Source organism: Falco cherrug, chromosome 3 (genome assembly GCF_023634085.1).
Source record: "Falco cherrug isolate bFalChe1 chromosome 3, bFalChe1.pri, whole genome shotgun sequence".
NCBI lineage: Eukaryota > Metazoa > Chordata > Aves > Falconiformes > Falconidae > Falco > Falco cherrug.
The window spans coordinates 26,008,490-26,252,282 of record NC_073699.1 but is presented as its reverse complement, the minus strand read 5'-3'; the positions used below and the strand labels follow the sequence as shown (position 1 = coordinate 26,252,282).

Here is a 243,793-nt window from a genome sequence, read left to right as displayed (position 1 = left end):
CAGCTTACAGTGGCTGGAAAGGAGATTCAGAAGATGCTGGTGCCACGTGAATTTGCGCAAGCCACACAATGGAAAAGAAGCAGTGACAGAGCTGCTGGCTCCTGTCTAAACTTCTGTTAATAAACCCATAGCCACAGTCACAGAGGTAAATTTCCCACCTCTTCATTTTGCACTGTTGGGTACTCAAAACTGTTGTTGCTTATAAATTTATTTTTACAACAACAAGTCCAATGTATTACCTTATTGTCTTTTCCCAAAGCCTTTAAAACTCTAAACACCAAATCTTTGGTAACATGTTAAAGGCAAGAGGGTGTAGTAGTCCTCTTGAGTAGCACTGGACACATCTCCACCTATGCGTTTAGAGAATTGCCTGTCTCCTCCTGTGGTAAAACCAGAGTTAGTTTCTTAGTCTAACAAACAGAACAAATAAGTGGAAAAGCCTTTGGCTATTGAGGCTTTACTTCTTTAAAAATACTGACATGTATTTGTATCACGTTTGGCTTGTGACCAGGCAGTCTAAGAGCCAGCACCTTCACTCCACAGGGGCTGCTTTACCCTGTGCACAGCCTGGAGGTGTGCAGAGGCACCACCTCCTGAGAAACTGCCATCACAGTGCCTCCTGGGCCGTGCTTCTCTCCACTCTTGGGACAGCAAGTTATACCAGGAGAAATGGGTAGGAGGGGGAGGGGGGGGGGGGGCTTGATGACTACTCCATTGCCTGGACTAGGGTACAGATAGCCCAGATGTGGCTTTCAGCCAGCAAGATTTGGGCAGCTGCTGGTCAGTGTGCAGGGATGGGCCAGGTTTTGTGAGACCCAGAATCTGCACTGATGCTCCAAGGAGTTTCAGATTTCCTGGAAGGACTGAATGAAACCCCTCAAAAAAGGCGGTATTGGTGCCTGGCAGTGTGATACTCACTCCACATGAAAGCAGAGCAGAAGACTGGAGACAAGAATCACTGCATGAGTCCAGGAGGAGAATTTTGCCTGGCGGGGTTTATAGAACAAACAGCACTAAGTGGTGATATCAAAGAGAGATTAAATAGTCATCTCTGGTAGATGAAAGATGACCACCAAAGCACAGGCCTTTAAATTAAAAAAAAAAAGAAAGAGTAAAACATATATCCAGGAGTTCTGCTCCATTACTCAAAAGAAAACAAACCAGTAGTTCAACAATGCAGCTGAATGACATCAGGTCTGAGATTTGCAGTTTCCTTTAGAGCAGACAATGATTCTAAATATAAGCATGAGAGGGCTACGAAAGGATGGAGATCCACATCTTTCAGTGGAAGAGTAAATATTATCCAAACTTGATTTATCTACTGGTCGATTCTTGTCTCATGCTAAAAGCATGAACTGCCTCTCAGGCAGCATGTTACCAAAAATTCCTCTAACAAGTGACTGCTTTTTAAGTATTGCTTTAGATTTTACCATATGTCAATGTATCTCCATTGCACTGTAAATATTAAATAAAAGCAGAAAGTAAAATGGTGACAGTGTTCCTTTTAGGCTTTTTAAAATTAAGTGAATGCTATTTATCCTTTAATAAATATATTAACAGATTCCTCTGCCTAATTCTTCTTAATTTTCTTCCTTTTCCTGTGCTTTCATCTTTGTCATTTCTACATAATCTTTTCATCAGACTGACTTTCTTCTTTTGCTGGCCTTGCCTTTAGCTCATTAATATGATTGCTTTGCATTCTTACCTGTCTTATCCTATAACAGCCATTTTCTCACTCTTTTTCAATTCTTTCTTACCTATCTCAGTATATCAAGATTCTCCAATTTTCCTTTTCCTTGTTTCAGAGTTTTTTTCTCCCTCCTTTTTCTATTGGGCTGAAGCAGGTGACTATGAGTTACTCTTCTGGAGGCCTGTTAGGGCTCCTAGGGCTGACCTGGCAAAGTATTCATTTTCTGTTTAAATAGAAAGAAGGTCCTTTGTGTACATATGTGCCGATTTTTCCCTCCATGGCCTTGCAGAGCAAATGACTGTCAAGAAAGGTACCTTCCCATGGTTTGGCGGGGACTACTTTGCTCTCCCCACAGGTGATGTGGTTGTGATCACAAGCATCTGAAGGTCTTTGGTTTGTTAAATGTGGCACTTCCTGTGACTACTTCCAGGCAGCAGAAGGCAAGCACTGCCAGCAGTTTGAAAGGAGGCACAAGGGTGCTATTAAAGTGAGAGAAAGCTAAGAAGCATAGTGATAGAGAAAATTTATGGTAATACTTTGGAGCTCAAGATTATCTCTACTAAGACAGCTAGGCCTTCATGTACTTTAATATATCAGCGGTTTTGGGGGGGTCATATTTATATAGAGTATATATCCATTCTTTAATTTTCTTCAGTGGAACTCACTGGTTTGGAAAATTGCACAGACCATTTATATGGAGAATAAGGTCTGCTCCCAACAGAAATTTTAGCTAGTGGAAGAATAAAGACTCTAATTTCAGAAGATTTTGCACGGGTGTAGGTTCCATTTCATTATCAGTATTTAAAATTCACACAACAGAATATAGCATTTTCTAAAGGAACTTTTCAGTTTTTAAAGGGCTTGGTACAGAGCCATCTTGACATAACCAAAAGTAGCTTGTCTTCTAAAAGATCCATACCGAATTGATCCCTGTGCAAAAATTAAAAAAGCATGCAAACAACACCCCCAAAGCATACAAAACCAAATGAGACCCCTAGATTCCTGCTCATACGAGGAGGAGCCAGGGAGAGGGTGGTAGACCCCCCTCTGTGTCTGAACCCACTCCTGGAGGAGAAGGGAGTTCTTACACTGCGTGCCAGACATGGCACAGGAAATGTGGAGCTGCTATGTCTCACGAGTATGTCTCACAAGTATGTCTTCCCTGTCTGCCTTTTCCCTCTTTTCATCACACTCCCATATCCCTGCCTTCGCTCTTTCCTGCTCTCGCTCCTCTACTTTCCACATGCTATCCCTTAATCCTCCCCTCCTGCTGGAATTAGCTCTTTTCATTTATTTCATTTTTGGCGCTTTCTGGATTTTTTTTTTCTTTTTTTGGCCTGAGATTACAGTTCCTCTAGCTAAAATTTAGAAAAGATCATTTTGATTGGTTTTCTCAAGTTTTCTTCAGACATAGGTCGGAGTCAGGCAACACCAGCAGTCAGCTGTATTCACAGGAGTTACTGCCTCTCTCCTCAAGCTGTCCGGCTTGTGTAAAAGCTGGTAGGTAGGAATGCCTTTTGGCAGAACTGTAGCACAGTCTGGTTGCAAATTAAGCTTGATCCTACCTAAAGAGTTAAGCTCTTATTGTGATTGCTGTTTCAGTTTTGTTCTTCCCAAAGGAGGAATGCTATGCCAATTCCAAACGAGGTTATTTGAGGCATGGTCAAAACTGTGGTTTGAGCTGGAGGTCTGCAGAGAAGAACGTTGTTATTATAGCTGGAAGGGTTTTTTAAGGAACTCTTGTCTTGGGAACCTGTTGTACAGAGGATTATAAATGTATATGACTTGTCCACCTAATAGGGCAGTACTGCATGCTGCGGCACTTACAAAATGTCATTTAAATTACATCTCCATCCTTAGAAGATATTAAAAATTAAGGATCTATATGCTACAGAAAACACATCTATTGAACTGTGAAAAAATTGTGTATTTCAGTTTTATAAAAATTTATCTGTGGAGGTTAAAGTTACTATTACCATTGACATTGACTACTTTTTTAGGATCTTTCAAGGCAAGCAACATTTTAATATAAATCAAATCCACAAAGACCATTTTTACTACTTGTAACTCTTCAATTCATGTAGTACATACATCTTCAACTTAAGGAGCAAAATGTGCTTTTATGTAGTTACTCACAGCTTTAGTGTTGATTTAAAAAGCTAGGTTGGTCCAAAGGAACACAATGAACAAGTCCAATAAGGCAAAAATTCCTGAGAAAATGAGGATAAATTGACTACAAAGAGATGTTAAAACCAATCCCTGTAGCATTAAAAGGCATACAAATGGAGCAAGAGGTATTTCTGGCTAAGAGATCAGTAGAGATTTGTCAGTGCCATGGAACATGATAGAATGGGTGGTAGAAGAATACATAAAGCAAAAGAAACAAGCATTACACTTCAATTTGTATCTTTGCCTGTGGAATTCAAGAAACATTTTATTTTCAAGACTGATAGAGTTTTTTATGATTTGAACTTGAAATAACAAATATAGTCCCATGGTTTCAATCAGGGAAATCAAATAAGAATACTGAAATATGGATGTGAAAGGTTAGAAATATTAATTTCTGGACAAACTAATTACACTCCCTTCCTAGGCTTTGTTGAAACGTATTAATATTTCTTACAAGGAGATGGTGGCTTGTAAAATGTTGTCAGCCTGTGACAGAAATGTATATTTAAGGCAAAGCAAATCACGGACTCTGCAATTTTTTAAAATGTTTTATTATAAAGGATAAGAAACCAAATCCACATTTTTTCAAACACAGATAAATAAACAGTAAATATCATGCTTTTGATTTTAAATGTGTTTTGCCTTTTGCAATATGATCTGCAAAAACGGCATTCCTAACTTGGAGATCTGCAAAAATATATCTTTTGAGAATATGGAGGAAGATGGATCACATACTTCGCACATAAATGAACATCATTTCTGAAAACTGCTGTTAACTGAGACAAAACAGCTCTGTGAAGAAACTGCTGAGTAAGGAGTAGCTTGGTAACTTGTTCAGCAGAAAACAGCAAATTAACCCTTAGGCAAGATTATTTCAAATATATATATAAATATATACAAATACACAAAACCAAAGAACTTCCCACTTAAAACCAAACATACATCAAATTGTAACAAAAACAGAGAACCCTGTGGGGTCTTATGATCTTTAAGAAGGGATGTTTAAAAAAATCCAAGCATTTTTTTTTCTATTCCATAGAAATAAACTGGTAAAAAAAAAAAAAAAGGAATAAAAGCAGAAAATAAAAGCAGTTACTCTGTTATCATTATCATTTTAAAAAGAATCAGACTTTTGTTGTGCCTGATCTCAGTAACGGTTTAATGAATGAAACAAAGCAACAAACAAACAAGCAAAAAACTCACCACATGCAGATTCTTCATGTCATGTTGGTCCCAATTTAACTGATGAGAATGGAATTTTTTATTTCTGTGGGAGCAGGGTAAACTGTTTCATTTTATATATAGCAGAAGTAGAACGACTGCAAGCTACTTTCCCAAATGGACTTTATTCATGACTAAATCCCAAGGGGCTGTAAATGCAAAGAGTTGTCTCTATACCCTCATGGGCCACCCAGCTAATTTGTTGCTTGTTATTATAGGAACTTTATCTTTTCCAGTAGTTGAATTATGCATCTTGCCCCACACTTCTGTAACATTTTAATACAACAAAATTACTTATTAGTAACCTGTAAGCAGTCTTTTAAAGTTCTTTTAATATTTATATCCTTTTGAGGCTTTGCACCGTTTGCATAGGGTCTGGGCTGCCTGTACAAATTAAATGACCATTACAGGAAATATAAACATGCTATTTACAAGTTCACAAATCTTTATTTTCTATACAGTTCTGATGAGTATTTTTTTATAGTTGTAGCCTAAGCACTGTGTAGAACTGGCATGCTTCTGATATTCACAAAAATGTAATAAAAAAGTAAAATAATTAATGATAAATTGTGCACATGCAGGGATACTGTAAAATGAATCCATTGCCTTAAGCTATGCATTTATGTAATTTTAATATACCCTAACAGTTTTCCTTCCTGTGTACTTTTGATGGAAATATTCCATGCAAAATTTTATATTTCCTTTAGGATAATCTTTCACATTCTTTAAACCTTCCATTAATTTTTCTGCATGACATTCAGACTGCCTTTAATGAAAGAAGAGAAAAACTTCAAAACACGGCTACTTTTGTTATCACACTATAAATCCTAGCTCAGGGATTATGCCAATTATCTGTTTTACCTCTGCAGAGCAACTGAAGAATTTATGCTTATCACCCTTATCATTCTTCATATGTTTAACTCAGTTAATTTATGAGAAACATGTCCTTAAAGGATTTAATGAAAAATAATATTAGCACAAATTATTTGACTGTGGGATTAACATAAATCCATCCACCATTGAAATTCAGTTCATTTAGGAAAAACAATATTTAGAGTGGTCACCGTGAGTGCTTTCAGGTGAGTTTTAATAAAGTTGTCTTTGTATCTCTGTAATCCTCTTTCACGGGTATAATGTTAGCATTTCACTGCTGAATAACATTCTGTTCAATAGATCATGGTTGATACATTTCAGTTCTTCAAATTGTGATGCTGTTGCTGCATAATCTGGTATGGTTTTGCATCTTTTATTAAAAAACAAACAAACAAAAAAAACCCACATCCACTGACAAGCGCCGGTTTTGGGCAGCATAACCAGATCCAGCTGTTCTTCTCTGGAAAATCATTGCAGTCACCTTCTAAACCAAGCTGCCTCCAGTTCTCAAAAAGTGGGGTGACTGTTGGGGAGTTTTTGTGGGTTATGGAGTGATAACGAAGTGATTTTTGCATCATCCCTATGTGTTGCTTCAAGAAGCCCTTCACCTTTTACCTTCAGACGGTGATAGTAGTGCTGCTGAGGGCAGTGTCGTCCTGCTTTGTTCCAGGATCCACAGCTGAATGCCTTTAAAAGTCCAAGGGCCGAATCATCATGGTGGTGGAGCGCAAGGAGTAGCTGGGGCCTTTGAAGTAATGCCACTTGATGCCGTTGAGCTTTCCATGGTTTTGCCCAGCTGTGTAGAACATCCCATTGAGATTGGAAGGGCCACAGGCATCAAACCACCACCCTGAAGCCATTAAGATAAACAGTTAAACCGTGAGGGCAGTAAGAATTTTTTACTTTTGTTTTATAGGTTTAGTTGATTAGCAAATTCTGGTATTCCCAGGCCCATAAGTACTCCTGGTGTGATGGTGAGAAGCATTTTAATATTTTCTTATTTTGCTCTTTTGTGCTTTTCTATAGCCAGTGATGCTGGAGGATGAACACTTGTATTTACGGAGTTGGAAAAGTACTTAAAGCTTAACTCATTCAGGTTTTATAGACAGTTTGTGAAGCAAGAGCAAGAGCAACAAAGACAAACTGCTTTGCATGTTTAGACAGTATTACAGTTCACCCATCTCACGTAAACATCAGAAAAAGTCTATAATTCATAAATATTTTGCAAATTTCACTTGTTGCATTATTTTCAGCATAAGCATGATTTAATTTTATTAAAAATCCTTTTCTGTTGCTTTAACTGTGATTGTTAAATTGCTCAGACAGATTTTTTGCTCTCAGGTTAGATGTTCTAGCAAACATGGGTTATGAGTACGGTGGTGCTGGCCTGTTATAGCAATTACAATATTATAATAATAAATAATCAGCATTCAGAATGGCGTTCAAGGAGACAGGTAGACTCTTTAAGACATATGATAAATTTATAAAAAAGACTCAGCAAATTAATTGAAGAACTAAGTGAAGAAGACAATTACAACACTGTAGGACACTGTCAGTTAGTTAGAATGCCTGTATGCATGGATAGATGATTTACATGATTACCTGAGTGTGCATGCATTTAGGTGACAGTATGGCCAGCTTCAGTCAAGGTATATTCATTGCATGTACAGTTTAGGCCAGAATAGTGATATGCAATCTTTAATCTTATTATTTTGAATGCAAAACCCTATATTAAATCTTGAGCCTCCTAATCTTGATCTTGAAATGTTCCAAACATGTTTGGGTCAGCAGTGTCAGGACAGTCCTTACACAGATACATTTGAGATTTGTTCACTTCTTTGCAAAACCTCAAAACTGAGAAAGTTCCCACCTGGCACTTAGAAAACTGACAAACATCCATTCAATTATTTATTTTTTTTTTAATGGGTTTTTTAGGCACTTTATTTGCATGTTTACACGTAACAAAAAATTACTAGCTACCTGACTACCATTAAGTACAAAAAGATATTAAAAATTTTACTGGCTGATATAAAAGTTAGGCCTAGAAAATTGCCAACTGCCTTTTCTTTCCCCTTACCATGTCTGCTCTTTCCGAGCAAGATGTGCGTTCCTACTCATTAGTCCTTTGAAATCTGTGTGCAATTGCATATAATTTGTTCTACTGGAAAGACAAGGAAAGAAATGCCTTGCCCAGATGCTTGTGATTTTAGTTCACTGCTCCAGTAGCCGCTTTGTAAAATTGTTCTGAAAAGTGAGGTAACAACAGATTTAGGAAAAAAAAAAAAACCAAACAGAATTTTGCTTTCTGAGGGAAAACCAGCAATCTGGTTTAGAGAATGGCCCTGTGAACAGTTGTGTTGGCATAACTGAAGGAGTAGTGAACCAAGAAATTAGGCTAAAAAAGATGTGTGATAGCTCAGGAACTTTTCAGCCTGATTTTTCTGGCAAAGAAAATGCATGTAGAGCCATACCTCCACCTTTGTGAATGCTTCGTTAATATAGCACTGAAAATAAACTGGAAATATGTATCAAGTACTTGAGAATATCACTAGTGATGACAGAGGTTTTTCTACCATGTGCATGACAATGCAGAAAATGCAAACTTACTGGAAGTATAGGTTTTGTTGCAAAGTGTATGCAAAAAAAGTCATCTCGCCTTTAGACTTCTGTAGTGAAGATATGTATATGTCTTCAGCCAACAGAGAAAATGGCGTCAGTGGTGAAAAAGTGTGAATCTTAAGATCTATTTTAAATTGTTGCTTTAAGATGAAATTAATCAGTCAACTCCCTTGTCTACATTCCCAAGATCTTTTCTTGTTAAGATGAATTTTAGATTGCCATAGGAGTTAGAGTTTTAAGGAAGACTCTAAACAACATGAAACTTGGCAACACCAAGATTACAGAACACAAACTAACAAATATAAACTAGGTGACAGGCTGACTCCACTGAAAGTAGTGGGAGTTTTGCTGTATATCTTGATGGGAGTAGAATTTTTTCCCCAACACCTTACAGAGTAACTATGTAATGTAACAGAAAGATGCTTAGTTCCAACTGAGGAAGGCAGAATGAATGCCCAGACTGCAAAGAACTAATATTCCCAACGTCAAAAGCTATATTAACCTCAATGGCTAGGAAGTCTATTTGCCAGAAAGATTTCTGCTGGGTTTATTTTTTGTTGGTTTTTTGTTTTTTTTTTTTTTGGGGGGGGGGGTTGGTTTGATTAGTTGTGTTTTTCAATAGTAAGACCTATGGCTTTGTGAATCTTTAGCACAGACTCTTTCCATGTAACAGGGTTGTACTGAACATATACCTTCATGTCTAAAGGCAAATAAGATCATAAAGATCAGGTGGTGTGTTTTGCTTTTGGTGGTTAAATGTCACTTTATTTTTAAAAGTTGTTTCAGCCTGCACATCACAGCATTGTAATCTTCCCAGGACCCCCTTGCAAACCTTTTTCAACACCACCAGCAGTGGCAAACTGATTATCTAGTGAGTGGGTACTGAATTATGCAGATGTCACTGTGGACTGAAATGCAGAATTTTAAATTTCATGTTTCCCACTCTGACTTCTGAAAATGGAATGAAGCTGTAAGAATCTCCTTTTAGACAATGTGCACTGCCCTATTGAATCCTCCAGTTACATCATATTCGGTGGTTAGCCTTCTATCTACCTATAATAAATGCATTGTATGAAGGTATTTTGAACTATACCTTACTACTACTGATATGATATTTACCATGATCAGCCTTCAGATCCAGCCCTTACTCTCTCCTTTCTATTCAGATCTGTGTAATTTATGTTTCTTGTCTTCTAAAGTAATTTCTTAGATTTTGGATAATACTTATTGGGATTTTTGCAGAAGTAACACTTCATAATGAAATCTTGAGGGAAGAATTTATGCCAGATAAATTCTGGCAAACTTCTATTTTGATACAATTGACCTCCCTTTGATTACAGAGTTATACCTAAGGGGGCAATAACCAAAGAAAGAGAAAGCTGTACAGCTGATGTTTTACTGTAACCATAGTGTAATCTTGTAGAAACTTAAGACAAAGTTAAACAGAGAAAATCTAATCCTCATTTTTCAAAGCTTGGACACAGATGCAGCTGGGTTCTGTTTATGGTGTTGGGATGAAGACCTGGCAAGCTGCGCTAGTTACTATTTAAACTTAAAGGAACAGCAATAGATGCATAAATGGCCTTCTTGGGGAGAAAGTTTTCAGTGATGTCCCACAAAATGTAAATTAAAAATGGAATGAGTCAAAGAAACACAAAATTTTATAAAACTTTTTGAAGACCTTCTCAAGTCTCTCATCATGGATTTATTCTAAATAAATATCCCTCTCAAAATGTGTTTTAATGAGCATCTTTTTATTTCTCCACTATACTGTTCTTATTAGTAAGACTATGATTTTTTAATGATATTTCCTAGTACTACATTAAAAAGTTGGGTTTATTTTCTGTCTCCCCGCCCCCCCCCCCCCCCCCCTTCCATATAGTTACTACTCTTCATCCTCCCCTGCAGTCCTCTGAAAGCTTTTCATTCCCTATAGGGAATTATCACAAGACTTCCTACTCTGTGTCTCAACACCAAAATTCGCATCTTTGAATGAATACGAAGGAAACATTTTTTTCAGACACCTTGTATATTGGAGGGAAGTGGACTGGAAGCAGTGACTTTCTTGTAGCTACAAAGAAGTAAGGGAATGTAAATCAGAGGTTTCTGAAAGAGATTCCTTTCTGCCTTGCAGAAAACACCAAATCAAGCAGGTCCAGAGCCGTGAGACAGTCTGACCCAAGGAAAGACACACAGTGGTTAGATGTTGGCTTATTCCCTGGAGTTCAGAGGATTTTCCTCCCATGAAGAATTCTATTTTTCAGTACAAGGTAATGGCTTTCCCAAATAAGTGTCAAGTCTTCTCTGATTAGCAGTAAGATTTTAACCTCAGATATGGCTTCTGTCAATACTTTCCATGGGATATTAGAATCAGGCACGAGAATAATGAAGCGTGGGCATTATGAGAAATAATAATAGAAGTAAGATTTTAAGAGTGACTAATGAAGAGGTGAAGAGACGGCTTTCATAAAAAGGTTAAGAGAGGTCTTATTCAGAAACACAGGTAGTTTCTTCAAGTTGCTGTGTTCATGAAGTCACTAACTGCTTATTTGAACTGAGTTCAGTCCTTTGAGGTTAGCCCACCTCTAATAATTTGTATAGTTCAAGCAGCACTACTATCTCTGTTTGCAATAAATATCCTTAGGTCATAAACTATATTGCCCAAACAAAAAAATAATTTAGATAATAGATTGATAAGTTATTTGAAAGTCCAGCTACACAAATAAAAATGAATCTTCACTGTAGACAGCTGCTCTTCTGGAGCAGTTAAACCATACTCAGGTTTTGTGAACTCATGCTTTAGTCTGTAATTAGTGCTGCTGTTACCACTGGGAAGCTGCTAAATTTCATGTCAGCTCTTTTCATTAAAAAAATTTATTTTGAAAGTTTCAGCCTACTTAAGCCACCTATCACCAGACAGTTCAGCTCCTCACAGCTGCTTGTACTACTGACAGAATAAGAATGTATGTTGATAATTTCCACAAATTCTTGCAAAAAACTACCTAATAAAGGAGAATTCTTCAAATGAGTAATGATATTACCTGAAAAAAAAAACACGGCCACCTTTTATAATGGTTTTCTGAAGTCAAAAGGATAATTTTTTATATGGTAGAATCTTTGTCAAAAGCAACATTATAAAAATTTGTATATTGTAAAGCTTAACAGCTTTCCTTTTTTAACTTACTGCATAAATTGTAATTAAGCATATATGTATGTAAATTTATTTGTTCGTAACCTAGTGCTTGTCAATTCATGAGTGCACTATAAATCTAGCGTGCGTTGGGAACTTGCTAATGAGTACTCAGGTTTGATAAAAGGTTCTTAGTTGCCTTTTACATACTAAAAGAACAGGTGTCTAAACCCTGCACATTTGATGGCAGACCTTTTCTTCACATCTCTGCTCCCCCTCCTGAGTTCACTGAATACTTCCAAATTCAGTAAGTTCAATACAATCCATTCAATAAGATCCAAAGTATGTTTGAATGGTATATCTGTATGGGTTCGTGAGATAAATGGATCCTAGAAAAGCCAACATTTATTTCTAGCCCTCTAGGTTTGTCTATAAAATTTAGTGCATTTGGCAACAAAGCCAGTAAGAACAATTTCTGATAGCAAAATATTGAAATAGTCTTCATTGTTCAAAAGATGTAACGATTTATTTTATGAAAGATTTCAATGTTTCTGACTTTCTGTACTTTAAAGAAGTGAGATGGTAATACTTAAGTTCTGCTTGACTTTGCAGTGGTAACTTCTCAGCTAGAAGACTGGGTGCAGTTTTGAATGACACCTCAAGCTATTTCTGGAGCTACTGGACAGAGTCCAAAAGAGTGAATGTAAGAGGAAAGATTTAGGGTTGTTTAGTCCTGAATTCGAAAGACAGATTGCCAACAATCTCAAATTCATAAAAAAGCTGCTGAAGAAATCAGCTTTTCAATGGAATGCAAAGGAATGGTCTATTCTTTCTAGTGATGAAGGATAGGACAAGATGAAACACACTTAAATTATCCTAGAATTAGTTTAGTCAACAAGCACAGCTTTCTAATAAGTGTAGCCAAACTCAGTAACAGATTATATTATGAGAATGAATCTCTGTCTCTAGAAATCTTAAAGATGAATATAAAGACAGAAAGAAATAGATAGAGATAACCTTGTGTTGGAAAGGGACTCTGGAATTCATTTCCAGGCCCATATTCTTTTACTCTGTTGGAAAGGGACTCTGCAATTAATTTCCAGATCCATGTTCTTTTATTCATTAGAGTATTGGATTGACCAGACTATCACTTAGAAATTGGTACTTGATGTTCTGAAGATTAAACCAGAATTTAGCTGTCAGGATATAAGACAAAAAGGCATTAGCTTTTCATATCAACTGGATAACACAGTCTTTTCTATAAGGACCTTCTTATGATGTAAAAATAACATGAAACTTGCAGACTGCTGACCATGTTCTGATCTTCTAAATATATCACAGAATAATTTTTAAGTTAGTCACTTCTTCATGTATTCCTAATATTTTATTACTATTGTCCATACTTAACTCTGATAAACATAGCAATATGGTAATGATTTTGTTAAAAGTGCTGACTAGTCATATGTCTAATGAAATATTTCTAATATTTCAAGAATTAAACAAAATTCTGATCACTTTGTATCTGCATGGCGGTTATATTTTTCTATAAAAATGTTAGGCAAAATAATTGATACATTAGGAATATTTTTTCTAAGTAACTTCTTTATGAAAGCAACAATATGTATAAAACCTAAAATTTATTGCTTTCCTGTGGAAGTGGATGTATTTCAAGGTGTTCAAGTGGGATACTTTTAAGTGTGCTGAGGTTGCTACTTCTGAAATTTTTGTTTCAAAAAAAAATCCAAGAGAAACTGTGGCTTTTTCTGATTGGATAATGTAAAGGCAGATTTCTATATTCAGCCAAGAACTTCCCTACAAGTCTTGACAAGAATACCCCATACCGTTCTTGCCAGAGATTCTTTAAATTCACCACTCAGAGAAAAAAAGCAGTGAAAGAACAGGGAATGAGTGCACCACTGTTGGAGATTGTCATTGAGCAGTCTCTCACTTAATAGATGAGAAATCCATTAAGAATTACTAAATACATGGGAACTGTCTCTGACTCGAGAAGCCCCTGAGATGCAAAAATACTAGGAAAATATTCAGGGGAGCTATCATTTATTTGCATTGTATTTATGCCTGTACTGAGGCATCTGCTGCTGACTGCTGTCAGAGGAGACTGCAGCTGGATGGACCTGTGCTTCCAGTAAAATATAAAAAGTTATTTCAATAATTTTATGCTGTTTCAATCCTAGCAAGACATCTAGAAAGTCTCCCCCCATCACTCTGTCAAACTATCTCAGGGATCAGAAGTTTAGCAGTGTTCTTACTTATCACCTGAAGCAAGGTAAATGCCTGTGTGAACATCTCAGACTGCAGCCAATGCAAGACAAAGCAAATCACCTTAAGACTCCTTCATGATGGGCCAAGTTACCATGAGTCACTTTCCAGTCACTGAAAACAATTGCACAAACAATTCCTGGGACTCAGCTGACAGGTGTTATCCTTGTGGGATGCTCTAACTTGGCCTTGTGCCTATGAATTTGCTCCAGACATGTTAAGTGTTATTTTATTGGAAATCTGTCTGAAACACTTTGGACATCTCCTCACTGCTTCATTCTGGTGACAGTTTGTTACATTTTAAGTGATGTTTCATGCAAAAAAAAGTGTATGTAGCTCATTGGGGTACCCTTCAGAATAATGCTTGAAATTATATGGGGATATAACAGTTTTTTCAGTTTACTGGCCTGAGATGTCATACCATCTTAACAGGTATTTTCATGATACAATTTTTTTTTACTGTTTTGACAAATGTTAAGTGTAAATGAAGAAATTATTTGAATAAATATGCTTTGCCTCCCTTTAAAGTAAACTAAGCATGCTTAGTTTACATTTTTGAAGCAACTAAAATATTTAACTATCATGTAAAGTTCACAGGGGCTAAGAACCCAGCTCATGCATGTACTTTTGAAGCCACTCCGTAAAATCAATGTTAAGATAGAGTCAAGTAGCATAGCATGGCTCTTGAACAGACAAGAAACACACACAAACCCCCCTGTTGATGCTACTGTATTATTCTCCCAGTATTTAATTTCTCATTCTGGGGAAGAGGGAGGAGGGAAAGGAGGAGAGAGAATAATATTTTTTTCCAAAGACCAAATAAAACTGACAACTAGTAAGATCACAGAGAGAAATGTGTGTTTTCCTTCCATTTTTATTTTCAGCCTTGACTATGGCCATATCAGTCTTGAGCTTCAGCTTATCTCAGTCTTTATTCCTGACATAAATATATTCAGTTCACCTCATAGAGATTACAACCTCACCCAAACTGTCAAGATAGCTAGAAGTCTGCCTGTAGATTTCATATCATTCATCATTAAAGAGCTCTCTGTGATGTTGCCAAAACTAACAGAGTCTGATATCTTTTGGAAAAAAAAGAGGTTTTTCAAAACCTGTTATCATTGCTACTTTTCTTAATTAGTCTTTGTCTATGGTACAAAACTGAAATCTACTCACTAAACAAATGTTTTGATATTTAATTAATTTCTGATATTTCTCAAAGAATAAGAAAGTCATTGCAAAGCATAGCAGAGTGTTTGAGGAGAATTCTAGCATGATTAAAGTCTTTCTTTTTGAGAAGAAATAGAAATTACTCAGTGCTGTACAGCCTATCTCCAAAAGACTAGTACTCAGAGTCTAGTCCAAAAGGCTAGACTCATCTGTCTCCGAAGGCTAGCTGCATCTTGTTTTACTCTGCAGTAATTTGTCCTGTATGTGGTTTCCTCAGCCTTTGGTCATTCTCTCCCTTCCTCCTTATTTCTTTCATCTGCTACCAGTATATTCCAATATGTGGTTTTCCTGTTGATATACAAGACTGCTGCAGCAAAATGTATGTGAACCTTGTGGAATGGTTTTTCAACAGCAGGCTGACCTTAGCGGGCCATTGACCTGCCATAGAAGTCAGGGCAGGAAAATAAACAAAACCCTTAACTCCCAGAATTAGCTGTCTGGGAGCAGAGGTATTTCCAGGCAGCTCAGATACATGAATGAGTCTGCACTTCAGCACAGACACAACCACATTTAGGAGCTTCTCACTAAACCCTGACCTGCCTTGGAAGTAAGACACTTTAGTTTAGCATGGTCTCTAAAGGGAAAAGTCAACAGTTTTAATTAAAATATTGACTTATTACCCATTATGTGTGTCCAGAACTATCTGGTTAGCTTCTTTTTTTATAGAAATGGAAAAGTAGTGTATGATCACCTGTCTACTGGAAGAAGTTTCCCATGCTGGCTTTTAATAAGATATCACTGGAGGAAGTCAGAAACGTTTGAAAAATCAACTTCTTAAAGACTTTCCCAGCTGGGTCATTTCCAATCAGCAAAAGAGAATGAGGAGCTAGGCTGTGCATACGATATAAATTCCCAGTGATGGGAACCCATCTTCTGTTAGCAGATGAGAGCTTTAGAGGCTCTTATATGCCTAAATGTAGTCTGAGAGGGATTCAGTCAGAGTGCCAGTAACCACAAATAATACCAGTTTAACAGTCTGATCCAAAATAATGAAGAAGTTATATGCTATAGGATTTTTTCCAGGAAAGTTAGAAATCACTGAGGGAGTGTCTCCAAAGAAGATCAGATGTAAAGATAAGGGCTTTTCTTGGTCATACGATCACTGAACCAAAGAATCCCAGTTTAAGCTTTCTGCTTTAATGGTGGTGTCCTAGAGATAAAAATGAGCTTGCCCATCCAGAGGCTAGGAATAAGCATCATTTGCCAGAGAAAGCTCTTACTCTCATGCAGAGCTTTAGGTGTCTGTATTGGGAGATAATATCAGAGATTCCTCCTCTTCACTGGAGGGAACAAATATCAGTCATGGACATTATATACTTGCTGGCAGTCAGATTGACTTGGTGCTTTAAAATGTCACAGAGTCACTTCTCTGTACTTTCCCCCACCTTGACTCTTTCCTTTTGCAGGTCGACTCAGCTCACTAAAGATACTGTTTTAAATCTTCCAGAACAGCTAAGTGCCACAATTTGAACAGTGCTACATGTCTAGTCTTTCACAGGTGAGTGGCTTAGCCATTATATTAATGGTGTCATATGTATTATGTTTATGTAAGACAGAAAGCTGAATCATTTTAATTATGTGAAAAACAGAATCACACTTCTAAGTAAAACAATATATTGCAAGTCCAGATTCTGATTGTTCTTAACTTTACCTTCTATTTTCCTGCATTTCCCCTCTTCTTTTTCTGGCTGATTCTTCCACTTCTCACAAAGATCTTTCCCCCTTCTTCATCTCTTAGCTTCCTCTCTCTTAGTTTGTCTTCCTTGCCTCAGCAATAACACTAACATGTTTTTGCCACTGACATTGTTGCAACAGCTTTAGTGCAGAAGTATACTGACTGCATCTCTGAATAATCCCTCCCCTGCTGATAGGAATCTTGAGGTATCGGCACTACCACAATGCATATACAGAAAAGAATAGGAGCAAAAATAATAAAAGGAATTTTCACACAATACTTAACACATCCATGAATGCAACTTCATCCATGGTTGCTTTAGGAAAACAGAGTAGATTCCTATCAATGTACTACATATTTTCAGAGTTGTACTCACCTCCAGTCAACATGAGAGCACATTTACACATGCAGTTGTCATTGTCAGCATCTTTTGTACTGAATTCAGCACCATGTAAGATCAGGCTACTCTGTTTTCCAGCTGTTCCACTGTGACCTTTTAAATAAAGCCTGAAACAGCAAAAGAAAACAATCAGTGTCACCAAAAAGAAAAATAAAAGATCCAGATCTCTTTCCACATCAGGTTTAGTTTGTATGAAGTGCACTCAGAAAATACAGAAATGTCTTATGTTTTGTGTCAATCTCTTTGTTGTTTCAGGTGTAAAATGGGGACATTCAGGATTTTTCAATTTATCTATAATAGCACACTGTCCCTGCCCCAGAGCAGAACTCAGCACAAGGAATCTGTACTGGAAAATGCAACAAAGTGGAGGGAGTCAAAGACAGAAGAGAGAATGAGAAGAGGTGCCCAGAGATCTGGAACACATTGACAGACTAATTGAGTATTTGAGTAGCTGGACTCTTTACTGTGGCACAGAAACAGCACTCCCAGTTAGCAGCAGCCACATTATTAATCCCTGGGCTCGAAAGAGGATTTCAGCAGTTTCAGAATTTTTAATTCCACCAGTTACAGCACAAGCCAGCAACCCAGTTCTGCCAAAGCTCTCTCTGAGTGATGAAGGGAGAATAACTTAGAGTTCAAGCCACAAAAGTCTTCATAACTTGCAATGCTAAATATACCTTTTCTTAAGGAGCCTCGTCAACTAGTTGAAATCACAACCATGAGCTAGGAGCCTGAGCCCAGCTCCAGCAAGTAACAGAGTTTTTGTGATGCTCAGTGCTGTAACACCCAAAGCCAGGCATGCCAGCTGCAGGGATGCTGAACAGAGTACCTCTGCCCTAGCAAGGAAACACTGAGGACCTGGGAATGTCTGACCTGAATGACAGTGACATGCAGAAGGAAATGCTCAAAGGAGAAAAAGGAGAAAGAGGAGACAAAGACAGAGACAGAGACAGAGACAGAGACAGAGACAGAGACAGAGACAGAGAAAAAGAGAAAGAGAAAAAGGAGGGGAGAGGAGAGGAGAGGAGAGGAGGGGAGAGGAGAGGAGAGGAGAGGAGAGGAGAGGAGAGGAGAGGAGAGGAGAGGAGAGGAGAGGAGAGGAGAGGAGAGGAGAGGAGAGGAGAGGAGAGGAGAGGAGAGGAGAGGAGAGGAGAGGAGAGGAGAGGAGAGGAGAGGAGAGGAGAGGAGAGGAGAGAGGAAAGAGAAGGTTGCCTGCAATGGTTTCCCTTGCCTCTGCTTAAGTAGCTTTGTGAGGCAAACATCACTGGGAGAAGGATGCTCACAGCAAAAAATACTTCCTCTACATAGCTACCTACATCAGATATCTGGCCAGTATGTTCTTGGTTTTTTTCATAAAACATTGCTGGAAGAGGAAGGTGTCCTTTGCCAAATAGCTTCATATGCAGGAAGGAGGAGACAGGATCAGTGTTCACTGGAGAAATGAAGCCATAATCCTTACATCCCAGGAGCAAGCCCTAGCCACTGAAGCTAGAGAGAGGGGAAGGAGCATCTCTCACCTGTCCCACTGAAGCTCTACAGGCAGGAACACATGAGCCACAGGGCTAATCAAGAATATGATTTGTTATCTAGTGGGATAGATTTGTCCACTGAAAAGGTGGTGAGAAACATCAGTTCTGTTTCTTCTGGAGTTATCGAAGAGGGGTAAGTATGTCTTAAATATTGGATGTAAAATGCATAAGGAGCCATGGGAGCAGAAGTGGGACTTAAGTGTGTAAAGCAGGAGAGATTCTTCTTTCTGTTTGGGTTTTACTGCTGGGAGCGCTATCTAGAAAATGCCTTCCCAACTTCTCCCTCAAACATGGTGAACAAGAAGAGCAGTTATGAGTCTCTGATTATTGTCGCTACTTCTTAGATTGTTGTTTCATTTTCATCCAATGACTTTGGATGAACAAAAATGTAAATGTCTTTATCAGAGCATCATTCCTTTGTTGGTTTAGATGGAAGATAGACACTTCAATGGAAAGTGTTAACAGCAGGAGTAGAGAGCACCCCTAACCCATTCTAGCTTACACAGTAGTAGTTAAACCATTGACACTTTTCTGAGATGAGGAGAGTCTGTCCTCCGGACTGAGATTTAAATAAAACCCAGTTCTCCCACAGAACTTCGGGTTTGGATCTCTGTTTGTGAGAGGGAGGAGAAGAGGTACATAAGCACCATATGGCAACTTTCCTTAATCAGGTGCACAGCTGCTAATTTTATTTTTTTTTATTATTATTTTTTGTCTTGCATACATATGTGAGTGGATATTAGATTCAAACAAAGCCGATCTCATTAAACTTGTTGTGGAAACTCATTACTGAAAAGCCTCTTCTAGATATCCCAGTAAAGTTTCTGAGCCCTTTCAAGATGCAAAGGCACAGAACCAGCACCTGGGTCTCTAGAGAGCCTGAGTTTCACACTTTCAGACTGACCTAAACTTCACCTAATTTTCAGTGAAAGTCTTGCTGTGTTTCCTTTCTCCATCTTTAAAAATGGAGACAATAGATGCTAGGCATGAATATCTTAAATATTTACTAAGCAAAAAATATTGTCAGGCTTATCCTGCCAAAGTAGTTACACTGCCTACCTTCACCTGATTTTGAAGTTGCACATTGCCTGATCTGAGCCTAACGATTAAATACCTTTGAACTTAATTCTTAGAGTAAATTTTATGTATAGATAAGTACAGACACATACATGTATAACAATTATTGGATTAAATATAGATACCACGGATAGTCAAATACCTCTGGATAGCACAAAAAGGGATACGGCAAAGTGTAGGCCTCAATAAAAGATCACTAATATTCTTAGAAATTTAACAAGGAACAACCTAGGAACAGGAATCCAAGAAGGTCATTGCATTATGCTATTGTCCAACCACAGTAGCAATTAGCTCATTATTACCATTTTACTCTATAAAAAGATGCTTGTTTTAGACAGGATTACTCTGAGATCTGTCTTTGCTCATGTTCATTTCTTTGTTCTGTACCAACGAAAGGCTGGAATTGATCCCATCTTCATTCATTGGACTTTTGCCTTGTTTTGCAATCTGTGCCTAATTTTTCACAGAACAAAATAAACTTCTCTGAGGTTGTGTTGATAGAAAAAATACTTTGTCACATGATATTTACAATCTAATTTTAAATGGCCATACATCCTCCCTATATCAGCAACACCAAAGCTCACAGAAGTCTCGTAAAGTCAGTACAAAAAGCAAATGCTGTTTACTTAGATAAGAAAGACAATGCTAGCCAGATCTTTTTATTAACAATCAACTCTATAAAACCCACTTAGTCCAATAAAAAAAATGATGTAAGAAAACAATAAGGAAATTAATAATACTTGGTGTGCAATGTTTTCCCCAGAGGGGTAGGATGTTAGGATTATTTACAAGCTCATACGCTTGCCTTCATATTTTATAAACTTTCAACTCAGCACAGATTTAGATCTTTCCAGTTATGTTTGACTTTCCCTCAACACCATTTGTGTAGTAGGTCTCCAGTGACTTTAAAAGGATAAAGCTTAGCTTAGCTCTAAACTCTAGTAGGCTAACCACACTGCAGCACTGTGCAGATGAGCCATAGGATGAAACAGTCATTTTCTTGCTTTGGGCCTTCCTCCCTGAATTGGCATCACTCAACAGGAAAAACTGATACTGCAAAGCTGGCACTGCTTTAGGCCAAAATCAGGTCTCAATCAAAAAACAAAATTGGTCCTGAAGCAGTCAGTTCTTCTCTTTCTGAGCTTCAGTTCAAGTCATAGGGGTCTGAACTAGCCTGGCTTGAGATAGCAAGTTTGTATAGCAGCACTAGGGCAACTGATGAGCCTGCTAGCACCCAGGCAGCAGTAGATATCTTACCATTTAGATTTAATCTTTTGGTATTCTCAGAGTCATGATTGAATCTTTAAAATAAACTCTGAATAACTACCAGGACACCACCAATAGGCAATTCAGAGTAGAGTTCCTCTTGGTTGTTCTTGAAGGAGACAAAGGAAAGGAAGTTAAAAATAAAGAGCAACTAATTCCAGTCAAAAGTCAAGGAGCAGTTTTGGGGCTACATCACCAGTCTTCCCACTTGCTCACAGCAGGAAAATTCTGAAGATCAAGGAAAACAGTGGAAACACTGCTCAGATGCACAAATTAGGTGGGAAAAGCAAATTCATGCTGACAACTGTACTTAATATGTATACAGTGGAATTACAAAAGCAACAAATAAGCATTAGCAAGTAAATCATGACTAAGTCAGAGTAAGAGAAATATTGCATGCGTATATTAAGCTTTGAGGACTTCTGATGACATTTTCATGAAATTTTAAAATCACTATAAGAAACATAGGAGCTGACCGCATTCATTTATTGACTAGCAGTTTTCCTAGTTGATATACTTAAGAAGAAACAACATATTTTTAAAAAATTGCAACTGTTACCTCCTATCTAGCATGTGTTAGAAATTCCCTCTGCATTTTTTCCATGTGATATTATAGCAATGGCAGCTTGGGATTTATACACACAGATGCTGAGGAAGAACTCTCTTAAGTGTTTTGCTTTTCACCATTCCTACTGTGTGACCCAAGTTGACTATCTGCAGTCCCTTGAAAAGCCAGGGATATTGTGTGGAAAGAATAGTTCTAACTAGTTCTAAACAACTGTAGGGCAGCCTGAAAAGCCATTTCAAATTTACACCAGAAAGTTTTTCTTTTGAAGTGACTAGATCACCTGGAATTCTTCTTTCAAATAATATAGTTTAGCTGTGTTCATGCCATGTTTGATGAGTTTAATAGATGAACCTGGGATCATTCCAAATAAATTACAAAAACATTTTAATATTTATGCAATATTCATTTATGAAGATTGCAACATACAGAATTAGATTTTTAAAAAATCTGAGAAACAAATGCAATCATAAATCCATCTGAAAGAGTTGTGTGCTAAATATTATTACAAGCGTAGGAAATGGTTTCTGCTTAAGTGGTTGCATATAGAACACCTTACCTTATAATTTCTATTTAATAGAACTAGTGAAAGGTCTATAGGACACCCAGAATTTCATGTTAGCTACTTCTTTCTCTATTTTTTTTTCTTTTAGAGTCGTTAAAGATCACTCAGTCCTTCATCTAAAGCTTCCCTCAATTTAATAGATAAGAAGTTATATCTAGCTTTGTTGGTGAGTAATGCATAGTTTGTCTGTAAATAAAGAAAAAAATATACTAGCTTACTGCAGACATTAACATCCATCATGAAGAGATATAGAGTACCATCTCAGCTACCTCAGTGTGCATGACCTGAAGTATTTTAATGAGTTAAGATAAGATGGAATTTCATCATTGCCACAGTACTAAAAATTTGAGCACAAAGCTCCATGACTGGAATTCATAAACATGAGTAATGGCCTAAGATTCTTAACCATTAAATAAGAGAGAAACAGAAGTCCTAAAGTAGGGTTGAAAAGATTCAGCATGGCATGATGAATGGAGAGGGACACATCAAAGCTTGCCTTTGGGAAATACTGTAGAGGGATGACTACAAATTCCCACCTCCTTTTTGTCTCTGTCTGCAGGCTATAATGTCTCCCTTTGCTGCCTGCTCATTCCACATGGCTGGTAGGTAGGTATCCCAAATTCTGATCCCTCCACAAGCAAGGAGTTGTTAGTTTTGATGGAAAGGGTCATTAAATAAAACAGATGCATGGGGATCAGAATTGAAAGCGAGAATTTTCTATTCTGAGGCCTTTCCTCACTGGGTTTCCATTTTTTCCATTTTTTCAATAGGAGCAGGAGGCACCTACATCTCGGCCCTTCTTCTAACCTATTGGTCACACTGATGTGTGGGAATACATCTACACAGATAAGTGTGGACAAATAAAAGCTCACACTGACTGTCCTCCACATTAAGCATGTGCATGGCATCTTTGTTTTTGAAACCCATAAGGCTGCCATTATGTTGTGCTCTAGTTTTGAAATGTCTGAGGTTGAGGAAGGATTTAATGTGCATCTTCCATCTGGTTTGCACTTGCATCTAAAATAGCTTCAGTTCGTGAAATGAAACTCGTTCCTAAAAATGCTGAATGTGGTAGACTTTTAAGAATTGCTGTGTTAGTCAACTAAATTCCATTTATAATGATATTTAGGTGATTAAGAAGCTTTGTGAACCAAAGCCCACTGGCCTGCAACCATTTAGGAGGATCCAGTAAGAGATTATCCTCAGGTTACTTATTTAATTCAAGACATTATTTGTTATAATACTAAGCAAAAAACAACTCCCCCAAAAAACTCCAAAACACTCTCAAAAACAGATAGCAGCTTTAAGTTCAGATTTTTCTCTCAAAGATTCTTTGATTAATTATTTGGAGATCACAAATCATTTGTTTATAAATGAACAAACCAAAATGTCTACAGAGGTAATATTAAATGTTGATGGCTCCTTGTAAAGTTTCCCAGTGTGGCTTTTCCTGAACATATTACAAAAATGCATGAAGTATCCCAATGGTAAGTTGTCCTTGAATAGCAAAAGCACCTCTGTAATAAAGGCATCTTCCAAATACTTAATGATAGATAATGTGTTGTGAACAGCAGACAAAATCTAAACAAACACTCTAGAGAAAAACTGCTGTCACTGAGGCTGAAGTTAAAATGTCTGCCAAAATCCTGTTAAACATGGAACTAAACATAATGTGGTGACTATCTGAGAAGACTAACCCTGGTATTGTTCTTTTTCATCATTTAATACTCCCACTAAAGGATAAAGAGAAACATCTCTTCTGTGTGCTAATTTGTAAATTTCATAGAAAAAGCATCTTGCAGTTGGAGACAGAGCGTGAGCTGTTTGTGGTGATCAGGGACATCCCTGTGAGTTTGAACTGCTCTGGGTCACAGAGTAGAAGGCATCATAGCCAGTGCTTTTGTCCAGATTACAGCTAGATTACCTGGGCACCCATTTGCATCCTTTATCTTTAGGAAAGGATATATATATATATATATATGTATGTATGTATTTTTTTAAATAAAATACATTTTAAATATATTTTATTAGGAAATAAAGCTTCTTCTTAAACGTAGCATACTTTTCCAGGGGAAAATGTTTAATTTAGATGGTATTAGGGCAGTGCATGCTCTCCTTATGAAAGCAATCAAAATTAAACCAAATTCTGATATTTCATCATAAACCAAGATTGGTTAACTAACAAGAACATAGCACCAGATGAGGTAAGTAATCATTAGAAGAAAATTAAAAGCCACTCTGAAAGAAAGGAAACTACTTTGGAGAAATTGAAGAAACTACATAGGGAGGAAGATGACAAAAAGTTAGCCACTACTACCCTCACAAAACTTTGAGCTGTTGCTAACCCATCTATCTGAGTTGAAAGAATAATTCACCACCTTCAGTGCTCTCTGTCCTTGAAGGATTGACATAAAAGTGCCTAAGAGAAGAAGAAAGAGAATGTCACAGTTGGTGTCTGAGTGGAGAGAAACAGCAATATTAACCATAAAAACCTAAGAAAACTAAAATTTTCCCACTCCTAACTTTCATCCAAACTTGAGAAACAGAGTATCTGGTAAATTCATGGATTCTTTATTTAACTTTATTGTATTCCTAATAGAGTTTGAAATGCAAACGGTAGGCATGATGATTCTGTAAACTGTTGAAAACTTGAATAATGTAGTAAGTAGCTCTGACAACTTGAACAGATTTTCAATTTGGCTCTTAATATTCTTGCTGCCAGCACATGAAAATAATTTCCTCCCACAATTCCTTAAGAAAAGGGTAAGACAAGATGACCTCTTTATTTCTCCTCTGCTGCTCTGTAGCAATGACCCACTGCTGTAATTATTGTTTGACATTACTGCAACTCCTTGCCCATTCTCACATTGAGACAAGTGAAATGTGCCAGTCATCACAATATTAGTTCAATATATCCAGAGTAAGAACACATATCTTCCAGTTTAAAAGATAAAATGATATTATTTATTATTAAATTATTTATTATTTATTATTAAATGTTGCATCATTTATTATGGTACAACAATAAATGGATAAGATCAGTTCTCCTTTAGAATTGTTTCAGTACAGCCTGTCTATGGGACAACAAACGCTAGATAGTACAGAGAACCTTCCCTGGGACTGCACACACTTAACGCTTGTTTTCTCTCTATGATCTCATGCTAATTTTAGCTTGTGTTTGAACCACACACACCGGACAGGTCAAAGGGGAAAAATATGTTTATTCTGGACAGCAAACAAGCAAACATAACCTAGCAATGAATAAAAGACAGCTACACATTAAGCAAACTATGCAAAAGACTAGTGAGCCTTGCTGTTGTACTGAATGTGAATTTAGAAATAATATGACAAATTTGCTTTTTCTATATTAAATTTCTTTAATAATTGACTAAAGAGCTGTTCTTATTGGGAACAGGTATTCTGAACAAGGGTAATTAAAAGACATCCAGATTTACAGTCAGAAATTTTTCCTACCATAACGCCAATGGTCTGTCATGCTGCTGTATGCAGACAAATGGTGCTTTGTCAAAGCTTGCAAAAAATGTTTAAAAATATGTGTATTCTGGACAGTGAACAAGCAAACATATGCCTCTACCACTTAAAATACATGCTACAGAAGCCACAGAAACAGTCACTGCAGCAGTGTGAGCTGGCAGATTTGCAGCTGATGTCAGTAACATAGTGGTGATGGAGATGAAACATACGGCACACTGTTTTTTACTGCTAACAGGGACAGAAACATATTTAAAGGCTACTATCATGATGATGTGTTGAACAGAAATAATTCCCTCTAATCTCTCACCAAACACAGCACAGAGGAGATACATTAATCTGATACTACCATTTTCTGTTAAAACTGTTTTTCAACACAATGCTTACTAAAACAATATCACCCACTGATTATTTTTTTTGTCATGGAAATCTGAAATGAAACTTTTCAATTATTAGGTTTATTACTTTTTAAATTAAAAGTAAAATCTTGCAAAGTTAAAACATTGCTACAGAAAAAAACCCTTACTCTTCCACCAGCTATATAAATGCTAAGATTTCCTATTGCTACAGAAACTACCACTTTTGTTGTGATTCAGGGCTATATAATACATAATGCACTAATTTAGAAAGTATAGGGACTGTATTAATTTCAAACTTGAAATAACTAGAGATGAGCAATGTTTTAGACAAACATATAAACACTGAACATACTGTAAGATAATAATGCAAATTGTTTTGATAGCATTGAAGAATGATGAACTTATTAGAACTTATTAGAACTTATTAGAACTTATCTGAACATTTGCCCAGGACACAGGCAAAGCCAAAGTTAAAGAAATTTGGTTAACTTAAATGTAACTTAAAATGTAAAAATATTTGTCTCCCTACTCAAATACACTTCCTGGGTTTGGCTGAAGTCAACAGCAGAAATAACAAAATTGATTCTCAAGGGATTTTTCAGCACAGAAATACAGAGACCCTCCAGAGAAATTAATATTTTAAAAGTTTCTAAGGTTTATGCAAGTAAGCAGACCTGCTGCTTCTTATCTTTACTGAATTGCTGAACCTTGTGATGTCTGTATATTTTTATTTAAGGATTTGTTTTACAACCATTGAAGTTAGTGGAAAAGTTCAGTGAACATTAGTTCAAAATTGTATTTATTTGTGAATTGATTAATCCTATTTGAAATTCCAGTAAAAAAGACTCATACAACTCCACTAAAAATTAAACTTAATAATTCTTCCAAAATATGCCTGAAGTTCTAAAAGTCTTATAAACACAGTTTGTTGAAATCCATGCAGATATATTATAATAGCGGATTTCATAAATCTATACTTTAGTTGTATTGAGCGTGACATTAATAACCCACTGTCATCCATGTAGGTTGTACATTATCCTAATTAACAGCTTTAGATAAAAGAGAAATGTAAAACTTCATGCATCAGCATGTTGTTCTTGCTTACTTTTACTCTCATGACTACTGTAGAGATACTAAGTTCTTGTTAACCCTCAGTGTCATTGAAAAATATCATTTACAGGCTACAGTAAAATATTTATCACACAGTTTACTTAATTGAAAATAATTAATCATATGTAACCATAAAAGTTACAAATAGCATAGATAGACCTATATTAAAAAATTATATAAATCTTACTAAGATATGGTGGCATTTGGAAATTAATGTTTTTAAACTGTATAATCGACATGGTTGGAGCAGGGGTGTTAGGGTTTTTTTGGGTTTTTTTTGGTGGGGTTTTTAGTTGTTTTTTTTTTCTTTGTAAAGAGTGTGCTGGAATTATAGCTGAAATTAGCTATAGTTGTGCTATAAGAAGTTAAGCACCACAAGTCCATTTCTACTGGTGAATTACGCTAATTAAAACCTTGCTATGTTGTATGCTATCATTTGCAATTAAAAAAGAAATCTATGAAGATAGCATTTAAATGTATAATTTCTTTTCAATTTACAGATGCAAAAGAACATATAGCTAATGGCATTTTCTTCCCTACAATTTGCCTGAAGCTATGATATCTGTAAAACCTATTTAAGGATGCCTGTTACTGATTTATAAATATCTTTTTACAAAATAGACTTTACAAGTCCTAAAACGTTAATATTTTCAGGGAACAAATGCATTATCAGTGTGCTCAGCAATTACACATTGTCACTATTTTCAGATTCACTGGGATAGCAAACTACTATGCTTATTACAAGAAAATTCAGGGGTTTATTCATAAATAAATTTTTTTCATTAGAAAGGCACTCCCACCAAACTGGGTGAGTTTTGTACATGCCTAATTCTTGAGGTTCCACAGATTATATACATGGTTTATTTTATTTTATTTTTTAAATTAACAAACAATATAAGTAACTTTCAAAGTGGAGATAGCTTCTTATTTTACCTGGATACCGGACTCTCATTTTTTTCTTAGTTATGGAGGTTCAATCAAATGTTTGTAACAGCTTAGCAGACAACCGCAGTCTACCTGACACAAGTCACTATCCCAAGGATTTGGACTACCTTTCAGAGCAGATTTTTATATTTTAATTGATATCGGCCCCTTCCTTAATATCAGACTGTTTCTCTAAAGTTCCATGTTCTGACAACATCTCACATAAAATCAGGCAATGAGGTAACTAATCCTTAAACAGACCTGCCCTGCAGGAAAAACAGATCAAGGGTGGTATGTAGTACAACTATTTAGTTTGCTATGAGTACAAGCGGTGAGAATCAGGTAAGACAGGAGTAGAAACATAAGTGCAAAACAACGGACTGGCACTGAGATGATGTCTGTAGACTCCAAATATTTTGTATATAATAAAATGGGACAACACTCTTTGAAGGAACCTGTTCCAAAAATGTGAATGAGGCTGAAGTACCTCCTGTAAGGACACAGCTCTTGTGATTCACTTAATAGAAATATTTACACTTCTACACAGTGAAAGTTAAACACTGTCATTCTGTTCAAGAATCATGCCTGCTCCACAGAGGTTTATATTGCTTGAAGTTGTGTGTAATATCTAAAGGCTGCTGGCTAAAACACAGTGAAAGGCACACTAGCTCACAGAATTTCTGACTTGAAATATGAGTACTGAACTTTGGTTTTGTCAGATTTAATGTTGAATGAGGTGGAACCTGTAATTGGCATTAAGAAATTATTTAATTACTGAATTGAACATAACATCTAGATTGAATACCCTTTTCCACAGGTTTCCACTGGTACAGTAGTTACTTGAAACTGTGTAAATTATGTTTAAAATACCACAGATTCATAGAACCATTTAGTTGGAAAAGATCTTTAAGATTATCAGGTCCAAGCGTCAACCTGGCACTGCCAAGTCCACCACTAAAACACGTCCCCAAAACCATGCCCCAGCTACACATTTTTTAAATACCTCCAGGGATGGTGACTCAACCACTTCCCTGAGCAGCCTCTTTCAATGCTTGACAATCCTTTTAGTGAAGAAATTTCTCCTAATATCCAATCTAAATCTCCCCTGGCACAACTTGAGGCCATTTCTTCTTCTCCTATTGCCTATTACTTGGGAGAAGAGACTGACACCCACCTCACTACAACCTTCTTTCAGGTAGTTGTAGAGAGCAATAAGGTCTCCCCTCAGCCTCCTTTTCTCCAGACTAAACAACCCCAGTTCCCTCAGCTGTTCCACACAAGACTTGTTCTCTAGATCCTTCACCAGCTTCGTTGCCCTTCTTTGTACATGCTCCAGCAACCTACGAGGTTTTCTTCTCCTTGTGAAGAGCTTGAATATAAGGAAATGAAACATTACTGATAGAGGTGGAAATAGTCTGCAATTAATTTTTCATCAAATTTTTTTATTGTTTATACTTTACTCTGTGCTAGCAATGCAATCTTCTTTTACAATTGTGCTCCTTTGGGCATTTGCAGATTCTGGTTTTGAATTTTTTCCAGTGTTAATGACCTAATGACCCTCTCAAATCATACTGCAGTATTGCTATAATGTGGCTGGAATGGAATGAGTTTGCAGCTGCCAACAGACTACGATTTAAAGAAATAACTTAATGAATAACACATTAAAATAAATATTTTGGGTTCTGCATGAGATTTTCAAGATTTATGATGGGATTCATGTCAAAAGATGTGTGCTTCCCGCTGGGTGAATCCCAGGGGACAATGCAGGGATGTTTTGCTGGGGGTGGGGGAATATTATTTTCAAAGCTAAATGTTCATCAGGATTTCCATTCACTTACCTATGTTTCAACCTGTTCAGTCCTGATGAATAAGCCAGTTCACAATTTTGAATTTCCACTAACTAAATTAAGTGGCTTAATCTGGTGGCAGTGTACTCAGACTTATGACATCAGTAAGGAGTAAGGGGTCTTGAAGAATCACTTTGTGGCAGTAACAGGAAATGCAATCATTTCCAAATGTGGAAAGAATATAAGGTAGCAAAACTGACAACATAACTGTCATGATCTCTTTCTGACCATGATATATATATTTATTCATTTTTTACATTTTGATATAAACTCAAAGAGTATGCAATGGTAATGAAACAAGAGTGACTTGACCTTCAGTGAGAGCTCTAGTGGCCTTGCCTCAGCAAAGTACTTAGTATGTGCTTAAAAAAAAACCAACCACAAAACACCTAAGTGCATTGCTGAATGAGAGCCTAAGTATACTTTAGAAAAAACAAATTAAAAATGAGAGGAAGGGAAAGAGAAGAAGAAAATGGTGGGGAAGAGAGAGGAAAGCTTTCTCTTATTCATATAGTATCATTCACACCAGTTATATGACAATTAGTTATTGGATTAAAGTTTTACAATATTGAAAACAGGATGTAGAATAAAAATATTTATATACGCAAGCATGTCCCATCTCCATCCTGAGTAATATGCAACAGATCTGGTTTGATCCCTTTACTCTTTAGTGGCTGTATTGTACAACATGCTATGCTCATTCTCTGACCTTTATCTCCATTATCATACAAAGGTTAGGCTTTCATTACAAGAGCAAGTATCTAGGAAAAGGTAACATATTTTAAGAGTGACTGATGCACAGAGAGTTTCTGTGAAATGTTTATAGTTATTTGAAAAATAAATATTGGCTTCAGTGTTTGCTTGGTTTTCTTAATGCAAAATTAAGTTTAAAAAATGCCAAAATGAATTACGTGGCACTAAGACCTCTGTAGAAAAATATAAACAGACTGTTAAAACATATTTCAACTCCCTTGGCGTCATTTGTGGCTGATAAACAGTCATATATGAGTGAAAGGTTCACTGACTGTCACACATTTATGATCCAAGTTCTTTGCTGGTGCCACACTGACCAGGCTAACAGGGATCAGCATGTCTTACATGCTTTTTTCCCCCTAAAAACCCAGGTCATGACCTTATAAGAGCTGTGATTCACAATAATGACTTCTTTGGTTCAAATGACATTGAGATTGGTACAAAGAGGTTTTACTTCAGTGCAACTCAATTATAATGCTAAAGAAAAGAAAATAGAACGCAAACGGTGCACATGCACTTGGTCAAGTGTGGTGAGCTGTTCCAACACTGATTTAAAATTGAAAACGCATCAGCTTCTAGTATGTGATGAAACAGAAGGCTGGAGACTAGACTCTGTATGGCACCAGGTGCTCATCTGTCTTTTTCTAATTAGGCTTCTGTCAATATTGAGTCCCTCCTTCTTCCATGATAATAAAGAAGGTTTATTTAAGCTTTGCAGACCAATCAAACAATAAAAATTACACTGCATCAGATACCATAATACCCCTGTCTCTGATGTTCAAAGTTGTTATCTGTTTGTACATTCATATAAATTAGTAGCTCTTTAGACATGGTGTAGACTTCTTCTTTGAGCTCTAACTCATCCACTGCATTGCTGCTATGGACCAAATAATGAACAATATCACTTTTTATTCTTTTTATTACTGTTACTTTGGAGAGAGACAGCAAAATCAAGTATGTTTCCATTTGCTAGGAACAAATCCTAAAACACAACATCAAAACAACAACAAACTCTTAAATTAAGATTGATGCAACTAATGACTCCTGAAAAATCAGGGATAATCCCTTTCCCAAATTCTCTTCAAGTTTCACAGGTACATTGACTTCATGAAAGAAGCAAACTCATAGAAAATATCACACCACTTTTCTGGTATTATCCTGAAAATGTAGTGAATCCGTGCAGAAAGTGTTCTCAGAATCAGGGTCTAGAAAACTTGCCAGTAGAGCTGTTAATGATAAAAGGGGGGTGGGGGGTGGGTAAAAAATCCTCTGGAGTTGGTTTGCTGGGCAGTTGGTAACAGACTTCAGAGACTTTAACCACAAACATACTAGATTAAATAAGGGTCACTAAGAATTTCTGCATGTTTTTTTGCAGGCAGATGAAAGCTTGCTCTGTTGGGTCTCTGAGCAGACATGAGCTCATTCTGCCCACACTCCATCCTGGCTGGAAGCTGTACTGTCGCAATGAGCATGACACTGAGCCTACTTAAGGGCAGGATATATTAGCTTGGGCTCAATGCCACATTGACAGGTCTACCGAGCTTCTGTTTAGCTCAGAGTCTGGGCAGAGAGTCAACAGCTATGTGGGCACAGACAGGGCACATCTTTTTGTTAGAAACTATACAGAGGGGGCCTCCAGGTCCCATCCTTTGGCTAATGGTGAAAATTGTGGACATTTCAAAAAACTTTCCAAGCAGCATAATTTTTTGTACATGGAGATACTGTCACTAATGTGAAATAAATTCATCATAATCTTATGCACACTTGGTGGTCAAGTTCACATTGATGGCAGCCTCGGTCAGCCACAGGAATAATATAATTTTTTTTGCTGAAATCAGAAGCACATCTCATTTTTTGTATCCACATTTCAAGCCTTTGTGGACTGTCAGTTGGAAGTGTCAGTTTCTCCAGGTTTGATCAAGGTTAGGACAAGAATAATGTCCAGGTTAAATATTTTGAGCTGGACCTGAATTTGGATCCTGAAAATGTACTCCACTTTCCGACATTCACAGATAATAGTGAGGAGAATGATACAGTCACAGAATCACAGAATCCGTTAGGTTGGAAAAGACCCTTAAGATCATCATGTCCAACTGTTAACCCAACACTGCCAAGTCCACCACTAAACTATGTTTCTAAGTGATACATCTACACATCTTTTAAATACCTCCAGGGATGGTGACTCAACCAGTTCCCTGAGCAGCCTCTTTCAATGCTTGACAAACCTTTTGGTGAAGAAATTTCTCCTAATATCCAATCTAAATCTTCCCTGGCACAACTTGAGGCCATTTCTTCTTCTCCTATTGCTTATTACTTGGAAGAGACTGACACCCACCTCACTACAACCTCCTTTCAGATAGTTGCATTAAAGAAACTATTCTAATACAGAGATGCTTTGTAACTTTGAATTTTACTGAGATATTTTTTCCTCACTCTGTATTTTACTTTTGCATTAGTCTTTCACAGTCCTTTACTGTTTTCACCCTTAAACTTAGAGATTCATTTTGTTGCAAACCTAAATCATCAACATATGTGATTAGCAAAGATTAATGAAAGTTAAAATATTCACACTGTTATGCTGTATCCATCTATAACTTTTGAAATATCTTACACATATCCCTGACAATTCATAGGAAGTTTTAACACATGGTATAGGAATTAAGTAAATTTAAACAGTGAAAGAAAGTGTCAAAAACAATACTCAATTGCTGATTAAGAAAATAATTGTAACATTTAAAATTAGTTATTGTGTTATTTAGTTTTTTATAGAAATAGAGCCAAACATCACACCTCTTATGTCCGTGCAGTGGATAGCCTGAATTTAAATGCCATCTGAACTTGCAGTTGTCTAGTTATCCTACACATGACAGTTTTGATATGAAAAAATGCCTCATGGGTGGAAAACATGCAGAAGTGTTCCAGCTTCACAAGGTTCTTTTATTCAGGAACTGTTTCATGTCAAAGCCCAGTGGAGATGAAGAAACAATATTGCCAATTTCTATACTAAATTCTACACTAATACAAACATCAGTAGGTTTAAGCTCTTTGTAAATGCTTTGACAGAATTAACTTAAAGAAACATAAATCTTCTTGGTGTTGTTACTGGCAAAAGTGGGAGCTCTTACCTTGGGGACAGTGAGATCCATTCACACCAGAATTTTATAAATTTTGTCAAAATACTTGTTTGACATTCTTTCTTAATACAAATATATAGAGGTATCATAAAGCAACAGAGGCTTAAAACAGACCAACACTGTGCAAGAAGACTAACAATAGAGATTATTCATAAAGATAATACCAATAAGATGAGAGTAGTCATTTGAAATTGGAGAACCAAAAAAAATGGCCATTACCTTATAAAAGCCTGTGCAGCTTTCTCTTAGGTGCCCCGTCATGCTCTGTCTGTCCCTGATAGCTGGGGAATAGCTGGTGAAATCTCCACTGAGCTACAATACGTAACAAGTAAGATCACTACCGAGGTTCCACAGATATTTTTTCTGCCAATACTTACATGCATTAGAGTTCTCTTGGATTTATGTGCCTGTGCAGTAGCCCTCAGCAAGGACTTCACTATGCTGTTCTTGCTTTACATGATATTGTTCTCAAGCAAGTCTACTGAATTTTTGTTTTCTATAGAGATCCTCACCAGGTAATAGGTAGTTGAGCTACCAGTGGTTGTTCTTCTTCATGTAACAACTTACTGATCTGAATGGTTAACCAACATGTAGGAGTTGTGGTTTCTATTCACTGAGCAAGAGAAAGGTTTAAAACCACAAAGCTTCCCTCACAACAGTGCCATAACCAGCAGCATGTGTCCCACTGCAAAAAAAAATTCAAGATTCACTGAGCCTTAGAGGGAATATAAGTCTGTAGCAGAATTATCTGCAAGGTGTTCAGAGTTCAGTGATAGTCCTCACTGCTTCATAACATATTTGCATCATTTACTCAAAGCCTGTTTAATTCAAAATGAGACCTAATCCATGGAGCAGGGAGCATAATCTTAGAATTCCCTCTTGCCACATCATTGATAAGTGACCCAGTACCTACTCATTCACTGAGCAGTGAATTCTTCCCTGCACAGTATCAGAGCTTCATTGACAAGCCTGTTCCCCTGCAGCAAGAATTGCTGCTTTCTCTTGGGAAGCAGTAACTACGGTCTGGATATACTCTGGCAAATGAATGCATTAATCCAGGGTCTTTCATTTCTTTCCTGAGTAAGACAGGACATTGTCTCCTACCTTCAGGCTGTGGGCTGTGAACTGTCAGTGGATATAAACAAATGCCTTGCTATTTTCAGAATTTCCTAAAGGTTAACTCTAGGCAGCTCTCTGCTTTGCATGTTGCCTGATTTGGCTTCTGTCTAAGGAGCTTATCTCGCCCCAGGCATGCACAGAGAATTGAGTGTCCCAGATAGGGTCCTGCAGTCTGTTCCTAAACCAACAGCTCTAATGTTAGCACTGAAAATCTTTATCTTACCTACCTGTAGGAAACCATGTCTAATTTGTGAATAAGCACTTAAATTCATTAAATCCAGGATGATGTTTAAGTCTGGTAAGTTGTTACAAACCATTTTTTTGTTGTTGCCTCAAGAAATCAGTAGTTTAAATTGATGTGTTTATTTTATTGTAGATAAGCTTTATGGGAAAATAAGATACTTTTGTTCTTACTCATATATTTTCATTTTCTTAAAAAATGAATCTAGGAGCCTGGTGGAGGAGATAATGACATGCCCACTATGTCCCATAGTGATAGATGTAGTGGAATATATTGGAAAACAAGCTTCTTTCCAGCTATGTGTTTGAAAAGCCCTGAAACACCAAAGTAAAGAAAAGTTTCTAGAAACATAAGAGCACAATCAAACTTAATTAGTGAATGTTTTTTATCAAAACCCCTGGAAGGTAGGTTCTGCAGGTACATGAAAATTGATATATGTAGAACAATTATCCCATTTTGGTGAAGGAAATATACCAGTTTGAAGAAGGCAATTGAAAATTAACCAGTCAAAGGAAAAAGAAAGAGAAAAGCAATGGTGAAGACAGCAACAATTTAAACATGGCTTGAAAGAGCTAATATTGAAAATAGACTAATAGAGATCTACCTTTTATTGATGAATAAGTGGATACACAAAAATAGTTAGGTCATTGTTAGACATAATCTGGAAAAGTCACTCTGGAGGCTTTGCTTTTCTCCCAGAAAGCACGACTGCTCTACAACCAACAGTGTATACCTTGTAATATGTGCATACCAGTACTTTTTTAAACTCTCAAGTGAAGAATTTCCCAGAGTTTATGGAACACCTCTGTTGGTTTCCCTCCATAACCTAGATACTGGTGGATTAAAGAGCTCTAGCATTATTTGTGACAAAATAAAACACAAAAAGAAATGTTAGGGGCTTTAAATGTGTTTTTTAAACAGATACTATCTGATAAATTTTATCATTTCTGGGCTTACCTTGCATATATGAACTGGCATTTAACCTTCCAAAAAAAGATTTTCATTTCACCTGAAATGCAGTTCATGCCTGTGATTAATTGATTTAGAATAGTGAGGATGTTTGTGCTCCTCCAAGTATATTACTGTACCAGAGTATATAGATGTTCTTTATCAAAAAGGGCCTGAAGACTAATAGCAGCATTCATTTTACATGGAACCATTTAAGAGTAAGTAGGGTAATGATGAAAACTGTAAATACCTAACTCTTTCAGAGCAAATAATACAACTTCTGTGTATGGAATTATTTGTGCCACGAGACCCCCAATGAACCACATAATACAATACCAAATTAAATTTATCACTTCTAAAGATATATGACTTATAAGCTTAGAAAAGTAATCATCAATGTCTTTCTGTCACATGAAAGAGATAGTTTAGTGAACTATGTCAGTACAAGATCTCATTATTAGTTCAGTAACAATGTGTAGCTCTTGGAAAATTAATTATTATATTTCATATGGACAGTTATAGTTTGGTATTGAATGTCTGCTACAGCTGGGTCTGGTATAGCTGTGCTTTCCCGATTGCAGCCTGTGCTCTTTTTTCACCCAAACATGGCAGACAGTCACTAGATTTTGCAAAGCTGTCAGTTATGAAGTTTCAGGGGGATAACAAATAATTATGTACAGCTTATTGGAAGACCTACTTTGCTAAAGTGAACCCATTTTCTTGCTTCTTGAAGGGAATACAAGTGAAAAATTATTTGGTGCTGGGAACCGTCCCTCTGCTCCAGAGCCATCTTCTCACCAAAATGGGCATGTAGTGGGGGAAAGTGCTCTGCTACTCCCCAATCCACTATGCAACAGACCCCTCTTCCCTACCCCTGAGGAGCAACACATCATCCTTCTTCTATCCATTCCCTTCATTCTCTCCCACTATTCACTTTGCTACTCACTCATTCCTTTACAGTATTCAGTATCATACAATCACAAAACCACAGTATCATAGAACAGTTTGGGTTGGAAGGCACCTTCAAAGGTCACCTAGTCCAACCCACCTGCAATGAGCAGGGATATCTCCAGGTAGACCAGGTTGCTGATAGCCCTGTCCAACCTGGACTTGAATGTATCTATGGATGGGACATCTACCACCTCTCCAGGCAACCTGTTCCAGTGTTTCACCACCCTCACTGTAAAAAAATTCTTCCTTATATCTAGTCTGAATATACCTTCTTTTCGTTTAAAACCATTATTCCTTGTCCTATCGCAACAGGCCCTGATAAAAAGTCTGTCCCCATCTTTCTTATAAGCCCCCTTTAAATATTGAAAGGCCACAATAAGGTCTCCTCAGAGCCTTCTCTTCTCCAGGCTGCACAACCCCCACTCTCTCAGCCTTTCATCATAGGAGATGTGTTCCATTCCTCTGTTCATTTTTGTGGCTCTCCTCTGGACTTGCTTCAACAGATCCATGCACTTCCCATACTGAGGACCCCAGAGCTCAATGGAGTAATCCAGGTGGGGTCTCATGAGAGCAGAGGGACAGAATCATCTCCTGCTTCTTTTAATGCAGCTAAGAATATGGTTAGCTTTCTGGTCTGTGAGTGCACATTGCCAGCTCATCCAGCTTTCAATCCACCAGTACCTCCAAGTCCTTCTCTGCAGGGCTGCTCTCAATCCCTTCATCCCCCAGCCTGTATTGATACCAGGGTTGCCCTGACCCAGGTGCAGGACCTTGCACTTGGCCATGTTGAACCTCATGAGGTTCACATGGACCCACTTCTCAAGCTTGTCCAGGTCCCTCTGGATGGCATCCCATCCCTCAGGCATGTCAAAGGCACCACTCAGCTTGGTGGTGTTGGCAAACTTGCTGAGGGTACACTCGATCACGCTATCAATGTCATTGATGATGATATTAAAGAGTACTGCTCCCAAAACAGACTGCTGAGGGACACCACTTATCACTGATCTCCATCTGGATATTGAGCCATTGACCACTACCCTCTGGACGCAGCTATCCAAACAATTCCTCATCTATTGAACAGTTTCCATCAAACCCATCTCTCCAATTTAGAGAGAAGGATGTTGTGGGGGACCATGTCAAAGACCTTACAGAAATCCAGACAGATTGCATTCCTAGCTCTTCCCTTGTACGCTTATGTAGTTACTCCATCATAGAAGGCCACTAGGTTGGTCAGGCAGGACTTGCCCTTGGTGAAACCATGATGGGTGTCTTGAATCACCCCCCTGTCCTCCATGTGCCTTAGCACAGCTACTAAGAGGATCTGTTCCATGATCTTCCCAAGCACAGAGGTGAGGCTGACAGGTCAGTAGTTCCCAGGGTCCTCCTTTTTAAAAATGGGTGCAATGTTTCCCCTTTTCCAGTCACCAGGGACTTCATTCGACTGCCATGACTTTTATCATGGAGAGTGACTTGGCAACTACCTCAGCTAATTCCTCAGGACCCTGGAGTGCATCTTGTCAGGTCCTATAGACTTATGTATGTTTAAGTTCCTCAGGTGGTCATGAACCTGTTCTTCTCTTACAGTAGGAGAGACTTTGCTTTCCCAGTCCCCATCTTGTTGTCCATCCACTTGAGAGGTGTAGGAAGAAAGGTTGCCAGTGAAGACTGAGGCAAAACAGTTGAGTACCTCAGCCTTCTCCTTATTTACTGTTACCGGTTTGCCAGTCTTGCTCATCATGGGGGATATGCTTTCTTTCACCTTCATTTTCTGGCTGACACACCTGTAGAAGCTCTCATTATTGTTCTTTGCATTCCTTGTCAAGTTCAGCTCCAGCTGCACCTTGGCCTTTCTGACTCCATCCCTATCTAACTAGGCAATGTCCTTATACTCTTCCCAGGACACCTGTTCCTGCTTCCACTGCTTGTGTATCCCTTCTTCCCCTTTAGTTTGAACAGTAGGTCTCAACTCAGCCATGCTGGTCTCTTGTCTTCCTTTCCTGATTTGTTACACCTGGGGATCAAGAGCACTTGCACTCTATCAAAAGCGTCCTTAAAGATCTGCCACCTCTGTTCTGCTCCCTTGTCCCTGAGATCAGTTTCACAGGGGATCCAATAGACTAATTCCCTGATGAGCTGGAAATTTTCTTTCTTAAAATTCAGGGTCCTGACTTTACTCTTCACCTTGCCCATATCTCTGAGGACTGTAAACTCCACTAGTGTGTGATCACTGCAGCCCAGAATGTTACTGATTAGCTCACTTGTGTTGGTGGCCATCAGGTCCAGTATCACATTGCTTCTGGCAGGACTATTACCTGGCTTAAGAAGTTAACATCAATGCAATCCAGGAGTCTCCTGGATTGCCCAGAACTTGCTGTGCTACTTTTCCAGCAGGTGTCAGCTTGGTTGAAGCTCCCCAGCAGGACTAGAGTACACGAGTGCAATGCTTCCTGTAGCTGGAGTAAGAAGACCTCGTCAACAGGCTCCCTTTGACTGGGCAGCCTAAAGTACACATGAACCACAAGGTTCCCTTTGTTGCATCAGTCTCTAATTCTTACCCATAAGCTTTCAGTCTGCTTGGGGCTATTCTTTAGAGACAGCTCTTCACCCTCTATCCATTTCTTGATGTAGAGGGCAACTTCTCCGCCCCTCCTTCCTTGCCTGTCCCTTCTGAACAGCCTGTAGCCATCAATAGCCACACTTCTGTCATGGGATTCATCACACCAAGTTTCAGTAATGGCAACTAGGTCATAGTTTTCTAGAAATATGGTGGCTTCAAACTTCTGTTTGTTGCCCATGCTGTGTGCATTGGTGTAGAGGCACCTCAGCTGTATCACCTTAGAGGAACACTCCTTAATTCCTTTGAGGTATTTCACTGGTGTTTCCCTGTTGGCTTCTAATACCTTAGGAGCCCCCCTCTCATCTTAGTAAGACTTCAGCTGTGCTCCAGTGTCGCTGGCACATCTCACTGTGTTCTTATTATATTCCCTAACACAGAAGAAGAAAACCTCTGCTCCTGCTTCAGGATAGTCACAGCTATTGTATAGTGAACTATAAATGAGCTTTATGTAGTTAGAGGTGGGAACTGATCAGCTGTGGATGGATAGTATACATATGGATTTATGTGGATTAAGTTAAATTTTATTATATATAAACTCCACAAGTATATTTGCATTAACTTTCAGTTAGTCATTGAAAATGTTATATGTCATTTCTGCTTACATTTGGAGATAGTGCATGGGCTGCCAGTGAGCTTTATTCACTGATATAATATAGCAATACTGGCCTGGATCCAGGAAGACCTCTGGTTAATGGGCATCAGATTGAATCCCTGCACTTCCAGTATTTAGACTTCATGGAATTTTATTGGACTGAAAGTGTTCTTAAATAGAATGAAGTTATTTCAGCCAGACATATTTATATATATATATATATATATATATATACACACCTAGAGACATTAAATAATTTTTCCATATTATCCGTTTTACGCCATTGTTTGGTGCAAAAATATTTAAAATATTTTCAAATCATGGCAAGTATGTATATTACAGATATCATTCTGTCTGTTAATAGGATTTTGCATGGATATTTCCTCTGAATTAGACTTGCAAGTGGAATTTCAAGCTTCCAAAGAAAAGTAAATTACTGTGGACTAAAACTTTTGCACCATGTCTATTTTTTTAGTTATTCTGTAGTTTCACCTTTGGCAAGAAAAGTACTGGGGTCTGTCTACAAGGCTGGGTCTCAGCAGATCTGTGTTTATTTTCTTGTTTTGCTACAGATTTCCCATGTGTCCTCCACTGCACTTTTTCTTTATCATCTGAGAATGGACCCTTTGAGGGCTTACTGTGATACAAATAATACAGAACAAGCTAAGCAGAAGGCTCAGAAGAAATTGCAGTTCAGGGTGATACCGTGTTTTACCTAAACTGATCAAGTGACACAAGTAGTAAATAAGTTACTTATGGCAAATGCATCATTGAAATGCCTGGGTAATAACAGAGGCCTACACCCATATTTGAAAATGAAGTTTGTACATTGAGGAAAGTGACAATGGTCTGTTAACATCCTGCTTCTGAAACAGCAATACTGTGTGGAATATACTTTTAAATTGGAGATGCATAAAACCAGCTGTCCCCATAAATGGCATACTCTCAGATAATACTTCCTTTACTACCTATTACAGCATATTCATTAGTACAATCTAAAAGACTGTAAAAAAATATTTTTTCTCTACTTTAAAAAAGAGAAGTGAGAAATTTTTGTAAGAAATTCCAGCACTACTTCAACAATGGTAATTAAATAAATCAATAGACTCCACCTAAAAAAAAAGTCAAAGATTAACATTACATCAAGGCCTCTGGCTCCAGGCTACCTATCTAGTTTGCCTAAGAAAACAGAGAGAAATAATACTATTGCTGAAACTAAATATACAAACTCTTAAACAAACAAGAGCTAAAAAATCCATTACTCTACTCAATAAACTAAAAACTTTCTGCTACCTGGTCCCATGAAGTCTAACCATTGTTAGTTTACATTCAGCAACTGGTCCGGTTTCCCAAAACAAAGCCTGGAGACAGACAGTATTTTGGAGAGCCTGGAAACTGAGCTACCTAGATTTGCATGAATCATAAGACCACATTAGTGGTTTGAAGTGACCTGAAGAATGCAAATGACTGCCTTTTCTGTTTGCAACAAATTCCTTCAACTTCTTGCCTCTGAGGACCCATGTATCTGATTCTTCTCTATATAACTGATATTCTGTCAGCTTGTCTCTTGCCTGTTCCACTGATAATGTATCGATGCTCTTATTTTCTTATAAGATTTCCTAATCTCTTTGTCATGCTGTTTCCAATATAAAGACTGTTCTCCTTAATTTTAACTGTTAAAGTTCAGCCATCACTTTAAGCCCATGATTTACTCACAGAAGTCAGGATGATCTCTGTCCCTCACCAGTTTTTACCTATACCTATAGCAATCCCAAAGCCTTGCTTACCTCAGCAGCACTGCCTCATCATTTAATCCTATTCCTCCATGGATACGACCAAAGGTGGTGGGTCATTGAAGCAATGGACAGCTTTTCTAAAGAAAAGAATGACTAAATACTGGAATATATTGCCATAGGGAGGTGAGGGTCTATTCAGCCTCTCTAAGTGTTCTGAGGTACAAATAGTTTGGCCAATTAAAAACTGTATTTCTCCCATTCTCTATCCCATGCCTTGCTTGGAAGTGCTGCTTTTGTATCATAGGTAGTGAAAACACATGTGCCTGCAGGTTGAAATTACTGCTGTGCAAAATCCAACATCAGTATATCTTTTAATTAACTAATATATGGGATTATGAAGTGTGGTGCCTGAAATCCCAACACATGGTTACTTTTACTGTTTAATTCTGGAGGGGGCTGAGGACACAGGTCAAAGCACCAATGTCATATCTATACAGCTCCTAAGAACATCAAACAATGTCAACAGAATATAAAACAGTGGGCTAGGTAGAGTCTACACAGGAAAATAGGAGAGGCTGTGTGCCGTGTCTTCTGGGAGCCTCCTTCAATTTATGTTTTTTTCTGTGACTAATTCCTTTGACTTAAATTAAGAAACACTGCATTAAATGGGGCTTGCGAGATTTCACTTCTTACTCTGTGGAGATTTTACTTGTCACAGGGTAAGACTGGCAGAGATAGTTTTCATCGTATTTACAGACAACCCTCTGTGTAATCATTTTGTGTAGATAAGAAGCCTAAGGATGTTCCAAAGGAAATTACTCACTTAAATATTTTCATGCTATTGAAGCTTTCACATGTGGTATAACATTGATTTTCCTGTTTCAGTTACCATTTATCATTATACGTTTACTGTATCAGTATCTACCTTCTCATCTCAACTTTCTTTCATGCAGTCATCATCTGGGATAAATAGATTTTATCCTGCATTCCCAGAAACCCTTTTGGAGCTGTCTCATTTTGAAAGAGAAACAAGTATATTTTTAACATACATGTGTTCAGTATTACTCTTTTTAATCATAGATTCTTTAAGCTAATAAAAGTAGTAAAGAGAATACAAAAAGCCCAGAGAAAAAACAGAACCCTTCTGAAATCACCAATTGGGAGTTATCCAGACTGAATCAAACTTTGCATAATGCTGGGGCTGGATTTTGGAAAAACAGCATGAAAATGATTTTCCATATTTTCTCAGACACATTTTATGGCTTCATGGTATTTGTTTTCTTTTTTTTTTTTTTTTTTTTAATTTGCTACATTCACATGTGAGACCTGGAACCTTAATTTTTTTTTTTCTCCGTGTCTTCCAAATGTACAAGGTGCTGCCATAGCATAAATGAAAGATGTTCCACTTCCTGAGTTTTTGCTTTCATTTCAGTACTCTTTCTCTGTTTCAGATCTCCTTGATCTACTGCCCAGACCAGCTTGGAAACTTGTCTCTACTGGTTATTATTTCTTAGTTAACTTGTATTATTCAAAACTAATGTAGAGTGCAGCCAGACTACAATTACTTATTTTTGCAAACACTGTTGAAGAAGCAATATTTAATGTGGGTCACTAGCAGAAAATCCTAACAGCTTCCAAAATAAAGAGACTATCTAATTTGACAATATTATTTCAAATGAACAGCAATTAAAGTTTGAAAAGGTATGCCATTCTGTGTTTGAGGTATTGAAAGCAAACATGGCAAATGCCTGACTACTGTGAAGGAAAGACACTGCAAGCAAGAGGCTGGGAACTGTGGTTTTCAACTTCAGAGGAGTAATTTAAATTCTTAATGGCAGCTCTTCAGATAAAGACAAAACAGCATTCTCTGAAGGGTGTCCAGCTGTTTAGGACTCAATAATCATACTTTTCTTTGGCCTGCCTTCTGGATTTGTTTCTATCACAGATAGTGATTCTGGCAAGCAAAATAAAGGGGTTTTATGTCATAGGATGCATTCTTGTAATAATTTCTAAAAGAGCCCAACCTAATTTTCGTTTGCAAAATGTCTGTTGGACATACATCTGTCTGGACTAGGCAGTAGTCCATTTGTCAAGCATGAAAAACAATTTAGATTTGCATATGGCTTACACTTCATTATTTCCAGAATTGTCACTGTATTACTCAGTTATTTCTTTACATATTTAGACATGTTTGATTAAAAATAATTGAGAAATTAATCTGAAACCCAAAGATCTAACAGAGATGGACAGAGCCTTTTTACCTTTTCATGTTTCCCTCTCTGATTTTTCCAGAATGAGTGGAAACAATTCCCCATTCCCTAGACACAGGAACTTCTGTTATACCATAAGGAGGCCATATACAGACAGCATGAGTAGAGCTCATTCTGGCCTTTAATTGGACTAGGAAGTAGGACAGGAACTAAAAATGTAGTCATTAGTCCCAGGTCAAAATCCTTCTTATTTTTCTGTAAAAGTGACTAGAATATGGATAGCAGAATTTATCCCTGTTACTTAACATTATATATTTTGAGGCCTCTACAACCTTCCTGATATAATTTCTACATTTTTGAAATACATCTCTTTTGTTTTTCTTGTTCAGCAAGAAGAAAAGTCATGGATCAGTTTTCACAGTTTCACAGTTTCATAGAAAGATCTCCCTTTCTTCTAATGAAAGTGGATTTATCTTCCCTTCTTTTCCTAAATATTTCTCTGTCCATATAGACATCTTGGAGACCTTGACTGATGCAGGATGATTTTCCAGGGCTACTCTCTATATGTCCATCAACATATTAAACCTATTTAATAAATCTCCAAGTTCCTGTGTTATCAGCCAAGGCAGAGAAACAAATCCTATGCCCAAGTCCTTTAAAGCCTCTTTCTATGAGGCAAAGTTTATTACAGATGACAAAGGGCAATTCAAAATTTGATTAAAGTTTAAATTTTGGGCTAGGGCTTGCTCTTTGGCCTTCAGAGTTAGCGGCACACCATGATTCATGTCTGTATGGCTAGGCTTTCTTCCCCAACAAACTAACATGGACTTGCTCACAGCGTGCATTGCACAGTCCCTGCTCCATGGGATCCCACCATTGTGTTCAGGGATTGCCTGGGAATGTGCTACTTGGATAAGGGTAAAACTGTGCCAGGAAAAGCGCAATCAATCAAATATACAAAGGCAACCTTACTTCGTTTCTTAAGCCGGGGCCCTGATCCTGGCTGGTTGTTGGCATCTGAGACAGTCTCAGGTTACAGTCCCCAGCAGAGTTCCCAGACTTGGATGGACAATGGTCCAGCCCTTCCCCAAAAGTCCTTGACTCTTCTGTTGCTCTAGGCATGTTACATGGATTTATGATAGGCAGAAATCCCTTAAGCACTTCAAAGTTGCTCTCCTACCTTACTACAAATGCAATCTAGCTTTTGAAACAAAACCAAAAATCTCTCCTTATTTTGCTGTGAATGAACCCAGATGAGTCCTGAAAAGAAATCCTCCCCTAACTTAAGCTTTAACATAAGTTAAATATTTAACGTACTTCTGATTCCTCAACAATACATGCTGTCCCTATCCAGTCCCAATAAAAGTGAGAAGAAAAGACACTGTTTTTGTTAGCAAATTCAGCCATCTTAATTCACCCTCTGAGTAATACACCTAGCATCTTCTCTGATTTTCGTAGTAATTTTTAGAGGTATGTGTAACTGTCCTTTAACATTTTTCCTCACTTGAGAAGTATTTGACCCATCTTTTATTTTTTAGTATCTTCTGCTAATGTTTATGGCCCAACATCATCCACTTTTACAATGATGTTTTTATATTTTGTATAGATATTTCTAGCCTCAGTTTTGAGACATTTCCTTTACTTATATTTAGTCTTTACCTAGGAGTGCCTCAGAACGGGTGCTCCACCTTCCTGAATCTGGGGAAATGGCATGCCATGGGTGCCAGGCACATCATTGCTGGAGGCAATAGAGATCATAGCTGTCCTTTGTGTGCCTTGGGATAGCCCTTGTTTTATGCTAGAGCAGAACTATGCAGATTGCTTCTAAATGTGGCTTTTGCACTTCTATGTTATCCAGTAGTACCCTTTGACAAACCCCAGAGGACAGGGACATTATGTGTTCCACATGGGTGGAGTCTTGTCAGCAGAAAGAGCAAATTGCTCTCATTGCCATTTCTCTGGAGGCCCAGGGAGGAGGGAGGCAATCGGCATTTCTGAGAATCAAGTTAGTTGAATTTAAAAATCTGAATGACAACCTAGTTTCACATGCTATGACTTGATCTTTTGGTTTTACAATGCATTTGTTTGTCTCTTAAGTCATATGCTAACTAGATGTGCTGTAATAAATAATCGAGGATCTTATGGGTTTCATTTTCTTTCTCCAATATTGTACTGTCTATTCAGATGAAGCAATGACTAAGAAAAAAATAAAATTTAAACACTTAGATCATCAATATCTTTTGTGTCTCCAAGGTTGGGTTTTTTTTTCCTGTTTTAACAAGCAGACTTAAGTTTCCCGTATTTTTTATCTTTAAAATCCCCTCTGTAATTAATGGCATACTGCTGATGCTGATGAATTAAGCTGTCCAGTACCTGCCACCTTGTTTTGTGTTTTATCTCCTCACAAACAGATCCAGTGTTCTGTTTTTCCTCTTCATTTACACTGAATTTTTAGTTTAGAATTATCAGGTTTTTCAACGGCATTTTTCATCTTTTCTTCCCACTTGTGTTATTTCAGTTGTATGTTTCCAAGGTAGAAAACCTTCAAGCTGTAATGGAGAATCCATTATCCTTTTCTATTCAACCAGTTTTGAGACATGATGGTCTCAGATATGCTAAAATTTATACAAAGTTTTAGCAATTCTACCAGCCAGCGCGATTAATAGATCATACCTTGTTCTCAGATATGTTAGGTTTAGTCTAACCTTCCATCACTGAGAAATACAAATTCTATTTTATTTTTACCCCCTTTATTCACTTTCAATGAAAATTAGTTTCATATTATTATCCTTTCTCATATTTAAAAAGTGAACAATGAACAATATTTATCACTGAGCAGAGTCAAAAGAATGTCAATAGATTCTTACCTGTAATTCTGCTTTTCATTTCCTATGTGAAATCTGTCATACTGTGAATATGCCCGGTTTCCTTCCCAGTCCATTAATTCAATTCTTAGAGAATATTGCCTCTGACTTGTTATTGCAAAGATAAATTCATTTCCCAGCCAATGTTCACCTGATGGGCTACCAAAACCCTAGAAAAAAGTTGGCAAAATAACTAGATGTAATTATTGTAATTGGTAGAATCTTTATACAATAATAAAGTCATAATTATATTTTACTTATACTTTCTAATTACTGGTCATAGCTTCCTGTGCTCCAGTTTGACTATCTCTAAAATGAGTCTACTGATATGTACCATGTAGAAGTGTCCTGCATTTCAACTGATATTTGAAAGGGCAGTTGGCTTCATCAGTTGAAAATAATTTTCCAATTATAAGATATTAATAGTATGATGCGGTATTTGCACATCCTTCAATAGGAATACTGGACACAGTCATATTCTAAAATACATTTCATATAGTGTTAAACTTAGCTATAATTTAGACAATTATGTCAAAACAGATTTCTATTATATGCTATAAAAGGTTAAAAAGAGTTTAAATTAGCCTAATTGAAACAAAGTTGGATAATAGTTCATGTCTTAATCTCTGAAGAAGAATGGACCATTTCTTTGCTGTCAAGTGTCTGCCACAACTGAAGGAGGGATGTTTTTAGTTTCAAATCCTCTCCTGTATATAAAACCTGCTGGAAAGGACAGTGTCTGTGAGTGAGCCTCAGCTGTAATCTTTATTTACTTCATTCTTGGTCCACTAAAGTTCACATTGGCTAAGATTTTGGTTACTACAAAGTTTTTTTTTTCTCACCATGCTGACATGACTTAAGTTATCTATGTATATTTTGGTGCTTTGAAATCTTTAACTTAAAGAGTTAGCAGTATTCATACAGACTACTCAAAGCACAGCAGGGGATACTGTAACTATATTTTCTGAGAATGAAAAAACCCACCAGCAATAGAATATTTAAGGTACCCAGCTCTTCTCAGATTTCATATATTCAGATGATATTATTTTCAGCTAAGCAAACTATACAATTTTCAAACATGGAAAAAGAATAATAAAAGAAAAAGTATAACCAAATTTCAAAGTGTATTCCTAGACCTATACTTTTATGCATCTTCCAGGTTTTATTTTTTTTTTAATTTTAGTGAGTATTTTACTACACTAAATTTGATTTTATTTAATGTAGTTTAATTTGTATAATTACAATTATTTTTCTTTGTAAATACTAGTTTATTCTTGAAAACTGTTAGCTCCATTTTTGTTCTCTTTAAACAATAATCATTACTTGTGAAGAATTATTTCAATATGACTATGCTTATTCATATTTCTTAAGATAGGAAAAATGAAAACTGGAAAACTCCTGATTTGCTTACCGTGATGTGCTAGGCACGTTTTAGAAGATTCTTGTGAAAATTTTCTGATTAAATGAAAGATTGGATGATTTTCTGGCATGTGATATAAATTCACTCTCTGTTACTAAGCTGTGACTGCCAGATATGGGAAAGAAAAAAATGATAAAACAATCCTGTTTTTAGAACAGGTTAGACTGCATCCAATCTCAATTATTTTCCTTTATCGTTAATTATAGAAAATTAGTTTCCCTCTGCACTCTTCATCATGACATTTAACAGCCAACATTTGTTCTCAGTTTTAGATCATTAATTAAACCATGTGATCTGCCGTTGATTGGGTCAGTGTACTTTTCAAGAATAAGTTTGAACATTTTCAGAAAGCACATATTTTTTAAAGGGCATTAAATTAAAAGACTTTCTTGGGACTAGAAGTTAGGTAATGGGAAATGTATCCATGAGGCACATTGGCAAGAAACTGATCTCCTCTATATGATATTTCACTCTTTCCTAATGTGAGATGGGAACACTGAAAGTACAGCCCTCTTTCTTTCTTGTTCTTTATTGCTTTGCCCTGGCTCCAGGCCTGACTAGTTGGGTCTGAAGAGGATGAAGTCCTGCCTCCTCAGAGGCCATGCAGCAGCTGAATCAAGCTGCAGCAAGGCTAATACTTCAACAGGAAATGCATAGGTATGCCAGCTGCAAACTTCTAAAGAAACTTAATTAAAAAAAAATTAGAAATTTAAAAGTTTATGAATGGATTAAAAAAATACAAAATGGAAGTATTTTTTTCTTGTTCCTACAGTGAATTACATTGCTCCTCAAGCTTTCCCATGGTAATGCTTCTGTATCTTTCACCTACTGCTTTGATCACATTTGCATGCATATTTGGCTTCATACACACTTCCTAAAATACAAACGCTTGTTCCTCTCCTGCATAAAACCACTCTACAGCTGACATACCATTCTGTAGTTTTCACTGTTTTCTATCTGTCCGTTTGATCCTTTCCATCTTCTTGCCTGGACTGTGCCCTATGACTGTCACACATGGTCTCCCCTGTTCTAGCAGCTTTGGCAGTTTCCTACCAGAACAGTCAGTGGTTTGTCTCCAACATCCTCTTTCCCATTTGTCATTGCCACTTGTCTCAAAGGAAGGTAAAATATGCTCTGCAGTGGCTAACTAACAGACAGTTTGCTTTCCTAAAATCCAGAAGACAGAAGTTGAAGCATAGGTGTCTATGCACCAGCCAAAGTATGTTTCTTTGCAGACTTCATGGTTTCTTATGCACAGAAGATATACTATTATTCTTATCAGCTGTCTCCCTTTAAAAGAAAATTTCCAGGAAAACCTTTCTCCCTTTTTCCTGCTGCTGGCAAGCTGAGGGGAGTCCCCTTTGAACTGTGGTTCTATCAAATGATATTTGCCTTATCTTATTTAGATTACATCATATTCAGGATGTAATACATGTGGATTTTTAACATTATGTGTTCCTGTACGTGCGCTATATAAACTCCAGACACCACATATATAATTATTCTGAAATAATAATTTTTCTTCTTTGCATTTACACTTCTTTTTCACATGTGTTGTTACAGTAAGATGAAAATCTATCACTAAGTGGTTTGGTCTCCTGACCAGAGGAAATGAAGTTGCAGCAAAAGGGAACAGAAGGAATATAAAAAGGAATATAAAAAATTATGAGGAAAGCCACCACATTAGTTATGAAAAACTGTATCCTATTATAAGGAGCTACAATACTGAAACTCAGATTAGAAATGCCCAGACTAAGAGTGATTCTTTTTTTTCATTTCTTATCAGAAGCAACTTTTTTTAAACAAATTCCTTGCTCTTATGAAAAGAAAAACAAGGAAGTAAGTGGAATATAAAACATCTTTCAAGCAAAGAATGTTCCTAAGCAGAAGTAGTGTATTTTATTAAACACCTAATATGGCTGGAAAAAGAAATAAACAAACAAACAAGCACTCAAAGCTTTCATACATCTAAAACAAAGAAGAGCAGTACATTTCTGCTAAGCACAGAGTTGGAAACAATTTCTTGAAGTATAAATTTATTATGCCAAACTCAACTGTTGCCAACCTGTATTTAGTCTACAGTTTACTGCCTCTATTTTGGACCTGAAGAAAGACTTGCATGATTGCTGTTTTTTTCCAGATACTTTGACTGACTTAATAACTACACAGCTTTCCTTGTTTATATCTCACTTAGACTGTCATTGCTACAAGAACACTACCAATTTGACAAGATACGTAAACTTTTGTGTGCAGAAAAGATTGACATAGTATTAGCCAAAGAAATCTGAAAAAAATGATTTAACTTCTTGTTTCCATTCCTAGCCCTGAGGCTGGCAATAAAAAAATAATAATAATTTAAAAAAATGTTGTGTTAGGTTACTTTGATTTGATTTTCAAGACCTTTAGCCTTCAAAGTACATTTCAGAATTTTACTCAAAAATACTTTTTTTTTTTTTTTCTTCAGCCAGAAAACTTTGGAAAACAAGCTTGGGCAATTTTTATGCCCACCTGTCCTTCATTTTTGTGCAATGCTTTTTGAACACTTGAAGTTGGGATAGAAATCACACAAACTTAAAGTTCAGCAAGGTTTCAGCAAAAATAGTGTCTGGGATGAGTTGCTGCTGGGAGAAATCCTGAAGCAGAAGCTCAGCAGTTACCTATTCCAATTGCTTATCAGCAAGTGCACACCAGCCAGCCAAGTGCAGACGCTGAGCATGTATTTCCTTGGAGGACCCTTAGACATCTGGGAGAGATTTGAGGGACAAAAAAGGGGAACTCAAGCCATTGTCACAGAGAATCTAAGAAAATAACAGGGATTCAAGAAACTACTAGTAATGAGAACTGGACTTCTATGCAGGACACAAGAGAAAGATCCACAGAAAAGCAGAACTTATTAATTTTGCTGTTCATGAGACAATTCAGTAGTAGTTCAGTACTGAAAATTCAGTAATGCAATCCAAAAATCTTAGTTAACGGAACATCTATGTTTACACTGCTGCTCAAATCTGTGGGGTCCCAAGTGATAAGCAAGGTTCCAGCTTTGCCTAAGACCATGTTTATCATCTATGGACAAGGACTTTGTGTTTGAGAAAGCCTTAGGGCATTAAGTTAAATCTTAATAGTTAACATTAGGAGTCACCTGTTCCAGACCCATTTCTGTCATTAAATGTGTTTTGTTTCTCTGTATATATATAGTCTGTCAACAAACTCTTTTTTTTTTTTTTTTTTTTTTTTTTTGCATTCATATTGCTACAGCAAATACTTCCAAAGTATTTAGTATTTGTGTTAAAGTTTTGTACTTAACCTCAAGGAAGTACAGGAGGTGATCCAAATCATCCTTGCTATCAATCTACTAGGAAAAGAACATCTGTATTTCATGAATGTGTTTGTAGTTAACTACATTTTACGTCCCTCTGAAACCCAGTGGGTCATAAGCACTGTTCCAAAACTGTATTTTAAATTACTAAGAGACACTATTTTGTCATTAGCTTTTTATATTTTGTCTGTTACATGTTTCCAAGTGGAGGAATTAATTCTTTAAATTTTACATTTTATTCCAAAAATACTCATTTTGCTTTTCCCTTGAAATTTGCATAACATTTAGGGCTGACTGGCAAACGAGAGGCTTTAAGTTCCCAAAAGAGTGCTTAATATAGTAGGGGAAGGTCAGAAATTTCCAGAAGTTTTCAGAGCTCTAAATTTGTCTCATTAGCACTCCATGGAAACAGGGAGAATATGGCAGGAAATATGCTTACATTATCACAATATGCTTTCTTAACTGGGCACTACTAGCCACAGACAGGATACACAAATCTTGCACTGACGTAGCATAGGTTATTTTAATGTTTTGTTGTATTGTTCACAAATGGAAAACATTTATATTTTTGCTGCTGAAAATTGCATTAAGATATTTGTCAAAGTTTGATCTGAAATAAGACAGTTAAAAGGATGTAAAAATCACAACCAATTAGTAAAAAAATTTTTTTATCAAGGAATAATCAGGTGATATTTTGTATTACATTTAGAATGAATTGTTCTTGTAGACATGATAACACTTGTTTTCAGGTTAAAGAAATGACATAATACAGAACGTTACTGACAATTTTAATCCCATTTTTGTACTAGAATGAAGGAAAGGAGTCTTCTGGTTCTTTACGCCTATAACTATATAGTAAATTGTGCAAGTTCTGACATAGTGCCAAACTGTTATGTAAAAACATAAATAAATAGTAATTTGTTGTGGTTTTGTATGCAGTAAAGTATTTAGGACCAGGAATAACAGACAAAAGTACATGATTTTATAATATTTACTCTATATGACATCTAGGTTCTACATTAGCTCATTTCCTACTACATGATGATTAATAGAGTCAAAAGTACAGAAGCAGTCATGAGTACAAAGAAGTGGAATTCAATACCGATTTTAAAAATTATCATAAGAATTTACAAATTTGACACATTAAAAAATAGTAAGTAGGGTGCAAAAAAGTTCTATTAACTTGAGCAAAATCTGTGGGAGTATTCTGCTTGAATCATGTTACTCCAAATTCATTAAAATATTCTCTCTCTTACTTTATTTTGTCTGATGATGATTATAGGAATCTATGACTTCTTATAGACAACAAAATTGAAACCAGGCACAGTCAATATATCCTACAGGTTCATCTCCTGTCAGACTTCACTGAATAAAGCAGATAATAATTCAGTTTACAGCAACAATGTCTTCCCAGAAACCATAAAGAATATTCAGCTCCTTTTGCCTTAGCTGAGAATGAAGAATGCATTTTGTTTAAAAAGATTTCTAAAAATGTCAGTATAGTTCTTCATGACTATCACATTGAATTATTCATTGCATTATTTTAAATAAAGGTGTGGTCTATAGAAATTACTTCAATTTCCTCAGGTAACAAATGTGCTAAATAATGTTAACTTAAAAGACTATGGGAAAATAATGCTAAATATTCAGAATTATTTTTATGAAATACTAAAAAATATTTGGTGGCAAGTTTTAAAAATGTGTTTAGATTGAAGCCAAAGGTATCTTCTCAAAAAACTAAAACAAAAACTAAGTTATTGTCAGTTTATATAAAGAACTAAATGCTTGTAAAATCATACCAATTTTGAGAAATAAGTCTCAAAACCTTATTCATATCCTACAGCAACTCAGGCTGTTGCACTTCATTCTAGACCAAATATGCTAGCAGATATAGAGAAGTTAAGATCACTTTTTCCTTTTTACTTCTCAAACACACACAGCAAAAGTCCTAGTAGACTTCCTGATGAGGAAGAATTACATCAATGGAATCCAGGTTTGAGGCACAAACTTTACACAAATTTTACCTCTAGCTAGGCAATGGGCCCCAAACAGCTCAGTTTCCTACACTGACCCATATACAACAGCCAGTGTATCTTCCTTGGGCATCATTTTCAGTCTAACGTCCCTACTCTTTAACTAAAAACAGGACAGCATTTCCTACTGAGACAAATTACATTGAGATCCTATCTCTCTGAAATCATCTTCTTCAGTCTAGGGCAAGCAGATCCCAGTAATATACAGACACTTAGTATGGCTCCTAGTAAGTACATCCCAGGGAGATTGGTGTGTTTTGAAAAGGAAAGGAAAGGAAAGGAAAGGAAAGGAAAGGAAAGGAAAGGAAAGGAAAGGAAAGGAAAGGAAAGGAAAGGAAAGGAAAGGAAAGGAAAGGAAAGGAAAGGAAAGGAAAGGAAAGGAAAGGAAAGGAAAGGAAAGGAAAGGAAAGGAAAGGAAAGGAAAGGAAAGGAAAGGAAAGGAAAGGAAAGGAAAAAGAAAATTAAAAAGTCAGGTACTTCAAGAAAGATGAATTGGGAGCTTAAGTGAACTTCTAAATTGTATGGTTTAGGGCCAAAAATATTTTTTTTTAAAAAAAAGTACTTTTCTTTCATTCATACAAAAAAAAAAAGAACTTTTGGAGGTAAGACTTAATTTGGCTCAAGTAGCAAAGATGTGCATCTCTAGGAGCATAGATGCTACAGGCAAGACCAACAGCCAAATCATCTATATGTGAGTTTGAGCAGGGACTTGAATCTTAGTCCCATAATCTATCTAAATACCCCAAACATCAAACTTACAGGTTGCTCTTTTTCCAGCAGAGAACATGCTGGGTCTTTTTATAGCACTGATGAAAGTGACAATTATCTGAGTAACAGCTGCAGTCAGAACTGGCTTTTTATTAAACTAGCATGACATGTCACCCTTTATCACAGAAGGGTGGGTCTCCATGAAAGGCATTACTCACACAATATCTTAATACACATTCCAGTCACAAAAAATCATTTCCTTATATCTAAATTACTTGGTAAATATTTGAAAGAAACAAATGACTTCCATGTTGTCTATCCCAGTCCCTTGAAGTCAATGATTTTTTTCAGATGTAAGCAATTTATAATTGTACTGTCATAGGAAATGCATTTGTGACTATATGTTAAGAAAGCATCCATGTCTAGTGTGTCATTTGTATTCCTTTGTACTCATAACTCACTTTTATAAGCTTATTCAGGCAACATAATATTTGAACACCACCAACACTTCCAATCTGTCTGGCTTGTTTACTGTACAGGAGCAACATGCCTTCTGTCTTTTCCAAGAACATGCATTCCCTAGTTTTTGCCTTTCTCACAGGTCCATCCTGTCCTCAAAGTCTTCATTTTTGCAGGAAGTACCATGCTGATATTGCAAGGCACTTTATGAAATTCTTCACACGGCCAGCAGGGAAAGAAAGTGAAGCTCTTTCTGCAGAAGAAATTATGGGATGTAACTCCAACTAGCTAGCTAGATGGATGGATATAATATAGATAGTGTTAGGAAGGTTCTCCTCCTTCCACAAAACTTCCTCTATTCCTTTCCTATTCCCAGGTTATCTTCAAAATGTGTCCCCATGGTCTTTTAACCAACAATTCTTTCTCTCGTAACTGTTTCACTAAGCCAAGAGGGAAGAAGAATCTGTGAAGTGCTTTGAACAGCCCCTAGTGCTTTGCTAAGCAGAAGAAAGCAAACCAGAGTAACCCATGTGCTAACAGTAAAACCACCTCAGCTCTGAAAGCAAGGCAGCCCTGCACAAACTGCCATTTGAGAATGGGCCATTACCCCTAACTGCTTGGGCATTATTTGTAGAATGTTGAGTCAGACCAAAATTCCACTAAAATTTAGTGATGAAGATTTTGTGTCCCAGGACTGTTCACACACAGATCATGACCCTGTTCAATGTGCTAGTGCATGTATGGCCTAGGAGTTGAGAAAGAAGGAATTGAATAAAATAGGAGTAGAATCCCCATCCACTGAATCCCTCCAGTGCAAAACAGGGAAACACAAAAACTCTCTTTGGAAGGAAGACACAGGTTCTTATTGTAAAATCCAATCAGCTAGTTATCAGGAGCAGCTGTATAGCTTTGCCCTTGCGGCATCCTTCATAACCAAACAATTTGCGGTTAATAACAGTGAAGATGAAAATTTTTGTTTGTATGAGATCAATCAACAATTATACTTTTAAGTTTTATGTGTCTGACCATATGTGCTTTAAGTGTAATAGTTTGTTGCTTTGCGTATATTTCTTTGAGTTACTGTTTGTGACCAAAAAATAGATTACTTGAATACAGCTAAAGCCAAAATCAATGGAAGAAACTTCTTACTGTCATAAAACCATGGGCCTGTTGGTAGCTAGGTATCTCTAGCTAGTATGTGCATGTACAATTTCCACATGGTGATAAAGGTTTCCTAATTTTAAATTCCTGTCAAAATTGCAAATCATCTGAAAAGCCCATGAGTGTTTTAACTCCTGTGAACAGCAGCATCTTTCTAAATCTAACAGAAGTTAGGTGAAATTAATTAGGTGGTCATTTCAGTACCTGATATACTGTGAACCCAGGGAGCTGCATTGCATGCTTGCAATGGAACATAAAATGGCTATTCTTTAGTCTGAAGGGTAATATTTATCATGAATGAAGATCTGAAAAAAGAGCTTTTGACAAACTCCTTTAATGTGGAATAGTCACAGAAAGAGCAGTGCTACCATTTTAAGAGCTCTTTGATAGTATTTGAGTTCCCTTTTAAAGAACGCAGGAATATGACAAATGTATCAATATCAGACTACTCTGGATGCAAGAAATTTGAAGATTTTGTGGCCATATCAATGTATAACATAGCTTAAATACTTATAATCTAGAAAAGGATTTAAAGTTAATTCAAAATAGCTAACTTTAACAAAACTGAGAATTATGATATTGTTTCCACAATATGAACATTCAAATTATGAGCAAATTTATTTTTTCTGTCAAGAACATTCTCCTCAGCCAAGTCATATGATTTATGTGATTTTTGTTTTTTTAAAAAAAGACATCTGAAGTTGTTTTCCACTGAAGTCGCGGAAAAAGAATCATATTTTACACAGTCTGCCACTCACGTGGAAAAGAAAGTCATTAACATAATCGTATGTGACTGGAAGCAGTTGCAGCTCTGTCTGTAGTTGTTTGATTCTTTAAGTGTTTGGGGAGAAAAAAGAATCTGCACACTTGTAAATGGAAAAAACTGCAACAAAGAAATAGCCATCCTCATTTAAGGTTCCAAAAGGGAACAGTACAAAAGCTTGAGGTTTTGCCTGGTTTTTTTCAGGTCAAACACAATGTTAATTGTGGTGAGGACATATTCTGAAAAAAAAAAAAAAAAAAAAAGGTGCAAGTTAGTATTGCTACTGAAGCAATACAGAACAACAAAAATGTCAATTTAGACAGGAAAGGTAGGGAGAAAGAATGATAGCAAACCTGAAAACTGGAAGCGAAACTTTCACAAAAGAAATTAAAATAAGACTTAAAACAGATGGAGACTATTAAAGGAATTGTAAGACCACATTCTAAAACAGGAGTGGGACACCTTGCAAGTAAAAATTAAATGTAAGTAACATCTGGAAGTTTTCAAAATGAATTGAAAGATAGTACTAAAAAAAAAATAATTGTTGGAATGGTAGCTCTTGTTATGAACAATTCAGGTAAATCTAGACACCCAAGTGCACCCCTTGCAGTCTGTAGGACTTGCAGGGACTGGTGAGATGAAAAGACAAGGTGACCAGCTTCCTGATTGTCACAAACTAGAAGGTGTTGCAGGAAATGGGTGAGATATGTTCCCCCTAGAGCTTACTCACAGAGGTGAACTGTAGGAAGTATATCAAAATGGCTAACAAACATCATGCCTAGAAGGAAATCAAAGACTTGCAGTCCGAAGAGGTGTTCAGCTGTCTTTTAGGTAAGTAAAAGACATGGATGATCGACTTTTTGTACTAGTTAAAATTTACTGAGGCTCAGAGGAAAGTCAGATTATTCCAGATAACATAATGTAAATGCCTACTAGAATTTCTACTAGAATGTTGGGCTATTGATTGTGGAATAACTTCTGTGAAATTCCTGGGAATTATTAAACTAGACATGCTAAAAGGCTAGAGAATAACTAATCCAGTACTCCATCACCTAATCTGGCAAAAATGGAGACAGTAACTACGAAAGATGTATTCATCCGATAACTGAAAGACTGGAAATTGAGCAAGAAGTCTTGATAGCCAAGTTGGCACATGAGCTAATCATTTGGTTGCATTTGATTACTGCTAATGACTGCCTAATAAATGCCAGAAATTGTGTCTTAGAAAGTAAGCTTGTGGAAATCCCCCTTCTAAAAGCTGCTTAGGTTTGCAGATGGTAAGCAACAGGTTTTAGTATGATATTATCCTTCTAGAGCTCAAAAAAATCTTAGTGTTTTACATTCCCTCCTCAGGCAAAGAAACATGAAAAATGGTTGAAAGTTGCTTCCGGGTGATCTTCGCTGCTGTTGTTATAGAAATTATTTGTTGCTCCACTTAAAATATTTCTGATAAGGAGTAAATAGTATAATGGAAAATCCATTGCAAAATGTGAAAGATCAGATGTAGTAGATACTGATAGGAAAAGGATGGGAGGATGAACTCAGAGGGTTTCCTTTGAATTTCTTCCAGTTAGTATTGAATGCATGAAACTGAAATGGCCCAAGAGATTTCAAAGTCAGAAATGAGTTCTTAGAAGCAAAGACACCAGTTACACTGCACAGCATAAGACTAATAACAAAACTGAACGATACTGGTAAGCACATACACCACTAAGGAAGAAGACAGCATAACCAATCTTGCATAACAATAAATCTGCATAAAAGGGGTTTTTATTAATTAGCTATTTTTTTAGATAAAAGTAAGTGTAACTTTCTTTTCTAGAGTGGAGATTGGATGCCAGTGGAAATGGAGCCAAAAGAACAAGGAGAAAAGGGTAATACTACTGTTACTGTAGTATCACTGATTTTATGGCAATTTATGTACGGATGGAGTTGTATATTTCCTACTTTCAAAAGATTTTGTGGCTACTTTATCTCTCTCTTAATCTGTTTCCTGCATTGATGTCTGGAAAATATATTGAACAGAAATTGAGGTACTTTCATGTAAGCTGAAGGCACCAGCAGGAAACAGAATGAAAGAGTGATTGCCTTATTGTTGCCAGGTGACTCCTGTAACCCAGCAGTGCTTTCACTCACCTTTGCAGAGCATACACCATGTGCACCCTTTCCAAGTTACCTGCTGTAAGGATCTCAGCTTAGAGTCAGAGAAAATGTGCAATGGCCACCAAAAAATGGAACCACCAGTAACTTGTGGTACCACAAGTAATGGTAACACAGGTTGGTGGCCTGAATCCCTGTCTGGCTCACAAGCTGGCAAGCAGTACTTGCTTGTAACTGAAAAACTTCATCAATTCTCCAGATTCTTTTCCAATAAGAACTAAACGCAGTGAAACTAAAAGAAGCCCCAGAGACTTAATATTACTGTTATATTATTATGATATAGTTTATTTCTGTTAGATTTGGGGCCCTAGAGAGATACAAGCACAAGAAGAATATCTTAACAAATCTGAAAAGCTGTATCTGAACTATGGGCTCAAAGAACACAGATTAAGTTCAACCACTCCAAGTAACACCAAGTATCATTGTATCCCCCACCACACTACCCAGTTTATATTGGAAGAAACACCAGGTAGATTGTGTCAGGAGGGATGTGATACAATAGACACCATTCACCCTCTTTGAACAATGAAGTAATTAAGTCAGTGGTGTCATTGCCTTGAAGCTCAGACACTGCCACATATCCCAGTAATCCACACAGCACTCACCAGCCTCTATCATTTAACATCTGATAGTATAAGATAATCACAGAAGGGATGCAAAGCTAGTTACTTTGGTGAAACAGTTCATAGAAGCAGAGACAAGCCTAAATCACGTCTTTTCTCATGACTTATAGGATAGCCTTCATTAAAATTCCAAAACAGATCCTTTTTATTTGGTAGAAGTAAATGATCTCTTAGAAGACTATGACATTCCAAAAGAGAAGCAAAATTAATTCAGACTGCTTGAATGAGACAAAACCAATATAATCTAATCCCAAACAGGCTCACACTATTGTAAAGGAAAATTTGAGGAAAATGTTTGAAGAAGTGAAGGGATATATATGAAAAAGGGCCACATGGGAAAACTTCAAAAAGAAGGGCTGTTTTTATTAAATGGTCTAAGAAAAAGCACGGGAGAGAAAAACTGAGTAATTCTCAATAATCCGTATGATATGTATAAATTAAAGCAGTCCATATGTAGAGAATGACTTAGGTTGCATATACAAATTCTAATTTCCACATAAGTAGAACTGGTAGAATCTTCAAATTTTGGTCTCCCCAAAATAAATTGATACTTTATTTGACTATAAACCAGAATAGAGTAAAACAGTTTTCAAGTTTCCTGCTAAATTAAAACTTTATGAGTTCAAAAAAAGATTCCAATTTTGCAAATCCATTCAAAAATATCTATTTGGCATTTTAATATAATTTTTACTTCACATATATTATGAAACAGATTACATCCTCAAGTTATTCGTAGTAGCAGAGGTCTGACCCAAATTATTAATTTTTACGCCTATAATTTATATTTTCAAGTAATATAAGAATATTGAAAAGAAAGCATCCATAAAATCCAAAATGACATTTTGGTACAATAATCTAATCTACATGTATTTCTGAAATAGTTGAGTTCCATAACAGGACTTTTTCCCATAGGAATTTTTAATGATCTGAACTTGCTTTTATTTTTAAATAATTTAAATGATCTCTTCATTCAGTGCTTTTTGAAAGCTATTGGAAAAATATTTTCTTCTTCCAGGCTGATTCTAAAACCTTCACTGGGAATGTCACTGAAATCCAAGCCAGTGCTCAGGAACTCAAAGGAGCTCCATCAGAAAGTTTGATCAGGCAGCAAATGAAAATACTGAGAATTTATTTAGATTGGAGTAATTTTTTTTTTAGTTGGCAAAGGGAAAACAGCTTGCTGAAGTCACATAATCTGTAATTTGGTAAGTTATTTGTTTTCTTTTAATCCTATTTGAAGTATCAACATTTCCAGTACATTAGCTTGATTGGCAGAGGTGTTGTATGACTTGGGATAAACCCAGGTAAAACTTTTCATTTGTATCTGAGATGCTTCATGCTCCGAAGGAGTTCTCCTCAGCTGAAAACATCCAAGTATTTGGAACATCATCACATGCCTATTACCTCTCAACGTCACAGCAAGTTGAAACTTCAGAGGGACAGATGGCAACATTCTTCAGTGTATATGCCTGGGCCTGACCTCATTTTAATCTCAGTAACTAATCTGAAATAAACCCTAAGTCATCGGAAATAATACTCAACTAATTGAGTAAAAAGAATGCTATGGTTTTTGAAAGTAACAGACCTGACAAAAGGTAACTCATCAAAAACTGCAGGACACCACCACATCACTACATACAGAACTGTTTAAGACAATAGGAAGTACTAACTGAAATCTAACACTTCTATGAACTCTACAGCTATTCCACATTTTTCATCTTACCATTTTGTATTCTTTCCAGCTTTTTTGAAAATCCAAACTCCCATCTTCTCGATGTTGTATAACTGTCCATCCTCCTCCAGCAATTTCCATATTGCAAAAGACCTATGCAATAATAAAATAAAAAAAAATAAAAACAAATAAAAACCCCACCCAATAAAATAAACTTGCAGTAGAATCCTGTCATCTTTAGGGGGAAAATAAATATTTGTGAATAATGGAATTAAGGAAGGCTGTTTTCCTACACCTCCAATGGTATCCTCAATCACATGATTACAACTGGGACTCTCCTTATGTTCAGTGTAATTCTCCAGTAACGTCTCCTGTTCTTTTAGCATATTATCCAAGAACATCTGCCCATCATCCCCCTCTGCATCTTCAGCTTTCCTCTGCACATCCCCTCCATGCTTTTTTATTTTTTCTGCTTTCTCTGCAGTGTCCCTGAAACCACTCCCTTCCTCTTAAAACAAAAAGTGTATTTCTTTCAGTGATAATAATGTTTTCTATAGCTTTTAGCAGAGTATCATTCTGTCTAAGAATCTTCAGGAATTCTTACAGAAAATATCCATTCAAAGAGCTCAAAATGTAGAGCAGATGAGATTATCCTGTTTTGGTTTGTATTTTAATGCTAACTACAGTGTGTAGGACAGTGTCCCAAAACAGAAACAGTTGATCTCAGTCTAAGCTGCCCTAAAGCTAACAAAAGGACATAAATAGGAAGAGGATCAAGAACAGAGTTCTGTGGGACGAGCTCAGAAGTTAAAACCTATACTGAACCTGTAAGATCATACCCTAACATCATTACACTAATTAAATTCAAACATAGGTTCTAAGATTCTGTATATTAAGGTTAATCTAACAGTTCAACAATTTCACTAAAGCTTGATATTAGAATATTGTGTCAACTGAAATCCGTTAAAAATCTTAAAAGAATCCATATAATCATTCAAATGAATATTAATTTTAATTTATTTTTCACTTTTCTTACATTATCCTTTAAAAAATACAGAAGCTAAATTATGAAAATAAAAATGCAAATACTGCTTATACATTCACTTTTCTTGGTACGTGACAAGTGATAATATTAATTTTTGTTCCTATGTTTGTATGACACTTGATTTTAAGATCCAACTGAATTTCTCAGTGCTACTCATTCAAGCAAATATTCCTGATTTTCATTCCCATGTACTCATTCATGCCATCTTGGCACTGCAACTATCTTAAATTTCATTTGTCTATGCTCTTGAATAGTTATATCCCTCTTCTTAAATAAGATGTTGTCCTGGTTTCAGCTGGGATAGAGTTAATTTTCTTCTTAGTAGCTGGAGCAGTGCTGTGTTTTGGATTTGGTGTGACAACCGTGCTGATAGGACACTGATGTTTTTAGTTGTTGCTGGGTGATGTTTATACTAATTCAAGGACTTTTCAGTTCCTTGGGCTCTGCCAGCAAGAGAGCTGGAGGGGCACGGGACATTGGAAGGGGACACAGCCAGGACAGGTGACCCAAGCTAGCCAAAGAGGTATTCCATACTATATGACATCATGCTGAGTATATAAACTGAGGGAAGAAGGAAGGGGGGGAACATTTGGCATTATGCTGTTTGTCTTCCTGAGAAACCGTTATGCATGATGGAGCCCTGCTTTCCTGGGGACGGCTGAACACCTGCCTGCCCATGGGAAGCAATGAATTAATTCATTGCTTTGCTTTGCTTACATGCATGGCTTTTGCTTTACATATTACATTGTTCTTATCTCAACCCCTGAGTTTCACATTCCTTTTCGATTCTTCTCCAACATCCCTCTGGGTGAGGGGGAGCGAGCGAGCGGCTGCGTGGTGCTTGGTTGCCAGCTGGGGTTAAACCACGACAGATGTCAATATGTAAAAGGGTTGAAGAGATGTCATCCGTCAGCTTAGCTTTTGGAATTCACATCAACAAGAGCCAAACCATTCAGCACTGGTCAGTAACTTAAAACTTTAAAAGTTGCTTTACCAAATTGAAGGTTACTATCCCATTCAGTTAAATAAGAATTTGTCCCTCAGCTCACTACAGAACCATATTATACCCTCTGGCAAAACAATTCAAAATCCTTTCTATTCATAAGCATTGTCATAGTAATCCTATATAAGTGCTTTTGTTTTAATTTGCTCCAGGCATGCTGAGTGAAGTCTTTGTGTAGGTATAGGAAGGAAACAGAATACCGAACAGTGCAAACATGTGAACTTGATTTAAGGTAACCACAAGAAAACCCACAATTTGCTAGACAAACATTTTGGCCCTATTTCTCCTTCAGGGAAGACACTGTGAGTCAAAACATTTATCTACGGGATTTAATTTCTTTAGTTGATTTACGGTGAGAATTTCTAAATGATGGATTTACTTCTCTTATAAGTCATTTCAAGCTCCCATGAATCCACTGCCAATTTTTAAAGCACTGAATCCTCAACTCTATTAAAACTACTCATTTTAAAGACACACACAAACAAATGAGGGGGTTTTCATACTAAAATATAATACAATACCTATAAAAATACTTTGATGTTTTCTGAATAATATAGCAAATTAAAAGAGAAAACTGCACAGTTGAAAGAGAGATTTACCAGCAACACATTATTCACTAGCCATCACTGTGGTCTGGCACTTTCCAAGGTGGTAGACAGAAACACCTGCCATATTAACAGGAGTGCCAAGCTGATTATAAATGTTCACTGTGCACAGCTCTAGCCAACAAATGTCCTGGACTGGCTTCTGTCCCAAACAAGGTCAAGGCATTCAGCCATTAAATACCTTTTACCGAGTTCTGATTTTTAACCCTCTGCCAGAAAAGTAAAGGATGAAGAAAAGTGACTAAATTTCTATGCATCTCTACATTCTGAGTTTATTCTCAATAAAATAACTTCATTTAGATTAAAAGACCATCCACAGCATTGCACTTTTGCCCTTCCTTAAATGCATGGGTAAAAATACTCAAGCTCCTAAAAGGCATACATGAGATTATTTATATATATATCTTAAAATCATGGAATCATTTAGGTTGGAAAAGACCTATGAGATCATCAAGTACAACCATTAACCCAGGACTGTCAAGTTCATCACTAAACCATGTCCCTAAGCATGGGACATAAAAAAAATGTTTTTTAAACACCTCCAGGGATGGTGATCCCACCACTTCCCTGGGCAGCCTGTTCCAATGATTGACCGTCCTCTCAGTGAAGGAAATTTTCCTAATAGCCAACCTAAACCTCCCCTGATGTAATTTGAGGGCATTTCCTCTTGTCCGGTTGTTTGTTTTCTGAGAGAAGAGACTGACCCCCACCTGCCTACAGCGTTCTTTCAGACAGTTGTAGAAAGCAATAAGGTCCCCCCTGTGTCTCCTTTTCTCCAGACTAAACAACCCCAGTTGCTCAGCTGCTCCTCATAAGACTTTTGCTTCAGACCCTTCACCAGCTTCATTGCCCTTCTCTGGACACACTCCAGAACCTGTTTTCCTCTTGAACAGAGGGGCCAAAAAGGGAGCACAGTATTCAAGGTGTGGCCTCACTAATGCCGAGTACAGCGGGAAAAGAACTTCCTTTGTCCTGCTGGCTACAGTTTCACATACAAGCCAGGATGCTGTTGGCCTTCTTGGCCACCTGGGCACACTGCTGGCTCATGTTGAGATGGCTGTCAACCAGCACCCCCAGGGCTTTTTCTTCCAGGCAGCTTTCCAGCCGCTCTTCCCCATGCCTGTAGCATTGTGTGGGGTTGTTGTGACCCAAGTGCAGGACCCGGCACTTCTCCTTGTTGAACCTCATACAACTGGCCTCAGCCCATCAATCCAGCATGTCCAGATCCCTCAGCGGAGACTTCCTACATGCAAGCAGATCAATACCACCCTTCAACTTAGTATCATCTGCAAATTTATGAGGATGCACTCAATCCCCTCATCCAATCATCAGTAAAGATATTAAATGGGATGGGCCCCAGTACTGAGCTCTGGGGAACACCACTTGTGACCAGCTGCAGCCTGGATGTAACTCCATTTACTACCACTCACTGGGCTCAGCTGTTCAGCCAGCTTTTAATCCAGAATGGAGAACACCTGTCCAAGCCATGAGCACCCAGTTTCTCCAGAAGAATGCTGTGGGAGATGGTGTCAAAGGTTTTACTGAAGTACCAGGAGACATCATCCACAGCCTTCCCCTCATCCACTAAGGCAGCTTGTCTTGTCATAGAAGGAGATCAAGTTAGTCAAGGAGGGTGTGATCCCTTGGTTTTACTGCAAGCGCCACGTGACAGTACTCAGGATGATCTTCATAACCTTCCCCAACACCAAGGGGAAATTGACAGACTGTTGTTCCCTGGATCCTTCCTGCCCTTATGGTAGATGGGCGTCTTCTGGGATCTCTCCAGTTACCCAGGACTGTTGATAAATGATGGAAAGTATCTTGGCAAGCTCCTCCACCAGCTACCTCAATACCCTCAGACTGATCCCACCCATCCCCATAGACTTGTGCATGTCTAAGTAGAGCAGCAGGTCACTAAGTGTTTCCCCTGAATTACAGGGACTTCATTCTGCTCCTCCTCATCCCTGTCTTCTAGCTCAGGGGGCTGAGTACCCAAAGAGTAGCGTAGCTGGTCTTACTATTAAAGACTGAGGCAAAGAAGGCGTTAAGTACCTCAGCCTTTTCCTCATCCTTTGTAGCCATGTTCCCCGCAGCATCCAATAAAAGATGCAGATTATCCTTGGCCCTCCTGTTGTTTCTAATGTATTTGTAAAAACATTTTTTTTTATCTTTTATGGCAGTGGCCAGCCTGAGTTCTAGCTGGGCTTTTACCTCTCTAATCATCACCTTGCATAACCTCGTGACATTGTTACTGTCCTCCTGAGCTGCCTGCTCCTTATTTCAAAGGTGGTAAAGTCTCCTTTTTTCCCTGAGTTCCAGCCAAAGCTCTCTGTTCAGCCTGGCTGGTGTTCTTCCCTGCCAGCTCATCTTTCATCGGCCTGCTCCTGCCCCTTTAAGACTACCTTCTTGAAGAACGTCCAGCCCTCCTGGGCCCCTTGGCCTGTCAGAGCTATTACCCAAGGGACTTTGTCAACCAGGCTCTTAATCAGGTCAAAGTTGGCCCACCATAAGTACAAGGCAGCAGTTCTGCTGACCCTCATCCTTCTCCAAGCATCAAAAATTCTGTCATTTCATGATAGCTATGTCCAAGGCATTTTTTGACCACCACAGCACCCAGCAGTCCTCCCCTGTTTTTTAGTACAGTGCACTCAGAAGTTGGTAGAAGTCATGCTTGTGAAGGCATTAGAGGAGATAGCAAAAGTCAAATACATTGTTCCAAGGGGACAGTGGAGGTTCTGTGTGCACTCAGACCAGGCCCCCTGGCCTATTTCAGCTCCTGAAGGTGACATGGTTCCTTCAGCTCCAAAATGATGAAAGTCTCACTCCTCCTGCTCCTCTGCTCATCAGCAGCCTCTGCTTCCCTTGTAGCTGACCCCACCTCTGCAGGGGACTGAAAGTACTCTTCTTGCCTTTGCTTTTTCTATGGCCTAGGGACAATCATTTGTCAACACCATCAGGCATTGCGCACACACACACACACATCAAAGTAAGCCAATTAATTGACTTAATACTTTAAGCCTATCTTTTCCTCTTCCCATCTCTAAAATATGGAATATTATTAAGATCCTTTTAAACAGACATGAATCATTGATTTTTGATGCAGGGCTCAAAGTCTAATGAACTAAACTAATGAACTGTTGAAGGTAGGAACATGAAAGACAAATTGCAATCTAAATTTTTAAGCATATAAAAATGAGGCGTATAAATGGTATGAAGCTGTAAGCACAGAGAGTAATTTTCTATCAATATACAAAGGTAAAACCAGTAAAAAACTAGAAGGGACAGTAACATTTGTATATATGAAAGAGATATTTTCTATTGAATGTCAGGATTCTAGTATATATCCTTTACAAAATATAAAAATAAATGAAGGTATATTTTTGTGACCTGAAGCATAAAATTACTATGAATGAGACTTGGCAGTGGCTGCGAGTATTACAGAAGGTAATAATATATTGGGCCTCCTAAGACATGTCAGAGTTGTGCATTGCATTGTGGCAATCCAGATAACTAAGCTGATTTTAAACAAGCAGCTACGTCTCCATGGAGTACCTATCAGGATATTAGCTTGTGTCCCAGAGCAATCTAACTGTGTCAGTGTGGTGCTACCTCTAGGCTAATTAGTCCTGGCACAGTGCTGCAGTTCTGTGATTTTGAAGCTATCTCAGCTGGAGTTAGTTAGCTATCTCTGCACAGCACTACCTTGCAGACTGTTAACACAACCTTCATGTCTGAAAAACATCTGTTAAAGCAACCACACTCCTCACTTGACTAACATGAACACGCCTGGGATCAGCTCTTGCTGTGTTATCACTAGGGCAAGACAGAAACAGGTGGTAGCAGAAATGCCCTTAACACATACATGCACACATGCGCACACACACACACACACACTCTCCCCAATTTTCTTGCTAAACCAGGAAAGCGCCAGGAAAAAAATAATGCAATGATATCAGCTGAGTTGTGCTGCCTGTATTGATTGGTAGCAACATTTGAACACAGGGATAGAGTGGAAACAAAGGGTGGCTTCCATAGTGTCACTGTCCTTGTATTACCAGTGAAGTACATTTAAGGTAAGCATACCAGAAGCATCAGTGCCTCAGCACTTTCAGATAATCATTGTTTTTCATTGCAAGACAGCTTCTGGGGATGGTTTATGAACTTTTTTAAGGCTAAGAAAAGCCACTTCTAATTTATACATGTAATCTAACTTTGATGTTACATCTTTGAGTGGAAGAGCTTCTACAGAACTGCTTTTAGTGTTTAGGTCCTGTTCAGTAACACTTAAAGGAGACTCTGTATTTTATACATGTCTATTATTTTTCCATTCACATTCACCACAATTACATTGATCTTTGCCCATAGCACTCTCCCACCCCAATTCTACTCATGGTTTAATGAACTCTAATTCTTTAGTATATCGTAACATCTTGATATTTACATGTTTCCAAACGACTCTAATAAACCCAAATTCAGTTCAGAAATAAGCTTTACATATCTTAATGTCATCATAAAATGACTATAGACAACAACATCAGTAAAATTTGTTATTGCCTTTTTCTGTTTGCAGGGTCACCATTTTACTGCAGTAGGAATAAACTCAGCAGACAGATGTGGTTGCCTCTCTCCTGTTTGGCCCACTTTCTAGACACCACTGTATTTTCCAGGTAATCAACCCTTAGCCTTGCTGGGGGATGATTTCAATTGTGTCCTATCAGAGGAACAGCCAACATTCCTCCAAATGTAAATTAAGCTTAGGTTATTCCCTCATGTTCCTAACTACAACTCACTCAGGTACCTTAGCAACAAAAGCCTTCCAAAAAATCAGTCTGCTTCACAGACTATTGTTTCACTTTCATCAAAAAAACCTCCCAAGGATCTTTTCTGAGAATAACAGGATTATACATGCTTCATCATTTCAAACAGTGCTAATATTCAGCATGTTGTGTTCTTTACAGCCAAAACCACTCTTCCCTGCTCCCTGCAAGAGAAACAGGATTTTTTTAAATCTTTATCTTTAAAAACTACTCATTTTGCTATTTATTTCCCTGTGCTACCAGGTAATCCCCCCCATCAGCTTCCTCGTAGCACTTTACTAATGCTCTTCTAAACTTTATCACAGATTTATTTGCCACCATAGTCTGATTCAACTGAACTTGTCGAGTGGGAAAGAGTCAACTATGAGTGTACGTTGGAATGTAGAAAGGTTTCTCTGTCAGCAAGAAAGAAGAATGTCTGCAATAATACAGTTTATCATTTTCTTCATGCTATTATTTTTTTTTCAAAACTGAATATAGCCCAGGTTATTTATACCAGTACAACGTTTTGCAGAATGAGAACTTCAATAAAGGCTCCAAATACTCCTTTAAGGCCAGAGCAACATCACATTAACAAACAAGTAAATAAAACAGATATTTACCTTTTTAGGATCTGACACATTGTTAATATAAATAGTGTAGACCCCACTTTTGTTAAAACCAGATTGGTACACATCTGCGCAGTCTCTGAATGGCTTTTCTTCTTCCTTTTTTGCATTCTTTAGTAAAACTGCAAAACAAAAAACAGCTTAAGTTACAACAGCAATCTTATGCATTTCTGTATCAAGGAAGTCTACTTTTGCACACTGTATTCCTTTTAAACATACACAGTACTATGGTCCTTACAGTTAGTGCATTTGGTAAATTCTATTAAAGAACTATTGTGACACTTTCAGGCAGATGGCAGACTAAGCACCAGCAGAAGACATGATGCTAAACATGACTAAAATAGCTAAAGAGAGCATCCTGCCTACCAAGAGGCGAACACAGTGCATTCCTTCTGAGTGCAAAGGTCTGTGCAGCTGCAGGTGTTGCCTCTGACTCAAGTTGTATCTGGGAGGTTGCCAAAGAATGCCCCAGAGATGGCACATGGAAGTGGAAAACTTGTTCAGTGTTGTGATCTGACACAGATGCTCACTTAAGACAGCAATGCAGGACCCTGGAAGGAGACAGCTTGTGCCCTTCCTCCATGAAGTACTGGCTTTTGAGCAGCCTAGCGGCTTGAGGCAAGGAAGCTTTTTGCTTCATTTATTGGCAGAGAATAATGATTTTCATATGTACTTACATAAAAGTTGCTAGATACGATTAGTGCAAAAAAGAACAAAAATCAATGCTACTGAAGTCAGTTCTTTAGAGTCATGATTTATCTAATTTATTTTTGGCTCAGAACTGAAAACAATTAATGTTAGAACACCAGTGCAGATCTTGATCCTGTATATGACAGACAGACCACATAGATGAGTCTGGGCTGAGAAATCAGGAGGGTGAGATGTTTGAGGATACTAGTCTTGAATAACCAGGAGATTCCCTGTAGAAGGAGTAACATCTGAGGGCGTTCCTTCAGTTTCACAAACAAAAGTAGCATGACCCCACACGATACTGGAGGATATGAGTTTGTTCCAACAACACATACTTTAAGAACATCAGTATTCCCATGGAAATCCATCAGTTAACTCAGATTCTTAAAGTTAAACATGTCCTTAAGTGCCGTGCAGGGCCTGGTCCAGCACTTCATTAATCCTTACAATAAAGAAACAATATTTAAGTCTTCCAGACACACTCATCGTCTGGTGACAGACACATCTTTTTTATTTTTGGCTTGAAAGTGTGAGTTATAGGTACAAAAGGAACTACGCCTTATTCACTCTCAATGAAGTGGTCTGTGCTGCAAAACTGGTGCTTAACAGCAATGGTATGCAAAAAAGTAACAGCCTTGCACAGCATGTAGGACTATCTAGGCTATAAGATGGCATGTAGCAATGCCAAGGCTTTGTAGCGTGATATACTATCTCCCCTTTGAACACCTCAAAGCAGTATTTTAGGATGGCAAATTCCTGCCATATCAATTGGCAACAATAGCATGTCACAGATAAGGAAAGTGAGGAAGATAAAAGTTAATTGTTTTACATGAGTGTTTTATGTAAAAAGGTGAAAACAGAAAAATAGTAAGAAATCCAATCCTGAACTGTAAGAAAATCCTGCTCTCTATGTAGGCATTTCACACATATCATATTGTTTTTTCCCTTTTCTGTGTTTTATTTTGTTCTTCTAATATTTTATTTTAAGAAACAAAACCCCTTTACTTTTGATTTTCCACGTATTTGTTGCATATTTATTACTTTTATCCAACACAATCAACACAAATAAAACCTGGTTCATCAGTTGGAATATAAATGGCTTTGAAATTTTGCCATATTTGGAAAAAGTAGTGCTGGCAATGCAGTAGATGACACATTCCCCTGTGAGATGGCAGGGAATGAGGTCCTCAGCAAGGTACACGTTAACAGTGTACTCTCAAAGGTGCCATTTTTTAGATAAGACAGAACTGAGGCCTTCATGATTAGTGTTAATTAAAGATTTTATGGTACTTTCCTGTAAGCAGATGGTGTTAGTATCAGTGGCCAAAGTCCAACTTGAATAATTACTTGGGGCCGGAGCCAAAGCCTAGAGGAATTAAAGCAAAGCCTCTCGTTGATTTCAGGGGGCTTTAGATTAGATCCATTCTTCCTGGCCTGAATTTTTCTAATGCTGTTGTTTCAACTGTAGACATCAGTCTCTCCTCTCTAAAAAAATTATTTAGTTGTGCAGAGGCAGTGTTCATTTCCCTGAGTCTTAAAGTACTTATATTTTAATATCTATATGTAGAGATATTATCTTACATCTATTTAACTCTTATACATACATTGAAAACCAATTGGAAATAGCTACTTAAGAGTCAATCGAGGAAATTTGAATTTGGTTTCTTTTTAACTGAAAGTTAGACAAATGAATGGTTATACATGAGTATACCTTAAAGGTATGAGTCTATGCTAAAGGTCATATTATTTAAATTTCAAACAAGATAAGATTTTAATTTCAAAGTAATTAGAATTAGATTTGAAAATAATTTTCTAAGGAGATGGATCTCTAGGAAGCATACATAGAAATACATTTTTTCCTCATGCTTAAAGAAACAAACACAAATAAACCTGCCGTTGATGTAAGAGATGAAGGGGACAAGGACAGATAGATGCCATAGATATACTCAGTTCCTTCCATGCTTCCTTTCAGTATCAGACAGCTGGAATACCTGAGATCACAGACAGCAGATGTGTTAATTTCCTATAGACTAAGCAACGCTATAGCCTGCTTTTGCAGCAGTGGATTTTATTCAGCGAACCACTATAGCCAGAAGATGGCTTTCCTTGGATGCCTCTTACCCCTCCCTCATGAGTCAGTGCTCCCACTGGAAGAAAAGCTCAGCTCCTTGTGGAGGAGCTGAACTATTACAGATTGCAGCAGGATATATTAAGCGTGACTAGCACATTATTTAGTTTTTCATAACACATCAGACTGTAATTTGCAATAACAGCCCAAAGTTATCAGAAAATTAATACTCAGGAATGTTACTAGTAATGTTCCTTTAGGGTAAAATATATTTTTCCTGAGGTTTGCTATTGTTTTTCTAACTTAATATTCCATACAATTTCAAAACCACTTCTACCTACTATAGCTTGAGACTGTTTTTTCTATAATATTACATAGACCTTGAATCCTTTATACATTAAGTGAAGTTCCTGAATGATGCATTGGTTCACATATGTTTGGTGTGTAAATGTGTTTTTACAAAAGTAACAAGGCTCAAAGAAAGTAGTTCTAAAACAAAATATGTACATTTCTTTGTTCATTTTCAAGATCTTAATTGACTTTTCACAAATTTCTAATGTCAGTTTAGCTATTTTCAAATACAATGCTTACACCAAAATTTTATTTACCTGAAGAAAAAGTCTATGTCAAGCAAAATAATATTATAATTTTTTAAAGATAAACGCTTATCCAAAAATTGGACTCCTGGAGAGTTGTTTGTTTTGTTTTGTTTTTTTTATTGTCTTTCCTGGATGAATAAACTAGTGATGAAGTCATGCTCCTTTGAAGCAATGCTGCTTAGATGGAAAATCCTGCTTTCCTGAACAGAAGGAGAATTAACAAGACAAGTAAGTTCCTCTTTCATTGCACTTCCAAAAGTCTTTTGGTTATTTTTCAGCGCAATAACTTTCTCCTTGGGCTATGCTACCTGTGTTTCCCTACTTGATGATTTATTTCTTTCAATTATCAGTCTTGTGGCAGTTTCTTTTCCTTGATGCCCTGGATGATGATTTGAGTCCAGGAAATACAGAAGGTACCATCCATAACTGCCCAGAGCTCTATCAGATGGCTGCTATCACGTAGAGACAACTGCCATAGCAGTGCAACTGCTCTGTGGCCCTGTGGAGGAACAGGAACCCATATCAATGAGGTTTCTGCTAACCCACAGGCTGTGAACTGCCAGGGCTGAGCAGCTGTTCTGCTGCCTCTACCAACAGTGTATTAACCTTCATCAGAAAGCTGAGGTCAGCACCTGAGGTTGTAGCCTCTTGAGTTTTCTTAGAACAGGTTACTGGTGCTTGCAAGTGAGAGACCTCAGATATGTAGGGCCTTTTCCCAAAACAATGGCCAGGGAAATACCTTAACTGATTGTTAGCTGTGTGTGCCTCTGTGTAGGGTGAAACTATTTTCCCTATCAGTTATAAAAGTAAATCAATAGTAAACAAGTTTATTACTTCCTAACAGCTATCACAAATGAAGGATGCCTGCTTTTCTGCACGTGTTTAAAGAAATACAAACTGGCTACTAAGAATAAATAACTTCTGAAATATTTAGTAACTTAAATTTCTCCTCTAGGAATATGAAATTTAAAACATACAATACCTGTATTTTTCCTGGCTGTATAAAAATTAATCTAATCTCATCTCCACTAGAAAAAAAATTTCAAAGACAATATGCTTGATTTTTTTAATTGAGTTTTCTGATTGTTTTTGAGAAAATGAAGAGGCTATCTCATTGCTTTTCAAGTCTTTGTCAGGTTTTTGGTGAATGAATAGTGCAGTTTGTCTGTAAGCAGTGAAGAATGTTAAATTGCAGTTCATTATGTTGACTGAATCCATGAAATCACATTCATATTTACTAAGTTATTTAAGAGCTAACTGCCATGTTTGTGAAATCAGTTGAGACTGAGTTAATGACTAGTCTTAGGTCCTTTAGTGATACCGTCAGCAAATGAAAGGCAGCTGTTGGGTTTTTTACATGATAATGACTTATTTGGACAGATACACAGAGATTTCTGCAGTGTCTTAGTGAATTATTATATTTTTGTTGTTTTAATGAATCTGATTTTCTTATAGGACATTATAACCACTATACATACCAGAAGATACTTTAAAAATACTTCATGCTTTTGAAGCCAAAGAAGTGTCTATCCAAATCTTACTGGCAAGTATAATTGACCTAAATTTTAGCTGCTCTATCAAAAGCATCTGAGGTGGAAATTTCTGTCCCCAGACGGGCAGCTTCTAAAAGATCAAAAAAGAGGTTGCAAATTGATGGTTTTTACCTACATCTGTAGCATTTCAGAACAGGCAGTTTCTATCTAGATCCAGATGGCAAATACATTTTGCCTTGATCTTGTCATTGTTCCATATACATGGTGGGGAATCCTACATTTTTATAGGAGACCCTGTATCTCTGACCTCTTTCTCAGCCATTTGGGTGCAGCTGCTGTGCACCACCACAGTTCCAGTTATGATGGCAAATAGTGCCTGGCTCATGAAGAATCAAATGAGGAACAGTTTGTTAAAAGTTATCAAAAGGATGTCAGTCAAATATCCCCAGTGAGGAGGCCTGGAACATGACCCGCACATGTATATATGCTCTCAGACTTAGCAGCAGGAACCACAAACAGATCTGACAGAGAAAGGGTGAAGATTATTTTTGTTTTGAGAAGGAAAAATATGCATAGAGTTACAGCCACTCAGTTTTTGCTGACTTAGAGCCAGAGGTGTAGTCTGTTGTTTCACTGGCCTAGTTTTGCATATACCAACCTCCGCTTGAGAACAAACGTTAAACTGTGACCCAATAGCTGGCTGTGACATCCAACTATTCCCTGAAACAAGACAACAATGTAGCTACACAGTTGTGCTGCAAATGTTACACAAACCACAGCGAAAGGCACAAACCTGGAGGCTGACTTCAACTCAGATATGCTGTCCAGATAACCACAGTGTTGCCTACAAACTAAAATCATAGCCATGTAAGAATATTTTTGTCCCTATCAAAAAGAACTTGAAAAGTACATTTTCTGGATTCTAGTTTGTCCAGGTACATAATGCATACTATGTGTTTTTCCTCTCCAAAAAGTATTTCTGGATTATTAAAGCTATCACCATCACCCAATCAAGCCAATGTGAAAAAGAATTAGAAAATTACAATCAATTGAGATGTATGTAATTTTAAAAATATTGCAGTTACTTGTTAATTAAAACATCAGGAACTTTTAATGCATCTAACTAGTTAAGTATAAGTTTTAAATGTGAACTTACATGCACTTAATATCCAATTCTAAATTATTGTAAAGACAAACTAACACCACCTGATTCAAAACTTTTTCCAATGACAGTTTTACTTCCTCCTATATTAATACTAGTTTCATCTCCAAAAAGTCTGTATATAATCTTAAAAAAACAAAAGGGGTGATATTAATATGAAAGCTGCTTCTGGAGTACATCAGCCTCCTCAGATAAATCCTTGTTGTGCATGCTTATGTACTCACATTTGTTTATTAGGGAGATGACAGAATGTTTAGGAGTGGAGTTTGGACATATATTCTCCTTCCAGCATACATTCACCAAAATGCTTTTCAAAGTTATATTTCTTTGTGAGATTGCTCTGAATCTGACATAAAGAGCTGGCCAAAGGCAAATTGGGGGAAAAAATGTTCATTTTGACATACTGGAATAAAATATTTCTGTTCTGGCAAATTTGCTCCATAATCAAGTTCATAGATTATAAATTTGCAGATTCTCATTTATAAAAATGTATTGTCAAGGCTCCCATTAGTCCCAAATGAAGTTATAGCAGCAGCTATACCAGGTTACTTTGCTCCTCCAGCCTCTTCAATGTCCAATCTCTAGCATCAGATACCCTAAAAGTCATAGGGCTTCCTCACCAGACTTGATCTTTTAACCCTCACTGCTCTTCTGTTTTCTTCTTTGCTTGAACCCTCATAATTACTTTTTTTCTTCCTATTTTCTTTTTCCTTTAGGCCCGTCCTTTCCCAGGAGAACCCTAAGTTTTTGCAAGGGCTGGGCTAACACCAGGCCCAGAAAAGTCTTCGGTAAGAACAGATGTCCAAAGCAGATGACTGGAGAACAGCATAAGAGCAGGCAGGCATATCCAGGAATTTACAACATAGATGCTTCCTCTGCCAGATATAATATCTGTATGTTTAATGGGCTTTGCAAGAACTTTCTTCCATGGCTTTTGCCAGTTTCTTTTTTGAAGCCACATGAAGTCAGTGTCCCATACCGAGGAACTCAACACACGTACCATGTGAAGACAATCTGCCAATGTTCCTTTAAACCAGTGTATTTCATCTGTTCTTAGCTGAAAGTGTCAGTAATTCTGCATCCATGCTAAGAGTTCTTCTGCATTCTCTTTCTATTATCTTTTGCATTGTCTGAAGTATCTCTCATATGCTTAATGAATGCTTTCACATCTTTGATCACCTGTCTTTGTAGCTTTTTCCATATTTTTTTTTGGGGGGGGGAGGGTGTTTGGGGTTTTTTTGAGTTGTGGGGTCTGATATTTTATACAGTATTAGAGCACATCATTAATTATATTGTAGTAGATTTTTTTTCTGATTTCCTTTCTGTTCCTTTGTAATAATTTATAAAATACTATTTTCGTTTAAACCAGTAACAGGCAGGTAGCACCTCCTGTGTCTTTCATTCAAGATTTCCTTGGGAGCTCACCTTGCATTTACATGGGTATTCTAAAAAGCAGGAGAAAGCATAACTCTAGAATTCCTTCCTCAGGCATGCTCATCTGCTCAACGATTAGAATGGGAAACACTGGCCTTCATTTAAGTGTTCAGAGCTTATGACAGTATAAGTCTATAAACATGTATCACACATTTTTAATTTCTAAGGGGCACTTAGTCATAACCCAAAACCCAGTGCAATGCAGGATGTTACTTAAAGGCAGTGCTGCTCTTTCCATTTCTGTTGGTTATAGACTGCCTCCATAGCCACAGAATGAATAGCTAATAGGAGATCTGGCAGAAAGTGTTTTGGTTTGGCATAGCTGGGGAGCAGGGGAGGCAGGCTTCGGGGTTTTTTGTTTGATTGATTTACTGTTTTGTTGTGGTTGTTTTGTATCTTTGCTTGTTATAGTTTTATTATTCCGCTGCAGCAGCTCAATGATCTGATTCATCCTATGACCCTACAATCACTAGACTGGATGGAGAAGTGTAAGGATTTTTGTGTCTAAGGAGCAATGACAAAAGCAAAAATAGCCCCTTAACTATCAACCCCTAGCCCTATATGACTGCATGCATACCACCTACTGCATGTGGGAGGCCTGAACGGATGTTCAAACCTCTCTTAAGTGCAGCTCAGCATAACTACCATACCATTGGAAACAAAGTTAGCAGGACTACGATGATTCTATGGGCCTAGGAACTAGTCCAGTCCCAGATTCATTAGGAACACTGAAGTTCATTACATATCAGAGTTTCAGATCCATATTTTTAAGGTAGGGAGGAAAGAGACAAGGTGTAGCCAATTAGATGCTTCACATTAACATTTACAGAAATGTTTTAGCAGCTAACAGAATATTACTTTTCCCTCCCACACACCATCTAAGAGTCTGAAGTGGGAAAGGCAAACAATTGCATAGCAAGAGCACTCAAGCTATCCAACTACTTATTAAATAAATCATCTATAGCAGAATTTCCCTCCCGTAGTGCTGCAGAAATTTACTCGGTCTTGAAAATGGCATTAGTGTAGTGAGCTTTCACCCTCTCCAGGGCATAATTATTTGCTACCTAATAAATTATCAATAGTTATCAAGTTTGTTTCCCAATAAATCCAGCCTTAGTGACTGGTAACAACAATAATACTTCGATTCACTGTGCATTTGAAAGACATCACTTAGGAATACCAGAAAGTCGTCCTCATTAGTGAGCTGAAATAGAATGCCTTATGGTCCATTTACAACGAGATAAAGACACTTAATTATCCAGCTGCAATATAATTCCTTAAGAGTTTCTGCTTGAGACAGCAGTTTTGTGAGTAACCAGCCATTCACTGAGATGAGAACTAAAGAAGTCTTTCACAAACTGCTACAAGAGAGCTTAAGCCACTGGCTTTACTTAATATTTCTAGCGTCCATATTTTTTTAATTGGTTTATATTTTTCCACACAGGCACCCTAGTGTGTTTCCAGCTGAAGAATGGTATGCATACAAAGAAACTTTTCACTAACAAGCTATTTAGGTGACACCAACAGTGTTATTAATTGGTTTCTATAAGCTGATATCCCTTGTAATATCTTTGGTGTGAGTGAATAACACCATTTTCACAAAGCAGAGTGAAAAAGGATTTGGCACTGACATATTCTGTAGGAATGAGGGTGCCTAATTGATTTCAATATTAACAAACAAGAATTTAAATGTAAAAATATGTACTTGAAGTATTCTTTTTTCAATGCTAATAAATATTGACCTCCTGCCATAACCATCAACAAGTTAATAGGGATAAAATACGGGAATCCCCAGTTCTGTTTTGAAGAATTTAAATATTTTCCCACTGACATAGATTTCAAATGCTGCACACTCAAATTTACATATTTCAGTACTGAATCTATTAAACCACAGCCTACCTTGATCCTACCTAATATATTTTGTTGCATTTTGTTATACAGCATAACTTGGAAATGAAGGTATCCTTGCCTAAGCAAAGTATGAGAAGACTTTTTATATCATGATGATTTGGAATTAATATTGTTATTTATTTAGTTTTATAGAAATAAAGAATATGAAATTAATCTCTCCCAGTGTAGATACAAATCATATAAACAGCAGCACTAGTATCATCACTCTTTAACAGGTAACATGGAGAAAAAAGGTACTTGCAGATGAAATTCACCTCATCCTAAGACAACTCACTTGACAGGAGTGCCTTTGTTGACTCTAGATTAAAGGAAGTCCAGAACAGGGCTCTACATTTTTGCTGTAAATGTTAGGTGAGTCAGGTCAGGCTGACTCCGAAAAACTCTTACTTGTACTTTCTGAGCGTGTCTGAAAAATGCATACCAATACAGAAAATCTCCAAGGGAAACAGGAAATCTATAGCACCTGAACAGAAAAAAAAAAAAAAGAAACACAAAGCTGATGCTGATGTGTACATTTACTGAACACCTACACCATGGTACAAAACTAACCCAGCCTCTGACTGCAGCCCCTGTAGTGCTATCTACCTCAGTGGGTCCATGTGCTCAGTCAGATTCAACTGCAGTAAGGGTAAGAGGACCCATCTTCTGTGACACTAAGGGCAAAATTAAGGTTTAATTTTTCCTCAGTTTTCAAAATATAAATAAAGGCAGATCAAAAGGTGGAATGCATCTTTATAATACTGAGCTTTGTGAATTGTGAGTGGATATTTTATGATAGTGGGCTTCTGATCTTTTTTTAAACTAAGGGTATTTCTGTTACTGCTTTAAGATGTCTTAAAAAATTATACCTCTTGCTCATAACATCTCTAAAGCAGAAGGAAGTAGACAGAAACTGAGCAAATGGATGTTTTCTGTATTCTTGAACACACATACTGATAACCTTAGCTGAAGTTATTTACTTTGATACTTCTGGGGATCGAAGTAGGACTTAATGATAGAACAAGATAAGTGTGGAACACTAGATGGCTTCAGTGCATTAAATGAGGTTTTGCTTAAAGCTCTGGTGTGGTCACCCCAACTTTGTCAAGTCTATATTTTTTAATTAATTCTTAATTAATATTAAGAAAAATAACCTTAATATAAAAATAGAATTTGTAGATGAAAATATCATTTCTTGTTATTACTTTGTGATATGTTATAGCACATTGGTAATAAAAATGCAATTTCAGCCATAAGGAAAAAATGTCTGTCACTTCATTCATGCTTTCTTTTCTTAGAACCATGATTCAAGCACACTCTTGATCCACCTCAGACCTACAGTTTGCAGCCAGAGTTGGTCAGAAACTTCTGTGCATCTAGCAAAAATCTTATTTTGTTTGCTTCTAGGCTTCAGAAGAAAAATAATAAAGTGACTGATATGCCATACTCTAGGTTTCTGTCTCATTAGTTATGTCTCATTGAAAAAAAAAATTAGCAACGTCAAGGGTGAGGTACAAACAAGAGACAAGTGTTTAAGAAATTAAAAGATATTGTTAGGGAAATACTACCAGATAAAACACACTATCACCTCAAAATATATCTCAGATGAGTATCAATATTATTGTTTCCATACACAGAAGAAAAATGACCAAGAACTGTATCATACAACCTTACTCTTCTACACTGCTGTCTAAAACATATTAGATTTAAATATCCTCACTATTGTATTCCAATATATGGCTGAATCAATATAATATAGAAAAATTGTTTTGCTGAACACAGTCCAAGCATCAAGATTTAAAATTACCTTTCAGAACACCTGAAACTGTTATTTTATCCTGGGATTCCCACTGGGGTATTTTTTGTTTTGTTTGTTTGTTTTAAATACTAGTTTGTATTAGGTAAGGTGTCTTTGAAGTCTTTCTAATGAAACAGGCCAGCATCACTGCTGGGGCAATTCTGCTTATGTCAATAGAGATTCCCCTCTGCCTGTAACCTTCAGGTCATTTCTTTGAAGTTCTCGTTCTATTCTCACTCTCTTCACTTTAGCATAAATTTCAACATCATAACAACTGTGGTCTAAGAAGTGGAATAGACTACTTACTGTTTAATATTTTGAATAAATTAATTGCTATGCCTTTTAGAAGCATGAATTCCATTCAAATAAATTTTTGGACGTATTTTCTTTTCCTGCATAATTTTTTAAAATATGAAAACTACCCATAAACCAGAAGGTTTGTACCTTTCAGAATTGCCAGACCCACTAACCACTTCATTTGCTTCATGAATTCAATAGGCATTTGTGGGGAGGTAAATTCCTAGCATATATGTGTATTATTTGAGAATTAAGCTTAGCTTCTTGTTGACATTTAAGAGGAAGCTAATGCTTCATTTTTGTCCTACTTGGAGGTCACAAAACCAGGCATTCATGACAAAACTTTCTTTACTGTTCCATTAGATCTCTGAAGTACATAAGTTTAGACCAAACATTTTAACAAGGTACATTATCATGTAGTCTGGCATACAACATAAAAAACAGGAAAAAGAAAATAAGTTTATGGTTAAATATACTCTCCCACTGAATTTTTACATTCCCTTATCCTGTGGGTAGGAGTACTTGGGCAGCTATCCTAAGTTATGCAAATTACTTTTAACACAATAGACACTCTAGATATATTTTCTTATACTGGAATAAAAAGACAAATGTTTGAAAATACATGTGACTTTTGACTGGGCACATTTTGTGGTGTTTGGCTTGAAACATAATTTCCCACTGGACCAAAACAATTTCTGAATTACTTGGTTTGAACATGTATACACTTCTTTGATGATATATTATCTATTGCTTAACATCATTTGTAGTGTGTTTCTTGTTTTGGTTTTAGGTGTTTGTTGGGGTTTTTTTACTAATATTTGTGTGACTCTCTACTTAGCACTACATAGCCTTTTCATAAGCAATTTTTCTGATGTGGAAGCTTAGAAACTCTGTCACTAAGCTATTTACTGTGTTACAGATTTATTGTTTGACAGTGACAGCAATCTACCAAAATGATTTATCCATCCTCAGACAAATAATACCCAAAGTAGTATAAGGAATGAACACTTTAAAGAAAACAATGATCACTAAATCTTTGATGACCTTTGGAAAGAATGACATGATCTTTATCCAACTCTTATCTGCTACAGGTGATGGACTTCTACAGTCTAGGAGATAGTTATGCAGTATCTCTGTGGTGATTATTTAAACTTTCACTTCAATGTTTCTGTTTTGCCATCTTTTCATTGGGGAACAGTAAAAGTTTCAGGCATTTATATTTGAATTTGGAGATTACTTAATATTTAAAAAGTTACTTTAAATTTTCATAATTCTGAACAGTCATTTCACTTGGAAAGCTAGTGTCTGAAAGTGCTGGTTTCTTAGAAATTCTATTGTAGAAATTTATTGGCAGCCACTGCAAAGATTGTTGCCCCTGCCTAAAAAATACATAGACAATATGAAAAAAGCTATCTAACCATAGACAGAGGCCAAAATGGACACATGTGAGTCCCCATAGTATCCTGTATATATTTGACTCTCTGTAGTCTTTGTGACCTATTAGAGTGTCTATTTTAAGTATTATATGCAACTGAAATACTAGAATTGCTCACACAGGGACAGAGGTGGGTGGTACTTTGGAAACCAAACACACAAACAATTCCAATTTTTACAGGTGGCCTCCATCCCAGAAGTGGTCTGTACCAAAACTGACACTAAAAGCAGGATCTGGATTTTGTATTTAGGTTCATCTATATTTTAAAAAATTATCCTTTGCATAGCTTTTACTTTTTTCTCTCTTTCTCACTTGCCTTTATATCCTTCAGAACTTCTCCTAAAGTTTGTCTACCCACAGTGGAAGTACAAAAGCAGATTTCTTAGCATTGTCATCTATTTCTAGGGACTATGTTAGCTAAGCTTCTCAGAGTGTAAAACTATACAAAAGCAGTTTCTGTTCAGCCCTGTATCTCCACACTATTCTGCTATATTATTCACAGACTCCTAGCAGGCAAACTTCTGAAAGTTTCCCAACTTATTTAATCTAAAAATAAAACTTCTGATATTATTTCATTACTGGTAGAAATTTACCTCATGTTTTGTAATAAAAAAGCAAGGGTTATACCAGCTTCATTTCAAAGGAAGCTGTTTAGCTGTATTATTTTATAAAAAATAGTTTTAAAAATACTAATTTCAGTTTCACAAATTGGAAAACCCAGAATACTATGACTTTTGCAAGGAAGAATAAATTTTTCCTGGTTTTGACTTATCTTGGGGGAGATTTTTAGGTTTCTGGATATGGATAATAGTTTTAAAAATATATATGTATACCTGTAACATAAAATATATTTACTTATTTATGGTGGAAAATCCAAAAAAGGTACTTAAAGCCATTCTCAAAATACCACAGGGTTTAGGCATACTTTGCAATTCCTCTCAGTTCTTCTTTTCATCCTTAGGAAGTTACTCATCTTTGACAATCTGTCCTAGATTTGATGCCTTGCTTAGGCTGCACTTTCTTTCAAAGATGAGTGTCCCTAGTTAAAAGCCTGAACTTTTTAAAAGAACCCATCCTTTGCTAGCGCTTCAGCTTTCTAATAATTAAAAAAATCTTTATCTAGCAACCTATACTTAACTTAATCAAGTACTTTTGTCTTTTTCAAGATCTTTATCAAGATCTTTTATCAATGGAAAATATCTCAATATTACTGGCTGTTCCCTTTCTCCCTACCATTGGTTATTTTATATACTTCCATAACAGAATCCCACATACCTTCTTTCCCATCTAATAATTCTGTATGTTACAGCTGTCTCTCCTCATATGGAAATCGTTCCAGGTCTCTAATTATTTCCATTGTCCTATTCTCTTCTGGATTATTTCCATTTCTGCTATATCACTTATGAAATTAAATGACTGAGAGTTACCAAAGCATAAGACAGAAGGAGTGTCACTGATTTATGTATCACATTTTGTTATTCTCTATCTCCCAATAAACACCAGTTCTCACAGCATATTTTATGTTTTGAATTTTCGGGCACACATAAAGACTTGTGTAAGACTATCTAAACTTCATATTTTTGTGTGAATTTAAAGTAGCTCTGGTGGTACTTCCCAGCATGCATACCTTTCCATGTTCAACATATATTTGCACAAACTGAAGCTGGTATTAATTTTTGGTACAACCAAATGCTATAGTATTCAGCCTTCATTAGAGTGGTCTTGTGCTCCAGGATAATATTATTATTTTAACTTAAGCTGTCTGGCTCCTTTTCCCAGCTGTGAATGTACTTACCAAAAATGTCGGACAGCTAGACTTAGACAGTAATAGGAAACATTTCTGCAATTATTTATCTTGAAATTATTCTATTTAAATAAAAAAGGTATCCAAGGAAAATCCTGAACATGTTAATACAGAAAAGGTAATGGAGTCCAAAATCAAGGGTTTGAGTCAGGTTATTAAGATTATATTTAGGCATTTAAATGTGCTGAGCATATTTTGCTTCCACAGTTCCTCAAAAGTAAAAAAAAACTACTGAAGATTCAGGTTTTCAGGCACCTGAATTTGTACCCAGGAGCCCAATTTGATGGAAAATTCAGGTTTTGGGGCACCTGAATTTGTACCTAGGAGACCAATTTGAAACACCAACTTCTGTAATCCTCACTCAAAGTTTTTATAAGAAGCAGCTGAGGAAACTAAGTTTAGGAAAAATGTTGGTTTGTAGGGTTTTTTTGTGGGTTTTTTTTTGTTTGAATCAAATTCAAAATTGTTAGAAAATCTTTCTAAGCTTAAAAAGAACTTGCAGAAAATCTCTGTATGAGAATAATATTTCTTTCATTTTGATATTAATTTTAAAGTCCTCCTGAGCTCTATTATAACACTGAACACAGCTTTGCCAGGTTTCTTTGCCAAAAGACCATAAAACATAATAAAAGATTTGCATTGCATCACAATGTTTCTCTACTGATATGAGAACAGTCTACTATGAAAGACGTTACTTAATTCAAAATGCTGGGGAACTATATAACAGAATAAGCAGAAGGGAACATTCAGAATGAACATGAGGGGAAAAAAGTTGTTTTTTAAAAAAAAAAAATAGTCTATCAGCACAGGCCCAAGCATGCAACACTTCCAAAGGAAGAGATGCAATCCTCATCACTGGAGCAGTTTAGATTTAAGCCACACAAGTTGCATGGGAATATACAGCAAAGAGGAAACTCACAGTGCCTTGAGCTGAATCATTTGAATGATCTAAGATGTCTTCTGCCTCTTAAACAGAGTATTGAATAATGACGCATGTGACAATGTTTTGATTGGTGTGATGGGATCGTTATTTGGGGGTTTTGTTCGGGTTTTGTTCTTTTGGGGGTTTAGATAATTTATGGCACTAGAATTGCAAGGAGCAAATATACTGGACTCTTTGGACTGCTGGTACTTAACCTTGCATAGACCTCTTTCATCCATGCTTCCACACTCACTGAAGGACTAGCACAACTCACACATCTACAGTTTCTCTCTAAGTTTACCCTGTACCCTTTCTCAGAAGCATTTTCATGGCTTCTTCCCAGATGGATATTTTATTTCCTCAGCTTTCTTTCCCCCAGTACTTTTAACTCTCTGCATGCTATACCAGGCACAGTTGTTAATTGCCTTTTAGCTGTTATTCTTAACATATGCTTTTTCTCTTAAACTCTCCTTTACATTTCTTCCCTCTTTTCTGTATGACTTTTTGCCTTGTTTTTCAGAGTTACTAATTTATTCTTTTCAGTGCCCCATTTCCATCCTTTACCAGTTCTGATGAAAGGAATTTCTTTCCAGAGACATTCTGCAGTGTCTTTAGCATTTGAAAATTGAAATCCTACCTGATTTTCTTTCTCAGTCTCTGTAAGAAATCAGTTTACTAAGAAAGGCAGACTTGAGAATTGTCCTAAAGTCTTTGTCAATCCCTTCTTTCAAAGGATGCTATTTCTATCTTTTGTGTTTGTAGTTTGACTAATGCACCCAGAAACAAACAAAATACAGCAAGGCAGAAAGAAGAAAAATTACCCCTTGTTATAAATAAAATCTCATTCAAGAGAAGAGATTCATCTTGTGGATGTCTACAGCACCGTAAGTGCCTACATCCAAGTTCATTAACATTATAACCCATAAATATGTATAAAGTTCTGGGTTACTTTCCTTTATTTAGTACCCTGTTCTCTCCATTGACTGTAAAGGAAGTCTATAGCAAATTAGATACAGGCCCCTATAAAGTATAAGATCCACTGTTGGTTTGATTGTTCCCAACAGAAGGAGACACATGCTCAGCGGAACAAATCAGTATTGCTAATGTGAAGTCAATGGAATTATGGCCTACATCAGCTATGGTCAAGTACAACAATGATATTAAATTTAAAAAAAAATCAAATATGGCTGACAGTACAAGGGTTGGCCCCAGCATTCTCTGAACCTTATTTGATTTGTCATTTCTCATCAGGTCTTTTGTCCTTAATTAAAATGTCTTTTTCTTTCTTGGAATAAACTCATTAAGTTTTACCTTTCCAAAAATTCAGGATTTACATCAGGAGAAATTTCTTAGTACTTCTTATGTTTTATAATGTGACTTTCTTACCTCCTTCCTTAGAACAGAGGGTGATCAGAGTGTGAACTGTATCCATCAATTCAAGCTGCTGTTTCTGCAGGACACTGTTATTGCTTGTTGCCTTGTTCAATTGCTTCTCTAGTTCCTGGATTATATAGCTTTGTCGTGTGACCAAGCTTTGTAGGTTCTCTTTTTCCTCCTTCAAAGTATCCAGCTCCTCTTTATGCCTTTCTTCCATTTCTAAAATTCGGTGCTCAAGTAAACTAAATGAAATTTTAAAAAAATATATATATATTATTTCATGCCAACATATTTATTAATACAGAAAAATAACTTTTATTTTTCATGGTAGAATTCAGTACGTAAATCATTTATTCTAAAAATGTCACATCTACAAATTCAGCCCACTGATTTTCTCTGTCAAATAGCCAAATATAACTGATCTCTAAGATTCCATTTTGTGATGTTTACATGTCATAGTACTTAAGAGTAAAGTGCATGGAACTGAATATCTAGTTGTTATACCCATCCAAGCACATGAGCAGAGGCCAGTAACACATCTGTATGTAGAAGTTAAGACAGAAAAGCCTAAGGTAAGCAAAGGAGGGAGAAGAGCAGGGCACTGAAGAGGACATAATTGGTAGTATAGACAGGTCGGTATGATAAGAGACAAAAAACGGGTAAAATAAGAACAAGTTTGTGAAGGACTTGCCACTGAACAGAAGATAAGCACTAGGAGCTATGGGGTACCATCAAGAGGTAATGAACCCACAATAAAAGTACCAGTTGATGCAGTCTGTGAAGCTGGGAAAGGAACTGTGCACCAGATAAGTGGTACATGCTTTCACATTAAGAATAGTACTGTCTCCCCAAAAGACACATCAGAAGTTTGCATTTTAAGGTAAGATTCCCTTGTTTTCCTTGAGTCTACATACATATCCCCCCACCCCCGCCTTTTCTGGTTCCACAAAAGGCTCCTCAGACAGAAAACTGCTGGGCATCATACTTCTGACCTGCTTATATTAATTTCTATAAATTATTTTACACATGTATAGAAAAACTTTCTCCTGATTAATATTCTTTTTCAGTACCCTCTCTGTCCTGGGACAGAAGTGTACAATTTACCAAGATCAAAGGCATATCAAATTATATTTAGAAAAATAGAAAAGCTGTAGACATAAAGGACAGCTAATATCTGCCAACAGGGAAAAAGAAGTTTCTTCAGGCCAGTGCTTTGATACTATGATGGAAGTTTAGAAGAAAGAATTTTTAATATTAGATAAAGAAATTAATTCAATGTCTGCTACTTTCTGTTCAGTAATTCTACTGTACATGCCAAAAGAGGTGTTTCTCATGCCCATAGATCAACTAGTAGTTACAAACTTGCCAACAAACTACTTCCCGTTCAAGTCAGTCTTAGGTTTTATTTACTTGTACCCTCTCCCCACCTTTGTTTTTACTTCTGGATAGTAGATCAGTGGCAAAATGCCTGCATAATTTCAGGTCATTTAACCTAACTGAAGAATGTAATAAAATCCATATGGAGTTGTTTCTACTAGATATCATGGAGCCTTAATATGAGTTCTTACTAATGATAACAATACAAAGATTAAACTCAGGCCCTGGATTTGCTATACAAGCTAGAGTACTGTAAAACTTTTTTCTTTTTTAAATAAAAGAAACGAAGCAGCAAACTACTTTTTCTAAAATGTTATAAATGTGGAACTTAAAAGACACTGAAGAAAATATACTTTGCAATGTCAGCATATCTAGTTCTTTGCAAACACGAAGGATCTGGGTAAAGGGGGGAAAAAAAGAAAAGATAGGAAGGGAAAACACTTTTTCTTGGGGTCCGAAGCACAAAGGGGAATGTGATATCTCATTCTAAAAGGCTCATTAATTAGTAACAAAAGCATAACAAGATTCAGTGGACAGGAATCAGATGATGGAAAGTGCCAAGCTGAAACAAAATATGGATTTTGAAGCCAAAGACAATAAATTATTTTAACACCTTATGAAATATGTAGCTGATTTTTTTCATCACTTGAACTCTAACATCAAACACGATACCTTTATGCTCTAGACTCACATGGATTTTTTTGAAAATATTTATGTGGAAGTCTTTGAGCTCTGTTATGCAGAAGATCAGACTAAATATTTTAGTTCAGCAGAAGTTGTTGAAGATGTTCTGATGGAACTGGTTTTAGTCATGAAATGCTGCTAAAAAAGAAGTTCTATATGAATTTTATCAGTTCTGTCCACTTTTTCACAGAAATTATTGAAATGCTCATTTTGACTCTAGGTTTTAACTTTTCTGATATATATATACCAATGAACTTCTGATAAGAATAAGGTGGACCCTGGGCACAGTCTATGATATAATGTGCCATAGATGTGGCCACATCCCAGCCTGACATCTTACAGTCCATCAAAAATGTTCTGTATTTTCAATGTTAAAGAAAATGTCATTCTTGAAAACAGAATATTGCTTCATAGTTAAATGGTAAGTAAAGACAAAAAAAGTTCCCTTTATCTTTCTCCATATCCTAGTACAGTACAGGGCATTTCCCTAATTCCACAGCATCCTATCTGTATGTCCACATCTAAATGATTTCCATATTTCAAAGATTTAATATAAAAGAAAGCCTCTGACGGCTACTATTTGTGCATTGCATTATTTGTTTCCCACCATGGCCTTCTGAAGACCATAGTAAATGAACCCATGGTGATGACAGTCTTATCTGTAGCAACACTGGCCATGTCAAGCAAGAAGGAAGACGCTGACAATGTTTAGAGCTTCCCAGTTTAGTGTCTACAGAGAAAGATATCAAGCAGATGTTTTATGGCTTTCGTAAAACTACATCCTAATATTTATGAGTGATGTGTCAACATGTGGTGGAAAGATGGGAGTGTCGTAGCTCTTAGTTCCTTTACAGTTTTCTATGTAGATTAAAAGGCCTGTTATTTTAAAATGCAAAACTAAGCTATTTTAAGGAATACATATGCCTTTGTGCAATGATCTTTCTATATTCATAAATCTACAACAGATAAGTCCTGAGGATAGGACCACTCCCTGTATTCCTGGGAGAAATCCAAAACATTCATTGTGTTTTACTAAAAATCGATGAGAAACCTTTGGTCAAAGCTCCAAATGAACAACAGCAGAACCTTCACATAGACTGGGGATTTTTGTGCTAGCCTGTTCTAAAAGGAAGAAATTCTTAACCAGCATGAGAAAAGCTGATCTTATGGCCTTTGACTCCAACGTGACAAGAATTTTTCATTTGCATTGTTACATTCATATTTATTATAGCTTATTTACCTTTAAAGTGCTAGAAACCTCATTAAAAAATCTTGAAATAGGTTGAAACCCATTACCAAGATATTTCAATATTTTTTTAACAGTTACAAGACCACTCTGATCTCTCTTTTCCCCTTTCTAGTATACAAATACCAAGAAGAAATAACTTTGCTGGGTGTTTGGTAAATATATTTTCTCAAATTTTTAAAGAGGCACTGTGAAGACAGAGTTAAAATGAAAGTATTTCTACTAGTTTTCATTAATGACTACTGCTGACATAAAATATTAAAGAGAACAAAACCAGGGCTGTCTCTATACTAATTAATCCAACAATCTGTAGAGGTTGACTGAAATTGTTATATAACATAATTTTATAACACTTTCCAGTAAAATGTTATGGGCATGATGTAATGACTGGTCTTTCTTACAGTAAGTTCACTGTATATGTTTTCTATACATTTGAAATTCCTATATGTTTCCTATATGTCAAAATTCCTCTTTACGTTTGAAAATATTGCTGACCTGGCTGGAGAGATGAAGGAATCATGGGAACCACAACAGTCACAGTAAAAGTAAATCATAATTCACTAGAAGTGTCATATAGATACACACACACACGCCTGTGCATGTGCACACACACACACATATATGTGTAGTTTTTACAATTGTAGCCACCATTTGGGGAAACAAATCAGCATTTGGGGAAAGAATGTGGTTGTAAAGAAACAAATGGTGTTGTTAAAATGGGTAAATACCAATATTATCCATTGAACAACTCTTTGGATTCATTATCTAGAAGACAGTTAAATTAAAAACAACCACCACTCCACCCTCTTGACCCCCCCAAACCCAGGCAAAGTTAATTTTCCTAAAGGTTAACCATGTCTCAATGTCTGGCTTGCTGATCTTGGCAAGGCTAGGAATCTATTTTCAACCATACAAATGATGTGTTAACTTTGTCAGGATATAAGCCAGTGGGATGCTTCAGTGCAACTGTGCTGTGTCCAGCTGATTCAGAAAAAGCCCTCTGATAATGCTGGAGAGGATAGAAGGCCTGCACAGAAGTCGAAGAATGACTTCCAGTGAAAGCTGTTGCCATTTCGAAAGGTGATGAAGTAGAACATATAGAAAGCGCTCTGGCAGCTCTCTGGGGTGGAAGGAAAGTTTGGTTTAGACAACCTGCCTTATAAGGTAGGTAGTTTATTCACTAATCCATTCCAGATTACAGCAGTTTAAGAGACTTCTTTATCTTTGTTTTCAGGGGCCTCAAGTTTAGGCATGTGAGAACAGTATATTGACCAGATCTTAGGGATAGACATCTTTTGCATTAAAACAAGCTTTAAAAAAATCTGGATTGATTAAAGATATAGATAAAAACATTTACTTTGCTGAGCTATTCAATAAGTAAAGACAAATAATGTCACTTTAGAAAAAAAAATATTTGGCCAAAATATGATTTTTTAAATTTTTTTTTTATTACGTGTGTATGGGAAGACAAACAGGTAGAGGATTTAAATGCTTATTTTTGAGTGAAAGAACAGTATTTTCTCATTGAGACGGCTTTTTTGTACTTGCTTTTACATGAGTGAAATTTTCCCTATATTGTTAGGTGCTGACCATTCATACTTACTTTGGTGGTCTGATATTGTCTGATCATTTTAAGGAAATATAAAAATATGTTTTCTCTTATTTATTAAGGCCAGTAAAGTAACTGGTCACTTAGCATCAGTAAGCTTATTTTTTATACCAGTGACAAGATAATTCCATTGAAATCACAAAAGTGAAGTGAAAATTCTGCATTTTTCTCTTTAGTACATGCAAAACATGAAAATAAAACTCATCAAACATACTGTGCTTCCTCATCTTTCACCAAGTCAGATGGAAATTCAGGAATCATTCTTGAGTCCTTGCCTTTCACAAAATGCAACAGCTCTTATACTGTAAAGTGTTAATCTAGTTTGATTTTCTGCAAATTCAAGTCGGATTTTCTGTTTAAATTTCACTTTTAATATTTATTGCTGGAAGACCCAGATTCCATTATCTTTTTCCTCATTTGTTTAATTTGAGTAAATAAAAAGTTATTTTCACACTTGCATATTGAAACAAATGGCACACAATAAGTTAAATGCAGATGGTATACTTTGAAAAAAAGGGGGGGCCTCAAAGGCACTTAATCAGGGAAATATTTCAATAATAAATCAAAATAGTTTTTAGCAAACTCTTGTGGGAGAAAAAATGGCAATGGAAGAAACCACCATTTACATTATAGTGGGTGGGAACCCACACAATTAAGTTATTTATGTCATGCAAGCACTCAATAGAAACATGATTCTGGGGCAAATGTGATTCTACTTATGCCATGGAATATCTTCCACTTCAGTGGGATAAAACGAAAAAAATTGGCCACTCTTTCCAGCAGAGGCAGGAAGTGAAGAGAAAGGCCAAGAACAGACATTTCTAGTCTAAAGAACATGGTTCCCTGTTTACATGCAGTGTTCATTTTGTTTAAGGGTAATATACAAGTTTTTGCAGTACATCAGCAATCATTTATTACTACTCTAAGATTTTGCATTACTTTCCTTCAAAATCCAGTTCTTTGAAAGTGATTAAGATCATTATTTTTATTTTATATAGAGGAAATTTTAGCACAGAGATTATTTCTTTCACAGAGAAAGAAATAATCTGCTCATGGTACAGCATCTGTTTTGATTATTTTCAAGATGGTATTAGTTTCTACACTCATTCCCACTCTGGTGTACACCTACTGCAAAAGAAAGGCCTTTTCCAAAGAAAGCTTGCAGTCCATGTAAGCAACATGGATAAAAGGAGTTTTCTCAATTATTTTATTGATATGAAATTGACGTGGAGAGGGATGAAACATTTTAACTGTAAGAAACAACAGAACATAGCCTGATGGGTATTCTGTAAGTATTGTTTAAAGTTAGGCAAGCTAAAATCATTGGCGTGTCCAGAAACCTAGTATCTGCTGAGATCACTGAGATTCGTCCTATAGGGAATTTGACACACACACATAATTGATTTCAGATTAGAACCTACAAGGCCAAGACCACACAGTTCTTTCTTAGGAGTAGATGATGATACAGGAGCCATTGACCCATATTATAGAGCAATCATAACACTGCCCTCTCCCTAATTTTATCACTCCCAAGAAGAGAGTAACAGAACATGGGCAGTGTATAGCTGGTTCTTACTTCTTTCCATGATGAAACTGAATATGTTTTTTCCTTTATCCACATACAACTATGCTTCTGAGAGAAACAATTGGGTACAGTGTGCTTTTTAACATACCCCTCCTTCTATTCTGAAAAACCAAGGCAGACCATTTTGTCATGTCACAGACCATTTCATCATAATGTCAGCCAAGTCAAAGGTCAACTGAAGTAAAACTTTGTTTACTGGATGAAGGCTTTACACCCTGACACATTGCTAAGATAAATAAAAAAATTCAGATTATTAAGTACTCAAGACTCACTGTCTTGAGTAGCCAATAAGATTTTGTTGCTAACAAGATTGCACAACATAAAAATGCAAGAAGTTATACTTAACTAATATTTGGGCTAATTCCAAACTGAAATAGTTTTGTAACATGTAGAATGAACTGCCTGCTGCACATGTCTACTCTCTCCATGGACTATGGGGAGAGCCCACATATGCAGTTTATGTGAGTTATTTAGTTTTGAGATAGCTGAAGTACAATTTAATCCCACACTAATTTATTCATCTTTCCAACTGGTCAAGGGATATCCCTGAAGTTCAAGAGTTTTCAATGTAATCCAGCTTCTCCAGAATAACATCTGCTGGAATTACTAGTTATAAACAGTTGTTAGATTGAATACATGAATTTGGTTTTCATAACCAGTAGCAATAAAGGAAAATTATTTGACCAGTTGACACATTGAGCAAACACGTTCCACTGTAACAATTATTTTTTGTCATTATCTGATTCTTTGCCTTCTTTTCCCAGAAGCTCCTTGCTAGATATGGTGTTAGTCTTCTTTATGTGTAACCATGGGCAAGGTCTTCACACCTCAGCTGCTGATTCCTGTCCGGCAGCGTGGGGGTCACACTGCCTTTTTTGGCAAAATGACTGATCTCAGTTTAACCAGTCCTCTAAAGTTTGTACAAGACACTTCAGTAACTACCTTGCTTTTAAAGCTTTTTGCCTTATTTCAAAATCAAATACAGATACAGGACATAGAGACCTTAGTCCCAGTCAGACTTACCTCACAGTTGTTCTTCCCAGAAGGAAACTGAGAGTGAAGTTATGGAGCGAAAGCACTCTCTGGCCTCCCTGCTTAAACCTGGCCATTGCAGAGGCAGAAATATGAGCCTTAGGTCTCCAAAAGGGCAGCCAGCTAAGAAAATGGCTTTACCCACTGTATCGAGTACAGGTGCCTAGGCGCCAGCAATGGGGGCTGTAGGGTGGCCTCTGTGAGGGGGCTGCCCTGGGCTGCACACAGCCGGTTCCAGCCGGCTCCAACATACCCGCCACAGGGCATGGCTGGGCCCCTCGGCCACAGTGGTGGTGCCTCGGTGATAAGAAAGGGTAAAACCACCATATGACCATGTGAGGAGTAAGGGAAAAAAGTTAAAGAAACAATGCTGCAGGCACTGAGGCTGGAGAAGCAGGAGGCGCCAGGGCAGCCATGCCCCTGCAGCCGGTGGGACAGGCCATGGCGGAGCAGGTATTTCCTGTGGAGGAGCCCTCGCTGGGGCAGGTGCACAAGGGAGCTGCAGCCTCTGTGGCTGCCCACATTAGAGCAATCATATCTTGAAGGACTGCAGCCCGTAGGAAAGAACCATGCTGGAGAAGGGAAAGAGCATGAGGAAGGAGAGGCAAAGCTGCATGAATGGACCACAACCCCCATTCCTCATCTCTCTGCACAGCTTGGGGCAGGGAGGAAGAAGAGTCAGGAGTGAAGCTGAACTAGGGAAGGAGAAGAGGTAGGGGGCACATGTTTTTGTTCTTATCTCTTATCTTCCTACACTGTTATTAATTGGCAATAAATAAGACTGTTTTGCCCATGATAGTAATTGATAAGTGATCTCCCTGTCTTTATCTCGACCACAAGCTTTTTCATCATATATTCTCCCCTTGTCCTGTTGATGTGGGGCAATAAGAGAGCAGCTGGGTGAGCACCTGGCAGCTAAACAAGGTCAACCTACCTCACGGGCTCTCTGAAGTATTGGATTGCTGCTTCCAGTGCCTTCGGGTACTGAGTCCCTGTGGCACAGAAAGGGACAACACTGGAACTTCTTGACTCTCATTTCAGTGCTTAAAAATTTATATGCTGATAAACAGTTTTTTCTTCAATTTCAACAGAAAACCCAAATGTTTACCCTTCACTTGTTCTTTAAATGGAGTGTGGCTTCAAGTGTGCTATATATGAGTCCAAAGGGAGAGATCGATCCTTCTACATGTTGGATCTTTAAAGCCATTAAAATTAGAAAGATGAGCTACTGAAGATTTTCTGTTTCTTACACATTTTAAGATAACTGATAATCTCGTAATTATTTTTATTTTTCTACTTGAAAGTGCTCATTTAAGTTATCCCTATGTTTTTCAGTAGCAGGAACGGTGTTCATGGGACTACATTGTCATGAAGTACTCTAAGATGTAAACTTACAGTGCACAGTACGGTGGTAAAAATCAACTTACATTAATCATACAGGAGCTAATATAGTGTAAAATCACTTCCTATCTCTTTTAGCCATTTCAGAAATATACTTTCTACCTACCATATTTGCTTCTTCCATTTCATCAGTTTCTTAGAACAAAGTATGCACAGACCACTTTGTGATGAGACCAGCTGCTCATTCTTACCTGTTTTTCTCATGAATTTTCAGGATTTCATGTGTTTGTTGTAGCAGCTGTTTTTCTAACTTGTACGTTGACAATGAATTTTCCAGTAGCTGAATTTCAAGTCTGGATGTTTGATTTAGCACCTTAAGGATAAATTAAAAACATTAATGTTTACATTGTCCTAGTTATGTTGTTATAGCAACATAATGCAACCATTTCATTCTGATTTGATGATTCATCAAAAATTGTTTCTAAATCCCTTTTTAACCTCCACTGTTCAGCTGGTACGGAAATGTGCTCAGTCAAGCTACACTGATATGTACCAGCTGATATTCTGGCACCCTGTTTACTGTGGAATAATACTAGGCCGGCACAAAAAGGAAAGGTGACTGCCAAATAAGCTTCATTTCAGCGGAAAGAACAAGAGGCATGCCTTAAACATGTATTCCTACAAAGCATGCTTAAACCAGAAGAGTGCAAGAATACTTGAACTGAAGCCAAAGTGTTGCATCCGCTATTTTGTAAATAGAGCTCCTACTTCAGCTTTCCCCTGAGTTCTCTCTTTTGCTGTGTTGGCAGAAGTCTGGTGTCTGCTTATGTTATCACTACTTCCACTTTTACACAGATTTTTAAGATGAAGGCTGTGATACTAAACATTGCTTTATGCAACTGTTTTTCACTTTAGTGGTGGTCTGTATCAATGCACAAGTATATCAGACTGAAAGAAGCCTTTTAGTTATATGAAAGAGAATAGATTCTAGCGAAAAAAATAGTTCAAAATTGGGAACTACAGAATGCTTTCAAGAATGAAAGCAATAATATTAATTAATATTAGTTGGTTTTGTTGGGAGATTTGTTAGGATTCATTACATAGAATCTGAAGGAGTAATCGTAAATTGCCTTTGTATATATGTGTGCACACAACAGCTGAGATGCAATCCATTCTGGAACTGAAAATTACGCCTTTTTAATGGAACCTATCAGACTTTTCTTGGAAGGACATTTATCAATATCATCATAGCATTCTATGATAACATTTTCTCATGCATACCTGATAGGAATTTGTTAGAGTATAAAGCTAAAAGAATAGCTCCCAAGGTCAACCCAGTGCCTTCTTTTTGTTTGAAATTGTTGACATTCACAGAGCAACTTGAGATGTCTCTTTTTAAGAGTACAGAGATTGAAAAAATTGGAAACTATCAGTGTGGAGCTGTTATTTCTTCAAGATGGATACATTTGGAAGTGCCAGGAGGCATCACCACACTTTCAGAAGGACCTAGCAGAAGTTGGATGTTGGCAAGGGGTAAGAAGACAGGAAAGCACCAACAGATTTCCAAAGAGGATACATCAGTGGAGCAGCCTACAAAATGTCATTAGAGCTTCAGATAGAGAAGAAAGCCTAAAAGGAATAGGTGAGATTTTGGATGGCTTGGGGATTGGGAATGGGTCAGTGAGATGTTAAGGAGGTGGAGGCTCTATTTCAGTACTTCAGACTCCTTGTTATTCTGGTATGAGTATTTCTTATTACAGGCATGAGATCCTGGCCTGCCTTTCTCCTCGTATCCTACAGAACCTCACCTCTTTGCCATGCAGCTGGCTACCTCCATCACTGCCAAGAGTAGTCTCTTTTCATTGTCTTGAGCCACCTGAACCACTCTTTCTGGATTGATGGTAAAGCTAGGGACTACAGGGACTTTCTCATACACTGAAAACAGGGAGATGGGAAATGCCATCACTGAGCTGAAAGAGCAAGTACTGGAACAAGGAAGAGCCATTCCCACTGATATCTTGAACATCCCTTAAATTCTTCAGCAATAGGTGTAGAAGGCAGAAGTAATCCACTGCACACAGTTGCCAATGATGCATCTACCTTGATGTGATTCCTCCATGGAAAAGTCAGATGGGGAAATGCACATTTTATCCCCTACCTGTTTAAAGGAGGAAACTCTGAATGAGTGCTCAACAGCTATACCTATCTGGGGGTTTTGGGATATAATAAGAGTTCCTACACCTCCTTTTTCTTTACTGAACTTATGATACTACAGTCTATAGGTCTTCACCTCTTATGTTTCCATTTAGATATTTTGTTGGCACTGAATTAAAGGTTTTCCACAACATTTTCATAAATTAATATACTATTTTTTAGAAACCATGGTCACTTGAAATCACCACATTTATAAGTGAATGTTGATCTGTTAACCAAGATGTAGAAAAAAAGGTACAGGGAACCCATGTAAGACTGTATCTGTCTTTCATAATTACTATTGTTTGTCAGTGTAACGTAATGTGATTATGTAAAAACTTGGTAATGATATTGTAAATGTAAAGTCATTAGAACAGAAAATATGATCTTTCTAGAAGTATATATGGTACTAGAAGAAACCAAATAAATGGAATACTTTAACTCCCCTGTTCTGAATGAACAGCAGATGCAGTGCATCCGGTAATACACCACAGGCTACAAAGATCAGGAGGGCTTTAGGAAAAGGAAAACAAATATGCATCTTATACTGATATAATAATACAAATAGCAAAAAATAGTACTATCTTTGCAATAAGCCCAATATGGAACTGCACTCTGTCTTCTGACACTGACAGTCTTGTCACTTCAATAACAACAGTGGTTTTAGTGCTAGGAATCATATGGGGATGGCTCTTTAAAGTCATGTGATGTTATACAACTTCACAGTAATAACAAATACAATACATGGTGTTTTATAAAGAAGTTGATGCTTGTCCCTCCCTTTTCACAGTTTAAAAGCTGCAGACATCCACTACAATAGCTGGAAACATCTTGCAGAAAATAAAATTTCTTGTAATAGCAAAGAGGCAAAAAGCAATAGAGATCAAAGGCTTTGTTTTAGCCTGAAACTCATTATTTAGCTTGACACTTGTATCATTCACAGTTGGTAGCTGGGCTGTTTATTTGAAGTCAAATGCTGATTCAGTTCCTGGACAGTCCTGTCTGCCTTACACACACAGAGCTAAATATACTAACCAAACGAAATCAAAAGAAAGGCACATAACAAGGGTCAGTCATCACCACTGTTGGTACCGAGAAACAGAGTGTGTATGTTTCTTGGAGCTCTGTGTTGAAATGCTTTGTGTGGTTATGCATTAGAAAAGAAAGGGGTATGGATGGGAAAAGGATGGGAAAAGTTCTCTGCAATTAACAGCTTTTAGAAAACCACTCTGAGAGCATACCTGGGTTTCAACATCCGTGAGTTTTCTTGTCTGCTCTGCTGTCTGGCTGAGAAGGCTGGTCCCTATCTCGAGCATGGTGGCGGTGTGGTTCTGAACAGCATTCTGCTGCAGCTGCACCATCTCTGATTTCATGTTTTCCACAATGTAGTTCTCAAGCTGTAAAAGAGAAGAGACTGTAGCTGTTGTATTTTCACCTGTTTAGGCATTCTGGTGACATAAGGGTGCAAAGCTGATATTCTTGCCAAAAGGGGAAATCTCAACATTTTCAGAGGGAGCCCAAATCTCAGTTGACCCTGGATTATTGAGGTAGGGATCTGACTGTCTGGGTAGCCCCTTCTAGTCACAAAGTCCCAAAGTTTTTCCAAGTATTAGAGCCTGCTGGCATGAGCAGGCCCTACCTGCCACCATCTGTGTCAAGGTTGCAGTGAGCATTTGCAGTAGAGGTGTCATGACAGCTCCTAAATGAACCCCTAAAAGAACAAACTACATCACAGGGAAATGCTAGGTTCTACTTATACATCATAACTTATGTGTGAGTCCTTCATGGAAGAGATCCTACCACGTACTTACTACCTCCCCTGGATTGCTCCTATCTCACAGTATTCAGCAATATGATTTTTCACTAGGTTAGATCCCCACAAAAGGTTTCACAAACTCAGCAATGAACATGGCTTAGTTTAGTTGTGACAAAAATGTATAAAGGAATGGAGACATTGTCATGGCAATAGAAGAAGGAAGTTGTTGACCAAAAAAACACAGAAAGTTTTGCTCCTTTTTGGTTTTTTGTTGTCCTGATGTTGTTGCCTTGCATTTGCAGTCTGTTGAACAGAATATTAATTAGAACCCTTTAAATAAACTGGGCACCCCAGAGAAAGGGGCACTTTTTGTTCTGGTTTATTTTAGTTAACGTAAGCAGGGTCATTCCTTTCTAGCTACCTAGATCCTCACCCTGCCACAGCAGACCAAAGACCCAGGACCATTTAAAATCTAATGAGACAGTTTCTTACTTATACAAGCATTGCTTTGGCATCTTGCTTTATGTGCTCCATAAAGTATTAACATGAAGAAAGGTGACACAGAACATTGTTTTCAATAGCTTCCACTGAAATCAACTGTAATCCAGCCAATTTACACCCAGTGAAGTTTTGGTCCTCAGTTTCATTTTGTGGCCAATCATGTTTTTTATGGTTACCCGATTGCAGACATAAGCAACCACTGTTTTACCTAATAATTTTAATCACATTGGACCTGCTTCTGCTGCAGTAAACATGTTTCATTGTGAAAGGTAAGCTGCACAGCTAAATAGTAAGAACCAGATGGTGCTGATTTAAAGACTGAAGAAAGGAGTAGGAGTCAGGTATACAGTGTGATCAATAAGAAGGGCTGCTTTCATTTTATCTATAAGTATACCAGTGCTTATGGGTAACTACTGTTAGATGTTCTGATGAGCTGCATCAGCTGAACTCACAAAAGATTTATTACAAATTTGGTCACTTATGTGTACCTCCTACTAGTTTTATGAACATTTTAACAGAGAAGGGACACTGCCACAATGTAGAATATTTTCTGCATAAGACAGTTGTTGGTGTTTTGTGTTTAGCCCAGTTTGGAGAAACACTTAATATCCATGATGGTCAAACCCAAAGTGGATGTCCTAGTTTCAGACAACAAAAACATTTGCTTGAATTGCCAGGTAACCACTCTGGACTGAAAACCTGCAGAGTGTTTTAAGTGGTGAGGAAAATTTATTGTTGAATAGTCTGAGAAGTTTTAAAGTGAAATTTAACAGCCAAGGAAAACTGTATTGCAAAACATTGTCTGCAATGGATGGCACCATTTTCCACTCCCAGTGTAAGTTTACTGCTCTGTTTTAGTTTATTACTGTAAGATAAGTGTTACAGATATTAACCTAGTTCAAGGGAGACTTTACTGATCCATCACATTTCTACACCATGCTTTTATGTTCAGAAGCATTTTGCCTGTATATCTCTTTCATATCAGACAATGTGTTTTTAGCCACTCTACTTCAGGCGGTTTTCTAAACACTAATATTTTTTTCCTCAAAAACTATGATTTGGTTGCAAATAAACCCTATGAAAGAACCCCACAAACTGTACGGTTGTTCTTTTCCATATTCTGGTCCAGATATTGGAACACCTAAGCAAGAAGTTCAAATTTCTCCCACAGCTTTCACCTCCTAATGAAACACAGGGCTCTCATGTCATGGTACTGCCTGTGATGAGGTACCAACACATAAATTTTGTCACATCCAATGTCTTTTGTTTCCAGATAGGACCATAGCATGGCTGTGGTGTGGCTGTACAGTGTTTGATTTGTTAGTCAGCAGGTTTCTGAAACTGCCTTGCTGTACATGGGCCAAGAGGTACATGTGAGTAATGGATGTCTGGGAAAACCCATGCAAAATATGGTAGCTACACTTACTACACATCAGAAATCAGATATTTTCACACATCAATAAAAAGAAACACAGGTAGGGATATAAATGTAAAAAACCCCAAATAATATAATTAATTTCTAACCAACTTTTTACCTGTTATTTTTCTCACATTATAGAAAGGATTGCATTTGAAGTATCAAATTGCATCTGTGTGGAGCTACAGCAGGTTTTGACTAGCAAGAACACAGGCACAGATTGAGGCATATTGGATAACTTGTATTTTTAATTACTGTAGCCTAAAGCATTCCCCATGGTATCCAGTCTTGGGCAATTACCCTTGGTTAGTCACCCCTAAAACAGCCTCTGGTTGAATCTGAGACTGACTCATTATAACAACAAAGCTGATTTTCCTGTTTCAGAATCACTCATTAAATGCTTTTGTAATTATTTGGTGTCCAGTACACTGCCACGATGGTTTCTGTGAGCACATCTCAGGAGTATCAGGAATTATTCATTCAGGCAAAGGAGGGTAGAGCAAGAGCTGATATAATGTAGAGGTTATGTTACATTAATTCCCTTTCCTTCCTTCACCCACTTCTTTTAGTTTGCACAGTAGTTTTATTGGTTGCAATACTGGCCTTGCTAAAATCAATGGCAAAATTTCCTTTTACTTCAATAAGCAAAGACTTCACATAGTATTTTTATTGCAGGAAACTAAAATTTACCAGGTTCATTATGACCAAGCACTGAGTTTTATCTGAAGCCTTCCCTTTTTTGGAGGCATTGTATTAAGTGTACTGAACCTTAGAATGAGCTTTCTTTGTGGTTAGTTGAGAGGAATAGCATCTATTTAACAGGTGATAAAAGGATCTTTGCAGGGTGGCCTCACAGAAAATGTGACACATGGAAACCTATTCATGGAGGTAAACTCAAGAACATTTAGGCATTTAAGCAATTTCTTAGCACCCCTTCACCCTATAATTAAGTTAAAATCAATCTTTCCAGAGACTCTGCTTTAAAGAGTAAATCCATAATGCCTGATGAAATACTTTTTTCAGTGAATCCACTTTATGTTTGGATTTTCAAATCTTTCTATTACTGTTTCTTCTTATTTCAGTTACTTTTTGTTGCAAAAGTGAAACAGAGAATACTTTTCTGTATTCTGTTCCCCCCCATCCCACCCCTCCCACTATATGGCTTTCTATAGTACATGGATGTCTTTGTTATTAATTTGACTGCATCTGCTTTTGGTAAGACTCATTGCATTGGACAGGAGTTTTCAGAATTACTGGTGGGAGCATAATACTGTTATAACATTCTCAGAAATAAAACTGTCAGAAGGTTCAGTGTTATTGTTTAATAAACATTCCAGAGGATTATGCATTAAAAGTATCTACTTCTTTCTGGACAATGTTTATTGAATAATCTTCATAGAAACCACCCAAACACTAACAGAACTATTAAAATGGAAACTGTAACTTAGGGTCTAAGTAAATGATAATGGTTTGTGGCAGATGGCTTATAAATAAAGTAAGAGCTTTTTCTTTTACTTTGATCAAGTAATGTTGGTCCCATGTAATTATGTTAAGGGATGCTATGATGCCCAGATGACATTAGGTTTTTATACAGTGCCTTAGAACAAGAATGCAAGTTAAATACTACTATCCTTCTCCTACCATATATTGCACATCTTTTGGAATAATGGAAAGACAATGGACCAGTGATATTTTTGAAGAACTTTTTTGTCTTGTCTTGTCTTGTTTGGCATACTTAAAGGTGTACCAGTAATACTACACTACAACAACCAATGAAAGGTCAGTTCTTCCTTCTTTGGGTTTCTGTACAAAGGCAGGTCACACCTCCCCATACCAACAAACTGCGTGGCAAGTCAGATATAAAAGTGACATTTGATGTAATTTGTATTTTATAAAGATATAAACAGCCTTAGTGTGAATAAGCTGGAAGAAGTTGAAATATATGGAATACCATAGCATTTCTTTGACTTTTGTAGAAGCAGAAAGGGCTTAAGGACTTTATCACCAAGAAAAGAAATTTTATTTGTGCATTGAAAAAAACAATATATATTTAAAAAAAATATCAACTACTACAAACTATTTGCCAATGAGAAAAAATTCATAAAGCAAGAAATTTGCAATGATGCAGCTGTCTCATATTACAGATCCAAGGAGTAGAAACCAGCCAGAATATATCTTTCCACTATTTCTGACAATATGAGATCAGTGGAAATCAAGGAAAAAAGAACATGGATGGCATATAAAGGCAATGAATAATGCTCAAATAATGAATAATGCTTACAACTACCTGAAAAGAGGTTGTAGACAGGTGGGGGTAGTCTTAATAAGTGACAGGACAAGAGGAAATGGACTCAAATTGCGCCAGTGGAGATTTAGATTGGATAGTAGCAAAATTTTCTTTACTGAAACAGTGATCAAGCATTGCAACAGGCTGCCCAGGGAAGTGGTTGAGTCACCATCCTTGGAAGTGTTTAAAAAACATGTAGATGTGGTGCTTAGGGACATAGTTTATTGGTGTAGTAGGAAGTGCCATGTTAGTAGTTGGACTTGATGGTCTTAAAGGTCTCTTCTGACTTAAATGATTCTATGGTTGCAACCATCCAGCCAATTCCTTATCCACTGAGTGGTCCACCCACCAAATCCATGTCTGTCCAGTTTAGAGACAAGGATGTTGTGCAGGAGAGTTTCAAAAGCTTTACACAAGTCCATATAGATGTCAGTGTCTCTTCTCTCATCCATCAATGCTGCATCCCCATCATAGAAGGCCACAAAATTTGTCAGACATGATTTGCCCTTAGTGAAGCCATGTTGTCTGTCACCAGTCACCTCATTCCAATTGTTCCAAATTCATCAAAGATGCTTTCTGTTAAATCCTTGAATCCTTGAACGCCTGCATCTTTGGCATTTCATATGTTTACTCTCTGGCTATAAAGTATAATTAATAAACAATTAAATTGTCATCAGGAAAAACAGATGGTTGAGTATGTTTAATTTATAGCCCACATTACATATACATATATAAAAACTGTGAACATACTCATATATATGGAGGCTCACAGATACAAAAAACTGTTACTTGTTTCTTTAGCATGTGACCAGTGAAACCACAGCTGCATTCTCAGCACAGAGCAACCAAACCCTGTTTGATTCAGCTCCAGCTGACTGATACTGAGATTTCTAATCTAGGTGACTTCCAATATACTGATGATACTTGTTCTTATGGTGGTTGAACTTGGTTTTATGACAACTTCTAGTTAAATAACAGTTTGCTATGAATGTAGAAGAATCTTTCAGCTAGTTGAAAGAAATAATAAAGAAGAAACCAACAGGCTTTCTTCTTCAGATAAAGAAAAAGATGACCAGACATGCTTTTATCAGAACAAATCTGGGAATCAGGGGTAACAAGTGTAAGAGATTATTCCGAAACACATGAGGTCATCTTTCTGCTGCATTCACCTTCAGTACAGTATCTACAGGAGTTGTGTTTCTAGTTCTGAACATTGCAGTTCAATAAAGATGTACATTATTTTGGTAGAGTGTATGGAAATCAAAAAGCAGTCATAAATCTATAAAATTGAAAGACTATGGAAAGTTTAGCTTAATAGGAAGGCTAAAAAGAAAATAAGTGACTAGGAGGACATAAAACTGCAAAGAGAAAGAAAATAATGTTTTCCACATCCATGAAGCCACAGTAAGTGAAGTCTAGCTTTTACAGTTAGGGGAAAAGTTTTCTAACAGTACAGGTAATAAAATACTAGTAGGGATTCTGTGGGAAAACTGTGAAAACTCCATCGCTGGGGGTCTTAAAAGAATACTTTAGGTAAAGAGCAGACAGACTAAATGGTATTTTATAGTTCTTTCTAGTTCTATTTTTTCATTCTTCTAAGGTTTTTTATTACTTTACTTCAGGACCTAATCTCACAGGATCAATATTTGGAATCAAATCTATAGTAAAAACTCCACTGAACTGAGAAGAGGTTTGGAAAACTCATCTCCTAATAAAACTTTTAGAAGGAAGCCAATAAAAGAATTAAACCCACAACAATGAAAAAAAGAATCCACATGTAGTGATGTAAACAAGAGAAACTGTTCTACATACACCAAATCAGCAAAATAAGGGAAGTCCTGAGGATCTTTCTGAATGTATGAATATACCTCATTAGGGACGCAGTCTGAAGAACCATCTGAGAAACTTATGTGAACCAGCTCTGCAATTATAAAATGGTAGCACTCCAGTTACTTCTATTAGGCCACCTTAGAAAATACAGTCTCTGAAAATCAATCAATTTGTGGATATTCAAGCTTGTGTCAGTGGTGGCTTGGCATCTGTACCACATTGTGTTACACAGTGAAGTACTTAAAATGTAATAGACAGTAATAGATAATTGCAGGGGAAGAATACACTGTATGACATCCCACTGGAATCTTGGGAAAATGGAACAAAAGTATTTTTATTAAGCACTGTACTTTAATATGAATACAAATAGTCCTTGCTACACTGGTCAAGACAAGATATGGGGAATACAGAGTTCTTTGTTTCAAGATACCAAGACTTTCCCAGTTAAGTTTACCCAGAAGCATAATATTCAATACATGGGTAATTTATGGGAGCAAGAAGGCTGAGTTTCATTTCCTCATGAAGTATCTGGAATATCAGAGTGTATTGACTTAGGCCAAGTATTGATTGTACTGGCCTGATAATTCAATCTGAGCTTTCTAGTAAAACATCTTCAAGAAATCTTTCCAATTTGTTTTCAAAGTTTTATATGACTCTAAAAGCTTGCCCACTTCTAGACTAAAACCCAAAAATCTTTATAAATGAAATTTATTTGTCATTTCGAATGTCATTAATTACGTATTACAAAAGCATACAAAACAGTGTAAGACTCAAATTACTTTTGTATGACTATTAGATCTCTCTCAGTTTTTTAACCTTAAGGGCTTAATAAAGTCAATAAGCAGCATAACTGTGAATCACATCAAATGTGATAAAATAGTCCCACAAGGAAGCTACTTATAACAAGTAAATCTTAACAATATGTTCTCATTTTCTACTGATTAGTAATATTTCTGGTTCAAAGAATTACCCAGTTTAATGTTAACCTTTACAAATTTTATTACAACATGAACTGTACTTTTCTTTCTTGATCTAACTTTCCAAACCACTTAATTCTATAAACTAAATTCATTTGATTATACAGTTGACTGCAAGCGTGAACTATCCCAAATATACACTGAAGGGGAAGGCATAATTGTATAAAAGGCAACATCTGCAATCTTACCCTAAACAAATTAGCATCTGCAGGGATTTAAAAAACTATATTTTTCTATTAAAGTGTGGAAATAAATAATTTTCTTTGGCAAAGATACTTTTGGTGAGGAGTACTTTTCAGAATGACTGATTTTGGAACAACGTCTATGTAGAAGAATATTCAGACACCTTATGGCTCCTTCCTGGAGGATGGACATAAGACTTAAAATCAAAATTAGTTCCACTGAAATATCTCCTCACTATATTGCATATGGTTTTTGAAAAATGTCATCTTAAACTGCATAAATAGTTCTGTTTACTATATCTATACTTATAGCTTTTATCTAAACTTTCAGTGAACCTGGGAATCTTTAGTATAGTTTGGAATCTCTATATAACTTTTTATTTGTGTTATAGGAGGTAACATGATGTTTTAACATTGTATTACTTAATCTGTTTTTAATTCTGCTTGGTTTCTTACACTCATCATTATGACATGAGTATATTATTGGCATTCTGTGTATGAAAACACTTTTTCCAAGAAAGGTTGTGAAATTAAGACTCAATTGCCTTATGTTCTAGTCTTTCCACAAATTTCTTCTTTCTGTAGTGCCTTATATAAATAGCACAGAAGGGGAATATCTTTATTCATTGCCATAAGCTCTGCATTCAGCTGTTAGTTTCTCTGTCTTAGGTCCTCCCTGATGAAGAAATCACAAATCTTTTTTACTACCATTTTGTCTATCTTTCTTGTGTAGGTTGCTACTTCCTTGGCAATTACCATTCTGCTTTTCATCAGCACATGATATAGTCTCATAGTCAGCTAAAGACCCAGGACATTATATTATGATAGTGAGTGCCAATAATCCACAGGCTTAGTTTGTAGATGCAGTGAAACCACTGAAAGTATGCAAGTTCAGTACATGTGGGGTTACAGGAATGCAAGGGCATCCCCTGGGCCATGAAAAACTTCCCCACTGTTCCAGGCAACTACTTATTTTTACCTTCAACTCAGATAGATCCACAAAATATCCACTCCCTGCATCCCACTAGTCTTAAAACACTCAGCGGAACTCATGATCTGCGCCCTATGTATTCACATCCTCTCTGTGTGTGCTTCTATCATAAATAACCTAGCAGTGAGGAAAACTGAAAGTGATCTCGTATCTTTTGCTAGATGACACAGAATAATGCAAGCTTCCTAAAGTTTCAGTGTTACCAGAAATGTAAATCTTACTGTGTGCTCCCTGTCTGTGATGCCTTTGATGTTTCACAGGCAGCTGGTAATGACTGAACCATGGTAGGGTTTTGCCTTCTCCAAAACCAGATGAAATGCAGGGCTAGTGATCCTTATGGCTGTGATTAGTGTTTGTGCAGTTAACTACCTCAAAACACAGCGAAACGTGGAAGCAGAACATATCTGCAGTGACAGTATGGTTCATGGTCTGCTTGAGGGCAGAGCATGCTGCTACCAACTTCTGACTCTCAGTGACGCCTTTGACAAGCTGGAGCATCTGAGCAGCCAAGGTGTTCATAAGCAGATGTGATGTCTCACCTCAGCATGTCTTATTTAGTGAAAACAGTTTAAAAGAATCCTATGTACACTACACAGTATGGTAATATTCTAATCAAGAGCCCTGTTCTTTTATCCTCTTTTCCCTTAACTAATAATGGCAAATATATATTTTATTTTGCTTTATGTCTTGTGTTCAGTATTCGGCTTCAACACTATGGTTCCATTTTATATTGAAGACTGATGTTCTTGTCCATTGGTACCTAATATGGTGAAGAGCAAAGCTTCTATTTGTTGTAAAATCCATTCCTCTGCAGAACCCAGGGATGTAGAAGCCTGAAATCTGCTGAACTACTTCAGTCTACCAGGGATTAATATCTAGACAAGGGTTTATATACTCTCACACACAGTATTTATGTGCATAGATTTACATGAATGTATACATAATAACTCCTTTAAATTATGGGTTATAATATAGGTAGACAGCAATATTCATTTGTGTCCTATAAAGTTTGGTTATATTTATGGTTCTTAACTTTTATTACAATAATCTGGGCACAAGCAGTTTAATGATAGATGTTCTGGATACATGACAATGTTTACCTTAATTTTACTACAGACATTAAAAAATGATATCGATACATCTCTGCTGGAGTAACTTTATAATTTGAAGGTACAAATAAATGAAATTTCCAGAAATATATAGCAATAAGCTGAGAACTTCAGTTTCCCACAGTACTATAAACAAGTTAACTACTAATACAAATCCTAACACCTTTTCTTTCCATTCTTGAAATTCTATATATACTCATTAACCTCTTAAGTGCCTCCAGACATACCTATAATTTTCAGCATTATGGTGCATGTGTAACTCTACGTACTGGGGAGATGGTCCTGCCAAACTATGCGCAGACCCAGAAAGTTCGGTTTCTTCCTGTGCTAATGGATCTGATTGCTTTAATACATGTCAAACAGTGAATTAAAACACATAAACAAAAGTGTTGCCAAATATTCCCTTCCAATAATTATTAAAATGAGAAACATACTTAGAAATCTCGGACTGAAACTCACATATTCAATACACATGTACTTATATTTACATATGCACATACATGTATGTAATATAAAATAATGATGAGTTCATTCCACTAAACAGATTATAAACCCCCTGTTTTAGAAGCAGTAGTGGAAAGGTCTGAAGTTCACCTAACCATATAATGAAATATCAAGTACTCAAAATAGCTTGCAGAAAAGACTGTGAAACTCAATAAGATAAAAGTGCCTGAGTTTATCTGAAATGGCATAGTTCAAGACATATATCCTTTTATGGCTTTAATAATTGCATAAAAAGATAAGACCTTTCTTATAGGAAATACGAGAGCAGCCAAAGCATATAAAGACAATTCTGGTCCCTCTTTTCATTACATTCCTGTGGAGATTTTGAAAGGGAGCAATCACAGGTTTCCTTTAAGTAAATGTGCTAATACAATCTACTTCATCTCGAGTTGTTGGAGTGAGATTCAGGATATGATTATGGGGATCAATTCCTTGCCCTGAGTTTACTTCTTGAATGCCACAGCTTCTGAGTGAGAAATGTAAAACTGTAGGTTTCTCTAAAGAGCTCATGTACTGGGAATAAGTATTCTCATTTTCATTAGCTTCTGAGGGAATAACTATGCTGAAGTTGCAATGATGAGTAGAATCAGGCTGTTCTGTACTTAGCACTGAGCAAACTCAGTAGCATTGACAAGAAAATTTGGTTGAAAATCTCTTCTTTTACTCTAATTCTGTAGAATAAAATCCAGTCCAAACATGTTTAAATTTTGGGAAAATCTGAAAATGTAAATGTTTTGGAGATATTCCTGCATTTAAGTCACCACAAAGAGTAGAGAAATTAAAAGGAATGGTGAGTCTCCCTCCTAAAGCCTAGCTTTAGGAGCAGCAGTTTTTCTCTGATGTTTTTTTTTCCAGGGCCTGCCAAGAATATTCCCTCCTAATTCAGTTTATCATAATCACAGCTCTTCCTGGAAGTCAATGTTATTGCGAGACATTCCTTTGTAAGTCGTGAAATCATGAGCTAAAGTGGGGAGACTTTCAGTCTTCCATTTCATATCTGCTAACTCATTGTCAGTAGTTTCTCTTTCCATGGCTGATGTAGTTCCTATTGCTGTTGTTAACAAAGATAGGGCAAATAAATTCATAGATAAACAACTATTAGATAGGACAGATAAATTCATAGATGAACAACTATCAATACGTGCATAAGCACACATGCAGAACAACCTATGTAGCAAATGATACACAGAGGAAGAGGAGCATATATTAGAAATGGATTGCTAGACAAAGAGATGGGCAGTTTGTATACAGCAATTTGTAAATATATCTAGTTTTACAAGGGAAAACAAAAGGCATCAGACACGTATTTGCAAATGTTATGCTTAATGACCAAAATCAATTAGACATAAATGATTTGTGCATGCTCAAAACGCATTCAAAGAATTATACTAAAAGTGAAGTGGAATTGTTGTAGTTATGTTTTAATAGTAAGAAATTATTCAGAATTCTTTGATGTATCTTTTGGACAATCTAAATATGAATATCTTCCCAGTGATCCCAGGTGTACTGGCACCCATGGCTGCTCCCGCATGCCCAGCAAGGCAGCAGGGTGGCTGTCAAACTCACTCCCTCACTGATCAAGTTCCTACTTTTGTTTGCAAATTTCCACACAGTGTCCCTGTGCCCAAAGTGATAATCATCACAGTCATTTCCGATTTGTAATCCAGGAACATGCACTGGCCCTTGCCCTGACGGAACTTCACAGTTCACAAATAAAAAGTGACAGTCCTTCTGGCATGATTAATGTAGTGAAAACAAAGAGCAATGAGTCAAAGATGAGGCACACCAGTTATTTCAAGTCCATCCTTCACTCAGATCTTATATGAATTCTTAGAATTTAACATTGGGGTTTTGCTTTCTTAATCTCCCTTCTACAATACTTATAATTTTACAATAAATCTCAAGTAGGTCATGTATAACAATAAGACTAATGTTTTCTTGCTAAGTAAAACTGCCTTCAGAAGGGTGGTTTTGTAATAACTCAGAAGCATTTACAATGTAATCAAAAATACATTAAATAAACCAACATACCAGAATAACAGGACTATTAAATAAAAAGAAAATATCCCAGGCCTCTAAACATGCTGTAACTCTTCTGATTCAGAGATGACCAGGGCTCAAAATCAAATACAGATATTCCTGAACGTTCAAGTACTCAGATTCAGGATTTTAGTTCAATCTCATTTTCATAATGATAGCCATGTGTTACTGTTCATCTCCCTCAGGGGTAAGGAAAAATATCTGTTGTACTGACTTTGTAGTTGCTGTACATAAATGCAGACTTTTAGGTCATTAGTTTAACCACATGTGCAAAACATACAGGAATTAGGATAACATTTCTCATGACTACAGCTATTTGATCAAGAGAAGAATTGACATCAATAATGCTCATATCTATCACACTTTGTACTATAATAGTAGAGAACAAAGTGTTCATGAATCCTTAGGAAAGTCTGGCAGCTGTTTCGCTGAGATGTAGGTCGCAATCGCACTAATAGTTATACATCCTGCCCATTAGCTGGCAATAACGTTCATGCCCTGTAGTCAGAAAGTTATAGCATGGCAATTTCTTTAGGACTGAAAACAGATGAAAAATCTTGTCAGGCACTAAAAGAATGCGGTGACTGTGATGCTAATCATACTCATATCTGTTGCTCCCAGAGGACCCAAGGAAACTATATCAGTTACTGCAAAGTACAAACCCCACCCCACCTGCAAACCTCTGTGCCCAGAGCATAGAAAACCTAAATATAAGCCATGCAAAAATCAGGAATAAATGTTCTAGGATACGTGTTCTCTTCAGATCACAGGTTTTCCATCCCTGGTATAGATGCTGATGGAAACAGTGTTAACTCTGTGCCATGCCTGAATGTCTAATGAAGTCAGGGGGAGACCAGAGTACTAGAACCAACAGAGCCATACAGGAGACCTGTGGGATAACAGGCCAGGAAGTGCCTGATTCCCCCTGGATACAGTTCTTTCCACCAGGTAATGGTGTGGTTTCATTTCCATGAGGTCAAATAATGTGGGGTTAGGACACACATGGATTTATCTGTGGAAAAAAAACCCCACCAGGTGATCCTCTACTGGGATGACACAGGATAATTAGATAAAGTCTGGAATCTTGTCATAATAAAGTCAATGGAGGGTTTGCAGTTAACACCAATTTGGCCAGGATTTCACCCCTGAGACTTCACTTTTCTTTTTGACTTTCAGCTCCTGAACAGGTAAAAATGTCTTCCCAAAGCCAACAGAAATACTATTATTTTATTATTAATTAGCTGTTTGCAATTCTGGTCTGCTCTGAAACCAAACATTGGGGTTTGCCATCTTACTGTAAAACTATTAATATACTATTGAAGATTATTTTCTTGTGAAAAGTATTATGCTGTTAACATTAGTGCAAGCATACACATAGGAATTATTAACTATTATTACATTTGGACTGAAGTGTTAGATTCTAGACATGAAAAGAAAGCTAAAACACAAGTGCTTTTGTTCCACTTGAAATAAATTACCATGCTACCACAAATTCCCAGCAGGGAAAGGGAAAGGGAGATGTAAATTTCTGCACGATGTATAGAATGTTTAATGGATTTTTGTGTGATAGAAACAGTGGCACTGTTCATTTTGTCAGTGCAGTGACAAAGAAGTAGGAAAACAAGACTTCATTCCTTTCTTTGCAAGTGGACTGCAAGGCCATTACAAAGGTGTTTTCTCTAAAAGGAAGAATACAGGAAGGTTTATATAAAATGAGCAAAAGCTGCAGAGTTCTAGTTGAGAACTAAACTTCCTGAAAGGTCGGGGTGTTGGAGTTTTGTTTGAAGCTTATTTTTTTGCCCTTCTGCAGTCCTGGTAGCGGATCTTTCACAGCTGGGTAGCAGCTATAGCTTTGTTTTCATGGCACCCTAAAGGAGGTGACATTCCAAGTAGACCTGCAGTCCACTGCTGCCACATGAGAGAAGGTCATGGCATGAAAGCGTCATCTTCACCATCATCCACAAACCTGTGGCTCAAATGAAACACTGCAATAGCTTGGCTAATCTGAATGACCTTCCAGGTAGGACTTGTACTTGCCAAAGAAAACTAGATAAAAAATCTCAAATGTACTACAAAACTCTGCTCTAGTTGAAGGTTCCTTATCCAAACCCACAGCTGAGAGAATCTCATCAAAAACCCACCATGTGATCCTCTACTGGGATGACACAGGATGATTAGATAAAGTCTGGAATCTTGTCGTAATAAAGTCAATGGAGGGTTTGGCAGTTAACATCAATTTGGCCAGCTGTAAAATGAGAAAATGAGATTCTCTCTCGTCTCCTCTACACTCTTGTAAACATCTGTGTTAGTCATGGTTACTGCAAGGCTCCCTTTTATCTGGGGTAGTTTTCACTGACATGCAGGCAAACCAGCCTGCTTTCATGAGTAAAAGCAGATTTTTGCAAGTAGAAAGAAATTCCCCTAGTATACTACCAAATTTCCCTACAGATTTCTTTTTGGACTTTACAAAATGTTAGAGTAAAGTTGTCTAGCTTTTTCCCTTGTTCTAGCTCCCAGACACTCAGTGTGGATCAGGGATTCACACAGCTCCACTTGAAAGCAATGCATTTATAACCCTGCTTCTATTTTTGTTAGGCAGAAGGGATATGGACTCTGGATTGCTGTGGTTAGAGCTGATTATTCTGGAGAAAGGTCAGTACAAAAGTTTAGTCTATTCCCCACTTTCCTGGTGGTGACAGTGTACTGGTGTATGTGACAGTCAATTCTGTAACATGTAAGAAGTAGCTTCTGTTCCCATCCTGCCAGAAAAGATTGTGTGCAACAGATGAGTCAATGAATTTATCAGGTATAAAGGAAGCTGGCACTGATAACTCATCTTCTGCTAAAATTAAGAGTTTGAGTCCCTGTTTGATAGGCATGACTATAAAACACATTGAAATACAACATGCTGCTAACAAACAAGTGGCGTTTGAACTTATGACTTCCTGGCTTCTGTGAACTTTCCACAGGGCTGCTAGCTTGTCTGACAAGAAGACTTTGATACACCTGTGAAATAATCAGCTAAAACATGGGCTGTTCCAGTAATTTTCCTTCATGTGGCAGCTATAATTTCCTTTTCTAAATATAAGGTAAACAATGCCTTTCTGAAAGTAAACTCTGTGTGAACTACCAAAATCACAAAGCTGCAATTATATGTCACATAAGTGTCCACAAAGAAAAGGTTTCCTATGATTTATTTCTTAGTCCAGTGCTGTTTATTGTTGAAAGGTCCACTACTGGGACTGCAGAAAGGCAAAAAAATAAGCTATTCAACAAATATCCTTATGAGCATGAACGGAACTCTTCTATGTATAATTCAAACATGATGCCAGACTCATTTGCCCTCTTATTACCAAGATGCTTCAGTCAGTAACGTTTAAAGGAATGAAGTGACCAGTAACAAATGTGAAGAACTGCTCAGTGGTGGACATGTTTCATCACTTTAAGAAAGGTGGAGGGTGTTGGCACAGACCACATTGTAGATCAGCTGAACCAGCACAAAGAAGAATGCTCAAATTCTTTACTGAAATGGATCTTCATAATCCCCATCTTTTAACACATGGTTAGCAAAGCCAGAGTGGTAAGAAGGTTTTTTAATATAAACTGGCTTTCTGAGTCCTGAAATGTTAATCAAATTGGTATTTAATTTTATTCCTTTTATACTTAAAGCCTCTTCTACTCTTGCATGAACTGTAAAGCTTTTATTGATTAGAGTGAGATGAAAGCTAAAAATGAAATATACAGTATCTAATTAGCTCTGGTGGACTAAATAGTTGGAAGGATGTACTTTAGAAAATAATCCTGAATACTCAAGGAAAGAAATAGATGAACAAAGTGTTACTCAGTCTGTAATTCCTAGGATAATGTGTATAGCTGACCTTTGCTACATCAGCAAAATGATTGCTTAATAATAAATGATGGCTTAAATAACAAACAGTGACTTTTAATTGCTGTAAATATCTTTCCAGAATAATTTTATGTAAAATGAGATATTAACACAAAAAGACACTGGTTTATTGTCTCTTACTTGCATGATTTAAATTGATTTTAAGCAGTTACAGGTTATTTAAAAAAATAAAACATTAAGGTTTCTGCACAGAAAATCATGTAAGAGAAATCCATTGGAATTCAAAGTGCAGGCCAGTCTCTCCACTAGAAATAGTTTCTTTCACTTAAAAAGAAAAGAACATATAACCGAACATCAGAATTGCTGAAAAAAATGTGAGCTGTACTTCACTATATTTATGTTAACTTCCAAAATCAGATTAAACTAGTTACTTTAACTGTCCCTCTAATTTTGTTTACAACTGCATTCACTTCTCAAATTTAGTGAAATTTTGATACCATTAAAAGACAAGTTAGTTAGCTCATTAAATTAAATTTAAATTCATGCAGTTTTTCCAACATAAATAAATAATCCAAATATTTTCATCCAGACAAATTGAATGTGATGTTCAGTTAAGGGAACAGAACATTCTGTAAGAATTTAAGTCCATACACTGACTCGAAATATTTTTATAAGACAATGCCAACTTCAAATCAACCTTACATTTAGCCCTTTTTCACCTTACACTCTTCCAAGAAATACCAAGTGATACATAAATAAGTGCTGACAGAAATAAGGTCCTTCTGGTAATTTTGTTTTGTTTTAATAGTTAATGACATTTTGTCTCTGTTCATTTTCTAATCACTTAACTGTGTCCAAGAAGGGCCATAAATAAAGCCAAGATGACAATGTCAGTCTACACGTAAGTCCAACACTTGCCATATCCAGGCAACTTGCAGACAGAGACACAAATTGATATAATTTATGATGGTTGTTCTTTGAAAAAAAGGCAGGACTTCTCAGTCCCAATGTTTGCATGCATGTATAGACCAGTATTATTGAGTGTGTACTGGTACATTTGTACACGGCTGAAATTGTAAGCATCTGTTATTGTACAGTCTCCTCCCCTGGTGATCTCAGTACAGAATCAGGGCATATGAACTGAACTGAAGCCAGCAAATTATTTCATTAAAGTCCTCTGAAATCTAGTAAATGCAAATGCCTTTGACTATTACTGACCTGAGATGTATTTTACAAGTGAGCTGTTTGTGATGGGATCTCCAGCCCATTAATAATTTTCTGAGTCATGCAGTTAAATCATAGCCACCTTTCTTCTTTTTCCTTCTTAGTTAACTGCATAAAAGGTTTAATCATGATTTCATTAAACACAATGGCTCAAGCAGAGGTTTTGTTGTGGTGGGTTTTTTTCCTGTTGGTGATCTCCCCTTTTACACAGTAGTTAATAGATCTCTTTTGACTGTAGGAATACACATCAATTATCTCTTCAAAGAGACCCTCAGTTTAGTTAAAATCAGCTCCTCAAAGATTTATATTGACTTGAAAAACCTTATCATCTGTTTAGAAAGAAGTCTTATTTTGGCCGAGTTTCCACTGCTGAGTTTTTACTGGACTTGTTTCTGCCACTGCAACTCAGTGCTAACTTTGTTAGCTTCAGCCACAGAAATGTTGTATCACCATGGGTACACAGAATTAAGCACGCTGGACACGGTACTGCAAAGGGCTGGACATTCAGCAAAGCCTGAGGCCAACACAAGGCTCATTTTAAACACAGAGTGTTTCCACTATTGCTGGGATGATTCATAGGTACACACACATATGTACATAATCTAGGGGATGAGGAGCAGAGTGTTCAGAAGTTTGATGCGTCCAGCCTCTGGGCTTCATCCTACACGTCCCCTTCATTTCAAAATTGTCTTCAGTGTATGTAATACTCTATAGCTTTTTCCTCTTTACATCTTCAGCTTTTTTCCAGTTTCATTATCCACTTGGAAAATGGAAAGTTAAGTTTAAAGCCTTACTTTGATCTGAGATGTCATAACATAAACAACAGATGCAAATACTTCTTTGGTGACCACTAATCTGTCTGTAAATCTCCTGTTGAACCAGAGCTAAAAATAATTACATTCTGTGTTATTTGGCGTAATTCATCCCTTCACTTTTGTACTCTGGGAAAACAGAAAAACATTGCTAACTTTAAGGAATTTGTGATTTTAAGATGTCTCATAGCTAGTTTATTATATACCTTAGTGCCATGGAGGGCATGGAAAAGGGGGTCTAAACTCTGGTTTACTGTATTCATGAAAGGTAGACTTCTGTTCTCTTTGTTTGCTTTTCTTAACAAGGGAAGAGTGTGAGTCACTCTGATAAATTAACCAGATTAGCCCACTCAAGTCACCTCTTTTATAAGGTTATTCCTGAGAGTGCAGTTTAACTACTGTGTTTTACTGTTTCCTTTATCCTTGGTGCTAAAGCAATTCAACATTAATACTGTCATTTCACTAATACATCCCAATAGACAATGGCAGGAGTAATTATATGATTACAAGTGTAAAGATAATTGTTGAAATACTAAACTACTCTTAAAGTAGCCAGCCTAAAACAACAAAAATATAGTTCAGCCAAATGTTGTCAAATTCACACAGTGAATTTAGCAGTGCCAAACACAACTGTATACATAGTGTTGACTATAGAACATGCACCTTGCCTTTCTATCACTTGTATTAGTCAAGTTAGAGAAGGTTCACCGTCTTGCTCATAAGATACTCCTCCACAGTATAAAAGCCATTCAGCATGCCTCAAGATTGTATCTCTTACATAAATGAAAAAGCATAGGAACATTTTTAAGAATAATCTTTTTGGACAAGAATCTCAAAAGTTTAGATCTATAAGGAGAGCTTTAGAGCAAAGATAAATACCTGAATTCCTCATACATTGAAAGTGGTTCATTACGTTCTTAAGCATGTGATTCATAGTTGCAAACACAGTGAGCAGAAGTTCACTCAAGCCATCTGGCAGGTATGTCTCACTGGGATTAGGCTGACAATACTCTGTTAGATATTTGCTCCTGGATTAGCTGTCAGTTACTTAGAGCAAACTGAATTAATTGGTTTTGTTTTCCTTTAAAACACCATCACATGAAGGAGTAGAAAACAGGGCTTCTATTCCCTCCTCTGTTTGGCGGGTTATAAGCCTACAAGTTCTCTTCCAAGCAAGAGTTTACTTCATAGAAATATAGATTACTACGGGTCAAATACATTCTCTGCTGAATCAGGATTGTTATGCCATGAACCACAAGGTTCATAATGCTAAAAAGAAAATACTCAGGTAAGATTGTGATGTGGCAGCCCAGTGACACAGATGTCAGGTTTCCTAATGACTTATATCTTTTCCCAAGAGTGTTTATGAATTTTGCAAGAATTATTGAACAAATATACAATTTAACTGCTTCTCCCAGCAATTAAACAGTAAACTTATAGAAAGAATGCCACTGTACTTCATGGTGAGTTTAAGATTTCAGGTATTCTTGGCTTCTCTGAAGAGATTTTTTGAACATAATAATGAAAACACACTGGCCTGAGGGTTCTCAGGTTGGGTGATCCCATGCCAGATCCATCACAGATTTGTAAAATGCTTAAATTTAAGCGCCTCCATACCACCAAAGTTCCACTGTAGGCTTTAGACTTTTCTGAACCTATGACTTAGAGCCATACTGTGTTTCTGTACCTAATTCCCACAGATTTCTTACTTGGGCACAGTTCAAAGTGAGAACATATTCAGAAAATTGCTCCACAAATTTTCTGCATAAATAAACTTTTGGCTTGAATTGTTGTGATTCCAGGAGTTCTCACACCCCACATACGCAACGGTTGCACAGCATTCAATTCTGGCAAACCTGTCTTCCAAAGAAATCAGAATAGACAGCTACACACACAAACTAAACATTAAGCTTCTGATTCTATTATTATTTTTTTTTTAGAGACAGAGCTAGCTATGCTTACAAAAAATAAGGATTTAAGAAGATTTATATCTGATAGGATTTCTTTGAAACTGTCTGTCTATTATGCAGATGTCCAGGCACAACAACCTGAGACCAGAAATGCTCACCAAAACCACTCAATATTGAGTCATGGGTGTGTTCAACACTAGAACATATTCAGCATCTACTTTTAAGAAAATATTTTTTCTATACAAAAGAGGCATTGAAAGGGATAGAAAGACACAGCCAATATAAACAGGTTTCAAATGAACTGCTTATTATCAGTCATCACTTAAATGAAATAAAGCTTCTTGCTTTCCTCTTTCCAAATAATGTGGTTTCAATGTTGTGTCCAATTGAAAGTGGTATTATCAGTTTGTGATTACCTACATGGGTTATGACTGTGGAAACAAAACTGACAACAGAGTCTAGGTTTCACATGTAAAAGATTTCATTATTTTTGGGAGAATCCACTCAGTTCTTTCAAATGTTTGCTGGTCATTGTGTAAGAGGGGTTTGGTTTCCTGTGATTCAGATAAGGAACATGGGAAACAAAAATATCAAATTATCATATTTCAAGAATGCAATTAAAGCCTTCACCTTCAGCAGTGACAGCATTATTACTGCTGAATAGGCTCATCTAAACAGGTCTTTAAAGCATAGCTTTTATGATTTGGTGATAGAGGACCATATCCTCAAGTGATATATACCATCAGTGAGCTCTGTGATTTTGCTGTGGCGCATCAGGAACAGTGTAAATTGGGGAGTTACAGGTTTAAAAAAAGTCCATAAATGTATCACCACCTCCTTCTAATAAATACATAGCATTCATAGATGAGGTAATGTATAGATGTCAGATAATCACCTGTCATTAAAACAACCATGGATGTTTTAATTTCCCTTTTCCCTCCCTTTCATTTTCTCCCCTGCCCCTTTCTCTTCTCATTCCCTTCTCCCTTTCTCCTTCCCTTCATAATATAGAGCAGGGCTAGACACTTCTCCCATTTTTCCTTCCAGATGAAGATACTCCCAGGACTATCAGCTTCTTCCAGCTATCAGAGCAGTGTGTAAACGTATTGGGCAGTCATTTTTTGTGCAAGCATGATTTGAAAAAAAAAACAAACAAAGCAAAAAAATATTGAAAACCCAGGGCTGGCATGATCAAATCAGATCCCTCAAACTGACAACTGGAATTGTTGCAAGAATGACTCAGAAATTGGAAATATATCATTCATTACCCTAGTCTTTACTGTCAGCATATTTAATGTAAATATTTTAACTACTGGCTTCTTAATAACTGTTTTTCATTGTGGAATTTACAGGATTCATCTTATTAACCTGTTCATTCCTTGCATTTCCTTTATGAAAGTATGATCCCAAATACAGTAAATTTCTGTCTTACCTCACAAAAATTTCAGGTTACTAGAAGTTTTAAAAGATAAGGGATGTTATATGGTGCTGATACTTCGCCTTTTAACTGGTACTTAGCTGGTATTTAGCCTTTCAGAAGATTTGGGAACATTTACAACCCTGCCCTCAGACTGTGGGTACAAAGGTACTTATTACTTGGTGGGTTTTAGGTGCAGCAGATCCTCACAGAAGCTCAAGGCTTCAGTGAATGTGACATTGGCAGACTTTGGGTTGAGGCAGAGTGGTTCAACACATCATATTCTAGATATTTGCAAGAACTATATATTTGAAAGAGAGGGAAAGCATTTATAAGGTGATGTTGAGGTTGTTTCTCCTCTGTTGTTGACTGCCAAGACATTCTGTTAACAAGTTATGATGACAGAATTTACAGGTATAAATTTACCTGATGACAGAATTTACAGTTGAGATTTGCACAAAAAATATGTCCAACCAAATTGGTTCCAGTACTATTTTGTAATCTCTGATGAAACTAATCCTATATAGCTTGCATTTCATTATTTACATTATATAATTTCCTTTCCTGCGACATTTCCTTTCTTTTCTTTCCTTCCCATATTCTATTAAAACTTCCCTTTTCTTTGTGGTTAACTGACTTATTAAGTGTCCTGTGTCCATGTGTTTAAGCAAAAGCATTTAGCACCATTTTTGAGCACATCATGATCTGTTTTTACATAGGAATCCCCTGCCCCTGTCAGCAAAACCACAATTGATTTCCTTCAAAACAAACTTACTTTAATGCCATGAAATTGAGACTGAGATTGTATTTAATGGAAGAATGAATTTAAATTGATAAGCTTTTATTGAAATGCATAGTCACAGAGTATATAGTCTTTAACGGATCTGCCTCCTGGGGGTGATTTGGATTAGGTGTTTTCTATCTGAATTAAATACTTAACAAAAGAACTGTTCACCCATCTGTGCATGCAGCTCTACAGTATAAATAACATTACTGCTGCTTGAAATTACATAGTTCACATCCATAAGTCACATACACAATTTCTACTGATGTTAGTGGAACCCCTATAATTGTATGGAAAGAGGTTAATGTGCAGTCCTTAATTTTGGAGGAACGGTGGGAAGAAGTCAAAGATTCAAATACATTAAAAGAATGAAACTACAGGCCTGATTCTGCTTCCATTACAATCGTTTGGATTCGTATGACTCCGTTCCAGCTTACTTCACAAAGAGTTAAGTTATTAAGAATTTCCAAGATCAAAAGGGGTAGTTTATTTCAGGGGGAAAAGTACAACCTTTAAAAGTAAGCAACTGATGAAGAAACTTTTAAAATATATTATTTCAGTGGTCAACCTAAATTTCTTCACATGGTGGTTTTGTGCAAATCTTTATTTTATTTTTCTAAACAACACTTGTCATATTGTTATTCAAATTTCAGATCTTATCCTCAGCTGTCTGACTCAGCTGGAGATGGTGGAGCTGATTTGCACCAGATAAGGATCTGCAACTTAAACAATAGTTGATATTCATAAGTCTGCAGCCAATTGCACTCTGGACAACTTTCCCTGGGCACTCTGTGCAAACAGATCCCAGATCAGTTCCTGTAGATACTTGCTGGATGCAGCTGTGTAACTGTAAAGCAGTTCAATATTTAGCAATTTAAAAAAATAATTTATTTTTGTCTAATGAGCAAGGGAGCATTTCTTCTGATTAAACTATTGCGTTGCAAGGTGTATTCTTGTTGCATAGGATTAGACACTGGTTCAGCAAGATGGCTTCCATCATCAGTTAGAGTAAAAAAATCCACTGTGGAAATCTGAGGATGATTTTATGAAACAAGTTGACATTTTACTAACATTTTCCTGTTGTTTCATTGCCTTGGGAAATAAGTTAGTGGGTTAAAGGAGAAGATAAATAAGAAAACATACTGGCAGACTTTAGCATGGGCAATAATTATTTTCTTAAGAAATTAAAAAAGACAAGAGCAGAAAGACATAAAATGGCTATAGTGATTTATGCCAAAGGTTTATCTTGTTCAGAATCCTATTTCTGACAGTGGTCAATAGTAGAAGCCCTATAGGAACAGAACATGTATAAGTTCTCCAGAACAGTATCTTCTCCAAGATACCCACAGCTTAGGAACTTCCTGAGGTAAATTTATATGTAGGCAATTGTACTTTATAGTCAGTGCTAGACTTGCCCTCATGCATTTGTCTAATATCATTTAAAAAACATTTATATTTTTGGCCTTCACAGCATCCTGTGGCAGTGAGTTCCATAATTTTATTATGCATCATGAGAAAAAGTGCTTCCTTTTGTTTGTTTGTCCCTTAGGGAAATAGGGACAAATGAAAAGGCACTGTATTTACCCAGTAACGGGTAACGCTGCTGTGGGAGACTCTAGCAGAGCTGCACAAGGAAGATACTAATTCTGACCACAGCTTTGCAGCCGGGAGAGTGAGGGGGCAGTCACAGCACAGTCCAAAGATTGAGCTGAAATTTTGCAGCAGGGGAAAGCAGAAAAGCCCGTGCTGGTAATGTGTTGTAGAGTTTCTCCTTTTGTCAACGCTCTCTTTTCAGTCCTGAATATCTGTGCGCCACAAACCAATGCCAGATGTTTATCCACATGTATCAAGTGAGAAATGCAAGTGACTGAAAAAAAGGCTTTATCTCATATACGCTCCACCGAAGAGCCCCAGCCTGCTATGGAAATACATGAACAGGAAATTGTATGGATCCTAAAGGCAGAGCAGCATACAGCCTGCGGTGTGGCAGGCAGCGTGTTTTCATACGCTGTGGTTTGTCCTTTTTGAAGTGGTCATGTAATGAGCTGAAAATATCCACATGTTTAGATAATAAACATGCATGTAAGACTGCTGGCCATGAATTTCCACTTTGAAGAGTGTGACTTGCTAAATGGACAGCTACAGCCTGACACCCTCACACCTTTCCTTTCTAGAAACAAAAAGCAAAACTAATCAACACTTCTCCTCAACTTATTCCAACATTTCTTCTATTTACTAAATACAAAGCAAATGTGTTGTACTTACTTTTTCAATGCCCAAATGATTAAAACTTCACACTATAAAACTGCTAACCACAGAATTTGAAAATTGTCATTGCTTAACTGTAAAGTATTCTAAGTGTTTTCAGACAGAAAGCACGTCTTCATAGCCAAACTGCAAGGAATGAAAGCAGTGACTGCACTTCAAAATATAAGATGTATTCTATAAGCATTGATTTTCAGTAAAAATAATTGGCATTCACCAAATTACCTAGTGCCTCTGTGGGTCAGATTCTCAAGGCTTTTCCCAGGCTTGAAAAGCAGGACTACAGTACATGATGCTAGGTAGAAAATGCTGGCTTTACAGCTTTTGGCTGCATGTAAAGCTTCTGGTATGTAATAGATAAAATATGAGCACTGCAAGTAATTGATGGAGGGAGGTAGATAGAAATACTGCTCTGAGTTTCCAGCAAATGGCTACTGCTTAGATTCATTTGAGGAACCTGAGTGCCTGGAAGGCATAAAATAATGGTAAGTAAATGCAGCTGAAGATCTCTGGTGCTTAGAAATGTGCTTTAGCCAGTTGAACATTGCCAGTCTTGTATTTTTTGCAGTACTTTGAGTAGTTCAGATCAGGTCTGGATTCCATTGTCCTAAATAGCTAGCAGGGGGAAAAGGAAGAGGGAGGTCACAAACATAGATGGTTACATAGACTTGGTCTCATAGCTGTCTTTGCTCATTCCTAATGTTTTATGAACCAAGGTATAATAATGGCAGTAACAATTCACATAAACTACTTGTCAAATCAGAATGAACCCTTCCATAGTCTTGATAGCAGAAAGAAATCCAGAGAAATATATTGAAGAAACTGAAGCACATGGAAAGTCAGTATATTTATACCCTAAGAAAGTAAGGAATGATAAAAGCTTCTTCAATGAAATTTATTCCTCCTTATTTTATTCTTCTATATAGTCTCTAAAAAAGCTATTATTGTCCCATGTGTCTATATACAAATATACATATTTGGGGACAATGCCCACTGAATTAATTATGATGCATGAAAGCAAAGAGAAATTTTCATCTCACCTAATTCAAAAAGGTAATTCACTAGTGTGGCTGGACAAATACAAGCTCAAATGAAAGACAAAATTTTCACATTGACATATGCCAATGATTCATCAATGAGAAGGAAAAAAGGAAAGTTTAGTCCTTGCAGATGCAAGGAGGTATTTACTACTTAGCCAAGAACAAGTGATAACACCTAATCAAACATAAAGACACCTTCAAGGAAGTGAAGGAATTCTTATTTCAGTTGATAGGAATAGTAATGTTCTCATAGTTAGAAGGGCAAGAAATCAGTTTGAAGGTGAAGGATCAAAACCTGGACTTCAAAGACTTCAAGACGACACCATTGCAAAGCTAACTTACATCACCAGCACACAGTAAATATTCAGAGGACATACTCCTGAAAGGCCCCTGTAATGGAAGGCTCTCAGGGTTTTCCAATAGAGGTTTCCAGCTGGTATTGCTCCAGGTTATGTGTTCTGCATAAAGACTCATGCCATGATTACCACCTTCCTGTAAGCTAAGAGCAAGTTAGCTAGCCACAGGGAGAAAGCCCCAACCAACAGAGCCTTAAAACACACAGCTTAGTATACTTTTTCAATTCACTGATGTTTTCAACAAACTTTTAGAACTGTAGTATCTATTTTGAATACAATGTTTTATTTAACTGTTACATTAAGCTGACTTAAAGTAAGTACTATCTTAAGGTAACTGGATAACAGAAACCTCTTTAGGTGGTGTGGAAAATTTATAAATGGGGGAAGTGAGGCACCTTTTAACTTCCCTATCTCCACAGTATTTCTTCTGCTGTATTCAAAGAATAATAGAGAACATCTCAGCTGCATGAGCCAGTGGAAAATTATTAGCACGCAGCAGGATATTGGTATATATGCTTGAACCTAGAGTTCAAAAGGAACACGTGACAGGTGTGACAGGCCATCTGCAAAGATCTAGATATTATTCAGCCCATCTGTCCTAGGCAGCCCACAGTGATGTGTGTAAAAGCAGGCTCACAGTATTGCTGACCTGCATTACTGTTCACAGATCCCTTCACTGCTTCTGGAAGGCTTCTGCACTCCTAATACACCCATACAGCTCAAGTGCCTGGAGATGGATGGTAACACAGTAAGTTTCCCTTTCCCATTCTGGATGTCCCATCAAATAATAACTGAGTTGGGGTAATTACAGCTTCTTTTGGCTTGCTTTGCTAATGCCTTTATAATTTTAAATAAATGTGATTTTGACTAGCTTCTAATTTAAGCTGTTAGAAAATGTGATCATGTGGTGTTAACTTTGGTATGTGGCTGCCCATGTCAATAGCAATCGCTGCATGACAGTTTGGCACACTGATCATTGAAAGGAAACTGAAAAATAGCATGTGATTATCTGAGACAAACAGGCGTGTTGGAAGTGCTCATTTTATAGTGCCAAGCTGAATGGACACAGAACAAATTAGAAAATCCTTGTTCCAGAGCTTACTGTGCCACTATCTCCATCTGGCATCTCTGTGCCTTAGTTTCCTTTAGGAAAAATGGGGATTAACTCATGCTTACATCTGAATAAAATAAAACCTGAGCTCTAAGTGTTCCCAATAGGTTTTTGTTTCAGCTCTCTCATTTGGAACTGGCAATACTTTTCTAACAATCAGGGACAATGGAGTAAGTATATAGCAGAACAAGTCTGTAAAAACCCCCACTTGGTACAGAACAAGCTCTCAAAAACTCCATAGATCAAGAAAACAAAAAATATTTTTAATGATTAACCAGTTCTTGTAAAAAGCACAAACTACAGTTGTGGATATTAGGCCATTCATAAAAATGTTCTAAAGCCAATCATAGGGTATATTTCAAATTAAGGCAATTACATTTTTGTAAGTACTGAAGGTTGGCAAATAAGATCAGCTCTGACAATTTCATGGTACCTGTATATTCCAAAACATTTAAATTTAGTCTGTAAAGATGCAAATCAGTAATTAAAATTACTCAGAAGAGTCCTTTCTTTTTCCACTTTCTCTTATAATTAAGGCCGGTAATATATAGGTTGTATTAGTACACATTTGATAATGATATTGTGAAAAGGATTTTCTAGAGAACAGAATGAGTTAACAGTAGATCAGAGAAATCTGTGCAATACATATATTCTTACTGAAATAAATGGGACAATTTTTATCGACCTTTTTGTCAAAAAGATTTAGTTTAAAACAGATAGGATAGCCATGTGTTGCAGTTCTAGTAAACCAGGCTTTATGTCTGGATTTGCAAAGGCTTGCGCCTTAAAATTGGCTGAATCATAGCATCAGATTTTTGAAGTGGCTACTAACTGAAACTACTACCAGTTTAATGTCCCTGCTCTGCTGCATTTTCAGATCCCTATGTATTCCATTCAAAAATTAGATTATCCAAAAAACTGCTATAGAAATTATGAGATTAATCCTTTCAGTGATTAACAGATTAGTTATTAAATGATTGAATTTATTGGATTGACCAATCTAGGCTTTGAGCTCACTAATTTTTCAGTATCTGAAAAAAAATAGATCAGTACATAACTATGATACACAGAGGTTTTTCTCCTGTGTGTGTGTAAATCCCTTGGGTCATCATTTACTGTCAAAGTGTCTAATAACAGAAGAGGACCTAGCTGCCACTGATGGCAGTCTATCAATCAGCTGTGTATTGCCTGCAGTTCAAGGATCTGTTCTTTCAGTGACTGCCTTCTCTGCCTCTCCTCTTGCCGATTGCTGAATGGGTGCAGGAGGCTGCAACTGGTATTCTTCAGCTTAAACTTAATGTCATTGGTATGCTCCAAGCACACTTCTGCACTGAGTCCACACAGGTATGGGAATACCCAGTTTGAACACCCAGATAAATTCACCTGCAATCAAAACTGAAAGGTTTGCCTTATCCAAGGTTGTCTAATCATAGGCAGCAGCACCGTCTTGAGCATTCTATGTGTGCTTTCACCAACAAATGCTACTTACTTCCAAGTACCGAAGTCTGAGAAGGGGGGAGGAGGGAAAGATTCTGTACCATTTGCTTGAATCTAGGTGCTTGAATGTTGCTTAAGTTACATGCAAAATATTTAAACCCACTTATGGATTTGACCAAAATGTCTGAGAGTTCAGCTGTCCAAAACTCTCTATAGACAGCAATAATTTTATTGCTACAGACCACTACATATAAAAATCTGAGGCCGGGTAAATTATTAATTACTTCCCTTGAACAGAAGTATTTCACTAACAAAATGTGCAAACTGCCATTGTTTTTGTTTGCCTGTATCATTGCAATACAAGTACATTTCCAGATAAAACTGACTTATAAATATCAGTGTATTTCATTATCCAACTCAGCTGTGTGAAATAAGTTCTGTATTCTCTAGGAAAGTATCTGTACTTGGGAAGTGTTTCCTGAATGGACTTGCTACTTCAGATATCACTGGTAATTTCAAATAAGTTTTAAACCTTTCAACTACTATACTCCAATTTATTTTATAGATGTTTGTTGGAAGATGATTGCAAAACCTTGTGAAAACTAGCTAAAAAACCAGCTTGCTGATGCCATTAAAAGTCCACTTACAATAGGTGTCCAATGTCTAAACCTAAAGGCAATAATTCAAGTCTGAAAAATAACCCACTCAGTTTCACATTTTGGTAGTAACATCATGATTGCTGTTTACTTCCCCTTGTGTTACATATATTACAAAGCACCAGCATTCACAGAAAAGCAATTTAACATGAATGGGATATCACAGAAGTCAAAATATATTTATGTATGTATATGTGTATAGCATGCATCATGCCAAGCCTGTCTCAAGTTTTACATTCTATATTATTCACATATGCTTGTAATATATATACATACACAATACTTTTTACAGTTATTATGTGCAGTGATTTTCCAGTTAGTTTTGTTTCTTGAGCTTTTAAAGAAATCATGTATTTATGTCCTTTCCTGGGAATGTTGATAAAAATGCATTAGAATAATTATGATCCATTATAACATATCAATATCCTCTGGAACCTGTATAAAATAAATACTTAGTATTTTTAGCTTACTCATACAGGTGTCAAATGAAATATTTTCAATCGTCATGTGATGGTGGAAAATGTTCATGTAATGAAGTATTTTCAATCCATTTCTTAGGATAATTCCTGTTTTTGAGTAATGTCATTGATAGTTATTAATATTAATGAAATCTAAAATGCACTTTTCAGTGTAGCATTATACAATGGGGAAAAATGTAAGCAAATTGGTCAAACTTATAGGAGAAAAATATTTAAATGTTAAACTTCTATTGATTAAAAATATTTATTGAAAACCATCTCCTACTGCTTGGGTTAGAAGGGATCCACACTTAAAAGAAAGCCCAAATCTGTACAGGTAATGAATTTATTCTGCACTCCAAATTATTGTGAATATAATTTTGCCACCATTAGCCACGGAAAACCCACATCAGAAAAGTGTGTCCTTTTTGAAGGGTATTGAGACCAAAGTCACAAAAAATTATCTAAGTGAGCAGGAGCAAAGCTGAGACCACAAAAAGCTGGATCCCTTTCCCATTCTAGACTGATTTTTTTTTTTTTTTTCATAGTAAAATCAATCAACCTATACTGTAAACGAATTTATTTTCTTTGAAATAGGGCTAGCAGCTGCCTACCTGACAGAAATTGTGCCAGTGGTCCAGACACACTTAGATATTACAGCACTGAGCAGTGTGGAGGTTTTTAAAGTAGATACATCTTTGCTTTTTGTACCAGATTTTTTTTTTTCTGACTCAGAAGGAAGGAATTTTATATCTAATTTACAGCATTTGTGAGTCTGCAGTCCAATATTGTAACTGATGGTGCCAGAAACACAGTAAAACTCCATATACTCAGAAAGAGTAGAAACACTACTGCAGCTACTGAGCACAGCACAGTTCAGAGGCTGGGTCACCTTGAAAGCCTGTTGAAAACATAATCACTTAAATACCTGACATTAGTAGGCCATCAGATCTACAGTGATGATCCTGAGAACTGCTTCTTTCTCTGACACAGATACTGCAAAAGACTTTGTTCTAGGTGTGTTTTTCATTCTTATTCTCACTAGCAGAAGATCACTTCCAGTGCAATATGACAGTATCACATTTAAACAGTCACTTCCTCCAGATAATGGTGCAGAAAACTGTTTGGTTTTTTTTATTTTAGGGGGTTTATTCATTTCAAATCGACCCATTTAAAGTTTTGGTTTGGTTTGGTATTTTACAGTTAGTAAACTGAAATAATTCAGTTTCAGTGGGAGAAAGTTAGAGGGTTTAGCCATTGAATATTCTGGGTGCTGACCTATACCTCTTAGATATATAATTGAAGGTGTGAAGGTAGCTTAAAATTGTTCATTGATGCAGAAAAAGCTGATTTTTTAATATAGGCCTTCTATAGATAAGTGGCATTATCTGTAATTGTTGGAAGATGCAACAAGTCTGTGTTGGTGTTAGGGAGAGCGCATAAATGTCTTTGTGAATCCAACTGCCCCCAAATCTGTGTGATTCTTTTTCAAAAAGTTGAATCAAATGCATTGTTTAAAAAAACCCTTTTCTTTCATATTTGTTCAGTTTCAGTCAAACTACACTGTATTATTTAAATAAAATTATGTCCAAACCTCCTTATATTAGTTTAGAACCAAATGAATTTATCATCAGATCTATTCCATCAGCTTAGCCTCTTCTAACTACAGCCCCATTATTTTTTTCCTTCATGCTTTGTAATGTATTTATGTATGCAACACCTTCTGGAAGTAAGAAAATGTCATTATTCTCATTTTGCAGAGGAGAAAACTGAATCATAAGTTTCCAGTTTATAGAGTAAGCCAGATAAATAAATTCAAGTTGGACCCTATCTGACTCATCACATGCAGCTAAGATAGGTCCACCCTTTCAGACTGCAGGGATAACAGCAGTAGGTTAAAGGTCCCATAGTGATGAGTGTGCAATAATGTGCCAGTGTGAATATGATCCCTGAAAAGAAAATATGGAATATTAACACAATGGCTGGTAGGGAAATCTGACTGGTGCACCAAGTTGATTAAATGTATTCTTTCACCACTTGTCAGTTCTATAAAATCAATGGAATTGAATAACAACAACAACAAATAATATGGATGCATGCACTGTGTTTTACAAAGAGATCAAACAACTGGAATCTAAACTGCCAGATGGCACAGACTGATCTCACGTTTTGCCATAAGATTCAAACTATCCTGACAACTAAAACTAAATGTAGTGAAAATGATATTGGCATTAATATATAAGAAACATGGACACATAGAAAATGAGTACCTGAGGGAGTCTCATAGCTTCATACTGTAAATATGTTGCAGAGAGCTGGATAGTGAGAAGTAAAAAAAAGGTGACAAACCAAGACAATTCTAATCCCCACAGCAGGCGATGATGCTCTAGTGAATTTTGTTTCTCGCCTGCACAGTGTGCTGGAACTCCTGGAGTGTTGAAACACCATGAGGTAAACACAGAGAGTTCGTAAACTTAACGAAGTCAATCCATTTAAAAAAATGTTAGCTGTACTTCTGTAGTACATTAGATGTTGTTACAGGCTAAACATTAAGAAAACGATCCATGAAATATCTCTCATTTAGATTCAGTTTCAGTTTCATGACAATTTGCACACTAGTGTTTGATAAATATGTATGAAAAATTACAGAAATTAATTTACAGGCCTATTTCATCTGTTCCATTCAGCTGAAATGGTAACAGTAAGATCTATAACTTAAAAAAGTGGTTGATTTCAGCATTTAAAAAATACACATATTCTCTGACACTGAGAAAAAACATGATGAACTATGACAAATCAAGATATATTCTAAAGGCCTTTAAATAAAAGGTGGGATAATAAGGCTTTGTTAATGAATTATAATCTTTCTGAACCTCAGCAAATTCAGACATATATGTATTTCCCATCCTTATATATGTTCTCATATATGTGTAAGAATCACCAGCTATGTCTATGTGTTAAGTCCATTGGAAATTAAATGTGCACCAGCTTTACTCTTTCAGTGTAAGAAATGTCTTGTAAGAATGTAAGTAAGAAAGTGTAAGAAATGTAAGAAAAAGTGTCTTGTGATGAGCCTGATGGGATCAGCGCCGGCAGGCAGTGGTGCAGGTCAGCAGTTCCTGCAGCAGAGCTCACACGTGGCTGTTCAAGTCTTTCAGAATTTGCTCAGGCAAATTTCCCAGCTTGTGCTGGTAGAGCTGTGTCTGAAGGACTGGTACATAGAAGGCTTTGAGAAGTGTAGAAATGTTCACTGCAAAAAAACATGCCTGAAGATGAAGATCACTAATGGAAAGTGCTACTTTCTGTTGAAATGTACGTTGAGGGGTGGGGAGGGCCTGCTGCAGAGGCTGGCAGGAGGATCAGGAGCCGCTGACCTGCAGGAACCTGGGAGGAAGGCACCTGCAGCAGCATGCATTAGCATGTGCCATGCAATCCTCTCCAGCGACATCCAGTCCAAGTGAGAAGAAAAAGGTTGGGCCACATTATGGGAGCTGGGAGGGACCATAAATGCTTCTTTTGTGCTATTGTGCTAGGGAAAAGATGACAAGGGAAAGTCTTCTGACCCTCTGCTTTGCATGCATATGCAGCAATTGCTAGAGTCAAATCATTACTCTCACTGGGATGTAAATAAAGAGTATTACACTCCCCCTGCCCTACTTCCTCTGCTAAATAATACATATGGATCCTTCTGGATGCATATAGCAAAAATATTATTCCTTCAAAAAAAGGAAAATGTATATCCCAGCTAGTCCAGCTGACAGGTGAGAGACCTGAAGAGCACCCTGTAGAGAAGGATCATTGCATGTGCACTTGCCAAAGTGGGGTGCAGCCTGACGATGGCTGTGAGATGCATGGAGAAAAGTAAGAATTTCAGCTCTTTGTACCTTCCCTCAGAAAGGAGAACTCAAGGCGAAAACCCGAAGTGTAAATAAGGATCCTAGTATTATGAAAATCCTCCCTCTCCCTTTCTGTAGAAGGGAAAAAGTATTCTGGGAGAGCTATCTTGGCATCAGGGAGCTGAGATTTCCCACTCAAATACATGTCTAACATCCAAGCCAGTTCCTAAGGCCAGGCACTGAGCAGACGACTGGCTCCCAGCAGAACCATCCGTCATTCGCTACTCAGCCAAAACATCCTTTTGGTTTCACTGGCAATTCTGCCTACATACATACATAAGGTCAATCCTGAAAGCAGTAAATAGCTCGATGCTCTAGGCACTCTGAATCCTTTGGCATTCACTTTTGTGCATCTAGGTGACATAGCAACCTTCCAAGAAGTGCTTTTGGCTGAAATGCTAATAGCCATCTTAAAATGATCGGTACTTGTTTCCATAGCAATACACTATTAAAGAAAAGGTGGACTGACAAGAAGAAATATGCAAATTGTTTACTTTTTCAGGCCATTGATGCCATTTTGCATATTCTTTCATTCTAGCCATTAAAAATCTCCTGTTGCCTCTGTGCAGTCATTGGGCTGACTGGAAAGGTAAACACTGAAGTCTTTATTCTTCTGGTAGCTGACAGTTTGTCTCCTTAGGGAATGAAAAAAAAAAGTCTTTTTTTTTTTTTCCTCTTGTCAAAAAACAATAGAGGTTGCATTAGTCACAGCGAATATGGAAACCTGCCAGGAAAAGAAAGTAAGTAGTACCTCTGCAGAAACCTAATAAAAATGTCCATTAGGCTTTTGGAAATGACCCTTAACTACCAGCCAAAGCATAATGAAATTGGCAAAACACAAAAAGCAAAGTCTCACTTTGCTTTGCAGCTTTCAAATGACCTACAAACCTCGTTAAAAGGGATCAGCAGTGGCAAATATAGACTCTGCCAAAGTTCTTTGGCAACATGTCCCGAAAATCCGAAAGAGAACAGGTTTACATGGAAGCAACAATCTTGCTGGTAAGGTCAGCTGCTGTCAACATCTCTCACACTACAAACAGATAAATCCCTTTTGACTTGTTTTCTTAATGAGTTATCCTATTCAATTTATTTCATCTGCAGTCCATGGGAGCAGATCCTGCAGTTCTTTATTCAGATAAAATCCAGATGAAACTAATGAAGGGAGGTGCTGCCTGAGAAAGGAGGACAGAATTGGACTTTCTGGAGCAACTGCCACATGTCAGTTGTAAGGAATATTTTTTTTATTATTATTTTTTTTAAAAAAACAGCATTGTATGGCATTTACCATTTTATTGTACGTATTAGTGTTCATAAACTATAATTACGGGTAGATTTTACCCTGAAATAAACCAAGCAAAAAAATACTGGAACCCAGTTCTTCACTTCCCACTAGCTGTTTATGTCTGTGAGAAAGCAGGTTCATGATTTCACTTTAGATTTCCTTCTAAAAAATACAGGCCAACTCAAGTGCTAGGCTACTATTTATGTTATGTAAGAGCTCTGACTACCTCAGAATAATGCTCAGGTATTGAAATCTGTTAGCTTTTGGAAAACTCAGTGTTTTACTGTCAAGTTGTGAGCAAAAAAAATTGCACCTGATTTCTTTACACAAAAATTGCAAGTATCACGCAAAATCATCCTCATATGCCGTTTCATATTTTAAAAAAAGAAAAAAAAATCCACCAGAAGAGAATAATACATATGCTTAACCATGCTGAGGCAAAAGGGTGAAGGAGTGAACAGATGTTTTTTATTTGGACCAGTGGGGTTTTTTGATGAGTCTGCAGAGCTGATTTTTCTTTAGATAGTCCTGAGAACTCCACTGTGCCATTGAAGCCAATAGGAATACTCTGAGAGTATGGTTTTCAAGACTGAATCATCAGATTATAACAAAGCAATCTGATTTTCTCTGAAAATCCATGTTTGTAGAGACCTTTATTCATTCTGTGTCCTGCTCTGTTTGTGGACCATGACTGCAGAATTTTAATGAGCCCCATGCAGAGCTCTTTTCAGATACAGCTTTGCAAAGAGGCACGTCACACTGGGAAATGCATCGTGTGCCACTGCTTTATTGTTTTGTGCACAAGTTTAAGTCTGTCTTGTTTTCGCTCCATACATTTCCTTGTTCCTACTGTATAAAGGTGTTAAATTGTCCACCCCTGAAGAAGTTCAGCTTTGCAGTTATTCATCCTCACCCACCCTTCCTCCTTTCCTTTCATGCCGAGGCAGGTAAAACTGCCCTAGGAATCTGCCAACCTACACAATTCAAAGACAACACTGGAGTTTGAAATCTTTTGTCCTTGTTTAAGAATAAAGTCTCAAACCACAAAATATTTAGCTACAGAATTCAATCTGAGATCAGCCAGGAGCCAATGGAAATGCCTCTCTGAGTAAAAACTAAAAAACTAGTCATCAACTAGTTTAGAGATGAAAGAGGGATGCTAAGTACCTTAGTAATTTCACTGATTGTGTTTTCCTTTAGATATGTTATGGTCATACATGGCTAAATATGGGGCAGCATGGTGCTTAAAAATAACTGTTGTGTACAAAGTGCCTTCCTTGCCTCTGCACTTCACAGCTATCAAAAGCTGTGCTCTCCAGTGCGACTCTAAAAGCAGCAGGGACTGGGGACGTGAGAGCAGGATGGGCACAGAAGAAGAAGGTGACATGGGTCAATGTATGTGCTGTGACTTGGGTGTCTACTCTAGCACACTGGGGAGTTCAGAAATTGGCTGTGTCTCCCAAGCCTAGCTTCTCAGGTGGTCTTCTCAGGGCACAATAAATCACATGACGTTTCCATGGTGTGCAGACCATAAAGGCAGAAAATATTAGGAGTCATGTCCTCATTACAGAGGAGGGCTTTGTGGCAACCTTAAGATGTGACCAAAGCACCAGGATAAAATCATCTGCTGATAAGCATTACACGCCTAATTAAAAAAAGGAAAAGAAAGCATACACTTGATTTCACTCCAGATTCAGCTTTAACTTTGTACAAATATTCTGGTATTATTCTAGCTTGCTTGTTCCCCTGAACTTCCTGCTCAGACTAGAAATGGAAAGGCCAGACAGTTCTTCTCTTCTCAAGGGATTTTCAGAGCAGTTCTGAAGAAAAGAATATTCCTGTTTTAAAAGTTGGCACTGACATTCAACTATAAATCAAAGATCATTGGTGATTGTTAACAGTGAGATGTACTGGCCAAAATCTGTGAGAACTATCATCAAAGACAAAAAACCCTTTGTAATTATCAGAGGGAAAATTGGGATCAGGGTTTCTGCTTAAGATTTGTATGAGAAATTCCACAAACTCCCTTGATTTTCTTTGAACAGGAGCATTTGTTAATAGGAATGACTTATAATTGATATATTGAGTCAGACTCCACACAGTATGGACTAGCACAGGGGAAACTTGGAAAGCAAATTTACCAAAGTATAACTAGATTCTATTTTACTCTAATCCACTTTTGTCTTTTACAAGGTTTCACTGCCATTTTATCTGTACTGAATATACTTTTGGTTCAGAATATACTTTTAGTGATATTTTTTAAGGTGTTTTAAAGGTATATTCAGCTGATTTTTTGGTTCATAACCTTTGTCTAAGGAATTGGTGAAAAATATCAAAGTAAAGTAAGTTAGCTTCATGTCAGTATACAAAGGTCCTCATCCACTGGAAAGCATTGGAAAACACTGGTTTGAAACCCTCAACAGCTTAAAATCCTATTAGGTAAGCAAAAGAAGAGAATAGATTTACAAATTCTTGCACAATTATGAAGTCGTTCAGCTCAGCTCAGCTCATTACCAGTTAATTATTAAATATACATTACAATCATTCTTTAGCTGAGATATTTGGGAAGCGGATGCCTCCTATCAAGAGAGTTAAAAATAAATAAAGACTGTCTTCAGAAACATCTGGCACTGGCAACTGTCAGAAACAGTGCCAAGCTTCAAAATTCAAATACAGACGTGGAGTTTGAGTGCTTCTGTCACTACGTTTATGACCAAAAAGGACCAAAGGAAAGATCTACCTATGAAATTTGATCTGGATTCAGATGCCAAACTCTTTCTTCAAGGTGTTTTCCTGTGTTGAGACCAAAGTATCTTTTTTTCCCCTTGACTTTTACCTCCCACCGCTAAATATCACGTACAGGTGAATCTGTCACTTCATATTTTCTCTTGTGACTGAAATTGAAATGTGTAACTTTTGGGGATTTTATTCTGTTACCTTTTAGCAATTGCACTTCACATAATCTCTTTAACATTTGTCAGTTGACAATGTTATGTGAGTGAACCTAATCTCACCAGACCTTTCAACCATCTCTCTCACTGCAACTTCATCAAACTTTTCCGATGAGAAGGAAAGAGTAATATTTAGCTTGTTGATATTTACATTAGTCTATAATTCATTTCCTGGTAAGGAAGTAAATCACCCGTCAAAATACAATTTAAGTATTCAAATGTTCTCTTATTCTTTTATTTTTATTTCTAAAAGGACAGTCCAGTTTCACCCTCAAATATGTCAGCCTGACCACGTATGGGTATAGTTCTCTCTTTCCAAAGAGTATCTCCAATTTAACCACTGAACTTCCTGCTGAATCAGTTTCCACTTTGGAAGTTTATTTTCAAAGAAAACAGAATGGAGGTGGTGGAATGCTGATCAGCATCCATCTGGAAATGTTCTTGCATTAAAACATTAGTTAGACAAATTATTTCCAGTATGATGCTGCAAATATAGGGTACAAATGTTCCAGGAAACTGTAGCATTAATGGGGAACTCCAGGGCAGATTTTTCCATTCCTATTATGACTTTTCTCAAAATTCACCTTTAGAGTTTGCAACAGTGTTGTCCTGGAGATGCTATGAAAGAATATTTTCTAGGGACACAGACCCTGTAATTTGAATTATAGCACTTATGACACTGTGGCTTGTGAAATATTAGAGTATTTGCCAAATATGACATTAGAAAATTTCATATATTTCTGATAATTCTGTGAAGGAAAACAAGACATTTCAGTGGGTCCTTTTACATTATCTGGTAAACTCAGCTGTTTACAGGTTTACAAATGTCATTGAAACATTATGAATTCTTATCTGAAAAGAAAATTATGAGAATTTAAGAAGATGGTCCATTTTCAGTGTTTGGTCTTATTTTTGATTTTTCTTCTTGTTCTCTAGCAAATGCAAGTAGCATTTCCATACTTCCCATGCCCCGCACCCCCACCCCCCCAAATATGAGTGAGTAGTCTTAATTTTGTTTCTGCGTTAAAGGAAATATTTTTCCACTGTATGGTAATCCCAAGGAATTAGGCTTTCTGCAGGAAAAAGTAAAGATAAAGAAAGGAGATTTTTACACTTAGACTAGAAAAGGTAGTACTAGAAAATGCAATTGTTATCTATTTATGAAGCAATACTATGAAATAAAAGAATTCTCCTTTTAAGCAGTGCTAGAATTTCCTAGCATATTATGTAAAGTGAGTTTACTATTCATTCACCTCAGGCTTTGCGACACTTAGATTTAAACCACTTCAGTTATTGCAGCACTTCTTACATTAAAAAAAAAGACCAGCCACAAAACGCCAAACAAAATAACCCTACACAACCTCCAAGTTTATGATCCAAAGTTCTTTCTAACCGTAACAGATTAGCTACTGTGATAATTATGAATATACATTAAATTTTTACAGATTTTAAAGCTAAGCATCAATTCCAAAACTGGCCATCAGAAGAGTGTAAGATGGACTAATCTTGCTGTGTAAAAGAAAGTCTGGATGCCATCTTACTCTTTCTCACTTGTCCTCTGTTAACTTAGTGTGTCTGAACAACATCTATGTTCTTGTCTCCCCCTTGTCCAGAGTTAAAAGCACTAATCAAGATAACCAGCAATTTGTCCATCCTACCCAACTGCCCAGTTGTGGTGTGAGGGTGCCAGCTGTGGTATGCAGCCTGCTCCAGATCAGTGCTGTACTCGTGACTCTGTGACTCCTGCACCTGTCACTGCTAGAAACCGCACAAAAGAGTCACTGGTATCTCCTGCACCACACACTCCACAAGCACAGGCTACACAGGCTATGAGAAAACGCCTTGTTAGACTTTCAGTTTCACTTTTTGTCCCTGTTTCCCCTGATGTGGTCTGTCAATGTCAAGTGCAACTCTGATTAGAACGCTTTGCAACTGGGTTTCTTAAATGTTCTCATACTAAGAATGCTGACAGCACACCTGAAAGCTGGAACGTGCAGTGTTGTCCAGTACATCCTCTCCTTGCTGTCCCAGCTCATGCAGTGAGGTCCTCTGCAACACCCCTTGCCACGTATCCTTCAGTGCTTTTAATTTTATAGTCAGCCGATGTCCAAGGTCCCGAGCAGCTTTGCTGGGGAGTGACTGTGGAAGGGTTTGGAAGTCCCACTGGGTTCAATTTGAAACGTTTAGCTGGACTCTTTTTCCCCTCAGCAGAGTGTGCCTCAGGCCTGAGCTTTGGTGGTCTGGTGGTTAACACTGCTGTCTAGAGTTTCATGATACTGGGATTCCTTTTTCTGCTTTACCACATATTTCCTGTGTCTTTGAGAAAGTCACTTCATCTATTATTCCCTCAATACCACAGAGAAAACGATGCTGATTTTCCTGAGCAAGGGTGTCATGAGGACAGCTCTGCTCCCTCTCAGAAGAGAATGTATGGCACCACAGCATTTAAATAGGCGGAAAATTGAACTTTTTAAACTCACTGAAAAAGTTGGGACATTTATTGTAACACAGTCATCTGTAAAAGACAAAAAGGACCATTTTGTCTGTTCGAGAGGAAATGAAATTATTATAGAATTCATCTTTATGTGCATATTTCAACTAATATTGGCTTTTTATGTAAGATTTTTTAAAGTTCTGAATATTTTCTTCACCATAGAATAAATCTTTAATAAAAATACAACACAGTCGCAACTGTACATGTGCAATTACCTGTGGAAAGTTAAAACAAATCTGTAAGTACTCTTCAGCCAATGAACTCAGTGACTTTAGTTGTGAAAGGATTTTTTTAAGGAAGTTTTGCCTCACCATGATCTGTCACATTTTGCACCTAAAAGGCGTCCTGGCACAGAGGAAGATCTTAGATGGTGGGACATGAAAGTTCTGGCCTGATACCCTTTGAAAGTTGCATTCTTCCCTGGTCTCCTGACTATTGGCAATTTGACCTATACGGCAAAAAAGTTCTCATTTATATCAATTGCTTGATTATCAAGCATTATGTCTTTGAATGCACGAATAACGCAACACTGACTTTGTTTCAAAAAGAGATGCTGGATTTTCAGCATTAGGGACTGAAGTGACCTAAGTGCTGGGGAGTTTTGACCAAGAACTATTAAACTCCAAGGGACAGTTTGAATGAAGTAAAATGGTATCAGTGGCCTGTTGTGGATGCTGGTGTGTGTCCTCTAAAGCGGAATACTTGCTATGTGTGTAACATGTTTGATCATTTAAATTAGTAACTTATTTTAGTACTTTAAAACTATTAGTAGCATGCTACAGATGCTTACATATGAAAGAAGAAACAGAAAATAAAACAGATAATACACACTTTACAGATTGCTGTAATGAGGCGCCTGTCACTTCAGGTGACTCCTACGTATCTCTTCTGCTTGCCTTTCATGACAGTAAGGCTGGCTGAGGGGACAAGGGGACAGCAGCGGGCACTGTACCTTGAGTTAGCATGACTTTCAGCTGGTCCTCCCAGTAGTCATACTGTGAAGGAGAGGACTGGACAGGTGGACTAAGAGGTGGGTGCAAAACTGGCTGCTCTGCTTGAGCTAAAACCTAGCTGATGGGTGGCTGCAAGTGCTCTTCCTCAGGATCCATGCTGGAAGCCAGTACTGATTTATGTCTTAGTTATCAACTAGTAAAAAGAAATTAAAGGCATCCTTATCCAATTTCTGGATGCCACCAAACTGCAGGGAGCAGTTTGCAGATATGTGGAAGGGCAGGGCTGCTCTTCAGAGGAACCTCAGCAAGTCAGAGAAATTGGCTGATGGAAACCTAATAAAATTCAGCATTGGTGGGTACAAAATCATTAACCCAGGAGGGAACAGCCCAGCGGATTAGTGCAGAGCGGGGTTCAACTGGCTGCAGACGCTGGGGGTCCTGGTGGGGCTGAGCGAGAGGGTTCCCTCGCAGCAATGAAGGCAGTCACAGGCACGTTAAAAGATCATAGTCTGCAGGCTGAGAGGTTTACTCCCTGTTTGGTGTTTAATTGCAAAAGGCCCTGAATTATTTAGAACTCACGAGCCCTGCATCCCAGTTTGGGTTCCCCAGTATGAGAAGGCCATTGACAAACTAGAGTAGTAATCTTTAAGCAGATCCATGGTCGCAGAGGAAAGACTATGTAACCTGTGCATTTACAGCGAAGTAATTGAAAGTCTTACATTAAACTACTTGGAATTCAAAATTTCCATTTTTCCTGAGATGTCTTCAGTGTTATAATCTAATCTTTTTCTGTTTCAACAGTTTAGCCACCTACTGCATTTTCAATAAATGCATTATGATACAATTTCTAATAAATCTTTAGGTGCCTTTTTATTGTTATCATCTATACCTACAACATATGTATGCTCACATATGCTCAGGAGAGAAAGGAGAAAAGGAAAGAGTATCCTGAAAATCAGTACTTGGATCCATGTCAGGTAAATATCCAGACTAAGAGATTACTTGCTATCTTAACTTGAATGAGTCTTTTTTTTTCTCCAGAGTAATTAAGTCCCTTAAAAATAAAACACTTCCAACATATCCCCTTCACAGCAGGATAATATTTCCTTCATAAATCTCCCCTTCTAGATCAGATATTCATTCTCATGCTCTTGAACCATAGATGGTATGTAATTAAATATACTTTTCAATCTGTTATCAAAGTAAGTTGATTAACCAAACTGTTAAGTGATGTGAACCTGTTTGTTAAAGTTTCCTTTCTCTGTAATGTTTCAGTTTCTTCTGTCGGATGAATAGCATGGTTGTGCTCCTCGTTCTTGGGGTAGTTGTAGCGCTGTGTTGTCTTCAAGCAAAGGCGCTGTATCATTGCACAGCTATGAAAGTGCAACATTCAACATTTTTTTTAATTGAAGGAGTCAATTAAAAGACTAATATTTTTCTTAACAATGCAGTACTTCCTTTTGCTAATAAATTATAACAATTGCCTGGAAGTATTGTGACACAATTTCAACCAAAGGCATACAGGCTCATGAAATATGAAAAATTTTCCTGACCTAGTTTTAAGTTTTGTGAATGGTCATTGCATGCTTAAGCAAAACTCAGATTTAGTATTTCATGTATATTAAAGAACATTGCCTAATATAGCAATCTTATTGTTTGGAATTCAAAACAAGAACACTCTGCTTGCCAAAGGATTGGTCAAACATGTTACAAATATAATCAGTCAGAATTCTTACAATAAACTGTATTCTGAATAGTTTATTCCTCATTCATACACATATGGCTATCTTGTGCTTCCAATTCACTTTTCAAATCTGAAAAAGTTTACACAGGACAAAACCCCCTCTATTGACCATCTAATAATATAAACATTATTTTTTCCTTTTTATCATTTATTAAACTCAACACGCTCGAAATTTCACGGGCCTGCTGGAGTGGTGGAGGGAAAATGAAAGAGACATGGAAGATGTAACAGGCTGTAGACAGAAAAAATGGAACTCATATTTAAGCTAAAGCTAAATTTAGAAGGAAAGCACTTGAACTACCTTTCTTCAGAACTTCCTTCTACTTTCCTTTTTTTGATCACATTTCTCAGCAATTGGTAGGAAAAATATATCCTCATTCTAGATAACGAGATTGAAAGAGTTTTTCAGCAGTGGTAGAGAAGACAGTATGTGAGAAACTTTTAGGGAGAAAAAAACCCAGTTAGGCATAGGTGACAGATAAATTCTGGAGCATCCTGGCAGATATTCCAGAAGCATGTACCCAGAGCCTTTCTATTTATATATACCTACTTCAAAACCCAGATTTCCTCAAGGTTTAGGGATAGACAAACCTGGGGTTTTGAACCTAATGCAACTTAACTAGATACCCTGGACCTGTAAGATATAATCCAGCTTGTCAAAACACACCATGGAACAATTAAGTTATTGAAGATTGATAAGATATTGAAGATAATAATAAACTCTTATTGCAGGCCACTTTCCAAGACTACAAATGTAGAATTCACTACATGATCAGCAGCAAATTTACCTTGGATTCCTGTAGAGTTTTATGCAAACCCTGTCTGTGCATGTCTTGCCTGTTTAAGGATGTTTATCTGTAAAAGTTGAGTGTCTCTGCTGTAAGACCCTGTTCTCTTTAACATGGGTTAATCAATTGTGTCAGCAGCAGATGCAAACAGAACTTTAATGGTTTTTCAAAATCTTGGCCGGCATTTCTTCTTATAGTCACCAGTCACTAGAAAAGAGAATCTGTAATTCTTGATATTCTACACACTCATCTTTTTTTCTGTCTTTTTTTTAACATCATATTATCCCTTATAATCTTTATATTCCATTTCCTCACTATGTTTCAAAGCTTATTATTAATTTCTTTTACAAGCATTACATTGTCCATATATTGGGCTTGTTACAAAATTTACCCTAAGGATTTTATACATTGTTTTAGCAGTTTAAAGTGTCTTAGATTTGGAAGAAATTCTACAATTTATAGTTTTTCTAGTATAAATATTTTCCTTTTTTAAAGTTGCATTGATTTTAATGCATAAATTGCTCTGCATAAAAGATTTTTCTTAAATATTCATATGGCCCAAATATAATTGAGTGCAAAGCTTTTCAGTGATATGTTTTCAAAACACCCAGTTACTAAGGTCAGTTTTCGTGGGTGTAAAAGGTATCTGTCACCTAACTAGATAGATTTTATCTGTCTTGAAATAATATCACAGATGAAAGTCTGCCTTTACAGTAAAGGTGGTAACAATAGGAGTGACAGATGGATTGGATCCTTTCACATTGTATCCTTGAAAATTTATTTTATTGGCAGAAATAAAATAGTATCAAAGCATTTACATGGCAAATTTGTTGACAAAGCCTGACAACTGCTCGTCTTCAGCCTCAGCTTTTGGTTATTTAAAACAAATTTTTTATATGATATAAACTGGAAAATCAAATATTTAAAGAATGTAAATACCTTGCAATACTTAAATACCTATAGTTTCATGACAGCTACAGTAAGTACACAAAGATATTTTTCTAAGGCTATGCTTGGGACATGGTAAAGTGCTAAATGTGCAAGCAATTACGAACTTGGCACAGTAGCAGTATTTATTTTAAGCTCTACTTGTGCTGCTTTGGTAGAGGATGTTTACTTAACCAGACTGTATTAAACATGCTGAAGACTTTGTGCTCTAAAACATTTTTAATTGATGAAACACAGAGGCAATCAATCATCACAAATGATAAAGAAAGGCAGACAGGCCCAGGCAAACAGAATAAGATCTGTAGGTGTCCTTTTATCTTTTTTTTTTTTGGGGGGGGGAGCGCCTATTTGTGCTGCTGAATTAAGTGTTTGTGAAAAGAGAAGACTTGATAGTGGTGGAGACCGAAGTCTTCTATTTATTTACAAGTAGACCATAGTGGTGGGAACTCTTGCATGGTCTCTTGCCTTTCCTATTCAACCTCTGACCTAATGGACTTGATGAGCTTATCCTCTCTTGTGACAGGAAAAATCCATGCTGAGTATACAACCTGTGGGTCTAACTTACCCAAACAATGCTGAACGGTGATGCTTTTCATGCACCATTTGTAAACATATGAAAGCCATTGCAGCGCCTCGCATTCCTGTTCCAGGAAGCAAATTCAATATAACCTGGAGCACCACTAGATGGGAAGCATTTCTACAGCCACCTTACTCTCAAACTGCATCTGTTCTGAGCTTCCAGATGTTAATTTTTAAATTATGTGTGCAAAAAATATGTTTTTTTAGTGCAAGTTTGAAAACAGTAAACTAGCAGAACACCATGTTGAATCTGTGTCAGAACATAGCCTTTCTTTGGATAGGAGATTACTGACAGCTATTTCTCAATAAAAAGCTTAAAACTAAAACACTTGCTCAGACTAAGCCTGATTTCAATGGGAACTTTGCCTGAAAGAGCATGGCAGGACTATATCTATAGTAGAAAAAGATGAAAAACTGAAATCATACAGGAAGACATTCTAAAGTGGTACAGTCACTTGTGCATCTCATAGCTGTGTAGTTGAAATGAAATATATTTCTTAACTGTATATATATGTATGTATTTCCTTTCAACTTCACATGAATATATTTATATTGACTATAACAAGTGCTTCAACTTTTTTTTTCTTCACAGACCACAGACTGAAACATAGAAGGCATACATATATATATATAAACACATGCATAAATGCATATATATGTTTATACATATATCCAAACCAGCTTCCATATGAGCTAATATTTGGAGCCTAACAGAGGAAATATTAGTGATTTTTCTTTAATTTCAAAACACATAATACAGTAAAGACAGTCTGCTTAAAATGTATGCAGATCTTACTGTTTCACTGTGAGATTTTGCCTTGTATTTGTATTGCCCTTGTTTTATATATACTGTATATATACTTTCGAAGTATTTTTGTAAATTACAATGTCCTTTTACTACCTTCCCAGAAAATTAGAATGCCCTCTGCTGTTAAATAGTCCTAAATTCTTGTAAAACTTATTGAAATTTGTATAGGAAAAATCATTTAAGTTACTTTCTTCTGTTCTGACAAGTGTGATTGCAAATCTCTACAAGGATTTTGTTGTATTTGCTTATATTTGTTATCAAAACTTATATTTTTTACTTCCTTATGACAGATATTGCTGAAATCATATTTTTGATAACTTGATCTGTGAAAGTGAAAAAGAATAATGCATTTTGTCCCTACTTCTGTTCGTTCAGAGTTCAAAAACATTAGAATTTGATTGCAGTTTTCTCAGATGCAAACGGTATTTCATATATATGTTGGTTTACTTTTTTTCTCTAGAAAAATTACTTTCCCTATGGATCACTAATTGAGATCATAATATGAATGGTATTGCTTGCCTGGATTTGGATCAGCAACAGCACATGACTTATTTTTTACAGTTTTGTCCTCTTTTATTATGGGAAATTCCTATCATGGAGATAGTGAACACAATATGTAATTTCAACTAAAATGATTTTAAGTACTGGTTCATACTTCTACTTTTTGAAAATGAAATCCACAATTTAATATTATATCTTATTTAGGTTTGCAAATGGATGTGATCTACAAGCATATTTTCAAGGGCAACAGATTTTGATGTACTGGTCGTAATTAAGGATGTAATAGAATAGGTAGTATAAGTGGAGATAACTGATTCAGACATCTGTTACATATTAACAGTTCTCTTTAGCTGACAAATTGTTAAACCGCTATTCTAAGTAGGAAGCATATATAGATATAGTATGAATTATTATATCCATGTTTCATTAAATTTATATGAATATGAATCTTAGGTAGAAGTTAGTTAGTTAACTCAGTGTTTTATATTGTTAACAAAATAATTGTTGAGAAGAATTACAATTATATCTGTGTTACCCAAGGGCTAGTCTGTATAAAAGCTTGTGGCACCCCTTAAATGAGGAGGAAAAAAAAAGCCTAGTACATAACTGATTGTTTCATAATTGAAATATAAGTATTACTTTCACAGGCTTTGGTGTTTATGTTATTTTGTAACTATAAATTTCCACATTTTGGCCTAAACCAACAACAACTTTTTTTCTAGCCATGCAAAAAGGAAGTGTGATCTGATCCAACTCAGCTGATGTATAGAAGAATATAACATGAAATGAATTATTACTTCATATTTCCTTGATATTTTTCAGACTTAGAGAGACCTAAAAAGTTATAGGGATTAATTAATTTAATTTAGCTTTTTTCTTTTTTCTTTTTTTTTTTTTTTTCTGGGAATGACTCACACTGTTAGTCATAAAGCAAGGGATATTGACCTTTAAATCTCTGTTCTTGGGGGAAAATTACTCTTCCAATATTTTCTTTTTTCTCCAAGCAAAATCTGAACAAACATCTCAAAAACTCATGATCTTTCATAGATCTTGACATTGCTAAATGGTAGAGGAATCACAGGTCAGTTAATGTAGTTTCTGCATTTACAAGTGACAGCATAATAGTGTGCAACAGCATTATAATATTATTTACATTTATTTCCTTTTTTGGGTGAAAAAAACAAGCAAAACCAATTCCTTCAGAGCTGCTACAACAGTTTCTTGACCTTTGATTGATTTAGCCTGCTGGAACAGGTCAATTATTTGAACCATTCTACTTCTTGGACTAGGCCATCATCTATGGTTTGTGTCTAGCACTTTTCCCTTACCACAGCAGCAGCAATATGAGAAGCACGAAGCCACACATTGACTACATCTCTCTTGTGGAGCCCTTGAGCACAGATCCCCCCTGCTAAGGTGTACTACCCTTCCCTCTGCTGCCCTCCCTCTAAATGCAGCTGTGTCCTTGTGTCCAACATGATCTCCCAGTGGGAACATCAGCAGGATGCTGGGACTGTGGAGCATGTGTGGAGCTCACCTGTCTCATTGCCAGACATAGCCCAAGACTGAGTGGCCTGGTGCTTTAGGCGGCGTGTCAAGGTCAAGCAACCCGAAAAAGTGAATGTTCTCTTTAAGCAAATATACCAGGGACACATGAACAAAACACTTTTTTCTGCAAACCAATTATGGTTGATGAATGACATCTAAAATAAAATGTATATTTTTCAAAGATGTTAATGAATCTGCATAAATATCTGTGGTACATGTGGATTAGCTTATGAATGACAAAAAAAAAAAAGGAAGAGCAACTTCAAGGGAGGTTTATAATGGAAAATATTGTGACTTCTTTACTGACAGGTCATGACTAGTGCCCTGTAAATTAGCATGAGCCAATCTGTGTGACCTACAGTGTTATATTCTTCCATTATATCATTTAAATGTGTTTCCTGTGTTCAAATCCTGCAAGAGTGATACAAAATAAATTTTAAAAGACAGAGTTTTTGTTATAAGGACATGCTGTTTTTTGTTTAAAAATCAGCCACTTTAGAAAAGGGATAGACACTTATTTGTTTTTAAGAAAGATTCAGCTAGGGTCTAGTACATTGTGACAGAATATTTCCCACTGTAATAAAAAAGAAAAGGAAATACATTTTATCTTTGTCATTCTGAAAAACAGATAAGTTTATTATTGATGTTTATTTATACACCACCCATAACCAGCTTCCCCCAAATCCTTATTTTATTTTCCTTAGGAATCATATCTGTTCATGGTTACCCATGTCCTTATCTGACTTAGTTATGTGTCATCTGTATTAAATAATCTAAATTCCCATCCATTCCAGCATGATATAAGATAGAGAATTCTTTTTTTCTAATGTGGTCAGAACAAAAGTCAGATTTCACTGTCAGACTTTGGTGGCTTGCTGAACAGGATTTATAAAGGAAACTCCTCAAATTAATGTTCTCCCTTTAATGTTTCCTAGCAATACAGAAAATGACTGCAAAGAAGCACATTTTCTAGCTATTTTTTTCAACTGACAGAAAGCAGAACACAAACTTTGTCAATAATGCAAAGAATTTCTAGCCAGGTCCTCTGAAATTGTAAACTTTTCTAAAAACTAATTAATGATAATGAAATAGTTTGACATCTATTGTATACATTCAGCACAAAGTAAACTGAGGAATATTTGTGACTGCTATTTTGCTTGTATAACTTTTGCTGATTGTGTTTTGCAGCATTCTGTAAAGTACGCAGAAGTAAGACCTGAGCTGAATAAAGTAATATCTTTATAAGAAAAGACAAAAAAATGAGTTTTACAAAAGTTTTTACAATAGTGTTATCATTAATAATTATTTCAAGTTTTTACTTGATGCTGCCTATCATTTCCTCTTTTGTTTTCCACTCAGTATTTTCTTTTTTCTTCTAACATGAAGCACATTATTATTTTAGAATCATATCTAATAAGACATTTAGGCATCTGCATCCTCAGCGCTGAAGGTATAATGACATAGCCTTGAGAATAATGTTTGAACTCAGAGTCTGAGCCTATGTTCTAGCACTTGAGACATGGTACCTATTATATATCAGAAAATAGTACAGTACAGAAGTCTGTTTCACTGTTTTGTGGTGTTTAGATAGTTTGATTCATGATTTGAAAAGATGTGCCTTTATATACTTGGAATCAGGGGCCCAAATATATTCTTTCTGCAAAAGACATCCAGAAATATTCGGTGATTAGGCTTTATATATGCTATTATAAGCCAAAGTTGTGTTGACACCTTTCTGATCTTTGTAAACTAGCTTAATGAATAGAACATTGCAGCATGAAATACAAGACTTAAGTACCTTCCCATCAGGAGAGCTTTTGGTTCTTCATTTTCTAACTCACAACTTACCAGCATAGAGGTCAGACTAAGTAAGGTTCTCAAGTAAGTCTTTTTAAATCATTAGAAAGATTACAAATCTAGTAGATGTTTTTGATCAGTAAATTGTGAAAGATTAGACTTTATCTCTGTTTAACAATATTTTTTGTTAATTAGAAGAATGTAGTTCCTTATTAAAAGAAACCCCATCAGAACAATAAGAACCTGTTTGAAAGGAGGAGGACCTTAATACTGTCACTGGTCCTTCCATTTACTGCTGTATGCAATCCTGGATCCACTACAGTCACTATAGGTTTAGTTGTTGCTTTCAATAAATATGCCCTATATGATAATCTGTAGTTTAAGATGTCCTATAAACAGTTGAGTGATGTTAAAGCTAACTAATGTCCATTGGCACTTAGGTTTTAAGAGATGATTGCAATGAGTCTTAAGCATATTCTTAACATCAACCTTTAATGTTGCTGAAAAGAATCTTGGCCAAAAAAAAAAAAAAGCAATAAACATAATAGTTTCTTCTTTATCTGAGACACTTCATTTAGCTATTTATAATATCCTCTTTTCTGAAAAAATATATATTATTTTGATGTTTCCTTTTCATATCCATCTTAGTAATTACATAGATTGACATGCAATTCTGGAAGTCTCTATTGAGCAGCAAGTATTTCTCTGTTCTTGGTAATTCAAACACAGACTGTATTGCTTATTTTGACAGCTAAAAATGTTTATGATAGAAATTCAGCAACATCACACCTTTTTTATTCTCCTCTACTTTTTTTTTTTTAAGGGTCAGGTAGGGTCTTTGAATTAATTCCTGTCCTTCACCACATTTTTAACTGCTTTCCTACTCACTGATTTTTAATAATATGCCTAAAAATAAAAATTGGGGTTCTAAATCTTCATTTCAAAGATTGTTTTCCACAGCACTGTCCTATTCAAGAAACATTTCACTTAACAAGGGTGACGTAGATAAATAAAGGGTCTAGCAGCACCCTGCCCCACTGCAGTGCAGGCTTTTGAAGCACAGGTTCCTCTGGTCAAACAGAGCTCCTCTCCAGGAGATCTCCCTACTTCACAGAAGACTGGAGAGACCAAGGCTGTGGCTTACCTCTCATTTCAGGATTGAGAGAGAGAGAGCAGCAGAGTGGAATGCTGAGTGAGTTTTTCCTAAAGACTGGGTAGCAGTGCTAATACTTGCTGGGAGATCCTCGTATGCAAGAGCAGCGATAGGAAGTCAGGACAGGCAGTTTTATGCAAACAGCCACTGCCTGGCTGATTAGAAGACCCAAGAGTCCAGACACAATGGACTAAGTGAGACAGTATCTAGCCTTTTTTCCCCTTCATATTAGAACATGCACTGGAAAGCTGAGAAAATTCAGAGCCTGGTAAAACAGCAACAAAGTCTGAGAGAAAGACCATTTCACAAGTTCCCTGGCTCCTCAAGCAAAAAGTATTAGAAACCTTAAGGACAAAATGTTTTTCCTGTAGGATTCTTAGCCCAAATTTTGCATAGTGGAGAAGCTGATACAGTTCTTGCCCAATAAGCATTCATATATTAAGATGTGAATGTTTGGAGGCTAACCCAACTTGAACTTCAACACTGATCTTGTCACTAAAAGTGACTTTCACCCACATAAAGTTCTGGTAATCCAAAGTGCTAAGGAAGGGTAACATTCTGTATCTGTAAACAGAAACTACAGATGTATTTTATTCCTTTAGGGAAAAAACAAAAAAAAACCAAAACAAAAAAAAAAACCCAACAAAAAAAAAAGAAAAAAAAAAGAAAAAAAAAAAAGGAAAAACAGTAAATATCCAGATTACTGGAACCCTAACAACCTTGTCCTTTTTTTTTCTGGAATTCTTTATAATTTTAGTTTATGTCTGTAAATTACACAAACCACATTCCAGTTTTAAAATGCAACAAGCCTCATAACTATTACGAAAAGATACAAGCTCAACATGCCAAAAGAGTCTGTTTATTTCTGAATGAACAAGTAATTTGTTTCAACTGAAATCAGTTGCCAAACTCCAGCTGATTTTAGGGGAAGTAGAATTATGATCATCATGGAATTCCAACATAAACACATACTATACACTCATCTGCATATACCCTTATGTGAAAATAACTATGGGGTCCTCCAAAATCAAGGACATGTCTTGCTTTCTAGGGCAAAACTGGAGTAAGAGTTGAAATCAAACTTCTGGAGCCATTGTAAGGCACATCATATGCTCTTCTTCTGCATGTGTTACCAAAAGTAAAACATCCAGAAACTTGCAGAAGCCCTTCAAGCTAACATGCTTAATAATGCTCCAAAAATGTTTTCCCTTAAAATGATTCTGAATTATTGTTGTGAGGATATTTCATGAAAGGAGTTCAAATAAAAAGTTGCAGTGGAAACCTACTTTCCAGGCAGGATTTGTCACCTCCACTTCCAGGCTTCTGTGTGGCTGAACAAAAAGACATTTCCAGGCTCCCAGTTCTGCAAACACTGAATGGATTCACAAGGACCTGTGGCCCAGAAAGTCCTGGGACTGCCAGCTGCAAAGGTCCAGCCTCCCAGGTCCTCCAAGGTTAGCAGGCTCTTGGCTCAATTTCAGCCTGGACAGACATGAAGCCAGGAGTTTCAAAGCTCATGGGAGCCATTGTATCCAAGTGCCAAAGTTTCTGGGTCAGCTTTGACTCCTAGGCACTCCAGTTCCTCTGCACCCTGGGATCTCACAGAATCCAAGACCTGTGGCACAAAGCCAGCTCATCATACTGGCTGTTTCTGAGCCATGATTGCATTTCCTTTCACAGATAATTATGAATAATAATTCCTGATCGAACTGAAATCTAATTTTTAAATCTTGGAAAATTCTTGAAATTACCTGAATAATAGAGTGAGAACTGGTAAGTTACCTACAGCAAATGACCAAAGGAAAAAACATCAGTGAGGAAATAGAACTATGCTTTAAAGAAGAGAGACACTTGAATAGATCATCTAATGTCAAGTTATAATAAATAAAAATAGAACAAGGAAGAAAGAAACAAGGCAACCAGGTGATGAAGAAAAGGTTGAAAATTAAAGGTAATCCCTGTATGGGCCTACAAGTGAATAAATGTTTTGCTTCAGTTTTCCATAAAAATATTTACAGGGCGATTTGGGATACAGATGGTTGTTTAGTATCTAGAAATGAAAGTTTCTGCCACCAAATGTCATCGTTATTAGTTGAATTTTTCTAGAGGAAAAAACATAACATAAGGCAGGACAAATTTGCACTGTTCTGGACATCTGTACTCAGGTGATATCAACAAGTACAGAAAAGTGCTACTGTGGTGACTGGAAGGAGAACTAAACTTACAAAAAGTTAAAAGTGATCAGCTCATTTTACATAGGAAAAAAAAAAGCAAGATTTTTTTCTCTATAAAATTACCTCCATTTTTTTTTAAAAACCTTGTTTCTTATTCACCTTCCAATTGTTCAGGCTATTTAGCAGAGGTGTTGAAGCTCAGTGTGTGTTCCTTTCTTACTGCTATATAACCTCTTGATATGAAGAACAGGAAATTCAGGATCCCCCTATTAATTCCACCAAATCTGATAGATTGAGAATAGCATTTAATGACAAGATAAAATCATGCTAAACTTAACTAAAATTGTGTTACTAAGAGTTATACCTTGCCCTTAGAGCAATAAAGGTCAGTATTAGCATGATGGATACATATAAAACTATCAGTGCCTACATCAGAAATATTATATGTCTCAGTTTTCACTCTCATGAGGTAAAAATATATATTTTTTTCTAACAGGATGATTAAAAAACAGCACTCTCTGGCACATTATTTCTGATGATTTTAGTATTATGCCAACTTTCAACGAAATCAGCCTGTGCTGAAGACAGATTCCTTTTCACATTTGTAATGAAATTAGCTAATGTTATTTCTGAAGTCAGTATAAGTGGATTCCGTGACAGTAAATAATAAACAAGATGTGATGAAAGGATTCTTCTAAAATAGATATTCTGTCATTCAAAATTGCAGATGTTTTGAGTTTCATTCAATATCCTTCCTTTACAACATTTATGAATTCCTAGATGAGACATAAGCTTTTATTGCATCTTAGTCTTCAAGATAGTATGCTCAACTAACACAATTTTGGTATTTCTGGATCATAACTGGAAAGTGAAAAAGATTATATAGATCTGAAAGGTTTTCTTGTGCTAAAGGGGCACTAAAGTCTGCCATATTATCTTTGGATCATGTGTTGAAATAAGAGGAAAACAAATTTTTCAGTCTCTCCTTGGTATGGTATCCGAAAGAAAAGTTGGACTCACAAGAGGTTAACTACCTCCAGATGTAAGCTGATCTGTAATAATTCTCAAAATTTCCTATACTAGTAGTGATTTTTAACTCAGATTGTATTCAAAACCCCCAGTCTCACTTGTCATAGTCCCTTGTACCAGGTAACCTAATTATCTTGGGATGCCTTCATACAATGGAGTATTCTAGCTGCCTTCATTTAAGCCCATTTGGGAGTTGCCCAAAGAAGGAGCCTTGCAGCTGGCTATGAACCTCTTGGGCAACAAATGCAAAACATGAAAGTAGAACCAAAATTAAAAACAAGCATGCATTGAAGTTGGTGACAATTTAAATCAAGAATATGCTTGGAACCATATGTTCAAAATTATGTGTATATATGCAAAAGAAAACAATGCCTGTTCTACTTGTAGTTACATTTTGTGGAACTCAGAGATGCTGTACTTAATCTACAGCCAACATAAGTGGAAACAGAAGCAAGGCCAGTGGATATTCCAGTAAGTAAAACAAGTAAGAGAGAACATCTTAGGTCACTGATAAAAATTAATCAAAATCAAATTAGTATTAACATTCCCTAGCCTTGAAAACATAAGAAAAAGGGTATTAAAATATAGCTAATCCTATAAATTGACGTAAAAGCTTCTTTTTTCTGTTGTAAGGAGTGTTTAAGGTATTGAAAAAAGACTTTATCATTTATCTGTAGTTGAAAAGTCTTCTACAATTTTTCAGATATAATAACATTGTTCTTTGGAATTTTCTTATGATTCCTTCTTCCTACAGAAAATATGATGTGTTACCTACTCAACAGTGAGGTAATGTCTCTACGGGTGATATTCCTTATTTTTTTACAAAATTTGTTTGTGCTTACATGTTTTAATAGTTCATTTCCTTACATACTATGTAGCAGAGATAACAGTGGCTTGACCTAACAAGCTAGCTCTTCCAAACTAGAAGACATTTGAAAAAATCATAAATCAAACAAAAGCATGCTATTCTAAATATTTATATGAACACAGCTTTTCTAAGACCTACAGTAGAAAATATGCAGAAGCAGATGAAGAGTCAGCTAAAATTGTATATAGTATAGTAAATGTGTTAAATCTGGGATTATGCGTATAATAACAATATATAAAAACACACGGCTTTCTGTTATGTATCTAAAACCCCACATAATATGGCTTTGGTCAAACACATGTCAACATCAGATTCACTCATAAAAAAACAATTAAATATCCACATTGTAATAGTTATTTGTTCTGCAATGAGTGACATTTTGCCTGGGAATCAAGTAAAAAAACTTTATCAAACAATACAAGAAGAGTGTTGAGGAATTTGGTCCAAAACCCTGTGTAGAGAAAAATCTCTTTGAAAAAGTTCGTATTTTGTAACCATTTTAAAACTAACTCATATCTGTTATTCATAGAGTCATAGAAATGTTCAAGTTGGAAAAGACCTTTAAGATCATCAAGTCCAGCTGTTAACCTGGCACTGCCAAGTCCAACACTAAACCATGTCCCCAAAACCATGCCACAGCTACACATCTTTTAAACACCTCCAGGGATGGTGACTCAACCACTTCCCTGGGCAGCCTGTTCCAATGATTGACCGTCCTCTCAGTGAAGGAAATTTTCCTAATAGCCAATCTAAACCTCCCCTGGAAAAAAATCGAGGCAATTTCCTCTTCTAATACTTGTTACTTGGGAGAAAAGGCTGACACCAACCTGTCTACAATGCCCTTTCAGGTAGTTGTAGAAAGCAGGAAGGTCTCAGTTGAGCCTCCTTTTATTCAGACTAAACAACCCCGGTTTCCTCAACCACTCCTCACAAGACTTGTGCTCCAGACCCTTCACCAGCTTTGTTGCCCTTCTCTGGATACGCTCCAGCAGCTCAATGTGTTTCTTGTAGAGGAAGGGACCCAAAAGGGAGCAAGTATTCGAGGTGCAGCCTCACCAGTGCTGAGTAGGGGGGGACAATCACTGCCCTTGTCCTGCTGGCCACACTATTTCTGATACGAGCCAAGATGCTGTTGGTCTCCTTGGCCACCTGGGCACACTGCTGGCTCATGTTCAGATGGCTGTCAACCAGCATCCCCAGGGCCTTTTCTGCCTGGCAGCTTTCCAGCCGCTCTTCCCCAAGCCTGCAGCACTGTGTGGGGTTGTTGTGACCCAAGTGCAGGACCCGGCACTTCTTGTTGAACCTCATACAACTGGCCTCAGCCCATCGATCCAGCCTGTCCAGATCCCTTGGCAGAGACTTCCTACGTGCAAGCAGATCAACACTCACCCCCCAGCTCGGTGTTGTCTGCAAACTTACTGAGGGTGCACTTGATCCCCTTGTCCAGATCATCAATAAGGATATTAAACAGGACAGGCCCCAATACTGAGCCCTGGGGAACAGCACTTGTGACTGGCTGCCAGCTGGATGTAATGCCTTTTACTACCACCCACTGGGCTCAGCCATCCATCCAGCTTCAACCCAGCATAGAGAGCACCCATCCAAGCCATGAGCAGCCAGTTTCTCCAGGAGAATGCTGTGGGAAACAGTGCCAAGGACTTTACTAATATCCAGGTAGGCAACATCCACAGCCTTTCCCTCATCTACTAGATGGGTCATCTTGTTGAAGGAGATCAGGTTAGTCAAGCAGCACCTACCTTTCACAAAATTATGCTGACTGGGCCCATTCCCTGGTTGTCCTATACATCTTGCATGATGCCACTCAAGATGATCTGCTCCACAGCCTTTCCCAGCACTGAGGTCAGACTGACAGCCCTGTAGTTCCTTTGATCCTCCTTCCGGGTCTTCATGTAGATGGTTGTCTTTGAGCTCAGGGGGCTGGGTACCCAGGTAACAACTGGTCTTACTATTAAAGACTGAAGCAAAGGTGGCATTAAGTACTTCAGCCTTTTCCTCATCCTTTGTCACTATGTTTTCCCCCACATACAATCAAGAATAGAGATCCTCCTTAGCCCTCCTTTTGTTGTTAATACACTCATAGAAACAATTTTTATTACCTTTTACAGCAGTAGCCAGATTAAGTTCTAGCTGGGCTTTGGCCCTTCTAATTTTCTCCCTGCATAACTTCACAACACCCTTGTAGTCCTCCTGAGTTTCCTGCCCCTTCTTCCAAAGTTCATAAACTCCTTTTTTTCCTGAGTTCCAGTCAAAGCTCTTTGTTCAGCCAGGCCAGTCTTCTTCCCTGCCAGCTTGTCTTTTGGAGCCTGTTCCAGTGCCTTCAAGATTTCCTTCTTGAAGAATGTCCAGCCTTCTTGGACCCTTTGCCCTTCAGGACTGCCTCCCCAGGGTCTCTGCCAACCAGTCTCCTAAACAGGCCAAGGTCAGCCCTCCAGAAGTCTAAGATAGTGGTTCTGCTACCCCTTCCTTACTTTTCCAAGAACTGAAAACTCTGTCATGACATTTACGTCCAAGATGGCCTCCAACCACTGTGTAATCCACAAGTCCTTCTCTGTTAAAAAACAGCACTTTCCAGCCCGGGGCATGTGCCCTGGTTGGCTCACTGACCAGCTGTGTCAGGGAGATATCTTGCACGCACTCCAGGAACTTCCTAGGCTGTCCCCTTTTGCTGTGTTGTATTTCCAGCAGACAGCTGGTAATTTGAAGTCCCCCCATGAGAACAAGGGCTAGCAACCATGAGACTTCTCCAAGATGCTTATTATTCCACTCTCTGTTAGAGCTGTGCTACCACAAACTTGATGCAAAGGGGATCAGTGTTTTTTACACTGAAAATAGGTCTTATTCATAGTTTCAATTTCTGCTTTCAGTTTTAAGTGGAAAAGCAGAAGCAGGTCTATTGATAGGATACGTAGTGGAAGGAAGCAGCTTCCCACCTATGTCTGCAGCATCCCAGTGCCCACACCTGTCCTTTGACTCTGCTGGTTTAAATCAACACCATTCCACTCATCTACATTGAACAGGGTCAGTTTCCAACGGCTATGAAATTAGCCCATCAGTAACTTCCACAAAAAATAAAATTTCCAGGCAGCAATGAGATGAGTAACCTGAGGCACATTTGGGTATTCACCTATCTGTATTATTGTGAAGTATTTTGATAGCCGTCGTATAAACACTGAAGCTGCCTCATGTCTTGGATTTATTGTTGGCTGTACGTAGATTTCCCAAGTGTCTAAGGTACATCAGCTACCGCTTGTGTACCCTGGGTTTTCCACTGGAGGACAACAAAATTAATGCCATCACCAAGCCTTCTGTTTGCTATGAAGCTTTATTCACTTACGTCTGTAAAATGTATTGAGATCCTGAATACAAAAGGTGATAGAAGTATTATCAATTGTTGCCATTATTTAAAAAGTGAATGCAAGACTGTAAAGCAAGCATGGAGCCTCTGTCAATATTAAAGAGAGCTATAATAGATATGCACGAACTGCATGAACACTACTTATAGAATCATAGAATGGTTTATGTTGGAAGGGACTTTAAAGATCATCTAGTTCAAACCCCCTGGACATGGGCAGGGTCACCTTCCACTAGACCAGGTTGCTCAAAGTCCCCTCCAGCCTGGTGTGGAACACTTCAATGGATGGGGCATCCATAACTTCTCTGGGCAACCTGTTCCAGTGCCTCACCACCTTCAGAGTAAAGAATTTCTTCCTATCTAGTTTAAATCTACCCTTTTTTACTTAAAACCATTAGTTCTTGTCCTGTCACTACAGGCCTACTAAAAAGTTGGTTCCCATGTCTCTTATAAGCCCCCTTTAAGTACTGGAAAGTTGCTATAAGGTGTCCCCAGACCCTTCTTTCTCCAGACTGAACAACCCCAACTCTTTCAGCCTGTCTTTGTAGGAGAGATGCTCCAGCCCTCTGATCATCTTTGTGGCCCTCCTCTGGACTCACACCACAAGGTCCATGCCCTTTTCATATTGAGGACTCCAGAGCTGAACGTGGTACTCCATGTGGGATCTCATGAGAGCAGAGTAAAGGTGGAGAATCACCTCCCCCAACCTGCTGGCCATACTTCTTCTGATGCAGCCCAGGATTTGGTTGGCTTTCTGGGCTTCAAGCACACATTGTTGGGCCATATTAGCTTTTTGTCCACCAGCAATCCCAAGTCCTTCTCCTCAGGGCTGCTCTCATTCTATTCTCCATCCAGCCTGTATTGATACTGGGGGTTGCCCCAACCCATGTGCAGGATCTTGCACTCGGCCTTGTTGAACTTAATGAGATTTGCACAGGCCACTCTCTCAAGCCTATCAAAGTCTCTCTGGATGGCATCCCATCCCTCCAGCATGTCAACCGTACCACACAGCTTGGTGTTGTCAGCAAACTTGCTGAAGGTGCACCTGAACCCATCGTCCGTGTCACTGACAAAGATATTGAACAGCACTGGTCCCAGTATGGACCTCTGAGGACTGCCATTTGTCACCAGTGTCCACTTGGAGGCTAAGCCATTCATTGACTACAACTCTTTAAGTGAGACCATCCAGCCAATTTCTTATCCACTGAGTGGTCCAACTGTCAGATCAATGTCTCTCCAGTTTAGAGACAAGGGTGCCATATGGGACAGTGTCAAAACCTTGTAGATTACACCAGTTGCTCTTCCCTAATCTGTCAACACTGTAACCCTCTCATGGAAGGCCACCAAATTTGTCAGGCACAATTTGCCCTCAGTGAAGCCACATTGGCCCTCACTATCCACCTCCCCATTTTCCGTATGCCTTAACATAGTTTCCAGGACGATCCTGCTTCATGACCTTGCCAGGCACCAAGATGAGTCTGACCAGCCTGTAGTTTCCCAGGTCCTCTTCATTTCCCTTTTTAAAAATGGGAGTTATGTTTCTGCTTTTCCAGGCAGTGGGAACTTCAACAGACTGCCACGACTTCTCAAATAGGATAGCTAGCATCTTTACCACTTCATCTGCCAGTTCCCTTAGGACCTGTCCCTTAGGATCTGTAGATGCATTTCATCAGCTCCCATGGACTTCTGTACCTTCAGGATCCTTAGATGGTCTCAAACCTTATCTTCTTCTATACCAGGCAGTTCTTCACTCTCCCAGTCTCTGCCTTTGCCTTCTGTGACTTCGGTGGTGTGGCTCAAGCACAGACAGAGGCGAAAAAGTCAATGACTACCTCGGCCTTCTCCGTGTCCTGGGTAACCAGATCTCCCTTCTTTCTGGAAGGCCTGCCCTTCAAGAGAAGGACTATGTTTTCCCTAGTCTTCCTTTTGTCACTGACATACCTATAGAAACTTTTTTTGTTGTCCTTGATGTCCCTGGCCAGATTTGATTCTATCAGGGCTTTAGCTTCCCTATCCTGGCTGCTCAGACAGTTTCTCTGTATTCTTCCCAGGCTATCTGTCCTTGCTTGAACTCCCTGTAGGCTTCCTTTTTGTATTTTATTTTGTCTAGGAGCTCCTTGTTCATCCATGCAAGTCTTGTGGCATTTTTGCCCAGCTTTGTCTTTATTGGGGCACACATTCTGAGCTTGGAGGAGGTGATCCTTGAATACTAACCAGGTTTCTTGGGCACCAAGAAAGGGTGCCTTCCCTCCAGGGCTATTTGATGTACATCATTCAGTTGTGATGAATTATGAAGGACAAGTGGGTTAATCCTGGTCTTTTTATCTGTGCTCTAGAACTAAAATAAATATCAAAAAAATTTATTATTTGCTTCCAGGTAGTAATCCCATAGAATAACTTCTGGATTTAAGAATTAGAAAAACTATTTTCTTCCATATACAAAAGATATCTCAAAAGAAGGGAATAACAGTCAAATTTTGTTCAGAAAGTACATCTTTAATAAACAATCATTCTGCAAAAAGAACTACCTAAAAGAATCACAGACACCTGAATTTTCTCATTTGTTAGCAAAGGCAGCACAAGCAGAAAAATGTGAACAGGTTAAAAATTCAAGCAAATAGAAAGATTGTTTATGGGGAGGGACACTCAAGTAGCTCTAATAATTTTTAAAATTTTATCTGGTCAACTTCACGGTAAGATTTTTTTCTCAGCATGTTGCAGTGTAGAAACACAAAAGTAAAATGTACATGGTCTTGGTGACTGGCATACAGTATTAAAGGGCATTGTCATCAGAAGATGCCAGAGGGATGACATATAGCCCTATCAACCAAGTCATGCAGGCTCTAAAAAGTTCAGGAAAAAAAAGAGCTGCTAGTTTTCAGAGCATATCTTCCCAGAGAAGTTGTGGGTGCCCCATCTCTGGAAGTGTTCAAGGTCAGGTTGGATGGGGCTTTGAGCAACCTGATCTAGTGGAAGTTGTTCCTGCCCGTGGCAATGGGGGTTGGAACTAGATGATCTGTCTCTAAGGTCCCTTCCAACCCAAACCATTCTGATTCTAACATCCAGAGATGCATTTCTAGTATATTACTAGACAAAACAGTGGAATATTATATGTTTCACATGGATCTACTTTTTTACTTCACAACCATAATTGCTATAGGAGCTTTTCGTTATGCAGATTGATGATTTTTTTCCCTTTAGCATGAACTAAATTAGTCAGCTAAAAAATATTTTTCTTAATTAAACAAAAACCAGGACAGTGGAAGAAAAGTTACAAATAGTTATCTTTGAACTCACATGCCTCTAGTTCAGTGGGGACAGTTTGCATGATCTTTTCTGTATCAACAACATTCCACATGCATATTTTTTCTATCTTTTTCAGGGGAAAAAAAAAAAAGGAACTGCAGCAGCAACAGTTCTCAGATAAACAGGAGGACACCAATACATTGCATCCCTTTCCTAACATCTCCACTGTGCCTGTACATGGATATTGCACTTGGGCTTCTCCTTCATATCCCAAGATAATACTGGAAGTTGATTCTACATTCACTCATCAGTCCTGAAGGTCACTTTGTAACAGTCTGCTGGTTTTCTCTTTACCAACAGAAAAATATTTTCCAGTGACATTTCTTTCAGTTTATGAAAAACTTAGTTTTTAAAAATAAGATAAAAAAGACACGGATTACATCGTTTAACCAAGAATTCTAACTTTTTGTCTGAAAAACACAATGTTTTAGTTTCAAGTCATTGCTTTTGCCACATGGCTACTTTTACCTCAGGTTTCAAGCCCTCAGGCTGGAAGGTCTCACTGGTTATAACTGGTACATAGCAATTCTGCCACACAAATATCTCATGGAAATGTCAAAATAATCTGCATAAAATGTAAACAAAAGGGATTTTTCTATTTTAAAACATTTCAGAAAAAGAAACAAAAACATTTCCTGACTTGCTTCAGCAAAAGAAACACAAAACTCTCAAATGTCCCCTGAAAATACAAGCCAGATAGAAGGCAGGACTATGATTAAATGAAGATAATCTGCCTGATCAGTTCGAGTGCTTCTGTTTCAATAGGTATCTCAGCTCTTTGGTGTTTTAAGGAACTGGAAAGAGGACTGTTGAAAAAAACCTCTATAGGCAAAGTTGTGCTTATGTTCTTTTTGACATGAGTAAAAAAGGAAATACTGAAAACGTCTTTATAGAATTGTTCTCATGAGATGTACATCGCACTTTCAGGCCTGAGGAGTGTTGGGAGAAGGCTGTGCATATACTAAAAGCTGTACACAGAATCCTATCCTTAAATGAACAAAATGGTTGCAGTTTGCTTTCACAGACTGTGCTTGACTTGTCTTTCAGCTGCAACAGATTGACATTGGCTTCACTCCACTGATGCCATTGACATGGTTTCTAACTTATACTGCTGTTCCAGGGCTTTCTAGAAGTGGTATTTTCTGTATTATAAAACCACCACTGCATGTGGTATTAGCTGGTATCTTTCTAGGCATGTGGAGGAAAGAACTGGCTGGGGATAGAGACTGTACTATCATCTCAGTTCTTGATGTGGTACCCCACAAATTTATGCTGACACAATGCAGTGATTGTAGCATATATTGCAAGGAAGCATACCATCTGTTTTCTGCCTCTGCTTTTCTATAAAAAACAGACTTCAGTCTCCATGGCTGCCAGGCTAGAATTTTGCAACATACCCCTCCAGCCTTTTGAAATTCCTCCTGACCATCTGGGAATTTCCTGTTCTGCCAAATAGTTTTGTCCGGACAGAGCTGAGGTCTGTCTCTTGCCATTAAGAAATCCCCTTACATTGGGGCAGAGGTGTTCTGAAGTAGGTGAATCCAGAAAGCCAGTGCCAAAAAGTAGACCAGGAACTTCTGCCACTCCTGAAAGTGCTGGAGGAAAGAGAGGACGAGGGGTCAGCTTCAGCTGGGTGGGCCTGAGGTTGGGAAATGCCTCTTCAGTCAGGAACTGAGCACAGATTTTTACTGCTGATTCACTGTGAGCAGCATCGGGCCAGGCTCCACAGGAACTCATTAGCATCACACTCTGGGTGAGAGTCGAGAGACTTTTTTTTTCCAGTTTTTAATCCTCTTGGGGCTGTTTAATGATACCGGTTTGAGTTTGTGGAATGTGTTGAAAGCCTCCTTTGGGTTCATGTTCCCATAGGAAATTACTGTTTTTTCTAGTCATACTTTTTGGTAAGAGCTCATGCTAGCAACACCTGGAAAATGTGATAGCAATACCAGACCAAGCCTGATAGAAGCAAACACAAAATTAATACCACTCTGATAGAAAAAACATTGAGCGACTCTGACGTAGGATGTGAAGCTGTCTCACAATATAAAGCTTGTATTGCGTTATTGCATTAGTAGCATTCTAAAAATAATCTTGCTGCAGCTTGTCTATGGCTTTTCAGAGGGATTTTACTATGGAAGTGAAAGCACGACAGCATTCAAAAGCACACGATATAACTAACACTGAGGTGTCATCTTGAAACTTAAGAAGAATGAATATGGGAAATTTACCCTAAAACACATTTCCAATGTTCCATCATGGTGAGTTATAACCCAGAGGAAAAAAACAAGACAAATTTTAGTGACAAAGGACCAGAGTTTTGATTGATATTTCAGGAGCTCTGCATGATTATGGCAGAAAAATAATGAATGAAAACATTGAAGTAGCCTTTAAAAATGCACACACACACAAAAAAGGTGTCACATTTGGTTCATATTTTACAAATCAAGGATATATGTCATATCTTCATGCCCATAACCATGCAACAAAACCACTTTCAGCCTTGCTCAATTCTGTTTCTAGGAAATACCCTAGGGGGTCAGTGGCTAAATTACTAGAGCTTTCCAAGATGTGTAGAAGTGTTAAATCATGGATCAAGGAAACTTTTTGTTTGTTTGTTTTGTTTAAAGTAACAGAGCAATTCCCACTTGATTCTACCACCTGTTAAGTCTACTGAAAAGTAGCTACATGCTTGTGATAACACTCTCCAATGGTAAAATGAAAATAAATTGTTTCATAGGGATAAACCTTGTAATGTGCTAGATGTTTCCGGGAAAGTCTAAGTACCATCAACTCAAAACAAAACCCTTAACGCTTTCAGGGTCAAGTCCTTAGATCTTGCAAAATCTAAAGCTGGCAAGTTTGGGCAAATGCTTTTCTAGTATTTCTGACCTCTAGCTCATCACAGACTCTCCATGGTGCTTGCTTGATACTAGTAGACTGTTTCTTCACTTAATGGTCATGTATATGCAGCAAACACAGACATTATTTTGAGGTTATCATTGATGGTTGCAAGAACATTCCTGGTAAGAGAGCAACATTTTGGTTACCACTTGCAAAGCCACACAAGTCATTTGGTTCTACTCAGCATTTCAGCTGAGAGTTGTCTGCATTGCAGATATTTTAATAACCAGCAAAATCTGTAGAATTAATGGTTTCCTTATTAAAACATGCTGCTGAGCATCTTCTTTGCCTCACTCCTATATTCTTAAATTTAGTAAAATAATGTTTATCTTCTTTTATTTAAAAAAATGAGAACTGTCTTATTTTAAGTAAAATATTCCTCAACTATAATGAGTTTTTCTCCCGTAGACTGTAATGCTACTGAGATATGTAATATTATGATCTTTGTCAGGCCACATAGCCAGCAAATAGTTTACAGCTACATTGTTTCAGGGCATTTTAGTGAACATAGTGCTGTACACCAGAGTAATTTTTCAGACTTTTCTGTCACTGCAGGACAAGTTATCTTATTGTGTGTGCTTTAGTGACATGTTGATACCTTGGGCAGCACACAAATTTATAGATTACAACAGCAACCTTTACCCCTCCTGTCAGACTTTTAATGAAAATCCTCTATCAACCTCAAATACGTAGACTCCTTGCTTTGAAGCACCACCTCCATCTCCCACCTTATATTTAGCCTTTCCAATCTTTCTCCAGCTCCCTTATACTTTCTCTGAGATTAATCTTTCCAAGAGGCAATAGTCTACAGTTAGAAGCTCATCTTCAGTTTCCTTAGGAGTTACCTGTCCGATTTTATGGAATTCAAAATCATAAAAAGGAACATGAAAAAGCTACATATATTCTTACTGCATTTTATAGTTTATTCAATCTGCAAATGCATCACAGATATTTCACATAGTTTACCCAAGCATTACACTGTATTTTTAGAGCAGTGTATGTAAGCATGCAATGAGGTGCAAGCATTTTGCCGGTGAGGCAAGATGTAGAAACTCAACCAATACCCTGGTTTCAGGGAAGTCAATGAAATATGAAACAAAGCTAGATTTCTCAGCAAAACTCAGCTAATGAGGATTTGAAAGCACTCATTTAACAGGATACTTCTCAGTTGCAGAGAGAGCCATGTATTATGTATTTGTACAGTGACTGGCAAAACGGCTCATCAAGCAGTTCCAAATATAAAGGCTGATCTTTTACCAGAGATTATTTAATTCATTCTCCTGTAAGTATCCTTCACTTTTAATGATAACTCTTTGGTATTTGGCAAACTCATCTTGCCTTGTGTGCCTCTGCAAATACAGCTGTCTTGCTTATGCTTCACCTATCAAACTCTGGTATTGTATCAGGTACAAATAATTATTTAACAACTGCTATGAAGGCAGAGGTCGTAACAGTTGAGCTGTGCGATGTTATGGAGGTAAACGATGTCAGAGGAATATACAGAAGGATATTTATTACATCAGCCAGAATTCTTGGAAAAGCCAAGAGATCAAATTGGATCATTCAAGAAAAATGTCAAGAGAAACAACCTTAATCATCACCTCTGTAGTTAACAGTCTAAAGTGATAAAGAATTTTGCTGTACATATCTCCTCCACACAAAAATAGCAACACAGAGAAACTTTCTAGAAGAGCACTGATGGCCTTTCCCATTAACAGGATAGAAGTGACGCAGGAAAGATAGGTGGCCCTTGACCATTTATCTCTACTATGGTAAGTCACACACAGGGTGAAGTATGAAGTTTTAGCCAAGGAACAAAGGGGAATAGTTCATTCAGGAACAGATTAGGTCATCTCTTTGAGCAATTTTCACTCTAAGCAGATCCTCAAAATTCCAGGCACAACACCAAAGGCACCATGGTTTGGGGATTGCCTGTTATTGTGTTGACTTGCTGATGTGGCCTAGAAGGCCGCAGGAATTTCCTGATGAGTTAAGACTGTACAGAGTAAATATTTAACTATGACACAAGTAAATATACTTAATACTTAAGTGTTAATGGCAGTGATCCTAAATCCTTATTTCAGCTACTTTCATCTGCATATGAATACCCAATTTTCAAAGGCTGTAGCAGTCTTCCTTGAGCCCTTTGGTGTTGGAGAGGACTTCAGAGAACCAGGTTGTATATAAAATTATTCTGTGAGATTTCATAAAATCTGAGTTATTTCTATACAGGTTTTTCATAGAAAATATTAGGTTATTAGGAGAACTAGTGTTCTCATAGTGATGGTGAGATAATTATCTGAAGATCCTTGCCTTCTTGAGAGACCAATACATGATTCAGAAGAGAAAGGCAAGTAAATGATGCTGTTATTCACTCTCACTGTTACTCACTGAGCTGATGGGAGAGTTTTAAAAAAAGAGATCTATTTAATAAAATTGTCTTTCCTGCAAGACTTCTGCATGAGAACTAAAACTTCCAGAAGATAATTATTACTAAAGCTATTCAAAGCTGAACGTACAACAGTGAAAATCAGCACATTTGAATACAGCCATAGGTGGTTTAATCCAAATGAAAATTCATTCAATACAATGCTCAGAAAAAACAAATTACAAAAATCATCATTTAACAACTACATTATTTTTTCCTAAATCTCCACTGTGCAAGACAATATTTGCATACAAGAGTATTAGAAAGAAAAATAAAATTTTATAAGCATGGGCTGACAACTTTAAAACGTTCATAAGTAATATGATCCAAAGGGCAGGCAAGTCTACCACAACACTGAAGATAAATGTAAAAGAACCTCTAGAGACTGTAGAAGCACTGCTCTTTTGATTTTTGTGGGTATTTAAAACATGTTTTGTGGATTTGGAGTGTATTAAAGGTCAAATATTAAAATACCTCTCAAAATAGTAAATTTACACATCAAGAATCAGATTTTTTCCACCTACAGTCAGGAAGTGAGAACTCTACTTTGAAGGCTGTAGAGCCTTTGATAATGACGGAGAGTTTGTTGCAGCATTTAAAACAGTGGACAGGAGCACTCAAATGACAAATGCTTTTCTCTTTGAAACCTTGCAAGTTCCCTCTGTGGGCTTAGGCTGTTGTGGATCATGGATGAGAAAACAAAAAGCTTGGCCTGCTAAACAATGTTAACGCTAAAACAGAAGCTTCTTAACATAGATAACATCTTTCAAGAAAATCCTCTTGCACACAGAAAGCCTTTAAAGGAGGTTTAGATGTGAAAGAAGGCAGGATCGGTCTATAAATGGCATATCAGCCTGCAGCAGAATTAGTTTTTAGATTCAGAATTGATTAGTACCAATCTAGTCATCTGTGCCCTAGTGCGAAAGAAGCCATGCTGCCAAAAAGAGACAAATTACCTTCTAAGGTCATCTGCTCATACTCACAGTTTTCTCCCACAGTTCTCTAGTCTTTTCTTAATTTTCTGGCAGAGGTGCTTAGAGCTTACCCTATCTCTAGGGTAATCTCTCTAGCCTATTTGCCTCCTTGGTACAGAGGGAGGAGAAAGAATGCCAGGACCCAATTCCTCAGGCAGAACAGTGTCAGAAGGGAATTCTTCTGACTGGAACAAGTGCATTTTGGTTGTTCCCATACATTCCTATTGCAGAAGGAACGCCTGGTACATTATTTGCAACAAGACAACTAGAAAAACATGGCAAATGGCAAGAATTTACTCCAACAAATAAAAAATTTCCAGAAGACATGATGAAAAATTATAACTATATAGTTACGTCAAGTCCTATTAAAGAAGCAGATGCCATGCATGCACAAGCACAATCAGGTTTGTCCTGCAACACAGGCACATGTAAGGACAGTCACATGTCTGGTTTGGGGAGTACACAGTCTAATAGGTTTTCCAGAATATATGAAAATTCTTGCTTTCATACACAGTCTGGAAAGTACAAAAGCAAAAGCACCCATAATTTATTTGCAACACAGTATGGGGACTCATCCACATAGAATAATGCATGTACAATAGACAAGATTTCATTTTGCTAAGAACTCTTGTAGGTTTTTTGAGCCAACAGGTCAATTCCAGAAGAACAACAGATTGACAGAAGGTAAGTAGGTATAAAACATAAGCACAGATTTAAGACACAACACTTCGAAACAGACTTCAATGTACCTCAACACCAAAGACTCCAAAACTCTAAATGCATATGTGTGTGTGTGCATGCATATATGTGTGCCCACACTCAAGCAGCAGGGTAAGGTGTCCAAGGGAAAGGAATTTTGCAGACTTCTTACAGAATTTTTGATCAGCCACTTTTTACTCATGGATCTTCAACACAGATTTTTCAACTACAAGACTGTATCTGCACTTGCAGCCTACATATCTCTCTTAAGACAGGAATATTAACACAGCATATGACTGACCATGTACTACCATATAGCAGACCTTTAAAGTACCTTTGCTAAAGACATAACTATTTCACCATAAAACTAGCATAGTTCTCTAACTATTATCCTTTTCCTACTGGATTTTTTTTTCTTTTTTTTGTCTTCATTTCTGCTGCTAGAAGCTAGTCAAGGGAGTATAAGAAATTTCTTTCAATCATGTTGCTCCATGGCCTTAGAATACCGATTTTTTATATTACTTCCTCCAAGGGATTCTAAAGTTACTTTAATCCCCCCCCCCTTTTTTTTTCTTGTTTGTTTGGTTTGTTTTAATTCTGAAAGCAAAATATTTTTCAAAATGTAGAATAGTGCAACTTCAGCATCTTTCCAGCTGATCCTATACCTGTCTTGCTTTGACTGTCTGTACCCATGTTTTTTCAGTATTGAGCTAGCCCTACTGTTAGGTCTTGTTTAGATAGGAAGTTGCACTAGTTCAACTTGCATCAGTTTTAAACAGGGATAAGTAAACTGGTGCAAGCCCCTGGGTAGACTTCTTACTCCAGTTTAGGAGTGAATTACACTGTTTTAGATTAATGTGATTCCTAACTAAGGTAATGAAAAGCAAAGCTTGATCTTTGTGCAGGAACATTGATGAGAATGTAGTGCAAATGTGCAACAATTTATGGCATTTCTAAGTTAGCTTTCCAAGTGAATATTCATCACCCTGGTTTTTCATAATACTGTTTAAAATATGCACGTGTGGTTACACAAGAATAACCTTGTGTTAAAGTACAGCTTGTTTCATAAGAAAAAGAACCCATCCCATGAAACATGAAACTATTTCAATTTCCTTTTCCTGATCAAGCTTCAACTCTTTAACAAGAGAGGAAATCCTTACGCTACTGGGATGACTTTTATACCAGGGCTGTTTATTCAAGACACTTGAACTAGTGGTGGTGAAGATGAGGTTCACAGCACAGCTAAAACCATGATGCTCGTTCTAGAAGGTTCTTCATTTGCTAGCTCTTCCTTGTTTGCACCTTATTGCAAATACAGAGAAGAGGACTGAGCTAAGCTGAACTGTAAATTGAGATGGATGCAAGTAGGTTGCTAAGTATCTTCACCTTTCAGGTTACACTTGCAATAAATCACACAAGTGAGCCCAGGTTTGATGACAACATTGCTGGTAATAATAGCTCTGAAAAGCTAGCCATTCCTCACTGGTTTTCCTGAGAATCCATACAAGACTAAGCTACAGTTCTATTAATTTCAGATGAATAAAAGTTGAAGCAGCAACTGCTCAATGGATTTTAAGAACACTGCAAGAATGACAATTCTCACAGGTAGCAGGACATATATAACCCACTTAGACAACTGCAGCCTGCAAAATATACTTAGCATTATAGACTAATGTTAATTGCATTTATCTGCTTATTTTTTATTAATTATTTTATTTACTAATTTTAAAACTAATTTCCTTCCAAAAAATTTTAATCTCAGCATGTTTTCTGTAAATATTGGAAATATTATTATCATACAGAAACTGTTAATACCACAAAATACTTTCCACTAGAAAGACTCCAAAAACAATACAAAAAATAACATATTAAGACTCCCAACAGCCTTGTGAAACTGAGTAGTAGTACTATATTGGTGTTAGAAAAAGGAAACAGGAATACTTAAAAGTTCATGATTTCCTTGCAGTCACAAGGGAAGTCTGTGCTACAGCCATGAACAGAAATAAAGCTTAAATCCATCCCACTTAACAGAGGCGTTTAAATCAGGAAGCGAGCTGTTCAGGGTTTCCCTGGAGTCAATGAAGAGAAGCAGGGACTTCCATAGGATGGTTCAGATGGCTGGCTCTTCCTCTGGGCTTGCTACTGTCTCTGGACACAGCACTGAGAGATTCCCCACAGCAAAGAAAAACCTATCTTGGATATCACTGGGTTTTGGCCAGAAGTTTGGGTGGGATGATGCAGGCCTAAAATACCCAGCTTTATACTTTTCCCACATGAGGTTTCTTTTTTTTTTTTCTTTTTTTTTTTCCAAGGCACCCAGCACTGTGAAGTAGAGATTGTGTCCAAACCACAGAAGGGAATGGGAACGATGAGTTCTCAGCACCCTCAAAATGACACACCATTTACTTTATATTAGTTTCATTTAGAAAAACTCTCAGTGTTCCAAATGAGATCTCCCACTGGGCATGTTGGTTGGACAGTTCAGATGACTAATAAATGTAATATTTTATTGTTACCAGAAAGTTCCTAATTACAGCTGTCATCACTGAAAATAAACACATTCAGGTTCTACTGCACATTATGATAAAGCCTTCTGTCCAAGCATGGGAAATATCTTTTTTAACTAATTTGCTACCAAATGTGGCAACATGTGAGACTGCCCTTCAGTCTACTTCTCTGATTCTTCTACTTTAAAAAGAAAAAAAAAAAAAAGCACATTGCCAAATGGGTTATCCCCCAATAATATAAAGCTTTCGAGCATTTCCACATTTAAAGTGTGGAAACCCTTTTTCTTGTGGGTACCTCAGAATATCCCATGGACTTCAGCAATTTGATTAATAAAAATTTAAAATGCAGGCATATTATTGGCCAAAAGACTTTTTGAAGGTAAATAAGCAAATTTTGTTTTACACTCAAACATGAATTTTCTTAGAAGCAGTTTGTTTCCATGAACTTTTTTTTGCTCTTTAAAATTGGCTTTTATATATATTTACCCATTGAACAGGACATACTAGATAAGTAATTTCACTAATTTGAATCCCAGCATTTGTTCTGCAGCTTGCTTATGGGAACTGCACTTGTGATGTTACTATGATGAGGTTTTGCTTTGGTTATGAGAATTCATTGACTCCAAAGCAAAAAGGAGCACCTACAATAGCAAACAGCCTCTGGATCTACGCAAGAAATCCAAGTTCAAGCTGGATGCCAAAATAGGAGACTAGTGACCCATTTTGGATGAAGCATCCTCACTGTTTCCTTTTAGCCCTGGTCCATCTTGAAAAAGGAAAGATTTCCTGGAAAGCCATTACTTATACAGACCTCTTAACAATGTTCATATTAAATGACAAACAGAATGGCAGATTGCAAATCTAATGACCCGCTTTTATTTGTGAAAATTAACAGGAGTTCATCATGGATCTCATGGTTGCACTTAACATCCAAATATTATGTAGACTTTAAGGTCACATGTTATATTACAAAATGCCCAGTGAGACACAACCATAAATAAAATAGAATTTTTACTATTTCTTGTAATAGGACAATTAGCGAAAATTGGTTTATTAGTGTGACAAAATTTACAAGTTATGACCACCTCCACTTTTATATGAATATAAATTTGCCTCATAGGATACTATCACAGCTCTTTAGATCTGTCCTTTTCAGGGCAGGCTCTGTCACACTTTCACACAGCTTCATGGCATATGATATGTGAAGAATTTTCCCATCTTCAGCAAACCATATAAAATGCAAGGCAAAATCCAGCCTCTACACACACATAAGCATTTTACTACCATTTCATGGCAGTGCTAGGGCCTGCTGGTAAAAACAGCAGAGAGGGGCAGACTTTCACTGGAGCCACAACACACAGTGACAGACTCTAGCCTTTCCAAAAGCCAGTTTCTTCTATACAACGACTGGTCCCCATCAAAACCTAGATTCCTTTCATATTTAAAACCCTAGTGAGCACTTGCAATGTTAATTCTGTAAAATAAGTCAACAGAGCACAGAGAATGCTATAGACAATTTATCAAAACCATAATAAGAATAAACTTTAAACTAGACTATCAAATGGTGACAGATACCCCGGAAAAATTGTTCATAATTTCTTTCTTTAATGACTGAATCTAGCTTATCATTTTATATTTCTTCTTTTATAGCTGGTGACAGCACAGGCAGTTTGAAGGGAAAGGTAAGTGACTTGAAGCTTCTTCATTGGGTTTAACTGTAGTGGTGCCATCAATATTTGCAGAGAAAAGGAAAATGAAGTCTAAGTTTGCCTGACCAAAATGATTGTGGTTCACTTTCAACTCAAACCTGTACATCTGTGTTAGCTTCTTACAGTACACTATTAATAAGCATTTATTTTAAACTTCTGTAGTATTCTTCTTAGGTAATGATCAGAAAAAAAAAAAAAAGAATGGATCATATAAAGTTCACTTATTACTGTAATAACAATTATTATTACTATTTGGAATAAGGGATAAGTATATAAAACACTCATCTGTATAGCTATCCTGAACGTGTACCGAGTCCATCGATACTCTAAGTTCAGCAATCTGACTAACAGAAAGTTCCCAAGCAAGACATGATGATAACATTTCATGTAACTCCTCTTTGGCAATACTTAGACATGTCAATTAAATACCAAACAGTATCATGTGTGCCAGTCAGTTACTGCAAAAAAAGAAAATGTGATGAACTGTTTGTTTTGAACTATTAGTATAAACATATTGCAGAAATGAAACCCAAGCTTAAACAATGGGGAAAGTTATCCGGTATTAAAATAAACAGTTCTAGGAAAAGCTCTAAAAATGTTTACCAAGTCATCTGCACGGCGCGTTTTGCCATGTCCCTGGTTTGTCAACCAATCCCAGTTATGCTCACTATAGATATGCAAATGTTAATGAACAAGCCTGGGACTTAATTGCCTGTTATTGGCTCCTCAAGCCAGCCCATTCTTATCTATAATCAAGCTCGTAGGTAGTCAAAGAAGCACTTCTGGTTTTAAGCATAAAATTTAGCTTTTTTTTAAAAAAAAAAAGAATGCTTGCTTTGCTTCTAGAAATCTGCTAGTTTAGGTGTGAAAGAAAATAATTTTTAAATTAAAATACTACAGAGTTAAGCAAACCATGATTCTTGCCAACTTTCTTAGTAAATACTCTTTCAATATTTCAGGCTAATAGCCTTTGTGGTGAGAAAACAATGCACCCTGCCAAACATTGCGTATATATAATTTTAATGAAAGATATATATATTACCTGAAGTAATAAACATATTTCCTTTATGTAAGTCAGAATATATCTCAAATTCTTAAACACTATTTCTTATTATAACTATTTGCTTCCATTCATGGACCTATAACTGTTATTTATTCTGTATTTTGTTCTTAACAGGTGCATTGTAAATGCTGTTTAGTGTAGCAGCAGTTATATCTGATACCAAAAATCTAGGGGAAAAAATAAATGCAGAGAATAAAAATGAGACGCAAGATATATACATAATACATTCATTACATTTCAGCATTATGCTTGTTTTGAAAGGAAATGAGTTATGTCTGAGATGCTTTGTAACGGCAGCATCAACAAAGCAAATTTGGTATTCAGAGATGCTATAAAGGAGCTGCATCAACCTCATTTGTTCAGACTGAGCCATACTCCATCACACAGAGAAACGGGTCCTTTCATTCCAAGGAAAACTGACACATGGGGATACGTGCACAATCCCAGTTTTATGTAAACCCCTGGGAGCAGTGGCTTGGGGGCTGGGAAGGAAAGGAGGAGGGGGATAGTGCTGCCCATAGCCCGTTTTACAATCACTGCAGAAGAAAAGTCCTCATATATAAGCCCCTTTCACTGGGCTGCCTACCTGTTTAATCACTTCCCTCCAAAGTGTGAGAGGACTAAGCCTAGCTCAAACATTCACACTCCAGAGACTCAAATTTCTTCATGTTCAGTTCACAGTGAAATAGTGATCTTAGTTCAGTCTCTAGTGGACAAACACAGAATAAGTAAAGTCTTAAAAGCATGATTCAGCAGCCAATTTGCTCAAGTAAAATCATGTGTACATAAACACAGATAACAACTTTCCTCTTTTTAGTGCTTGCCTCAGCCTCCCAAGGTACAGTAAAATAATTTCCTAAGAAATGCTTTCATCTACAAGACATCCCCTTATCTCCAGCTTTATATTCCCCGATGCAGACCAAGGTATTAAAAAATGAGGGAAGTAGTCTAAAAAAGAAATGCTTTGTTATACTTTGTTTTATAGTCACATGTTTACTGGACAGAGTCTTTTCTCTCTTGCTAGTGCCAGATATGCAAAGAGCGCAATTAATTTACCAAGGCATCAGGAAACCTCCGAAGATTTTAGTAGGGTTAGGGGAATGGGGACAGCTGTATGTGCTTTTTAACATATTTCTATCTTGTATACTGTCTGGGTGAAACAAAACTTGTAAATAAGACAGGTTACAGTAACTTTGCTAATACAAAGGTTTAGTCCACCTAGTAGGGTCTTCGCTAGGTTCTTATTGATGCTCATTCTTCCTATGAACTTGTGCTAGAGTTAAATCGTGTATCTCTCAAATGGGTACATATAGCAGTTTTCTTGTGCCATCTTACATGACTAGTTGCATCACTCAATTGCTCAATTTTCTAAGTTTTTCCAGGTCAAAATGCAATATGAGAATGGGAATATTACAAATAACTATATACAAAGACTGTTTATTTATTTTTACTGGTCAGCTATCCCAAGGCATTTTATTACCAAGGCATGGACAAGATCCTGCAAGGTATGTAATTTTACACAAGTGAGTAATCCTGTTAAGGTGAATGGGACTGCTCATATGAATGAAATTATTCACATATTTAGGTCTTTTCAGGCCCAAAATTCAGCTCATACCTAAAATACCGAAAAGTTCATTAAAAGTTTAGAGCTATTGCACAGTCTTAAAAATAATTATTCTGCTAAGTTACTACAACAACTTCAAACCCATTTTTCCCTTTCTATGAAAGAATGCACTTATTCACACAAATTAAAACAGGCTGTTTCAAGTCCAATGTAATCTACATAGTTAAAAAGTTTTACTGCAATGTTTCAGGAGTGTGAATGCCCATATACTTTCTTCTTTCTTTCCAGCAGTTAGCTGGATAGAATATATTACAGAATCTGTTTATGGAGGAACAATGATATTCTTAACCCAGTGCCTTTAAACGCTGATATTTTTAAAATGCTCCCTTTTGCTGTCAGCGTAGCAGGTACACTGCACAGCATCTGATCTGAAGCTGTGAATTGTAAGTAGAGTTTATAGGAGTACTTAGTAAGTTCTGTCATTACAGTCTCTGCAGGATTTTTTCATTCTCTGATTCACAAACATCCATGGTCTTTTGAGATAAAGCTTTAAGAAGTTGTGTCTTTCACTAACATGAAGAAAATTCTGCTCCTGAGAGTAATGTCAGTAGGAAGGCTGAAACATTTCTACCCTCCACAGCGAGAAACTAGATCAATCCTTATTACCTCAGTTCTCATAGAAACTAATGAAAACTTTGAACATCACCAAAAAAATCCATTTAGTGAAAATGAAAAAAAGGAACACTTACTTTTTGCAGCCACTGAGTGTAATTTTCCATCACATGTTCCAGATGTTGCAGTTTCTGGGAAGAGAAATCCTGTTCCACGTGAGGAGCATCTCTCTGAAGAGCGTTTGTGTTGTACTGGTCTGTCGTGCTTTCACGACAGTTCCCGTCCTGTTCTGGCAGAATGAAAGTATAGGTGCACTGCCCGTGCTGAATCCGGTTAAATCTTCTCCCACTGGCTTCTGGACCCCGACGCTGGTTATTACAGCCTATATGAGCAAGAACCGCTGCCAGGAAAGCAAAGGAAAGGAAAACTGACATGTTATTATTACTTTCTTTTCCTACTTCAACAAAAACTTTTTCTTCCTCTTTCTTTAAATTTGTTTTTAATTTCCCTTAAAGTCTTTGGAGAAAGGACTGGAGAAGCGCACTTTAGTAATCAAGCTTGGATAAACTTATTTTTTTAATTTCAGTATGAGGATAGCTTCCTTAGTTAAAATTGGGAATATTTATTGCATAGTAGTTAAGATTTATTGTTTCCTCTCTGTTACAGTCCAGCATGTAGCCTGCTTTAGTCAGCTGCATATGCATATCCCAGTCTCTTTCCCCTACACTATCTGCTGCAGAACTGCTATTTTCTCTCAGGCTTCAGTGAGTTTTATTAAGGTTGCACTTTCAAGCCAAGCTGGAAGCAAGCAGCCTTTCACAAGATGACTTGACAGGAATGCGTGTATGAGTGCGCCCCTATGCTAAGGATGGCTGATGGCTCAGTACAGAGGGATCATCTTACAAACTGGCTGGATGCATGACCTCAATCATGCATGGCTTTCCAGCCCCTATTGCATACACTGCTAAGGGCTTTTGACGAATGCACATAAGTTTAATAAGTAAGGCAGTCCACCTTAATACACTTCATATGTTCACACTGACCTATTAAAATGTAGATAAAGTGTAGAAGTTTGTTGTAATCCCTCTGTAAATATACAAAGCACTGAAATTAAAAATACTTTCAGTTCTGCTTTGCTCAGTATCTATTAAAGAATTCTAAGTCAGGCAGGCGAATGACACATGGGAAAAAAGTTACATTTAACCCTAACATGCTTCAGCTACTTTTCTAAGACAATTGTGTTCCTTTAGCAGAGTTTGCAGAGAGCTTTTTTACAGCACATAATTAAATTAAGGCTGCCAAATAGTATTGGGAAACGGCAGTTCAGAAAGATAATAATTTTCTATGTTTGGCATCTAAACTAAGGTAAATAATTATAAAACAGTGAGGGACGGTGGCTGAACTATTCCAGATTGTCTTCTGTCCTGCATAGTTATCACATGCAAAACACTCCTTCCAATTTGCAAGTCTGTATAGGCTATACAGGCACCTCTCATATGCAGAAACTTCCTCAGAAAAAGATTGTGGTAACTACTTAAGAAACTGTCTTACACTTAAATAATGCCTTTGGTATTTGCTAGAGACAAATAAAAATTGCACAGATTAGAAACAGAATTGGAATATTCCTGAAATTCAGAGGAACTTGGATATGAGTTCCTGCTCCAGTATTTGCTGTTGTTACATAAATACCAGCCAACGCTTCTGCACACCACTTTGCACAATTTTCCCCATTAAAGTGGTTTTCTAAATAGCAATAGTACATCACTAAGAAAAAAACAACCAGCCTGCAAGGTTTTTACCGACAAGGAAACCTACTTGCAAGAAAACTGAGTGCAAGCACCTTCAGTGCTTATGCAATTGCCACCTGTATCACAACTACAATTTAATTCTAAAAGAAATATTAAAAGAATATTTAGCCAGGCATCTGACCTGCTCCTGAGGAAGCTATTCCTACTCAAAACTGGGGATGGAGGCTTTTTATCTTGCAACTGGAAAGAAATCACTGCATCTGAACCAGTAAGAAATATCCCCTATAATAATATAGAGAAATGAGAAAGTCTTATCTTGCTTTAAAATATTTGTATGCCCAACGTATAGAGAAAAAAGGAAAGAATACAAAGCAAAGAGCAAAGCATCAATGCTACTGTTGCGTTTAGCAAGATCAGAATATCCTTCCATCTCCGAAACTGTTCAGCCCACCTTTACACCCTGGGTTTTTTTTTCGTTTTCTGTCTCTGAAAATCTACTAATAGCTTGCTTTCATATAGCATTTCTCATACTTCTCCCCCATCTAGTTCTCCAGAACTAGTTCTTCTGTGGTTTATTACACTGCCTTTGCAATTATTGTGAAATGTAATTGCAAGGTATTTGCTCATATAAGATCAGAGAGCTTCAGTTAGGAAGAAAACTCTAGGATCAGACATTGACCTGAAGGGTTAGCATAAAACCAGCTATTCCTCATGAGGCAAAGCAAAAATACCAGAGCACAAACATGGTTAACAATACATACTTTTTTTTTTAAAGTAAAAAGAGAACTTTATGAAAGGTCTTCAGAGCAGCTAAAAGTGGGATAGCAAAGGTGGGTGTACAAAGGCTTCTAGATTTTTAGTTCATATTTTAAAATACTGTTGTTTACACAAATGCCACATTCACTTTCTGCAGAGTATTTATATCCATGCAAACATGGAAAAGTGAGATTTTAAACCTACAGTTGATGGTTTTTTTTAATGAGAAAAGACTTCACAGAAGAGCAGGCTCACTTTGTTGCTATTGCATGGCCCCTTCCCACTGGCTTGAGGTAACTTCTTCCCCTTCTGTCCCCCTCTTCCTAAGGTAACAGCCATGAGGACCTTCAAGAAGCGTACCATTATCAGGCATCTTTGGCATTTATTTGGCATCTTATGTCTCCAGCTTACTGCCCTGCCACAGCACCTGCCTCTCAAAGCCAGACCCCTGACCACAGGCCCCAAACTGATGGATCACGGCCAGCACATCATGGTCAGATGCCACAGTGGGGAGAGGTGGCAGTAGCCAGAGCACCTCCTACCAGCACAGTGCACTAGATGTCTCCTTACTAGGGAGAACCAAGTCCCCCCACCCATGTACTGCCCATATCTGTGCTGTAAAAGTAGCCCATCAGAGACATCTCATGTGTCCAAACACCTGGGGACTTGTGCAGAAGCAAGGAAGGGATGGCAGGAGCCTGGGGAAAGCCCAGGAGCCATTCTGTCACTCCCAGTTTGCAGCCTTTCTAGCCCAAAGGGACTCATGAAATGTGCTGGGATGCACTTAAATCTTTGCAAGGACTCCGAGCAGCTGCTGAAATGGCAGCAGCTCTGCTGGCTACACTGAAACTCAGCAAATTTGGGGGTTTGGGGGCTACTCTTGCTGATAACAGAGGGAGAACTAGCCACCAGGGTCCCTAACTAGAAGCAGAGACACTCCAAATCCTGTAACACAGGAACCACCAAGGTCAGCTTGCTGTTCCCGCATAGCAAAGTCATTTTGATAAGGACATTGAACCAGCCAGGCCAGGTTCAATTTACACTCCTCCCTGGCACGCTCATGGTCCCATGCATACACAGGCAGAAATGCAACAACAAATACAGAAAAGATCTTGTTTCTACATCTACAGCCACAATGCAATTTTCTAAGGAATTCCATTTTATCTAAGGAAAACAGGTTCAGAAATAAGAAGAGTTTTTATTTTCTAAATTTCCCTATTCCTATTAAGGTATTTGCTTTTCTCTTTCCAAAAACAAACCAACTAACCAACCAACGAAACAAACAAAACATCTTAACCCAAGAGTTTCAATGATTTGGTGTCTTCTGTTTGATAAATGTGCAGTGTATTATCCCAGTACCACATGACCTATGTGACCTGTCCCACCTTTTTAAGACCTGAAAATTTCAGTGAGGTGAGGAAAAACATAATTCTCAAAGTTCAGTCAAAGTCACTGTGGGTATTTCTGCAGGATCCTACATTATATACTATAGATACAATCTCAGTTATTTCTCCAGGATTGCACAGAAAATCAGTGGCTCAGCCAGAAACTGAACAGAGGCATGGATGTGTTTAAAAGACTTTATTTTCCTAAGACCACTTCCTCCAGCACAATGACTAGTTTCATATTCCCTGAACTCTTCCTCCTATGTAACAGGGAAGAGATGGATCCAGAGGCTTCCTTCCCAGACCATGCAAAGTCTCATGCACATTGTTTATTTAGTAGCTACACAAAATACTATAGCTCACTATGTAATCAATCCTACAAGGCAAAATAAATGGGAATTCAACATCCAGATAAAGGTTACATTCACATGATATCAGTTCCCACATATCTAGCATTAATATAATTCAATGACTTTTGTCACAGGATCATATGCATGCTCAGAGTTCAAATACAAATTCTAGGAAACCAAAAACTATTTCTGTTTCTTTACATTTCTGCTGCAATATGTGTCATTGCAGATGAGTTGCAATAAGGTTGCATCATGTCACATAGTGTAACTGGTGTTACTCCAACTAAACTTCCTCAGTGTATAAGGGAAGTCATGCCAGAATGGCTCCTAACTCTAAGTGTAAGAGGCAGGCTTTTATCTGTAGCTAAATCAATGCTATACTGTAGGGCATAAAATGTTTATTCTAATGTAGCACATTCCCTCATTCTAAATATATAAATTCGAAGGACCTGGGGCTGCTGGTTGACAGCTGGCTGAACGTGAGTCAGCAGTAGGCCCAGGTGGGCAATAAGGCCAACAGCATCATGGCTTGTATCAGAAACAGTGAGGCCAGCAGGACTAGGGCAGTGATCGTCCCCCTGTACTTGGCACTGGTGAGGCCACACCTCAAGTCCTGGGTTCCCTTTTGTGCCCCTCACTTCAAGAGGGACGCTGAGCTGCTGGAGCGTGTCCAGAGAGGGGCAACGGGGCTGGTGAAGGGTCTGGAGCGCAAGTCTTGTGAGGAGTGGCTGAGGGAACCAGGGTTGTTTAGTCTGGAGAAGAGGGGGCTCAGAGGGGGTGTTACTGCTCTCTGCAGCTGCCTGACAGGAGGCTGTAGGCAGGTGGGGATCAGTCTCTTCTCCCAGATAACAAGCGACAAGACGAGAGGAAGGGGTCTCAAGCTGCACCAGGGAGGTTTAGATTGGATACTAGGAAAAGTTCTTCATTGAAAGGGTGGTCAAACATTGGAACAGGCTGCCCAGGGAGGTGGTGGAATCGCCATGTCTGGAAGTATTTAAAAAACCCATAGAAGTGGTGCTTAGCGACATGGTTTAGTGGTGGACTTGGCAGTGCTAAGTTAACGGTTGGACTTGATGATCTTAAAGGTCTTTTCCAACCTAAATGATGCTATGATTCCATGAATTAATAAAATAGGATCTGAAATCCCATAAGTCTGACTGGGTACGTGCTAATGCTTCTGCTGTGACTTCCATGAGGATGGCCCAAATTTACCATATTGCTGAGACTAGAATGGGAGGCAGGATATCTGCCTGACCCTACAGAATCCAGACAGTAGTGGGAGCAGATGAAGAGGCAGACTTATTTAGCATGAAATAACACTTTCTCCTACTAGCTGTATGCTTTCTTTTCATACTCTCCTGGGAACAAGCAAGTATTCATCTCAGATAAATTACCCCTCAGGACGGAGGTTCGTATATTTACATGTTCATATTTAAGGTATGATCCCACATAGTGCTGCTTGCCAGATCCTTCCTTCAAAGGAATATGATGATGGGCACTGAGTCACGCTGCAGCTCAGCCCAGCTCTCCCAGCATTTGATTTCACACCTGGGAACAAGTAAACAGCTAGCAACATTAACAGAGTGGCAAAAATCAGCAGCTCTTAGAATAATGTGGTGGTTTACCACAGAAACATCTGAGCTACTGGTTAGGCCCTACAACATGTCTGAATTTTGTCTCACACAGAGGCTATGAGGCTTCTCCAGGCAAAAGCTTTATTGGGCTCTTTCCAAATGTATCAGCAGTTGAGAAAGCTGAAAACTTATTTGTTTCCCTGTTGGGAACGTGGAAAAATCAAGTTGTTCTTATATTCATAACAGATCTTCTAGCTTACATATGTAGAGAAAAACCAATGTAGATTAATTCAGCTAAATTTGCTCTCATTCCCTGAGCAAGGAGGGAATGCCTCCAGCATCCTTTTTTTCTGTCTAGGGTAAGTTTTGCCCTTAATTTTCACACTTTCAGGATATTTGAGGTATTTTCAAAGACCAGCTTCCAACCCTATCCAGTAAGAGCGATGCACAGTAACTGAACATGGTGAGCATGACATTTTTGTTTGAAAATAATAAAAAGAGATGTTCTAATCTAAAATGGCTGATAAGAGGACCAATGACAGTGATCTCCACTGTAAATCCTAGACAAAACCAACTGCCTGATTTAAAAAGAAAGATATTTCATATGGCTACAAGCTTTTCAGCTCTATCATGTCAATGTGCCTCCTGTTGCAAAATATATTGAAAGTGCAATTTTATGGAAATAAATTATCAGCAATATGGTTTGGTTGAACGGTTTACTTATTCTGTGGACTATTACCAGGTGTTATTGCTCACCAGGGAAAAGTACAGGGGAGAAATAACAACCCATCAGTGCATTACTTTGAGTTTCTCAATTAATTAAACATGTAGCCCCAAGTACTGTTCCATATGTACATCTATTTTTGAGGTCACAGAGGCAGGAACCTCGATAGTATGACATGCCAGAGAAAGTAAAAATTGCAGTCCCCTAGTGAAATGAAAATAAAAAAGATTATTCTGAATATCGGTAAATGTTGAATATCTCTCCTTTGGAGACTTAAGGGTTAAGTCCTACATGACTACAGACTTCCTACCTAATGGAAACCAAAATCCGGAATCAGATGCTTAAACTCCTTGTTCATGAGAAGCACTAGATACATAACGAGACACAAAAGCCAAAATATTGGTGACAAAATCCCTTGTGTTTTCCATAGAAGAACTATGAGACCCAGACATCATTTCTGAGCACCATGCTTTAACGAGTTCAGTCCTTTTGTCCTCATCAGAAAGCCTCTTCTTCACAGGTCTCTCTGTAGCTCAGATCTTTTCAACTCAGGTGCAACAGAGGGAAGTGATGCCACTGCCAAGGATGGTCAAAGCATTTGGAGGTGAGTCCCAGGTTTAAACCCTTCTGCTACCTGATATGGAGAGACAGGAATCAGACTTAAGCATGGAATTTTCTTAAGCATGTATATTCATAGCAAGACATGACTGAGTACGCTGATTTCTTCTGCCAGTTGAGACACATCAGCCAGATTCCCCATCAACCTGAATGACACCCTAAACAACCCACTGTGAGTCAATCTTGGCTGCTCTATCACCCAATTAAAAATAAGAATGTAAAACATTGTCCTTAATTTTCTGCACATAGTAAAGGACATAAATCCAGGTCAGTTCTGAGTATTTATGTCCTTCAAGAACTTGAGTATATGGCTAAAATATACGTAGCAAGAACACATCATGTATGAGGTAGCACTGTTGTACTTTATTATATATACTTTATTATATATACTTTATTCCTACCAAACTTAATTTTTTTCATAAAATAGATTTAGATAAATAATCCACAGGAAATAACTTTATTGGATATAATGCTGTCATAGAAGCTAAGAACATGAACTTTTCTCTTGAGTTTCAATGGTTCTCTAATCAACTTCTATATACTTTTTGAAAAACACCTGCAAATCGAAGGGACTGGAAAAAATGGCTTGGAAGAGATGTGACCTATACACCAATGGGCAAAGAGGAAAAAGCTACAGAGAACACACCAAATCTCCATTTTACAAGTTTCTGTAAAAAATCTGGCATTATCACTTTTCTAGTACAATCATAACACACCTTCTGCTTTCAGTCAAAAGAAAGCTGAAACCAATCCTTCAACTGTGCAAGCTAATAGCTCATTATGTGGGTGAAATACATCAAAGCTTTTGATGTAGCTTTAAAAAGGGAAAACATGGGAATAAGGGCTTGAAGTGCTATTCTTCTTTGAGTTCACCTTCAAAATCACAGCTTGTTTTAGGTGTCTGGTTAAAAGGAGAATGTGGCAAAGCCAATGATGTTTCTGAAATGTATTTCATTCCAAATGAGAAATTAACTAGAGTTCCAAGACTGAGCAATTTCAATATTGCAGCTTTTCCAGTTCTCACCCTTCCTATATTTTTCATGAATGGGCACACTCAACTGCATGAGTACTCTCAGCGTTCATCCAACTGAACTTAACTTTTTGGCCAGAGTTCGACTCTAGCAGGAGCAGGAGCAGTCAGCAGTAATGATATTACACAATGCAAGCAGCCCAGCCTTCCGGCATTCAGGATCACCAGATCACCTTCCTGGTGCTTGCTCTGTAAAGGACAAATAGTAAGAAAGGAAGCAGAGATGAGAATGTGAAGTATATATCTATTTTTGACATTGATCAACACCAAGATTTATAGCATAGGCAACGTAGCTTGGAAACTACAGAATCCCCAGCTGAACAGAATCACTTCAACAAAATGCAGTAAATGGAACAAAAACAAAAAACCTGGCACATTCTTCTAGAACCTGGGGAAAGAGAACATAAAATTGCATTTTGATTCAAACTGCAGGAAAGACAAGCTCACCATGACTATGTGAATGTATGACAGGTCTGATCAAGCCCAACTTTTGCCAAAAGGAGTCCTTAAAATCTTACTTGTTTTCTCTGAAAAAGAGAGGCACTTTCAAGTACTTTCTCCAGCAGTACTAAACAGATTATATATCCATATAACTACATGTGTTTTCCGGAATTAAATCAAATACTAGTTGAATAATTTGGTAGCGAGACTAACATATTGGACTTCAGTCTACCTAAAACCTTGCAGTCTCTAGGACTGATGCAGCTTCCTTACACTCAATCTGTTTATTAAATACATTTTATTAAATAATTCCCAGCAGCTAAGAGTTAGGTTCTGAGTAGCAGATATAGCACAGAAAACGGCATAAATAAGCCACTGGGGATCTGAGCTATCAGGAGTAAGTAAACAGCAATGTAGCCATGAAAAGGGAGAGGCACAGGGAGACAGTCTGGAACTAAGAATTGCAACTATTTCTTATTTAAGAAGGTGGTTTATAAATAAAATATCTCTTATGTTTTTATAGTGTACTTTTTCTCCCCACACCTATTATTTATTTTTGCAAACAGCTTCTGGTTTCACATTCCACATACCGGTACAAGGCAGAGGCTTGGCTTTCTGTACTCCATTCCAGCAGCAACCCCCTAATATCAAAATAGATGGTTAACTAATAAGAAACCTTAATCAAATGTACAAATTTGTTTTAAGAGGCCAATCAGCTTCTTCCCAACTGTACATGTCACTTTTAATTAGGAAACAAAAAGTCGAATAGCACAAATAAATAGCAGTGAGTCAAGAGGCTAGATATGGTTTGCAAGCAGCATCCCATGGAATTGCAGCACCACGGCACGCCAGCTGTGTCAGGCTAAATAGCCTGTCCTGAATGCAACATTCACGTGTCGATATCCTCAGATGAAGTATAGGGTACACTCACCCTATAATTAGACAGCAAGCTGTCATAAATTTATATGGGGGAAACATTGATCACAAGTTGTCTCTGATTAATTGACCTGATAGAACCAAGTCATTAATACTAGTCAGAGACAGTATTTTCAAACACAGTTGGAAAACAGAGAGGAATCTGTGTCCCGGGAACTGGGGTATGCCTAGTACTGAGGCTATACAGCCGTAACTAGCTCCATAGCTCAGATGCCTCCACATGGCGCTGCAATTGCAGTGAAGGCATACTACCTTCTCTTCAGAAATTCCCTCTAGCATATTTGTAAAAGCTGCTCTGGCACAGATGCTCAAAGAGGTGTGTAAAACTCTTTTCAGTGGATCTTAGGACACCGCCAGCTTGTGATTCTCTGCAATAAGCAGGCATAGCCACACGGTTTGAGATTGGCACCTATAGCAGGCAGCCAGAATATAGATCTCGGGCTTCTAATCAGACTGAAGATCTCAAAATGCCTACTCACTAAGCCCTAAAAATGGAGATAATTAGTGGGACTACAAATACTTTTGGCTTCCTCTAATGCCACTGGTCACATATATACTGTATCAACTGTATTGAATCCAAACAACACATTTATAAATGTGAAGAGTTTTGCAGCTGAACACAGAGCAGCATAGGACCTGTGACACCCTGACAATACTTCTTCCAAGCATGGTGTTGTGTCCTGTGGAAAACCACTGCTGAAATATGAGCACTAGAGCCTGGATTGTGTCCTTGGGAGCATGTGTGCTCAGACACCAGGTCGCTGGAGCACTAGTAGCCTGAGAGCTTCATTTCCGAATGTAAATATAAAAGAAAATGGTCTAAAGTACAATATTTAAAAATGAACATTTTATTCTCTGTGTACACCAGCTACTGTACAACTCACATACATTAACCCAGAGTACTCAAATGACCCTCTAATGGCCTCTAATAGCATATAACTCAAAGACAGACTCTTAATTCATTTTGATCACCATAAACCCATAAGCATATTAGTAGGCATTTAACTACTCTATGCCAATAAAAATGTTGTTTAAATTATTAACTGCCCGTTTAAAGCAGCAATTAATCCCCAAGATCAACACCTCCAAAATTACTGCCATGGGGCATAGATAAATATTAACCTTGGCTCTTAGGGAAAGTGTTGGGCTTATGACCTGGGAAGGGTTCGCTCTTTTTAGATTAGGGTTTTATCCATTGCTCTGCCATTGAGATGTACAATTCTTAGGGGAAAAAACTGTCAAAAACACTACTCTGTTCTTAGCATCCTTGATGTAATCACCTAACTCAGAAAGTGGAGCTAAAGTATTCTGTAACTACAACTTTCTCCTCATGTTTCCTATGCAATAACTAAACCTTAGCCTTGGGATCAGGAGAAGGTAATCTGGGTATAATGATGAAGATATGGAGGGACATGACTTGTGAAATTGCACATTCTTCCTTCTAAATGGAACCAAGTTTCTCTCCTGTTCAGAGACTGTGCTCAGCAGATGCTCATTTAACAGTTATCAGCTGTGCATGCCCAGATAGGTCCCAGAGCAAGACCAAGGTCTGTGACGTTGAGTTCATTTGAGCTGTAAGTGCTGCAACAGGAGAGCAGGAGGCAGAGAGAAAACACAGAAAGCAGGAGACTAGATAGGTCTGTATCCAAGTATTTCTATTAGTAAAGTACTTTACATCTCTTGTATAAAAGATATAAAATGCAGGCATTTATATAATGCCATGTATTCAGTCAGTGATTTGCAGTCATTTATTGTAATTTATAAAAAGTACCATCTGGCCAATAATAATTTTTATATAAAAACACATTAATTTGAAACAAGTGGCAGAATAAGCGCAACTTAACTGTCAAAATTCTAAGTACAGCTTTGAAGATGTAATCCAGATCCAAGTAAGCCATGCTCTGGGGAGCTTTGTTGCATGATATAATCCTGTTCCTTAGATTCTGAGGTGTATAAAAGAAATACTCTGTACTCAACTTTTTCATGTCCCCTAGCTGCACACACAGCTGCATTTGAATTACCATAACTCAGGTTCCTTTCATTACCTGCTCAACATGACGCTGTATAAGTGTGTGGGACCACACCATGTAGCTGGAAATACTGGGGGGCTGCGCAGTAGCACAAGCCTTCTCAACTGCACTCTTGTCAGAACTGGGAACCATAAAACCCACCAATAACATGACAAGACCAAAGGCAGTGGTGATGCTTTGGTAGATGACACTTAAGGGATGAAGTTCAGAGTGCCGTGACATCTGATATGGCTCTGCTTTTTCCAGTCTTAGTCTTGCTTCTGCAAGTTATCTGTTGCTCATTTCTGATTTTTAAATGAATGTTTTGATAAATATGGAACCATTACTCTAAATATTGCCATAAGCAATAAGCAAGCATAAACTCACGGTTCCTAAAATACACATTAAGGTAGTTGGGAGCGCGAAGCAAGGCTGTGCATCTGAAGGCACTCTCTGATGCAGGAAGCAGGGAGGGTGGCAGGCTTTGTCCAGTACAGTCAAAGCAGGCAGAAAGGTCTACAGGAACTGAGCAATGCTAGGGAAGTTGCAACATCATTAGTATGTTGCCATCATACTCTTGTTCTAGCTTTTTGAAATAAATTGCACACACTGTTTTTGCTTTATTGGGGCCTGTCAATGTGTGAGGTGAGAGGATTAGGAGGTAACAGGTCTTACTTGTTCTACTCTGTGTTGTGCATAAGAGAAAAAAATCATATCACCATTCCACAATTTTACTAATACTAGATCAAAACAAGAGAAGGTGAACCAAAATTTCTGTAGCAGGCACTATCAACTACTTACGTTTTGAAAACAGCTTTGTGCCATGCTTATTTTCACACTACCTATTATGCATGAGCTTTTTTTTCCAAAAGCAAAATAAAACTCTTGAAGAGTTGAATGGGAACATGAGCAAATCTAACACAAAGCAGAAGTAATATTAATTGCTCTAAAGGTAATCACTATATTAATAAAATGTGAAGGAAATAGAACATCGGCCTAGCTGTGGATGCCCCATCCCTGGCAGTATTCCAGGCCAGTTTGGATGGGGCTTTGAGCAATCCGGTCTAGTGGAAGGTGTCCCTGCCCATGGCAGGGGAGTTGGAACTAAATGATCTTTGAGGTCCCTTCCAACCCAAACTATTCTATGATTCTATGATAGTTACTTTTTTTCTATTAAATTGTTAAGATTATGCCATTCTTTTTGCTTCCACCACACTTTCAATGTTCAAACTTCTTTTCCTCAGCCTTTCCCAATGTATGAGTATGGGATAGGAACAAAGATGAATAGCAGCATTAGAAGAGTAGGGAAAGGTGTTTCCATTGATCTTTATGAAGTGTGGCACACTTGCAGAAAGCTAGGCAATCCATACTGTTAACACCGAGCCTTAATGGAAACCATTGACTGAACATGGTCATCTGTCCTCCAGTACTCCCCAATGTCAGCACTCAAGTTTTCAACATCCTGACAATGCCTTAACTCATTCCCTGTTTGATCATCCAAGTTGTTGCTGGTGCATGAGAGAATGACACACAGCAGCTCTCATATTACCAAAACAGGCAGTGAATCATTCAGATAAGGCATGTCCTCTCCAAGTACACTATTGTTTGACTGGCATGGCCAAGATCAACCCTGGCTACATCATTGGTCAACACCCAGTATTATACCTCATATCCCTGATAGATCCTTAGAGAATCCAGATGAAGGGAAACCAACTCACCTAGCAAAGAGAGTTGATCTGTCAGTATCAAGACTGGGGCTGGTTGGTAAGGCTTGAGGCTGGTTGGTAAGACTATACCAATGAGGAGAGTTGTCATCAGTGTCATCAATCATCAGAAAAAATGTAATCATCCCTTCTTATCTTCCTGGACTTCTTTTTTGCATTAGACACTGATGACCAGGCACTCGTGGTGTCTCACTTGAGAAGTCCCTAACTTCTGAACAAGCAGCCGACCTATTGGGAGTTGTTTTTGAGGAGAATGCATCCCATCAGAAGAGGTAGGAAATAACATTTCCACTGCTAGTTCTATTCACTTATAGACTCTTAAAAAGAAACAGTTCTTTCTCTAATACTTTTTGTAATCTGTTTTCAACTACTACATGATTGATCCATTAGCTGGCAATATGAAAAGACATCAAGCAGCATCACTGTTGCATCAGAGATTAGACAAAACAAAGAATTTTTGAACACATTAGGAAGACAGATCAGTACTGATGGGAAGAGTTCAGCTGCACAAGTGCATTCTCCTTTGCCGACATGCAATTCAGATTGTAATCCACATAATTTACAGCAAGACAACCATATGGCATCCAGACAGCTAAGAATCTGCTCTTAGCCACTTTTCAGCCAAACCAGAGTGATGCAAGGTACTTGAGCGGACATTTGAAGCTCAGTCTATACTAAATACTGGCCACACAGGCTGCTGCAAGCGACCCGATCTTCCTCTGCATGCTGACAAAATTTCATGCCAAGTTGAAGGTCTTGGTCCATTTGACTAGTGCATTGCATGAACTTTGCCCAAGATATCTAACTGATCTAAATCTCATGGCTGATAAATATCTTCCAGCACCAGGAAGCTCAAAAGAACAAAGGCCGTCTTTTCAGGGAAAGTAGTTGGTTGTCTGCTTGTTTTTTAGTTCAGTCAAAGACTTTGGATGTAAAGTACCTTCATTAGTTTATCACCCCAGATGTAAGGCACATTTCTTTGCAAAGTTTTTAAGCAAGGTAAATGCATGCATGCACTTTTTTTTGGTTGTGCTTTTAAGTACACCTTTTTGTTAAAAGCCCTGTAGAAATGCTGCTTATACTTGCCAAAGACAGGAGGTAAGTATTATGATTTCCCAGTCTAGACAACACTCTCATGGCATTATGGTAAGCATCCCATAAGAAAGGAGAAAGAAACAAATAAGAGAAAGGGAATATAACCAGGCTATAGTTTTGCAAAAGGTTCAGTTATAATCAACTAATATGTTTTCATATACATAATCTGCAGCTCAAATGAATTGTATCACTTTAAAAATACTGCCTCAGATGAGCTAAAAAAAAAAGTGTTACAGAGGTGAAACTGGAGGTCAGGAAGCTACTGGGAAGTTGGAGTGAGATCCATGTCTAAATCTCCCACTAGTAGTGGATTTGTAAGTGGAGAAGAGGGTAATTAGAAGTATGCTGCCTGTGTACTATCAGCACATCTATGTGCAGACGAATCTTACAGTAAAGCAATTCTAATTAATCTTAAATGACTCCCACCCTTCTTTTTCAAAAATGGAACTGAAGTGAGCGTATGATGCTCATGGCTAGCTGGGCCTAGAAACAAAGAATATGCACTTTTTTTAGTGTATGAGTCTACCTTAATGCTTGTCTAAGCAATAAACACAGAAAATTTGAGCTAAATTGGTTATGATGGAGAAATCATTGCCTGAATCTATCTATACAAAAAGAGAAATCCAGTAACAGAACACTGCAGTCCATTGCTGAGCACTTCAGCTTCATGCTACTGCTCTACATTTAGGCAGTGGTGTGATTTAACAAGAATGATTTTGCTGTGGTAGTAACAAAAGAAAAGGACAAGGATCACCTGTGACTGTTTTTACCCACAACACATATCCTTCTACTAGTTTAAAAAGTCATTAGTGATCTTGCAAAAAAGATGAAGATAGATAAACTGCATTTAAGTAGATATAAAATTGAACAAGTTACTCATGCAATTTCTTTCATGTTTGTATAAATGTGCAGTGGAGGCACGCTTATATTTGGCTCTCGAAGAAATAACTCAAAATTAAATCCCCTCTAGAATATTCACGCTTGTAGGAGGGGCTACTCCAAAAAACATTCGTTGAGAGCATTTCAGTTCTCATATACTTACCAATACAAGCTTTTTGAACCCGTTTCCAAACACAGGAGGTCCCAATCACCGCAGCAGGGCAAAGATCACATTGTCAGAAGTAAGCTTCATCACAACAGTGCTGCCATTAGGATTAGCAGTACTTTTTTGCTGTATATTTGAATAGGTACGTTTTAAAGCAGAATGTAAATTTTTTTTCTCCTTTTCTGTGTGGTTATATTCTGATCCAGAAAGGTTGGGGCTTTTTTTGCTCGTTTATTTTAAAGATGTTAGAAGGACACCGACAGGCAAAACAGCTCTTTCCCACGGGCTAGGTAGTTTCTACTGCTGGTTGGCTGATGATACACTCCTGAAGACGGGTTTTCTTTACCTGCTGTTACTCCGATCCCCCCCTTCGCGTGGCACGCCGTGGGACCGAAGGCGGCGGTGGCGAGCGGCGCGCAGCCTGCCGCCCCCTCTGCTGGCCCGCCGGCCGCAGCGCGCCCGCCGCCGCTCCCTCCCCCAGCAGCAACAGAAGCGCGGGAAAGAAAAACATCTATTCCTGTCTTTGCGAGGAGTGAGAGCACACCTGGGTGCCTTAGCGGCAAAAAAAGTGGAAAATTGACATCGCTGCTGTGGAACACAACCACATCCACCACCCACCCATTTTAACGCAAAAGTAATGAAGTAAAGTTTTAGCGATCCTGTTTTGAGCTCTTAGGTATAATCCTGCATTCAGCAGAACCGCTCCGTCTGCCTGTAAATGCAGCTGCTTTTGGTGCTCAGCTAGGACAGGGAAAGTGCACGGAGCGCAGGGCAGCCCAGGAGCGGGGCAGAGGCTCTTCTGCAGTTACCCCTCCCTGAAATGCAGTAAGTGTATCCGGGGCTCCATAAAACCAATCTCTGAATATCAGCAAGTCTCACAGGTAGATCACTAGCAAAAATATGTCCTTCTTACGGCCTGCACAGTACATAAGAAACGAAACATTTTCCTGCACCTTTTCTCTTAATTTTCTGTCCCTGTCTAAACAAAATTAAAAAAGGGGCAGAGATTCATGTTTAGGCTACCGCTGGAACCTACGTGTTGGCTTACAGCTCATTGATGTTCTTGCTAATCTATATGTAATCACCAAGTACGAAATATCATTGGTTGAGCTTTTGATTATGGAATTCTATAATGGGAAAACTTCCCACTTTGCGATCAGTTATTTTCATGCTACTGCATAGAATCATAGAATCTTTTAGGTTGGAAAGGACCTTTAAGATCATCAAGTCCAACCATTAACCCAGCACTGCCAAGTCCACCACTAAACCATGTCCCTAAGAGTCACATCTACATGTCTTTTAAATACCTCCAGGCATGGTGACTCCACCACTTCCTACATGTTTCATTATCAAAAGTGCTTAAGCTACTGTTTTCTCCACAATGTTAGAGCAGAAAATTGTGTAAAAGACCAACAAAATTGTTATACCAGGATATTACTTCAGTGTCAGAGACTGTCTTAACAGACATAATCTTACTAAATGAAAATAAAATTAAGCCTTTCACTCAGTGGAGGCAATGTCATATTTCTGGTGTTAGCGAAGGCTTTTATTTTAAAAATGCCCTGTACACATGTATCAGCCCCACAGTAGGGGGGAAATCTTGAAATAATTAATATTAATGAAAATTTTGCCATGGAACCAGGTTTTTACCTAAAGGCACTTATCCTACTTTTTCAGCAACTCCCTGGCTACACTGTCTTACAACACGGTCTACTAAAACCTTAGTAAAAGGATCTGGGCTTGGACCCAAGCCTCAGTTTCTTATCAGACGAACTCAACTTCTTGTTTCAGTCAGCTGTAAACAATTGATACTATCACTGAAAAGTGCAAGAACTCTGTTATAAACAATATTATCTGCCCTTGGAGAAATGTCAATCTCTCTTTTACACATAACGCTGACCTATATGTAATATTAAACTGTATGTAGCAGCATTAGCATTTCAATGTGCTCAAAACTCAGGGCCCGTATTACTGTGGTGTGTGACAAACCCATGCAGCTGTCTCCTTCCTGAAGAAAGATCTCAGGCTCTAGCTCTGGATTGCCATACACCTACACAGGTCACAAGGAAGGAGATACGAGGAGTGGGATGCTTGAAAACAAGAACAAATGGTCTAAATGAACCAATTCCTTCAGACTGTCTTAAAGCGGTTGAATGACAACAGAGAATTCTGAACATCCTGACTATTTTAGAAAGGCAACATTCATGCACATTTGTACAGGTCTCTGCTGTGACAGCTTTATTCTTCCAGCTTACGTAAAGATGCAAAAAACCTTTAATTTAATAATTGCAATGAGTTATATTTCATATCAGATGAAAAATTCAACAAAAATAGTCACTGAAAGCAAGAGCAGAAACAGGGTGAATTGTCTTTAGATATTTATGACTGCTAGCATTGAAATTAGCTGAAATGTTCAAGTAAACAATGGTTCTAGTGCCAGTATAAATTTGCATCACCAAAAACTTCACAAACACAAGCAGAACTAGTAAGGGAGTGACTGAAGTGTATGGTTATGAATCAATCTATGCCAACATGTTTATTATGCAAAGCATTCCAAGTATCAAAATAGCTGTTTCTTATTAGTGTAGGGAACCAGGACCTATGACCCATGCAATGTCCACTTATCATTTTCTCCACTGAAAAAATGGCTTTACTGAAAATACTTTCAGACATATTTTTTCAACCAAAGATTAAGTAATGCAGCCTGTCCCTCAATACCAGACAATATTAGTTTCTGTAAAAAAAATGCATATCTTTTGCCATTTATTGCTGTGTTCCATACATTCTCAATTTTAATTACATGCAATATTGCTAAGGAGCAATTGTAAACATTTTCCCATCCCTTTTGCTTCTGAAAAAAATTTTGAAGTTCTCTGATCACTTTCCCCCCACTCATTCACTCTCCCAGTCATTTACTAAAATCTTGAGGTTTTTCCCTTTCCCAGCCAGGAAGAGGACTAAAAGGGCTGCTGCCTTTGCCACAAAGTCATACACAAGTGATCTCAAAGTTCTAGTAGTAATTTAGAAGAGCAAGTAGACAACAGTTTGCTAGTGTGAAGGACCAGTCGTAAAGCTCTTCTGAGAGGACACGTTTCTGGCTACAGCTCTTCTGACACTTAGTTCTGTGCATTTGCTCTACTTTAGTGATCAAGTCACCCTATACAGAGCCTGAAAAACAGAAAAAGGAGATAATTATAATTTAAATGTGTATTTACTTCTAATGCAGCCTAATACAACGTAGTCCATCATGCTGAGAAACCTGAACAAATATATTTCAGAAATTATGAAAGCTATTAAAAACATAAACCTGAAATACAGAAAAAATACCCTTAAGAACAGACAAGGAATTATTTATAAATTTTTTTTTTCAGTTCTATGTATTTTTTATATTGTTAATTGAATCCTCAATATTATTGTGTTTATGTTGTGTTGAATAGCTCTATTATACATGACAATGCAAGAACGGATTCACCCGGGTTGCAGTGTGTGCAGGACCCAGCTGTCCCATCAAAAGAAATTATGGAGAGGTTTTAAAAATGTATCTCCTTCTCATTGACTGTAAGCCTTGCAAAGTGCCAGCATATAAATTTACTACTTGTATTTCACATTAAATATTCTTACTTATATATTTTATGATGGCCAGACTATATTAAACATTGATAACGTTTAACATACTAACATACTTAAAAACTTGTTTCTTTAATAGTGTATGGAAAAATTACATGAAAACAAAATTATGAGTATTTAACCTCTCTCTATATTTTTTTTTTTAAAAAGGAAAGAATACATTAAGTGTTTAAAGGTTTAAATCGTAATTTTCCGGTTTTCATATGTTTCTATAACAGTTAGGCCATTTACATGCAGCATTCTGGCAGAAGACTACAGACAAACAGACTTCTTTGAAATAATTCTATTAATTTATAGAGTAGCCCCAAGAAACCACTTGACAAAAAACAGTTCAGTGATAACTTCACTTTAAATGCCACCCTTATGTTTAAACCAGGGGCATTTTGTATAATGAATGATTTAAGTACTTGGGAAAGAGCTTTCATTATTTGCATGTGACTGTAGCCACTTTGGGTTTTTTGGTTTCTCTGTAAGGAGAGAAGTGATTGTCTGGATCAAGGCAGAAATTTCTTTATTTGAAAGAAAGAGAAGTAAGTACCATTTGTATTTTGTAAAACATCCAAAGGCAAACATCAAAACTTTCTTCTGTAATTATCTACTTTCAAACACATTGGGTCTGAGAAGTTGCTACTACATGATCTGGTGATTCATATATATATATATATATATTTGTGTGTGTGTGTGGTTTTGCATATATAAATCTTTAAAATATACCCATACATAGGCAAAAATATGCATGTACATGAAATAAGATGATATGTAAGAGTATGTTATATATATTTACATCTCTCTATGTATAATGTAGCTATAGCTATAAATGCTTTGGCTTTGCACCTCCCAGAAGGCACAGGTAGTTGCTTGTGACTTCTGTGATGTGCAACTCGTTAGTGAACAGTTCACTCAGGAGGCAGGGATGGCTTTCATGTGCATTTAAAAAGTAGCCTTCAGTGAAGATCGAATCTTGAATGGTGCTTGCGACACTCACCCACAAGACATCTAGTAACATACAGATGGTACATCACAAATGAGCTAGCACCCAGCTTTGAGCATTTGATTCCTTTATTTTGGAACTGCCAGCAAACACAGTTTTCCCTTTGTGCAGTTCCGCTAGAAGCTAGCAGTCCAGCTCTTTCGTGCTTGCTCTCTTTATTGAGGTTTTTGGTGAAAGAAGGACATACCTGGTATTGGAATTCCAGAATTAATATTTAATACCCTGAGGACAGAAAAATTTTCTTCATATAAAGAGTAATTATTTTATTCTTTTAATTTTCTTTAATTGTTAAAGATATAGTGTACGTATAGTCAAAGAAGATATTTCTGACTTTCCATTACTAATATGGCCAGTAGCAAGGACATCTTAGTCCTTATAGATAATTTTAAATTTCTATAGCATTATTTAAAATAATAACATTAAAAATGGAACTTTTGCTACTCAACGATATATGCTTTTACTGAACAGGACTGTGTATAACGAATACATTTTCCAATGAGGTTATGTTGTCGTGCACTTGCATTACATTTTGAAGTAACACAATAAGAGCTAAATACTTACTAGATTATTTTACATCAAAACAAATGCAGAAATTGATGTGAATTATTTTTAAGGACTGAAATGTAACAGTTGGAAAGTAGTCCTTAAAGAGATACTGCTGTAAGAGGTTTGAATGACTGAACAGTTTGAGAGTTACAGCCTGCCCACAAATACTTTGGGAATTAATGGAAGGCTATAATTGTTAGCTAAGATATCTGCTGCAAATTAGTTAAGCATCCAGTGATTAAAAGCTCTTTGAGGTCTACATATAAGTGCTCAGCATGAGTATTGCTCCTCTGAGTTACACAGCCTTGGTTTGTGATAACCCTTTACCACAGAGATTTTCACTTTACTAAACCTGGAGACAAATCAATTGAAAACTTTCAAGGCCTGACATATAGTTTAGAAATACACCAGACCTCTGCCTAATATCTCACTAAAAACATTTTCTTGTGACACACTATTATGATCTTCTGGACATTCTACAATTGTAGCAGCAATGATGACCCTATGCCTTTTCTGCCAGGACCTCAAGAAAGTAAATAATCAGGAGTCTTTTTCCTCACTTATAAATGTTCCTCATTAGAAGAAAACAATAAACTCTTTAATAAACCAAGTAGCAATATTTAGAATAGATAACATATATTTTCAGAAACAATCTTTGTTATTACTATGCAGTTAATGGCAGACATAAGCCATAGCAGCAACTTCAGCAGCAGATAACAGTTACACAGTTTCTCTCTCCACACCAGTAAGTGGCTATACTTTGCTTAAAGGCTTTTGGTCTTCAAAAAAAGACGGGTCATGACAAGTTTGAAGCAAAAGAAGCACAAGTTTATTTTTTAATTTTTGCATAGAAAAGAACAGGTTTAGTTTCTGTCCTTCTGAAATCAGGTGCTGCTCTAGGACTCCAAATAGAAGGACTCAGGAGGTTTGCAGCCCTAAATAGAGCAATTTGTTTGTGCAGTAGTTCCAGACAGAAATGAGGTTTGAAGGAACAGAAGTACTGTATCAGCATAAACAAAGAGAAGACTTACCACACTCATGGTACCACAAGCAATTTAAAATCCATTGTGGATTTCCTGGGAGAAGGCTTTCACTGTTCAGATGCTGGTAAACTAGGAAAGGTAATCATGCACAGTGTCTGCTGTTTAGATATTTACTGCTGTTAGATTATATGACAACAAAGACACAAAAAACCTACAGCATGACAATTATTGAAGTGCATATTACTCCTCTTTATATGCATGCTTTTAGGTTCTCATTCCCTATCTACTCTAAAGAGGTAGATTACACTTAGAAGTAAAGCATCTTGAATCAGTTCTCACATCTGCAGAGCAGCAGATTTTCAGGAAGTCACTATTATACTAGCCTGTGTCATATCAAGGCACAGACTCCAAGTGAGATCCTTCATTGCATACCTAAGTGCTGGTTATATACAATTTTTTATCTACCCAAGTTCTCCCTGGAATATGCTTATGTGCAGCAAAGCACCTTTACAGCCAGCTCACACTCCACCAGACTGCTTACTCCCTCCATGCTCACCTGACAAGGTCTCTTCTTCCCTGATACTTAAGCTGTGGGAGGCTTTGGGCAGCCCCTCATTGCAGACAGGTGTGCACAGACCTGATTTGCAGGTGAGCTCCGAGAGCCAGATTTGGTGCTAGTGGCTTCCTCACTACATTTTAAGGCATAATCACTCTGCAGCCTGGCACCCAGACAACGAACAAAGCCTTTGCTCAGAAAGGGCCCTTACAACACACACACGCACACATAAATCTTACCTAACTCTTCATTTAGCCTCAATCACAGGGAAAAAAGCAACTACCCTATGTGACTGAAAAGCACAGTTGTCCACCCCTGTCCTGTAACTTTCCCCAACTTCTGAGGTTGCCCTAAGATGGACCCAGAACAGAATAGTGAGAGAACCAACTCAGCACACCATAGCATGACCTCTTCCTAATCCTACAATGGATACTTTTTCCTCTGGTCTAATTACAAATTGAATCCTTTCCAGTAGGTTGTTTCCCTATGAATTTAGTTCACAAACTCCCTTAGCGGGTATAAGTTCACTATCATAAGGCTGAAGTTTACCACCTTACCCTCTGCTGCCTGTGGCTCTCCTTTCAGTGCTAATATTACAGTTTTTGGCATAACACTGTCTTGCACAACTGTGTCCAACTTTTAAATTTAGCTTTCCCTGTGCTTTCAGACTGACAGCCCATCCATCTTACCCTTTGAAATTTCCTTTTTTTCATATTAAAACTTATGTGGAGTGCAACATCTTCACAATTTTCATAATGCAATTTTACAGCTAGCTTCCTCTGCCTACAGCAGCTGAAAACCATCAAGATGAAATGCACCAGAACAAAGCATTTGTTAGAAATAGGACAAACCCTTTTTGCCTGCAATGTTGCTATTGTCCGTGGAACAAAACAGTGTTTTCTCCAATCACCATCTGCATTTGTACAGTTTTTGGATGCTTGATTTGGATGAATCTTCAGTATAAACAGAACACCTTGTTTTTCTTAGATAATTTATTGCAGTATCAGTTGCTGTCCAGTAAATACTCAAAAGCATGGAAGCTAATAAATATTTATTTGAATTAGTGTCAGGATTGTAACTGATCACTATACACAGTCATTTCAAGTATAAAATATGACTTATTCTAATCGTCTTATATCAGACAGTCTTTGATATTTCCTTCTTCAGCCCTCCTAGGCTCATCTTCAATTCGGTTCTTTACTGGGAGTCACTCCCATGCATCTTCCTGCAGCCTTTCTAAAGAACTTCAAGAAAACAGAAAAAATCACTGTAGTCTGACTTCATATTATTCCAGAACTTACTTTTTTCTGAGTTCCTGTGTTCTATCACAAAAAGTGTCAGCCTTCCAGGGCTGCTTTTCTGGAGATCTGAACCAATTCCAACTATTAAAAAAAAATAAATAATTCTAACTCTTCTTCTGTCATTTACTCATAGTTACCTTTCCTAAAAAAAACAACCAAGGAGAGGATTTGTTTCTTTTTTAAACTCGCTGTCCTTTTCAGAAGAAAGAACAAAAATGTTTACTTCTCCCTAGACCATTAAATTCTTTTCATGTTTAGTTCTCAGCTGCTTCCACCTGGATTTTGGAGTGAACCAACTGCTTCACGTGCTTCAGGTGCACATGGATAATTCTCCATTTATGCAAGCTGTGTGAGGGTGACTGCACTCCTGTGAGCACCACATAGCTGTTCCATATAGGGAACCCTAGATAAGAACTCAGATTCACTATGAAAATTTTTCCTATGCTATATTTCTGCATTAGAGGGGGAAGACTGAAGGATCGCTTGTTATTTCTGCAGGGTATGCTCTCAAAGTCTGCCGAAGCAGGTGTACTGAGACCACAGCCCAACCACAGCCTCTTCTCCCCTGCCCAAATGCAGTTCAGGCAACACACAGCTGAACCAAAAGATTTGGGGAGATCTGTTCCTGGTATTCTCAACTGCAGCTGTTATATCTGATACTAGAAGTGCAATTTTATGAGTTTAGAACTCCAGTAAACTCAGATAACCATGTGGGAATATTTGAAATTAAAATTATTACCCTACCTATTTTGCATTGTGATAAATGCAAAAAGATCTCAACCCTGTTTCAAACTCTGTTCTGACATGCAGTGTGGGAACTATACACACAGAATAGACCTTTCCTAATGGAAAACATTATTTAATGCTTTTTTTCTGCAAAAGATGTATAATTTTCCTTTCCATTCAATCTGTAAAGTACATAGCACAAGTATTTTCTTAACTCTGATACTAAGTACCATTTGTAACTGTCTGTCTCTGGAGTATGGTTCCCTAATAGCATTCTCCAGTCCTCTGTGTTACCAGTGCAGTGTCAGATGTGATACAGTCTGGGCAATGGGATCCAAAAGACGCTAGTTACAGCTCTGTCATGGTGCCAGATGTAAATATAAATCTCTCTCATTATGTGTGTGAAATACAGATGGAATAAATGGCCTGATGGTAATTCAAAGCTTAGAAACTTGTTTAGAAATCTGGGTATAATGCATGGCTTTGTGCCTCCATTTCTTTTAGGCAAGTCAAAGGAGCAAAGAACAAATTTCCTGGTGGACTAGTAGCTATTATGAAGTCTTTGGAATGAATTAGTTTTCCATTATTTTGAAAAACTTTAGGAAAACACACTAGCTAGCAATATTTCTGGAAAAATATTAATTTGAAAATATTTAAATATAACGCTCTGCTGTGGGGATACATAAAGTTTTTATTGTGCTTGAGGACTTATTTATGATTTCAGGGAAGTTCAAGTACAGAGGGAAATTAAATACAATGAACTGTGATTTTGTGTATGCATTTGAATTATGAATGTATAAATGTACATATTATATCTGCATATATATATCATAATATTAGCTGTGATATACTACCTGAATTCTGAAAACAAAAGGCCTGTCTTTCCCCTGTAGGATATGAATTTATATTGATAAAACTCAAGTGAGGTGAGTGTATGCTGAAAATTAATGTATTGGCTAGTCAGGACGCAAAATAATACTAATAATAACAATCACAATAATAAAAAAATCTTAATTATTCTCTGTTAATGCACACTTTATGGAATAAATTTTCTTTTTATCTCAAGTGTGTAGTCATGGGTAGGTTTGCATTTATAAATATCAAGCAATCTGGTGATCAAATAATAATCTGTGGCTCATTAGAAGATAGATGCTTCTCACTAATCATTAAATATTACAGGTTTTAAACAGTATTATCGGTAGATTTGCCCAGTAACAGCTCCGTACAGGGATACTACAAAGCCTAACACTGAGGCTCTTTCTAAAGAACTTTTGCCAAGATCTTCCCTGTGCAACTTAGGCAAAAAGGATAAGCCATCAGAGATGAGGGTACTTGGTAAATTACAGGAAAGACTAGTGGCATTCATTCAGCCCTGGACATTGCTGGAGTTTTGTTTTCCACCTTTTCTCACAGTGAAGCATTGATTAAGATACCACTGGCTTTATCTGGAAGCATCAGAGAGCCCAAGGCTATTCCACCCAGTTTTAATTTCAGTGCACATCTACAAGTAGTTTAAGCACAAACATTAAATAGTTATTATTATGGTAAGTTTTTTTAATACATGTTTATCAGTCTGGGAGCAGTTGTGATGTTGACGGGACAGGCATACAGAGTGCACCTTAGCCTCTCCAACAGCCATGAGTGGTGTTCACTTTATCCCTCCCATCCTCCCAGTAAATCCACTCCAGATTTAAAGTTGTTTGGTGTCAACAAGCGGGCACTGCCATTCTCCCACAGTTAACACTGGTTGTCTACAAGTCAGTGCAGGATGGCAAGCAGGGCAAGCACACCATGCCTGCTGCAGCCCCGCTGAAGCACCCAGGCCTGTCACTGGCTTCCATCTCAACAGCCTCCGTAGCCAGGAATTCAAAATGGACTAAAACACTACAATCATACAGTTGCCATCTACGTATTATTGTAAGTGTCATGGCTCCAGTCGCTTTTATCTGAGACTGGAAAGGTTAGACACGAGATAAATTCTGTCTGATTTACACTCGGGGAAACAGACAGGTTGGGGATGGTTGAACCAGCCAATTCATGTAGACAAAGTCATTTGATGCTTGTGTCAATAAACATGCCAATAACTCAATTAAACTATGTATTGTTTGTGAGGCAATTTCATCAGGAAAACGTCAATGTACTCTTGAGGATTGACATCACAACTGAAAATAATTGTGAAAAGTTTTCTCTATTAGCTCACAGAGTCCTGCAACAGCAGATGATTTTTGTAGCTGTTTCTATGACAGGAAAAAGTAAATATTATTTTTCCAGTGCCTAGTTTCACTCTCGTACTGTTTTATTCTCATGTATTGAAATCTGAATCATATTTCTCTAATTAAGTTAATAACTCTTGATCCCTTTTCCTAACCTGAAAGACTTTTGTCTTCAAATAATTACTAATCCCATTTTGTTCAAGTCACTTTATACAGCAATGTGGCTTAGCATGGATGTTTTCACATGTAACATCATGAAACTAAACCATGAAAAATGCTTGTTTGCAGGTTTATATTTAGCCCATGCAATCTCCCTTAAAGAAAGTACAGAAAAAATACAGAAAAAATAGACTTCTTTATGATTATCTTGATTGTTTCCTCTTTCTTTCCATATACTCACTAATCTATATCTAACATGCTACGCTTAATCTTTTATATTGACTTGTCATTCAACTATCTGCTCTTAAGCAAACTTATATAGTGTAGAAAATACATGAGGTTTTAGACACACAAACATTTCTTGTGTCTGAGGAAAAGCAGTCTATCCAAAGATTTAATTGCTTTTTCCAGCTCTGCCAGTTAGTCTGGCAGTAGACATGATGTCTTTCTCCAAACTTTGCCTTACTTATCTCTTTAGATCAGACAACTATTACACTAATATCTAATATGTTTCCATTAGAGTATCCAAAATACCATTATTTAGGACAATGTTATATCTTAGGGAAAAAAAAACAGCAAAAACTATTGCTTAAAACAATCTGAAAACCTAAATTAGTTATCATCTAACAACTAGACGGATCATCGATATCAGTACTGTGTAGTCTTCTGTATGACTGTATCTTAACTTATTTTTCAAGGAAAGTCTTATCTTAACTGATTCTTTCAAGCTAAATCCAGAAAGAGTCACCTCAGAGAAACTTTCAGTCTTCAGCCTTTGTTAAATTGTTGATCCTTGCACACTGTTATAGACCTTTACCCCATTTCCATTATAATAGTCACTAAGTTTGTGCTAGTCTTCCTGTACAATATGCTGCTCAATGCTCACTGACTTTGGGCCATCAATAAATTTCATGTTATTTTCTGTATTGGAATTGTAATATTATGACATAGACATTGTCCTGGTTTCAGCTGGGATAGAGTTAATTTTCTTCTTAGTAGCTAGTACAATGCTGTGTTTTGGCTATGATGTGAGAACAATGTTGATAGGACACTGATGTTTTTAGTTGTTGCTGGGTGATGTTTATACTAATTCAAGGACTTTTCAGTTCCTTGGGCTCTGCCAGCAAGAGAGCTGGAGGGGCACGGGACACTGGGAGGGGACACAGCCAGGACAGGTGACCCAAGCTAGCCAAAGAGGTATTCCATAGCATATGACGTCATGCTGAGTATATAAACTGGGGGAAGAAGGAAGGGGGGGACATTTGGCATTATGGCGTCTTCCCAAGTAACCATTACACATGATGGAGCCCTGCTTTCCTGGGGACGGCTGAACACCTGCCTGCCAGCGGGAAGTTGTGAGTTAATTCTTTGCTTTGCTTTGCTTGCATGCGTGGATTTTGCCTTACCTATTAAATTGTTCTTATCTCAACCACTGAGTTTTATATTCCTTTCCGATCCTTCTTCCCATCCTTCTGGGTGGGGGGGAGTGAACAAGCGGCTGCGTGGTGCTTGGTTGCCGACAGGGTTAAACCAAAACAGACATATATATTCTTAACTACTTTTACACTGTGTAAGTCACTCTTCTAGCAAATGCCATTTATAAGCAGATAAGGTATATCAAAATGTAAGTAATTTCCAGGCTCCTTTCCTGTAGTTGCCTTGAAATAGATGCTATATAAAAGTAGAATTGCTTCAATACTTGGAAGGTGGTAATCTTCTCCATGCAACTCTATCATCTGCAACACAACCAAATTTGAGACTACAGCTTACAAATCCTTCAAAGTCAAGAAAGTTTTCCAAAGAAATTGAGTAAGTTCCATTTTTCTCAGATGATCTGAACTTGTTATGACAGCAGGGCTACTTGTAGAGGAATTGTCTTAAGATATGAAGAGGTCGGTTAGTACAAAAGGACTGGGAGATTATAGATTTCTATTTGCTCTTTCTTTACTGAAAAAGTGTTGTGATGTGCTTTGTCACCACCTCTGTTTTTGTTCATCTTACCTAGGTACCAATGGAAATCAACATGACCTCCTGTCCCGTTCAAGCCAAGAACTACCAACATATATTTACGCTACTGAGATGATTATGATATATAATGTTTCTAAAACACAGAAGTCCATATAGGAGGTCCAATGTAAAACACATTTCATGTTGAAATGTGCCAGTGAGTCACAAAACAGGGAAGAGTTCTACCGCTTATTTTCCAGATTAACAGTGGTTTAACAGTCCAAGGATATGAAACAATCCTCTATTTATCAGACAAGCACAACCAAACTCTCTCATAAGAAAGGAACAGAATGAATATTAAGATGAAAGATTTGTCTAACTCCCTCTAGCAATATAAATGTTTTTGTCTGAAAGCGTTAGCATTCTCCACACAGCAAAAAATTCTGGTTCAAACTGAGATTATCTGACGATAAATTCTGCAGGGTAGGCCTGAAACTGGGAGCTGATGGAAGTTCCTGTAGGGTGCCTCCTGAAAGTACCTCTCCGAGTGATGTGCAACAAGTATCCAAGGGCTGGAACTGGCACCGTCTCAAAAGATGACCAGAAGTCATCTGAATAAGGCAGAGATGTTTCTGGCATAAACACAGTACAAGTAGATTAATTATTTTTTATTGTTATTATTTCTTTGCATAAATCTTTATAAACACTGGTAACTGCATTGTCAGTCTGGAATATCATGAACACTGGTAATATCTATCTGTCTTTACCTGGGTTTAGTGTTGTCTAAGACATCCTAGTAACAGTAAGATATGCCTAAAGGAAAAAGTGGATCTATAAATTGGGGAATGGGGCAAATTTTCGTGCACATTAGCCTCTAGAATATACTTGACAGGATTTAAATGGCATCAGAGTGGGTCCTCTGGTTGCATGGTCCAGTAATAAAGAAGCAACACTGAAGGAAAGCATGAGAGACTTCCAGTAAAATTAGCAACACTAAAGTTTCTCTGGCCTGCAGGAAATTATTGTGTGATACAAGAACATTAAGGATTGCAGGGAGCATGTCACAAACTCATTCACTGTGTTTTTTACTTGTCTTTCCTACTGTGAAGGCTGTATATTTCAACTTCCACTGGTCCATTTGCAAAACATTTGTCACAGCATGCCCTGCACTTGATATCCGTAGGAATTGTATATGCTGTGTATAACATCATGCTTCTGTAATCACTTGGTATTTTGGATACTTTTCATTCCTCTGCTCAGCACTTGTATTTGCCAGTTTGCTCCCCCATGCTGTAATGACTTCGGTTTTCCTGATTTTTTACCATTAGTGCACTTACCCATTTTCTTGTTCAGTTACAGCTCTCACTGGCTATGTCTATGGTTTGGCAGCAGATTAAATCCAGACCCCATTGGAATAAGAACACTCCCACTACATGATGCAGAGTACTGATAAACTTACACTTGAGCCAGCAAAGTAAGTTTATAGTACTCAAAAAATGTTGATGAGCTGATTTTGCGCCAGCTAACTTTATGCTAAGTCAGGACTGTCTGACCACGCCAGATCTCCCACAGCTAGTGAACCTCCTACAGATAGTCTTTGAGCTTTCTCACAGCTCCTGCTTGCTGTTTCTGCCTGCTTACCCACAGAGTCATTGTCCTTGGATGCAGCATTGCATCTTTGATATGCAGGCACAGGGCTCTATATTTCCCTTTGTCTTTGGTTTCCATCTGTAGTCGTCGACCCAGTTGTGGACCTGCAATGCATTGTGTTTCTGCACTGGCCCACTGCCTCAGCCTTTGCCACTGCCAATAATTGGATGTTAGCTACAACACCGTGGTTATCGCCACAGCGACAGGGACAAGATTTGCGCCGGATCTAGGCCATATATGCATTATTTGCATTAACCCAGATCCCACCCTGTTTATCTCAAGCCAGAATGGAGCTAGAACAGCTGCTAGGGCTCTAGGGGGAAAATCTTCTACAGGTCTTCTATTGCCAGCACATGCAAAGGTTCTGTATGCCGCATTACAGCTGTGCATTAAGTTTATTTTGCCTTTGCAGGCACTCAGTCCTGCCCTGCTGTGTACTGCTCAAATTCTCCTTTCTACAGCTTTGGCCTGAGCCAGCTGAACTTCTGCCACAGGTTTGGAAGATACCATTGGCCAGGGACTGGGCCACAGGAACCACACAGACTAGGCCATCCCTTTTTTTTTCCTGTAGAGGAGGGAAAAATTTAGCCATTCAAACCCCTGTGTTCAGGGCCATGGGAGAGGCCTTTGCTTTGTTTCATTTGTTGGTGCAGGACTAAAAGGACCATCTGTGCTTGATGAAACTGAAGGCCTTGAAGAAGGATTAATATGGACTGAGGAACATAATGGCTGCATAGCTGCTGGGAAGACATCCTGAAAATACTATGAAGACTTTGGCAACTGCCTGACTGCAATGTAGTCAGATGCAGATGTTTGAGATTTTGGGCCTCCTGTTTGCTGCCCTGTTCAAGGAAAAGAGGGAGCATCTGAGGACAAACTCTGGATCATTTTTTGAAGGCCTTTGAGACCTATTTCTATTTTCTTATCATTTTCTAAAGATACAGCCAGCTCCTAGGCATTTTGCCAACAAAACTGTCTAGTGACGCTGGTAATTCTGTTCCTACTCTTCTGTCAGTGACTGGAAACTGGCCTTATGCTACCTAAACCTTTCCACTCTCAAGTTCTCCTGGTCCAGGACCCAGTGTCCCTCACATCTGGAGGCTTTAACTTCTTGCTACACTTGTTTTGCCCTGGGAAGCTGTGAATCATTGCCCCACACCTGTTTCTTTCCACAAAAAGCCCTCACTGTCTTATTTTACAGGAGTTACACAGTAGACCATATTAAATTTGAAATGTAGATATGTGCAAGAACAGCAAGAATGATGAATTTTCCTGCTCAGAAAGAGTACTTGGAAAAGGGGAAAGAGATTCGACTGACGTCTCTGCTGCCCAGTTATCATCCCTTACTATTCTCTTTTCAGCTGATGTGTCAGTGGTTATACAGCTATACTTCAGCTTGAGACAGAGTACACCCACATGTTCCCTGGGGTAATAGGCTTCTCCACAGAGGCTATTCTTTTCTGCCCAATACATTCAGTATTTTGGAGCACTTTGTGCTGTATAGGAAGGATGCATGCTGTTGAAAATGTAATTGTTTACCCCTGCAACTGCACAGGTGACCACCATCATGGAGCATAAAGAATTTCCTGTCAGAGGTAACAGGAGGATCATCTGCATCTGACGGTCCCCATGATTCATCATGGGTCTGTTGAAGGCTTTGTCCTCCATGTACTGGACCCAGCCATGGAAGAGTCTGGAGAGACCGTGCTGGATTCAGCAGTTACAAGCTCTTCCCTCTTTCATTCTCACTGGGACACCAGCCAGGCACAGGATCACACAGACAGAACCTACCCATCACCAGATCTGACACAGACAGAGGATATGTCAGCTAGGATTCATGATAACCTAAAGCAAAGGTTGCTTATTTAGCTGGGGTATTTACAATGACCATTTCTATTTTGTCTTTAAGCAGTTTGGGTACCAGCAGTCAAAGTCAGCTGCCTGGGCACATGGGCCTGATCTTTGGCCAAGTGGATGGGTGATCTATGAAAACAAAATGTGGGAGCAGGGAGGAAAGGAATCAAGCAAAGACAGTCTGGCCCAGAGGAAGTGTACTGTTTTGTTATTGCCCTGGGCCAGAGCCAAATGACAGCTGTAGCTGAACTCAATTACTTGCATACTAGCTCTAAACAGGACAAAAGCCAGAAGATAGCAGAGGTAGGTTATGACAGAACTAGTACAATGCATGGGAAGGTCTTTACTGGCACCTGGTTCTTACTCAAACACCTCACACGCTCTCATCTACTTCATGTGTGTAATTTTCCCAGTCCATGTCTCACACACTTTCCTAAGCAAACAGCCCATTTAATTTCCATTAGCTTCCAGACATCAAAACCTAGTAGACCAAAACCAGGCTGCAACAATGCCTACTGGGATCACATCTGGCTCTGTGATCTTGAGAGCTAAACATACTCTAAATTTTGCAGTTTCTGTTATGTGCTGCTTCCAGCATCTGTTTTCAAAATCCTTTTTTTTTTAGAGTCTTTCTGCTGTTTCTCTTGACAAATTCTAAGTTGCATTGTTATTTCTGTAGTTGAATCCCAGAGCCTTCAGGGATGGGATGGAAAACTCCACTCATCTGGTATTTAAAAGATGGTAGGAACTATACTGGTAGAACCTGCAGGACAAAAGGGACTGTAGGGAGAAGCAACAGAGACAAAAAAAAACAATGGAAGAATGAAATTGTATCATTGTGCCTCATTATTATAACTAGCAGCTGTGGTGCTGTTTCTGTGTCATGAAACTGAGCTGCTACATGACAGCATTTAGATATGTGAAAAACAAACCTTGCAAGAATAAGGCTGAAGGACCTTGTAAAGAAGCATTCTTAGTGTTGTATCTTTCATACTACCAGTTGGGTGTATTGGTTTCTGAAATGATTTTTCCTCAGAGCCAAACCACAGAGGGCCTAGCTAGCTCATCCTAGACGTCCGCTCAGGAACAACCTGATATGTACACAGAATGGATGACCACCACACATCCAATGGGATGTGCACTGGGAGGATCTAAGTCTGCAAACCAGAATTGAGGCATGTGTTCAGCAGCCAAAATTCTAACAATTGCCAAATACCTATGATTGATGGCTTAGAAGTTCTACTCCCAGTCTCCATTCTTCCACTTCTATCTGCAAATACCAATAAGATCAATCTAACACCAGGGTCTTTCATTCTCACCCTTCAGATGGCCAGCACATTTAATACTATGCTGAGCAATAACTGCAGAATCACTGAAGAGTTACCAGGAAGCAATAACTGCAGAATCACTGAAGAGTTACCAGGAGTTACAACAGGGCAGTGGCTTGTTAACACTTTCCGGAACCAAAGCAGTAGGTACAGACATGGTTATCAAGTAACAGGGCTGGTAAAGTGGCATCACTAATCTTCATGGACCCAGCACAGATGTGTGTTACCCCAGATGCATAGCATCAATATGGCCAGCACTGGAAAAGATAAAAAAAACATCCTGCATTTTTCTGGACCACTGAGGTAAGTAAAGTGTCCACAGTAGCACAAAAGTCTTCATGATGAGGAGCAGCACCGGTCAGATAGGAGAGGCAGAAGTAATGGGTAAGGGCAAGGGTATGCGAAAGCAGTAGAGCAGGTGGGAAACTACATTTGAGCAAAGCCTGCTGTGATCTCCTGTGTGTGCACCTCATCTGGACATAATCCAACCCTTTGCACAGTCACAGTCATACCACAGGCTGGATAATGGTGTGGTACTACCACAAGTTAGAAACAATGATTGAGAGAAGAGCAGAGGCTAAGATTTTTGAAATTCTTGATGACCAGGTTCCATTGGTTGACACACTAGATAAGACACCACTTATTCAAGACAAATTTGCTTGAGCAACACCTCCTCCATCCTGGAGTCTTCTATCCACTGTGGTTCCTTGCACATTTGCAGAATATCCCTCTGCCACCAGCTATCATTCTTCTCAAAGGTACCGACAGAGGACAATCACAATCATAAACATAATACGTTTCCAACACAAACTGCATGTATTGCTTGCTGCTTAATGATGTTCACTGCAATGGCAGTCAAAAGTAGTTAAAGGTTTGAAATATCTTTCTTTTTTTTTTTTTTTTTTCCTTAATAAGTTAATGTCAAAAATGTGAACAGGGCTTTTAAACGCAAAAGTGAGGTTTGATTGGAACATTCACCAGAATGAATGCAAATTAGCTTCTATTAATAACAATTATCTTTCTTAAAAAAGAAATTATTTGCATGTTTTCATATTTCAAAATTCAGCATGAGATAGAATAGAAATAAAAACTTCTACACTGCATCCTCATGCATACTTTCTCTACAGTGGCTCTGAGTCTATGACTTTGGTGTCTTCCTAGGCAACAAAAAATTCACAGAATCATCGAATCACAGAATGGCTGAGGTTGGAAGGGACCTCTGGAAGTCATCTGGTCCAGAACTTCACACAATACTAAAGGTGAGGCTGCACTAACACTAAATACACCAGGATAATCACCCCTTTTGACTGGATGGTTATGCTGTGTTTAGTGCACCCCAGGATGCAGTTTGGCCTCAGCTGCCTGGGCACATTGCTGGCTCCTATTGAGATTACTGTAAACCAGCAACCCCAGATCCCTTTCTGCAGGGCTTCTCTCCAGCCACTCTTCTCCCATTTTATACTTGTGTCTGACTTTAGTCCATCCCAGGTGCAGGATCCAGCATTTGTTCTTGTTAAATTTCATGCCATTATGCTTGCCCAATGCTTCAATCTATCTGGATCCCTCTGCAAGACCTCCTGAAGTTTATAAAATTGTTCAGGCATGACTTCCTTTTAACATCTTCTTCTGAAACTTCCTTTCCATCACTGAAATTTGTTCCCTGCTCTTCTCAGAAGCTTTTTTACCTGTCTTGCCGGTTCTTACTGACCATCCCATTTTTCCCATCTTGACTGCCAATAATGAAGTATAACACTTGATGAAGATGTGATCTGTCCTTCTGTCTGCAGTGTCTGCAATGTCAAGGCAAAAAAGTAGCCTTCCTTTCTGCTGCCCAAGAGCTCCCTTTCTAAAGGATGATAACAGATGTGCATAATAAACAGGGAATATAGTCAGGACTGTGATTCTAGCTGCCAGTCCATCTAGCTTAATAACAATGCTTAATATCATATATGTCTGTGTGTATTATTATGATGAGGCAAGAAGCCTTTCTACTGTTTCTGTTTTATCCGTTGCCCCAGGCAGATGACTAAGATGTTTACTTCGGTCTAATACAGCGAGTGCTAAATGCAGCCTGGTTCAGCAAGACCTAGTGAGATCATTCCCAAAAATGGTGACTGATTTTGCAAACAGAAACTGTTGCCCCAGAGAACTGCCCAAGAACTTGTTACATTGTACTGAGACTGACATCCCACAACCCATAAAATGGGCAAGTGGTTACATGACATGCTGTGATCTTCAGGCAGCTAACCCTGATCTCTTACTGGTACAGGATCACAGTTGTGAGGTCTCCCTAAATTAAAAGTGTATTGCTGGGCCTTCAGCTGGATCACATCTGTGTCCCAAAATATGGTTATACCTGCAGACCACATACTTTCAGAAAATGCACAATAGCCTCTTAGAGTGAAATTCTCAGCTATCATGTGATCCCACACATACCATGACAATTTTTCTAAACAAGGGAATAAAAAAGTTACTGACTTTTTATTTTTAAAATCTATCTCCAAGATTTTCATCTCAATTCAAATTCTTGGCTTCTGTGCTGCCTTCTCAGTCTTCCCTCCTTTTCGTTTCCCCTCGTCTTGAAGACAGATGGGGCAACGTTCTTCCACTGCAAGTTTCCCTTCACCTGCTGCTAGTTCTTCACTCAGGCTTCTGTAACATCTACCTGGGTCAACCCTACCCTGTGACAGAGCTTTAGCAGCTAACAAACTGTTAACACTGTTGGCAGTGATTAAAAGCAGAAAGGCTCTTTCACCCCTCAGCTGCAAGACGTTTTTCCTACTCACAACAGACAACCCCAAACAGACTCTGCAAACACAAAATTGCAGCCAAACCACAAATCTTACAAACTGCAATCAAACAAACCATTACTCAACAGATAAGCAAACAAATTAATTTACTTTCAGGGAACAAGGACTTATTCCTTCCACACTAGCAGTCACACAAGAAGCTTGGTGTTTCATACCCTCTGCATTCTGACTTTGCTGAGAAAAAGGATTTAAAAAGCCATAAAGATATGTACATTTTTTATGCCCCTATCCTTATGAGGGCTTAATTACTCCTTGAAAGAGAAATAGGTTCAATAGATACCTTCTCTGCTGATGAATTTCCTGAGCAACAAAAAGCTGAAAATTGGAGGGTATTTGGTGAAATATTTTTATAATTCTTATCTGGATAAATATTTTCAATTTCTATCAGCTACTAAACCAAACGGGCACGGTGTGACTACTAATGTTAGTAAGTCCTAGCACAGCATGAACAGTCCCCTCCCAGCCCATGGACCTGCTAGCTATAGGACAAAGACTCTCTCCCATGAAGCAGGAGATGTGACTTCAAGTCAGTTTAGGGAGAACATGAACCTCTAGCCGAGTCTCCTGATGGCACGTGAATGTTGTAACACAGGACTATATGGAAAGTCAGCTACAACCTCAATTCTCCTTTGACCTTGACCCCCACTCATTCCTTAAGCAGAGGACCTCAATAGCAGGAATGGCTATGAATCATATATAAAGTAGATTCTATCACTGTGGCAAAGGTAAAATGCTTAATTCTTGGCAAAGGATGATGTGCGACGTGTCTTGTTGGCTTGCCTAGGTTATTATCTGGTCAGAGTGCTGGCATTTGTCTCTCTCCATATGATGTATGGACAGTCTCTACCTCATTCATATGTTGTGAGCTCCCAAGAGATGTCAGGAGCACAAAAAATGTACACTGCGCTGCCAGGGAATATAAACATTGCATGACACATTGCAGTATGTTACAGATTATCAGAAACAGGATAGCTGTGTTAGTGGGGTGCTCCACACAGGCTAATTTGCCCAACTCCTCAGTATTTGGATTGATTGTGGTAGCCAAGCTGCAATGTGCAGTACAGATGTATCCTGATCACAAGGTTGCAGTATTCTGTGAATTTAGCCCAAAAGCGTGTAATTTCCATTGAACTGAAATACATGCTGGCAACATCTCCGATAGTCAAGTCACATTTTAAGCCTTTAAATATGTTTGTGGGCATGCATTATTTTAGTATTACTCTGGTAAACTTAATGTTGCTAACTCAAAATTGAATAATCCAGGTCATTCAGGAAACCAAGGTTTTTCATATCTCCCTCTACTTTATCACTTATCTTTTTTTACTGATACCAGCCATCAGCACAAGGCATGGCCATGGCCCAACATATTTAATAACTGCACCAAAAGACTGCTCTCTTTAAGAAGCAGTAAAGGAAAAATCAGATTTTGGCATAATTTTTTTGCCATGCCCATCAGAAAAAGGTGTTGAATAAAATATTACACTTTTTTTCACTTTTTTCTTTTTTCAAAGAAAAAAAAAGATTTTTTTCTTTTGAAAAAAAAAGAAAAAAAACTTTTCCCACTTTTCTGTGGAACAGAAAGGAAGAACAGAAACAAAGATTTGTATTTCAGGTTTATATTTCAACAACAGTTCATCATAATTTGTTCATACAGAAATCTTCAACTGAAAGATGAAACTTTCCATCCCAATCTTAAAAAAAGACTATTGGGTGCTGAAAATCAAACTGAATGCCTTAAGATATGACACAGAGAAGATCAGTGGTTTAGCGAGTTTAATGACATATTTGGAAAACTTTTAAATATCTTTCTTATAGATGACAATTCAAATTTTAGTAAACAGATGCCTGTTTAGATGTAACAAGATAAAGCACCAAAGATATCACAAGATGTCTTACATTTAATAGTGAGATATGTGGAAATAAGACATTATTTCTTTTTATCGTATCGGTTAAAATGCTAAGAAACATTCTCTGATAATTTTAAGTATTTGATTAAAGCTGAACACTTGCACTAATTTTTGGGCTCAGTTGGAATGACTAAAAGCTTTACACTCCTTCCTAGCCTCAAAAATCACTTCATTTTATGATCTTTTTTATCCAGAAACCATGTTTGTTATTTCTTTGCATAAAATCCCTAGCTTTAAATAAACTCTAGTTTCAAAGTAGAAATAATTATTAAATAAATAACAATTCAGTGCTTCAGACATTATGTACTACATAATGGGTAATGGCTATTCATTATTTAGGGCTCCTGATTTTTTTTCCGTATTCAGTCTGTTGTCAAAAGTGATTGCCTGTTCTTAAAAACATAATCTTTTCTTTGCATCATTCTTGCTACTGCTTCTTGTATTTCTTTCCATACTTCTGAAAACAGGCTTTTATTATGACTGCTTCTTTCATATGAAACATGAAAGTGTTATGCAGGCATAGTCCCCAGATAAAGAGCCTACAATCTGGAAAGACAGTTAAGAAATACAAGATTAGAGAAGACATCTAAACTAAAGTAGTTTTACACTGAATACATGTAGTCACATGTTAAATTGTTGGGGAGGGGGTCAATTAAACTTAGACCAAGCACAAATCTTGATTATCCTTGGGTCTTCATCATGCTTTGTAAGTGAGCACATGTTGACAGGTATGACAACTCCGTGCTGACACTATGCAACATAACGCATACTGAAGAAAAAATACTTGAACTATGTACAGGTTACTGTATTAACTATGATAATTCGGGAGATGAACATAGGTATTCGGGAGGTACATCTGTCAGTCTGGAGGAGAAGATACATTTACAGCTGAGATGATAAAATGTTAAAAAGACAACATTGGAGACTGCTAAAAAAAGTTGTTTTACCTTCCAAAAGTTGACTGGTTTACCTTGTCGTGAGGTGTACTGAACAGATCATACCAGCACCAAGAAGATATTGCAGAAGTGCACAGTTCTGAGAAAGAGTGGGGCCATGAAAATTTGTGTGAAGAGAGACTGAAGAGTTCGGAGTTGTTTACTTTAGAAAAGAGGCAGATAAGATGAGACATGATAAAAACATGAAATGGAATTAATGTAATATAGTCTCAGTCTCATAACACAAAAACAAATGCATCTCTGGAAAATGTCAGCTTTTTTTGCAAATTTAAACCTCAGAAAGCTATCAGCTGAAAGAAAGAAGTATTGGGGGTTGGCAGCAAAGGTTTTGGTTTGGGGGTTTTGGAAAAAGATCAGGTTTTCCATGGAAAACAGATACTTGAGTATGAAAATGTTTCTTAGAAAATTCAATTTTCTGCTAAAAACAAATTTGATAGAAAACATTTGATCATCCCTAATTTGATTACATAAAGTCCTAAGAGGGTATGATGTAGGTAGTTGACACATCTGCTAATCAAGCCTGGCATCTTCATACAAGGTATGAAGTATTTCGCCAGGGCTCAGGAAAAATCATGCTGCCAGCATTTTCTCTGACAAGATGCCTCCTTTTTTAGACTGATTTTTCTCTGAATTTCAGCTGACTTGGTTCTGTTGACCTGCAAGGAACACTACAAAATCGCATCTTCTTTTAACAATTATTGAGTGAAAATTTTCAATCAACTCTAATTTTATGAATAAGTGCTTTGCTGTTGGTTCTGGCTTCTGTCAAAAAGAGAACTGCAAAAGGTCTACTGGTTTTTCTTAAAGGAACAAAAAATTTTGCAATTGCTAAATTCCAACATAGAAAACAAAGGTATGCAACCATATCCATGATTGTTTCTAGTTTAGAAGATGTAAAAAATGCCTACAGCAAAGTATGGGTGCTCTCATATTTACGTACACAAATTAAATGGTAATGAATTTGCTTTAATGTAATTTGTAATGCTAAGTTTGCAGTCAGCCAAAACAGCAATCTGTTCTTCTGCAAGATAAAGCACGTCAGTTTTCACATGATCCTTTAAAAAAAAAAATATGAAAATGCATATTTAGATAGCAAAACATGTACTTTGCGCTATAGCCACTGCATAATCTTTTTCACCCAGAAACAAATACTCCATCATTTTTTGCAGAATCTTGGCAGGGAGGGGGGTGTCTGCTACTAGTGTTTCCTTGCTTTCTTGGGCATTGTGAAAAATATCTTACAGAACAGCTTTGAATCCAGATGTTTTTTTTTCCCTGATGTGTTGATATACTAGGCTGGATTTTCATCTCACATCTGCTGAATGTAAATCTGGAATATTTCTACAGAAGTCAAAGAAGAAACTGAGTATAATTTTTGTATAGAAATGTTCCAAGAGTCCAGCTGAAATTTTTAATATCTATTAAGAGTTAAAATAGTTGTTTAAATGCCTTGACTGTATATGACTGGGGAAACCAGAGCACATCAGACTTACTCCACCTTTTAGAGCAGTTTCTAGTTTCATTATCTGATGGGCCAACATTTCCATGGAGAACAGGATATTCCTGTGGGTGGAAGGTGGGACAAAAGGAAGAAGAAAGAGGAGTGAAGATCTGGTCAGCATTATGAATGCCTCTCTTATTCTTCATTATTGCAACATTCAACAAAGCGCGCAGTTTCTCAACTCGTTGTTAGGCACAGTTTTACTGTCTTAATAATACTGCTGTCTGAACCAGAATGAAAGAAAGTAAATGTCTGCTTCCTCTTTCTTTTATCATCCTGAGGAGTTTCAATAACAACAAAAATAGCGATTTAGCAGCATTCATGGGCCTAGGAATATTCAGAGTGGCTGGGCAAGATTATTTGTGAATCAAGGTTAGCAAACTCATACCAGGTACAGTTTTCCCAGATTTCAAGGAACAATTCTGCTGTTGGCATTTTCTCCATTTTTTGAATTACTTTTCTTTTAGCTGTATCTAATTATCTTCAGCACTTGAAGTTAATGAGCTAGTCCAGATGAAAATCAACAAATCTAAAATTATCACTCTCATGTCTCCTTGTAGTCCACATCCAGATGAGGTCTGCTTCGTGACACTCCTTCAGATGCAGTGTGATGAGAAACTTTTTGAAATTTGCTTTGTAAACCCGATACATCCTAGGATTCAGCAAATGGCCTTACTGTAGAACCTAATTTTAGTTTATCATTTTTTGAAGCTCTAGTGAAAATGGCAGTTCAGTGCTAATAAATATTTAAGGCAGCTTTAGCAATATAAATAAAAAAGCATCTATATTTTTAATTGCTGTCCAATCAATTCGAAATAGCTGGCCATTTCTGTCTATGCATTGTATTGTTTTGTTATTCCTTGTCTTTCTTCATTCCCTTTAAGAATTGGTGTTGATGCATAAGGGATGCAGTTGGTCTAGTGAAATGAAAATGCAGTTCTGCCTCCAGTAGATAATAGATTATCTACTGTGCTATTTTTCAAATAAAGAGATTCTTTACAGACTTACAGACCACAGTGATGGCATGCTTGGTTTTCAAAGCACAAGGTATATCCTGACTTAAAGAAAGAAAGATGGAAATGGGATAAAACAGTAAAGAAACTAAAGTATTTATAAAATCAAGTAAAAATCACACTTTTTTAACATATGGCATTTATCAATAACAAAACAAAGCATTTATTGTAGTCTGATAACAATATTATGTAAGTTATATTTTATGATTTATAGCAATTTTTTTTATGTGAGTTACCACTGTCTTTCCATGTACAGTTCTACAAAAACTATTACTGTATTTTCTGTCTTGAATTTTTTAGTCATAGCTCTATTGCTCTATGGTTTTAATTAGGGAAGTCATATGTTTTACATTACTTGGATTGTAAGAATAATAGTTGCTTCCATATTCCCATTAAGCTCTAAAAGATTATCTAATTTATTTACAGGGTTATTTCATTCTATGTCCCTATAAAGAAGTAGAGCTGTTTATCTGTTTCTTGTTTAAAAGGACTCTTTTTCCCATAGAAGGAAAACAAGAAGACATTTCAAGCTAGATATTTAAGATAGTTCTAATTATCTCTGCTTGTCACAGTGAGAAACATTACTGTTAAAATTTAATAATGTCCTAAACTATAAATGTTCCCTACCAAATACACAGTGATGTTTTCCTCTTTAAAACAAACAAATTATAACTGCAAAGATTGTTTTAAAATTATTCTGCCTATCCTGCAGCCATAATCTTTGCTAGTGTAATTTGGCAGAGGTTCACTGAATTAAAGGAAGCTAAGCACATTCCCTCCAACTGATGATTTGCTCCTATCTGCACATAAAAGAAAGTCCCTTTTAATTCGTAAAAATTCTCACAACACAATGTAATCCTAAAAGTTTAAATTGCTGTTTCAGCATCAGGAAGTTAACAGCCCATGTCTGGAAGACAATTTGATCCCACCAATGGCTGTGATATATGACAAGACATGGAGGTCTATTGCAGCCTTCTGTCAAGTTGGCAGTAATGAAAAATGGTTCCATCTAGAAACTCCAGTTCATCTGTTGTTCTTGAACATTACAAATATTGAACTGTTGCTACAAATTGATGACCTTTACAAGTACGGATGGCAAAGGAGCATGGCTGGTTGAGTTGGGGTGCAAACAAGATGCATCTAAGAAGAATGCAAAAAAGACCTTGTTGGTCATCTTTCCATGACCTGTGTGATAAGTGGAGTGCCCCAGTGACTGTCATGTTACAGGTGGACCTGTATTGTGCCAGTGCCCTGCAATGTGGACATCAATGAGAGCTCTAGCTAAGAAGATCTACATGGTGGAGACTTGTCCAATAAACCTACTTTGAATAAAATTATTATGAATGATCATATGCTAGGAAAGACTCAGCTAAGACCATGAGGCCATGTCCCATGGCAGTTTATATGCTTAAAGCCAAATTTTCTTACCCCTCAAAACAAGGTGGTTGGATCCAAATTTCCCGCTGGAATGGTTCCTAGCCTGTGTTAGGGGTCAAAGTTAAGGGTTTTTTTGAGAGGGTGTTACCAGGCCCAGGGCCAGGCCAGAAGTATGACAGTTGTTACTTGCCAGCAACTAAACAGCGTAAGTAATCCCACGCCTGTGCTTAGGTCCACACATTGACCATCTTTATTTTACTAATGGAGAGGATTCCTGTGCAGCCAGTGTAGAAAGAATACCTGTTTGAAGAGAAAATATAAAGCTTTTACAGTGCTTCTATATTATTACGGTCTTGGCTGTTAGGATAGAAAATGCTGCCATCAAAGAGGGGATGCTGCACTGTGTCCTCACAACCTCAGCTGTTCAAAGAGTTGATCATACTGATTAGCACTCAGCACCATATGGCCCCATGGCCAATGAAACCAACTCTATTCACTCTGCCTCCAAAACTTTTGCAGGGACAATCTCTACATCCAATATTTTCAGTATTACAACGTCTCTTGGCAACTTATCATGTAGTATTATATGGATTCCTGCAGAACTGAAAACCTCAGCATATGATTTGCTAACGGCTACAGATTAATCAGGATTGTGTTACAGGAATGGAGGTAGAAAAGGACATAGATTTCAGACCCTCAAAGAAAAAAGTTGCATAAAACATATAAAAGTCAATTATTTCTTCATCAACAGAACATTTCACAAGTATTTTGGCTAAAGGGTTCTGCAAGGGCTGATTTAGATTTATTCGTGGCCTGAGAAAAGAAGATAACCTTTGATCTTTTTGAGTTTTCTTGCTGAACAAACTCTTTCTGAACATCCTTTTCTGCCTCTTGCAACTATTAGAACAAAGAAGCAGCAGTTATTTCTTTGCAAAACCAGAGGAATAGTATTCAAGAACACTTTTGAAAGACTAGAACTTTACCAAAAAGAGAATTTTAATAAAATCAAACCCTTTCTAGTATAAATGATAAAACGAGTATTCCTCTAATGGGAAGTCAGAGTTTTTAGAATGGACTTTGGCCAATCAGATTTCTAACGAAAATAAGAAGTTGATCATCATACTTAGGAATCTTAATGTCTTAGAATAAATTAGCATTTGTGGATCCTAGCAATGGGAACTTCATGTCCTTTTGAAAACTGATCTTGTAGATTTGTGTTATTTCCAAGTTTACTGGGGTCTTAACAAAGACATCTCTTATAGTACAAAGATCTCAACTGTTCTAGAGAGTTCTTCACTTCATCACATGAAATTTCAGAGGTAGGATTGAAATGATATAGACAAATAGTAAGTAATAAGGAAAATCATATTGGAAATACTGGAACCGATGTTAACACAACTATTGTCAGAATGGAATTTCAGTGCAAGAGTCAAAAAAAAAACCCCAGTGGCCTCAATAACTTTTAAATGAAAGGCAGTGAAGCCCAAATGTGCCTCCAAATGACAAAGACAGGTACCTCCATCCAAAATGAAAAACTTTAGAGCTCTGGCCTGGCTGATACCACTCTCTGAGACGCATTGGTTTTGCTAGTAATGTCATACAGTCCAGATACAGTCAACCTAAAATGAGTACGATTCACACAGATGCTGAACGAGTTGACTGATGTGATTGTAGGTCTGTTCTGAATCACCAATGAAATTCATGATGCAAAGGAAAGTTCTAATAACTGGGAAAAGGCTAATGTTGCTCTCATCTTAAGAAAGACCAGAGAGACCTGGAAAGGTTTTAGGACAAGCCCCTAGTAATTCAAGGTCAACAAGGATGACAAAATTGTTAGGCCAGTCAGTTTGCATACAGCTTGACTACCTTCTGTGATGAAATGACCATAGATCAAAGCAGAGGGGAAACACTGGATGTATCATACCTTGACTTCAATATGGCCTTTGACACCACCTCCCATAGCATTCTCATTTGGAAGTTGAGGAATTACTGGCTGGGTGGTTACACTGCCTGTGGTGTTGAAAACTGACTGGAACTATTGGGCTCAGAAGATTTGACATCCCATTTGTGGCTGGTCAGGAGTGCTGTATTCCAGAAGCTGATGCTTGAGCAGATATTGTTCAACATCTTCATCATTGGCATGTGGAATCAAAATGCACCCTCAGCAATAGCGTGGAAATTATTAAATTAAGGGGACAGAATAACATGACAAACAACAAAACTTCGATCCAGAGTGTATTGAGAACTTGAGGAGTAGACCAACAAAAACTTCACGACGTTTAGGATAGAAAAATACAAGGTTTTGGGACTGACCCTGACTTGGGGGCCAATGTTCTGTCCCAGCCTCAGCCTGTCCCTGTCCCCAGAGATGTGCCTGATGCTCAGGGCTGGAGCTGTCCCCATGCCCACTGGCTGCCCTGCTCCTGGCTGGGAGCGGGACAGTCCCAGGCTCCCAGACTCTGCTCTGCCACCACTGCAGAACCCCGACAGAACCCAGCTCCAAGGGAGTCGCTGGCCCACACAGCACCCTGACAGTTTTGCATCCAAGATGGGGTAAGCCCACACGTCAGTCCTAGGGTGCAAACTATGGGGTGGCAGCTGGAAACCAGCAGTGCCTGAGCTGCCATGGCTGCCTGCACAGGACACCAGAGCTGGTTTCTCTACTACTGCTATATTTGTCACAGAGCTTTTAATAATGCTCCTCTTGAACTGATGTATCAAATCTGAGTGAAATGAGTGTGAAACTCCGTGAATTTGTTTAAAAAAAGGCTTCAGGAAAATTATCTAGGAGGCTACTATGGAAAGTCAAGTCATTCTTATTACTTTTGTATTTACCCACAGCAACACCTATTTGTCATCTTTCATTAGTCACCGTTTGTCATAATTTGATCATCTAGGGCATGACTTCCCTTTGTCCCTTTGGAGTTTTATACCCTCTTACATGCTTTTTTTCTGATGATGCCCCAAAGCCTAATAGTGTTTTTAAGATGAGACATAGGCTTGGCTGTCTACACTTGAATCTATTACTTAATAGATTATTGGTGTGTCTGTAAGGTTATACATAGGAAATAAAATTCACAAGTCTCTTAATTTTCAGCTACATGTATATCTATATCTGTATCTATATAGATATATAAGGAATTATATATATATATATATATATATATATAAGGAATTGCTGAAATCACCATGATGGCCAGTGAAATGGAATAATCTTCTACCCAACACACCTGTGTGCCACAGGCAAGTCACTCAGACACAGAAAAATGCTGATGGGCAGAACTCCCCATGTTCTGCTGTCAAAAAAGAGCACAGCTTTCTGATGCACAGTGGAGGGTGATTGAGGAGGATAAGTCACAGCCCAGCACCTGAGGCAGTAAGAACAGTCCTGGCACCAGCTGCTTGTCTGCACACTGCCAGCAGAGCAGTGTGAGCACAGATTAGGTTTGGTACATGAAGTGCAGCAGACTGAGCGTGGACGTGGTGCTGACTGCAGGTCAGTGTCACAGCAGTCAGGGTGGGCCACCTTACAGTCCCTGGTGCTGGGAACACTGAGGTCAGTATTAGCAAATGGGCAGGAAGAGATTAATTTTCTGCTTTTATTACTGTAATGGAAAAGTATTTGCCTACCTGCAAGAGGTGAAAGACACTTGCTTTTTACCATGTATTACAGGCTATTAGAGGTTTCTTTCATGATTTATGAGTAGCAGGTGTTATTAAATGGGAACACTACAAGAAAAGCTAGAGAATTCTTAAAATGCCCCTTTTCTCATTTTGCTTTCATTTTAGTGACTGGTTCTTAAAAGCTAACCACAGCATATGTAGAGGCTTTTCTGTTCTGGGACATGATGAGAAGAAAGTGATGTTGAAAGGAACAATTAAAGTCATTTACTTTCACAAAATTATGCGAGGGGTTTCATTTTTGGCAACCGACACAAATAATTCTGTTACTTTTTATGTATTTTGTCTCAGGATTAACCCTTCTCTGATTTTTCACATGCTTCTAAGAGATCTTTACATACCATTAAGGAGGAGGGGGCCAAGCCTACTTTGGGTTGTGAAACAAATAATTTTCAGTATTTGGAGAAGGGATTGCCAGAGTCAGGACATTGAAAATAAAAAAGATAAAACTTTTATCATTCTGCTTATTAAAGACTGCAGACTGGCTAGATTATTAATTGCCAGGTGCTACTCATCTCTAGTCTTGGTTCTACTCTTATCAAATCTGAGAGCAGGAGATACATGCAGCTTACAAACCTAAAATAGCTCAAAAGTGTTGGTAAAGATATACTTGCTCTGAAGGTACATAAAGTGCTCTTTGTCAATTTTACTCCACAGTGTTAACTGACATACTGCATGTGGTGCTTGACAGTCCTGTTAAAACTTAGTTTGAAAGTAACTAAAAGACTGAGAATTCAGCTGCTTGTTATGTGGGCCACTTCAGCTTTCATAACATAAAAAGAAGAGGCTTCCAGAGGTGCCAGATCAGACCTCTTCATGACAGAGGAAAAGCTGATAAATGCATAGCTCCCATTTTAATTTCATATTCCTTTACTCTCTTTACTGGTGACAGGTCTGGAATGCTAAGGGCTGGAAGAACAAATAAGTTTGGACCAGAGCTGTGGAAATAAAGATGTTCACAGGGTAATCTCTGACCTGCCAATGCAATAGGGGAGGGGAAAAACACAAAGAGCCTGTATTGTTTCATATTGCATGGACCAAGACATGGTATACTTTCATTCCTGCTTTTAAGGGAATTGTTGGAAGCTGTTTCTTTAAAATAAGCTTGAGTTTTGCCATTGTCATTAATGCAAATAAGTTTAGGCCCTTTGGATATATTTTGATCTTTCACAGTAATGACTAAATACAGCTTTTGTACTGAAATTTCGAAATCTTGATGTCATTGATATCAAGGGAGAAATTTCACTGATAATGGTGGGGCCATGCTCATCCAGCTCACTCTGGTCTCTTGCTGATCTCTTCTCCTGGATATCCAGTGGCAGGACTCATGGGAAAGGTTCAAAGCTGCACTAGGGGAGGTTCAAACTTGACGTTAGAAAACAATTTCTTTACTGAGAGTGTGGTCAAACACTGGAACAGGCTTCCTAGAGAGGTGGTTTATGCCCCAAGCCTGTCAGTGTTTAAGAGGCATTTGGACAATGCCCTTAACAACATGCTTTAACTTTTAGTCAGCCCTGAATTGGTCAGGCAGTTGGACTAGATGGTCATTGTATTTCATTTCCAACTGGTCTGTTCTAGTCTATAATAAAGTAAACAGCCAAAAAGTTCCCTTGGATTACATCGGTCTGGATTATTCACTGTACCACATTATGTTTTGTTACCAATCTCCTCTTACCCTTAGATACACTGTTGAATGCAGCACAGCCTGGGAATGGATGACCTGGCACGTACATCATAGGTATATGATTTATTATTAAAAGCAACAGTACGCTGTCCTGAGCAGCAAGCTTACTCAAAACCACCAGCTGAGCTATCTTACACTAAAGATGAAAGTCAATGAAAGTCAGTCCAAATTTCTGATATTTTTTTTTTTGAGAGGTGTTTGTTTGTTTGTTTGTTTGCTTGTTTGAGCTGCATTATTTCAGGTAAGCTGTACCAGTTTGTGCGTGGTGTAACCTGACATGATATAATGCAGTATTCCTGAATAAGGGGGAAGCAGAATGTTTTTTCAGCTGTCAGACATATTTTTGGATAGTAAATTTTATAATCAGTGTTTGTGCAAGAACTAATAGAGAACAGAAGACAACTACTTATAGACTGTGAAATGTTACCAATTTCAGAAGGAGCGGCTGTGGATATTTCTATTGTACTGTGTTCCGTAACACACACATTTTGAAAGTACCAGTACCATCTACAGCTGCCAAAAATAAGATGGATCAAAATAAAATATTTTCATGTTCAAAAAAAACCCAACAGTGTAAAGCAATATTAGCAGATCACTATATGAATAGCTAGGTAAAGTAATGACAGAAGGAGGTGAAAAGAAGTAGTCATCATCACCTGCAAGAACTGAAATAGGGTGGGAGTCAAAGACGACATGATTATTTTGTGTGGTCACAGAGGTTACCCTTACACTGAGTTCAGGGAATATCTTGTGGCTATCTGGATATATTTCCTATAGCAAGGTCCACTAAACTGTAAAACTCCTGAGGAAAGAGGGGGATGCCCCTTAATACTCAGGTCATTTAAAACTAGATTGTGAACTGCAGGGGACATTTTAGACTGGCAGGGGAGAGTAACATGTGACCTAATACTCAGTTTTCCTTCTCTAGTTACTCTCACTCTGTGATTGCATGTTTCAGGGGACTCGAAACAAGATACCAGTATCTCGCATCAAGGGCACTGGAGAATTGTGTGTGGCTTGTTTGCCATTGCCCTAAGAGTAAGGTGTTATTTCAGTAGAGGTGTATAATACTGTAACCAGCTGTAAATTCAGGTTAAATCACCGCAAAAATCCTGTTAAAAGGTTAGCAGAGGGAAAAGGCACATGCACATACGCAGCTCAGGATCCATTTCTAAATATTAGATAAAGTCTGGAGAATGGGATGGGGATGGGGAATTCTGAAACTGATTACAAGTTATGGCCTGCTTCCTGTTTGCATTGAAGTCAAAGGCAAAACTCCCATTGATCCCATGGGAACACATGCTATACTTTCCCACTCCATAGCTCTAATATTTCAATGGATTTAAACATTTTTGCTTAAAAAAAAAAAAATCACACTTATGCTGACAGATTAGACACCAAATTTCTTAAAGCTTGATGTAATTTGAAGTAACCCAGATGTGAAACCTCTACAAATGAGATTTATAAAGGAAACAAAATTTTAGTCTTAATGTTGACAACTCTTGTGATACCACTAATATCAATAAAGGGAAGAAAAGTTATTTTTTGCAGCTCTGTAGGGACAAAACCATTCAACTACTCCCATCTGAAAAATTACTCCCACTAGGACTTCAAAAGATAGTGGTCACAACCTTGCATACATGAGGATTCATTAGTGCTTCTCAGTAGTTCTCTCTAAGCTATTTTTATGCAAAGCTGCGTGTTCAGAGGTCACACTGTATATCATGTACAGCATATTGGGGAGCTTTCAGAAGAGTAGGTATAGTGGAAGAATTATGTCATGTCATATTAAGTGACTCTATAATTGTATGTAAGGAAAGCCATGTGAACCTCTATAAAGCAGACTTAGAAAGACCAAAGCCATTTGTGTTTTCAAGCAACTCTCATCCAAGGCTCAGTTTTTCTTTCAAATTTCATCTAATAAAATTCCTGGGCCAAAATAAACCTCTCTCTGAAGAAGAAGAGCTGAATACAGCTTTCTTGCACTAAAGAAAACCACTGAACCACTGAACTAACTAAAGGCCAAAGTCAGTCTTGACCTGTCATCCTTGGGATGAGATTCTTATCCTGTGCTCCTATTTAAAGGGCCAAGATAAAGTTTTTATCACTGGTTTTCATATGCTATTTCTTACTCTTCCATGGTTATCCAAAATTTCCAGTTTGACATACCTGATTGTTTTCACACATTTGACTTGTTGATAGTGAAATACTGATGAAATTAAGGAGCGGTGTGTCCCTCTTCTCTTTTAGACAAGAAAAAAAGAGGGGCCTACCCTGACAAAGTTGTCTCCATGTTAACCTTGTGGGTTATTTCAGTTAAAGGCTTTGTATGAAACTTATCAGAAGAGGCTGCTGAGAAGACACCAAGCCAGTGGTAGTGAAGTCCAGTCCTTTCAGAGACTTTGAGTACACAGTGAGGTGTGGAGGGGCCCCTTGGCTTGCTGTTCCCACCTCTCAGAAGTGGTCTTTCTTTCCTCATGTCTTTCCTTGACTCAGAAGGTCATTGGGTCAAGGTAAATCATAGAATCATAAAGTCATTTAGGTTGGAAATAACAACAAAGACAAGCATTGCTCTTGGGACAAGTACGCTCATTGGGTTATTCTTTTCTATCTTGCTCCTCGTTTCCTCCTGTGATGTCAATAGCCCTCTTGTCTCAGAAAATCCAGCTTTCTCTAACCTCTGAGGTACAGATAATCTTCCTTAGTGACACACCCCACCTGGAGAACTGGAGAGGGAGGTGCTGATCTCTTCTTCCAGGTGTCCAGTGACAGGATGGGAAAGGTTCAAAACTGCACTAGGGGACATTCAAACTTCACATTAGAAAACATTTCTTTATGAAGAGTCTGGTCAAACACTGGAACAAGCTTCCTAGGGAGGTGGTCGATGCCTCAAGCCTGCCAATGTTTAAGAGGCATTTGGAGGATGCCCATAACAACATGCTTTAACTTTTGGTCAGCCCTGAATTGGTCAGGCAGTTGGACTAGATGACCATTGTAGGTCCCTTTCAACTGAAATAATCTACTCCTATTCTATTCTATTCTATTCTATTCTATTCTATTCTATTCTATTCTATTCTATTCTATTCTATTCTATTCTATTCTATTCTATTCTAAGCTGTGCTGTGCTGTGCTGCGCTACACTGTTCTATATAGTTAAATGGTTACAGATCCTACATAAAGAACAAAGATCCAAATTTAGGTAAAAATATAGGGCATCGTTCAAAAACAAACCTTTCTTCATATAGGCATAGCTTTGCCTGCACGAACCAGGCTCTGCCAATTAATTACTTATGTGTACATTAATGCTATAATATTATAATTAGGATGTGTTATGTGTACAAGATAAACATAGACAAGTAACAGGAAATAATCAGTTGGAGGCCTCTCTAAAATCTCTGCTCATAAAGTAAGTCTGACATTTTTAAAACTCTGCAGGAGTTAGATAATAAGCTCCCACTGCATTGTAATGGTATTTGAACAGCTAATTCCTTTAGATCTCTTAGAAAATGGCAGATAGCCATAGTAATAGAGGAGGAGGAAGAGACAGTGTTTAAAGCTGAACAAATGTTTTGGAAGAAGTGAAATTTTGTTGAAGCAGACTTCTTCCAGAAATGTATTTGTTTCAACATTTTTGTAGATCTAAGGGTTTCTGAGTATTCCAACCAGCAAACAGGAGAAAGATCAGGATTAACCTTCACATTTCATTGGCTTAGATGTTGGTATGTCAGACACAGGTTCTTAGTCCAGCTCAGACAGTAAAATATCTATCCCAGATCACAAGAGAGAGAAACAAACACACACAGTGAAGTCAAAAGAACCCTTTCATATAAACTATTTCTTGTTTTGACTCAAACCCAAATACTTAATCCTTTTTATTTTATTTTGTAAATTTTTCAGTAAGTTTGTAATTTGTTCCAAAATAGAATCAAGATTTCATACCTTGAAATTTACTGAAAAAGTGTGTGTCCTCCAGACATATGCAGTATATATCTACTATTTCTATGACTGTGATGTTATTCATGTCACACTTTCCTTATCCCATGTAAAATACTATTGTTTTGATTTTACTAGACATGTATTTTTCCAGTCTAGGAGAAGAATGGAAATGTGAAATGGTCATGATGGCAGCATTTAACTAATTTCTACAGGGATATGGTAGGCAGGATTCCACATATTTAAAGATACACCAAGACTTGCAAGCCCTTAAATGGCCATTGTTTCCCATCATTATCTTCTTTCGTGAAAGCTTGTTTTCTTCACACAGACTGTCTCTGAAGTGCTGAACTGATTTTAGCTGGCTGCTTTGGCACCATTTGCTTGCAGGGATTCATTCATTGTCCCAGCAGTCAGTGTTAATACACTTAGCCGTGGCAGCTCTAAGTGGCAGTAACTGGGTAACTATCTCAGCCAGTTCCTACCCCAGACCTCATTTTGACAAATGTGTTCAAACAGAAGTTTTTCCAATATGTTCTATTCTCTTTTCCCTCCTATTCTTCAGGGTTTTTGTATTAAACTATTAAATACTTTCATGAGTGAAAATAACAAGGTCTTCTGTTTTCAAAATGGGTAGTTCTGCCAAATGCATCTCAATCTATTAAAAGCTTAAAGGACTATTTTCAGTTTCTGTTTTTCTGGTAGAACCAGAACTTGATTCAGATGCTGCAAAGTATGTGTGAACAAACACTCCTGAGTCATAGTGTACTTCTCAGATGCTCTTCTCCCTTACTTCACTTTCTTGTCTTCGGGTTTTTCTAAACCTTTGGAAAGAGCCATAATGAAAAACATCACACTTTCGGCATACTGACACCATGCAATCAATCATGTTGCAAATATCCTGAAACATAGAGACAAAGTCAGTTCTAAAAACAGAAGCCATATAGATGCCTCAGCCTGTCACTGCATCATAACTCAGAGATCATTAACTTTGGCTATAGTGCTCTGAAGATAAATGTAGCAACTCTGCACAGGCTGGGTGTAGCAAAAGTAACTGCTAGCTCAGGGATCTTGCCTCTGCTGCACCACTAGGCATAGCCACTGATTCCTTCCCTTCTCCCTCACACATCCAGTATATCTTCTTTTAATATAGTATTACTGAATATGAATATATATACAACACTCATATAACTTTATAAGATGCATCGATGGCTGATATATTTTCTATGTCGTTTTGAAAGGCAAACAATAAAAAAACAGCTGAACTAGCAATAACTCCATTTTCAAGTGATATTGCAAACAAAGTAGGTTCCAAAAATCCTGAGAAAAGTAACCATACTGATTTCCAACAGGAAAGGACAGCAATTTTTATCAACTGATACACTGAAATGGAGTACAATAATGTAACAGTTTCTCAGAGGAAAAAATTATAAAAGAAAATGTGTGACAAATAATCAGCTATGAAGGAAAAAATCCTTTGACTGATAAACTGATTTTCAGATATTAAAAGATGACAAGAGGATATGAAAGTAGTGTGCTAAAATTAAATTTTAATAAAGCATTTGATATTCTATGTCACAAAATCTAGCTTGACATATTTACCCAAGCCAATCTGAATTATAAAAGATATAAATGTAGATTTAGAACTGGGTAAAGGAACAAATAAAGGATCATAATAAAGGAGAAATATCACATTGGAAGAGATAGTGAGTGAGAATGGCAATTGGTCTTACTGAGTAACTCCATCTGGAAGTTGTAGTACAGAGAGAATAAATGAAATTCTGAAAAAGCACTGAACTGGAAGAGGTGGAAAGTGAATGGCTAGGGGAAGAAGATTCTTTGTTTGAATAACTGTAAATCTCAGGGGAAAAAAATAACTTCATGTACAGAGGAAGGAAGAAATCTAGGAAAAATAGTGCAGTGTATAAGCAATTTTGACAGCAAGATAGACATAATCCTACAAACTTCTGAAGTTGAATGAATGAATGAACAAGCATTCTTCGGCTTTTACCTGTGCAGGAGGTACCAAAGATGAGATGGGCCTTCTGGAGGCAGCTGGGCTGCAGTAAATCTTCCAGAAATTTATGGCAACTAGAGGTTGCTGAAAAGAAAAATAAACATAGCCCATGTATAAGTTAAAATAATAGGCCTAAATGTATTTATCTTGGAGAAGGAGCAAGCAGAGATGAGGCCTGGTAACAGTCCACATAAAATTGACAGGTAAGGGCATGAACAGTGAAAAAGGGAACTGCTTAGGGAGTCTTAAGATAAAATTAATTTAGGTTGGGATTTAGGTTGAGTATCCCAAAGCTTTCTCACAGGGAGGCATACTAGTCTACAAAGGAGTCAAAGATATATTAAACTGAAGGCTTTAAATATGACTGAATGAACACTAAGACCAAGACTTCAGAAAATGCATCCTGTAAGTCAGGCCTCTGCATGTATGCTTAGCTGATAAAAAACATGTATACATTTTTGTGTCTGTTAAAGGCTGCTTTTTGACTTCAGTCCAACCCTGGAAACCTCACTGCGTTTTCTCACCTAAAGCTGCTTCTTCCCTCCCCTCTCCCCACATCGTTATCCATGAGAAAAGGACACTAGTATATCCAGGCCAGAAAATACTGTTACTGTCCTCTGGTCTCAACTCTCAAAAAGATGTAACTGGCACCTCAGAATGTGTGTCTGGACAAAGTGCTCCATACGAGATCTTCTTGACTCAAACCCATGCAACTGCAGCCTTCAGGAATTCTCCTGTTCCCTAGGTTGTTTTTAATGTTGGGGGTTTCATCATATTCATGGCAGAATTTTTTATGCTTATAAAAAAAACTTACCAGTTTATTCATCTCCATGTTTGACATATAATGTCAACTGAATGGTTTTGTGAATTTTAAGCAAGTTCATGAAAGTTTGACCTAAGTCTTTTATTGGATTGATGTTAGAAGAAGACTTTAAAAGCTTAGCAAAGGCTGGTGTTTGTTCTCTCCATTAAATGACTTTAGCACCCATTTACCAGATTATTTTATATCATTTAGTATCATTAGTGATGTTTGCTCTTTCTTAAACAACAAAGATCAGCCACTATCTTGTCACAAAAAGTTCATGCTTACAAAAGCTTCCAAGGTGACATTTTAGCATCTTCTATAAAAGTACTGAATATTGATTTTTAAAAGATTGACACTATTAATTTTGCTAAAAAATATTTTTATTTTTAAATTAATACATTTCAGATACGCCTTACTTAAAAATTTTTGTTTTCTGACTTATTATAGGCAAGTATAATCAATCACCTAAACCAGCACAGTCGCAAATGGCTGTGGTTTGCAACGAGATCTTGGAAATGTTTACATTTTCTAAAATAATATTTATTTTTAATATCCTGAGCAACACGTATTTCAAGTGGCAGAAATAAAGTGCCTGGAATATATATATAGTAGAAAGAGTTGAATTTCAGGCAAAGGTGGCTGGAACAGATGGATTAAAATAGTAAGGTAGAATTAAGTGCTGAGAGCTGCAGTAATGTGATGCTGTAGAGTTTTCCTTCTGTAGACAGGTCCTGTAAAATCTGCAAAGCCTGTGCTCTGGGCTGGACAACCTTCTGTTCAGGCCCATGCTCTCAAACCCTGGTCCTAACCCCAGGTAAAGGTGCTGTCTTGTCTGCTTGGCATACTGGTTTCCACCAGTGCGCATGCGCACGCAATGGAGCCACTGTCAGGATTAAGATGAAATCAAAAAGCAATCAAAATGACTGATGGATAAGTGGAGAAAGCATTAAATCATATTCAGCTTCATTTGTCTCACCAATGACAAGGAAAACACATCCAAGAACCTAAAAAGGAAAAATTAATGAACAGTCATTTGCAACCTACAAAAGAGCAATGTTGCATTCTTTTATTTTCAGTCAACTGTCTCATTTTGGGGAGGAGTGAAAGAAGGATCCTGCAGCCATACTTCGTCTGCTGCTTATTTTATTCTCCTTCGTGCTGAGCTTGAACAGGCACAGCCTGACTGCTGGAGGGATTGTCTGTCCCAGTTGAGTAGCCTCTGCTTTTCTAATGCACCTCCTGGAGATCCTTTGTACTACTGACTGGACAAGCTCTAATCCACCTTGAGTATGGTTTGTATCCTGCAAGTGGCCTCTGTTATTTCAGCTATCTTTTCCTGAAACAAGAGCTCCATGGCTTCTTGACGTTCACATTAAATGAAGGGCAGCTATTTTGCCACCACATTCAGCCTTTTGTGCAGCAGTATTATACAGCCACCATGCAGATGGCTTCCCGGAATTCTGATAAAATGTATGCAGCCACAGTCAGAAACTTCCTTTTCATACCTAATACTAATAAAGACGGTACATATTCAAAACCTCTCCAATTCTAAGACTCCAGTTCTCCCCTGTACAGAGAAATCACTCTGAAAATACCTTATAGTGGGAATAGTATTTGCTTCACAGCTGAATAAATCCAGAAGTATTTGATAAGTGCTGGTATAGCGTAAGCCATGGAATATCCCAACACAGAGGATTCACGTTGCACAGCCTCCTGTCAGCAAAATGTACTCTACTAGAGGCATAATTATAAACAGAAGTGTAAGTATGCCTCTGTCCATGGGCAATGGAAAATAAAGATCTCCTCTCATAAAAAGCCATGTGTACTGCAAACTACATAAAGCTTTTTAAGTACTGAAGACATTAAATGTCACCACTATCATGGTGTACATGTTAGCCTGATAAAAAGCATACATTTGCCTGCAGCCCAGTGAAGTGGACAATGTTCTGAATTTTTCAGGTACCTCTGTGATGCTGACAAGGATCACAGCCAATGTCTCCCACAGCAGTTCCCACTGAGCACGAAAATGAGGAAGAAGAGCTGAGCAGAGCGCACCTAGCACAGAACCCTGGGAGGCTGAGGGGTTTGTTTACCATTTCAAGAGGCCAAGTGCCCAATGGACCTGCGGTCTCTGAGCCACCTCTCAGTAATTCATTGTAAGTTTGGCTATCCTTCAACAACTCTGATACGAAGAATTTATCCCTAGAAACATCCACTTTCAATCTTAGACAGAAATTAAGAGTTGGTGCCTCAGTTTGTCCTCTTTAGGCAGTCTTACAGTTATGACCTCCTCTGAGTCTTGGGCTTCAATGAAGCAGTCTTTCACAGATGCATCTTTTGACCAAATGTCTGAATAGACAGTGTTTTCCATAGGAAAAGGACACTTGAGTCAAGTACAGTAATAAAAGGAGTAAAAATAATCAACTAACAGTGCCAAAAGAACCACCAGTAGAAAACAACACCTTAACCTTCCAGAAACAAATGTTCATTTTGATATGCTTGGTTTGCTGAAAACAATATATTGGAATAGTAAAATTCTAGCTAAATTGGCAAAAAATTCCACATCCATTTTTCCTGTGAGTAGAAGAAAAAGCAGCCCAGTGTCACCTATGTTGTAATAGAATTAATGCCTAGTTTAACGTACATCCATAATAAGAAGCAGATTTTCACATATTCTTTCCCAGTGTCTGTGGCTTTCATGTAGCTCCACTGTTTCACGTTTCCACAAAACTGATAAAACTACATGCTCTTTTCTTACTTACAGGAAATAAGTCTCGTCATTGTCAATCTCAGGTTTTGCCTGCTTGACCCCGCCTTAAAAAGATCAAGCTTCAGCTTGGGGATAAGACACCATACCTGTCTTTTCAAACCTTGTTTTATTGCTGATAAGACTGCTAGGATGCCACATGACAGCCAAAGGTTAATAATCCACTTCCTTACCTTTTGTGTCTCTGTTGCGGACAAGTCTTTCTGATTGTCTTTTAAAACTAGAAGTGAGCAAGCATATACAAAAGAGGAATTCCTAAGGAAAAATGTGTTGTACATGGATTAATGTGGTGTGAAATCACATTATGCGCAGAAACTTTCACTCCCTGCTGGCCCTAAGAGATTTCGATTTACAGAGATTTTATAAGGAGAAAAAGTGTTATTTGCAAGCACCTTAGCACACAGGATTTGAGAAATTGGAAAATGGTAGCTTTTTGACTAATTGCCTTTCACACGAACAAAATCCAACCAGCATTTGAGTTATAGATACTTTTTACATTCCTACATCAGTTATGGACTTGAAGGACTCAGGTCTGAAATGCTGAGTTGTACTCCCTTAGGGCATGAACTGAAGCATGAGATTCATGTTGAAAGAGAACTAGATATTTTTTTCCTGTGTATCTGGAGGACAGCATAAAGCACTTGCTTGACTCAGAGGCAAGCTTTGAGTTTTGCACACATTCATCTAATCGCTTTCATCTCATATCACATGAGAAATAAATTGAAACAAGTTTGTCTTAAAATATCTTCTACTTGTTGTTTACACCTAAATATTTTTAAAATTCCCATTTAACATTTTGTTACTATGGTCCATTACTCTGGATTCATAAACTCCACAATGATCAAATAACTGGAGAGAGAGCTCAGGCACCCATCTTCTGCAGCAATAAATTCATGTAGTTCCTTAAGATGTGCTTTCGGAAGCGACATGAAGACCTTCAGCCTGCAATAAGGGAGGAAATACTTTTCTCATCCTGCAGATGTCTGAGGTTTCATAAAAGCTTTTTACTCTCCATGGGAAAAACCTAAGAAACTTGCAATAGCACTAGGGAAAAAACCAAAAAGCTGCTAATCCCAGTATTCTCAGCATTTGCCTTTGCATATATGGTGGCTTCAGACACAGGCTCTGAATCATGATGGTTTGGTGCAGGGCTTGCTCTGGGGCAACCTCACAGGCTGCCCTGTGGAGGAAAACTCTGACCTCATCTTCAGCACTCTTTGTCAGAGCTTACATAGTTCTCAGAAATTTTGCTGGTATTTGCACATCCACATCTCAGAGGAAAAAGGACTTCATTAAAAATTCAGTTGTACTCCCACTCCCTCTTTGGAAAGTAATCAATATCAAGTGCTATAATCACAGCGCTAATCAGAGCACCAGTCTAGGGACTGGGTAGAACGGTCAGCAAGACAGTTCAGATACAGCCCAGACCTCTATGGGGCTCAGTGCATACATGAGAAAGAGGGAGTGCATGAGTTTGTGTACATCTTTGGGCCCTTCAAAGTGAAAATAAAGCCCAGCTGCCTATTCTGGCTTATATCCACAGCTGCCAGCATTTAAGAAATGTTTTGCAGAGTATTTTTTCAGTTTTACCACACTGAAATAAGATGAGAAATTTTTCGATCTGGATGACTTATTTCATTAAAAAGGACAGCTAACAAGCAGACAAATAAAGTGCATATGTGTGTATATGTGCTGAGCCTGTATAAGCGTGTGCGCAAGACAAACAAAATGAGTACTTGGCCACTTTATGTTTCAATTAGCAGGTGGAGCAGCCAGATCCTCACAGCTGGGCAGCAGGTAGTCATCTGCACTCAAAGCAACTGCATAGAGAAACTGCCTTTTTTTTGTTTGTTTTCTTTTACTTTTTGCCTTGTAAGAACTACTGTAGGGACAAAAACTTCTGTAAATGTAAGATATGAATTTTTCTAGGTAGCTGAAGTTTTGTGTAGGAGATATTGCTCTCGAAGAATTTGAGTTCTGTAATTGTTTCAACATACCTTTACATGTACTTTTTCCATTAGGCAGATGATAAAAGAAGTTACTATAGTGTCCCAGGCTCACCAATCGTATGTAAAATGTGATCATAACATTAAGCTCATCTTACGTTCAACATGTTCATCCATTTAAGATATTTTCTCAGCCCTTTAAGGCAGGTTAAATGACATCAGCATACTTTTTCAGATGTCACTTAGGAATAATAGAAACTAAATAAGATCAGGCAAAGAGACTGTTCTTCCTACCTTCCCTCTTGTTGCTGAAATTCTATCCCATGTTCCTTAATCTTCATAATCTTTTCTTTTCCAGCTTATATTAACATACTCACAACTTTTAAAATAGCGTAATATGATGATAACATTCCTAGAAAAGTTTTCATGCTTTACGAACTTCTGGTTTCCTATAGTATAGATTGTTGTTTTAAACTTTGATTTTTAAACTAGGATAAGAGTACAGTACACAAAATCTGAATATATCCTCTTGAAACAAAGCTATTAAAAACTAAGTGGAGTTGTTCATACAATTACATTTGCATAAAAGCAATTAACATGTTTTCAGTGTTTGAAGTAAAAACAGCAGCTAAAGGTTTTAGCTAATTACCAATCTTTCATACAAACAGTCTGAATTACTTTTAACTTCAAAACTTGGAGAAACTCTCTTGAGAGTAGGCTTTTTGAAATGCAGATGATTCAATTCTGATTCTAGCTGAAAACCAGAATTTCCTGTTGCTCATGCAAGGGAGCCTTCCAAAGGCATTTCAAGCTCAAAGCAGAGCAGGAAAGATGTGATCTGAAAGTTAAGATAATGTTTGACCTATGTGGTTAAGAGTCTAGTTTGAGCAAAGCCATTTTGCATAGCTTTGGATGCAGACGATGACTGCTGCTTTGAGCAGAGCTGACGCTAATATGACTCAGTCTGCCTCCTGGAAGGGTGCTGGATCTTGAGCTCTCAGTATGTTTATGAACTAGGAGAAGGAATTTTTATTGTTGCAGATTCACTGCTCTTTCTGGTGCGATTTTCTTTTCTGTCAAACTGTGTATTCTGTTGTTTTGATATGAAAATAAATCATGTCATTTCCCGATGCAATCAGGGACATGCATCCTTGCTTGTAGAAGGAATGACACTGCAGTTGAGGGAATTGTCTCTCCTGATCCAGGGGTTTGACTTCAGCAAAGAAAGCTGCAAATTGAAAAATTTGTACCGATTATGTCCAAGGCCATCCGAAAATTGTTGCAGAATATTCACTAGTATCTGAAGGATCAAATATTATCCGCACCACAACTCCCTGACTTTCATACTACAGTCAGGAGAGTAAATGGAGGATGTAATAGATCTTACCTGACCAGGAAGCCTGACCTGGTACAAGTGGACTCTGTTTAGTGTTAACCTGGGCTGATTGACCTTACAGATCCTAATTCAGGATTAACCGAAAGCAAAAAAATTTTTTTCCAGTTGACCTAATGAAGTCTTTTAAGTTTCAACCAAAAGTAATATATTTTTTGCATTTTTTTAATGCAAAGCCAAATGTTCTGCAGACAGATAACAATTTCACTGACTCAGTAAATACAACTGAGTATTTTCCAATGAGCTCTAGTCCATGTATTTGTGTGTACATGAAATACGTAACTTTTTCAAGATGGGATTTTTTTCTTTCCATTTTCAACAGCCAAATCATTATATTTTTTTTAGCACTTGCCATCTGCTCTTAATTAACAAAAGCAAACAGTGATTGATAGATGGATACTGTGTCTGGTACCAGTCACAAGCTGTCAGCTTACAGGTGTGGTGAAAACTAAGAATCGAGAAAACAGATTCCCCAACTGGGAGAAAGTTCTTTATAACCTAGTTTATGTGACTTTAGACCTCCACTGGACCTGTAGGTTTCTTTTCATTTTTGAAGCTGAAAACAGGATTCTACTTCTCACTTTACATAAGTAAACAATCTACTTAGAAAGGCAGGAAAAAAAAAAAAGAAAAATTAACCCCCTAAACTGAGATTAACAGTATTATAGAATGCTGACAGAGAGCTATGGAAAAGAGTATGGATGAAACACAGAACAATGATCTACAATGGAATGAATCAAGGAATTTTACTGAAAAAGTAGCCAGAATAGCAAAGCACCATAAGTTTGAGCATTTTCTCAAGGATGTGAAAAGCTGTTAACTGGTAGGTACCTGTCAGTACAGAAGAATGCATGTAGTCTTAAAAATTGTGCTACGGTAATACAAAGAAAAATGAAACCTAATTGGCTAACTAGCATAGAAATTCAAAAAACTATTACAATATTCTGCATTTTATGCAGAAGAGAGGGAAGTACCATAGCACTATAATCACAGTGCATATCATAGAACTGTATCTATAAAAAAAGCTTATATTTGCTATGCACTTTCTAGGGGAACAGTAGAGAAAAAAAAGCATCAATGCCCTTCAGCCACAAAGTGGCTGTGGGTTTTGAACTGGACTCTTGTCTTCATGTCACTTGTCACCCATCTAATCAATTATTCTCCACAGAGAGGTGCAACTCTTCAATTTGTTTCTACACTGCTAATAAAATATTTACTACAAAGGCACTGAATTACAGCATTTTCAAGAAAAAGATAAGGAATTTGGAGGCAATCCTCTCTGTAAATACCATCAGGTAAGCTTTCCTTTATAGATGGACAAAAAAGTAAGCTTTTCATTATACGCTTCAAGGCTGTGAAACATGTTTTTGCTTTGCATTTGTATGAAAACAAAATCTTGCAGATACTTTTTCAGTGACTTAGTATGTAAATAGGTATTTAAAAACTTATCTTTCCAGAAAAAAAGTTAGACATAAAGAACTACCCCTGTTGAAACTTCTTTAATTCTTCCATGTGTTTTGGATTCAATAACATAGCATTTTTTAATGAAAGAAAGTTTTCCTAAAGATTTTCTAACTCATCCTTTCCAAGACTTTCACATCAGCAATTAAGCTAAAATAAAGAGGCACAGCTTCATCTCCATACTGTAGTTTCATTTTTTTGTTCGCTGGAACCAGCCATAGTATTTTACTGTAAAACATTTCTGCTTTGCTGAATGCTCTTTGTCATGGCATGCCGGCAGAGGGTAAAGGGCTATTTTAAGGGCAAGATAAGAAATCTTATTATGTAAATTACATAAAAATGTACCTTTGAGAAATTTGACTACCTCCATGATTTTCCTCTGTAAGGAATAAATTCTGACCTGTTCCATCAATATAACTTTAGTATAAATGCAACCTAAATAAATTCAAGGAAATACATGTAACCCAGATGTTCTATTAAAAAGTGTTTTGTAATGACAATAAAAAATAATTACATTTCATCTTTTACATATTTATATTTAAAAATCTACATCCTTAATCCATAGTTTGTCAATGAACTATTTTGATTGGCTTTAGGTGTTAAAATCTCAAAAGCATTTCTAAATTTTTTAAAAAATATTGCCCTCTCAGGAGAATTCTGAAAATCTTCCAAATGACATCACCTTCAAGATTTTCAAAAATTCCGTGAATCCTGCCCCAGCTCTGCAGAACTTCAGTGTATATGTCTAACTTCAGAGAGCAAGGGACAAAGTGGGTGTAAAAATCCATTTCTTTTTCCAGCTAGCACTCTCTCTCTACCATTTTTTGTCTCCTGATATCTTTAGACCACCATGATTATGTCAAAATGATTCCTGCTGTACGCTAAGCAAGTGAAAAACAGCCCTGAAGTCAGTGGGACTAGATATGTCAGTAAAATTCACCATGTGCCATGTGTAAAATATCAGTGTCCCAGGGAGTAATGTAAAAAGCTGAAGCAAAAATTTCTGAACATATGCAATAGCTGTAGGTGGTGAAATAAAGTGCTCCTGAATTATGCAAACATGTCTTGAGAAACCTGGGGAGTAGTGGCAATAATTCAAGGCATCTGTTACCGCTGTTCACCTCTGACTAATGCCACTTTTTTGTAGCCTTCCTCAAGATCTGGATCCATTTTCTGCTGGCAGGCCAACCCCTTTTCCTTGCCATCAGCACAAATATCCTCACCGCTGTGCTGGGGATGGCAGTTCCCTCTATGGCAAGTGTGCCCTCCATTTAGTATGGGGGACCAATTGCAAAAACGCAAGGGAATAGCATCACACTTATGGCAGGAGTTTGATGAAGCCTGGACAGTTCTGACTCATCGATGATATACACTATTCACAGTGACCTCTGCCTAGCATGACTTTTGAGTACCCTGTACTTTTTGCATCACAATAGTTCTTGCAGGATGGAGGCCTGTGAGGATTTAGGACTAAATTGACTGCTGAAACTGCAAGGGAGGTAGTTTTAGCTAGCTACAACTGGCTTTCTTTTTTCACCTCTGTCAAAGGCATCAGGCACTGATACAACAGGATTCCTGCATTTTCAAGAAATCAGGTACACTGTGACAATTCCCATTATAAATCTCAGAGATGTTTCCCTTCCGATATCCAACACCACAAGGAAGCAGGGATGAACACGTGCTCTGACTAATCCAATTCTTTTGTTTCTCACACTTCTCTATTACATAGCAGTAACAGTAAGAGCAGCAAAACCGCTGTTATATACATGTTCTAACTATAAAGACCTTGGTATAACGAAATCAAATCATGATGATAAAATGACAAAGTAAACAGGTAGGTTAAAATAATCTGTTCTTTAGTAAGTTTGAGTTTATTAAAAAATTTATTATATTCACTACAGTGCAGAAAAGTCTTTTCTGTGGACATTCATCTTGATGTATTTCAACAACAGCATATTCCCTAAATTTGCCAGTTACAAGGAAGAGCTATGCAGTTTCATTTAAATCCCAAGACACTTTAATACAATTCATATGATGCCTGTGAAGCATCATTACAACTTGCCAGTTCAGAGCAAATCCCTCTCTTTGAACACCTTGTTGTGATGAGAGCTGCCTGCCAAGAAGGCTCTCAACAGATGGATTGAAGCTCTGAAGAATGTCTTTCTTGACTTAGAGATGTCTTTGACACCACTTTCACAGTAAGACTTGTAAATCCTTCTGTAATTTTGGGGAGGGATAAGAGATGTGTCTGCAAATGCACCTGATCAAAATACAAGCCATTCCAGAGGTATTTCCTAATCTGCCCTCCACATTTCTCAAAAGATAAAGAAAGTGCATGTCACTAATGCCTACTTTCTGCCTTAAAGGGTCAGCCACATTGCCCTGAAGCATGAAACATAGAAAAGAAGTATCTGTATAAATGAGAGGATATATCGGGCGTTGCACAGATACATGTGAAAGCAAATTAACAGCTAAGCATTTGTAATGACTGATTTTGTTTATCTACGATATAGCAGCAAATCTTAGTCCCTTCCTGCCCTGTGGGCTCACAGTTTTTTTAAAAATGTATTTTAACTGTAGGGTAAAGACTTCATAGGACTGTGGTACAAATTTTATCAATAGAAATTTTTTTGAAACCTTTGAGCACTTTAGCCAAATCTCTGTGCAGAAGATAAGATTGCAGGAGTACAACAATAATTGCTCATGTAACAGAAGTTTTTTCCTGAACTCTTAAGTGACCCGAGACTGGTTCTGGACAAACCTTAAATGGCTTATCTAAACAATAAGATCCCCCTTGGGCCTGCAATTGAGCTGGCAATCTTGAAAATCATCCATCTCACAATATTTCTAGTACTTCCTGCTCCATGACTGATACACTGCAACAAGGGCCTTCTTTGCAGCACAAGTTATTTATTTCTACATCATTCTACCTGCAAATGGAAGGGCAATACATAGAAAACTGGAAAAAAAAAAACCCAAAAACTTTTGCAAGGATGTTATATTTGAAGAAATTAGTTTTAAATTGTTGTTTTTCACTAGCAAAGCTGATGGGAAAATATAACAAAATGTGCTTTCCTTAAAATACATTGTTTTGTCAAAGCTGAAATATCTTGTTAATTTGCATCGCTTTTGATAGTATTTGATAGAAATGTTTCTGAAGTCCAGAGTACATTGTTTTTTCTAACCAGAATTAAAAAGATAATAAAAACTATTTTTTTTAATGAAAAAGCACATATTCTGACTAAATTCATATCTTTTTCACAAACAATTGGAAGCGTTTTGTAATTCAGGTGTTGAAACATAGACAAAATCAAGAATATAAACACCACTGGAGACAGAGAACTTTTGTCTTCTAATCCATTCAGTTCATGAAGCCTCATTAATATTTTGCATTTTGCTAAGAATGAATTTAAAAAAATGTCAGAAATCTGGTAATGGTGTAGATCTGAACAGAATAAACCTTTGTGCAAGCCAACTAGAAATGCTGGGTTTCCACTCTGAAAGGAGTTGAAATAATTAAGTAAATCTCCACCTAACATGCCTTGTGGTAACCATTCCTAATACCGTAACAGAGAGGGATGTAAAAGGTGAAATGATACAGTGAGCAGGGTTTTAGCTCGTTGCTTTTTGGCAATTATAACTACGCTTCATTCTCTTAAGAGTAATCAAAATTAAAAAAATGAATAAAGTGGCGCGTTAGAATTAATTCCTTTTGTTCCCTTCAATACGCTTAAGAAACTAAAATTTCATTGTACTGCCATCATTCTAAAAATAGAGTAGTTCTGTAGCACCTACATGTGGCTGAGGAAGATGTCACCACAATAAATATTACAGAGATGAACAGAGAAAAAAGTTTGATTCCACAGACTGGGCATATGTTATGCAAATTTTACCTCATTCAATTCTGGTTTTAATGTGCCAAAATATTAAAGGCATCAGAAAAGAGTTAGTTAAATATTTCCTTAAATGACTTCTCCTTTGTTCAAGTGGTAGATACTAAGAAATTAATGAGAAAATTTTCAGTAGCATAAGGCAACTGAGTGATTGTGTCCTACAACCACAATGAAAGTGTGTAATTTTTGATAATGTAAAAGTAAATCAGATTCTGGTGTCTGAGGACAAAATTACAGTTTATAAGGGAAAAGCTTGAGTAGGACATTATATTTGATCATCTTGAGACTAATTTTATGAAATTTGCTGATATATAAGAAATTCATTAGAATGCAGAAAAATATTTTTTCTTGGTATTTCGAAGTAGAATTTTGCTTTTGTTGCTTGTCTATTCTTGTAAAAATAAAATATTTTGATACTTAGAACCACTAAAGCTGTATAAAATACTTCGGGCCACAAATCTGTAAAGACTTGGGTCAACATGTAATTTAGCACCCAGGAAGTTGTCCTGTTTATTCAGTATGACTATGCAAAAATGCATAAACTTAGTTATGTGTTTAAACCTTTCCAAACTGGTGTCTGAGAGAGAGCATTTTACACCAAAAGGAATCTTCCTGTACAAAACCATATAATCATCAACTTAATGAAAACATTACATGTCTGGCACAAATGCAACAAAAAATTGCCAAGAGAATTTATTTTCTTGTCTTCCAGAATGTAAAGCCCATATGGATAAGGCAGATTTCTGACAGCCTCAAAAATGAACTCGATTCACTTGGGTTCTGTCAAGTACCAAAAATTATATTCCAGTGTCTCTTGTGCAGGATATTCACAAGTGAAATGCAAACAGTGTCTCAAAGGTTCATGCAGACAAAGCATTCATGTTTGGAAGGCTCATCTGGATGCTGGCGACCCAAAAATGTGCTTAAAACTCTGACGAGAGCAAGATGGTTTTTCTTTTGAGTTTTCTAATGCTTGCTCACTTTTCAGATAACCTCACAATATTCAATCTTCTTACCAATAGTAAGGCATATAGATAAGGCTGTATATTCAGGGAGAAAAAGAATGAAAAAACACCTGTGTAATTGATTTTTAAGATTGTGCTACTTGTTCCTGAAAAATAAAAGCAATTCCAATTTTAAGCAAAAATTCAAATCTATAAGCAGATTCACTCATTCCTAACTCAGATGAAAAATAATGGTATTTCTTCCACAAGTGTTAAAAACGCAGACAGAATAACAACAAAATAGCAATACTAAATGATCTTTATAACAGAAATGATCTGGAATCAAAATATGTCTCTAAGCACTATTTTTGTCTTGACAAATCTCGCTTATAACTGATATTCTTAGTTAAGATTGGCAATTCTTGGTCTTAACTATAACAATCTTATATTTATCATTCATTTGAATAAAGTGACTTTTGCTTTCTATTAGGAGTCAAATATTATTTAGAAACTAAAAAAAGTTATTACTGTTTTCCAATATTAACGTGTTCTTCAATGGCTATATTTATGAATCAGTTAAAAATATTAAATAAAATGCTCATCAAAATAAAATATTTCCAAGTTTTGAACACTATTTCAAAGGCAGCTTGGTCTACATATACTTCTTGTTGTGGGGAGGGATGCAGTCAAAACCTAGGTAATGTTAAATGTGTCAGCAATGTAACTGTTGTATCGTATTTATACTTAAACATAAAATCTATTAAATTCAATGCTTGAACTATGTCAAAAAGCTATATGCTGCAAATAATCAGGAAAATATTTCAATTCGTAAGGTCGAATTTCTACTTCAATAACACTTTTTCACTTTCCATCTTATTTTCCATTCTGCATACTAATCCAGTTTACTGAAAAATAATTGCATGACACACAAGGGGACAATGCAAATCAATAGTGTATTACTAAATTAATTTGTCTTACATCAGGATTTATCTCACCAGCTCTAAAAGACAAAATCTAAAAACCATTGAGATTTCAGACCACTTAATAGTTTGTAGAAACAATGCACAACATACAAAAGAAATGAGACGAGATCAAGCTGCTACCATGTTACTTCTAAAGTGACATTTTCAAGAACTCGGCATCTATACAGGTATGCTATTGTCCCAGCAGAAATACAGTATGTTTCTAATGTAGGAACATAGAGCCCCTAAAGG

The 243,793-nt window shown here is 37.4% G+C and overlaps 1 protein-coding gene across 1 annotated transcript; it reads right to left on the bottom strand.

Annotated features, from left to right (window-relative positions):
• Positions 1-4,391: 4,391 nt before the first annotated feature.
• ANGPT1 (angiopoietin 1) lies at positions 4,392-176,048 on the bottom strand. Its single transcript, XM_005431811.3, has 9 exons — positions 175,313-176,048; positions 98,857-99,012; positions 95,674-95,795; positions 86,558-86,790; positions 69,574-69,701; positions 61,553-61,654; positions 47,190-47,356; positions 17,264-17,394; positions 4,392-6,803 (listed from the first exon to the last, which is right to left on the bottom strand). Exons 1-9 carry the CDS (start codon positions 175,607-175,609, stop codon positions 6,643-6,645), a joined length of 1,497 nt encoding a protein of 498 aa, XP_005431868.1. The 5' UTR covers positions 175,610-176,048; the 3' UTR covers positions 4,392-6,642.
• Between the last annotated feature and the right edge of the window lie 67,745 nt (positions 176,049-243,793).

Bases quoted from the DNA above. Each gene is read 5' to 3' on its own strand.
- ANGPT1 (XM_005431811.3), bottom strand. From the start codon at position 175,609: ATGTCAGTTTTCCTTTCCTTTGCTTTCCTGGCAGCGGTTCTTGCTCAT. The intron at 99,013-175,312 runs GTAAGTGTTCCT...TCTCTTTTACAG, and splicing joins ACACTCAGTGGCTGCAAAAA to CTTGAGAACTACATTGTGGA. The intron at 95,796-98,856 runs GTATGCTCTCAG...TTTATCCTTAAG, and splicing joins TCACGGATGTTGAAACCCAG to GTGCTAAATCAAACATCCAG.